Below are 243,793 nucleotides of genomic sequence, written 5' to 3'. Positions count from 1 at the left end.
TCTTTCATTCTTTCTTCCTTTCTTTCTTTTCTTTCTTTCTTTCTTTCTTTCTTTCTTTCTTTCTTTCTTTCTTTCTTTCCTTCCTTCCTTCCTTCCTTCCTTCCTTCCTTCCTTCCTTCCTTCCTTCCTTCCTTCCTTCCTTCCTTTCTTTCTTTCTTTCTTTCTTTCTTTCTTTCTTTCTTTCTGCGCTAAAACTCAAATTAGCGGCTATTTTAGTAATTAATCCGGTTCTTCCGCTCCTCAAACTCCTCTAAACTACATCTCCCGGCATGCTGTGAAGCTCGTCTGACCTCATCTCAAATGGCCCCGTAGGGCAACAAGGATGGTTAGTTTTGACCGTGCTTATTTGTGCCTTAAAACATCGATCCTAATTGACAGTTATCTGGGCTTTTATATCTGCCAACCTGCCAACCTTTTTGAACTGTGGTCACTAAATGAAGAGGTTCTTGCCTGGGAAGGCCCATGCATTCCTTCAATTGGATAGAGAGCGAAGACAGTGACTCTGGCGATCTGGAGAATAAGAGGGAATGTTGACTAGGGAGCACCGGTGCTGCGGATCAGAGGAGCAGGAACCGGAGCCGGGCTGAGTCCGAAAAAAGCCGGATCCGACGGTGGCCCCGGAACGGCTGGAAGTGGAGGATGGAGGAGCCAGAGGAGCCTGCGGACAGTGGGTATTCCCTGCCCCCGGTTTACATCTATAGTCCCGAGTATGTCAGCATGTGCGATTCCCTGGCCAAAGTCCCCAAACGGGTAAGAGAGCTTGGGATGAAAGTTCGTGGACTTTTGCGGTGGTGGTGGCGGGGGTGGTGGCGGGGGGTGGGGGGAGGTGGTTGGAGGGGTGGACGGGAGGGCATTAGGAAGCGAGGAAAATACCAGGCTGGGGGAAATCTTCAGCAATAATTTGGGCAGTTGTACGAGGCGCTGGAGGAAGTGTTCCCTTACAGTTTCCGAGGGTGCTGTGTGTATCAGTCGGGTGCCCAATGGACACAGGTGGGGGCGGAGGGCCGGAGGAGGGTCTGGCACTGATGGGTAGTGTCTCTACTGCAAGGGGTCCCTGAAGTGGAGAAGCTGCAGGAAAAATGTGGTCCATCACCTCGATAAGGCCCAGTAGCTTTCTCCTTAGCGATTTAGATACTTTGTATCTATATTGTCTGCAGTGCTTTGTAACTGTTAAGTAAAGCGAAAGGAGTGGGGCTAAAAGTTCGTTCCTTTGTTCAGGATAATGAAGTCCACGCAATTTCTCTGAATTAAACATTAAGGGGCTATTTTCTGCTTTTTTTTCTTTTTGCTGATGTTTTTAGGCCAGTATGGTACATTCTTTAATTGAAGCATATGCACTGCATAAGCAAATGAGGTAAGTTATCTTTCATGATCAAAACCCTGAACCCAGGTGGTCCTGGCCTTAAAATCCTGCTTCACAGTGGGACTAATTAGGGAGAGAGTGGTGCTTCTTTTAAATCTTTTTGTGATTCACAGGGTATGTAATTTGCCTGTAAAAGCTCTTTAAGAATTAAGAAAACTTGACAAAAAGTGCATGAAGCACTTATGATCCATTTCAAACAGGACTTGACTGCTGAGAGGGAAAGTATCCTGGTGAACACACAATATAATATACACACAATTTGTTATAGAATTTTATACCTGAAACCTATATAATTTTTAAAAGTTTGCTCTGAAAGAAGTAGAGCTTTTTTATTATTATTTTTGTTGATTTCAGAGAGGAAGGAAGATGGAGAGAGAGAGATAGAAATATCAATGATGAGAGAGAATCATTGATTGGCTGCCTCCTGCACACCCCAGACTGGGGATCAAGCCTGCAACCCAGGCACGTGCCCTGACTGGGAATCGAACTGTGACCTCCTGGTTCATAGCTCGACACTCAACCACTGAGCCACGCCAGCCGGGCAAAACCCATATAATTTTATTAACCAATGTCACCCCAGTAAATTCAATAAAAAATAAATTAAAAATAAAGTCTCATAGGGATAGGTGCTTTGTGGAGATTTTTAGGTGAATACATTTGGGTACTAAAAAATAGGTGTTCAGCTAGGAGGTGTTCTGTTTGGATTTTTGACCCCTGAGCCAGATCTGAGGGTGTGGGTTCAACTTAAGACTTTTAGGAGCACCATAACCACCACCAAACATTATGAGTGAGCCTGGAGACAAGTCAAAACCAAAGAAAACTCCTGTGACCAGGCACAGAACTAAGTGCATCTTTTTTTTTTTTAAAAGTGAATTCACTGTTTGTCATTTTAAGAGTAAATAAGAGTAAAACCCTGACACTTGTAAGATTATTTATGACATTTTCTGGCCAAATAAATGTCTGTTTACACCTGTTAGTGTGATATGCCTCATTTCTCTCCCAGACGTACTGTAACAGGCTTTCAGACTTTATCCTTGTTATTAACTAAACTAGAGGCCCGGTGCACGAAATTCGTGCGGGGGGGGGGTGTCCCTCAGCCCAGCCTGTACCCTCTCCAATCTGGGACCCCTCGAGGGATGTCTGACTGCCTGTTTAGGCCCGATCCCATCGGGCCTAAACAGGCAGTTGGACATCCCTTTCACAATCCAGGACTGCTGGCTCCCAACTGCTAGCCTGCCTGCCTTCCTGATTGCCCCTAACCGCTTCTGCCTGCCATCCTGATCACTCCCTAACCATTCCCCTACCAGCCTGATTGATGCCTAACTGCTCCCCTGCCAGCCTGTTTGCTCCTAACTGCCCTCCCCTGCAGGCCTGGTCCCCCCCAACTACCCTTCCCTGCAGGCCCGGTCGCCCCCAACTTCCCTCCTCTGCCAGCCTGGTCACCCCTAACTGCCCTCCCCTGCAGGCTTGATTGCCCCCAACTGCCCTCCCTTGCAGGCCTGGTCCCTCCCAACTGCCCTCCCCTGCTGGCCATCTTGTGGTGGCCATCTTGTGTCCACATGGGGGCAGGATCTTTGACCACATGGCGGCAGCCATCTTGTGTGTTGGAGTGATGGTCAATCTGCATATTACTCTTTTATTAGATAGGATAGAGGCCTGGTGCATGGGTGGGGGCCAGCAGGTTTGCCCTAAAGGGTGTCCCAGATCAGGGTGGGGGTTCCCTTGGGGCATGGGGCGGCCTGGGCAAGGGGCCTGTGGTGGTTTGCAGGCCGGCCACGCCCCCCGGCGACCCAAGCAGAGGCCCTGGTATCTGGGATTTATTTATCTTCTATAATTGAAACTTTGTAGCCTTGAGTGGAGGCCAAGACAGGCCAGGGCTGCAGAAGCTTGGCTTCCTCCATTGCCAGGGGCAACCCTAGCCTCCTGCTCTCTCCAGCTCCGTGGCTGCCACCATTTTTGTTGGGATTTATTTATCTTCTATAATTGAAACTTTGTAGCCTTGAGTGGAGGCCTGGGCCCGCCAGGGTGTGTGGAAAGCTTGGCTTCCTCCATCACCGGGGAAACCCAAGCCTCCCTCTTGCTCACTCCGTGGCCGCAGTCATCTTGGTTGGGGTTAATTTGCATACTTGCTCCTGATTGGCTGGTGGGCATGGCTGGTGGGTGTCGCAGATTGATGGTTAATTTGCATATTACTCTTTTATTAGATAGGATCTTTTATTGAGCACCTTCTTTGGGAATGTTTTTCAACCATTTTTTAACCCATATTTTTGATAAACATAAAAACTAATGCCTTCCATTAAAGTCATTTAACATTTCAAAAACTGTAAGACAAACAAGAAATCAAAACAAAGTAAAACTGTCACATTTCCTTGCTGGGTACATGGGGAGGCTTTCAGTAAGTATTTGTTAAGTAAGAGGAAGGTTGCTAGAAGAGGGAGCTATTAGGGCTGGGAAACATGGTCCAAGAAACTAAAAATTTTATTTTAATGGGCAGATTTGTAACCTCCAAGGATGTAGACATGTTTTCTTGAAGAAGGAGCAAGAATCAAATCCTCTAATCTTGGCTATATATATTTAATTTTTGAGGTGGAGCCTCCTTTCTTCTGGCCTGTTTGGTGCTTGTCCTTAACATGAAAAGTCATAGTAATTCAGGAGAAACTTGTGGCCCTGTTCCCAATCAACAAGCATAAAAACAAAACAAAACAGTACTGCCTCCCTGTGGCCTAGGTCAGTGGTCGGCAAACTGCGGCTCACGAGCCACATTCGGCTCTTTGGCCCCTTGAGTGTGGCTCTTCCACAAAATACCACGGCCTGGGCGAGTCTATTTTGAAGAAGTGGCGTTAGAAGAAGTTTAAGTTTAAAAAATCTGGCTCTCAAAAGAAATTTCAATCATTGTACTGTTGATATTTGGCTCTGTTGACTAATGAGTTTGCTGACCACTGGCCTAGGTTATTGCTTTTCCATTTTAAATATGCATATGAATTACCTTGTTAAAATACAAATCTGATTTAGTGGGTTGGAGGTTAGGCTAAATTCTGCCTTTCTAACAAGCCCTCAGGTGATGCTGCTGTCAGTCACAGACCACCCTTTGAATGGCCTGGGCAGTAGCAGCAGTGGTGGAATCAGGAAGAGGAAATGGGGAATAAATAGGCAGCTAGAGGTTAGAGGTGGTAAGTCCTGTCATTAGCTTAGCATCTTGTATTCTCTCAGTCACTCCTGTTTGTCACTTCTTATGAGGAGTTGGTTGGGAGCTTCTGGGTAAAGCCCAGCTCCAACTGTTTGCCCTTCCTCTCCTCCTCAGAGGCAGGTATGAGGGACCAAACACAGGAACTTTTATGTTTTGGGTTGCCTTTTTTTATCCTTTAATATTAACAATGATAGTTATCCACAAAGCATCTACATAATAAAAAGGTAATATGCAAATTGCATCACTCCGCTACGCCCACGATTGGGCCGGCTGGAGGCGCGGGGGGCGGGACTCAGGGTGGCCGATTGGCTGGTGGTAGGAGCGGGGGACGGGGACTCGCGAGTCCCCGACCCCCGCTCCTCCCACTGGCCTAAACGGCTGTGGAAGGACCCATGGGGCCGGAGGAAGACGCTGGTGGCGGAACTCGGGGTGGCCGATTGCGTGGCTGCCGGCACCAGTTTTCCGCCAGCAGCAGTTTTCCTCTGGCCACCCGCCGATCGGAGCGCCTCCCGATCAAAGTTCCTCTCGGGGTGGCCGATCATGCTGGCTGTAGGTGCTCTGATCCGCGGGTGGCTAGAGGAAAACTGCTGCTGGCGGAAAACTGGTGCCGGCAGCCAGGTGAAGGAAAAGTCTATTGCACGAAACTTCGTGCAACGGGCTTCTAGTTTTATATATGTTATCATGTAAGTTCCATAAGATCTCCCCACTTTACAGATGAGGAAACTGAACTACAGAAGAGTTTTTATCTGAGGTTATAGAGCTGGTAAATACAGTTAGTAAAGGAATATAGTTATCTGACTCCAAATTCAAAATTCTATAACTGCCTATGAAAGTAAAAATATAGCTGAAAGGATTACATGGCCCAATTAGGAGCTGATTCAGATGAAAATATCTCAGCCTGCTGGTTTGTCATGAAATTTGTAACTCTCAGAGTAATGTCCAATATCTGATTATTTAACTTAAATATACTTTCTTTTACTACCTATAAACTCAAGGGAAAAATCTATCCTCTCACCCCCATTAATGGAGCCATTACATAGTTGTGAGGAAATAAAGACTATATACTAGTAGTGCAGTGGAAGAACAGAACATGTTTATTACTTCAGGCCCTGGAACAAAAAGCTAGTTATATTTTCTCATATCACTAGTTCCTGCTTCTAGCTTTTGGTATGCTCTGGATCTGACTTACTCACCTCTCCTTGTTTTCTGTTATTATTAGAATAGTTAAACCCAAAGTGGCCTCCATGGAGGAGATGGCCACCTTCCATACTGATGCCTATCTGCAGCATCTCCAGAAGGTTAGCCAAGAAGGAGATGACGATCATCCAGACTCCATAGAATATGGTCTAGGTAATGTTATTACTAAGCAATGGTGGGAGATATACAACCTCCATTTATATATCAGTACTACTTAATCTTTTATAACTTGCATGGTGGTCTTTAATATTTTTTAATAAGGACTAATGTGTTAACCACAACTTAATCTCTCAGTTTAGCCACATACATCTCACTTAACAAGCAAATCATTTGAGTTGAGCAGAACTGAATGATGGATCAGATGGAGGAAAATCTTCCAGTTGCTTGGGTCTGGCTGTATATATGATGATTTAACTGTCCTGTTACCTTATCTTTTAACTTGAGTACAGATTTATGTTGTGGCTAAGTTTTCTACTTTATCTTTCATTAAACAGCTGCATTTAAAAAAATTGTAAGTGGCCAATAGCATAATCTAGAGAAACAACATGGTTTAGTAGAAGAACTGGACTGGGGTCAGGGCGAGAGACCTGTGTCCCAGTTCTGGCTCTTTGTGACCATAGAGAAGACATATCTCTTATTAGACCTCAGTATCTCCATCTATGGGATGTGACAAGTTAATCTTGAAGGTTTAGCTTTTCTAGCTCAATACTTTAAACAATTCTTTTCCTGATATTGGAGATGTTTCTCTCTTGTTTGGAACTGATTTTTAGCATAGTAGCTTTTTGGTAGGGTATGTTGTTGTCGTACTTCAACCTATTCCTCCTAAGAGGGTTCTGGACCCAATTCCAATGTGTAGAGGGAGGGGTTTACCTCCACACCACCAAGCAATGCTCATGACATCAGCTGGGTGTCCTGCTATTCAACTCAATTCTGACACTATCTACCTGGAGATGGTATCAAATTCCCCAGGTAAAGGGCTTAGTCCCTCAAGACTGCTGCTCATTTCAGATGCCAATCACAAGCCCAGGCTGTTACCTGTACTTCTGACCACTCCTTGGGTTTGATTAATTTGGTAGAGCAGCTCACAGAACTCAAGTAATCCATTTACTCTCTAGATTACCTGTTAATTATACAGGTGACCCTTGAACAATGCAGGTTTGAACTGTGCAGGTCCACTTATACGTGGATATTTTCAATAAATACTATAAAATGTTTTTCTCTCCCTTATGATTTTCTTAACAACCTTTTCTCTAGCTTACTTTGTTGTGAGAATACAGTATACATACATATAGCATACAAAATATGTTAATTGATTATTTATGTTATTGGTAAGTCTTTGGGTCAGCAGTAGTCTATTAATAGTTAAGTTTTTAGGGAATCAAAAGTTAATACATGAATTTCCAATTATGCAGGATGGTTGGCCCCTCAACCCCTTTGTTGTTCAAGAGTCAACTGTAAATGGCTATAACTCAGAAGCAGTCAGATGGAAGAGATGCATAAGGCAAGGGATAGGGGGAAGGATGCAGTTTACATGCCCTCTCCAAGCGTGCCACCCTATCCAAATCTCCACATGTTCACCAACACAGAAGCTTTCTGAACTCTCTCCTATTGGGTTTTTTTGGAGACTTTATTACGTAGGCATGATTGGTTAAGTCATTGACCAGTTGGTGATTGAACTAAATCTCTAGCTCCTCTTCCCTCACTGGAGGTCGAGGAGTGGGACTGAAATTTCCAACCCTCTAATCACATGGTTGGCTCCACTGGCAACCAGACCCATCCTTAGGTGTGGTATACATCCTTAGGTGTGGTTGCCTCATTAACATAACACAGACACCTTTATGGATTGCTCTCATCACTGGGGAAATTCTAAGAGTTTTAGGAGCTCTATACCAGAAATGGGGACAAAGGTCAAATACTAGTATACTAGTATTTCTTATTATAAATCACAACATCACACCTCCTCTTTCTCCAATTCATCTTTTAACAAGCTCTTTTGATGTTTCCCCAAAGGTTATGACTGTCCAGCTACAGAAGGGATATTTGACTACGCAGCATCTGTGGGAGGGGCTACAATCACAGCTGCCCAGTGCCTGATTGATGGAATGTGCAAAGTAGCAATTAACTGGTCTGGAGGGTGGCATCATGCAAAAAAGTAAGAAAATGACCTTTCTACTTTCTGCCACTTTCCTTGAGTCAGTTCCTCCATTATGTAAGCTCATATGCTTATTGTATTGGCATTTATTGAGAGACGTGTGTGTGTGTGTGTGTGTGTGTGTGTGTGTGTGTGTGTGTGTATAGCTATATATCTATAGCGTAATATACTAATTAGACCAGATGTCCTTCCGGACATCCTTCCAGATGAAGCTGGGGCTGTGAGGGAAGCCCAGGTATTGGGTGCCAGAGGGAAGCCAGTGCTGGAAGCTGGGGGAAGGAAAGCCTACTCTTGCACGAATTTCGTGCATTGGGCCTCTAGTGTGTGTATATATATATATATATATATATATATATATATATATATATACACACACACACATATATATGTATATTAACACTTTACTAGACATTCTGAAGAGATGCAAGTGATGTATATGACATAATATAGTGAAAAGCAAACTATAGAAAGTCAGGATGCTCAGCTTTTTCTGCAAACTTTGTTAACTGATTAGGACAGATTAACCTCTCTAGGCCTCAGTTTCTACATCAGGAAAATGGGCAGGGCAAAGGATATAATCTCAAAATTCCTTTTCATCTTTCTGGAAATCCCCATCTTCAAGGGATTTATACTGTAGAAACATTAACAAAACTAGAATAATAATGGAGCAACATCAGTTTTGGTACCAATTGAATGTACAAATGAGCTGAAGAAATTTAACATCAGGGAGAAATTAATCATGGAAATCTTAGAAAAGGTGCATTGTAGAACTAGGTCTTGAAAGATTTTCAAGTAGGTGGACAAATGATGAGAATAGATTTAAAACAAAAGCGTGAAGAATCAAGGAGTCTTATGCTGTCATCTCTAAGGAAAGTAACAGCTGAGATGTGTCACTCTTAGGAGAAAGGGCTTGGGAAATAGCTATTCTTAGGTGCTACTTGGAGTTAGAGGAAAAGTCCTTTTGGAGTTTCATGTTAGTCTTTCGAACAGCTACATTCTGTATCTGACAAGGATTGCTGGGCCTTAGTCAGCATTCAGCATCTTGCTTGATATGTCTGTACTACTTAATACATGTTGAAGAAGAAAGATTTCTAAAACTCTGGATTAATCAACATGCTAATGTGTCATCCACACACCGGTTATTCATACCATTGGTCATGACCTTTATACTCTCCAGTGTCCTTGAGTCTAGAGAAAACAGCACTCTGTTTTTGGTGTGTTTTTTTTTCAGAATAAAACCTTGAACACAATTTCAAGATATGCAGGTTAAGATAATAACATGGGATTCTTTTCATCAAATTGACAGATTTCATAACCATGGAAGTCCTTGAGAAAGTTTACTCCTAAAATCTACAAGGTGATGGAGGAAAGAGAACCAGTGTTTAGCAATAAGTTTTGTTTGGCCTTAAAAACAAAGAGAAACAACCTGCCTTTTGTTAGTTTTTGCACTGTTAACCTATTATACACCATAAGTGTCTGTAGACGCAAGAGGTGGACCTTCCCCACATGCCACGCATGTCTATAAAAAAAAAAATGTTGCCTGGCCGGCGTGGCTCGGTGTTTGAGCATCAGTCTATGAACCGGGAGGTCATGGTTCTATTCCGGTCAGGGCACATGCCCAGGTTGTGGGCTTAATCCCCAGTGTGGGACATGCAGGAGGCAGCAGATCAGTGATTCTCTCTCATCATTGATGTTTCTATCTCTCTCACCCTTCTCCCTTCCTCTCTGAAATCAATAAAAACATATTTAAAAAAATGTTTTCCCTAAGTGGCAGTCCTAACCAACTTTAAAATCATTTTTCATGAGAATTTTCAGCTGAAAATATTCAAGTACACCCAAATTGTGAGTAATATATTTTTATATTCATTGCAAATTGATTTTTTAAATTAAATTCAAAATATCATGGCATGAGGGGATGGTTTCCATTTTGGATGAGTGGCAGTTAACTGGTTGAAAAAAATTCAGCAATCCCAAAGAGGAAAAAAAAGGCCTTATCTCCTCGAAGCTCCAGATAAAGGGGAAAACACCAATTTCCCTGAACCAAGGACTTATATGCTTTCTTGTGCTTAGTGAATTGAGAAGAACAGTGTGGTTTCATGGAAAATGCCTGATCCTATGAGTCAAATCTAGTTTATGACACTTGGAGGAGCTATGTATTTATTTTATTTGTAAAGAATTTTAATGCTTCTAATCTATGACAATACCTTCTTAATGCTATATCAGAAGTTGATTCATCAATGGTGAATTCAGAAAACATAAGCAAGAGAGATCCAACATTTTATTGGGACTGCACTATTAAGCACAGTACTAGGCATCATGATTCAAGAAGAAAAATAAAAAAAAAAACACAAAAGTGGTATAGTGAGGAGCTTATGCATTTAATTCATTGCTTCAGGCCTGCTAGGGCCTGGGTCACTTTCCAGTGGAATATCCAGATACCTGATACTTCTTATCACTGTTTTGCTGCCAAAGGAAGAGCACTCTATCTTAAGCCAATCATGGCTGCTTCTGGGCTGTGTGTGGGCATACCCACACACCATTATTATAACTATTCCAGACAGCTTTCAGCTGATCCTACTTTGAAACAGACACACCTGTGGTAAAAATAAAAATTAGAGAGTTTCTAGGGATTGCCCTAATTCAGGGGGTTCTTGACACCTTTACAACCTATCTGCAGATGGACTACAGGCATTTAGTCTACAAATTTACATCTAGCCCAGCATTTGTCTGTTATAACCACAATGTTTCTCCATTACCAAATATATCCTATACATTCATACATGCATTTATTCATTCAACATGAGTTGATTAAGAACCTACTATATGTCAAGCATATGTTTATCATCACTAGTAAACAGAGGTATATAAATTAAAACGTGGTATATTTTTCCCCTAACAATTTTGAAAAAAGAAATCTTTACTTCAAAATATGCAGGTACTGGCAGATTATAATGAAATTGGTACATTCTTTTTGAAAACTTTGGAAATAAGCGTTAAAAGAGTGAGGAAAATGTTCATACCTCTTGACCCAGTAATATTATTCCTAGCAATCTATTCTAATGAAATAAACCAATTCTGCCCTCAAGAAATTCGTATCACTGAGGTAAGACAGCAATAATTAGATCTGAAAGCTAAAGAAGAGTGATTTTCAAAGAAAATTCTGCAAAGGAAAATTAATGAGGGACTAATGCTATTATATATTAAACATACAAAACTAGGATAATGAAAAAACTGGTACCACGTCTCTTTGGGGAGTTGACAGATGATATTCTAGTAAACTCCCCAAAGAGATGGTTATATATGGGAATTCAGTCTATTATAAAGCATGTGTTGCTAGTGAATGGGAGTAGAAAGGACTGTTCAGTAAATGAAGTTGTGACAGCTTGAAGCATTTATACTCTCATCTCCTGCAATAAACTAAAATAAGTGACAGCTGGATTGAAGAGTTAACCCTTTGCACTCGCTTGCTTTTTTCTCGATTCCTTTATTCTACTCGGGATTTAATTTTTTTAATACCCCAGATTTTACAAAGCACAGCAGTAGAATAAAAAACTGGAGTTTCTTTTCATACAAACTTATTTATTTGGATTTTTTTATATTTCAAATTATTGATACATTCAATAACCGTCACACTTGACATCTGAGTGCAAAAGGTTAAAAATAAAAAAAACAAATTTTAAAAAACTAGAGAATATTTATCAAGCCTCTGAAGGGGAATAGTTTTCTAAGCTTTAGAAATAATAGAAGAAACTCACAAAGGATAAGATCAATAAATTTGACTGTATAAAATTTTAAAACCAAAATAATTTAAAAGTTTTGTGGCCATTTTAAAAACAAAATCTAAACACATATTGAAAAGGCATAGTTGACATAAGTATGATGAAATGTGATAGGTTTGTATAAGGTACTCAGAGTATGATGTATAAGAAGAAATATGGGCAAATAATATGAATAGACAATTTACAGAAGAGTTTAAGTACTACTGGAAGACATGGGACAGTATTCATCACTACTAATCAAAGAAATGTAAATTAAAACAACTAGGTACTCTTTTAAAGCCTGTATTTCAATAGAATTGAAAAAGATGGTTCAACCCTTAAGAAAGCAGTTTGGAAGTCAGCAGGTGTTAATAATCTTTCATGGAGTAAGCCTACTCCTGAGAATGTTTCCTAAGAAAATAGTTCAAAATATAGAATAAACTATTTGTATGAAGGTGTTTATCAGTGTTGTTTATTTAAAAAAAGAAATAAGGAATGTGGGAGAAAAAATGGCGACGGAATAGAGTGGTGTTTGGAGTCTGGTCCTGGGGCGGAGAGTAGGAACAGCAGAGGTTTGCAGGGGGAGTGTATGTTGGCAAGCCAAGGGACAGCTAAACTCCAGGAGAAGGCGGGGGAGTGCTGGCCAGGGCTCCCCTGACCGTGCAGCACCCACAGGGGCTGGGTCTCCTCTCGGAGCTGCGGGCTCACCGGGCGCCTCACCATCTTGCAAGGAAAGGAGGACTTTATTGGAAACCTGACTTTCCGCGACAACTGCAAACACTGAACAGCTGCGAGCACCAGAACACCGGTCCCCTATCGGCGCAAACATTCGGATTCAAAGGAACCCTTCACTGAACCACGGAAAGGTCAGATTTCGCCTGAAATAAGGTGTGGTTTCTAATCCCCACGGTGGGAGGGATGCGCGCGAGCCACAAGACCGGCAGGAACCGGGAGGTCTGTGCCTAGAAAAATCGGCGGCAGTTGGAGCTGCCGTGATACGGGAATGTGGAGGGGGGTCCTCTGAGCTGCTAACAGAGGTGACCTCTTAAAAGCAACTCATTTTGGTCTGACGAGGAGGGTCAGACTAGGAATTTTCAAAGGAGTGCAGGCTCCTTGGTCTGGCGCACAGACCCACTGTCCGCACACTTGGGCTCTTTCCGACTCTGATTGCTGAGCCCAATGCATAGGAAAACCCAGGTGGAAAAACCCTGAAAGACTGCAGGGGGAAGTTGTTTTTTCGGAACCTGGAGAGCAGAGCTGGGTGTGACCATCGGAGAGGCATCTCGGAGGCGCACACCTCCACAAACTGGTAGTGAGTGCCATAGAGGGGGAAAAAAAAAAAAAAAAAGCTAGAGCGGCCCGGAAGTCAATTCAGAAACACTGCCACCCAGGGGCTGAAACGCTAATTGTCTCTGGTGTAATCAAAAATAAATACGAGAAATTAAGACACGGCCAGCTTAAAAAGCAGGACTGGCTTACAACACTGAGGAGCAGAGGAACGAAGCTGAACTGAAATACCGCCCAGACTGGGAAACAGGCATACCAAACAGAATAATAGAGGAAGTGAATGACAGCCGCTACTGCACATTTTAGTCTTCCTATTTTTTAATTTTTAATTCTTTTTTCAATTTTTTTATTCTAATTTTTTTATTTTCATTTTTTGCATCTTTTACTTAAGAAAGTAAATTTTTTTCTTTTTCCTCACTCGATTTTCACCTTTTTAATTATTACATTTTTATTTTCGATCAGCATTATTATTACTATTATTTTACTTTTTTTTTTTTTTAAATGTCACTTGATTTTCTCTTTCTTGTATTTTGGGATTAGTGTCCTACATTCTATTTGCATCTTTCCCTTACCCTATCTCAACGCTAACATTTTGCCACCACTCTCCTCCTAACCTTTCCCCTTTTGGTCTCCTGTTTTTCTTAACCCTTTCTGGCTTTAGATTTTCCCTACTTTTTCAGTTTACCCTCTGCTAAAATTTCACCCTACTTATATATCTAATTCCCAACCCCCTGCTCCAAATCCATACATACCTCTCTCTACGCTACCTTAAAAAAATTATTTTTCTCTCTGGCCTTTTGTTGTTGTTTGCTTGAATGTTGATTAGATTGAATTTTTATGCTTTTTTATGAGATTGTTTTGATTATTCTTTTTGTTTGTTTGGTTGGTTCTATTGTTTGCTTTGTTTTTATTTTTTTTTTACTTTTGTTTTCCCTTGCCTCACTTGATATTAGTTGGTGTTGCAGTTTGTATTAATCTCCAGGCTCGTGTTCCTGGAATTGGCTGGGATTAATGGTTGTTCTAGTGGAGTCTACTCCCCATATATATAGTTTGTTCCCCTTTTCTCTCTTAGTATTGTTCTTGTCTCTCTTACTTTTTTTTCTTTTCTTTTTTTTTCTGCTCTTCTCCCAAGTTCAGATTCACACTCTTTTTTTTGTTTGTTTGTTTGTTCTTTCTTTTTACCCTCCCTCTTCCACTCCTATTCCCTAATTTGTCTTTCTCTGGTGGTTACCTTTATTGGAGGTTATTAATATCGTGAATACAATTCTGTTCAGTGCCTTGTGTGTTGTGCCTGGTTGTGTTGTATTTTGTACCTTTAAATCAACGCCGGAGAGAGAGAACTATATAACCAGACATCCAGAGAAGAGAGACCATGGGGAGACAAAGAATTAGCCCCCATAGGAAAGAGAAGCAGGCATCACCAGAAAAGGAAGTAAACGAATTAGAGGCAAACAACCTATCAGAGAAAGAATTCAGAGAAATGGTCATAAGGTGGCTGAAAAGGATGGAAGACAAATTCGACAATATGAGTAAGAACCAAGAGGAAATGAAGAAGAACCAAGAAGAAATGAAAAATGACATCGCTGCTGTAAAGAACTCAATAGAAAGCATAAAGAGTAGACTAGAAGAAGCAGAGGACCGCATAAGTGAGCTAGAAGATAAGATGGAAAAAAATTCCCAATTACAACAGCTTCTAGAAACAAAAATTAGAAAGCATGAGGAGAGCCTAAGGGAACTTCGGGACAACACAAAACAAAACAACATCAGGATAATAGGGGTACCAGAAGGAAAGGAAACGGAGCAAGGAATAGAAAACCTGTTAGAAGAAATAATAACAGAAAACTTCCCTGATATAGGGAAGAAAAAACCCACACAAATCCAAGAAGCTCACAGAGTTCCAAGCAAAATGAACCCCAAAAGACCGACGCCAAGGCACATTATAATTAAGTTGGCAAACACCAACGACAAAGTAAGAATCTTAAAAGCAGCCAGAGAGAGACAGACAGTTACATACAAAGGAACCCCCATCAGACTAGCAACTGATTTCTCAACAGAAACTCATCAGGCCAGAAGGGAATGGAATGAAATATACAAAGTCATGCAAAGGAAGGGTCTCAATCCAAGAATACTGTACCCAGCAAGGCTATCAATCAAAATTGAAGGTGAAATCAGGAGCTTCACAGGCAAAAAAGGGCTAAGGGAGTTTATCACCACCAAACCAGCAATGAAAGAAATGCTAAAGGGTCTGCTGTAAAAAAAAAGAAAGAAAGAAATAGGAAGCAAAGAAGGAACACAGGGGTATAGAATAAAAATGGCGACAAATAAGTGCCTATCAATAATAACTTTAAATGTAAATGGATTAAATGCCCCAATCAAAAGACACAGGGTAACAGATTGGATAAGAAAACAAAACCCATATATCTGCTGTCTACAGGAAACCAACCTCAAAAAAAAGGACGCATACAGACTGAGAGTAAAGGGATGGAAAAAGGTTTTCCAGGCGAATGGAAATGAAAAAAAAGCTGGGGTAGCAATACTTATATCTGACAAATTAGATCTCAAAGTGAAGGACATAACAAGAGATAATGAAGGCCACTTCATAATACTAAAGGGAGAAATCCAACAAGAAGAAATAACTCTGGTAAACATATATGCACCCAATACAGGAGCACCAAGATACATTAAAAAACTCCTGGAAGATATCAAAGGAGAGATTGACAGCAATACAATCATAGTAGGAGACTTCAATACCCCACTATCACCATTGGACAAATCCTCTAAACAAAAAATCAGCAAAGAAACATCAATCCTAAATGACTCTCTAGACCAGATGGAATTAATCGACATTTTCAGAACATTTCACCCCAAAGCCACAGAATATACATTCTTCTCAAGTGCACATGGGTCATTTTCAAAGATAGTCCATATGTTAGGACATAGGCAAAGTCTCTCCAAATTCAAGAAGATAGAAATCATATCAAGTATCTTCTCAGATCACAGCGGCATAAAACTGGAAATCAACTACAATAAAAACAACCCAAAGAAATCAAACACATGGAGACTAAACAGCATGCTATTAAACCATGACTGGGTTACCAAAGACATCAAGGAAGAAATAAAAAACATCATGGCAACAAATGACAATGAAAACACAACAATCCCAAATATATGGGACACAGCGAAAGCAGTCCTGAGAGGGAAGTTCCTAGCTCTACAAGCCTACTGCAAAAAACAAGAAACAATGGTAAAAAATTACCTAACCCAGCAACTCAAAGAGTTAGAGACAGAGCAACAAGAAAAGCCCAGTGTAAGCAGAAGGAAAGAAATAATAAAGATCAGAGAGGAGATAAACGACATAGAGACCAAAGAAACAATACAAAAGATCAACAAAACCAAGAGCTGGTTCTTTGAAAGGATAAATAAGATTGATGAACCTCTAGCCAGGCTCACCAAGAAGCAAAGAGAGAAGACCCAAATAAACAAAATCAGAAATGAAAGAGGTGAAATAACAACAGACCCCGATGAAATACAAAGGATTGTTACAAAATACTACGAACAACTCTATTCCAACAAACTGGACAACCTGGAGGAAATGGACATATTCCTAAACAAATACAGCCTTCCAAAACTCAATCAGGAAGAAGCTAAACAGCTCAACAGGCCAGTAACTATGGAAGAAATTGAAGCAGTCATCAAAAAGCTTCCGGCAAACAAAAGCCCGGGGCCAGACGGCTTCACAGGAGAGTTTTACCAAACTTTCAAGGAAGAACTAAAACCTATCCTCCTCAGACTATTCCAAAAAATTCAAGAGGAAGGAACACTTCCAGGCTCCTTCTATGAAGCCAGCATCACCCTAATACCAAAACCAGATAAAGACAACACAATGAAAGAGAATTACAGACCAATATCCCTCATGAACATAGATGCCAAAATCCTCAACAAAATTCTAGCAAATCGGCTCCAGCAACACATCAGAAAGATCATACACCATGACCAAGTAGGATTTATCCCAGGAATGCAAGGATGGTACAATATCTGCAAATCAATAAATGTGATACATCACATAAAAAAATTGAGAGATAAAAATCACATAGTCATATCAATAGATGCAGAAAAAGCATTTGACAAAATCCAACACACTTTCTTGATAAAAACTCTCAACAAGGTGGGAATAGAAGGATCATACCTCAACATAATAAAAGCTATATATGATAAACCCACAGCAAACATCATACTCAATGGGCAAAAACTAAAACCATTTCCCCTAAGAACAGGAACAAGACAGGGATGCCCACTCTCACCACTCCTTTTTGACATAGTACTGGAAGTATTAGCTACCGCAATTAGGCAAGAAGAAGAAATAAGAGGCATCCAAATTGGAAAAGAAGAAGTGAAGCTGTCCTTATTTGCAGATGACATGATATTGTACATAAAAAACCCAAAAGATTCCATCAAAAAACTAATAGACTTAATAAAGGAATTCGGCAATGTAGCGGGATACAAAATTAACACCAAGAAATCTATGGCATTTCTATACACCAATAATGAACTTACAGAAAGAGAGACTAAAAAAGCAATCCCATTTACCATCGCATCAAAAAAATTAAGATACCTAGGAATAAACTTAACTAAGGAGGTAAAAGACCTATACGTAGAAAACTACAGGACACTGAAAAAAGAGATAGAGGAAGACGTAAACAGATGGAAGAACATACCATGTTCATGGATTGGTAGAATCAACATCATTAAAATGTCCATACTACCCAAAGCAATCTACAGATTCAATGCACTCCCCATCAAAATACCAACAGCATATTTCACAGACCTAGAAAGAACTCTCCAAAAATTCATCTGGAATAAAAAAAGACCCCGAATAGCCGCAGCAATCCTGAGAAAGAAGAATAAAGTAGGAGGGATCTCAATACCAGATTTCAAGCTGTATTACAAAGCCACTGTTCTCAAAACAGCCTGGTACTGGCACAAGAACAGACATATAGATCAATGGAACAGAATAGAGAATCCAGATATCGACCCAAACCACTATGCTCAATATTTGACAAAGGAGGCATGAACATACAATGGAGTCAAGACAGTCTCTTCAATAAATGGTGTTGGGAAAACTGGACATACACATGCAAAAAAATGAAACTAGATCACCAACTTACACCATACACAAAAATCAACTGAAAATGGATACAGGACTTAAACATAAGACGGGAAACCATAAAAATACTAGAGGAATCCACAGGCAACAAAATCTCAGACATATGCCAAAAGAACTTCTTCACTGACACTGCCCCTAGGGCAATGGAAGCTAAAGAGAAAATTAACAAATGGGACTACATCAAAATAAAAAGCTTTTTTACAGCAAAAGAAACCATCAACAAAACAACAAGAAGGCCCACTTAATGGGAGAACATATTTGCAAATCGTATCACTGATAAAGGTTTAATCTCCAACATCTACAGGCAGCTTATGCAACTTAATAAGAGGAAGATAAATGATCCAATAAAAAAATGGGCAACGGACCTAAACAGAATATTTTCAAAAGAAGACAGAAGGAAGGCCAAGAGACACATGAAAACATGCTCAAAGTCACTTATTATCCGAGAGATGCAAATCAAAACAACAATGAGGTACCATCTCACACCTGTCAGAATGGCTATCATCAACAAATCAACAAACGACAAGCGTTGGCGAGGATGCGGAGAAAAAGGAACCCTCGTGCACTGCTGGTGGGAATGCAGACTGGTGCAGCCACTGTGGAGAACAGTATAGAGTTTCCTCAAAAAACTGAAAATGGAACTCCCATTTGACCCAGTAATCCCACTCCTGGGAATATATCCGAAGAAACTAGAAACACCAATCAGAAAGGATATATGCACCCCTATGTTCATAGCAGCACAATGTACAATAGCTAAGATTTGGAAACAGCCTAGGTGCCCGTCAGCAGATGACTGGATCAGAAAACTGTGGTACATCTACACAATGGAATACTATGCTGCCATAAAAAGAAGGAATTCTCATCATTTGCAGCAACCTGGATGGAATTGGAGAATATTATACTAAGTGAAATAAGCCAGTCAATGAAAGAAAAATACCACATGATCTCACTCATTTATGGATAATCAAGAACATTATAAACTGATGAACAAAAAGATAGATACAGAGACAGTAAAGCAACAAACAGACTTTCAAATTACAGGGGGAAAGTTAGGGAGAGGGGGGGAGATAAGAAATCAAAGGAAGGACTTGTATGCATGCATATGAGCATAAACAATGGACGCAAAACTCTGGGGGGTGAGGGCATGTATGGGTGTGGGGTGGGGGGGGTAATGGTAAGATATGTACACATATAATACCTCAATAAAATTAAAAAAAATAAAAATAAAAAAAGAAATAACATGATTGTTTAGCAATAAGGAAATGGTAAATCCTCTCCATGGAATATTATGCTGTTATTTTAAATGATAATTATGAAAACTACAGGGCGTATCAGAAAAATACTTACCGTATTTTCTGGCGTATAAGACGACTTTTTAACCCAGGAAAATCTTCTCAAAAGTCAGGGGTCGTCTTATACACCGGGTGTCGTCTTATAGGGTGGGTGCTGAAACTTCTGAGCTGGACTGGAGAATCTGCGTTCACCGCATACGGTGGGGGGAGCTCAAAAAACGGCCGCACTCCATTCATTTCAATGGAGCCGGACGGAGAACGCAAGTGTCTCTGGTCGGCTCTTTTTTGTGTCGCATATGGTCTCTGTCCGGCTCCATTGAAATGAATAGAGTGTGGCCGGGTGCTAACCGCATACGGCGGGGATGCGGCCGTGGCCAATTTTGAGCTCCCTGCCACCATATGCGGCGACCGTATGAAAGCAGCAAGGGCGGTGCTGTACAAGTACGGTAGAAGAAAATCCACTCACCAGGATTCGTAGTAAGAAGTGACTTAACGCGGTCCCGATGACAAGGTGAGGGGGCGCCTCACCGGGAAGGTGTAAGTGAAGGGCAGAGCAAGCTGCAGGCATCTAGGACGCCCAGGGTATGGAAAAAAGAGATAGAGCAGTGCTGTGCCTAGAAAAACACACCTCTTTCACCCGTCTGGCCCGCCCTTGTATCCTATTACTGTACGTTTGTTTGCACTTCAGTGGGCCAAATCTAACCCAGATCACAGCAACAGATTTAAGACCACTGTATCCTGGTGTACTAGATTCATGGGAAGGCATAATATGGTACTGAGGCAAAAGACGAAAATTGCCCAAAAATTACCTGCAGACCTTGATAGCAAAGTAAATAGTTTCCATCGATACGTAATACAACAGCGCACTAAACATGGCTATGCGTTAAGTAGTATTGGAAATATGGATGAAACTCCAATGAATTTTGATATGGTTGGAAATAAAACTGTCCATCAAAAAGGCGAAAAAACAATTTAATTAAAACAACAGGACATGAGAAGTCCAGTTTTACAGTGGTACTAGGATGCACAGCTGATGGCGCCAAACTGAGACCAATGATTATTTTTAAAAGAAAACAATGCCGAACTCAAGTTCCCTGTTGGTTGTTTTGAACATGTGAATGAAAAAGGCTGGATGGATGAAGAAGGGGTAAAGCTATGGCTAGATAATGTATGGAACAGGTGACCAGGTGGACTTATTCAAAAACGTAGTCTACTGGTGTGGGATATGTTCAGGCTCATTTAACTCCCAGCACCAAGCAAAGGCTTGTAAGACCAAACACAGATGCGGCAGTTATTCCTGCAGGATTGACATCATTGGCACAGCCACTGGATGTGTGCCTAAACAAGCCATTTAAAGATTGCATTCGAGAACATTGGAATGAATGGATGGTTAGCGGTGAAAAGTCATTCACAAAAGGAGGAAACATGCGTGCTCCACAGTTAGATGTTTTGTGCAAGTTTGTCATAAAAGCCTGGAAGGATATTGATGCAGAAACAGTAATCAAGTCTTTCAAGAAGTGTGGCATATCATATTCATTAGATGGTATGGAGGACGACTACTTGTGGCAAGATGAAGAGGAAGCCGAAGCTGAGACCACACCATCTGATACGGAATTCGATCCATACAATGACTGCCTTACAAATGTATCACAAGATGTCATTGATGTAGTACTTATGATATCAGATGACGAACAGGAGGATTTTGAAAGCTTTTAAAGGGAAACTGTCACGCCAGCAAAACCTGTAAAAATACTGTAGCTTGCAGTTATGATGGGCGTTGCTAACTCACCAGGGACTTGCCCGGCACTTGCTCTCTCTCTATTGTTTGTTATCTTCCTCCTATCATCATCAGTTCCAGTTTGGTTGACAGCTTAGAAAACAAACAGCATGGCAGCTCCCATGGGTTTATTTTCTTATCCTTCCTTTCAGCTTTAGAGTGAATTAGGAAAAGTTTAATCCACTTGTACTGTTTTATGTTTACATGTTTGATGACAAACAGCCTTATATATATATAAGTGACAGTTTTCCTGCTAAGTACCTGCATGTCATAAGCATTTGAATTAAAATTACCATATTGAAATCAAATCTGATGTTTTTTTAATTTTTATTTGGTGTGCGTTGGAAGAGGGGTAGTCTTATATGGTGAGTATATCCCAAACTCTATATTTTAACTGGAAAAGTTGGGGGTCGTCTTATACGCCCAGTCATCTTATATGCCAGAAAATACGGTATGTGCTAATGAAAAAGAGTTTAAAATTCTATGCACACTGCAATGACAATTTTATAAAACACAAAACAAAATGGGGAAAAAACGAGAATGATAATGGTGGTTATGATAGGGTGGCAGAATTATTGATTTTTTAAAATGTGTTTCTCTAGTTTTCAAATTTTCTGTAATGATGTTTTATTACTTTTTGCAGTTAAAATGTTACCAAAATAAAAATAGACAAAAAATAGTAGCAGCAAATGAAACAAATGGTAAAAAACTTTAACTATTCTAATTGACTTTTTAAAACACTAATATTGAGAGACATGAACAGACAATTCACAGAAGAGGAAATAAATAGTAAAAATACTTAGTATCACTAGTAATTAGAGAAAGTGAAATTTAAACATCATATAGACATGTATATATTTTCCTCCTACAAAATTTGAGCCACAGGACAAAATATCTTTAACTTATAACATCTATTACTTTTGGTAATCTATTCTAAGGAAATAAACCAATCCAAAAATATGGAAAAGCCTATATATATTAAGATGGTAAGTTCTCTCTTACTCAAAATAGCCCCCAAAAAGAGAGGAAAGAAGGGAGATCTAAATTTTAACAACAGTGGAATGGTTAGGTAGTATACTGAAACATATCCATTTGTTGGGCTAGCCTATATAATAAAAGCCTAATATGCTAAGTGTCCAGTTGTCCTGTCATCTGTTCAAGCAATCAAAGAGTAATATGCTAATGATATGTTAAGGCCACTCAACTGCTCGCTATGACATGCACTGACCACCAGGGGGCAGACAGTCAACCAGTCGCTATGACATGCACTGACCACCAGGAGGCAGACACTCCGACTGGTAGGTTAGCTTGCTACTGGGGTCTGGCCAATCAGGACTGAATGAGATGGGCTGGACACACCCTGGAGCCCTCCCACAGTCCCTCCCCAGCTGGCCAACCTCTTGTGCCCCTCCCCGGCCCTGATAATGCATTGGTGTGGTCCCTTGGCCTGGCCTGCACCCTCTTGCAATCTGGGACCCCTTGGGGGATGACGGAGAGCCATTTGTGGCCCAATCCCGCAGGCCAGGCCGAGGGTCCCCACTGGTGCACGAATTCGTGCACTGGGCCTCTAGTCTATAATAATAAAAGCATAATATGCTAATTAGACCAGACAGCTGGACGTCCTTCCAGACAAAGCTGCCACAGGGGCGGGGGGGGGGGGTCCGAGGCAGAGGCGGTTAGGGGTGATCAGGCAGGCAGGCGAGCAGTTAGGGGTGATCAGGCAGGCAGGCAAGTGGTTAGGGGCGATCAGGCATGTAGGCAAGTGATTACGGGCAATCAGGCAGGTAGGGGAGTGGTTAGGGGCAATGAGGCAGGCAGGTGAGTTGTTAGGGGTGATGAGACAGGCAGGCAAGTGGTTAGGGGTGATTAGGCAAGCAGGCAGAGTGGTTAGGGGCAATGAAGCAGACAGGCAGGTGAGCAGTTAGGAGCCAGTGGTCCCGGGTTGTGAGAGGGATATACAACTGCCATTTTAGGCCTGTTCCCGCAGGGATCCCTATGGGATCAGGCCTAAACTGGCAGTCAGACATCCTCTGAGGGGTCCCGGATTGCAAGATGGTGCAGGCTGGGCTGAGGGATCCCCCTGTCCCATGAACAAATATCATGCACCGGGTTTCTAGTTATATATAACCATTAAAAATGGTGACTAGGGCAACTGCATAACAGGAAAAAATGCATATCGTATAATGTTGGCTTTGTTTTTAAAGGGCAGGTAGTTACAACATCATATATTCACTTTCGTTAGAGTCATGTAAAAATATGTGCATATTGAAAAAATATCTTAGAAGAAAAAATGGACCTGTGATCAATGCAGGGGTTAGGGGTATAGATCTCCGATGCAATCCCAAATTCATATATAACTCCAGTGGGCCCTCTACATCCATGGGTTCCCAGCCATAGAGTTGAACCTTGAACTACAGGAGTTTGAACTGCTCTGGTCAACTGAAAAAAATTCATTTATAAGTGGACCTGTGTAGTTCCAACCCATGTTTTTTGAGGGTCAACTGTACAACAAAATGATACCAGTGACTGTAAGGAGGAGGGGGGTGTGGTATACATATATATGTATATACTCTCAGACATACATATATATGTACCTTTTTTCTATTTCCCCTACTTTTCCTAGATTTTCTCTAATGTGATTATATTTTATCAATAAAACATTTTATAATGAAAATTGCTTGGAACAAGTTGGGAAGCAGCTACAATACAGACACAATGTGGGTGGTGTGTGCTAGTTGTGTAAAAGGTAGTGGGTTGTACAGAAGAAGGAAAAGGAGTCTGCCTTCCCATTGGTGGGGATGGATAATTCCAAACAGAGGGAATGATAAAAATCTGGCAGGAGGAAATTATGGGGCATTTGGAGAACTAGAAGTAACTAAATGAGGTCTGAGTATGAAAGCAAATAGAGTAGGACCAGATTCTAAGGGTTTTGTAAGCCATGCTGAGGAGTTGGGTTTTTTCATTGAGGCTGGTGAGGATTTACTGAAGAATTTTAGAGTGGGCGTCAATGTGCTAATTGAATCAAAAGGAACTGAGACTAGAGAGAGAGAAGGCTACTGTAATTATTAATTTAACAAACATTTTTTAAGCTCCTGCCATATGCCAGGTGATGTGAAACAAAGCGGTATGCAAGAGGTTATGATTTGAGGACAGTTGGTACCAGACCAAAGGCCACTTTGTGAATCCATTTAAAGGGGGAACTAAAGTTTTCCAGTAAGTAGTGGAGGGGGTGAGGCTTAATAGTATGCTGACTCAAATAACTAAAAGCTATTAAAATATGTTTATTTTCTCTTTTTTAATAAATTTGAATGCTAAGTACTTCTTACAACAAACAGTGTATCAAGAATTGATTGTTCTTGTTTTGGCCTCAGTTTTTCTAACAAAATTGCATGATATTTCAAGATGGTACATTTCAGTTCCTGGGAGAGGAGCATGATCATTTAGTGGGTTGATTTTGCCCAAATATTCAAGGGCTTCATCAGTTTTCCTGAGGGCTTCTTAATCATTTGGTATTCAAGTCTCTCTTTTGAATCACCTTTAAAATTATCCTTATTTATTTTTCTCCTCTTCAGTTGAAAGCTGGCTTACCAGATCATTGTTACCAGTTTTGTATGCTAATTTTATATGATATTCAGCATCTTTTTATAAGATTTGTAATTTTACTTTGTGATAGATATGCATTGAATTACTCACTGATATATTTGAAAATGCATAAGAGATAAAATGGTGGAAAAGTTGATGGGAATAGGTGCTAGAGATGAAAGGATATGTTGTTTGAATGGAGACTGATACAAGTGGCCAATTCATTAGCAAATACTTTTATGTTATGACAGCTTTGTATCCTTAGGAAACCTCAAAATCTTAGTACTGCTGGGGCTAAGATAACTAGTTCTCAGTAAGGAGAACTCCCTGTATCAGCAAAGGCCTGATGCAGTGTTTTTCAAACTAAGGGTTGTAACTCATCAGTGGAAAAATATATCCATTTAGTGGGCTGCAACCAGCATTTTTTATATCAAGGTAGATTTCATGAAATGTGTTCTAATGTGTGTGCATGTATTTGTGTGTGGGTCATGATACAAATGTCAAGCCAATGTAGAGTGGAATGACTGACTTTGAAGTAAGACTTGGGTGCAAAGCAAGGCTGCACCGCTTACTGTTTGTGTAGGTAACCCTGAGATTATTTCAGGAACAGCATGTGTAGAGGCACAGAGATGTGAAAGCTGAGGAAACTTCTAAGTCTGTAATTAAAGCTGGAACCCATGATTTCTATAGGCAAGTGGCTGGAGATAATTGAGGAGAGGTGTAACGTGTCCTTGTATGCCAACCTAAGTAGTTTGGAGTTGATCCTTCATGTCAGTGGTTCTTGACCTATTTTGATCAAGGTTGTTTCTGAAAATTTGATGAAAGCTATATTCATTGTCCTTAGAAAAGTATATATACACAAAATTTTCCTTATATTTTTAAAAAGTTTAGTACTCTCCTGAAGCCCATAAGAACCTTGGCTTTGGACAGTGAGTAATCACTGAAGGAATTTTTAGCCATGGGGAGATAACATGATCAGTTTTGCAATTAGGAATAGTTGGCAGATAAATTGTGGTGGGGGTTGGGGGTATGTTATAAAAAATCTGTTAGGTGAAAGCAGTGGTAACGAACACAAAAGAGGGAATAAATTCAAGAGTCATTAATAGCTGGATTAGATAGAAATTCTAACAAATTTAGTATAAATTATAAGGAAAGAGTGATCTAGATTTCTTGTGTACAGGACTGAGTAAATTGTGTAACTATTAACCAAGAAGAGCAGGGAATAAGAACTGATGTCCTTACAGAACATCTAATTAAAGAGATCTGTTAGAGATCTGGCAGTAGGGTTTATCCCAGGGCTTCTCTACCTTTAATGTGCATATGAAATATCTTGGATCTTGTTAGAATGCAGATTCTGGCTCAGGAGGTCTGGGGTGGAACCTAAAAGTCTGCATTTCTAACAAACTCCCAGGTGATATTAAATGCTGCCAATCTGTGGGCCATACTTGGACTAGCAAGAGACTAGAACTCAGGAAAATCGACCAATGAAAATACAGACTTGGGAGTCACCAGCATGATAGGTTGGAAGTAAAACTAAGGAAACAGCCCTGGCCGGTGTGGCTCAGTGCCTGCACAGCACCAAAGGGTCTCGGGTTTGATTCCTGGTCAAGGGCACATACATCAGTTGTAGATTCATCCCTGCTCGACAACTAATCAATCTCTCTCTCTCTCTCTCTCTCTCTCTCTCTCTCTCTCTCTCTCTCCCTCTCTCCCTCTCCCTCTCCCTCTCCCTCTCCCTCTCCCTCTCCCTCTCCCTCTCCCTCTCCCTCTCCCTCTCCCTCTCCCTCTCCCTCTCCCTCTCTCCTCCTGTCCCCTCCTCTACCCTCCCTCTCTTCTACTCTCTCTAAAAATCAGTGGGGGAAAAATATCCTTGGGTGAGGATTAATAACACCACACAAACACACACACACACACACACACAAAAAAAACCTAAGGAACAGATCAAGTCACCTGGAAAGCATGTATAGAATAACACAGAAAAATAAAAACAAGTCTTGAGGCTTGTGCAATGCCAGTATTTACAGGGCAGGTGGAAGAAGAAAGGCCTATGAACGAGTCTTGAGAAGGAATAGTCAGAGAGATAGGAAAAATCAGTATAGACATCACAGAAACCAAAGTGAACCTCAAGGCCAGTTTAGATAGCAGTGTCTGCCACTGCAGAGCATGCATTCTCAACAGAGACAATATTGTCCCCTAGGGAGCAAAAACTGATTTTTGCTAGGGATGGTGTAGATGTGTCATGGTTTATGGATCTCCAAAGGGCCACAGTATAGAAACAGATGTACAGCATATCTGTGATATTAAAATTCCATGCAGGGCTCAATTAGGAAAAGGTGCTAAAAGCTCTTTGGGTGGGGGAGCAATAATGAAAAAAAAAGTTTGAGAAACTGAGCTGTAGAGAAGTAAAGTGAGATTTATCAGTCAGGATATTATGATGAATAAGACTTCAAAGAATGAAGTGTGCCAGTGAGGAAGGTGAAAGGCATTTCAGAAGGCCACAGCCACCTTTGCAAAAGCAGAGTTTGCAAATCTTGGTGGATTTGGGGAACTACATGCAATCTTGTATTGCAGGAGGGTTAAGGTACAAAGTGGGTAATGGCAGAAGCTGAGGTGGAAAAGTAGAGAACAGGTCATGAAGGGCTCTATGTATATAGGCATCATCCAATTGAAAAGTGCAGATTTCTAGGTCTCAGAGGTCTTGATCAAGCAGGATTGGAATGGTGTGTCAGAACCCTCACTTTCAGACTTGAGCAGTGATTCTGATGCACACACTTTGAGAAACTGCAGTAGGAAATGGGGGTGTACAGAAAAATTATGTTAAGAAGTAAAATGGTTAGCCCTAGGCAGTTTGGCTCAGTGGATAGAGCATTGGCCTGCGGACTGAAGGGTCCAGGGTTAGATTCCGGTCAAGGGCATATGTCCAGGTTGCAGGCTTGGCCTCCAGTAGGGGGCGTGCAGGAGGCAGCCAATCCATGATTCTCTCTCATCATTGATGTTTTCTATCTCTCTCTCCCTCTCCCTTCCTCTCTGATATCAATAAAAATATATATTTTAAAAAAGAAGTAAAATGGTCAGATTTGTGTTTTAGGAAAATAACTCTTGACTGCAGTTATAGAGGATGGATTGAAGGAAGTGTAAACTGGAGATAGGGAGACTGAATAGGGTGTCAGCTGTTCTGACAAGTGTTGAGGACCTGAACTTAGGGAGAGCAATGAGATGGAAGGAGGAGAAGGTGCAGCTAGAAAAGGGGGTCTGGCTGGTTGGTTAACAATCCATACTGTGCACCACCTAGCATTTGTAAACAAATAGATAATTGCATGAAAAAGTAGGCCTGGATTCAATGTCAGCCACCTCACTTCCAAGGCAGACCCCTCCTTCAACCATGGATGGCATGTCCATATCACTTCCTGCTCATACCAGTTCCATGCTGACTCCTGCAGTAGGTACATCACTAGACAAAATAGACAGGCCTTTACCATTGTGGCCTAGATCATTCTGTCTGTACATGTCCAACCCATAAGGTACCAGGCCTTCCATGAGAAAACTGCCCAGCCAGCTATCAAATTAGGAACAAGCTAAGACATGCTTTGTCCCTATGGCATCCCCATCCCTGGCCTCTGGGAAAGGGGTAGGGAACCTTTTTTTTCTGCCAAGGGCCATTTGGATATTTATAACATCATATGCAGGTCATGCAAAATTATCAACTTAAAAATGAGCCTGCTATATTTGGTCAAACATTTAATTAACTCACCCCCCTAAGGCCTTGGCAGGGCCAGGCCAAGTGATTTTGCAGGTCTTATATGACCCTCAGGATGGATGTTCCCCACTCCTGCTCTAGAGGATGAGATGTGTTCCTATAGAACTGAGGAAGACAGTAAGTATATCATAATGGTTCACTGTCACACTGGGAATCTCAGCTTCATCACTTACTAGCTATAAAAACCTTTCTGTGCCTCAGTGTCCTCATTTGCAAAAATTGGAGATGATAATAGTACATACCTTATAGAGTTATAGGATTAAATCTGATAATTGCATTAAAGTGCTTAGTAAAGAGCCTAGCATACAGTGTTTGATAAAAGTCATTTATTATACCCAGACTGTGTTCAAGGGTTCTTAGTATCTCAGACAAGTCCCTGATTCAGCAGATCCCACAGCCTATCCAGCTGAAGTCAGTCCTAGTACTGTTTTTTACCCACTGCATTTACCTTACCCTTACCCTTTGCCAATAAGCTGCTCCTGGCTGGAAATAGACTAGTCACTATTGTCCTCAAGACTTATGTCCTTTGCTTTGTCTGAGTTTTACTGTCAGCATTCCCTAGACCCCTTCCCCCTTCTAAACATTACATAGAATTCCCTGTTTGACCCACCCCTCATACTGCTAGGTTCAACCCATACTTGTAAGGCAAATGAAATACTCCTTACCAAGAGACAGAAGGATCACCCCTAACACCAAGGAGTCTCACTACCAAGGGAGCAAATGCTCTCTGACTCTAAAATCCAGGCCTTCTAATAAAATAACAACTTTGGACAACAGCTTGCAGCAGGTTTTATCACATTCATCATCTCGTCCACATTGGCCTTGAGACTTTCTGAAAATAAAAAGCAGGAAGTCCTTGTCAAGATTATTCCATCCTCAATGTAAAATCCTTTCTGTTAACCTGGAACCTTCTAACTCAATTCCATAAGCCTCTGACCTTCACTGAGCTATCTATTCTATACCTTAGTGGCACCTACAACCTCATCTAGGTCAAGAAAAGTAAAGAGTGGAAAATTCCTGTGTGGTGCTCCTACCTTCCAGTAAATGGGATCATGCAGCACCTCCTACAATAGTTATTTGCCTGGGCAATATTTTTGTTGAATTCACTTAATTTTACTTCACAGAGGCTCTGAGCTGCATGGTAATGGAATAAGGACAGTAGCACTATCTCCAGGCCAAGCCCCAAAGTGTGAAAGTTCTGTTTATAAGCTATAAGCCTTTATGAAATGAAGTTCCCTGGGATGACTGAAGATGTTAACAATCCCTTGATACCATCAGCAATTTATCTACTACCTCTGCATCTTCACTACCACAATATTCTTTCTTCTTAAGAGTAAGGAATTTGCTCCTCAGACACAAAAATGACCTTTCAGTAGCTGAAGGCTGTCCACCTCAGTCTGGGCCTATACCATTGAGTAATGCCTTCAACATCCTACTAGAGAGGGATATGGAGGACCTGGATGCTTTGATCTCTGCCCCTGCACCCACATTTCCAGAAAAATCGGTCCTCACCAAGGTCAATTACCCCAAATGGACATAAAAGCTCTTAGTGATCAAGGCCACTTTCAAGATAAGGAGACACTTCCTTTAAGAGAGACAGGCAGTTTGTAATCATAAGCTCAAACCAGAGCAGCCAGCACAGACTTCTAAACTCAGGTCATACCAGGTGAAGTAGACCCTTCCCAAAGCACCTATCCTGTTGCAGAATTCAGAATATCAAGGGGCAGTATAAATGGGCTCCTGCCTGAGAATGACAGCCATTTACCCCAGTCATGGCACAGAAAGCAGGCAGATGCATTGTAGAACATAGAGATCCATGTCCATCCTGGGGTAGCCCAAAGGTTTATGATGTTCAAAGTACCCCATTATATTAGGATAAGTGGTTGCCTGTACCCATGGGCACCATTCCAATAGGCAAGCATAGCAGCACAGTTTAAGAACTCTTGGTCCTAGGGTTCTTCTAGTTGTTCTATATCTGATGTAACCTCTATGATTCCTACAATTGAGGCAAAGTCAGACCCATGATACATCGTCCCGTTGAACTTCAGTGGAGATTTTTCCTCTTCCCACATCTGTAACTCCTTAGTAGTGGTAGATTCCTATTTATCTGTTAATTCATACCAGCCATTGCTCCCATGCATCTAAAAGTCTTCCACCTTCCCAGGTTCCATGGCCATCTGCTCTCCAACTGTAGCCCCAGTTCATACACTAGTTTTGGAAAATGCCACTTAGAATCCTCCTCTTACACATTTACCTCTTTGTCATTCCACTACCAGCAAACAACCTGCCAGCCCCCATGGGTTAACCAGGTCCTGGGGGAGTAACACTGCTGCTACACTTCCAACACATAATACAATTGATCTTCTGCCCCAGCCTCCTCAGAATTCATTTCTAACTCACTATACCCTTCCATCCAGACCTCTTCCCTTCATAGCATTGTTTCCAGCCCACTATTGCCCTGGCTAGTGGCTGGAATCGTTGGCATCTTAGAGTCTGGTCAATACCTTAGCCCCACTTGTGTGGACTAACCAAGGGCACATTCAATTAGCACTCACCATACAACATGGCATGGGGGTTAAGAGCAAGGAATCTGAAGCCACACTGCCTGGATTTGAATTCCAGCACTGCCACTTTCTATGTGACTTTGAATAGCTTAAAGTGATTTCCTCACCTATAAAACAGACATAATAGTACCTACCTCACAAAGCAATTGCATTATATGAAAGTACATAGAATAATGCCTGACACGTACTAAGCACCAACAAGTGTTTGATGTATGAATGGTATTTGAACTACACTAATTGGATCATTCAGGTGTGAGACAGTGGTTAGATTTCCTTTTGGCACAGCCCCATCTGCCCATGCCAAAAATTGTACTCACATAGAAATCTTTGAAGTGAAATTTAGTCATCCACCCATAGAACTCCTACATTAACAGTTTCTCGAACTTTGTGCCCTTCCTACTCCATGATTATTCACCCCCTGGTGCACTTGTGTACCCTGCAATTAGCCCCAGTAACCTAAGGCTGAGAAACCAGTTTCATCATGAAAAAGCACGGCTTTCCAGAAACATCATGATAGACCCACTGCCTGATTCCCTAGAAGGTTTTTGATCAGGAAATAGTTTGGGGGACCACCAAAGGGGACCTTGATCTCATAATCTGCTTTCCCAGATCAACCTCAGAATTCTCTCTTAGAAGCAATTCTGGTGTTTGCTTACAGGCACGGGTACCAGGGTTGGGAGTAAATAACACTCTTATGCCCTGCCCCTTGCCTCCACTTCCACCTCTACCTCCTGAACCTAGATCAGCTGAACCACTCTACTCAATCTTATTAATAAAGGGAAAAATGAATCTGTTATGCTCAGAGATGAAGGAAGAGATTTAGAAGGTATGAATAAAGGTAGTGATAGTGGGTGTGAAAGGGGAAGAACACTTGAGAATGGTTTTAAAGCCATAATTAACAGATCGATTGGCTGTTGGAGGTAAGAAGGGAAATATCAAAAATACCCAGTTTCTTGCATAAGTATGTGGCAGCATTGTTACTAAGATTGGAAATGGCACACCAAAAAATGTAGAAATATTAAGGGATTTGTGTCATAAAGACATTGGAGTAGGTAAATAGATAGGAGAAGATGGTATAGGGAGAAGATGGTGGGTGTCTAATTGACATCCCAAATTTAATATGTCCAAAACATAACTCCTGATCCCCATGTGGCAGCCCTGTTCTCCCAGTTGTTTAAACCAAACATATTTAAATCATCCTTGACTTCTTTCTTTCACATTCCACATGCAATCCATAAAAAACCCTGTCAACTTTGTCTTCAAAATATATCTAGAATCTGATCACTTCTCACTACTTCCAGCACTATAACCTTAGTCTAAGCTGCTGTTATCTCTCTTGGATTATTACAACCACCTCCCAACTTGTGTTCCTGCTTCTGGCCTTGCCCCTCTTTGGTCTATTCTCCACACAGCAGACAGAGTGATCCTATGAAAACAGAAGTTAGCTCTCATCACTCCTCTGCTCAAAATACTGCAATGGCTCCTTTTTTCAGAGTAAAGCCAAAGTCCCTATTATGGCCTAAAAAGCCCTGCTGCTTTCTGCCCCCTCCTCCCATGCCTCCGTAGAACTATTTCTTTCCTTGCTGTTCTCTGGCCACTGGTATGTTCCTACCTCTAGGCTTTTCCCCTTGCTGTTCCAACTGCCTGAAATACTGTTCCCCCAGATAATGCCACCTTACCTCCTTCAAGTCTTTGTTCCAATATCACTTTCTTGGTAAGGCCTTCCCTGAGCAAATTTTTAAAAATTTGCTCTGCAAAAAGCCTCTCATTGCCTTTTCCCTGTTTTATTTGCCATAGCAGCAATTTTCAACCCGCATGCCACAAGAATTTTTAAAACATGTAGTACCTGACTATTTAGTCAGGGTCACTTACCTCTTTTAGATTACCTTAGATTGTCAAGTGAAAATTAACAACAGCCAACACAACAGTAGCTATCCAGTGTGAATGAATCAAAATTATACCTATTTTTTTGACAGATCAGCCAAAGATTTTTTTTGGTGAGCTACAGAATTTTAGTAATTAGTTTATATATGTCATGAGATGAAAAAGGTTGCAAGTCGCTGCTCCATAGTATTGATCATCTAAATAATTATTTAATTCAATGATTAATTATTTATTTTACATTTTGCCCCGCCCCCCCCCTGCACACACACACACACACACTAGAATATAAACTTCATAGGGGGTAGGCATTTTATCAGTTTTGTTCATTACTATACCTCTACTGCCTAGAACTCTACTTTGTATATAGTAAACCATCAATAAAATTTTGTTGAATGAATGATGCAGTGAGAGTTGGAATGGATAGGCTGGAGAGAGATGAGTGAGAAACATTGATTCCCAACACTTTGGGGTAATGCACATTATGGTACTACCAGTTGACCTATTGAATGTTGAAATGTTTGTGAAATAAAGAATAAAGTTATTAAATTGGAAAGATAAAAGATCAGTTAGTCCTTTCTCATGGTAGGCCATCAAGAAATATTTGTTGTATGAATCATGATAATATCTTAACAGATATTATGAAATTAGCACAACCAGTAGAGAAAGGAGGGAGGAAGGGAGGAGAAGGAGAGGGGGGAGGAGAGGAAGGAGAGGGAGAGGGAGAGAGAGAGGGGGGGGGAGAGAGAGAACTCCATACAGCAGTCAGAGGTGCTCACAAAGTCAAATAAGCCTTATGTCAGAGTTCCAGCATATTCAATGACCCAACTGTGGGCTGTTATATAAGCTTTGCATTTTAACCAAGGGACCACTAGAGGGCGTGCAAGATTAAATCAAGAATGTTCTCTGATGAGATTCTATTAACGTCATCCACATTTCTATTTATTGATCTGATGTTCATTTAAACTGTTTCATCAGTTCAGCATGTTCTCCTGGGCTAATTTCTTTCATCAGTTCAGTATCTAGCTCAAAATAGGTCTTCAATAAATATTTATAAATTGAATGAGAAAATGAATATTTAGTATCAAGATATTTTCACTTTGAAATATGTGCTTGATTAATTAGTGGTGGTCCATATTTCCATTAAAAATTATCCTTCAGAGTTCATAACTTGGCTGCTAAATATAGCACCCATGGTTCTTGGCACTTATAAGAATCTTTAGGCAAGAGAGGGCAAAAGTCTGACTTGGAGTTTGTGTGTTTTATTTGTGTAAGTCATTGTATTAGACAATAGTGCACATTGTAGTGCCTGAGCTGGGTATTATGAAAGGCAGGGTGGCCTCTGATACTACATCAGCTCCTCCCTCCTTCAGGAGGCACTGGTAGCTGATGGAGGATGTGAGTCACTTGAGCTGGCTTGCCTCCCCACCCGCATCCTCATCCCCACCCCTAGAATTGTTAGCTCAACTTATGCAAATAGAGTTTTCACTGGTTTTGAAACCTGCTGTCCATGATGTGTTTTAGAGCTGTAGGGTTGTTTGGGATAAAGAAAGTTAAACGGGCTTTATTTATTGTCTTAGTTATCAGTTGTTCCCATTGGAATTCTCTGAAGGATTTGGGGTGTCTGGATTTATAGCTTTCTGAGCTGGATTACCCTGGTTGTGTAGAGTCCTTGTCCTGTTGTCATTTGATGGCTGAAGTCTTTGAGTGCCTTTGGTCCCCATGATCTGGGCTCTCAGTATTAGGCATTTTTCATTAATGGAATAATTTCACATAGCCTGAGAAATATAACCCATTTTTAACAACGTATTTTTTAGAATAGTTTTAGATTTAAAGGAAAACTAAGTAGATCTTAATGAGTTCCCATGTATCCCACACCCAGTTTCCCATACTGTTAACATCTACATGAATATGATACATTTATTACAGTTAATGAGCTAATATTGATACATTATTATTAACTACGTTTCTTAGTTTGTTCTGATTTCCTTAGTTTTTTTTTTAATCCTCACTTGAGGATATTTTTCCATTGGTTTTTAGAGAGAGTGGAAAGGAGAGGGAGAGACCAAGAGAAACATCGATGTGAAAGAGACATTGATTGGTTGCCTCCTGCATGCACCCAGACCAGGGCCAGGGAACCTGCAACCAAGGTACATGCCCTTGACTGGAATCGAACCTGGCGCCCTTCAGTCCACTGAGCTAAACCGCCTGGGGCTGATTTCTTTAGTTCTTACCTAATGTCATTTTTCTCTGTCCCAGGATCCTACCTAGGACACCACATTACATTTACTCATCATGTCTCCTTAGGGTCCGCTTGACTATGACATTTTCTCAGTCTTTCCTTGTTTTGATGACCTGGATAGTTTTGAGAAGTACTGGTCATAGTACTCAGTATTATATATTTTTCACTCTATTTTCTGCATTTTAATGTGTTTTTTAGTCTACTTAACGGAGTCATTTCAAATAGCCTGAGAAATACAACCCATTTTATTGCTCTTCCCGGCACTTATTTTTATAATAAATCTGAATAGTTCTTGAAGCTGGTTCTTGCTAAAGGAGGACAGTGTCTATAGCATTGGTGAAGTTTTCTAATGCAGTATGCACTCAGAGTAAATATTTCTATTTATTACTCATAGTCACCAAACCTATACTAGTATCAGCTTAGGAAACTTAAATAGAAATTGAAGGTGCAAATTCAAAGTATGTGTCTAGTACTAATTGGTCTTACTTTGTATTTTTTCTAATGTCTGAACTTTAGTGAAAGTCTTCATTTTCAATTTTATTGTCTATCTATATATATAAAAGCCTAATATGCTAAGTGTCCAATCGAGTGGTTAACTGACTGGTCGCTATGACGTGCACTGACCACCAGGGGGCAGATGCTCCGACTGGTAGGTTAGCTTACTGCTGGGGTCTAGATGATCGGGACTGAGCAAGACAGGGCCAGACACACCCTGGAGCCCTCCTGCAGTCCTCCCACAGTCCCTCCTCAACCACCGGCCCCAACTGGGACTGGGCAAGATGGCCCTGATTGGCCCTGGTTGCCAGCCAGGCTGAGGGACCCCACCCATGTACAAATTTTGTGCTCTGGGCCTCTAGTATATATATAAAAGGCTAATATGCAAAGTGTCCCCTCAGGAGTTCGACCAGGAGACCGGGAGTTCGACCAGGAGACCGGGAGTTCAATCGCTTGCTATGATGTGCGCTGACCACCAGGGGGCAGTACAGAACAAAGGAAGGCCCAAGCCAACAGCCGGCAGCCGGGAAGGAAAGCCCTGCCTGGCAGCCAGCAGCCGGGGAAGGGAGGCTTTGGCTGGCAGCTGGCAGCCAAGGAAGGGAGGCCCCGGCCAGCAACCAGAAGGCCCCGATCGGCCCTGATTGCTGGCCAGGCCTAGGGACCCTACCTGTGCATGAATTTCATGCACCAGGCCTCTAGTTTAAATATAAAAACCAAGAGCTCTGTGAAGAAAAAGAGGAAGGAATGAGAGTTGGATAGAGCCATGTGTTGTTCTATGGCTTGACCTTAATTTAATTTTCTGCTCCAACCTATCTTTAATATAAATTAGCTAGGCTTTTTTTCCAACATATTTTAAAATATTTAATCCAACCACCTACACATATTTGTATATAAATGATACCACTAAATGCTAGTAAGCTACATTCAATGCTAGTAGCTGATTTTTGTTAGAATTTAGTGGATTTTTCTTCTGAGAATCTTCATTTTCCATGCTTTTTATGTATTATCTTTGAAATTTAATAAAAATGGCTCTTTAAACTCTTCTGGAGTCTGGGGGCAAATCAAGGAGGAATTGAAATTACTACTCTTTCCCCATGTGCTTCAATATAGCAGTAAAAATGAATTACACAAGGTGGAATGAGTCAAGTGGTGATTATGGACTGTATTCCAGACACCTAACAAAACCTTTCTCAGTGATTCTTACAGCTTTCCTTTGGAGGTATCTTGAAGGTTGTTAAGCTCTTATTAATGACTTGACCAGGAATCCCTATCTGTGAATTTCTTATAGGGGAGATATACATCCATAAAGAAGGTACCCCAAATAATTTTAGAGACTTCTGTTTGCCCTCCAAGGCTTATTTCATATAAATATTATCAATGTTTACTAAAAATTTCTCATAAATACATGCAAATTGTAGGAAATGTGGTGTAAATAGTTAGAATTCAAGCCATTCAAATGAAAGAAAATGAATTATTGGATATAATGGTACAAATTATGTACTTTTAAAACTTCATAAAAAGGTATCTTTCTCCCTTCCTTCCTTCCTTCCTTCCTTCCTTCCTTCCTTCCTGCAACTGAGGTATGTGCCCTTGACTGGGACTCAAACTTGTGACTCTTCAGTCCTTGAGCCAATGCTCTATCCACTGAGCCAAACCAGCTAGGGCAATAAGGTGTCTTTCTATGTTATTAGGTGGCAACTTTGGAAGAGGCTTAATGTTGAATGTAGTTCATAGAGACTAAATGATTCTAATGTTATTGACTGCAACATTTACCTTGGTCAGCCATCTCTTCAAAAGTATATCCTTAGTCACAAGGAATGCCAAGTTGGGGGATGTCGATTGATAAGTGTAAATCTTTCCTACTTTTGAAAAATTCAGCTCAAAGCCCCTTTCAGTGCAGGATCAAGTGCATAATTTTCACATGTTTGCCCCACTGTGTTATTATGAGTATCCTAAAATGCAAAATGATGTCCATTGCCTTCTCTGTTTTATATTCTATTAGCTCAGGAAAGATTTTCATGCCATTGAGCACCAGACTGTGGGGTATATTTTTGGAAGCAAGTGTAGGTGTACCAGAGCCAAAAAAGGTTGGGAACAACTGTAGACAAACTGATCTCACTGTTCTTAGAGCTGCCAACTCTAGGCACAGAGCCCTTAAAGTGGACTATAAATGTAGATTGGGTAGTTAAAAGCAAATCCATTATGTAGGACTAATTTATGGTTTTCCACAATCAGGTGCATATATTTTGTACATGTTTTACAGGGAGAGAGCAGGTGTGCACAAAGCTGATTTATTTAGTTACATTAAATTAGAATTGGGGCCTTAATGAGAGAAAAACTGTGAGTTGGATAATTAGGATAGGTAGTACTTTGAATTTTTAAAATGCCTTTATTTAAACTGTGATAACATTCCTGTAAAGGAGTTAGATGATGTAGGAACTTTTTTTTTTAATTTCTTTATTGATTAAGGTATCACATATTTGTCCTCATGCCTCCATTCCCATCCCACACCCCTCCCCACACATGCCCCCACCCCCCTGTTGTCCCCAACCGCTGGTTAGGCGCATGGAACTTTTTGATAAGTCAAAAAACTGAAGCAGAGACTCCTATGTCTCCTGGTTCCTACCCCAGTTTCTATCATGGGAACATGTAAATCTCTAAAAGGACTTGCTGAACATAACTATGAAATCAAATGACAGAAGGACTTCTAGTTTTTCAGTCTTCCTCTTTGATAGAGGAAATATTGTGTATATATACCATATCTTCTTTATCCAGTCCTTGGGCATTTATCACAGGGCACTTCGGCTGTTTCCAACTCTTGGCCACTAAGAATAATGCTGCAATGAACATAGGGGTGCATATAAATGATTTCAAGTTTTTTGGGTATATACCCAGGAGTGGGATTGTTGGCTCGTATGGTAGCTCTATTTTTAATTTTTTTGAGGATTCACCAGACTGCTTTCCATAGTGGTTGTACCACTCTACATTCCCACCAGCAGTGAATGAGGGCTCCCTTTTTCCCACAATCTCTCCAACACTTGTTGTTGCTTGTCTTGTTGATAATGGCCACTCTAAGTGGTGTAAGGTGGTATCTCATTGTAGTTTTAATTTGCATTTTCCTGATTGCCGGTGAGATTGAATATCTTTTCATATACCTATTGGCTGTTTGTATGTCTTCTTGGGAGAGATATATTTTCAGGTCCTCTGCCCACTTTTTCATTGGATTGTTTATTTGTTTGGTGTTGAGTTTTACAAGTTCTTTATATATTTTGGAAATTAAATCTTTGTCAGAGCTACTGTTTGCAAATATCATCTCCCATCTGGTTGGCTGCCTGTTTGTTTTGTTGTCCATTTCTTTTGCTGTGCAGAAGCTCTTCAGTTTGATATAGTCCCATTCATATTTGCCTTTACCTCCCTTGCCCTTGGGTTCAAGTCCATAAAATGTTCTCTACCACCAAGGTCCATAAGTTTGGTACCTATATTTTTTTCTATGTGACTTATAGTTTCGGGTCTTATGCTTAAGTCTTTAATCCATTTTTGAATTAATTTTTGTACATGGGGACAAACTGTAATCCAGTTTCATTCGTTTGCATGTGGCTTTCCAGTTTTCCCAGCACCATTTATTGAAGAGACTATCTTTACTCCAATGTGCATTTCTGGCTCCTTTGTTGAAAATTATCTGTCCATATACATGTGGTTTTATAGCTGGGCTCTCTATTGTGTTCCATCGATCTATGTATCTGAATCTCTGCCAATGCCATGCTGTTTTGACTATCATAGCTCTGTAGTATATTTTAAAGTCAGGTAGCGTGATACCTCCAGCATTGTTCTTTTTTTTTTTTTCTTTCCAGGATTGCTTTGGCTATTCTGGGTCTTTTGTGGTTCCATACAAATCTGATGATTTCTCATTCTATTTCTTTAAAAAAATAACATTGGGATTTTGATGGGGATTGCATTAAATCTGTATATTGCTTTGGGTAAAATGGTCATTTTAACTATGTTGATTCTTCCAATCCATGAACACAGGATATTTTTCCATTTCATTGTGTCTTTTTCAATCTCTTTTAATACTGTTTTGTAATTTTCAGTATATAGGTCTTTTACATTCTTTGTTAAAAGAATTATTCCTGGGTATTTTATTCTTTTGGTTGTGATTGCAAAAGGAATTGCTTTCTCCATTTCTTTTTCTGAAGTTTTGTTGTTGGTATACAGGAAGGCAAAGGATTTTTGCACATTGATTTTGTATCCTGCCACTTGACTGTATTTAGTTATTGTTTCCAGTAGTTTTTTGATATAGTCGTTAAGGTTTTCTATATACAGAATCATGTTGTCCACAAAAAATGTCAGTTTGACTTCTTCCTTCCCTATTTGGATGCCTTGTATTTCTTTCTCTTGCCTTATTGCTCTATCTAAGTACTTCCAGTACTGTGTTGAATAAGAGTGGTGAGAGTTGACATCTTTGTCTTGTTCCTAATCTTAGGGGGAAAGCTTTCAGTTTTTCACCATTGAGTATGATATTGGCTGAGGGTTTATCATATATGGCCTTTATTAAGTTGAGGCACTTTCCTTCTATTCTTATTTTATTGAGTGTTTTAATCATAAATGGATGTTTTATCTTTATCAAATGCTTTTTCTGTATCTATTGACAAGATCATATGATTTTTATCCTTTCTTTTGTTAATGTGGTGTATTACATTGATTGATTTGCGGATGTTGAACCATCCTTAGGTCCCTGGAATGAATCCCACTTGAGCGTGATGTATTATTTTTTGGATGTACTGTTGTATTCAATTAGCTAGTATTTTGGTTAGGATTTTTGCATCCGTAGTTTTCTTTTTTGTGTGTTATCTTTGCCAGGTTTTGGTATTAGGGTTTTATTGGCCTTATATACTGTGTTAGGAAGTATTGCCTCTTCTTCAATTTTTTTTGGAAGAGTTTGCAAAGAATAGGGTCTAATTCTTCCTTGAATGTTTGGTAGAATTCACTGATGAAGCCATCTGGTCCTGGACTTTTGTCTTTTGGGAGGGTTTTTTTTTCCCGTTTTATTCCTTTACTAGAAGCCCGGTGCACGAAATTCGTGCACGGCGGGGGGTTGTCCCTCAGCCCAGCCTGTACCCTCTCCAATATGGGACTCCTGGAGGGATGTCCGACTGCCCGTTTAGGCCCGATCCTGGTGGGATCGGGCCTAAACGGGCAGTCGGACATCCCTCTCACAATCCAGGATTGCTGGCTCCCAACTGCTTGCCTGCCTGCCTTCCTGATTGCCCCTAACCGCTTCTGCCTGCCAGCCTGATCACCCCCTAACCACTCCGCTGCCAGCCTGGTTGATGCTTAACTGCTCCCCTGCCAGCCTGTTTGCCCCCAACTTCCCTCCTCTGCCAGCCTGGTCACCCCTAACTGCGCTCTCCTGCAGGGTTGATCACCTCCAACTGCCCTCCCTTGCAGGCCTGGTCCCTCACAACTGCCCTCCCTTGCAGGCCGGGTGCCTCACAAATGCCCTCTCCTGCTGGCCATCTTGTGGTGGCCATCTTGTGTCCACATGGGGGCAGTATCTTTGACCACATGGGGGCAGCTATATTGTGTGTTTCAGTGATGATCAATCTGTATATTACTCTTTTATTAGATAGGATAGAGGCCTGGTGCACGGGTGGGGGCCAGCTGGTTTGCCCTGAAGGGTGTCACAGATAAGGGTGGGGGTTCCCTTGGGGTGTGGGGCGGCCTGAGCGAGGGGCCTGTGGTGGTTTGCAGGCCGGCCACGCCTCCTGGCAACCCAAGGGGAGGCCCTGGTATCTGGAATTTATTTTCCTTCTACAATTGAAACTTTGTAGCCTGGGGCGGCAGCCATTTCTGTGGCAGTTAATTCACCTTCTACAATTGAAACTTTGTAGCCTTAAGTGGGTGAGCCCGGCCAGGGTGTGCGGAAAGCTTTGCTTCCCCTGTTGCCGCCGGCAACCCTGGCCTGCTTTCTCAAGCTCCATTCTGCCGCCATTTGTTTGAATTTGTTTACCTTCTATAATTGAAACTTTGTAGCTTGAGTGGAGGCTTAGGCCTGCAACGGCTATGGAAAGCTTGGCTTGCTCTGTTACCTGGGAAACCTTGCTCTCTGTGGCTGTAGCCATCTTGGATTGGGGTTAATTTGCATACTCGCCCTGATTGGCTGGTGGGCGTGGCTTGGCTGGTGGGCGTGGCTTATGTAACAGAGTGATGGTTAATTTGCATATTACCATTTTATTAGAGAGGATTATATTCCACAAATGAATGAGATCATGTGGTATTTATTTCTCTCTGACTTACTTATTTCACTTAGCATAATGCTCTCCAGCTCCATCCATGCTGTTGCAAATGGTAGGAGTTCCTTCCTTTTTACAGCAGCATAATATTCCATCCTGTAGATGAACCACAGGTTTTTAATCCACTCATCTCCTTATGGGCACGTAGGCTGTTTCCAAATCTTAGCTATTGTAAATTGTGCTGATATGAACATAGGGGTGCATATGTCCTTTCTGATTGGTGTTTCTAGTTTCTTGGGATATATTCCTAGAAGTGGGATCACTGGGTCAAATCAGAGTTCCATTTTTAGTTTTTTGAGGAAACTTCATACTGTTCTCCACAGTGGCTGCACCTGTCTACATTCCCACCAGTAATGCATGAGGGTTCCTTTTTCTCGGCATCCTCGCCAGTACTTGTCATTTGTTGATGATTGCCATTCTGACAGGTGTGAGATGGTTCCTCATTGTCATTTTGATTTGTATCTCTCAGATGATTAGTGACTTTGAGCATGTTTTCATATGTCTCTTAGCCTTCCTTATGTCTTTTTTCAAAAAGTATCTATTTAGGTCCGTTGCCCATTTTTTGATTGGGTTGTTTGTCTTCCTTTTGTTAAGTTGTATGAGTTCCCTATAAATGTTGGAGATTAAACCCTTATGGGAGATATCATTGGCAAATATGTTCTCCCATGTAGTGGGCTTTCTTGTTGTTTTGTTGATGGTTTCCTTTGCTGTGCAAAAGCTTTTTATTTTGATGTATTCCCATTTGTGTATTTTCTCTTTAGTTTCCATTGCCCTAGGAGCTGTATCAGTGAAGATATTGCTTCGGCATATATCTGAGATTTTGTTGCCTGTGGATTTCTCTAATATTTTTGTGGTTTCCCATCTTACGTTTAAGTCCTTTATCCATTTTGAGTTTATTTTTGTGTATGGTGTAAGTTGGTGGTCTAGTTTCATTTTTTTGCATGTGTCTGACCAAATTTTCCAGCACCATTTATTGAAGAGACTGTCTTGACTCCATTGTATGTTCTTGCCTCCTTTGTCAAATATTAATTGAGCATAGTGGTTTGGGTTGATTTCTGGGTTCTCTATTCTATCCCATTAGTCTATATGTCTGTTTGGTTGTTTCAGTTTCCTCACTGCTGATTGGTCTATGTAGATTTTCCAGTTCTTCATGATTTAGTCTAGGAAGGTTACATATTTCTAGGAACTTATCCATTTCTTCTAGGTTATTGAATTTTGTGGCATAAAGGCTTTCATAATATTCTAGTATGATCCTTTGTATATCTGTGATGTCTGTGGTGATTTCTCCCCTCTCATTTCTGATTTTTTTATATGGGTCTTTCCCCTTTTTTCCTTAGTGAGTCTAGCCAGGGGTTTGTCAATTTTATTAATCTTTTTAAAGAACCAGTTCTTTTTTTATTGATTTTTATATAGTCTTTTTGTTCTCGATTTCTTTTTGTTATTTAATTCTGCTCTGATTTTTATTATTTCCTTTCTTCTGCTAATTTTGGGTTGCTTTTGTCCTTCTTTCTCTAGTCTTTTAAGGTGTGATGTTAGGTTGCTTATTTGGAATTTATCTTTTCTTGAGATAGGCCTGTAGTGTTATAAACTTCCCTTTCATTACAGCTTTTGCTGCATCCCAGAGGTTTTGAAATGTTGTGTTATCATTCTCGTTTGTCTCTCTATATCTTTTGATCTCACCTTTTATTTCTTCTTTGACCCAGTCATTTTTAGTAGTATGTTGTTTAATCTCCACGTATTTGTAGGGTTGTTGTTTTTTTAACCTCCTTTTTGCAGTTGATTTCTAATTTCATGGCATCGTGGCCAGAAAATATACTTGGAATAATTTCAGTCTTTTTGAATTTGTAGATGCTTATTCTGTGACCCAACATACATCCTTGAGAATGTTCCATGTGCACTGGAGAAGAATGTATAGTCTGATGTCCTGGGATGAAATGTTCTGTAAATGTCGATTACATCCATTTGGTCTAGTGTTTCATTTAAGGCTGATATTTCTTTATTGACTTTTTATTTGGTTGATCTGTCTAGAGCTGTCAATGGAGTATTAAGGTGTCCAACTATAATTGTGTTTTGATCTGTTTCTCCCTTTAGTTCTGTGAATAGCTGTTTAATATATTTTGGTGCTCTCTGGTTGGACACATATATATTAAGAAGTATTGCCCTGACCGGTTTGGCTCAGTGGATAGATGTCGGCCTATGGACTGAGGGGTCCTGGGTTCGATTCCGGTCAGGGGCATGTACCTTGGTTGCGGGCACATCCCCGGTAGGGGGTGTGCAGGAGACAGCTGATCGATGTTTCTCTCTCATCGATGTTTCCGGCTCTCTATCCCTCTCCTTTCCTCTCTAAAACCAATAAAAAAAAGAAGTGTTATGTTTTCTTGATGTAATGTTCCCTTTATCATTATAAAGTGTCCATCTTTGTCTCTTGTTCTCTTGAGATCTATTTTGTCAGATGTAAGTATGGGTACACCTGCTTTTTTGTGGATGTTATTTGCTTGGAGAGTCATTTTCCACCCTTTTACTTTGAATCTATCTTTATCTCTGTTGTTTAGTTGTGTCTCTTTTAGGCAGCATATGGCTGTGTTTTATTTTTCGATCCAGTCTGCTACTCTGTGCCTGTTTATGGTGAATTTAGACCATTTACATTTAGGGTAATTACTGATGTATGAGGATTTCCTTTAGCCATTTTATCTTTTGTTTTCTGTTAACTCTGTGCTTCCATTGGTTCTTTTCCTTTATGCTTCTATCTGTTGTTTTTGTTTGGTGGTATCCCATACATCTTTTTTTCTGTTTCCTCTTTTTTTTTTTTTTTTAAGCTATATGTCTTGTTTGGGGAATTTCTGTGTGTGATTGCCATTAGTTTTATAAAAAGTGAAGTTGCATATATACCATAGTTTTTTCCCCTTTTAAGTGTATCTGATCTTCATCTTCCTTTGCCTGTTCATACTTGTCCCTCTTCCACTTGTATGTTTTTATTGTCACAAATTATCCCTATTTATGCTGCGAGTTTTTGGCAATCCTACTGGAAGTGTTATGACCTTATGTTCTTTGTTTCAGATAAAATAACTCCCTTGAGTATTTCCTGCAATGGAGGTTTTCTAGTGATAAAATCCCTCAGCTTCTATATGTCTGAAAATGTTCATATTTCTCCTTCATATTTAAAGAATAATTTTGCTGGATATAATATGCATGGCTGGTAATTTCTCTCTTTCAGACATTTGAATATTTCGTTCCACTCTCTTTTGGCTTGTAGAGTTTCTGCTGAGAAGTTGTGTGAAAGTCTGATGGGTTTTCCTTTGTAGGTCACTTCCTTCTTTTCCCTGGATGCTTTGAGGATTTTTTCTTTGTCACTAATTTTTGACAGCTTCATTACCAAGTGCCTTGGAGAGGGCCTCTTTGGATTGAGGTAACTAGGTGTTCTGTTTGCTTCTTGGATTCGAGGATCTAGTTCTTTCCATAGATTTGGGAAGTTCTCATCCACTATTTGTTTTAATAGACTGTCCATACCATGCTCTCTCTCTTCCTTCTCTGCTTTGCCTATGATTCTGATGTTATTTTTTTTTATGGAATCAGAGATTTCTCATAGGGCTACTTCGTATTTCTTTATTCTCAGGTCTCTCTCTTCTTCCCTCTGCATCATTTATTGATTCCTATCTTACCTAATAATAGACAAACATGTAAATTGATCGTACCTCCGCTACACCCACAGCCAATCAGAGTGAGTGTGTAAATTAGAAGGCCAAAGATGGCTGCTGCCCAGCTGCTCCAAGTGCAGAGTGGCCAGGCGGGGCAGGACGCCTGCTATGAGAGGGAGGGTGGTGGGTGAAGGGATCTTCAGGAGCAGAGTGCCACAGCGAAGACAATGCTGCAGACTCCGGAGTCTGCAGCGAAGACGAAGATGGCAGACAGCAGACTCTGGCTGGAGTCTGCAGCAAAGATGAAGAAGGCAGACTCTGGCTGGAGTGAAGGCCTGGGTCCCTGGTGCTGGAGGAAAACCGGTGCTGGAAGCCAAGGGAAGGAAGGCCTATTGCACGAAACTCTTCGTGCAATGGGCCTCTAGTCTTTAATATCACTAGTTCTTTCATCTAACTGGTTGGTTTTGTTTTCTATGCTCATCAATTCACTCTTAATTTCTTTAACTGCCTGATTCATTTCTAGGATTTCTGCTTTATTCTTTTTTTTTTCAGTTATCTGTTGCCTTTAATTAACATCTAAATAGATAATATATTCTTCTATAATTATAACATGGAAATGTCTATGAACAAAATAGATAAATATTTTTGGCAAATGCCTAGGAAAGAATGGTCAAGTTCATCCAAGGTTTTAAGCAGCAGCATCTATGCAGCCGGGGCGTGGTCAGTGTTTGGGGACAGAGGTAAATATCCGCAATCCATGCATTCCTTTGATTTCTTCTTTTAGGGCCTGATTTACCATCTGGTGCTGCTGGAGAGTCCTCTTCTCCTTTTAAATTCTTCTGACTCGATTTGGATTTCATACATTGACCCACAGCCTCCTGAAATATCAGTGACTTTAGTAGTTGTAGTTCTAGGAAAGCTTTCTTTGAGGATTTGGGTTACTTTGAGCTCCTCTTCAGTTTGCGAGGCATACATCCGCGGGGTGCAGCAAAGAAGAAGCCCGCGGGTCTGGCAGAGCAGAGGTGCTGCCCTGGCCAGTCTCCATGCCGCCATGCCCGGCCAACGTGACCCACCGCCAGAGGTCGCCGCCGCTATATTCTTTTTTAAAAATCCAATTTCTTTGGAGAAATACTCATTTTGTTCATTGATTTGTTTTCTGAGTGAGCTGAATTGCCTGTCGGTATTTTCTCACATCTCAGTATTTTCAGAACCGCAATCTTGAAATCTCTGTCATTCAACTCGCATAATTCCATGTGTTCCAGCCTGTTTTCTGGGGATTTTACATTTTTATTTCTGGTCATCGTTTTTGTGGTTGTTCATGACATTCATTGTTCTCCTTTGTTTTCCCATTTATCTCTGAGGAAGTATTTCTACTCTGTTCCAGTAGATGGCGGTGAATTGCAACATTTTTATCCTCTGTGGCCTCACAGTTTTGAGCCTCTCTGTAGGGCTGTACCTCCTCTGTTGTTTGGGGGTGAGGTTTGGTTTCCCCTCACAGTAATAGTGACCCCTGACCTCCACGGGTCCAGCCCAACCACCCCTCCTGGGGTTCAGTCACAGAGGGAAACTGTGTTTCTACTGCAATAGCTCTTGGCCTCTAGATAATACACTCCTGTAGCCAACTCCAAGGGCAATGGGAAGTGAGATTTGGGAGTTTAATCAGTGGCAGGGGTCTGCAATTTATTTTCTTAGCCTGCAGCCAGGCTCAGCTGTGGGGAGCAATTCTGTAGGGAGGGTGTCTGCTGACTTGCAGATCATGCCTGCAACTCGGATCCCATTCACAGTGTGCTCCCACGGTTCAGACACTCTCTCACTGTTTGTGTGCGCGACCACACAATGCCACCACTCCAGTGGCTATTCCAACAGCCAGGCACTTGCCGGGTTAGCTCTCTGTTCATCCTGACTGGCTGAGGAAAGTGCCCTTAACTTAAGGTGACCAGACGTCCTGCTTTTGGCGGGACAGTCCCGTGTTTTTTTTTTTAATTTCTTTATTGATTAAGGTATCACATATTTGTCCTCATCCCCCCATTCCCATCCCACACCCCTCCCCTGTTGTCCTTAACCGCTGGTTAGGCTCATATGCTTGCACACAAGTCCTTTGGTTGATCTCTCCCCTTTACCCCCACCCTTCCCTACCCTCCCTCTGAGGCCCGACAGTCTGATCCATGCCTCCTTGTTTCTGGGTCTGTTCTTGTTCATCCATCTATGTTGTTCATTATTTCCCCTAGATGAGTGAGATCATGTGCTATTAGAAATACACTTATAAGAACCGAAAATGAGACAAGCAATAATGGTTATGGTGACAGGCAAATGAATTGGTCTGTAGTGAGTTTCTTTCTGGGCCAACAGTTCTTTTGAGACCCAATTGCAATGTCCAACAGTTCCTTATGTGTACATGTCAGCACTGACATTACAGTTCTGGATGGTGGACAAATGGTGGTAATGCAGGTCCGACTCTCTCTGGTTTGGTCCTGGGCAACCTGCAGTGATGCACAGCTGCTAACTGCTAGTATGGGAAGGCCACATCAGCGTCTTCCATCTCTGGACTGCTTCTCTTCTGTCTTCATGGCTGGAGTAGTCCTGTCGATTCCTCTCTGTTACTGGAATCTACATGGTCTCGGAGTTGTTTACTGAAAATATACAAACATATTCTCGACCAAAAGTTAATAAAGGAATATTTTCTATAAATTTGACTTGGGATCCTTTTTCATTTTTTGCCCAACTGATTTTCCTCTGGCTTGTTTTGACAGCTTGTGTGTTTTTCATGGGTGTCTTGCTTTTAGCCTTACAATTAATTTTCTAGAGTATTAATTTTCTAGATGTAATTTACTTACAGGATATTTTTACTTACATGATATTCCTCTACTATCCCCTCCTTTTTTGATATAAATGTTAGGAGGCTTTTGAAAATTTTATAATGTAGTCTTGATGGCTTTTAAATTTTAATTTTTTGCACTATAATATTACTGTTTTAGGTTCATTACATGGTGCACAATTTTATCATGAGATGAAGTACCAATAAAATTTTTAGTTAACACTTTAGGAACACCTTTTTGTCCAGTACAATTAATTTTTCTAGAATATTCGCTTGTTTCAACTAGCCAATTTAAATTTGCCTGAAAACTTGACTAGAGAATTTGGGGATCAACAGAGGTGGGGCACAGACCCTCACCCCCCAACATTGCAGGGCCCCTTCTGAGGGAGGTCTCCTGTCCCCATGGCTGCTTCGTGCTTCCCATGCCCAGCTCAGATCAGGACCCAGGTGACCAACAGAGACTTGGCCGACAGCAGCTGCCCTCTCACTCCAACAAGAATTGTTTGAGTTGTCTTGTACCCATGGTGTGGGGAAGTGGGTTTATGATATCTAAATCCAGCCTACCACCAGGAATGCTCAGGACCTACTCAAGAAGGCAAATAATCCCTTCCACCAATATTTACAGGGTAAAATAAGATTGTTGTTAGAGTAATAAATTTGACAGTAAAATAGACAGTCCTGATTTTTAACAATTTGTCCCGTGTCCCGCGGCGTTTTAAAAAAGTCCCGATTTTTTGAAAGAATGCACTACAAGCTAGGGAACAGCGGGAGAACAGGAAGGGAATATACGGTTTTCGGCGGCCATGTGGCTATTTAGCCAGGATATGAGTTTTATATTATTTTTGTTAATTTTATAATGTTAAACTTTAATAATAACAAATAATTGTTGAGAACTGATTATCGAGAACTGCTTATCAAAGTTCGCATTGTTGATCAGTTGTTAGAATTCGACCACCATTGTTTGGACTTAATGAACAATGGCATTTTTTGGGATTGGCAACGACGAAAACATTTTGTAACTGTCTCTCAGATGATACACATCGTACTGCGTGCTAGTAAGCTGGTTAAACAAGTGATGTCATTATAAATCAGCTATTCAGATAATTTAGGTAATTTATTTATTTATTTCATAAATACATAAATTTTCTTGAATTTAGCAAACAGTACTCATATTATTTATATTTTATAGTGGCAGCAAAAAGTCTAGCACCGGCCTTGAAAGTGACACTTACGACTTACGTTACGGCAAATTCAGAGGAAAAATAATACAAGTTAGTATTGTTATTATTTAGAAAGAAATATAGGATTAAAATAATTTTAAAAATATAGTTACATTATAACAATCAAATTAATTTAATTTATAAACTAACAATAAAATATGTTCATGTAATTATGTACCTACTTACTGTGTTTTTAAGCAATATGTATATAATAATTTATAATATAATTTTAAATTATTTTTTTTAGATTTTTAACATAATGAGTAAGAAAAGAGGATGCAAATTCAACGATGATCTAAGAAGCGAATTTCCTTTTATTAAAAAAACCAAAAGCAATTACAATATAGACCAAATTTTTCATCAAGAATTCCCCCTCCCCCCGGGGCCAAAACAGGTTTGGCTCAGTGGATAGAGCGTCGGCCTGCGGACTCAAGGGTCCCAGGTTCAATTCCGGTCAAGGGCATGTACCTTGGTTGCGGGCACATCCCCAGTAGTGGGAGTGCAAGAGGCAGCTGATCGATGTTTCTCTCTCACAGACGTTTCTAACTCTCTTCCTCTCTGTAAAAAATCAATAAAATATATTTTTTTAAAAAAGACACCCCCCCCCCCCCCCGCCCTGGTCAATGGTGTCCCGCTTTACCAATGTTAAAATCTGGTCACCTTACCTTAACTGCTGCTATCAGTTCCCTGCTGCGCTGCAGACACGCTGCTGTGCTGTAGCTGTGTTCAGCTTCCCTCACTTCTCGTCTCCCCACTTATTCCAAGGAGCCCACCTTAGTTGTTCCAGTCTGCAGGTCTCTGAAGTATGCATCCGTGTTGAGCAGGGACTTTTTTTTTTGTTGAATTATAGGTGGTTATTTTATTGAAATGTTAGGGGGAGAGGATAGATGTGCCCTTAAGCGGCCATTCCTCTGACATCACCTTTTCTTGTTTTTTGACTTAAGCCTGTAGTGCTATGAACTTTCCTCTCAGGGCTGCTTTTGCTGTGTCCCAGAGATTTGGGGTTGTTTTGTGTTCATTTACATTTGTTTCCAGGAAGTTTTTTATTTATTTCTTGATCTTGGTAATCCATTCATTATTTTATTATTATTATTATTATTTTTAAATAAATCTTTATTGTTCAGATTATTACAATTGTTTCTCCTTTTTTTCCCCCATAACTCCCCATCACCCAGTTCCCTCCCCCACATTGTCCTTGTCCATAGGTGTATGATTTTTGTCTCTTCCCATACCCCCCACACAGACACCCCTTTCCCCCTGAGAATTATGAATCCACTCCCATTCTATGCCTCTGATTCTATTATGTTCACCAGTTTATTCTGTTCCTCAGATTTTGAATTCACTGGATTTTTAGGATCACTTGTTGATAGATATGTATTTGTTGTTCATAATTTTTATCTTTACTTTTTTCTTCTTTTTCCTCTTTTTAAAGAATACCTTTCAGCATTTCATATAATACTAGTTTGGTGGTGATGAACTCCTTTAGCTTTTTCTTATCTGTGAAGCTCTTTATCTGCCCTTCATTTCTGAATGATAACTTTGCTGGGTAGAGTAGTCTTGGTTGTAGGTTCTTGCTATTCATCACTTTGAATATTTCTTGCCACTCCCGTCTGGCCTGCATAGTTTCTGTTGAGAAATCAGCTGACAGTCGTATGGGTGCTCCATTGTAGGTAACTAACTGTTTTTCTCTTGCTGCTTGTAAGATTCTCTCTTTGTCTTTTGCCCTTGGCATTTTAATTATGATGTGTCTTGGTGTGGTCCTCTTTGGATTCCTCTTGTTTGGGGTTCTGTGCGCTTCCTGAACTTGTAAGTCTATTTCTTTCACCAGGTGGGGGAAGTTTTCTGTCATTATTTGTTCAAATAGGTTTTCAGTATCTTGCTCTCTTTCTTCTGGCACCCCAAAAAACTCGGATATTGGTACGCTTAAAGCCATCCTAGAGGCTCCTTATGCTATCCTCACATGTTTGGATTCTTCTTTCTTTCTGCCTCTCTGGTTGGGTGTTTTTTTCTTCCTCATATTCTAGATCTTTGGTTTGACTCTTCGGGTGCGGTGGTCTACTCTGTATATTCTTTATTTCAGACAGTGTATGCATAATTTCTGACTGGTCCTTTTCCATTTTTATTTATTTTTTTGGTATTCTCATTTAGGTCCTTGAAAGTCTCTTCAAGTTTCTCAGCGGTTTTTAGAAGATTCTTGAGTAACCTTATAAATATGGTTCTGAACACTGTGTCATCCATTAGTTTGCTTTCATCTAGCTCTCCTACTTGTGACATACTTCGATATCTCCACATTTTGCTGCCTCCCTGTGTTGATGGAGTGGCTTTGTGTGGTCGGTGACCTATAGGGGCCGGTAGCTCAGCTTCCCCAATCACCCTAGGTGGTTGCTCTTTGTACTCCCCTTTGTGGGCTGAGTGGAAAGTCTTGGTGTAGTTAAAAGCCCTGATTGCTGTTGGTACACTGGGAGGAATTGACCTCCGGTCCAATTGGTTGTGAGGACCTGCTGTGTCTATAACAGAAGAATTGCTGTGCTGGAGACACAGTAGGGCTTTGGTGCTCACTGAGTCTGCCTCTTGAATGTGCCCCTTATGAGAGTGGTTGAAATCTGGTGTCGTCCACACCAACAGAAAAGTCACTCTCACTCTCCGACCGATGGCCGAGAGTCCCGTAGGCATCTGGGTCCCCCGCGTGTCCCCAGAAACTGGAGTTCAGAGTGGTTGGGATTGTTGGTATCACTGGTGGGAGTTGATCTCCAAGCCAGTTGGCTGTGAGGTTCAACAGTGTCTCCGCTGGGAGAGCTTCTGTGCTCAGCTTGGATGCGGTGGAGTCTCAGGGTGATGCAGACAAGCTTTGGTTTCCCGTCTGCTCCGCCCTAAGAGGGCCGGTTTCTCCGTGCCCGAATTAATGGCTGCGCGCCTCTGATAGAAGGCAGCTTTCGAGCCTCTCCCGCTGCCTAACAGACCAGTTTCTCCCCAGCTGCCGCTGGATTTCAGTGCAGACCTGAGGTTTTGTTTTTCTCCTGAACGAGAAATCCAGTCACTGGGAGGGCTGTGCTCAGCTTGGATGGGGCGGAGTCTCAGAATGGCGCAGACAAACTTGGTTTCCGTCCATGCTGCCCTAAGAGGGCCGGTTTCTCCGTGCCCTAATCAATGGCTGCGTGCCTCTGAGAGAAGGCAGCTTTCGAGCCTCGCCCGCTGCCAAACAGACCAGTTTCTCCCGACCGCAGCTGGATTTCAGTGCAGTCGGGAGGTTTTGTTTTTCTCCCAAACGAGAAAGCTAGCCACGCAGCGTCTGCTGCCCTCCCTCTCCGCGCGCTGCGAGCAAGCCTGCCGTGTATTCAGCCACCCGCCCTTTCCACGCTCATGGATCTCCGCACCTCCACAGCTCCTGAGGCTCAGCGTCCCCCTCTCTTTTTTCCTCTAGTTGTAGGTTTTCCACTCTGCCAGCTTTCCGGTGGTTCTGGACAGTGTGTGCTCTGTTTTCCAGTTGTAGTTTCAAAATTGTTGTGGTAGGCAACAATTAGGTGTTTACCTTATGCCGCCATCTTGGTTTCTCCTCCAGTCATTATTTAATAACATGCTATTTAGCCTCCATGTGTTTGAATGTTTTTAGTGTTTTTACTGTATTTTATTTCTAATTTCATTCCATTGTTATCTGAGAAGACGTTTGATAAGATTTCAGTCTTCTTGAACTTGTAGAGATTTGTTTTGTGTCCCAACATGTGGTCTATCTTTGTGAATGACCCATGTGCACTTGAGAAGAATGTATATTCTACTGCATTGGGGTGAAATGTTCTATAAATGTCAATTAAATCCACCTGATCCAGTATGTCATTTAGAGTCTCTGTTTCCTTGTTAATTTTTTTGTCCAGAATATCTATTCAATGAAGTTAGTGGGGTGTTAAAGTACCCTACTATGACTGTATTGCTGTCCATCTCTCCCTTAAAGTCCTCACAAAGTGTTTTTATATATTTAGTTGCTCCTATATTGGGTGCATATATGTTTACCAGGGTTATATCCTCTTGTTGGATTGATCCCTTTACTATTATGTAGTGACCTTTATTGTCTCTTGTGATGGCCTTCATTTTGAAGTCTATTTTCAGATATGAGTATTGCTCCCCCAGCTTTCTTTTCATTTCCATTTGCATGGAAAGTTGTGGGTTTTTTTTCCCATCCCTTCACTCTCATCCAGTGTGAGTCTTTTGTTCTGAGATGGCTGTCTTGTAGACAGCATATTATTGGGTCATGTTTTTGTATCCATTCAGCTATCCTATGCCTTTTGATTGGAACATTTTAGCCATTTACATTTAAGGTTATTATTGATAGGTACTTACTTATTGCCATTTTAATTCTTTATCCTTATGTTTATCTCTCTTTCTATTACAGCAGTCCCTTTGGCATTTCTTGCAGTGCTGGTTTTGTGGTGATAAGTGCCTTTAGCCTTTTTTAAAATCTGAGAAGCTCTTTGTTTGACCATCTATTTTGAATGATAGGCTTTTTGGATATAGTAATCTTGGTTTCAGATCCTTGCTTTTTATTATCTTGAATACTTCATGTCATTTCCTTCTGGCCTAAAGCTTTTCTGATGAAAAATCAGATGACAGCCTCATGGGAACTCCTTTGTAGGTAACAAATTGCTTTTCTCTTGCTGCCTTTAAAATTCTCTCTTTAATTTTTGGCATTTTAATTATGATGTGTCTGGGTATGGGCCTGTTTAGATTCTTCTTGATTGGGACTCTGTGCCTCCTGAATGTGTGTGACTTTTTCCTTCATCAGGTTAGGGACGTTTTCTGCCATTATTTCTTCAAACATGTTCTCTATCTCTTGCTCACATTCCTCACCTTCTGGTACTTATATGATGTGAAAATTGTTCCATTTCATGTTGTCCCTCATCTCCCTTAAGCGGTCCTTCTGTTGTTTAATTGTGTATTGTTGTTTTTTTTCTTTTTGGTTCTCTGAGTGTTTTTTTTTTACTTAGTCTTCTAATTCACTCATATGATCTTTGGCTTCTAATCTGCTGTGTATTCTTTCCAATGTGTTCTTTATTAGCGCTATGCCATTCTTAATAGTTACTACATCTTTTCTCACGCTGTTGAGCATCCTTGCCATCATTCTGAACTCTATGTCTGATAAACTTCTTATCTCCATTTCATTTAGCTCTTCTTCAGAATTCTCCTTCTTTCTATTGGGGCTTGTTTTTCTATCTCCCCATTTTGGCTGCCTATTTGGGTTTGTGTCTATGTATTAGGAAGGTCTGCTATGACTCCCAATCTGTGGTACAGGACAGTGTAAGACCCTGTTTGTGACTGCTACTGAGTACCCTGTGGAGCTACCAGCAATCCACAGCCTGTGGCTCCCTCTGTAGGGGCTGGGTGCCTTTGGAAAAGACCAAGAGGTGTACCAAGGTCTGCTTTTCCTAGCCCCTGGCCCTGTATTATATCAGACAAAGACTCAGAGTTTCCAGAAACCCACCTCTGCCTTCAGTTTGGTTGTTATTAAATCTTGATTAGCTTCAGGCTGTCAACCACAGGGTGGGGTGAGAGGGTAGGGCAATTGTTTCTGCCTTCAGGCTGATTGTTATTTTCAGTCTCCTAATGGGCCTCAGAAACTCCACAGGGTTGGACAAGGTGTTTTCCAATATGGTGGAGCAATTGCTTCCCCCACCCTCACCCCCCAGGCAAAATCTGCCTGGATGGTAAAAGTCTGCAGGAGAAAGATGCCCTATACAGTAAGAAAAAATGACTCATCATAGGAAATGGGGGTGTCTGCCTTCCGAGCTCTTAACCCCAGAGCTCCCAAACCTGGCTTCTGCTCACACAGCCCTAGTCCACTCTGCCCTCCCTCTGCTGGAGCCCAAGGTAAGTGGCTGTATATGAAATTTTGTGTGTTGGCCCTTTAAGAGGGTGCCTGCATTTCCAGCTGTCTCTCTCTGGCAGACAGCAACCCTGCTGCTTTTCACAGCTAGATGTTCTGTGAAAAGCAGCTTTCTCAGTTCTGGTGCTCTGGGCTGGGTGGCCAAGCTGGGGGTTTAGACCCAAGAGTTCTCAGTGGGAACCCCCCACAGCTAAGATATCCCTCCAGACCTTTAGCTGCTATCTGTGGAAGCCTGGCCAACCCTTTCATGCCTCCACACTTCCTATCTCTATTTTCCATCCTCGGTTACCAGAGTTTTCTCCAGCTAGTCTTCAGTGTATTATTCCAGATGATTTTTCTTTATTTTCGTTGTAATTCCAGTTTGATCCTGGGAGCATGTCAGTGTTGCTTCCACTTACTCTGCCGCCATTTTGGAAAAGCCACAGGAGGAGAATATCTTTTTTTTCCCTATTTTATTTTATTTATTTATTTTTTACATTTTTTTTATTGAGGTATTATATGTGTACATATCTTACCATTGCCCCCCTACCCCACACCCATACATGCCCTCACCCCCCAGAGTTTTGCGTCCATTGTTTATGCTTATATGCATGCATACAAGTCCTTCGTTTGATTTCTTATCTCCCCCACCTCTCCCTAACTTTCCCCCTGTAATTTGACAGTCTGTTTGATGCTTTACTGTCTCTGTATCTATCTTTTTGTTCATCAGTTTATAATGTTCTTTATTATCCATAAATGAGTGAGATCATGTGGTATTTTTCTTTCATTGACTGGCTTATTTCACTTAGCATAATGTTCTCCAATTCCATCCAGGTTGCTGCAAATGATGAGAATTCCTTCTTTTTTATGGCAGCATAGTATTCCATTGTGTAGATGTACCACAGTTTTCTGATCCAGTCACCGGCTGACGGGCACCTAGGCTGTTTCCAAATCTTAGCTATTGAAAATTGTGCTGCTATGAACATAGGGGTGCATATATCCTTTCTGATTGGTGTTTCTAGTTTCTTCGGATATATTCCCAGGAGTGGGATTACTGGGTCAAATGGGAGTTCCATTTTCAGTTTTTTGAGGAAACTCCATACTGTTCTCCACAGTGGCTGCACCAGTCTGCATTCCCACCAGCAGTGCACGAGGGTTCCTTTTTCTCCGCATCCTCGCCAACACTTGTCGTTTGTTGATTTGTTGATGATAGCCATTCTGACAGGTGTGAGATGGTACCTCATTGTTGTTTTGATTTGCATCTCTCAGATAATAAGTGACTTTAAGCATGTTTTCATGTGTCTCTTGGCCTTCCTTCTGTCTTCTTTTGAAAAGATTCTGTTTAGGTCCGCTGCCCATTTTTTTATTGGATCATTTATCTTCCTTTTATTAAGTTGCATAAGCTGCCTGTAGATGTTGGAAATTAAACCTTTATCAGTGATAGGATTTGCAAATATGTTCTCCCATGCAGTGGGCTTTCTTGTTGTTTTGTTGATGGTTTCTTTTGCTGTGAAAAAGCTTTTTATTTTGATGTAGTCCCTTTTGTTTATTTTCTCTTTAGCTTCCATTGCCCTAGGAGCAGTATCAGTGAAGAAGTTCTTTCGACATATGTCTGAGATTTTCCTGCCTGTGGATTCCTCTAGTATTTTTATGGTTTCCCATCTTATGTTTAAGTCCTATATCCATTTTGAGTTTATTTTTGTGTATGGTGCAAGTTGGTGGTCTAGTTTCATTTTTTTGCATGTATCTGTCCAATTTTCCCAACACCATTTGTTGAAGAGACTGTCTTGACTCCATTGTATGTTCATGCCTCCTTTGTCAAATATTAATTGAGCATAGTGGTTTGGGTCAATATCTGGATTCTCTATTCTATTCCATTGGTCTATATGTCTGTTCTTGTGTCAGTACCAGGCTGTTTTGAGAACAGTGGCTTTCTAATACATCTTGAAATCTGGTATTGAGATCCCTCCTACTTTATTCTTCTTTCTCAGGATTGCTGTGGCTATTTGGGGTCTTTTTTTATTCCAGATGAATTTTTGGAGAGTTCTTTCTAGGTCTGTGCAATATGCCATTGGTATTTTAATGGGGAGTGCATTGAATCTATAGATTGCTTTGGGTAGTATGGACATTTTAATGATGTTGATTCTACCAATCCATGAACATGGTATGTTCTTCCATCTGTTTACATCTTCCTCTATCTCTTTTTTCAGTGTCCTGTAGTTTTCCACGTATAGGTCTTTTACCTCCTTAGTTAAGTTTATTCCTAGGTATCTTAATTTTTTTGGTGCGATGGTAAATGGGATTGCTTTTTTAGTCTCTCTTTCTGTAAGTTCATTATTGGTGTATAGAAATGCCATAGATTTCTTGGCGTTGATTTTGTATCCTGCTACCTTGCCTATTTCATTTATTAAGACTAATAATTTTTTGATGGAGTCTTAGGGTTTTCTATGTACAGTATCATGTCATCTGCAAATAAGGACAGTTTTACTTCTTTTCCAATTTGGATGCCTTTTATTTCTTCTTCTTGTCTGATCACTATGGCTAGTACTTCCAGCACTATGTTGAACAGGAGTGGTGAGAGTGGGCATCCTTGTCTTGTTCCTGTTCTTAGAGGAAATGGTTTTAGTTTTTGCCCATTGAGTATGATGTTGGCTGTGTGTTTGTCATATATGGCTTTTATTATGTTGAGGTATGATCCTTCTATTCCCACCTTGCTGAGAGCTTTTATCAAGGACGGGTGTTGGATTTTGTCAAATGCCTTTTCTGCATCAATTGATATGACTATATGGTTTTTATTTCTCAATTTGTTTATGTGATGTATCACGTTTGATTTGTGAATATTGTACCATCCTTGCATCCCTGGGATAAATCATACTTGGTTGGAGTGTATGATCTTTCTGATACACTGCTGGATTCGATTTGATAGAATTTCTTTTGAGGATTTTGGCATCTATATTGGTCTGTAATTCTCTTTCATTGTGTTATCTTTATCTGGTTTTGGTATTAGGGTGATGCTGTCTTCATAGAAGGAGCTTGGAAGTATTCCTTCTTCTTGAATTTTCTGAAATAGTCTGAGGTGGATAGGTTTTAGTTCTTCCTTGAATAGAGGTAACACTCTCCCCTGTGAAGTCGTCTGGCCCTGGGCTTTTGTTTACTGGGAGCTTTTTGATGACTGCTTCTATTTCTTCCATAGTTATTGGCCTATTGAGATTTTTAGACTCTTTCTGAGTAAGTTTTGGAAGGTTGTGTTTTTATATAAATGTGTCCATTTCCTCGAGATTGTCTAGTTTGTTAGAATAGAGTTGTTCGTAGTCTTTTTTAACCATCCTTTGTATTTTGGTGCGGTCTGTTGTTGTTTCACCTCTTTCATTTCTGATTTTGTTTATTTGGGTCCTCTCTCTTTGATTCTTGGTGAGCCTGGCGAGAGATTCATCAATCTTGTTTATCTTTTCAAAGAAGCAGCTCTTGGTTTCATTGATGTTTTTATTTTTTATTTTTTGTCTCTATGTCATTTATTTCTGCTGTGATCTTTATTATTTCCTTCCTTCTGCTCACTATGAGCTTTTCTTCTTGCTCCCTTTCTAATTCTTTAAGTTGTTGAGTTAGATGATTTATTACCATTTTTTCTTGTTTTTTGAGGTAGGCCTGTAGAGCTATAAACTTCCCTCTCAGGACTGCTTTCATTGTGTCCCATAGGATTTGCAATGTTGTGTTTTTATTGTCATTAGTCTCCAGGATGTTTTTAGTTTCTTCTTTGATCTCATTGATAACCCAATCATTGTTTAGTAGCATGCTATTCAGCTTCCAAATGTTTGAATTTTTTGGAATGTTTTTATTGTAGTTTATTTCTAATATTATGCCATTGTGATCTGAGAAAATTCTTGATATGATTTCAATCTTTTTGATTTTGGGGAGACTTTGCTTGTGACCCAATATGTGGTCTATTTTTGAAAATGTCCCATGTGCACTTGAGAAGAATGTATATTCTGTGGCTTTGGGGTAAAATGCTCTGAAGGTGTCAATTAAGTCCATCTGATCTAGTGTGTCATTTAAAATTGCTGTTTCTTTGCTGATTTTTGTCTAGAGGATTTATTCAGTGATCTGAGTGGTGTATTAACCCTTTGCACTCGCTTGCTTTTTTCTCGATTCCTTTATTCTAATGCTAACCGTGTCGAGTCACACTCGACATCCGAGTGCAAAAGGTTAAAGTCCCCTACTATGATTGTATTGATGTCGATCTCTCCCTTGATATCTTCCAGGAGATTTTTTATGTATTTGGGTGCTCCTGCATTGAGTGCATATATGTTTACCAGAGTTATATCTTCTTGTTGAATTGCTCCCTTTAGTATTATGTAGTGGCCTTTCTTATCTCTTATTATGACCTTTACTTTGAGGTCTATTTTATCTGATATAAGTATCGCAACCCCAGCTTTTTTCTCATTTCCATTTGCCTGAAAAATGGTTTTCCATCCCTTCACTCTCAGTCTGTGTGAATCCTTTGCTCTAAGGTGGGTCTCTTGTAGTTAGCAATTATGTGGGTCATGTTTTCTGATCCATTCAGCTACCCTATGTCTTTTGATTGGTGCATTTAATCCATTTACGTTTAATGGTATTATTGATAAGTACCTGTTTGTTGTCATATTTTTCCTTAGTGTTTGTGTTTCTTCTTGCCTTTCTCTTTCTTCTTTTTACAGCAGTCTCTTTAGCATTTCTTGCATTGCTGGTTTGGTAGTGATAAACTCTCCTAGCCCTTTTTTGTCTATGAAGCTTTTGATTCCACATTCACTTTTGAATGATAGCCTTGCTGGGTATAGTATTCTTGGATTCAGTGCCTTGTTTTGCATTACTTTGTATATTTCATTCCATTCCTTCCTGGCCTGTTGTATTTCTGTTGAAAAATCAGTTCATATTCTAATAGGAGATTCCTTGTAAGTAACTTTCTGTGTCTCTCTGGCAGCCTTTAAGACTCTTACTTTGTCGTTGGTGTTTGCCAATTTAATTATCATGTGTTTTGGTGTTAGTCTTTTGGGGTTCAACTTGTTTGGGACTCTATGTACTTCTTGGAGTTGGATAGATTTTTTTTCTTGCCAATATCAGGGAAATTTTCTGTCATTATTTCGTCAAACAGGTTTTCTATTCCTTGCTTCTCTTCCTCTCCTTCTGGTATCCCTATTAAGTGAATGTTATTTCGTTTTGTGTTGTCCCAAAGCTCCCTTAGGCTCTCCTCTTGCTTTTTAAGTCTTCTTTCCAGTTGCTGCTGTGTTTGGGTGTTTTTTCCTACCTTGTCTTCTAATTCGCTGATGCGGTCCTCAGCCTCTTCTAGTCTACTGTTTAAGCCTTCCATTGTGTTCTTTATTGCAGCTATGAAGTTCTTCATCTCCTCTTGGTTTCTTTTCATGTTGGTGACATTCTCATTCAGCTCCTTATAGTTCTCATTGAGTTGTGTGCATTTGTCATTGAGTTGTGTGTATTTGTCATCCAGCCATTTAAACATCTTTATAACCATTACTCTGAATTATATCTTTGATAAGCTGCTAACCTCAAATTTATTTAATTCCCTTTCAGGTGATTCCTCTTTCTTTCCTTTGGGTATTGCTTTTTTTGTCTTCCCATGTTTTCCTGTAATGTTTTAATTGTAGATCTAATTGCTTTGCTGCCCAGGTTCTTTTGGGGATGGTGCTACTGGCGTAATCTCTCAGTTTTCCTGGGCTTGTTAATCTAGTCTAGCTCCCTACTCGAGCTATTTGGGGTCTCTTGATGTAGGCCTGAGAGCTTGAGAGGCACAACTGCGGTGTCTAGAAGTCAGCCGCTGTGGAGGGGCGTTTCCCAATTTTTGCTGTTGTGCACCCTTAATTGTAATCACGCGTGCCCAGCGGGGACTCTCAGTGACCCCCAGGAACTGTCTGTTGGGGTGTTGGGGCTTAGGGGACCTGGTATTTGGAAAGGCATGACTGTGATGCCCAGAGTTCTGCATTCGTGGGGTGGGCAGACCCAGCTTTTACTCTTGCACCTGTGGTGGATAGGCACTTACTCCTAGCAGTGGTTCACAGGAGCATCCTCAGTACATTTGCCAGTGAGGCACACTGAAGGACTCTGAAGGGCCCTGGCAGTGTAGCTGCACAATTGAGGTGCCTGTGGGCTGGTATCCAGAATAAGTGAATTCAGAGCTTCTACTGCTGGAGGGGAGTGCGCCCCCTGCTTGTTCAAGATCGCACCCAAGGAGAGCTCACAGTGGCTCCCACTAGGGCCCTGTGGTTAGTTGGGCTCAGTGTGCCCGGCTGCTGTAACTTCGCATCTGCGGAGGTGCGCTCTCTGGGCGCAGAGCTCCGATGCACTCCGAATGGTCCCAGCACTGCGCTTGAGCAGCTTGGGTGAATGTGGGCAACCTTCCAAGAAGAGGGAATTCAGAATTTCCAATGCAGGTCCGTGTGCTCCGTCTGCACAGAAGCACACCCTCGGGTGCTCTCGGAGTTTCCCAGGCGCTGCCCAAGGAGATGCACGCAGTCCCCGAGTAAAGTGTCCTGGCTTGCCTATGGGGTTGGGTTCTGCTATTGGGGAGGGGGAGTTGCACTTACAGCTGCCGAATGGTGTATCTTTGGAGGTGGAGCTCCCAGGGTCTGCGGGTCTGCAGCTGGGGTAGCAGGGTATTGGCTGGAGTGGGTGCTGGGTCGTGGGGCAGTTCCAAGGTCTGTCTTGTTGGTGGTGTTGATGAGTTTCTAAAAAAGGCCGTTCGCTTCAGGATGGCGTGCGCTCCGTGTGGGAGTCCCGCCGTCCAGGGAGTGCCCACAGCGGTGGTAGTCTCTCCTTGTCAAGGAGAGGCTGTCTGCTAGCCCCTGCTGCTCCCACGAGATTTAACTGTCCCTCACTCACTCACACACACCCCACACACATCCACACACTCTCCTTTCATACACTCACTCACTTCCTCTCTCTCAGGTCCATCCTGCCAGCCGCCATCTTTTTTCCCCCCAGCTAGGCACTTTATACATCTGCTACACTTACTGTATTCAGAGGTTTCTCACCTACTACACTGACAACTCCCTCAAGAGAGAGAGAGAGTCCATGTTGCTTTCTCTCTCACAATGCTTAGCAAGTGGCCTTGTTTATAGTAGTACTAGAAGCCTGGTACATGAAATTCGTGCACGGAGGGGGGTTGTCCCTCAGCCCAGCCTGTACCCTCTCCAATCTGGGACCCCTGGAGGGATGTCTGACTGCCCGTTTAGGCCCAATCCCAGGGCCTTAACGGGCAGTCGGACATCCCTCTCACAATCCAGGACTGCTGGCTCCCAACTGCTTGCCTGCCTGCCTTCCTTATTGCCCCTAACCACTTCTGCCTGCCAGCCTGATCACTCCCTAACCACTCCGCTGCCAGCCTGGTTGATGCTTAACTGCTCCCCTGCCAGCCTGTTTGCCCCCAATTTCCCTCCTCTGCCGGCCTGGTCACCCCTACCTGCCCTCTCCTGCAGGATTGATCACCTCCAACTGCCCTCCCTTGCAAGCCTGGTCCCTCTCAACTGACCTCCCTTGCAGGCCTGGTCCCTCCCAACTGCCCTCCCTTGCAGGCCAGGTGGCTCCCAACTGCCCTCTCCTGCTGGCCATCTTGTAGTGGCCATCTTGTGTCCACATGGGGGCAGGATCTTTGACCACATGGGGGCAGACATATTGTGTGTTGGAGTGATGGTCAATCTGCATATTACTCTTTTATTAGATAGGATAGAGGCCTGGTGCAGGAGTGGGGGCCAGCTGGTTTTCCCTGAAGGGTGTCCCAGATCAGGGTGGGGGTTCCCTTGGGGCATAGGGCAGCCTGAGCGAGGGGCCTGTGGTGGTTTGCAGGCCAGCCATGCCCCCTGGCAACCCAAGCAGAGTCCCTGGTATCTGGAATTTATTTTCCTTCTACAATTGAAACTTTCTAGCCTGGAGCGGAGCCAAGCCTGCTGCTCCCTCCGCGGCCAGCAGCCATTTCTGTGGCAGTTAATTCACCTCCTATAATTGAAACTTGGTAGCCTTAAGCGGAGGGTGGGCCCAGACAGGGTGTGTGGAAAGCTTTGCTTCCCCTGTTGCTGCCGGCAACCCTGGCTTGCTCTCTCAAGCTCCATTCTGCTGACATTTCTGTTTGAATTTGTTTACCTTCTATAATTGAAACTTTGTAGCTTGAGTGGAGGCTTAGGTCTGCAACAGCTCGCAGAAAGCTTGGCTTGTTTTGTTACCTGGGAAACCTTGCTTTCTGTGGCTGTAGCTATCCTGGTTTGGTTAATTTGCATTTTTGCTCTGATTGGCTGGTGGGCGTGGCTGGTGGGCGTGGCTTGTGGGTGTGTTGATGGTATGGTCAATTTGCATGTTACCTTTTTATTAGGTAGGATATAATAGGTATCTGGTAAATAATTAATGAATCACATGAGACACACCCTGCAACAAAGTGTAATTTAAATTAACTTCATTTTAAAAATATTGATTCAGTGAGGGAAAGGGTCTTCAATATCTGGATGTCAGATACAATCCAGCAAACAGTTGTTGAGCCCCTACTATATGTCAGATACCTTGCTAGTTCTTAAAGATAAGAACTTCCCCTGAGGAGAAATAGTGAGCAGCCACATATGCCTAGGCTGGCTAAGAAAGGTCTGGTTGGTAAAGAAACTGTGCCCCAATCCACTGTCATCTCTGAGTGGTGAAGGTTAATGGGTTCCCCATCCAAAAGGAACCCTGGGGGTCATCTAGCACCATCACCACCTTCACCCTACTTTAACCTCCCCAATTTCTGTAGAAATATCCTCTCTTATATCACTGCCTAGTATTCCCCATCTTCTGATTGTACACCTCTTAGCACAGGGACCTCACGTTCCCCAGCAGGAATCTATTGGATCCTCAAACCATTTTCAAAGTTAACAAAACTTTTAGCTCCCATTGAGCTAAAACAGTGGCACTGCTCTTCCCAGCTCTTCTGCTTCCTGCAGCTACACAGAACAGTCTATTTTCTCAGTCCAGAGCAGCCATTCAGATATTTCTAGAGACTTCACTAAGTCTTATCTTCTTGTTCATCCATTTATTCATTCAACAAATGCTTTCTGAACATCTCTTATATGCCTGACACTGTGCTAGGAACTGGAAATTCAGAGATAGTAAAACAAAATTCTGTCTTCAAGGAGATCCCAGTATAGCAGGGAAGCATGTGATTAGGATAGTGTGGCAAGTATTGTAGGAGAAGGAGATACAGTGTTCTGGGAGCTGGGGGTGGAGACCAACCATCTATACCTAGGGACGTTAGGAGGTCAGGAAGGTAGTGTTTGAGCATGGTTTCATTCATTCATTCATTCATTCATTATTGATTGATTGATTGATTGATTGAGTCCCCATTGTATCTCATGTACTCTGCTAGGTGCTAGGGATACGGTGGTGACCAAGGAATGTATCCTGCAGAATCTTCCAGGAAAAGGATCAGTATTTGCAAAGTTAAGAAGGCATTAATTTATTTAAATGATAGTTTTGGTTGTTGAGTTTTTACTCTTTCCCAGGCAAAGATGCTAGGCAATAATGATACAGAAATCAACCACACTGACAACATCCCTCACTTCTAGAACCTTATGGTAAACTGAGAGATACTGACAAGTAAACTAGATTCTGGCATAATGTGATTAATGGCTATAATAAGCACAGGGTACTAAGGAAGCACATAAATAAAGAGACTAAACTCAGCAGTGGTGTAGGGAGGTACTATGTTGAGAGCAGGATTTTTTTTTTGAATGTTGAGGCTATAGTGACATTTGAGTTCAGTCTTCAGAAACAAAAAAGTATAAGCCTGGCATATGCAGGGGAGAGAAGGATAAAGAAAAGGGACCTCAACATGCAAAGGTAGAAAGGCTTGAGAGAATAAGATTTGTGATGAGTTGTCAAGAGTGCAGTATGGCTGAGGCAGGAAATTTGTATGGGTCAGTGGCAGGAGATGGGGCTGGAAATTTTGATGAGGCAGTATTCTTAAGGACCTTGTATACTGTACTAAAGTGTTTGTGGATGTTATCCTGAAGGCAGTAAAGATCATTAAGCAGGGAAGAGACACAATCAGATTTTTCTTTGACAAAAAAATAAAAAACTCTAGCCTCAGGTTGGAGGATTAAATCCAGGAGTTGAGACTAGAGGCAGGAAGACTGGTTAGAAGGCTGGTGCAGTTAGCCAGGGGGGTGATAATGAGGACAGTGGCAGAGGAAACAGGAAGGAGAGGCCAGAGGAAAGACTGATGTAGTATAATTATTAGTAAAAGGAAGACAGAATACTTAAAACTGACACTGAGGTTTCCAGTTTTAAAAATTATGGTAGGAATACAGAAGGAAGAGTAAGTTTCAGGGGTGATGATGAGTTCACTGTTCATCATGGTGCCTTTGAGGTACCTGTGAGGCAGAAAGATGCCTGGTAAGGAGTTGGTTACAAGAGTCTGGAGTGCAGCAGAGTAGTCTGGGCATTAACAAGAATGGCATGTGGAAGTAGCAGTCCTTAAGTCAACAAATATTTATTCAGTGCCTCTGTGTGCTGTAACTGGAGGAGGTTCCTGAGGTTCCTGGGATTCCAGAGATGAATAAGATAGTCTTTGCCCTCCAAGAGCCCCATCTCATTAAGTAAACAGATGTAGAAACAAATAATGAAAAGGCAAAGTGTAAATACAATTATAGAATGTCTGCACAAGATGTTCTGATGAGAGCATTGATGAGAAGCACCTAACATGGAGGAGAAAAGGGAAGGCTTCCTAGATTAAGTGCTATCTCAGCTCAATCTTGAAGTTAATCATGTGAAAAAGAAAAGAAAGCAAAGTCAGGGAGGCAGGGGAAAAAACATGGTGTGTTCATTTCAGTATTGATAGAGTACAAAATACAAGAAATGAAACTAGACTATGTAAGGCTGGGTCATGGAGGCCCTTATGTGCTTGTGTAGGTAGTTTAGACTGTAAATAATAGGAAACCAGTGAAGATTTTAAGAATGACATGGTCAGAACTGCATACAATTGGATCACTCTGATGGTAGTGTTTCTCTCCTAGAATACAAGCTCCATGAGGACAAGGTCTTTTGTCTCAGTGCGTAGAACAGAGAGCATCTAGTAGACACTCAATAGACAGTAGTTGAATGAGGAAATTAACATAGGGGATTGATGTGAGGGGCCAAGACTAAAGGTGGGGGAAGGTTGTGACAATCATCCAGAGTGTAAGTGATGAAGGCCTGGCCTGACATTGGCAGTGGGGGGTGCAAAAAAGGTGCTGGATTCAAGAATTATGTACCAAGCTTTGGTCTAGGTAGATGGTGATACCTGTAATGATTTTATCCTTTCAATTTAACATACTGACAGTCTGCTATATCCTGGATACTGTTAAATGCCAGGAATGCAAAAATAAATAAGATGTGCCCTGCTGTTAAGAACCTCTCAGTTTAGTGGGTTGGACAAGTCAACCTATGAAAAGATACATATGGCATAATTTATATATTAGTTCTATGATAGAGTTCTGAACTGGTGGGAGCACCATATAGAAATAGCTATTCCACATGGGGAAAGACTTCATGGTAATGACATTTGAGCTGGTTTTCAGACATGGAAAAGGGGGTTGTATGGCAGAGTATGGCATTCTCCACATCCTGCTGATTCTACCTCCCAAATAGTTCTTTACTCCAACCCTTTATTTGCACTTCCTTACTGCCTATCTCAGGCCCTTCATAAAGGGCTATGTTGGGGCAATGGGCACATGGTGCAGTGTGTAGATATTTTATTGAGTTGTACACATGAAACCTGCATGGTTTTGCAAACCAGTGTCATCCCAATAAATTCAAATAATAAAGAAAGCTTCTGAAGCCCCCACCTAGGTTTAATGGGACCAAATAATATGATCAATTAACATTGTCTGCCATGGATGTAAAAGTGAGGAATGGCAGTATGCATGTCACATCCCTGGGCTCACCACAGGGTATGAGGTTGGCAATAGCAAGAACGGGTACCTTAAAACCCAGTTTTGAGAATATTAATATTGAAGTATTTATGGTCTGGAGGTGTCTAGTTGACAAGTAAATGGAGAGCTCAGAAGATAGGTCAGTGATGAGGATGTAGATTATTGGAGTTATCTGTATATAGATCAAAAGTAGGTAAACTTTTTCTATAATGGTCCAGATAATAAATATTTTAGATTTTGAAGGCCATAAGGTCTCTGTCATACTTATTCAACTTTGCTGTTATAGCTTCAGACATCCATAGACAATATTTAAATGAATGGGTATGTCTGTGTTCCAGTAAAACTTATTAACAAAAACACATCAGGCTGGTTTTGGCCTGTGGATCATAGTTTGGCAACACCTAATGTAGGTGCCATATAGTTTACAGTTATGGGATGTAATATAGTAAAATTGGCACCACAAAGGCTTAAGTTTCAGTCTCAGCTCTGTACATACTAACTTTGTGATTTTGAACAAGCATTTAAACTTTCCTGACTGATTCCTCCTCCATAAAATGGAGCTTCTAGTACCTGGTTTACATGCATCCTTTGAGGATAACTGATCTATTCCATATAAGCATTAATTATAGTACTTGCACACAGTAAATGCTCAATAAATGTTTGCAATTATTAACATCAGTATTGCTATTGGGATTATTTGTGTTATTAGAAATTTTAATTAAAATAATAAGAATGGGTGAGATTAAAGGAGCAAACAGAGGGGAAGAAACTGGCAACATTGTAGGGAGGAGACCCAGAAAGTAGTAGTATACAGGAATATAAGGAATGAGACTGTTTTAAGAAAAATGTGAGAGGCCCTGGCCGGTGTTCTCAGTGGTTAGAGCATTGCCTCATGAACTGAAGGGTCTCTGGTTCCATTCCCAGTAAAGGGCATAAAGTGCATGTACCTGGATTGCAGGTATGATCTCTGGCCCTGGTTGGGCATGTGCAGCAGGCAACCAATGGCAACCAATCAATGTGTCTCTCTCGTCTCTCTCATATTGATGTTTCTCTCTCTCTCTCTCTCTCTCTCTCTCTCTCTCTCTCTCTCTCTCTCTCCCTCCCTCCCTCCTTTCCTCTCCCACTCGCTTCTACTCTCTCTAAAAAAATCAATGGGAAAAATATCCTTAGGTGAGGATTAACGGCAACAACAACAAAAAAAGGTGAGAGGCAAAGTCTTACACATTAGAAAAATGGGCAAAGAACATGAAAAGGCATTTAGCAAAAGATATACAAATGGATAATAAACATAAAAATATGTTCATTTTCACTGATAATCAAATAAATGAAATAAATGTGTTTTTGTTTTTTATCTATGAGATTGGAAAATATTAAAAAGATTGACAGTGGGGAAACAGGAACTCTTATGTATTTCCTGGGAGGAATGTAAAGTTTTTGGACTTACCAGAGGACAGTTTAACAATATGTATCAATATGAAAAATAAGTGTAGTCTATGATACAGCCATATTACTTCTAGGAATTTATTCCAAAGGAGATGGGAAATTATACAAATACTAGGGGCCCGGTGCATGAAATTCATGCACTGTTGGGGGGGGGGTGTCCCTCAGCCCAGCCTGCCCCCCTCTCACAGACTGGGAGCCCTTAGGGGATGTCCGTGGGGAGCGGGCCTAAGCCGCAGTCTGGCCTCCCTCTGTGGGAGGCGACCAGGCTGATCACGGGAAGGCGCCAGCCCCATCACCCCACTGCTGCAGCCACTGCCAGCCACTGCAGCCACCAAGTTGTTTTCATCAACATGGACTCCAGTCCCTTCACCATGAAAAAATGACAACTTTCCTTAGGCATTTTCAAGATGTGTCTTTTATAGGATATGACATTTCTTTCTTTCTTTCTTATTTTTATCCTCACCTGAGGATATGTTTCCATTATTTTTAGAGAGTGTGGAAGAGAGAGGGAGAGACAGAGAGAAACATCAATGTGAGAGGTACACTTTGATTGGTTGCCTCCTGCATGAGCCCTGACCTGGGCCCTGGCCAGGGAGGAGCCTGTGACCTAGGTACATGCCCTTGATCAGAATTGAACCCGGACCCTGCGGTCAGCAGGCCGAGTCTCTATCCACTGAGTCAAACCGGCTAGGGCAGGATATGACATTTCTTAGCCCCTCCGGCAGCGGACCTTCGTTTTTTTCCTACAGGAGTGTGGTGGAAAAACCCTAGATCACCTTCTTGGATTCTTATTACACAAGTTACCAAGAACACTGTGAGTGGCGGCATACAGGAAGCTTAGACAATGAGTGGTCAGAAAAGGTGTTTACGCTCGAACTGGTTTGGCTCAGTGGATAGAGCTTCGGCCTGCAGACTGAAGGGTCCCAGGTTTGATAGCTGTTAAGGGCATGTACCTTGGTTTGAGGCACATCCCCAGTGGGGAGTGTGCAGGAGGCAGCTGATCGATGTTTCTCTCTCATTTCCGACTGTCTATCCCTCTCCCCCTTTCTCTGTAAAAAAATCAATAAAATATATTTTTTTAAAAAAGAAAATAAAAGGTGTTTCCTCTGCAGCCCCTGCGTTGTGTCCACTGGGCTAGGGGCCTATCCACATTGTGGGTGCCGGGCTGGGGGTGTGTGGACCCGGGCCACGCGGTGGCCGCTGCTGGGGGCACACCCCCAAGGCCGGCAGCCCTGTGTTGTGGGCGCCGGGCTGGGGGCGTGGACCCGAGCTGTCGCTTGGTGCCGGCGCATGTGCAAGTGGCCGTGCGGCGGGAACAACTGCTGCATCACCATGGTGACGCGGAGGATGTTCCTGCCCCGCCCCCAGCTGCAAGGCGCCTGCATCTGTACGCCAGGAATGGCTGGGGGCGTTCTGGGACCCCTGCCGCTCAGGGCCTATGTGCAGGCCTACAGGCTAGGAGTGGCCTGGGTCCTGAGGATGTTCCCGGGACCCAGGCTGCTCAGTGCCTGCATATGCAAATTAACCCATTTTTTGTTGAGTTGATTTGCATACTCACTCCTGATTGGCTGGTGGGCATCATGGAGGTACGGTCAATTTGCATCTTTCTCTTTTATTAGCATAGATATTCTTAAAATATTGTTCCCAGCATCATGATAGCAAAAACAACCTAAAATATTCAACAGTAGAAGAACTATTGTGTCAGATACACACAATGGAATACTATATAGTCATTAAAATTATGCCATAGCTCTATATTTACTGACCTGGAAAGATGTCCATGACATACTGTATAAGGTTATAAAATAGCAGTGTAACATTTTCTCCATTAAATACAACCTTGCTTTTTAGAAAACAATGTTTTTGTTTTTTTCTCAGTAGTGAGATTTCAGGTCATTGCACTTTTTGTTAAATTTGAATAGTTGAATATATTATACTGAGAATGTGTCATTTTTAGAAACAGTAACAGGTAGAAGGCTGGTAAAACTAGATTTCTGGAAAAAAAAATAAAGCCCTACATTTGAAGCCTTTGCTAGTTTTGATGATATAAATATTCCCAAGGAATTGCAAAATTCATGAATATTTAATAACTGGATGTCAGTAGCTGGCTTTGACATACTACTGGCAATAACTCTATTTAAAACAAAAGACATAATCAGAGTATGTTAACCAGTGTCAGGTGCTGATCAAGTGAAATGAAAATTAAAAATTACTTGTCAGTGGTGAACCTGGTAAAAGAAGTTTCAGTGGAACAGACAGTTGCAGAGTAAATGGGAAAGAAGGAAGAGAGAGCAAGCAATTTTGTAGAAAATGGAAGGAAATAAATAGTCACTGAGGGATATGTAGAGTCAAGGGAAATTTAATTTACGGGGAGTATGAAGACATACCATGATCCTGGATGTGCATTGTTTATCCCTGCTTTGTATAAGAAGGGATGAAAGCCTAGCATGGGAGGGCAAGTGGTTATTTGTGAAGTCACAGCCCGCATAGCCTTGGGTTCAAAGACTTGGAGAAAGGGCTGATGCACAAATTAATACACAAGACAAGAAATATAAATTTGGAAATTATGGGGGAAGCCAGTTGTGATCTTGGTACAAGGGACCAAGTTCCACTGAATCTCTGTTCCCATCTGCTTTTATTTACTAGAATACACAATTGCCTTTCAGGAATGCAAACAGACATATCAAAGGTGATTGTTTAGTAAACAGTAAGATTATCAGGTTGGGGGAGTTTGCTTTAGGCCAGGGGTCCTCAAACTTTTCAAACAGGGGGCCAGTTCACTGTCCCTCAGACCATTGGAGGGCCGGACTATAGTTTAAAAAAAAAACTATGAACAAATTCCTATGCACACTGCACATATCTTATTTTGAAGTAAAAATACAAAACGGCAAAAACATCCACATGTGGACCGTGGGCCGTAGTTTGAGGACGCCTGCTTTAGGCCATTGAGTCATCAACAGTAGGCAATAAAATGCAGATATTCACCCTGTGAATATCAAAGAGCCCCACTCAGCCTTCTGACCAGACTTCTCGAATTTATATTTATTACTGTTGATCTTGGTTCTCGGCAGTTATTAATGACAATGAAGTTGAGTATGTTTAGTACTAAGAAAGGTCTTTTGGATTTGGCAATCACATGATTATTGGTGTATTTTCAATGGTGTAAACAGAGCACACTGATGAGCAAATGAATGATGAGAAAATAAAGGCAGTAGAGAAAGAGACACGGTTGAGGGGGAGGGAGAGAGACAAAGGGAGTTATAGATGATGGCCTAGTAAAATATGGATAATTTTGTGCCCAGCCAGAGTGGCTCAGTGGTTGAGCATTGAACTATGAACCAGGAGGTCATGGTTCCATTCCTGATCAGGTTACTGACTTGATCACCAGTGGGGACATACAGGAGGCAGCCTATCAGTGATTCTCATCATTGATGTTTCTATCTCTCTCTCCCTTCCTCTCTGAAATCAATAAAACAATATTTTTAAAATTTTGGATAATTTTAAAAGCACTTCTTTTTAATGCCTAAAGTATGCCAAATTTAGGTAGTGAGAGCCCTTTCAAGTCATCTCCTATGTGTTTTTTGCATGACCCTGTCACTTCTTTACGGCATCTTTGCTTTCTGATGAATAAGGCTTCCTCAGTTCACATTGAACTTCCCCTGCTCCATCCCTAAAATCAGCCATTTCTCTCAGGAGCCCTGGTTCTTATTAGAAGGAAATGGTATTTCAGTATCACAATCTAGGTACTAGGTGTGCTCATTGTTACTGATATGCAGTGCTTTTAAGCCTTTTCTGTAGACAGCTAGAAAAATATATATATTTTAGACATTGTAAAAATACTAATGAAAGTGGATTATAGCAGTAAAATTAATAATCCATTAGTCCATAGTGATATTCTGAAGATAGCGGGGAAAAAGGGAGAAAGATTTTCTTTCTAGCAGAATATTACCTAATAAATGTAAAAGGAAGATAGACTTCAAAGTCACTATTTTGCAGCCCCCGGTATAATAATTGATTTTGGCAAAGATCATCAAATGTATGCTAAAACCATCAACTTAAAATTACTTGGGAAGCAGGATATTCACACAGTTTCCTATTATCACCCCATAGATTTCTTGTTAATATACATTTACAATAGGAAAATCTGGCAGTTATTAAGTTAAACAAGTGAGTAAACCCAGCATTCTCAATACCAGGTCAACTTTACATTGTGCCTCCTGATGTGATTTACTAAGAAATATTCTTGCTAAAAGAGGTTTGACCTAGCAAGCCCTGTGGAAAACAGTATGGAGTTTCCTCAAAAATTTAAAAGTAGAACTGCCTACTGACCCAGCCATTCCACTTCCGGGAATATATCTGAAGAAATCTGAAATACCATTCAGAAAGAATATATACACCCCTATGTTCATTGCAGCGTTATTTACAATAGCTAAAGTTTGGAAGCAGCCCAAGTTCACATCCTGTCTAATAAAGAGGGAATATGCAAATTGACCATCACACCATCACAAAGATGGTGGTGCCCACAACAGAGGCGGGGTTTCTGTAACACAAGATGGCTGCATCCACAGTGGAGGCCAAGTTCCCATAATGAGCCTTAAAGGAGCAATCAGCAGGGACCTGAGGCTTCCTGGCATTGGGCTGGGGCAGGGGACCTGAGCATGCACCCCCTGCCAGGTGGGGTTTGACAGGGGACCTCAGGCTGTGCCTCCTGCCCCGGAGTCAGGCCGGGGTACCTCAGGCCATGCCCCCTGCCCAGCAGGGCTTGACAGGGGACCTAAGGCCACACATCCCACCTGGCGGGGCTTGACGGGGAACCTCACGGTGTGCCCGGCGCCAGGCTGGGGGACCTGAGGCCGCACCCCCCCAGTGGAGTTTACTGGGGGAACCTCAAGGTGCACCCCCGCCTCAGTGCTGGGCCAGGGGACTTTAGGATGCTCGCCCTGCCCCAGGCGGGGGACCTCAGACCATGCCCCCTGCCCAGTGGAGTTTGATGGGGGACCTCAAGGTGCTCCCCTGCCTCAGTGCTGGGCTGGGGGACCTCAGGCCACACCCCACATCCTGGTGCCGGGGAACCTGAGGCTGTGCCCCCTGCCTGGAGCTGGGCTGGGGGCCCTGAGGCTGTGCTCCCCCCCCTGGGCCGTGGGACCTTAGGCCACACCCCCTGCCCGGCGGGGCTTGACGGGGGTGGGGATGGCTGGGTCTGGGTCTTGCGCGACTTTGAGGTGCTGCGGTTGTGCAGGGACTTGACTTTGGGTCCCGCGGTGTGCCCCAGACTCTGACAGGAAGAAGATTGTCATATACATTTTACTAATTTTCTTTCATCTCTGACACTTCTATTATAGAAAAAGGGCAAATAGCAATATTAAATTATTTCCTCTAATTAATCCCCTTTTAATGTGCAAGAATTTCATGCACCGGGCCACTAGTCAGTTGATAAGTGGATAAAAAAGCTGTGGTACATTTACACAGTGGAATGCTACTTAGCCATAAAAGAAGAGTAAATCTTACCTTTTGCATGGACATAGACAATAGTGTGGGGAAGCCCTGGTGAGGGGCTGGGTGGAGGGGTTCAAAGGGGGAAGGAAATGGAGGGGCATCTGTAATATTGTCAACAATAAAAAAGCTGTGGTACATTTACACAATGGAATACTACACAGTTGTGAAAAAGAAGGAACTTTTACTTTTTGCGACAGCATGGATGGACCTGGATATTATTATGCTAAGTGAAATAATCCAGAGAAATACAAGTACCATGTGATCTCACTAACATGTGGAATCTAATGAATAAAATAAATAAACAAACAATATTTTAAAAATGTTTAATCTGAGTCTAAATATGAAGAAACAATTAGACAAACCTAGACTGTGGAACACCCAACAAGTCAACTGGCCTGCATTATAAAAAGCCATTACCCTGCCCTGGCCAGTGTGTATCAGTGGTTAGAGCATTGGCCTGAGCACCGAAGGGTTTCAGGTTCAATTCCAGGTCAAGGGCATGTACCTCAGTTGCAGGTCCATCACCACCCCAGTCCAGTGAGTGTGGGAAGCAACCAATTGATGTGTCTCTCTCACATCAACGTCTCTCTCTCCCTCCCCCTTTTCACTGTATCTAAAAATGAATAGGAAAAATATCCTCAGGTGAGGATTAACAACAAAACAGAAAAAAGCCATTATCCTGAAAAACAGAAGAAGGTAGAGGAATTGTTCTAGATTGAAAGAAAACAAAGAACTCTAACAATCAAATGCAATGAGTCAACCATGAATGGATTCTGAATTGTGGGGTAAATCATAAACAGGTATAAAAGTTATTTTTGGAATAATTTGGTAAATTTGAATGTAGAATTATATGATACTGAATTAATTTGTAGCTTACTTTCAATTGGCTCATCAAAAAGTGAGTGTGAGAGAGAATATAAATGTGGGAAATTAGTAATAATTTATGCATCTTGGTGAAAGATATGTCAACTTTGTAGGTTTGAAAGTTTAAAAATAAAGCGTTAGGAAAACACTTCCTTTTAAAGTCTTTGAAAATGTATGGTGAGGTTCAATTAGTGGTGCTGGGACAAATGAATTTGTACATACAAAAAGATGAATATGGACCCTTATCTCTTACCATACGCAAAAATTATCTCAAAGTGGATAAGAGACCTAAATATAAGAGCTAAAACTATAAAACCTATAATAGAAAACAGAAGAAAATCTTTCTTTGAGACTTTGGTAAGGCAATAATTTCTTAGATGGAACAACAAAGCATGATTCATAAAGCAAAAAAGTCGATAAACAGGACTTCAGAATAAAAAAGTTGTACTTCAGAAGACACAATTATCAAATTAAAAGACAGTTTTTAAACTGGTAGAAAATATTTGCAAATTACATATCTGATAAAGGCCTTCTATCCAGAATATACAAAGAACTCTTAGTTTTCTTTATTTTATAGTTGGGAGTATTACAGATGTCCCCTTTTCCCCTCCTTTATCCCTTTCAACATGGCTCCCACCCCACCCAGGCCTTCACTGCACTATTCTCTATGTCCATGGGCTATGCATATTCTATATAATCTATATAATAAAGAGGTAATATGCAAATTGACCCTTGCCCTCACATCACAAGATGGCCACCCCCACATCATCACAAGATGGCTGCGCCTTGTCCTCACAAGATGGCTGCTCCCATGTCATCAAAAGATGGCTGCCCCCATGTTGTCACAAGATGGCCAGTACAAGATGGCTGCCCCACCTCATCACAAGATGGCCGCCCCCATGTCATAAAGTGGCCCCCCGATGTCATCACAAGATGGCCGCCGCAAGTTGGACACCCCCACATCATCACAAGATGGCCGCTCCACATTGTCACAAGATGGCTGGCAGGGGAGGGCAGTTGGTGACGACCAGGCCTGCAGGGGAGGGCAGATGGGGGCAATTGAGCTGGCAGGGGAAGGCAGGTGGGGGCAATCGGGCTGGCAGGGGAGTAGTTAGGTGTCAATCAGGCCAGCAGGGGAGTGGTTAGGGGGTGATCAGGCTGGCAAGCAGAAGCAGTTAGGGGCAATCAGGCAGACAGGCAGGTGAGCAGTTAGAAGCCAGCAGTCCCGGATTGTGAGAGAGATGTCCAACTGCCAGTTTAGGCCTAAACTGGCAGTCCGACATTCCCCAAGGGGTCTCAGATTGGAGAGGGTGCAGGCCAGGCTGAGGGACTCACTCCCCATGCACAAATTTCATGCAGTGGACCTCTAGTATTCATATAAGTTCTTTGGTTAATCTCTTCCCGCCCCCATTCCCTACTTCCCTCTGAGATCTGTCAGTCTGTTCCATGCTTCCATGTCTCTGGACCGATTTTGTTTATCAGTTTATTTTGTTCATTAGATTCCACATATAAGTGAGATCATGTGATATTTGTCTTTCTCTGACTGGCTCATTTCACTTAGCATAATACTCTCCAGGTCCATCCATGCCATCTCAAAGGGTAAGAGATCCTTCTTTTTTACAGCTGAATAGTATTCCATTGTGTAAATGTACCACAGCTTTTTTATCTACTCCAGTGGTCGGCAAACTCATTAGTCAACAGAGCCAAATATGAACAGTACAACGATTGAAATTTCTTTTGAGAGCCAAATTTTTTAAACTTAAACTTCTTCTAACACCACTTCTTCAAAATAGACTCACCCAGGCCATGGTATTTTGTGGAAGAGCCACATTCAAGGGGCCAAAGAGCCGCATGTGGCTTGCAAGCCACGGTTTGCCGACCACGGATCTACTCATCTACTGATGAGCACTTGGGCTGTTTCCATATCTTAGCTATTGTAGATTACATTGCTATGAACATAGGGGTGCATGTATTCTTTCTTATTGATGTTTTGGGATTCTTAAGAACTCTTACAATTCAATAAGACAGCCCAATTACAAAACATACAAGATATTTGAATACACATTTCATCAAAGAAAATATATGAATAATTAATAAACTCATGAGAGGATGCTCAATATCATTAATCATTAGGGAATTTCAAGTTAGAAGCACAAGATACCACTACTCACCCACGAGAATGACTGTAATAAAAAAGACAGACAATAAATGTTAGCAAGAGTGTTGAGAAACAGGAACCCTCATATATTGTTAGTAGGAATGCAGAGTGGTACAGACACTTCAGAGAACAGTTTAATAATTTCTTAAGAAGTTAAACATAAATTTATCATAGTAATTCCAGCAATTCCACTCCCAAAAGAAATAAAAACATATGTCTGCACAAATACTTGCATGTGAATGTGCATAGCAACTCTATTCTGTTCTATTCTATTTGGTTATTCATAATAACCTAAAAGTGAGAACAATCCAAATGTCCATCAGCTAGTGCATGGATAAACAAAATGTGGTATAGCCATGTAATGTGAAATTATTCAGGGATTTAAAAAGGGATGAAATATTGATACCTGCTGCAACATGGGTTAACTTCAAAAACAGTATGCTGAGCAATCATGCTCATAAGTATTGACCCATTGAGTTGAAAACTTATCATAATAAGAAAAGGCTAATATGCAAATGGTCATCACACTGTGATGCTGTAATGACCGATCAGCAGGGACCTGAGGCTGTGTGGTGCCAGGCCGGGCCGGGGTACCTCAGGATGCACCCCCTGCCCTGTGGGGCTTGATAGGGGACCTCATACTGCGTCCCCCGCCCCAGTGCTGGGCTGGGGGGACCTCGGGCCATGCCCCCCTGCCCCGGTGCAGGCCAGGGGACCTCAGGCCATGCCCCCTGCCCAGCAGGGCTTGACTGGAGACCTAAGGCTGTGCCCCCCACGCAGTGGGGGGTCTGGGTCTTGCCCAGTGGGAGTGGGGTCGGCTGGGTCTGAGTTCAGTCTTGTGCGATTTTTAGGTGCATGCAGGTGGGCGGGGACTTGACTCTGGGTCCCACAGAGTGCCCCATACTCTGACAAGAGGGAGATTTTCATATACATTTTACTAATTTTCTTTTATCACTTGACACTTCTATTATAGAGAAAGGGCAAATAGCAATCTTAAAATATTTCCTCTAATTAATTCCCTATTGTGCACAAATTTTGTGCACCAGGCCACTAGTATCCATATAAAACCTGTACATAAGTGTTTTCAGCAGCTTTATTTATAATTGCCCAAATCTAAAAGCAACCAAGATGTTCATCAATAGGTTAATGGATAAAGCAAACTGTTACATCTATAACATAGAATATTTTCAGCAAAAAAGAGCTATCAAGTATCATATAATTGAAATTAGCTAAGAGAGTAGAACTTAAATGTTCTGACCAAAAAAAACAAAGAAGAAAAATAAATCCATTAGGTGATAGATATGTTAATTAATTAGATGGGAGCACACCTTTCACAACATATATCAAATTACCATGATGTACACTTAACCTTTAGCACTCGGATGTCGAGTGTGACTCGACACGGTTAGCATCGGTAGCAGCTCTTTTTATACTCTTTGAATGTATCAATAATTTGAAATATAAAAAAATCCAAATAAATAAGTTTGTATGAAAAGAAACTCCAGTTTTTTATTCTACTGCCGCACTGGGGTATTTAAAAAATTAAATCCCAAGTAGAATAAAGGAATCGAGAAAAAAGCAAGTGAGTGCAAAGGGTTAAAGTACCTTACAATATTTTATGTGAATTATACCTCAGTGAAGGTGAAAGTTTTAAAAAATATATTTTTACTGATTTAAGAAAGGAACGGAGAGGGGGAGAGAGAGAGAAACATCAATGATGAGATGGAATCATTGATCGGCTGCCTCCTGCATGCCCCCCACTGGGAACCAAGCCTACAACTCAGACATGTGCCCTTGACCGGAATAGAATCTGGGACTCCTCAGGCTACAGGCTGACACTCTATCCACTGAGACAAACCATCTAGGGCGAAAAGCTGAAATTTTTAAAATATATTTTTATTTATTTCAGAGAGGGAGGGAGAGAGAGATAGAAACATCAATGATGATAAAGAATCATCAATCGGTTGACTCCCGCATGCCTGAAATTTTTTAAAAGTGCTTTCAGGCCTCAAAAGGACATGAAGAAAATGTAAATGCAAACTGCTAAGTGAAAGAAGTCAATCTGAAAGGACTATATACTGTTTGATTCCAACTATATGTCATTCTAGAAAATGCAAAACTATACAGGCAATAAAAACAGGGTTGGAGGGGAAAGAAGGAATAATTAGGTGGAGCATGGGATTTTTATGGCAATGAAACAATTCTGTTTGATTCTATAATCATGAATACGTGATATCATACATTTGTCAAAAGTCACATAACTATACAATACGTAGTGAACCGTAATGTAAGCTATAGACTTTAGTTAATGATAATCTATTCTAATAAAAGCCTAGGTGGTCCTCGCACCCTCACGCGATGCCCTCACGTCATCATAAGATGGCCGCCACAAGATGGCCATCAGGGGAGAGCAGTTGGTGGCGATCAGGCCTGCAGGGGAGGGCAGTTGGGGTCAACCAGGCCGGCAGGGGAGGGCAGTTGGGGGTGAGATCAGGCCAGCAGGGGAGGGCAGTTGAGGGACCGAGAGGTCAGCCGTTCCCACCTCCCCTGCCATGGGTCACCCTCTGTGTGTGGGGCAACCAATGGGGCAGGGGCCATGGCCTAGCGCTGCCTGTATCCCCCACTGCCCACCCCCAGTTCCCCATTTGCCATCAGGTGATGGGAGCCTGCCGGCCAGGGAAAGGGACCAAGAGGTGGTCAGTGTGCATCATAGTGACTGGTCAGGAGGTCGTTCTGGTCCTTCCACAGGTAGGGTCAATTTGCATATTACCCTTTTATTATATAGGACTAAAGGACTGGTGCACAAAATTCGTTCATGGGGGAGTTCCTCAGCCTGGCCTGCACCCTCTCCAATCTGGGACCCCTTGGGGGATGTCCGACTGCTGGTTTAGGCCTGATCCCTCTCACAATCTGGGACTGCTGGCTCCTAACCGCTTGCCTGCCTGACTGCCTGATTGCCCCTAACCACTTCTGCCTGCCAGCCTGATCACCCCCTAACTGCTCCCCTGCCAGCCTGTTTGACACCTAACTGCTCCCCTGCCAGCCCAATCGCCCCCACTGCCCTCCCCTGCTGGCCCGATCACCCCCAACTGCGCTCCCCTGCAGGCCCGATCACCCCCAACTGCGCTCCCCTGCAGGCCCGATCGCCCCCATGGCGTACCAGTTTCCATTAGTGAGAAGAAGATACAATAGAACAGCCTGGAAATGGCAAATCTTTTTCCTTATTGATTCTTTATCGCTGGGCTCTAGAGAAATAATGGCCAGGTTGCCTGCTGGGTCTCTTCTCTTCTGCTCAGTCTTGCTAATCATCAGGTGTCCCAGAGCAGGAGTGATTGAAAAGCTGGACTTAGTAATGCCACCCACCCGAGAGTCGGGGGTAGCAGAGGGACATGGTGATGATATACAGACTTTTGAGTTACACAGACTCTGCTTGTTAGAGCTGTGTAACCTCTCTGAGCCTCAGTTTCTTCATCTATAAAATGGGTATGATAATAGTACCAGCCTCATTGGAATGTTACTGGGTGTGCATAAGATTATGCATGTAAGTCTCTCAGCCCAGTGCTTGACAGGTACTAAGCACTCACTGTTGCCACTGTGATTATCTGCCCCCTGCCCTCACTGGGCTTATGAACCCCAGTACTTAACTGGCAATGTAGGCAGGTGTGGAAATTGTCTGCTCTGTGTCCTGGGGCCCCTGAGAGAACTTGGATTCTGGATTCCGGATTCCCGGGCAAGACGGCTCTGCAATATGAAATCCCTGAGGGTCACGAGCCCAGCCGGGTCCTAGCATGTGCTCCCTGGGTCTCCACGGCAATACCCGCTGCCTTCCCTCTCTTCCTGGCACTGTCTTGTCCTGTCCCAGTTGTCACTCATGCCGGGAATCCCTACATCATCTGTGTGCACATCTGTTCCCCAGCTGCTCCCACTCAGTGTGCCTCCCAGCTCTGCCCTTCACTTGGGCAAATCACTTAACTACTCCCTGCCTTTGTTTTCTCATCTGAAAGCTGGGAATAATAGTGCCAGCCTCCTGGGGTTGTTGGTCAAACTAGGTCATCAGGTGAAGCACTTAGAAGAGTGCTGGGGCCTGTTTTAAGTGGCCATTTAGTGTCAGCTTTTCTGTTATTACTGTTGAAAGGAGAGTCTCTTAGGACTGTGGTTGGCAAACTGTGGCTCGTGAGCCACATGCAGCTCTTTGGCCCCTTGAGTGTGGCTCTTCCACAAAATACCATGGCCTGGGTGAGTCTATTTTGAAGAAAAGGCATTAGAAGAAGTTTAAGTTTAAAAAATTTGGCTCTCAAAAGAAATTTCAATTGTTGTACTGTTGATATTTGGCTCTGTTGACTAATGAGTTTGCCGACCACTGTCCTAGGAGTAGGGATTCTTCGAGGTGCCACTGTCCTGTGAAAACCCTGAATGAGAATCTTCAGCCTCTTTCAGAAACTATGAGCTCATTAGCATAATAAACCACCTGTGAAGGACCTTTTGACTCCTATAAGCATTAACAATGAAGAGTAAAAAGCCTGAGGCCTGGGCCTGGATGTTTGTCCTGTATACCAATAGGTTGCTGGTTAGGTTCTCTGTCCAGGCACATGCCCCGATTGTGGGCTCAATGTTTCTCTCTTTCTCTCTTTCTTTCTCTCTCTCTATCAAATAAATGAAAACATATTTTAAAAAATAAAGTTAGAAGTGAAGTCATTATGGGCCCATGGCTACAAACTCTAGAAAACATAACAAGAATAAGAAACTCTTCAAAAAAGAAATTATAGCAATAATAATAACATAGAATTCCAACAAGGAAGAAAACGGGCATCTAAAGGAATCCATGTGGCTACAGGGGAAATTGGTGATGAGCCTAGATTTTAAAAGTCAAACTGGGTAAAATGTATTTGCAGCAAATCCTACATAATAAAAAGGTAATATGTAAATTACCATCACTCCGCTACGCCCATGATTGGGCCAGTGGGAGGTGCAGGGGGCGGGACTCGGGGTGGCTGGGGTGGTGATTGGGCCGGCAGGACGCTGAGCTCGCATCGCCAGCGGCGGCGCGAGTTCAGTGTCTGCGCCATGGCTGTGCTGTGGCACAGAAGGGGCCTCTGGGGCAGTGAGCCGGGCGTTTGGAGGCCCCGGCTGACGAGGAGGCGCGGGTGAGCGGGCGGGTGGGTGGCGCGGCTCCCGGGGGAGGAGTCTGGCGGCAGTTGGGCCGCAGGAGCACGTGGCGGTGTCCGCAGAGGACGCGGGTTTCTGCGCAGCCCGGGCCAGCCGAGGGAGGGCTCATGAGGGAGCCAGAAGGAAGAGGAGGCGGCGGCGGCCCCAGCCTTCCTGGGCAGGAGGCGAAGGCAAGACCCCGGCCTGGGCTCCAGCCACCGGAGGACCACGCCCCCGCCCCGCCTCGCCCTAGGGGCACAGGGACTTCGGAGCTGCCGGCCACACCGGGTCCCGACCAGCGGACAGACAGCCTACACGTGTATGATTTAATCATGCACTGGGCCTCTAGTATTCAATAAATTGTTAGTATCTTTAACGTATAAAGAGTTCACAAAAATCCTATTAATAAAAGCCTAATATGCAAATTGACCAAACTGCAGAATGACCGGTGGAATGACTGGTCACTATGACATGCACTGACCACCAGGGGGCAGACGCTCAATGCAGGAGCTGTCCCCGGGTGGTCAGTGCACTCCCACAGGGGGAGCGCCACTCAGCCAGAAGCTGGGCTCATGGCTGGTGAGTACAGAGGTGGTGGTGGGAGCCTCTCCCACCTCTGTGGCAGTGCTAAGGAGCAGTGAGCTGAGAGGTAAGGAGCAGCAAGCAGGTAGGGGGTAACGAGCGAGGGGTCCCAGACTGCGAGAGGATGCAGGCTGGGCTGAGGGACCCTCCCCCTCAGTGCACAAATTTCATGCACTGGGCCTCTAGTATATCAATATTGTAACAAATGGACCATGCTATCGCAAGATGTTAATAGGGGAAACTATATGCAGGGGATAGGGTATATGGGAACTCTCTGTTCCATACCCTCAATTTTTCTGTAAATATAAAACTGTTCAAAAAAAGGAACTTTATTTATAAAAAAAAAGAACACTCTCCTAAGTAAAAGAAGCCAGATTAAAAATGCCACATATTGTATAACTTCATTTATATGAAATATCCAGAAAGACAAATCTCTAGAGACACAAAATAGAATAGTGATTGTCTGAGTCTGTGGTTATTGACTATAAAAGGAATGAGTAATCTTATTGGAGGTATAAAAATAGTCTAAAACTGGATTATGGTGATGGTTGCGCAGTTCAGTAAATTTTTAAAAAACATTGAATTGTATACTTAATATGGGTAAATTTATTGTTTCTAAATTATACCTCAATAAAGTAGTAAAATAATTTCATTTGATCTCATATTTTAAAATAGTATGTTATATATTAGTTCCTTATGACTGTGGATCATATAAATAATGTATGGTGATGATGTCAGAAGAATGGTGGCATGAGAGATCCCCTTGGCCTCTCCCCATGAAACTTCAACAAGGTAATATATAGCCCAACAAAGGATTGCCTACTCAATATACAATCACGTCACATTGAACTTGGAATAAATGAGGAGGTGAGAAAGGAGGAAAGTTCAGATGGCTATGGAAGCAGCCCTGCAACCAGGAGCTGGTGGACAGCTCTGCCCAGAGAGGGGAGGAAACCAGTGTTATCAGGTGCTTCCATGGGTTGGGAGGAACAGAGTCTCAGTGGGCTCTCCAGCAGGGCAAGAGGTTTGAACGATGTCTGAGCTAGCAGATACACCTGGACAAGGGCATAGAATAGAGGTTCAGTTGTGGCTGTCTGTTGTCAGGTGGTGGTGTTTCAGACAAGAAATGTAGCCACAGACCCCTGCCACCCCTTGGACTCCCTTGGTATTGGGTTGAGAAGCACAATATCTGAAAACTGAGAGCTATTGCAGTAGAATCACTGTTTACCTCTGTGATTGACCCCATGGTGAGGCATGTGTGGAGTGCAGACTGTGGGGTTCCAGGGTCGCCATTATGGTTAGGGCAAAACAAAGCTCACACCCAAACAGTGTGGCTGTACTGTCTGATGGAAGCCATGGAGGTCAGCTCTGGGAGGTCACAGAGGTAAAAGTCTTGTGATTAAGTGCCATCTACTGGAAAATAGTAGAAAGATCTCTTCAAAGAAAGATGCTACAGAAAGATCAGCAATACAATAGATGTCTAGAGAGAGGAGACCAGCAAATACCATGAATAACCATGGTAATGAGGAAGTTCAGAAAGAAAGAAAAAAATCTCCAGAAAGCAAGCTGCAACATATGGAAATATGTGATATAAATGACAGAATTCAAGATTGCAGTTTTGCAAATACTAAATGAGATGCAAGAAAATGTAGACAGGCAATTCAGTGGACTCAGATAACAAATTAATGAACAAAACGAGTACTTTACCAAAGAGATTGAAACTTTGAAAAAGAACCATTTGGAATTCCTGGAAATGAAGTATGCAGTTAAGGAGATTAGGAGTGAACAGAGCCAATGATATGGAGGAAAATATTAGTGACACATAAGATAGGAATCTAGAAATGATGCAGAGGGAAAAAGATAAGAGACCTGAGCATAAAAAGAAATGAAAGTGTTCTATGAGAACTATCCGACTCTATTAGTAAAATCAATATAAGAATAATAGGCATTCTAGAAGAAGAAGAAGAGGAGGAGGAGGAGGAGGAGGAGGAGGAGGAGGAGGAGGAGGAGGAGGAGGAGGAGGAGAATGAGAAAGGAATGGAGGGCCTATTCAAACAAATAGTGCATGAGAACTTCCAAAATCTATGGAAAGAACTAGATCCTAGAATCCAAGAAGCAAACAGAACACCTAATTGCCTCAATCCAAAGAGGTTCTCTCCAAGGCACTTTGTATTAAAACTGTCTAAAATTAAAGATAAAGAAAACATTCTCAAAGCAGCCAGGTCAGGGCACATGCCCAGATTGCAGGCTCAATCCCCAGTAGGTGGTATGCAGGAAACAGCCGATTAATGATTCTCTCTCACCATTGATGTTTCTCTCTCTCTTCTTCTCTGAAATCAATAAAAATAAAATTTTTTATAAAGAGGAAACAAAGGAAAAAGTATGGAATACCACCAAACAAAAATGACAGAAACACAAAGAAGAACCCATAGAGGCACAGAGCTACCAGAAAACACAAGACAAAATGGCTATTGGAAATCCTCATCTAATCTAATAAAGAGGGAATATGCAAATTGACCATCACGTGGCAACAAAGACGGTGGTGCCCATAGTGGAGGTGGGGTTAACATAACACAAGATGGCTGCACCCACAGTAGAGGCCGAGTTCCTGTAATAAGCCTTAACGAGCAATCAGCAGGGACCTGAGGCTGCATGGCACTGGGCTGGGGCAAGGGACCTGAGATTGTGCCCCCCGCCTGGTGGGGCTTGACAGGGGACCACAGGCCATGCCCCCCACTCAGGGAGCTTGATGGGGGAACTCAGGCCGTACTCCCCTCCCCAGCGCCGGGCTGGGGGACCTGAGGCCATGTCCCCCACCCCAGCACTGGGCCTGGGGACCAGATGCTGTACCCCCCGCCCCGGCACCAGGTCGGGGGACCTGAGGCCGTGCCCCCAGCCCAGTAGGGCTTGACATGGGACCTCAGGCCCCACCTCCTGCCCAGTGGGACTTGAGACGGGGGACCTCAAGGTGCGCCACCTGCCCCAGTGCTGATCCAGGGGACCTCTGGCCGCACCCCACACCCCGGCCTGGGCTGGGGGACCTCAGGCCGCACCTCCCGCCCAGCAGGGCTTGACAGGGGATCTCAGGCCACACCACCCACCCTGGTGCCAGGTTGGGAGACCTGAGGCCCCACCCCCTGCCCACCGGAGCTTGACAGGGGACCTCAGGCTGCACCCCCTCCCGGCAGGGCTTGATGGGGGACCTCAGGCCATGCTCCCTGCATGGCGGGGCTTGACAGGGGACCTCAAAGCGTGCTCCCCAACCCAGCCCAGGCTGCGGGACCTCAGGCCGTGCTCTCCGCCCAGGTGCCAGGCTGGGGGACCTGAGGCCATGCTCCCTGCCACAGCATCAGTATGGGGGACCTGAGGCTGTGCCCCCCACCTGGTGGGGGTTGACAGGGGCCTGAGGCTGTGCCCCCCAACCAGTGCCGAGCCAGGGGACCTGAGGCTGCGCTCCCCCGCCCAGCAGGACTTGACTGGGGTGGGGCCAGCCAGGTCTGGATCGCGCCCAATGGGGGTGGGGCTGGCCGGGTCTGGGTCTCACGCGATTTTGAGGCACACACGGGTGGGTGGGGACTTGACTCTGGGTCCTGCAGCATGCCCCAGACTCTGACAGGAGGAAGATTTTCATATACATTTTAGTAATTTTCTCTCATCTCTAAAATTTCCATTATAGAGAAAGGGCAAATAGCAATATTAAAATATTTCCTCTAATTAATTCCCTTTTAATGTGCACAAAATCCGTGCACCAAGCCTCTAGTACATTGATAATTACCCTAAATGTAAATAGACTGAATTTACCATTAAAGAAGCACAGAGTAGCAAATTGCATCAAAAAGCAATATCCAACCATATGCTGCCTTCAAGAGACACATCTAAGCTGCAAAGATAAAGGTATATTCAAGGTGAAAGGGTGCAAAATGATTATTTAGGGCAATAACATCCAGGGAAAAGCAGGTATAGCCATACTTATATCTGACAAAGTAGATTTCAAGATAACAAAGGTAATAATAGAAAAAGGTGAACATTTTATAAAGATAAATGGGACACTACTTCAAGAAGGCATAACACTTCTTCATTTATATGCACCCAATCAGGGAGCACCAAAATATGTAAAGCAATTACTCACAGAACTGAAGGTAGAAACAGAGCAAAACACATAGTTGTGAACTTAATACTCTATTGACAGCTCTAGGTAGATCACCCAAACAAAAAAATCAATAAAGAAAAATCGACCTTAAATGACACAGTAGAACAAATTGACGTAATTGGCATTTACACAACCTTTCATCCCTGAACATCCAATTGTACATTCTTCTCCAGTGCATACAGAGTGTAGACCATATGTTAGGTCACAAAACTAGCCTCAAAAAATTCAAGAAGATTAAAATTATAGCAAGTATATTCTCTGACCAGGATGCATTGAAATAAAAAATCAACTATAAAAAGGAAATAAAGAAGCCCACAAATACGTAGAGATTAAACAATATACTACTAAAAAATGACTGAGTCAGCAAGGAACCAAGATGGCAGCATAGGTAAACACCTGAACTTGCTGCCTCACACAACCACTTCAAAACTACAACTAAAAGACAAAACGGATATCATCCAGAACCACAGAAAGGCAGGCAGAGTTGAATTTATACAACTAGAAGAAAAGAGAAAAGCACACTGAGACTGGGAGGAGGTGCGGAGGTGCAGAATTGAATTGCAGAGGTACGGAGGCGCACGGAAAGGGCTGGCAACTGAGTACGCTGCTGTCTTTTTCAATCGGTAGGGAGATACAAGCTCCTGACTGCTCTGAACTCCAGTTCCAGGCAAGACTCTGGGGACCCAGATTCATACAGGGAGAAACTGGACTGTCTGGCATCGGGCTGGAACACAAGGGCAGCTTTCTCTCAGAGGTGCTTGCAGCGATCATTGTTCCTGAACAGCCGCGGGACACAGAGTCCCAGGGACCGCTTCGGGGCAGGGCTGACAGTCAGCCATTACTGTTTGCTCCACCCTGGTGATTCCCTGAGACCCTGCTCCCTCCAATTTATAACCCCACCCAAGCTGTGCACAGAGGCTTTTGCATATGAATGACCTGGCCTTTTGCAATCTAAAACCTAACAAACTGCAGCTGGGTCAGAGGGCCTCAGAACCTCCAAAAGGAGGCCCAAAGCTGGACAGCAGCTTGCATTGCTTCACAGCTGGGCCTCAACTGAGCACCTCCAAACCCCAAACAAAGAGGAGGAATCTGCAGATCTCTCTTTAGCTCCTGCTGGGTGGCCTCAGTCAGAGGCTAAATTAGCACCTCCTTGGAGATCCAAGAGCCCTGTACCCAGTGGCCACAGTGAGACAATCCAGATTACAACTCTTCACATCCATAAGAGACAAATTCCGAGGGCAGACTCAGTGAGCGCCAAAGTCCCACTGAATCAAGTCTTGCCCCATAAAGGTGTCTCCAGCACAGAAGTTCTCCCATCATAGACACAACTGATCCTCACAGCCAATTGGCCTGGAGGTCAATTCCTCCCAGTGATACCAACAGCAATCAAGGCTTAACTACAACAAGACTGTGCACACAGCCCACAAAGGGGTGCACCAAGAGTGTCCACCTCAGGTAACTGGGGAGGCTGAGCCACTGGGCCCTATAGGACACCTAGCACACAAAGCCACTCTATCAACTCAGGGAAAATGTGGAGACAAATAAACAGGTCACAAATGAAAGAAATGGAGGAAAGCAAATGACTGGATATAAAGTTCAAAACCACCATTATAAGGTTACTCAAGAATTTTCTAGAAAAGGCCGATAAATTTAGTGCAACACTCAAGGATATGAAAAAGGACCAACTAGAAATTAGGCATACACTGACTGAAATAAAGAATAACATACAGAGATCCAACAGCAGACTAGAGGATCCCAAGAATCAAGTCAATGATTTGAAATACGAGGAAGCAAAAAAACACCCAACCGGAAAAGCAAAAAGAACAAAGAATCCAAAAATATGAAGATAGTCTAAGGAGCCTCTGGGACAACTTCAAGCGTACCAACATCCGAATTATGGGGGTGCCAGAAGAAGAGAGAGAGCAAGATATTGAAAACCTATTTGAAGAAATAATGACAGAAAACTTCCCCTACCTGGTGAAAGAAATAGATTTACAAGTCCAGGAAGCACAGAGAACCCCAAACAAGAGTAATCCAAAGAGGACCACACCAAGACACATCATAATTAAAATGCCAAGGGCAAAGGACAAAGAGAGAATATTAAAAGCAGCAAGAGAAAAACAGTTACCTACAAGGGAGTACCCATACGACTGTCAGCTGATTTCTCAACAGATACTATGCAGGCCAGAAGGGAGTGGCAAGAAATATTCAAAGTGATGAATAGCAAGAACCTACAACCAAGATTACTCTACTCAGCAAAGCAATCATTTAGAATTGAAGGTCAGATAAAGAGCTTCACAGATAAGATAAACCTAAAGGAGTTCATCACCATCAAACCAGTATTATATGAAATGCTGAAGGGTATTTTTTAAGAAGAGGAAGAAGAAGATAAAGGTAAAGTTAAAAATTATGAACAACAAAGTGACAACAAATACCTATTTATCAACAAGTGAATCTAAAAATCAAATGAATAAAAAATCTGATGAACAGAATAAACTAGTGAATATAATAGAATCAGGGCCATAGAAGGGAGTGGACTGACAATTCTCAGGGGGAAGGGGATGTGGGGGTGCGGGAAGAGACTGGACAAAAATTGTACACCTATGGATGAGGACAGTGAGGGGTGGGTAAGGGCAGAGAGTGAGGTGGGAACCAGGTGGAAGGGGGCTATGGGGGAGAAAAAGAGGAACATCGGTAGTAATCTGAACAATAAAGATTTATTTTAAAAATGAGTCAAAGAAAAAATAAAACGTGACATCAAAAGTTATATAGAAAAAAAGAGAAAGACAATATGACATATTAGAATTTCTGCGGTGCAGCAAAAGCAGTAATAAGAGGGAAGTTTGTATCATTACAGGCCTATCTGAAGAAATACAAGTAAATAACATTACATCTTAAAAGTACTAGAAAAAAAAAAAAATAAAAGCCACCCAAAGCCAGCAGAAGAAAGAAAATAGTAAAAATTAGAGCAGAATTTAATGAAAGAGAGAACATAAAGACTATACAAAAATTAATAAAACAAAGAGCTGGTTCTTTGAAAACATTAGTCACATTGAAAAACCACTGGCTAAACTCTCTAAGGAAAAAAGGGAAAAGAGCCATATAAACAAAATCAGAAATGAAAGAAAAGAAGTCACCACAGACATCACAGATATACAAAGGATTATATTAGAATATTATGAAGAACTATATGCCACCAAATAGAATAACCTAGAAGAAATAGATAAGTTCCTAGAAATATATAACCTTCCTAGACTAAATCATGAAGAATTGGAAAGTCTAAATAGACTGATCAGCAGTGAGGAAATTAAAACAACTATCAGAAACCTCCCAAAAAATAAAAGTCCGGGACCATGTGGCTTCAACAGTGAATTCTATCAAATCTTCAAAGAAGATTTAAAATCTATTCTTCTCAAAATCTTCCAAAATAGTGAAGAAGAGGTTATACTTCCTAACACATTTTATGAGGTCAACATAACCCTAATATCATAACGTGGCAAGAATAATAACAACAAAAAATACACTACAGACCAATATCTCTGATGAATGCAGATATAAAAATCCAAAACAAAATACTAGCGAGTTGAATATAACAGTACATTAAAAAATAATACATTATGATCAATGAGGTTCATTCCAGGGTCACAAGGATGTTTCAAAATACACAAATCAATAAATGTAATACAGCACATCAACAAAAGAAAACATAAAAATCATTATTTTATCAGAAAATGCAGAATAAGCATTTGATAAGATACAACATTGATTTATAATTGAAACAGTTAATAAAATAGGAAAAAGAAGGAATATACCTCAAATTAAGTAAGGCCATATATGATAAACCCTCAGCCAATGTTATACTCAATTGTGAAAACCTGAATATTTTCCTCCATAATCAGCAACAAGACACAGATGCCCACTCTCATGACTCTTATTCAACATAGTTCTGGAAGTCCTAGTCAGAGCAAAACGCAAGAGAAAGCAATAAAAGGCATCTAAATTGGGAAGGAAGAAGTAAAAGTGTCGCTTTTTTTTTTTTTATTGTCTGAAGTTGTCCCTCAGCCCAGCCTGTACCCTCTCCAATCTGGGACTCCTGGAGGGATGTCCGACTGCCCGTTTAGGCCCGATCCCACCAGGGACATCCCTCTCACAATCCAGGACTGCTGGCTCCCATCTGCTTCTGCCTGCCAGCCTGATCACCCCCTAACCACTCTGCTGCCAGCCTGGTTGATGCTTAACTGCTCCCCTGCCAGCCTGTTTGCCCCCAACTTCCCTCCTCTGCCAGCCTGGTCACCCCTAACTGCTCTCTCCTGCAGTGTTGATCACATCCAACTGCCCTCCCTTGCAAGCCTGGTCCCTCTCAACTGCCCTCTCCTGCTGGCCATCTTGTAGTGGCCATCTTGTGTCCACATGGGGGCAGGATCTTTGACCACATGGGGGCAGCTATATTGTGTGTTGCAGTGATGATCAATCTGTATATTACTCTTTTATTAGATAGGATAGAGGCCTGGTGCACGGGTAGGGGCCAGCTGGTTTGCCCTGAAGGGTGTCACAGATAAGGGTGGGGGTTCCCTTGGGGTGTGGGGTGGCCTGAGCGAGGGGCCTGTGGTGGTTTGCAGGCCGGCCACGCCCCCTGGCAACCCAAGGGGAAGCCCTGGTATCTGGAATTTATTTTCCTTCTACAATTGAAACTTTGTAGCCTGGGGCGGAGCCAAGCCTGCTGCTCCCTCCGGGGGTGGCAGCCATTTCTGTGGCAGTTAATTCACCTTCTACAATTGAAACTTTGTTGCCTTAAGCGGGTGAGCCTGGCCAGGGTGTGCGGAAAGCTTTGCTTCCCCTGTTGCCGGCGGCAACCCTGGCCTGCTCTCTCAAGCTCCATTCTCCCGCCATTTGTTTGAATTTGTTTACCTTCTATAATTGAAACTTTGTAGCTTGAGTGGAGGCTTAGGCCTGCAACGGCTATGGAAAGCTTGGCTTGCTCTGTTACCTGGGAAACCTTGCTCTCTGTGGCTGTAGCCATCTTGGATCGGGGTTAATTTGCATACTCGCCCTGATTGGCTGGTGGGCGTGGCTTGGCTGGTGGGTGTGGCTTATGTAGCGGAGTGATGGTTAATTTGCATATTACCATTTTATTAGAGAGGATGCATGCATACAAGTCCCTTGGTTGCTCTCTAACCCCCCACCTCCCCTGTCATTTGTCTCTGGATCTATTTTTGTTCATCAAATTAGGTTGATCATTATATCCCACATATGAGTGATATCATGTGATAGTTATCTTTTTCCGACTGGCTTATTTCGCTTAGCATAATGCTCTCCAGTTCTATCCATGTGATTGCAAATGGTAAAAGTTCCTTATTTTATAGTGGCATAGTATTCCATTGTGAATATGTACCACAGTTTTTCAATCGACTCATCTGCTGATGAGTACTTAGGTTGTTTCCAAATCTTAGTTATTGTAAATTGTGCTGCTATGAACATAGGGGTGCATATATCCTTTCTGATTGGTGTTTCTAGTTTCCTGGCATATATTTCTACAAGTGGGATCACTGGGTCAAATGGGAGTTCCATTTTCAGTTTTTTGAGGAAATTCCATACTGTTCTCCACAGTGGCTGCACTAGTCTGCATTCCCACCAGCAGTGCATGAGGGTTCCTTTTTCTTCGTATCCTCTCCAGCACTTGTCATTTGTTGATTTGTTGATGATAGCCATCTGACAGGTGTGAGATAGTGTCACATTGTCGTTTTGATTGGCATCTTTTAGATGATTAGTGACTTTGAGCATGTCTTCATATGTCTCTTGGTCTTCCTTATGTCCTCTTTCAAAAAGTATCTATTTAGGTCCATTGCCCATTTTTTGATTGGGTTGTTTATCTTCCTTTTGTTAAGTTGTATGAATTCCCTGTAAAGGTTGGAAATTGAACCCTTACTGGAGATAACATTGGCAAATATGTTCTCCCAAGCAGTGGGCTTTCTTGTTGTTTTGTTGATGGTTTCTTTTGCTGTACAGAAAATTTTATTTTGATGCAGTCCCATGTGTTTATTTTCTCTTTGGTTTCCATTGCCCTAGGAACTCTATCAGTGAAGATATTGCTTCAGCATGTCTGAGATTTTACTGCCTGTGGATTCCTCTATTTTTTTATGGTTTCCCGTCTTACGTTTAAGTTCTTTATCCATTTTGAGTTTATTTTTGTGTATGGTGTAAGTTGGTGGTCTAGTTTATGTTTTACGCATGTATCTGTCCAATTTTCCCAACACCATTTATTGAAGAGACTGTATTGATTCCATTGTATGTTCTTGCCTCCTTTGTCAAACCACTTTGAGCATAGTGGTTTGGGTCAATTTCTGCTTTCTCTATTCTATTCCATTGGTCTATATGTCTGTTCTTGTGCCAGTACCAGGCAGTTTTGAGAACCGTGGCTTTGTAATACAGCTTGATATCTGGTATTGAGATCCCTCCTACTTTGTTCTTCTTTCTCAGGATTGCTCTAGCTATTCGGGGTCTTTTTTTATTCCAGATGAATTTTTGGAGAGTTCGTTCTAGGTCTGTGAAATATGCAGTTGGTATTTTAATGGGGATTTCATTGAATCTATAGATTGCTTTGGGCAGTATGGACATTTTAATGATGTTGACTCTACCAATCAATGAACAGGGTATGTTCTTTCATCTGTTTATATCTTCATCTATCTCCTTTTTCAGTGTTCTGTATTTTTCCGAGTACAGGTCTTTTACCTCCTTAGTTAAGTTTATCCCTAGGTATCTTGTTTTGGTGCGATGATAAATGGGATTTTTTTTCTCATTAAACTTTGTTATTTTAATGGGTCTCAAAATTCTGTGACAGATTTTTGGTCATGTTGTTTTCATTAAAAAGTACTGATTTTTAAAACTATTAACTTAAAAACTGCCACACACAAAAAAGAACCGAATTGTCCACAAAACATTCTCCTTTCCTTCTGAAGAGTTTATGATGCATTGTAATCATTAACCAGTCTTTTACTATTAAACTTAAATGGCCAATTGAGACAAACAGTTCTGAGACTGTTCTTCCACTAAGACTGGGTTGGCAGGTGTTGGGAATAATATTCGTTTAGCTTTCTGAGCTTTCTGGGCAGACTTGGTGACTTTGCCAGCTCCAGCTGCCTTCTTGTCCACTGCTTTGATGACACCCACAGCAACTGTCTGTCTCATGTCCCAAACAGCAAAACGGCCCAGAGGAGGATATTCAGAGAAGCTCAACACACATGGGCTTGCCAGGAATCATATCAACGATGGCAGCATCACCAGATTTCAAAAACTTGGGGCCATCTTCCAGATTTTTCCCAGAACAACGATCAATCTTCTCCTTCTGCTCAGCAAATTTGCAAGCAATGTCTGGCCTGAGTGGTTCAGTATAATCACCTGATCTGTGAAGCCAGCTTCTTCTATTGGTGGATCATTTTTGCTGTCACCAGCCACATTGCCACGGCAAACATCTTTGACAAACCCGTTCTTGAAGTTGAAGCCCACATTGTCCCCAGGAAGAGCTTCACTCAAAGCTTCATGGTGCAACAGACTTTACTTCAGTTGTAACATTGACTGGAGCAAAGGTGACCACCATGCTGGCATTCAGAACACCAGTCTCCACTCAGGCCACAGGGAGAATACCAATACCACCAATTTTGTAGACACCCTGGAGGGGCAGACGCAGGTGCTTGTCAGTTGGACGAGTTGGTGGCAGGATGCAATCCAGAGCTTCAAGCAGTTGGTTCCACTGGCATTGCCATCTTTACAGGTGACCTTCCATCCCTTGAACCAAGGCATAGTAACACTTGGCTCCAGCATGTTGTCACCATTCCAACCAGAACTTGGCACAAATGCTATTATGTCAGGGTTTTAGCCAATTTTCTTAATGTAGGTGCTAACTTCTTTAACTATTTCTTGTATCTTTTCTGGCTATAGGGTGGCTCAGTGGAATCCATTTTGTTAACAACAACTATCAGCTGCTTCACATCCAGTGTGTAGGCCAGAAGGGTATGCTCATGGTCTGTCCATTCTTAGAGATATCTGCTTCAAATTCACCAATACCAGAAGCAACAATCAGGACAGCACAGTTAGCCTGAGATGTGCCAATAATCATGTTTTTGAAGTCTCTGTGCCCTGGGGCATCAATGATGGTCACATAATACTTGCTGGTCTCGAATTTCCACAGGGAGATATCAATGGTGATACCTCGCTCCCATTCAGCTTTCAGTTTATCCAAGATCCAGGCATACTTGAAGGAGCCCTTCCCCATCTCACGAGCCTCCTCAAATTTCTCGATGGTTCTTTTGTCGATCCCACCACATTTGTAGATCAGATGGCCAGTAGTGGTAGACTTGCCGGAATCTACGTGTCCAATGACAACGATGTTGATGTGAGTCATTTCCTTTCCCATCTTCGGTTTAAGTTAATGGTGGTTTTCACACCTGTGTTCTGGTGGCAAATCTGTTGGGAAAAAGTGGGGTTATTTTTTAATCTCTCTTTCTGTAAATTCACTATTGTTGTATAGAAATGCCATAGATTTCTGGGCATTAATTTTGTATCCTGCTAAATTGCCAAATTCATTTATTAAGTCTAATAATTTTTTGATGGAGTCTTTAGGGTTTTCTATGTACACTATCATGTCATCTGTGAATAATGACAGTTTTAAATCTTCTTGTCCAATTTGGATACTTTTTATTTCTTCTTCTTGTCTAATTGCTATGGCTAGCACTTCCAGTACTATGTCAAACAGGAGTAGTGAAAGTAAGCATCCCTGTCTCATTCCTGTTTTTATGTGAAATGATTTTAGTTTTTGCCCATTGAGTCTGATGTTGGCTGTAGGTTTGTCTTATAAGGCTTTTATTATGTTGAGGTATTATCCCTCTATTCCTACTTTGATGAGGGTTTTTATCAAGAGTGTTGGATTTTGTCAAATGCTTTTTCTGCATCAATTGATATGACTATGTGATTTTTACCTCTCAATTTGTTTATGTGATGTATCACATTTATTGATTTGCAGATATTGTACCATCCTTGCATCCCTGGGATAAATCCTACTTGGTCATGGTTTATGATCTTCCTGATGTAATGCTGGATACGATTTGCTAGAATTTTGTTGAGGATTTTTGCATCTATGTTCATGATGGTTATTTTCCTGTAATTCTCTTTCTTTGTGTTGTCTTTTTCTGGTTTTGGTATTAGGATAATGCTGGCTTCATAGAATGAGCTTGGAAGTGTCCCTTCCTCTTGAATATTTTGGAATAGTCCAAGAAGGATAGGTTTTAATTCTTCTTTGAATGTCTCGTAAAACTCCCCTGTGAAGCCGTCTGGCATTGGGCTTTTGTTTGCTGGAAGCTTTTTGATAACTGCTTCAATTTCCTCCATTGTTATAGGCCTATTGAGATTTTTAGATTCTTCCTGATTGAGTTTTGGGAGGTTGTATTTTTCAAGGAATATGTCCATTTCCTCTAGGTTGTCTAGTTTGTTGGAATAGAGTAGTTTATAGTATTTTTTAATAATCCTTTGTATTTCTGTGGGGTCTGTTATTATTTTGCCTCTTTTATTTCTGATTTTGTTTATTTGGATCCTGTCTCTTTGCTTCTTGGTTAGCCTGGCTAGAGGTTCATCAATCTTGTTTACCCTTTCAAAAAACCAACTCTCAGTTTTATTGATCTTGTGTATTTTTTTTTTGTATCTATGTCATTTATTTCTGCTCTGATCTTTATTATCTCCTTTCTTCTGTTCACTTTGGGCTTTTCTTGTTGCTCTCTTTCTAATTCTTCATGTTGTAGAGTTAGATGATTTATTTCTAATAGTATGCCATTGTGGTCGAGAATATGCTTGATATGATTTAAATCTTGTTGAATTTGGAGAGTTTGCCTGTGACCTAATATTTGGTCTATCTTTGAAAATGTCCCATGTACACTTGAGAAGAATGTATATTCTGTGGCTTTGGGGTGAAACGTTCTGAAGATGTCAATTAAGTCAATCTGATCTAGTGAATTGTTTAGGATTGCTGTTAATTTGCTAATTTTTGTCTAGAGGATTTTTCCAGTGATGTCAGTGGGGTATTAAAGTCCCCTACTATGATTGTATTGTTGTCGATCTCTCCCTTGATATCTTCCAGGAGTTTTTTTTTGTTGTTGTTGTTGTTTTATGTATTGGGTGCTCCTGCATTGGGTGCATATATGTTTACCAGGGTTATATCCTCTTGTTGTATCGATCCCTTTATTATTATGAAATGGCCTTCCTTATCTCTTCTTATGGCCTTCACTTTGAGGTCTATTTTGTCAGATATAAGTATTGCTTTCCCAGCCTTTTTTTTTTTTTTTTCATTTCCATTTGTCTGGAAGATATTTTTCCATCCCTTCACTTTCAGTATATGTGAGTCCCTTGTTCTAAGGTGGGTCTCTTGTAGACATCATATATATGGGTCATGTTTTTTTTTTTGTTTGTTTGTTTGTTTTTTATCCATTCAGTGACTCGATGTCTTTTGATTGGAGTATTTAGTCCATTTACGTTTAAATTTATTATTGATAGGTACCTGTTTGTAGCCATTTTTCTTTTTTGTGCCTGTGTTCCTTCTTCCCTTTTTATTTCATCTTTTTACACCCATCCCTTTAGCATTTCTGCATTGCTGGCTTGGTGGTGATAAACTCCCTTAGGTTTTCGTTTTTGTTTTTGTTTATGTTTCTTTTTGTCTGTGAAGCTCCTTATTTCCCCTTTAAGTTTGAATGATAGCCTTGCTGGATAGAGTATTCTTGGATTCAGTCCCTTTCTTTGCATCACTTTGTAAACTTCATTCCATTCTTTTCTGGCCTTATGTGTTTCTGTTGAGAAATCATTTGATAATCTAATGGGAGATCCCTTGTACATAACTTTCTGTCTCTCGCTTGCAGTCTTTCGGATTCTCTCTTTGTCCTGAACATTTGCCATCGTAATTATGATGTGTCTTAGTGTTGGTCTTTTAGGGTTCATCTTGTTTGGGAGTCTCTGTGGGTGTGTGACTTTTTTCTTCCCCACATCAGGGAAGTTTTCTGATATTATTTCTTCAAATAGATTTTCTAACCCTTGTTCCTCTTCCTGTCGTTCTAGCACCCCTATTATGTGTATGTTCCTTCGTTTAATGTTGTCCCAAACCTTCCTTAGGCTCTCCTCCTGTCTATTAATGTTTTTCTCCAATTGCAGTTCAACTTGGGTGTGTTTTGCTTCCCTGTCTTCTAATTCGCTAATTCTGTTCTCCCCTTCTCTTAGTCTACTGTTGAAACTTTACATAGTGTTTTGTATTGCAACTATATCACTTTTTATTTCTTCTTGATTCTTACATAAGTTGTTGATTTTTTTCATCCATCCAATTTATGAACTGTATGACCCTTATTCTGAATTCTTTTTCTGACATATTGCATGCCTCCATTTCACTTAGCTCCTTTTCTGGCAATTCCTCCTTTTCTTTCTTTTGGGGGTTTCCTTTTCTCCCCATTTTCCTCTCACTGAAGGATATAGTTGTTGAGTCATGTTGGGGCTGCTCCTTGGGTTACAGCGGCTCCTCAGATGGTGGTTGCTCCTCGGGTACTTGCAGCAGTGGTTGCTCCTCAGTTGGCTGTGGCTCCTCTGGTGGACACTGCTCGCGTGGCTATTTGTAGCAGTTGTGGCTCCTCTGGATTGTGGGGGTGGGTTGCTTGCCTGGCTGCTGTTCCTCGGATGGGTGCAGGCTGCTCATGAGGCTCCTGCTCCTCACACAGGGGCGGAGTGCTTGCGTGGCTGCTGCTTCTTTGATGGGGATGGGCTGCTCGTGAGGCTGCTACTCCTTGTACAGGGATGGGCTATGTGTGGCTGCTGCTCCTTGGGTGCGTGGGGTGGGCTGCTTGCATGGCTGCTGCTCCTTGGAAGGGGGTGGGCTGCTTGTGTGACTGCTGCTCCTTGGATGGGGGTAGGCTGTGCTTGGCTGCTACTCCCCAGATGGGGCATGCTGAGCATAGCTGCTGCTCCTCGGATCGGGGCAAGCTGTTCATGGGGCTTCTGCACCTCAGATGGGGGCGGGCTGCATGGGGCTGCTGCTCCTTGTACTGGGGCAGGTTGCTTGAGGCTTCTGCTCCTAAGAAGGTGGTGGGCTGCTCACAGGGCTGCTGCTCCTTGGACAAGGGTGACCTGCTTATGCAGCTGCTGCTCCTCAGACTGTAGCGTGCTACTCATGGGGCTGCTGCTCCTCAGCCAGGGGCAGGCTGCACAGGCTGCTGTTCATTGTACAGGGGCAGGCTGCGTGAGGGTTCTGCTCCTCAGAAGGGGGCGGGCTGCTTGCAGAGCTGCTGCTACTCAGATAACGTCAGGCTGTTCGTGTGGTCACTGCATTCTGGGCTAAAGCCTCGGGCCAGCCAGAGGGAAGTGCGCTTTGGAACTCACAGGAGCCCATGCATGAGGTGGATGGGGTCTTGGTAACCATGAGACTGCAGCTGAGGCAGCTGGTCTCTGGCAGGGGTGGCTGTAGAGTCCCAGGAGGTGTCTGAAGGCATCCTGGGTGGAGGTGAGGCTGGGCTCCCATTCACAGCGGCTCTCCCCTTTAAGAAGGCACAGCCTCTGTGGTAGAGCCAGATGCCCTGGGACTGTTTGCAATGGTAGCAGAGGCTGCCTGGTTAGATGAGCCCCATCAGCCTGTCCCCGAAGGTCCTGCGGGGTCTAACTGTCCCTCACTCTCACACACACACACCCCACACGTCCACACACTCCCCTTTAACTTCTTCATGCACTTACACTCTCTCCCTCACTGCCGCCATCTTCCTGCCTCTGAAGTTGGGTCTGAAGTGTTATTGACCTGTTCCTGGATGATGTCTCCTCTCCGGGTGTCTGGTCATGTGGCTCACTCTCTACCACATTGAGCAAACAGGACAAAATGTAACTCGACAACACACATCACAAAAGGGAACAAAACACGAATGTACTCATGACACCGATAACCCCAATATAAGTGATCACCAGAAAAAAGAGAATTAGGGGAGATAAAAGAGAGCACAAATTATATTGAAGAGAGAAAAAATGGTGAAAGAGAAAAGAAAAAGAAGAAAAAGGAAAAATATATATATATGGGGAGAAAACACCACAGAACAAACAGATAAATAAAAAATGCAAACACCAAACACCCAGCAAAGAGGGTGTGTGCAGAATCTGTAGAGGCTAAGCTTATGTACAGAAAGTAAAGTTAAGAAATTGTTCAGTATAGAGGAAGTAGAAAGAGGATGAATGGATAAGAAGGAAGAGAAAGAGAAAGAAGAAAAAATTAAAACTTAAAAAATTAATTTAAAAAGGATAAAATAAAAAAATTAAAAATAAAAATAGAATGATGAAAAATAATGCAAAAAAGAAATAAAAAATAAAGAAACAAATGAATAAAGGAAAATAAAAAAAGATATAACAAAATAATAAAATAAAAAAAATAAAAATGAAAAAGTAAAGTGTCATTCATTTCCACTGAATTTTAATGCTCCATGGGGGCTGGTTTAAGATCCCACTCTTCTTTACTGTCTGCCACTTCTCAGTTTCCTGTTAGATTCTTTTTTTTTCCCAATTTTTTTATTAAGGTATTATATGTGTACATATCTTACCATTGCCCCCCCAACCCCATTCCCATATATGCCCTCTCCCCCCCCAGAGTTTTGCATCTATTGGTTATGCTTATATGCATGCATACAAGTCCTTTGATTAATATCTTATCTTCCCCACCTCTCCCTAACCTTCCTGCTGTAATTTGCCAGACAGTTTGATGCTTTACTGCCTCTGTATCTATCTTTTTGTTCAAGTTTATAATGTTCTTTATTATCCATAAATGAGTGAGATCATGTGGTATTTTTCTTTCATTGACTGACTTATTTCACTTACCATAATGTTCTCCAATTCCATCCAGGTTGCTGCAAATGATGAGAATTCCTTCTTTTTTATGGCAGCATAATATTCCATTGTGTAGATATACCATAGTTTTCTGATCCAGTCATCTCCTGATGGGCACCTAGGCTGTTTCCAAATCTTAGCTATTGTAAATTGTGCTGCTATGAACATAGGGGTGCATATATCCTTTCTGATTGGAGATCCCAGTTTCTTCGGATATATTCCCAGGAGTGGGATTACTGGGTCAAATGAGAGTTCCATTTTCAGTTTTTTGAGGAAACTCCATACTGTTCTCCATAGTGGCTGCACCAGTCTGCATTCCCACCAGCAGTGCACCAGGGTTCCTTTTTCTCCGCATCCTCGCTAACACTTGTCGTTTGTTGATTTGTTGATGATAGCCATTCTGACAGGTGTGAGATGGTACCTCATTGTTGTTTTGATTTTCATCTCTCGGATAATAAGTGACTTTGAGCATGTTTTCATGTGTCTCTTGGCCTTCCTTCTGTCTTCTTTTGAAAAGATTCTATTTAGGTCCGTTGCCCATTTTTTTATTGGATCATTTATCTTCCTTTTATTAAGTTGTATAAGCTGCCTGTAGATGTTGGAGATTAAACCTTTATCAGTGATAGCATTTGCAAATATGTTCTCCCATGCAGTGGGCTTTCTTGCTGTTTTGTTGATGGTTTCTTTTGCTGTGCAAAAGCTTTTTATTTTGATGTAGTCCCATTTGTTTATTTTCTCTTTAGCTTCCATTGCCCTAGGGACAGTGTCAGTGAAGAAGTTCTTTTGGCATATGTCTGAGATTTTGCTGCCTGTGGATTCCTCTAGTATTTTTATGGTTTCCTGTCTTATGTTTAAGTCCTGTATCCATTTTGAGTTTATTTTTGTGTATGGCGTAAGTTGGTGATTTAGCTTCATTTTTTTGCATGTATCTGTCCAATTTTCCCAACACCATTTATTGAAGAGACTGTCTTTATTCCATTGTATGTTCATGCCTCCTTTGTCAAATATTAATTGAGCATAGTGGTTTGGGTCAATATCTGGATTCTCTATTCTGTTCCATTGATCTATATGTCTGTTCTTGTGCCAGTACCAGGCTGTTTTGAGAACAGTGGCTTTGTAATACAGCTTGAAATCTGGTATTGAGATCCCTCCTACTTTATTCTTCTTTCTCAGGATTGCTGTGGCTATTTGGGGTCTTTTTTTATTCCAGATGAATTTTTGGAGAGTTCTTTCAAGGTCTGTGAAATATGCCGTTGGTATTTTGATGGGGAGTGCATTGAATCTATAGATTGCTTTGGGTAGTATGGACATTTTAATGATGTTGATTCTACCAATCCATGAACATGGTATGTTCGTCCATCTGTTTACATCTTCTTCTATCTCTTTTTTCAGTGTCCTGTAGTTTTCCGTGTATAGGTCTTTTACCTCCTTAGTTAAGTTTATTCCTAGGTATCTTAATTTTTTTGGTGCGATGGTAAATGGGATTGCTTTTTTAGTCTCTCTTTCTGTAAGTTCACTATTGGTGTACAGAAAGGCCATAGATTTCTTGGCGTTAATTTTGTATCCTGCTACATTGCCGAATTCATTTATTAAGTCTATTAGTTTTTTGACGAAGTCTTTTTTTATGTACAATATCATGTCGTCTGCAAATAAAGACAGCTTTACTTTTTCTTTTCCAATTTGGATGCCTTTTATTTCTTCTTCTTGTCTAATTGCAATGGCTAATACTTCCAGTACTATGTCAAACAGGAGTGGTGAGACTGGGCATCCCTGTCTTGTTCCTGTTCTTAGGGGAAATGGTTTTAGTTTTTGCCCATTGAGTATGATGTTTGCTGTGGGTTTATCATATATAGCTTTTATTATGTTGAGGTATGAGCCTTCTATTCCCACCTTGTTGAGAGTTTTTATCAAGAAAGGGTGTTGGATTTTGTCAAATGCTTTTTCTGCATCAATTGATATGACTATGTGATTTTTATCTCTTAATTTGTTTATGTGATGTATCACGTTTATTGATTTGCGGATATTGTACCATCCTTGCATTCCTGGGATAAATCCTACTTGGTCATGGTGTATGATCTTTCTGATGTACTGCTGGAGCCGATTTGCTAGAATTTTGTTGAGGATTTTGACATCTATGTTCATGAGGGATATTGGTCTGTAAATCTCTTTCATAGTGTTGTCTTTATCTGGTTTTGGTATTAGGGTGATGCTGGCTTCATAGAAGGAGCTTGGAAGTGTTCCTTCCTCTTGAATTTTTGGAATAGTCTGAGGAGGATGGTTTTAGTTCTTCCTTGAATGTTTGGTAAAACTCTCCTGTGAAGCTGTCTGGCCCCGGGCTTTTGTTTGCCGGAAGCTTTTTGATGACTGCTTCAATTTCTTCCATAGTTATTGGCCTATTCAGCTGTTTAGATTCTTCTTGATTGATTTTTGGAAGGTTATATTTTTCTAGGAATATGTCCATTTCCTCCAGGTTGTCCAGTTTGTTGGAATAGAGTTGTTCGTAGTATTTTGTAACAATCCTTTGTATCTCAGCGGGGTCTGTTGTTATTTCACCTCTTTCATTTCTGATTTTGTTTATTTGGGTCCTCTCTCTTTGCTTCTTGGTGAGCCTGGCTAGAGGTCAATCAATCTTGTTTATCCTTTCAAAGAACCAGCTCTTGGTTTTGTTGATCTTTTGTATTGTTTCTTTGATCTCTATGTCATTTATCTCCTCTCTGATCTTTGTTATTTCCTTCCTTCTGGTTACACTGGGCTTTTCTTGCTGCTCTTTTTCTAGCTATTTGAGTTGTAGGGTTAGGTAATTTATTACCATTGTTTCTTGTTTTTTGCAATAGGCTTGTAGAGCTATGAACTTCCCTCTCAAGATTGTTTTTGCTGTGTCCCATATATTTTGGATTGTTGTGTTTTCATTGTCATTTGTTTCCATGATGTTTTTTATTTCTTCCTTGATCTCTCTGGTGACCCAGTCCTTGCTTAATAGCATGCTGTTTAGTCTCCATGTGTTTGATTTCTTTGGATTATATTTATTGTAGTTGATTTCCCGTTTTATGCCACTGTGATCTGAGAAGATGCTTGATATAATTTCTATCTTCTTGAATTTGAAGAGACTTTGCCTGTGACCCAGCATATGGTCTATCTTTGAAAATGACCCATGTGCACTTGAGAAGAATGTATATTCTGTGTTTTTGGGATGAAATGTTCTGAAAATGTCAATTAATTCCATCTGGTCTAGTGAGTCATTTAGGATTGCTGTTTCTTTGCTGATTTTTTGTTTAGAGGATTTGTCCAATGGTGATAGTGGGGTATTAAAGTCTTCTACTATGATTGTATTGCCATGAATCTCTCCCTTGATATCCTCCAGGAGTTTTTTATGTATTTGGGTGCTCCTATATTGGGTGCGTATATGTTTACCAGAATTATTTCTTCTTGTTGGATTTCTCCCTTTAGTATTATGAAGTGGCCTTCCTTATCTCTTGTTATGGCATTTACTTTGAGGTCTATTTTGTCAGATATAAGTATTGCTACCCCAGCTTTTTTTTCATTTCCATTTGCCTGAAAGATATTTTTCCATCCCTTCACTTTCAATCTGTGTGAGTCTCTTGTTCTGAGGTGGGTCTCTTGTAGACAGCATATATATGGGTCATGTTTTTTTACCCATTCAGCCATTCGATGTCTTTTGATTGGAGCATTTAGTCCGATTACATTTAATGTTATTACTGAAAGGTATTTGTTTGTAGTCATATCTAGTTTTTGTGTCTGTATTCCTTCTTACCTGTTTATTTCTTCTTTTTACAGTATTCCCTTTAGCAATTCTTGCATTGCTGGTTTGGTGGTGATAAACTCCCTGAGGCTTTTTTTGTCTGCGAAGCTCCTGATTTCCCCTTCAATTTTGATTGATAGTCTTGCTGGATATAGTTCTTGGATTCAGTCCTTTGCTTTGCAACACTTTGTATACCTCCTTCCATTCACTTCTAGCTTGTTGTGTTTCTGTTGAGTAATCATTTGACAATCTGATGGGTGTTCCTTTGTAGGTAACTCTCTGTCTCTCTCTTGCCGCCTGTAAGATTCTCTCTTTATCATTTATATTTGCCATTGAAATTATGACATGTCTTGGTGTGGGTCTTTTGGGGTTGATCCTGCTTGGGACACTCTGTACTTGCGTAACTTTTATCTTTCCCATATCCGGGAAGTTTTCTGTCATTATTTCTTCAAATAGATTTTCTAATCCCTGCTGCTCTTGTCCTTCTGGCAGCCCTATTATGCGCATGTTACTTTGTTTCATGTTTTCCCGAAGCTCCCTTAGGCTTTCCTCCTGCTTTTTAATTTTTTTCTCCAATTGCTGTTCAGATTGAGCTTGTTTCTGTACCTGATCTTCTAACTCACTAATTTGGTCCTCTGCTTCTTGTAGTCTACTGTTGAAATTTTCCATGGTGTTTTTGATTGTAGCTATATCACTTTTCATTTCTTCCTGATTCTTGCATAAGTTGTTGATTTTCTCATCCATCCGATGTATAAATTCCACGACCATTACTCTGAACTCCTTTTCGGTCATGTTGCAAGCTTCAGTTTCACTAATTTCCTTTCTTGGTGACTCCACATTTTCTTTCCTCTGTGAGTTATTTCATTTCCCCATTCTGGCTATCACCAGAAAGCTCAAGCTTCCGTTTGCGTGGACCTGGGCCGTGTGCTCTGGGAACTTCGCTTCACCCGAGTTTCACTGAAGTGCTCTGACACTAGGACGTGTGGCTGCCTTTGGTTGGTGGGAACCAGACTTGCCCAGGGTTAGTGTCCCCAGTGTTCCGTGTGGTCTCGTGTGCACACTTAGAATCAGGGGTCCTGTCTGCACCACACTGTTGGTATGTGCCGAAAATGAGATCCTTAGCATGTGCCAGGAGTCAGTTTCCCTGTGTCTGCACCAAGAATCAAGTGTCAGAGTCTCTGTTGCCTTGTGCAATTTCTCGTTGAGAATCAGGGTCCCTGTATGTGCATGCACCAACAATTGGGGTCGCTGGCTCTTAGTGTGAATGCACTGTGAGTCAGGGATCCCAGGCAGCTGTGTCCTGTGTGCCAAATTCCCTGAAGTGGAGCTGCGTCCTGTGTGTGCTCTCTCTACTGAGCCAAACCGACTAGGGCGCACACTTTCAAAATCCGGAAGGTGAACTGCCTCCGTGCACTCTCCCAGATTCCCCAAAGGGGGGCGGAGTCCGTCCTGCACGCCAAATTCCCCAAAGGGAAGCCCCTCTGTGCACGCTCTAAGATTCCCCCAAGGGGATCTGTGAGCCGCAAGCCAAATTCCCCCAAATTCCCCGAAGGGGAGCCATCTGTGCGCACTGACAGATTTCCCCGAAGGGGAGCTGCTTCTGTCCCGCGCGCCAAACTCTCTAAGGGGGAGCGCGTCCCTGCGCAATGCTCTGCAGCTTGGGCGAGGGGCGGGTCTATCAGTTACTATGGCGCTATCAGCGCGACTGTGGGGAGTGGGATAGGCTCTTTGACTCACGGAAATCTGCCGGGAAGTCTGGATTCTTGTTGTTTGTTGGTCTGAAGCTGTGATAGCATTTCTCTGTCCCCAGTGGCTGCAGGGTCCTGGTTTGTGTCAGACGCCAGGATCCAAGTCTCAGGCAGCTCTGTTTCTCAAGATGTCGTGGTCTCCGCGTCCTCACCAGCCGCCGAGAAGTGTCTGCTTTGTGCTCCAGGCTCCGCCGTCTAGGACTGCCTGGTTTGGCAGCCCCTTGGAAGACCTGCAGAATCTAACTGACCCTAGCTCGTACACAGACACACACCACACACGTCTACACTCTTCTCTATGGGTTTCTCACTCACACTCTCTCTCTCCCTACCTTCCTGCCAGTCGCCATCTTTTCGATCTGTCTCCTGTTAGATTCTTGAAGGTCCAAGCGGTCCACCGCTCCTCTGTTTGTGTCTATCTTCACAGCTTTGACTGCCAGCTGGTAGAACCAATCTTCCCACTTAACCTGTCTGCCTGCTGTCAATCTTAATCTCTCAAGCAGCTGTTTCTGGCAGGGCTATAGTTGGGGATGCTGTTGTATGGCTTTCCGGGACTGAACGGTCTCTCTTTAGCCCAGTCCTCCTTTGTGACACTCAGGGTGTAGTCTGGGTGTTGCTTTATTGGTTGCCTGGAGACTGCCGGGAGGGGCTATCTCTTCAGGAGAAAATGGCTGCTTAGGTCCAGAGTGTCAGGTATTTCTCAGTGCCAGACCCCTGCCACCTCTCCCTGACCACCTCTCCTCTTCCCAGCCTCTCCACAGACTCCACAAGTCTGCACCTCTACCTGCACCTCAGGCACGGGTAAGTGCTTGTATTTGAAAGGTCCTATGAACTGGGTTTAGCAAACAAAAGCAAAGACTAAAAAAAGGGGAAAGAGCTGTGCCACTGCAAACCCCTCCCCCCAGCATGGTGTGGCTTGGGCAGTTGTTCAGGCTGTTCCCTCTGGGCTCAGCCTCTCATGGCTGTGGGCTTAGATCTAGAAGCCCATTTTGCCAGCAGCCCTGTGGACTTCCTTTCCACAGTCAGATGTTACACCTGTCCCAAGGGACACGGCCTTGGTGCTGTGCTGCTTCTTCCTGACCCTCTGGGCTTGAGGTCTCGCAATTCTCTTCAGCCTATATCCCTGATTATACCATTCTCCAGGCATCCTCTGCCCTTCCCAGTTGCAAATTGTCTCACCAGCTTCGCCAATTCAGGGTGGATGTTATTTGATTTAGTTGCTCCTTCTGTCTGCTCTGGAACAAGGCTCAGGACACGTCTGCTTATTCCGCTGCCATTTTGTCTCTCCTCAATTAATATTTGACAAAGGAGGCAATAGCATACAATGGAGACAAGACAGTCTCTTCAATAAATTGTTTTGGGAAAATTGGACAGATACATGCAAAAAAAAAAATGAATCTAATCCACCAACTCACACCATACACAAAAATAAACTCAAAATGGATACAAGACTTAAATGGAAGACAGGAAAGTATAAAAATGTTAGAAGAATCCATAGGCAGCAAAATATCAGCTATATCTCGTGTCCATATATTTACCGATACATCTCCTAGGACAATGAAATCTAAGAGGAAAATAAATAAATGAGATTACATCAAAATAAAAAGCTTCTGCACAGCAAAGGAAATAATCAACAAAATAACAGGAGAGCCCACTGCATGGAAGAACATATTTGCCAATGTTACATCAGATCAGGGTTTAATCTCAAAACTTTACAGCGAACTCATACAACTTAATAAAAGGAAGACAAACAATCCAATCAAAAAGTGGTCAAAAAATAGACACTTCTCCTCCTCGAAAGTACACGTACAGAAGGCCAATAGGCATATGAAAAAATGCTCAAAGTCACTAATTATCTGAGAGGTGCAAATCAAAACGACAATGAGGTACCACCCCACACCTGTCAGAATGGCTATTATCAAGAAATCAACAAATGATAAGTGCTGGCAAGAATGCAGAGTAAAAGGGACCCTCATACACTTCTGGTGGGAATGAAGACTTGAGTAGCCATTGTAGAAAACAGTTTGGCATTTCCTCAACTAATTATAAATGGAACTCCCATCTGATCCAGTGATCCCACTTCTAGGAATATAAGCCAAGAATTCAGAAACACCAATCTGAAAAGATATATGCACTCCTATGTGCATAGCACCACAATTTAAAATAGCTGTGATTTGGAAACAGCCTAAGTGCCTATCAGTAGATGAGTGGATTAAAAAATTGTGGTACATCTACACAATGGAATACTGCAAGCTATAAAAAAGAAAATCTTAGCATTTGCAACAGCATGTTTGGACCTGGAGAGCATTATGCTAAGTGAAATAAGCCAGTCTGAGAAAGATAAGTATCACATAATCTCACTCATTTTTGTAATCTAATGAACAACATAAACTGATGAACAAAAATAGACTCAGAGACATACAAGCATTGAACAGACCTTCAAACCTCAGAGGGAAGGCCGGAGAGGGTGGGTGGGTGAGAGGTGATCAACCAAAGAACTTGTATGCATATAAGTATAACCAATGGACACAGACGATAAGAGATGAAAGCCTGGGTTGGGGGGAGGCAGGGAAGACTGGGAGAGGGTAATAGGGGAGGGTCATATGTAATACTTTCAACAATAAATAATTAAAAAATAAAATAATTTTTTTCAGAGCTGATCAGTTCCAAGTACTTTGCTAGGTATTGAAGGTATAAAGGTGATTAAGATAAAGTCCTTGCTCTCAAAGAATTTATAGTCTATTGAAAGTGTCAGGTACATGAAGTAATCATTGCAAGCCAGTTTGATTAAGTGCCATGGTAGAGATTTGTATAAACTGCTGAAGCTCCAAAAAGAAATCAACTTTTTCTGCCTGAGAAAGGAAAGTAGAAATTAAGGGATGTCTTCACAGCTAGATCCTAAACAAAAATAATGTATTTCCTAAAGAATGGCTAAGAAGTCATCAGACAGAGGAAATATAAATTACTTTATAGCCAAGACTACATAGGTGCAAAGCCCAGGGACTTGAAGAATATGTTGTTTGGGATTGGGATAAAAGTTTTATGAGGTGGTCACAGTATCAGAATGCCTGGCCTGGTGGCAAGTCCCACATCTGTGGGAGGTGGGGAAAGCGGGATGGCCATGCTAGACCTCGGGAAGTCCAGCTTTTGGGGAGGGAAAGGGGATGAGGTTGGGCTTGGGAGCAGGGATATGGAGAAGCCGAGGTTGTGCTTAGTAGAGCGTTCCTGGAGCCATCTGTTGCTGTGTGCACAGCAACAGATGCCTAGCTCCAGAGGCCTGACATTGAAAAATGTGTGTTCCCACACCATGCGCACACTCGGATAGCAACCCTGTAGGTATGCATGTGTGTGCATGCTTTTCTATAGATTCCTAAAAGAATGTTTACTACTAGACAATGGAATGAAAGGTGTTTTTTCTTAAAACGTCTTGGCTCTTAGTATTGAACCCTAAATGAAGTTGCTGGAAGAAAAAAAACGTTTGATGAGGTTAAGTTGTGGGTACTTGAGGGGAATCCTATATAATAAAGAGATAATATGCAAATTAACCCTCATGCCCTCATAAGATGGCTGCTTATGACCAGGCCCTCAGGGGGGTTAGTGAGGGACGACCAAATGACTGAACAAGCAGGCTGTGTGGGGCAACCAGGCCGGCAGGGGGTTAGTGAGGGATGACCAAATGACTGAACAAGCAGGCTGCATGGGGTGACCAGGCCGGCAGGGGGGTTAGCGAGGGATGACCAAATGACTGAACAGCAGGCTGTGTGGGGCGGCCAGGCTGGCAAGGGGGTCATGAGGGGCAACCAGGCTGGCAGGCGGGGCAGTTGGGGGTGACCAGGCCAGCAAGGGGGCAGTTGGGGGTGACTAGGCCAGCAGGGGGGCAGTTAGGGGCAACCAGGCCAGCAGATAGGGGCAGTTGGGGGCTACCAGGCCAGAAGGGAGGGGCAGCTAGGGGCAATCAGGCCAGCAGGAGGGGCAGTTAGGGGTGACCAGGCAGGCAGGTGAACGGTTAGGAGCCAGCGGTCCAGGATTGTGAGAGGGATGTCCAACTTCTGGTTTAGGCCCGATTGATCCCCGGGATTGGGCCTAAACTGGTAGTTGGACATCCCCCAAGGGATCCCAGATTGGAGAGGGTGCAGGCTGGGCTGAGCGAACCCTCCCCATATGCACAAATTTCATGTACTGGGCCTCTAGTGGTAAGATAAGAGGCCTGAGCAAATAGGGAGGGACAAAATTATGAAGGACCTTGCAAACTATATGTTAAAGAAAGGATCTCTTTTCCTGTGGGCATGAGGCGTTTTTAAGCAGGGTAGTGATATTGTCAGAATCATGCTTAAAAAGTTAGTGTAAAATGTGCTATATAGGAGGGAACATTGGGAGAAGCACAGGGCTACTAGAGGCTGTGCAGTATGTAGACAATTCCTTAAGTACCCTGGACATACATCATTTTTGTTTCTCAACTGTAAAAAGGGAACAGCTATTCTTTCCCCTATTTCTCATGGGTCTAATGAGAGTTAATGAGATTATACATTCTCTGAGCCTTTGAAAAAAGCTTTCAGGTTAGGGCTAGGTGGTTGAAAGTTGAAGCAGGCATCATATACACCATATAATTTCATACTTACTCATGCACATCTTATGTATTTTTTTAAATTGTGTATTATTCTTTTCTTATAGCTCAATCCAACTCAACTGTAAGCTCCTTAAGGGGAGAATCCAGGACATCTTGTGTTGTCCACAACCCCTAGGATAGAGAAAGAGCACAGAATGAGTCCTCAGCACCTATCTATAAGTCGATTGCATACCAAGTCCTCTTTTAGGCATACTTCCTGAGACTGAGGCATCAGAGAAGGGCCACAGTACTACTGGGGACTAGTAGTATTATTTTATTTCAGGGCTCATTCTCTAGTGGTGACCAGAAATATTCCAAGCTTTGTTCAAGCACACATATGTGTGCCAGTAAAGCCCCTTTACTTTCTGCCTTAAGCATGACACCTTCTTATACAGAGAACTTTAGTGATTATATTTATAAGTAGTAAATCACTAAAGCTCTCTGTATAAAATAGAAATAATTACCATCACAATCCACAGGTGAAAGATATTGAGTAGAATATATGCATATTGTAATTGTTAATATTTCAGGACTCAGTCATTTGTTTGCAAATAAGGTATAAAAAGAATGTTCAAAATCTTATATTCTTTCTGGTATTATAATTAACGTAGATAAAACATAACAACATCCCAGGTGTTTTTAATGCAAGTATTGGAAAACTTCAGTAATATGTGATCAGATTTTGTAGAGGGGCTTAATCCTATGGCAAAAAAAGGATGTCTGAGGAGCATCCATATATTTTCGTGTGTGTGTCCAAAATTACCCTAGATTTGCATCAACAGAGGCCAGAAAGTCTGAAAGCATTTCCTGCACTTTAAAAGCAAGTTCTCTCTCTCTCTCTCTCTCTCTCTCTCTCTCTCTCTCTCTCTCTCTTCTGATTTGGTAGAAGTTGTGATCAGTTCACTGAACACAATGGCCTTTCCTCCTATCCACACCTAATATTACCAGTAAACAGCCATTTTACTCAGGTCAATTATGTAAGTTGGGGATGTAAACACATAAAGTTTTTGTCTATTGAGACACCCATCTTATGTGCCAGGACCAGGTGCAGAAATACAAATATATATATATAGTCCAGGACAGCCTGCTTTGCCAGTGCTTGTGTGTGTGTGTGTGTGTGTGTGTGTGTGTGTGTGTGTGTGTGTGTGTGTTTTCTATTTAACTAGAAAACACAGGTACGATTTTCATCAATTAAATCTAAAATGTTATTTTCTTTGTAGGGTAAGAGAGTACATATAATTCCTCAATCCAGTGTTGCTGTTTAAACCATTAAGGATTTTTAAAGCTCATTAAATGAGAGTTTAAAGTAAAAAGTGGTATTTTTTTATTTACCAGAATGCTCAGGGATGGAATAGCCTGGTTAATTGACTTTTCTGCTTTAGGGGACAGTTATACAAGACAGACTTTGTTGTTGTTTTATATTTACTAATATTGCCTAAACCAGTGATGGCGAACCTATGACTCGCATGTCAGCACTGACACATGTAGCCATTTCTGATGACACGCGGCCACTGAGACGGCCGCATGCCGAGGATGAAACATTTGCTAAATAATGTTTTTTCCTCAAAGTGACACACTACCCGAGTTATGCTCAGTTTTTTGGTGAAGTTTGACACACCAAGCTCAAAAGGTTGCCCATCACTGGCCTAAACTCTTTAAAAATGTATCTATACATTTCTGTCTTAGTAAGCACAGCAGCCTGGGATGATGAATGTGCTGCTATCATTTAGAATTACACAGTGTTTTTGCACATTACATTCTAATCGGATCAGATCATTGGAGGTAGTAGACATTGCCTAAACCTGGGGTACATGCTGGAATTGGTTTTTGGATATTTGTTTGGTTTCTTCACATTTACCTCTTTCCCTAAAAACAGAATATATAAAAGAAAAATTCACTAGCCAAGTAAAGATTTTTATTTGCTAATCTATACTTTATTGAATAAAACCATATTTTAGAGCAGGAAAATTCTACCTCTGTTAACTGAGAAAAAAAATGTGCTATAAAGCTTAGTTCCAGAAAAATGAGGCCTTATATGTCCAACAGAAACAAGTGAATTTAGCTCACCATTCAGTTTATTCCCTGGCTAAATTAAACTTACAGCAATCGTCAGGGGCCCACTCACCACTAGACTCTTCTGTAGTGCAAATGTTAGGTTCTGTTTACAAACTATCTAAGATTCTTGGTGGTAAATAGAACTGCTTTACACTTTTTTTCCATTACTTTACCTTGTATGACTTAATTATCCAATGGGAAATATGGTTCATAGATTCTAAAAGTTGCTTTCTGGCACTTTTCACTATAATCAATTCATAGTCAGTTTTCTTGATTCATTTTCAGGCAAATATTATCTTATTTTTACTCTCCCAAGTCTTCATTTGTCTTAATTTGTGACTGCTTATCATGCCAAATGGTGTGGAGAGAGTGAGAAATATATAGAGTTATGGTGCTGTCACATTTATTTTATATCCTAGATAACATTTTTTGTTTTGTCACACAGTTAATGAATTTGCTTCTATTAACAAGTAGGGTCTTTTGACCTAATATTTTTTCACACTTAATCCTGTATAAATTCTACATCCAAAAGTGCTAGGACAGTAGCTAAATTGGTTTATGGAGGAGAAAGGACCACCACAAAGTCCATTTGTGCAAATTTATCCCTTGGTCATTTACTTGCTTTGTGTGTGTCGGCGGGCAGGGCAGGGGGAGTAGGAGGTATGGATTTTACAAACCCACATATCCCAAATCCAAATAACTGAAAGTTGAAATGGTTAAAGTTTGGTGGGTTATTATAGAAGAACTAGAGGCCCAGTGCATGAAATTCATGCACAGGTAGGGTCCTTAGGCCTGGCTGGCAATCAGGGACGATTGGGGCCTTCCGGCTGCCAGCCAGGGCCTCCCTTCCCCAACTGTTAGCTGCCGGCTGGGGCCTTCCTTAGTTCCGCACCATCCCCTGGTGGTCAGTGCATGTCAAAGCAAACGATCGGTCTCCCGGTCAAACTCCCATAGGGACAATTTATATATTAGGCTTTTATATAGAGAGATTCTAAAGAGAAAAGTTGCTGCTAGAAGGATCTGTGGTGGCTTCTTTTCTAACCAAAAAGTTATTCAATCCAAATCAGAAAACGGCAAAGGGGATAGATATGGCAAAGAGAAAAAATGGTGAAGTGGTAAATGGGGAAAGACAAGAGAAGAGATGAGAGAAAACTGACAAAATAGATGAATTTCACTGACGTTACACAATTAAAATGGTGAAAGAATAATAGGCATGAAGAAGTGGAGGAAATTACGAGAAGTAGAAAAAGTAATAGATGTTGATAGAATTATATCAAAACTAGAAGCCTGGTGCATGAAATTTGTGCATGGGAGTGTGTGTCCCTCAGTCCAGCCTGCACCCACTCCAGTCTGGGACCCTTAGAGGGATGTCCGACTGCCCATTTAGTCCCGATCCCACATCTCTCTCACAATCCAGGACTGCTGGCTCTGAACCACTCGCCTGCCTGCTTGCCTGATTGCCCCTAACCGCTTCTGCCTGCCAGCCTGATCAACCCCTAACCACTCCCCTGCCGGCCTGATTGATGCCTAACTGCTCCCCTGCCAGCCCGATTGCCCCTAACTGACCTCCCCTACTGACCTAGTCACCCCTAACTTCCCTCCCCTACTGGCCAAATCACCCCTAACTGCCCTCCCTTGCCAGCCTGGTTGCCCCTAACTGTTCTCCCTTGCCGGCCTGGTCACCCCCAACTGCTCTCCCCAGCTGGCCTGGTCACCCCTAACTGTCCTCCCCTGCAGGCCTGGTTGCCCCCAACTGCCCTCTCCTGCTGGCCCAGTCACCCCTAACTGCCCTCCTTGCCGGCCTGGTTGCCCCTAACTACCCTCCCCTGCATGCATGGTTCCCCCCAACTACCCTCCCCTGCAGGCCTGGTCACTCCCAACTGCCCTCCCCTGCAGGCCTGGTCATCCCTAACTGTGTCCCCTGCCAGCCTGGTCACCCCCAACTGCCCTCCCCTGCTGGTCTGGTTGTCCCCAGCTGCCCTCCCCTGCTGGTCTGGTTGTCCCCAGCTGCCCTCCCCTGCAGTCCTGGTTGCTCCCAACTGCCCTCCTCTGCCGGCCTGATCGCCCCCAACTGCCCTCCCCTGCAGGCCTGGTCCCTCCCAACTGCCCTCCCCTGCCGGCTATCTTGCGGCGGCCATCTTGTGTCCACATGGGGGCAGCCATTTTGTGTCTTGGAGTGTCAGTCAATTTGCATATTACGTCTTTATTATATAGGACTAGAAGCCCGTTGCATGAAGATTCTTCCAATAGACCTTCATTCACCTGGCTGCCTGCACCAGTTTTCCGCCAGCACCGGGAACCCAGGCCTTGGCTCTGGCCACCGCCTTCCACCTTCTTTCAGGGTTGGGGGTTGGCACCAGGCGGCAGCGGCGCGGGCGCTGCCCGCCCCAAGCCGCCAGCAGCGATGGGAGCGGCAGGAGGCCCCGGCGCCTCCCGCCGGCCCCAGTTCCCTCAGCCGCTCAGCGATGGGAGCGGCGGGAGGCCCCGGCGCCTCCCACTGGCCCCGGTTCCCGCGGCAATGGAGGGCGGGGCAGCACATGGGGGCCGCCATCTTTACTGGGTTAATTTGCATAGTGTACTGATTGGCTGTGGGCATAGCGAAGGTATGGTTAATTAGCATATTACTGTTTTATTAGGTAGGATTATATAGGATTATTTAACAAGGTGATTAACTTGTGAGCTACTTAGCCAGACTGCCTAAATTCAAACTCAGGATCAGCTACTTTCTGTGTGACCTTGGACAAGTTACTTAATTTCCCTATGTTTTCATTTCCTCATTTGTGAAATGGAAATAACAATAGTACCTAGCTCACAGAGTTGTTGTGAACATTGAGTTAACATACTGAAATTGAGTTAACATAATTGTAAATAACTCCTAGTACAGTTTCTGGCACAGAGTAATCAATAAATGTTGGCTATTATTTTTATAATATGCCAACCAACAGAGAAAAGCCAAGCCATACTATAGCTTGTTACAAAATAGTTATAATTAGAGTAAAGAATTATAAGAGTTATGCTAACATTAAAAGAGAAAATAGATATCTGAGCAAGTCTTAAGAATCCTATCTATAAAAGAGTAACATGCAAATTAACCATCACCCTGCTACACCCACAAGCCAATCAGGAGCGAATATCCAAATAAACCCAACCAAGATGACTGCACCACAGAGAGCAGGAGGGAGGCTTGGGTTTCCCCGGCAATGGAGGAAGCCAAGCTTTCCGCCTGCCCTCGCTGGCCTAGGCCTCCACTCAAGGCTACAAAGTTTCAATGATAGAAGATACATAAAACCAAACAGAAATGGCGGCAGCCACGGAGCTGGAAAGAGCAGGAGGCTAGGGTTGCCCCCAGCAATGCAGGAAGCCAAGCTTTCTGCACACCCTGGCTGGCCCAGGCCTCTGCTTAAGGCTACAAAGTTTCAATTATAGAAGATACATAAATCCCAACAGAAATGCCTGCTGCCACAAAGCAAGCAGAAGGCTTGGCTCTGCTCCAGGCTACAAAGTTTCAATTGTAGAAGATAAATAAAACCCAGATACTAGGGCCTCCACTTGGGTCGCCAGGGGGTGTGGCCAGCCTGCAAACCACCACAGGCCCCTCACCCAGGCCGCCCCATGCCCCAAGGGAATCCCCACCCTGATCTGGGACACCCTTCAAGGCAAACAAGCTGGCCCCCACCCGTGCACAGGCCTCTATCCTATCTAATAAAAGTAATATGCAGATTGACCATCACTCCAACACAAGATGGCTGCCCCCATGTGGTCAAAGATCCTTCCCCCATGTGGACACGAGATGGCCACCACAAGATGGCCAGCAGGGGAGGGCAGTTGGGAGGAACCAGGCCTGCAAGGGAGGGCAGGTGTGGGTGATCAGGCCAGCAGGGGAGGGCAGTTGGGAGGGACCAGGCCTGCAAGGGAGGGCAGTTGTGGGCGATCAGGCCAGCAGGGGAGGGCAGTTGGGAGGGACCAGGCTTGCAAGGGAGGGCAGTTGGGGGCAATCAAGCCTGCAGGGGAGGGCAGTTAGGGGTGACCAAGCCAGAAGAGGAGGGAAGTTGGGGGCGACCAGGCCTGCAGCGAAAGACAGTTGGGAGGGACCCAGGCCTGCAGGGGAGAGCAGTTGGAGGGGTACCAGGCCTGCAGGGGAGGGCAGTTAGGGGTGACCAGGCCTGCAGGGAAGGGCAGTTGGGGAGGACCCAGGCCTGCAGGGGAGGGCAGTTGGGAGGACCAGGCCTGCAGGGGAGGGCAGGTAGGGGTGACCAGGCCTGCAGAGGAGGGCAGTTAGGGGATAACAGGCTGGCAGGGGAGCAGTTAGGCATCAATCAGGCTGGCAGGGGAGTGGTTAGGGGGTGATCAGGCTGGCAGGCAGAAACAGTTAGGAGCAATCAGGAAGGCAGGCCAGCGAGCAGTTGGGAGCCAGCAGTCCTGGATTGTGAGAGGGGTGTCTGCCTGCCTGGTGGGATCAGGACTAAACGGGCAGTCGGACATCCCTCAAGGGGTCTCAGATTGGAGAGGGTGCAGGCTGGGCTGAGGGACATCCCCCCCCCATGCACGAATTTTGTGCACTGGGCCTCTAGTGTCTAAATAAGAAAACACTGGAAATCTATAATGCTGACTCTGGATACCAGGACTGAAAAAAAAAAAGATGATTGTTGCAAAATCTTTGCCAATAACAATGAAGCTATTGAACAGTGCTGGTATCGGGCTCTGCCTGGGTGAGGTAGCCATATGATATTTTATACAAATGCCTTGATGTTGTAATCTAAGAATCTCTGATCTCTGGCCTAATGGACATAAAAACAACAAATGCAAATGTGCAAATGCAGTTGACTGAGCCTTGTACTTTTTCTTAAACATTGAATTTGTATTTTACATTTAACCAAGACATTTAAGAAGCTAGATGTTTCTGGTAAAGAAAAATATTGCCTAAACCACAAAGTTCCAGATACCTTTCTCAGTTTTCAGAAATATGTTCGCTAAACCTGGTTAATCCTCTGAATATATTTGTGATGAAAGACAAAATGCACTGGACAATTGAGGAAATTGAAATTATTTTATTCAGCTATTATAGTGAGGAGGGACAACATTTATTAATGAGGAGTATCTCAAAGAAAAGGAATGGGGTCTGGGGTTTTATAGAGGTTGGCAGGTAAGCAAGGGAGTCATCAATGAGTGTTAGGGAATCATTTGGAATGATGGAGATGGATAATATACCAGGGTAGGATGGTCCCTGGGAAACAAAGAGGAGGGGTTCTTTTCTTTTATTGTGATGAAAAACATATAACATACAATTTTTCATCTTTTTTTCCATTATAGTTCACATTCAACATTATTCTGTATTAGTTTTAGGTGTGCTAATTCTGTATTAGTGTTATGAGGGGTAACCTAGGTAACACATTATTCTATATTAGTGTTAGACAAGCATATAATTTACAGAGTGGTCCCCCTGATATTTCAAGTACCCCTCCCCCCGTCCCGTACATATCTATTACAATATTATTTTCCCCCATTGACCTCTCCCTAACCCCCCCACCCCCAGCACATGCCCTTACCGCCCTAGTGTCTGTGTGCATTGGTAATGCTTATATGCATGCATACAAGTCCTTTGGTTGATGTCTTACCCGCTCCCTCCCCTGCCTTCCCTCTGATGTTTGACAGTCAGTTTGATGTTTCTCTGTCTCTGTATCTAAAAGGGGGGAGGGAGGGGCGATTCTTAAACCATTACTGATTTCTGGGGAACTCAGGGTTCAAATAAACTTCAACATTGCCATTTCCACTTTTTGTTCCAGACAAATGCCATTCATTGCTAAGTAACTCAGAGGCGATTATAAACTCCTCAGTAGGGTAAAGCAGGGTCTAAAATAGTCTCTTGAGGATTGTCTTAAGGTGTTGTTTCTGTAAAACCAGGTGAACCATCTGTTGAGAGGTGGTGGCAAAAATCACTTGTTTTAGAGTCTTGGAGATCAGACATCTTAAAAGAGGGAAGACTAAAATGAAAAAGAAAGTTATAATATAAAAGGTTAGATTACAGTAAAGAGCTAAGAATTGAACCCTGAAGATAACCAGTCAAGTGGATTCTAAAACATCAGTGGAGGAAAATCTTTCCATTTTTCAGTACCACTCATGGACCTAGGTTGTCAGTGCTCTTGGTGATATTGAACATAGTCTAGGTTACCCCTCATGACCAAGCATTTCTCTAGACTTTCATAGTGGTCTAAGCAACAGCTTGTTCAAGGGGAATTCCAGTCATGCACAGTCTGCTGTGTGATGAGTTCTTCCAGGTTTATTTCAAGTAATTGGGCTTGAATTTGTAGGGCTGCAAATCCAGAGAAGAAGAGAGCAAGCTGTAAGGTAACATAGGGTCCTGATAGGGGTTTGGGCAGTTGGGATGAATTATTTCTCAATGACTCCAATTCAGGCAGACAAAGAAAAATTGGAAAAGTTAGTTTGGAGGATATTAGCAAGATATTGAAGAAAACTGGGAGAACTGAAAATTGGTTAAGCATTAATAATTTGGGCAAGGTGAAATGATCCAGTCCAGTTTCTAAATATGTACCAAAACTGGTTTTTCATGTAGGAATATTCTGTTTTCTGGATGTATACAGAACTTCTTTCTCTTTTCTCCTATGCTATCTATAACTCACAATAATTTAGTAAACCATGGTTTTCTAAAAAGAAATTAAGCATTCATAAATGATATCTCATTCCCCTGTCTGAGTCCCCCAGGATTTAGAATCTCCTGTAGAGAATTCGTATTTTTATAGTAATATAATTATCTGTATATGCTAAGTGAAATAAGCTACTCAGAAAAAGACAAGTACCATATGATTTCACTCATGTGAAATCTAATGAACAAAATAAACTAACAAGCAAAGTATAGACAGACTCATAGATAGAGAGCTGGTTGACAGCTGGGGAGGACTGGGGGTGGAGGGATTGAGCAAAAAGAAAAAAAAATAGAAACATCATGGAAATGGAAAATAGTGTGATGACTGCTGGGGAAAGGGGAGGTGGAGCAGTAGAGGAGGGTATGGGGGGATAATTGATGATGGACAGAGACTTGATTTGGGATGGTGATGATGTGTTGTAGAATTGTGCACCTTAAACCTGTATAATTTTATTATCCAGTGTCACCCCAAGAAATTCAATAAAGAGAAAAAAAACACACTCATCCCTCATCAGTTCATGCAGGTCTATGTAATTATTTCTTGTTCCACTCACCCTTGTGTTAGCAGTCTCATTAACTCATCTACTTCTCTACTAGAATTCTTGAAATCCTGACTCAGTTCACTGGTGTCATCTCAAACTTGTTTAAACCATATCATCAGAAGCCTATAACCAACAGTACTTGGCATAATTCTTTTCCATGGGGCTCTATGACAGTCTTTCTTTATTGGAGATGAAACACTCTCACTCCTATTTTATTACAAGTCCTTTCAGGGGCATATTGGATGAAAACATAAAAAAACAACAACTATACTTTGATGCTGATTTCTTTTCCTATGCAGAAGCTTTTTATTCTGATGTAGTCCCATTTGTTTATTTTTTTCCCTTTGTTTCTCTTGCTCTAGGGGAAATATCAATAAAAATTCTGCTATGTGAGATGTCTTAATATTTTGCTGCCTACATTTTCTTCTAGGATTTTTATGGTTTCATGACTTACATTTCAGGGTGTTTTTTTAAAATCCATTTTGAGTTTATTCTTGTGTATGGTGTAAGTTGGTGGTCTGGTTTCATTTTTTTTTTTTGCATGTATCTGTCCAATTGTCCCAAAATCATTTATTAAAGACACTCTCTTGACTCCATTGTATGCTCTTGCCTCTTTTGTCAAATATTAATTGAGCATAATGGCTTGGGTCAATCTTTGGGTTCTCTGCTATGTTCCATTTTCTATATGCCTGTTCTTGTGCTAGTACCAGGCTGTTTTGATTACAGTAGCTTTGTAGCATAACTTGATATCTGGTATTATGATCCCTCCAACTTTGTTCTTCTTTCTGCAGCTATTCGAGGTCTTTTTTGGTTCCATATAAATTTTTGGGATATTTGTACTAGACCTGAGAAATATACTGTAGGTGTTTTAATAGGGATTGCATTGAATCTATAGATTGCTTTGGGTAGTGTGGACATTTTAATGGTGTTAATTCTACCAATCCATGAACACGGTATATTCTTCCACTTGTTTATATCTTCTTCTATCTCTTTTTTCAATATTCTGTAGTTTTCCAAGTATAGTTCTTTTACCTCCGTCATTAAGTTTACTTCTAAGTATCTTAATATTTTTGTTGCAATGGTAAATTGGGATTGCTTTTTTTCCTCTTAGAGTTAATTATTGGTATATAAAAATTTCATCGATTTTTAGGTATTAATTTTGCATCCTGCTACATTGCTAAAATCATTTATTAATTCTAGTAGTTTTGATGAGTCTTTAGGGTTTTCTATGTACAATATCATGTCATCCACAAAAAATGACAGTTTTACATCCTCCTTTCCAATTTGGATACCTTTAAAGTTTTCTTCTTATCTAATTGCTGTGGCTAGGATTTCTAGTACTATGTTGAATAAGAGTGGTGAAAGTGAACAACCCTGTATTATTCCTGTTCTTAGGGGAAATGGTTTTAATTTTTGCTCATTAGGTATGAAATTGGCCATAGGGTTTTCATATATGGTCTTTATTATGATGAATTATGATCCCTCTATTCCCACTTTGCTGTGAGTATTTATCAGAAAATGGGTGTTGGATTTTGTCGAATGCTTTTGGAGAACATATTGGCTAATGATACATCTGATAAGGAGTTAATTTCCAAAATATTTAAAGAACTCATACAACTCAACAAAAGGAAGAGAAACAACCCAATTAAAAAATGGGCAAAAGACATAAATCGACACTTCTCTAAAGAGGACATACAGATGGCCAAGAGACATGTGAAAAAATGTTCAACATCATTAATCATCAAAGAGATCAAATTAAAACGACAATGAGGGAAATAGAAAAATGGCAGTGGAATAGACAGACGGGTCCCTAGCCTTGTCCCGGAGCAGAAAGAAAGAACAGCTGAGGGTCACACGGGGAGTATTTGTTGGCGAGTTAAGGGACAGCTAAACTCCAGGAGAAGGTGGGGGACTGCTGGACGGAGTTCTCCTGACCGGGCAGCCCCCACTTCTGCTGGGTTCCCTCTTAGAGCGATGGCTCGGACGCGGAGACCGTGCCATCTTGAAGGGGAAAGTGGATCTTATGGGAAGCTTGAAAATCTACAACTGAGGCAACCACTGAACAGCTGTGAGCCCCAGAACACCGGTCCCCACTTGGCACAAACACGCGGATTCAGAGGAGCTCTACACTCCACCACAGAAAGGTCAGATTTCGCCTGGGATAAGGTGAAGTCTCTGGTCCTGGCGGGAGAGAGAAACACACGCACTGTGGGAGCTGGAGGACCAGGGAAAGTCTGTGCCTAGAAAACTCTGTGGCTGTTGGGGCTGGCGTGATCCGTGAATGTGAAAGGGGGTCCTCAGAGCTGCTAACAAAAGGGATCTTTAAAAAGCAACCCATTTTGTTCTGACGCAAAAGTACAGCCTAAAAATCTTATAAGTGTGCCGGCTGCTTAGACCCAAGGGGGAAAGGAGAACTGCACAGACTTGCCTGCAGCCCTGTTGTTCGAACACTTGGGCTTTTTCCTCTTCAAATCCTTGCTTCTGATTACTAAGCCCAATACATAGAATCACCCACTTGGGGACACCCTGGGAGACTGCAGGGGAAAATTGTTTTTCTGGAACCTGGGGATCGGAGTGGGGAGTGACCGTTGGAGAGCCAGCTCTGAGGCAGCCCACTCCCACAAACCGGTATTGAGTGCCACAGGGAAAGAAGGCTCTAAACACAGACTAGAGAGGCCATATATAGACCTGGAAGTCAATCCAGAAACACTGCCACCCAGGGGCTGAATCACAAATTGACTCTTGTGTAATCAAACATAAAGGAATATGAGAAATTAAGACACCGCATGCTTAAAAATCAGGACTGGCTTACAATACTGAGGAGCCGTGGAACGCAGGGATCTGCAACACTGTCCTGACTGGGAAACAGGTGTGCCCAACAGAACAATAGAGGAAGTGAATGACCTTCACTACTGCACATTTTATTTTTTTACTTTATTTTATTTTTTTTATTGTTTTTTATTTGTATTTTCTTCATCTTTTACTTAAGAAACTAATTTTTTTCTTTTTTTCTCACTTGATTTTACATTTTTAATTATTATTATTTTCAATCAGTATTATTATTACTACTATTTTACGTTGTTTTTTTTTTTTAAGTGTCATTTTATTTTCTCTTTATTTTACTTTGGGATTAGTGTTCTACATTCTATTTTCATCTTTTCTTTTGCATCCTTTTACTCTATCTCAACTCTACCTTTATGCCATCACTCTCTTCCTAACTTTTCCCCTTTTGGTGTCCTGTTTCTCTTACCCTTTTCCTTCTTTAGATTTTCCCTATTCTTTCTGTTTACCCCTGTTAAAATTTCACCCTATTTATATATCTAATTTCCATTTGTTTATATTTTCCTCTATCACTTTTTCAATGTCCTGTAATTTTCTCAGTACAAGTCTTTTACGTCTTTCATTAAGTTTATTCCTAGGTCTCTTAATTTTGTTGTTGTTGTTGTTGCAATGGTAAATGGGATTGTTTTGTTGTTGTTGTTTGTTTGTTTCTCTTTCTATGCGTTCATTATTGGTGTATAAAAAAGCCATAGAATTCTGGGTGTTAATTTTGTATCCTGCTACCTTGCCACATTTATTTATTAATTCTATTAATTTTTTTGGAGCCTTTATGTTTTTCTGTACAATATCCTGTCATCTGCAAATAATGACAGTTTTACTTCATCTTTTCAAATTTGGATGCCTTTTATTTCTTCTTGTCTGATCGCTATGGCTAGCACTTCTAGTACCGTGCTGAACAGGATTGGTGAAAATGGGTATCCCTGTTTTGTTCCTGTTCTTAGGAGAAATTGTTTTAGTTTTTGCCTATTAATTATGTTGGCTGACCGTTTGTCATATAGGGCTTTGATTATGTTGAGGTATGACCCCTCTAATCCCAAGTTCCTGAAAGTTTTTATGAGGAATGTGTGTTAGGTTTATCAAATGCTTTTTATGCATCAATTGATATAATTATGTGATTTTTGTCTCTCAGATGGTTTATGTGATTTATCGCATTTATTGATTTGTGGATATTGTAGCAGCCTGGCATCCCAGGAATAAATCCCACTTGGTCATGTTGTATGATCTTTCTAATGTAATGCTGGATCAAATTTGCTAGAATATTATTGAGGATTTTAGCATCTATGTTCATCAGGTATATTGGCCTATAATTCTCTTTTATATTAATGTCTTTATCTGGTTTTGGGTTTAGGGTAATGTTGGCTTCATAGAAAGAGCTTGGAAGTGTGCCTTTCTCTTGAATTTTTTGGAATAGTCTGAGAAGTATAGGTTTTAGTTCTTCTTTGAATGTTTGATAAAGCTCCCCTGTGAAGCTGTCTGTACCAGGTCTTTTGTTGCTGGAAGTTTTATGATTACTGCTTCAATTTCATCAGTAGTTATTGGCCTATTCAGGTTTTTTTATTCTTCCTGATTGAGTTTTGGAAGCTTGTATTTTTCTAAAAATACGTCCTTTTGTCTAGGTTGTCCAGTTCATTGGAGTAAAGTTGTTCACAGTACTTTTTTACAATCCTTTGTATGTTTGTGGAGTTGGTTGATACTTCACCTCTTTCATTTCTGATTTTGTTTATTTGGGTCCTCTCTCTTTGTTTCTTGGTGAGGCTGGCTAGAGGTTCATCAATATTATTTATCCTTTCCACAAACCAGCTCTTGGTTTTATTGATATTTTGTATTCTCTTTTTGGTGTCAATGTCATTTACTTCCAGTCTGCTCTTTATTATTTCCTTCCTTCTGCTTACTTTGGGCTTTTCCTGTTGCTCTCTTTATAATTCTTTAAGTTGTAGGATTAGATAATTTATTACCATTATTTCTTGTTTTATTAGGTAAGCCTGTAATGCTATGAACTTCCCCCTCAGGACTGCTTTCACTGTTTCACATAGATTTTGAATTTTTGTGTTTCATTGTTATTTGTCTCCAGGATGCTTTTTATTTCTTCTTTGATCTCTTTGGTAACCCAATCACTGTTTAATAGCAGGCTATTTAGCCTCTAAGTGTTTGGTGTTTTTTTTCATTGTTTTTATTGTAGTTGATTTCTAATATTCTGCCATTGTGAACTGAGAAGATTCTTGATATGATTTCAATCTACTTGAATTTGAAGAGATTTTGCCTGTGTCCCAATATATGGTCTATCTTTGAAACTATCCCATATGCACTTGAGAAGAATGTATATTCTGTAGCTTTGAGGTGAAATGTTCTGAAGATGTCAATTAATACCATCTAATCTAGTGAGTCATTTAGGATTGCTGTTTCTTTGCTGATTTTTTGTTTAGAGGATTTATCCAGTGGTGTCAATGGTGTATTAAAGTCCCCTACTATGATTGTTTTGCTGTCAATCTCTCCTTTGATATCTTGCAGAAGTTTTTTCATGTATTTTGTGCTCCTGTATTTGGTGCATAAATGTTTACCAGAGTTATATTGTCTTGTTGAATTGCTCCCTTTAATGTTAGGAAGTGGCCCTCTTTATCTCTTGTTATGATCTTCACTTTGAGGTCTATTTTTTCAGAGATAAGTATTGCTACCCCAGATTTTCTTTTTTTCATTTCGATTTGCCTGAAAAATTATTTACCATCCCTTCACTATCAGTCTATGTGAGTCCTTTGTTATGAGGTGGGTCTCTTGTAGAGCACATATATATGGGTCATGTTTTCTTATCCATTCAGCTACCCTATGTGTTTTGATTGGAGCATTTAATCCATTTACTTTTAAGGTTATTATTGACTAGAGGCCCGGTGCATGGATTCATGCACCAGTGGGGTCCCTCGGCCTGGCTTGTGGGGTTTGGGCCAAAACTGGCTCTCCAATATCCCATGAGCAGTCCTGGATTTCAAGAGGGCACAGGCCTGTCCAAGGGACCCCACCAGTGCATGATCAGGGCTGGGGAGGGACCACCAGAGGGCTCCAGGACGTGTCTGACCCATCTTACCCAGTCTCGATTGGGGCCGTCTGGCCCAGTCCCGATCAGGGCTGATCAGGCCCGGCCGGTCGTGGAGGAACCATGGGGGGATGGCCAGTTGGGGAAGGATGGCGAGAGGGCGAGAGGGCATGTCCAGCCCATCTCACCCAGTCCCGATCATGGCTGAGTGGGGCCGGGCAGGGGGTGAACTGCGAGAGGGTTCCAGGGTGTGTCCAGCCCATCTCACCCATTTCCAATCGGGGCTAATTGGGACTGGCTGGCCAGGGAGGGACTATGGGAGGTTGGCTGGCTGGGGAAGGACCATGGAAGGGCTCCAGGGTGTGTGGCCCATTTCACCCAGTCCTGCTGGGGGCCAATCGAAGCCATGGAGGGTTTGTGGGAGGGCTCCAGAGTGTGTCCGGCGCATCTCGCCCATTCCTGATTGGCCAGACTCCAGCAGCAAGCTAACCTACTGGTTGGAGCATAGGCCCCCTGGTGGTCAGTGCACATCATAATGACTGGTCCAACTGTCCAATGGTCAGAGGGACAATTAGCATATTAGGCTTGTATATATATAGATAGGTACTAGTTTGTTGCCATTTTTATTCTTTATGCCTGTGTTGCTCCTTCCCTTTCTATTTCTTCTTACAACAGTACCTTAGCATTTTTTGCATTGGTGCCTTGGTGTAATAAACTCCCTTAGCCTTTTTTTTTTTTTTTTTTTGTCTGTGAAGCTTCTGATTTCACCTTCAATTTTAAATGATAGCCTTGCTTGGTATAGTACTATTGGATTCAGTCCCTTGCTTTGCATCACTCTATATATGCCATTTCATTCCCTTCTGGCCTGATGTGTTCCTGTTGAGAAATCAGTTGATAGTCTAATGGGAGATCCCTTGTTAGTAATTTTCTGTCTCTCTCTGACAGCCTTTCAGATTCTTATGTTGTCATTGATGTTTGCCAATTTAATTATGATGTGTCTTGGTGTCATCTTTTGGGATTCCTCTTGTTTGGGACTCTGTGTGCTTCTTGGACTTGTGTGAATTTTTTCTTCCCAGAATCATGGAAGTTTTCTGTCATTATTTCTTCACACAGGTTTTCTATTCCTTGCTTAGCTTCCTCTTCTTCTATCACCCTGATTATGTGGATGTTGCTTAATTTTGTGTTTTTCCAAAGCTCCCTTAGGCTCTCCTCCTGTTTTTTAAGTCTTTTTGTTTGTGTTTTTTGTTTTTTTACAATTGCTGCTCTGCTTGGGTGTTTCCTACCTTGTCTTCTAACTCACTGATGTGGTCCTCAGCTTCTTCTAGTCTACTGTTGATACTTTCCATCATGTTTGTTATTGCAGCCATGCCATTCTTCATTTCCTCTTGATTCTTCTTCATTTCCCCTTGATTATTACACATATTGAATTTTTTTTTGATTTTTTATTGAGGTATTATATGTGTACATATCTTACCATTGCACCCCTCCACCACAAACCCATACATACCCTCACCCCCCAGAGTTTTGTGTCCATTGTTTATGCTTATATGCATGCATACAAGTCCTTCATTTGATTTCTTGTCTCCCCCACCTCTCCCTAACTTTCCCCCTGTAATTTGACAGTCTGTTTGATGCTTTACTGTCTCTGTATCTATCTTTTTGTTCATCAGTTTATAATGTTCTTTATTATCCATAAATGAGTGAGATCATGTGGTATTTTTCTTTCAGTGACTGGCTTATTTCACTAAGCATAATGTTCTCCAATTCCATCCAGGTTGCTGCAAATGATGAGAATTCCTTCTTTTTTATGGCAGCATAGTATTCCATTGTGTAGATGTACCACAGTTTTCTGATCCAGTCATCTGCTGATGGGAACCTAGGCTGTTTCCAAATCTTAGCTATTGTAAATTGTGCTGCTATGAACATAGGGGTGCATATATCCTTTCTGATTGTTGTTTCTAGTTTCTTCGGATATATTCCCAGGAGTGGGATTACTGGGTCAAATGGGAGTTCCATTTTCAGTTTTTTGAGGAAATTCCATACTGTTCTCCACAGTGGCTGCACCAGTCTGCATTCCCACCAGCAGTGCACGAGGGTTCCTTTTTCTCCGCATCCTTGCCAACACTTGTCGTTTGTTGATTTGTTGATGATAGCCATTCTGACAGGTGTGAGATGGTACCTCATTGTTGTTTTGATTTGCATCTCTCGGATAATAAGTGACTTTGAGCATGTTTTCATGTGTCTCTTGGCCTTCCTTCTGTCTTCTTTTGAAAAGATTCTGTTTAGGTCCGTTGCCCATTTTTTTATTGGATCATTTATCTTCCTTTTAATAAGTTGCATAAGCTGCCTGTAGATGTTGGAGATTAAACCTTTATCAGTGATAGCATTTGAAAATATGTTCTCCCATGCAGTGGGCTTTCTTGTTGTTTTGTTGATGGTTTCTTTTGCTGTAAAAAAGCTTTTTATTTTGATGTAGTCCCATTTGTTAATTTTCTCTTTAGCTTCCATTGCCCTAGGGCCAGTGTCAGTGAAGAAGTTCTTTTGGCATATGTCTGAGATCTTGTTGCCTGTGGATTCCTCTAGTATTTTTATGGTTTCCCGTCTTATGTTTAAGTCCTGTATCCATTTTGACTTTATTTTTGGGTATGGTGTAAGTTGGTGAACTAGTTTCATTTTTTTGCATGTATCTGTCCAATTTTCCCAACACCATTTATTGAAGAGACTGTCTTGACTCCATTGTATGTTCATGCCTCCTTTGTCAAATATTAAATGAGCATAGTGGTTTGGATCGATATCTGGATTCTCTATTCTGTTCCATTGATCTATATGTCTGTTCTTGTACCAGTACCAGGCTGTTTTGAGAACAGTGGCTTTGTAATACAGCTTGAGGTCTGGTATTGAGATCCCTCCTACTTAATTCTTCTTTCTCAGGATTGCTGTGGCTATTAGGGGTCTTTTTTTATTCCAGATGAATTTTTGGAGAGTTCTTGCTAGGTCTGTGAAATATGCTGTTGGTATTTTGATGGGGAGTGCATTGAATCTGTAGATTGCTTTGGGTAGTATGGACATTTTAATGATGTTGATTCTACCAATCCATGAACATGGTATGTTCTTCCATCTGTTTACGTCTTCCTCTATCTCTTTTTTCAGTGTCCTGTAGTTTTCCGTGTATAGGTCTTTTACTTCCTTAGTTAAGTTTATTCCTAGGTATCTTAATATTTTTGGTGCGATGGTAAATGGGATTGCTTTTTTAGTCTCTCTTTCTGTAAGTTCACTATTGGTGTATAGAAATGCCATAGATTTCTTGGCATTAATTTTGTATCCCGCTACATTGCCGAATTCATTTATTAAGTCTATTAGTTTTTTTGATGGAATCTTTAGGGTTTTTGATGTACAATATCATGTCATCTGCAAATAAGGACAGCTTCACTTCTTTTCCAATTTGGATGCCTCTTATTTCTTCTTCTTGCCTAATTGCGATAGCTAATGCTTCCAGTACTATGTCAAACAGGAGTGGTGAGACTGGGCATTCCTGTCTTGTTCCTGTTCTTAGGGGAAATGGTTTTAGTTTTTTCCCATTGAGTATGATGTTTCCTGTGGGTTTATCATATATAGCTTTTATTATGTTGAGGTATGATCCTTCTATTCCCACCTTGTTGAGAGTTTTTATCAAAAAATGGTGTTGGATTTTGTGAAATGCTTTTTCTGCATCTATTGATATGACTATGTGATTTTTATCTCTCAATTTGTTTATGTGATGTATCACGTTTATTGATTTGAGGATATTGTACCATCCTTGCATTCCTGGGATAAATCCTACGTGGTCATGGTGTATGATCTTTCTGATGTATTGCTGGAGCCAATTTGCTAGAATTTTGTTGAGGATTTTGACATCTATGTTCATGATGGATATTGGTCTGTAATTCTCTTTCATTGTGTTGTCTTTATCTGGTTTTGGTATTAGGGTGATGCTGGCTTCATAGAAGGAGCCTGGAAGTGTTCCTTCCTCTTGAATTTTTTGGAATAGTCTGAGGAGGATAGGTTTTAGTTCTTCCTTGAAAGTTTGGTAAAACTCTCCTGTGAAGCCGTCTGGCCCCGGGCTTTTGTTTACTGGGAGCTTTTTGTTGACTGCTTCAATTTCTTCCATAGTTATTGGCCTGTTGAGCTGTTCAGATTCTTCCTGATTGAGTTTTGGAAGGTTGTATTTTTCTAGGAATATGTCCATTTCCTCCAGGTTGTCCAGTTTGTTGGAATAGAGTTGTTCGTAGTATTTTGTAACAATCCTTTGTATTTCGTCGGGGTCTGTTGTTATTTCACCTCTTTCATTTCTGATTTTGTTTATTTGGGTCCTCTCTCTTTGCTTCTTGGTGAGCCTGGCTAGAGGTTCATCAATCTTGTTTATCCTTTCAAAGAACCAGCTCTTGGTTTTGTTGATCTTTTGTATTGTTTCTTTGATCTCTATGTCGTTTATCTCCGCTCTGATCTTTATTTTTTCCTTCCTTCTGCTTACACTGGGCTTTTCTTGTTGCTCTCTCTCTAACTCTTTGAGTTGTTGGGTTAGGTGATTTATTACCATTGTTTTTTGTTTTTTGCAGTAGGCTTGTAGAGCTATGAACTTCCCTCTCAGGACTGCTTTCGCTGTGTCCCATATATTTTGGATTGTTGTGTTTTCATTGTCATTTGTTGCCATGATGTTTTTTATTTCTTCCTTGATGTCTTTGGTAACCCAGTCATTGTTTAATAGCATGCTGTTTAGTCTCCATGTGTTTGATTTCTTTGGGTTGTTTTTATTGTAGTTGATTTTCAGTTTTATGCCACTGTGATCTGAGAAGATACTTGATATGATTTCTATCTTCTTGAATTTGGAGAGACTTTGCCTATGTCCTAACATATGGTCTATCTTTGAAAATGACCCATGTACACTTGAGAAGAATGTATATTCTGTGACTTTGGGGTGAAATGTTCTGAAGATGTCGATTAATTCCATCTGGTCTAGTGAGTCATTTAGGATTGATGTTTCTTTGCTGATTTTTTTCTTTAGAGGATTTGTCCAATGGTGATAGTGGGGTATTGAAGTCTCCTACTATGATTGTATTGCTGTCAATCTCTCCTTTGATATCTTCCAGGAGTTTTTTAATGTATCTTGGTGCTCCTGCATTGGATGCATATATGTTTACCAGAGTTATTTCTTCTTGTTCGATTGCTCCCTTTAGTATTATGAAGTGGCCTTCATTATCTCTTGTTATGTCCTTCACTTTGAGATCTAATTTGTCAGATATAAGTATTTCTACCCCAGCTTTTTTTTCATTTCCATTCGCCTGGAAAACCTTTTTCCATCCCTTTACTCTCAGTCTGTATGCGTCCATTTTTTTTGAGGTGGGTTTCCTGTAGAAAGCAGATATATGGGTTTTGTTTTTTTATCCAATCTGTTACCCTGTGTCTTTTGATTGGGGCATTCAATCCATTTACATTTAAAGTTATTATTGATAGGTACTTATTTGTCGCCATTTTTATTCTATACTCATGTGTTCCTTCTTTGCTTCCTATTTCTTTCTTTTCTTCTCTTTTTCTTTCTTTTTTTTTTTTTTTACAGCTGACCCTTTAGCATTTCTTGCATTGCTGGTTTGGTGGTGATAAACTCCCTTAGTCCTTTTTTGTCTGTGAAGCTCCTGATTTCACCTTCAATTTTGATTGATAGCCTTGCTGGGTACAGTATTCTTGGATTGAGACCCTTCCTTTGCATGACTTTGTATATTTCATTCCATTCCCTTCTGGCCTGATGAGTTTCTGTTGAGAAATCAGTTGCTAGTCTGATGGGGGTTCCTTTGTATGTAACTGTCTGTCACTCTCTGGCCGCTTTTAAGATTCTTACTTTGTCGTTGGTGTTTGCCAACTTAATTATAATGTGCCTTGGTGTCAGTCTTTTGGGGTTCATTTTGCTTGGACCTCTGTGAGCTTCTTGGATTTGTGTGGGTTTTTTCTTCCCTATATCAGGGAAGTTTTCTGTTATTATTTCTTCAAACAGGTTTTCTATTCCTTGCTCAGTTTCCTTTCCTTCTGGTACCCCTATTATCCTGATGTTGTTTTGTTTTGTGTTGTCCCGAAGTTCCCTTAGGCTCTCCTCATGCTTTCTAATTTTTGTTTCTAGAAGCTGTTGTACTTGGGTATTTTTTCCCATCTTGTCTTCTAGCTCACTTATGCGGTCCTCTGCTTCTTCTAGTCTACTCTTGATGCTTTCTATTGAGTTCTTTACAGCAGTGATGTCATTTTTCATTTCTTCTTGGTTCTTCTTCATTTCCTCTTGGTTTTTACTCATATTGTCAAATTTGTTTTCCATCCTTTTCAGCCACCTTATGACCATTTCTCTGAATTCTTTCTCTGATAGGTTGTTTGCCTCTAATTCGTTTACTTCCTTTTCTGGTGATGCCTGCTTTTCTTTTCTATGGGGGCTATTTATTTGTCTCCCCATGGTCTTTCTTCTCAGGATGTCTGGTTATGTAGTTCTCTCTCTCCAGCGTTGATTTAAAGGTACAAAATACAACACAACCAGGCACAACACACAAGGCACTGAACAGAATTGTATTCACAATATTAATAACCTCCAATAAAGGTAACCACCAGAGAAAGACAAATTAGGGAATAGGAGAGGAAGAGGAAGAGTAAAAAGAAAAAAAAAAGAGTGTGAATCTGAACTTGGGAAAAGAGGAGAAATAAAAGAAAAGAAAAAAAGTAAGAGAGACAAGAATGATACTAAGAGAGAAAAGGGGAACAAACTATATATATGGGGAGTAAACTCCAATAGAACAACCACTAATCCCAGCAAATTACAGCAACACGAGCCTGGAGATTAATACAAACTGCAACACCAACTAATATCAAGTGAGGCAAGGGAAAACAAAAGTAAAAAACAAACAAAAACAAAGCAAACAAAAGAACCAAACAAACAAACAAAAGGAATAATCAAAACAATCTCATAAAAAAGCATAAAAATTCAATCTAATCAACATTCAAGCAAACAGCAACAAAATTCCAGAGAGAAAAACAATTTTTTTTTAAGGTAGCGTAGAGAGAGGCATGTATGGACTTGGAGCAGGGGGTTGGGAATTAGATATATGAGTAGGGTGAAATTTTAGCAGAGAATAACCTGAAAAAGTAGGGAAAATCTAAAGCCAGAAAGGGTTAAGATAAACAGGAGACCAAAAGGGGAAAGGTTAGGAGGAGAGTGATGGCATAATGTTAGCGTTGAGATAGGGTAAAACGATTGTAAGGGAAAGATGCAAATAGAATATAGGACACTAATCCCAAAATAAAAGAAAGAGAAAATCAAATGACATTTAAAAATAAAAGTAAGATAATAGTAATAATAATAATGCTGATTGAAAATAAAAATGTAATAATTAAAAAGGTGAAAATCCATATATATATATGGAGAAAACAACACAAAACAAACAAATAAACCAAAAATACAAACAACAAACACCCTGAAAAAGAGGACAAAATCTATATAAATAAATCTTACATACAGAATGTAAGGTTGAGGAATTGAATGAATAGGTGAAGGACCATGGTTCAATATAGAGGAGGTTGAAAGCTAATGAGTGGATAAGAGGAAAAGAAAATACACAAAATAATCAATAAATAAAAAGATTAAAAATGTTTTTGAATTTATCTATTTATTCATCTATTTTTGGAAAAGGAGAATAGAGGAGAGAGTAGATAGGCTTGAGTTTAGTCAATGAAACTAAACGATTAGGAGAAGAGAGCAAGAGTGGAGAGGGAAAACAAAAGCACAAAAAAATGGCTAGTGAAGAAAAAGAGAAGGGTGCATGGACTTGAAGCAGAGGAGACAAAATTAGATATATGAGTAAGTCAACAGACTACAGTAATAATAACACATCAATAAAGTAGATAAAGAATATCAATTTTTAACAAGGGGTAAAAAGAGAAAAAAAACTAAAGTGGGACAGGAGAAGAGAAACAGATGAAAAAGGGAGAATTGAGGATGTAAAGGGTGGAAAGAAAGATAAAATAAGATAAAATAAAATAATGATAATATAAAATAGAATGAAGAAAAATAATATAAAATATAAAATATAAAAAACAAAAACAAATAAAAAATAAATAGAAGATAAAAAATAAAAAGTGAAGTGTTGTTCTCTTCAGCTGAGTTTTAATGCCCCATGGGGGCTAGTTTAAGATCCCACTCTATTGTTCTGTCTGCCACTTCTCAGTTTCCTGTTAGGTAGTTAGGACCCTGTTGAAGTGCCAAGTGATCCACAGCTCCTCTGTGTTTGTCTCCACAGCATTGGTTGCAAGTAGGCGGGACCAATCTGCCCGCTTTTCTTGTCTGCCTGTTGTCAGTCTTAATCACTCAAGCATCTGTGTCTGACAAGGGCTTAGGTGGGTATGTTGCTGTATTGGTTTCCTGGACTGAAAGGCCCCCAACCCAGTCCCCAAGGGCTCCCTGGAGCTATTCAGAGTCTTTATTTCTTCTGCAAAGCTCAAGGCTGGGTATGGCTACACTAGCTGCACTGACACGGCTGGGAGGGGCTAGCTCTTCAGGAGAAAAATGGCTGCTTAGTTTTTGGAGGGTCCAGAATGTCTCAGTGCTGTATTCCAGTTCACCTCTCCCTGTCCTGCTCTCCTCCACAGCCTCTCCCCAGCCTTGACAAAACTGCACCTCCACCTCCACTGCAGCCTCGGTGAGTATTTGTAATTGAAAGAAAGGTCCTAAGAATTGAGTTTAGTGAATAAAAGCAAAGACAAAACAGAAGCAAAACAGCTGTACCACTGCGAGTTTCTCTCCCCCCACTCCCCACCCGCTGGCACCACACAGCTCAGGCAGCTCTTCAGGCTGCCTTTCTGGGTACAGCTGCTCATGGTTGTGAACTTAGATCTAGATTCCCTGGCTATCAAAAGCCCTGTGGACCTCCCTTCCACAGTCGGGTGTTGGGCATGTCCCCAAGGGATATGTACTTGGTGCAGCACAGCTTCCTTCTGACCCTGTCATCTGGCGGTCGCGCGTCTGTCTCTCTCTCTCTCTCTCTCTCTCTCTCTCTCTCTCTCTCTCCAGCTCAGATCCCCGATCCTACTGTTCTCCAGGCATCTTCATCCCTTTCACACTGCGGATTGTCTCACCAGCTGAGTCTAATTTGCCAATTCCAGGTAGATGTTATCGATTTAGTTGTTCCTTCTATCTGCTCCATGAGAAAGTGCAGAACATGTCTGCCTATTCGGCCACCATTTTTCACCTGCCTCATCTTTTTTATGGTTTATATGTCTTTTTCATGCTATTGAGCATCATTATAACAATTACTTTGAACTCTATATCTGATAAATTGCTTGCCTTCATTTCATTTAGCTCTTTTTCTAGAAATTTCTTTTGTTCTTTCATGTGGGGCCTGTTTCTTTGTCTCCCCATTTTGGGTAACTCTTTGTGATTGTTTCTATTAATTAGATAGATCTGCTATGACTCCTAGTCTTTGTGGGATGGCCTTATGTAGTAGGTGTCTTGTGGGTTTTAGGGGTGCACTCTTGTTGATCACTTGAGCTGGGTGCTCCAGGAATGTCCCTTTTGTGGGCTATGTAGGCCCCCCTGTTGTAATTGATTCTTGATTCCTATTGGCCCATGCATTTGTGAGATTGACCCTCAGCCTGGCTTAGTATGAGGCTCAACCCAGACCATGGCTTGGAAGCTGCTGTACAGGTGCTAACCACACAAAACAGAATTTGCCTCAGCAGTATTTGGTTCCTGTCAAGATCTCCCTTTGTATATGCCGCTTGTGAAGTTTATTGGATCCTGCTCTGATGTTGTCTGAACCTGGCCACTGGATGTTTTGGTTCTGGGCCTCTTGGGAGGGACTCTGGTGCAGGCCAATATAAGACACTGGCTATGTCTAGCCCTCGGCAACCAGTCTTGATGTGGCTTCTGTAAATCCTTGATTATTATACCTCTCCAGCTAGTGTTCAGTTGGTTATTCAGGATGATTATTCTATAATTTAGTTCATTTTTTGTTTTGTGTTGTGTTTTTTTTTTTGTGTGTGTGTGTGGTTACCATTAGGTTTATACAAAATAAATTTTATATATACAGTAGTATATTTTCTTGTGCATGCATCTTATCTCCATTCCCCTTTGGAAATTCAGACATCCCCCTCCTTTTATATTTTTGTTGTCACAAATTATTCCTATTGATGCTGTGAGTTCATTTTCAAATTGTAGTAGATATTGTCTTCTCGTTTTAATATTTTTTTCACCTCTTTGCACCTTTATGTTATATTTAAGTGTATAATACCCTGTTCTGAAAGAAGGTTACAATAGTCTTCTGTCTGTTAGTCGTCTTATTCATAGTTTTGTATCCTTTTGTCTTTTTGTTTAAGGCATAAGTATTTATGAGTATTTTCTATAAAGGAGGTCTTGTGGTGGTAAATTCCCTCAGCTTCTATATATCTGAAAAACTCTTTATTTATCCTTCATATATAAATGATATATTATTTTTTTAATTTCTTTATTGATTAAGGTATCACATATTTGTCCTCATGCCCCCATTCCCATACCACACCCCTCCCCACACATGCCCCCACCCCCTGTTGTCCCCAACCGCTGGTTAGGCGCATATGCTTGCACACAAGTCCTTTGGTTGATCTCTCCCCTTTACCCCCCCCCCTCCCCTCCCTCTGAGGCCCAACAGTCTGATCCGTGCCTCCTTGTTTCTGGGTCTGTTCTTGTTCATCAGTCTATGTTGTTCATTATTTCCACTAGATGAGTGAGATCATGTGCTATTAGAAATACACTTATAAGAACCGAAAATGAGACAAGCAATAATGGTTATGGTTATGGTGACAGGAAATGAATCAGTCTGTAGTGAGTTTCTTTCTGGGCCAACAGTTCTTTTGAGACCCAATTACAATGTCCAACAGTTCCTTATGTGTATATGTCAGCAGTGACATTTCAGTTCTGGATGGTGGAGAAATGGTGGTAATGCAGGTCCGACTCTCTCTGGTTTGGTCCTGGGCAACCTGCAGTGATGCACAGCTGCTAACTGCTAGTATGGGAAGACCAAGTCAGCGTCTTCCATCTCTGGACTGCTTCTTTTCTGTCTTCATGGCTGGAGTAGTCCTGTCGATTCCTCTCTGTTGCTGGAATCCACATGGTCTCGGAGTTGTTTTCTGAAAATATACAAACATATTCTCGACCAAAAGTTAATAAAGGAATATTTTCTATAAATTTGACTTGGGATCATATTTCATTTTTGCCCAAATGATTTTCCTCTGGCTTGTTTTGACAGCTTGTGTGTTTTTCATGGGTATCTTGCTTTTAGCATTACCATTAATTTTCTAAAGTATTAATTTTCCAGATGTAATTTACTTACAGGTTATTTTTCCTTACATGATATTCTTCTACTATACCCTCCTTTTTTGATATAAATGTTAGGAGGCTTTTGAAAATTTTATAATGTAGTCTTGATGGCTTTTACATTTTAATTTTTTGCTCTATAATATTACTGTTTTAGGTTCATTACATGGTGCACAATTTTATCATGAGATGAAGTACCAATAAAAATTTTAGTTAACACTTTAGGAACACCTTTTTGTCCAGTACAATTAATTTTTCTAGAATATTTGCTTGTTTCAACTAGCCAATTTAAATTTGCCTGAAAACTTGACTACTATTTTACTGTCAAATTTGTTACTCTAACAACAATCTTATTTTACCCTGTAAATATTAGTTGAAGGGATTATTTGCCTTCTTGAGTAGGTCCTGAGCATTCCTAGTGGTAGGCTGGATTTAGATATTGTAAACCCACTTCCCCACACCATGGGTATAAGATAACTCAAACAATTCTTTTTGGAGTAAGAGGGCAGCTGTTGTCGGCCAAGTCTCACCTGGGTCCTGATCTGAGCTGGGCATGGGAAGCACGAAGCAGCCATGGGGGCAGGAGACCTCCCTCAGAAGGAGATAGGGTTCAGGCCCCTGCAATGTTGGGGGGGTGAGGGTCTGTGCCCCACCTCTGTTGATCCCCAAATTCTCTCCTGATGGCCCCTCTGCGACTGTGCCTGTCTTAGGTTGTTCCTTCCTTGAGGAATCTTACCCATCTCTGGCGAACCAGCCATCCTCCGGGGCCAAGCAGGGTGACGTGAGGTTGTTTTGTCTCCTTGGTGGCCTATGCCCCCGTGGCCTCCATGCCCAGCACTTGCCTTGGGATCCCCTCGCGGGGCCCCAGCACTGATCACATGTCTTGTGGAACCCGGGTTTCTTCTCCAGGGAGGGCTCAGTTCGCCCCACTGGGTGAGAGACAGGTCCATGGTACCAGCCATCACGAGACTTCAACCTCGACATGAACAGAGAGCTCATGCAACAGCTGTGAGCAATTGAATTGTGAGAAGAGGGTCTCTCTTGGCCTAAACGGTAATAGGGACCAATATAGAATGCTCAGGTGCCTTCCCAGGAGGCCCTCTACACAATGAAAAAGATTAAAACCTTACATGTCCTTTTTAACTTGCTACCAGACATTCAAAGAATTAGTAATTTTGCTTGGGATAATTGTATATTATGCTGTTGTAATTCTAAAGTATCAAGAGATGTGTTAAGTTTGTCTCCAAGCACCAAGCAGATGGTTTTTGTTTTGTTTTTTATCCTCAAGGGTGCGAGGCACTATTATAAGTACTGAGGGTGATCCAAATCTGGGAAAAATTTTAATGACAGTGTAGAATAATATCATGTAAGGATATTCTTTGTTCTAGTCCATGGCAATTCCCTTTCAAACTGGCTGTTCATTTCTTTTTATATAGACAAGGTCTTAGTTACATTTTCTGCACCTCTACTGGGGGCAAGTAGTGATAGTAGTGACACCCTTTGTTTGGTGTCCACACAAGCCAGAAACCTCTCTTTAATTGTACACATAAAGGGGCATTATTTTGATTTTGTGTCATACAAAAGGGAAGCTGGGTGGATACCCCTGTGTATTTATACTTTCTTGCCCCACCCATGGGCCTCCTGGATGACCAAGGTGTTTGGTATTATTGGTAACTACATTAGTCAGGGGATCAGCCCCCGTAAGGGGTCTTACCCATGAAGGGTCAGTAGCATAAGACCAAAATACTTACCCTCTTGTCCCAGGTAAAATTACCGTACATCTGATGATTGCTAGCATGGCTAGAAAGGCGTTCTCAGGCGTTCTTGGGTTTCTAGTTACCTCACAATTTCTTCCCTGAGGTTTGACGTTCTGATTGATGTTTCTCTGTTTCTGGATCTATTTTTTCCCCATCAGATTATGTTGTTCATTATATTTCACAAATGAGTGAGATCATGTGATATTTATCTTTCTCTGCCTGGCTTATTTCACTAAGCATAATGTTCTCCATCTCCATCCATATTGTTGCAAATGGTAAGAGCTCCTTCTTTTTTACCACAGCGTAGTATTCCATTGTGTAGATGTACCACAGTTTTTTAATCCACTCATCTGCTTATGGGCACTTAGGCTGTTTCCAAATCTTAGGTATGGTAAATTGTGCTGCTATGAACATACGGGTGCATATATCCTTTCTGATTGATGTTTCCAGTTTCTTGGGATATATTCCTAGAAGTGGGATCACTGGGTCAAATGGGAGTTCTATTTTTAGTTTTTTAAGGAAACTCCATACTGTTCTCCACAGTGGCTGCACCAATCTGCATTCCCACCAGCAGTGCACGAGGGTTCCTTTTCCTCCACATCCTTGCCAGCACTTGACATTTTTTGACTTGTTGATAATGGCCATTCTGACAGGTGTGAGATGGAACCGCATTGTTGTTTTGATTTGCATTACTCTAATGATTAGTGATTTAGAGCAGGTTTTCATATGTCTCTTGAACTTCCTTCTGTCTTCTTTTGAAAAGTGTCTATTTAAATCAGTTGCCCATTTTTTGATTGGGTTGTTTATCTTCTTTTTGTTAAGCTGCATGAGTTCCCTGTAAATGTTGGAGATTAAAGCCTTATCGTTGACATCATTGGCAAATATGTTCTCCCATGCAGTGGGCTTTCTTGTTGTTTTATTGATGGTTTCCATTGCTGTGCAAAAGCTTTTTATTTTGATGTAGTCCCACTTGTTTATTTTCTTTTTAGCTTCCATTGCCCTAGGAGCAGTATCAGAGAAGAAGTTCTTTTGGCATATGTCAGAGATTTTTCTGCCTGTAGATTCCTCTAGTATTTTTATGGTTTCCCGTCTTATGTTTAAGTTCTTGATCCATTTTGAGTTTATTTTTGTGTATGGTGTAAGTTGGTGGTCTAGTTTCATTTTTTTGCATGTATCTATCTAATTTTCCCAACACCATTTATTGAAGAGACTGTCTTGACTCCATTGTATGTTCATGCCTCCTTTGTCAAATATTAATTGAGCATAGTGATTTGGATCAATTTCTGGGTTCTCTATTCTATGCCTTTGATCTATATGTCTGTTCTTGTGCCAATACCAGGCAGTTTTGAGAACAGTGGCTTTGTAATATAGCTTGAAATCTGGTATTTGAGATCCCTCCTACTTTGTTCTTCTTTCTCTGGATTGCTGTAGTTATTCGGTGTCTTTTTTCATTCCAGATGAATTTTTGGAAAGTTCGTTCTAGGTCTATGAAGTATGCCATTGGTATTTTAATGGGAAGTGCATTGAAATTATAGATTGCTTTGGGTAGTATGGACATTTTGATGATGTTGATTCTACCAATCCATGAACATGGTATGTTCTTCCATCTGTTTATGTCTTCCTCTATCTCTTTTTTCAGTGCTGTATAGTTTTCCGCGTATAGGTCTTTTACCTCCTTAGTTAAGTTTATTCCTAGGTATCTTAATTTTTTGGCGTGATGGTAAATGGGATTGCTTTTTTAGTCTCTCTTTCTGTAAGTTTATTATTGGTGTATAGAAATGCCATAGATTTCTTAGCATTTATTTTGTATCCTGCTACTCTGCCGAATTCATTTATTAAGTCTAATAATTTTTTGATGGAGTCTTTAGGGTTTTCTATGTACAGTATCATGTCATCTGCAAATAAGGACAGTTTTACTTCTTCTTTTCCAATTTGGATGCCTTTTATTTCTTCTTCTTGTCTGATTGAAATGGTTAGTATTTCCAACACTATGTTGAACAGGAGTGGTGAGAGTTGGCATTCCTGTCTTGTTTCTGTTCTTAGGGGAAATGGTTTTAGTTTTGCCCATTGAGTATGATGTTGGCTGTGGGTTTGTCATATATGGCTTTTATTATGTTGAGGTATGATCCTTCTATTCCCAGCTTGCTGAGAGTTTTTATCAAGAAAGGGTGTTGGATTTTGTCAAATGCTTTTTCTGCATCAATTGATATGACTATATGGTTTTTATCTCTCAATTTGTTTATGTGATGTATCACGTTTATTGATTTGCGAATATTGTACCATCCTTGCATCCCAGGGATAAATCCTACTTGCTCGTGGTGTATGATCTTTCTGATGTACTGCTGGATTCGATTTGCTAGAATTTTGTTGAGGATTTTGGCATCTATGTTCATGAGGGATATTGGCCTGTAATTCTCTTCATTGTGTTATCTTTATCTGGTTTTGGTATTAGGGTGATGCTGGCTTCATAGAAGGAGCTTGGAAGTGTTCCTTCTTCTTGCATTTGCTGGAATAGTCTGAGGAGGATAGGTTTTAGCTCTTCCTTGAATGTTTTGTAAAACTCCCCTGTGAAGCCATCTGGCCCCGGCTTTTGTTTGCTGGAAGCTTTTTGATGACTGCTTCAATTTCTTCCATAGTTATCAGCCGATTGAAATTTTTAGTCTCTTCCTGAGTAAGTTTTGAAAGATTGTGTTTTTCTAGGAATGTGTCCATTTCCTCCAGGTTGTCTAGTTTGTTGGAATAGAGTTGTTCATAGTATTATTTGACAATCTTTTGTATTTCTGTGGGGTCTGTTGTTATTTCACCTTTTTCATTTCTGATTTTGTTTATTTGGGTCCTCTCTCTTTGCTTCTTGGTGAGCCTGGCTAGAGGTTCATCAATCTTGTTTATCCTTTCAAAGAACCAGCTCTTGGTTTTGTTGATCTTGTGTATTGTTTTTTTTTTTTTTGTCTCTATGTCATTCATTTCTGCTCTGATCTTTATTATTTCCTTTCTTCTGCTCACTGTGGGCTTTTCTTGTTGCTCCCTTTCTAATTCTTTGAGTTGTTGAGTTAGATCATCTATTACCATTTTTTCTTATTTTTTGAGGTAGGCCTGTAGAGCTATACACTTCCCTCTCAGGACTGCTTTCATTGTGTCCCATAGGATTTGCAATGTTGTGTTTTTATTGTCATTAGTCTCCAGGATGTTTTTAATTTCTTCTTTGATCTCATTGATAACCCAATCATTGTTTAGTAGCATGCTATTCAGTTTCCAAGTGTTTGAATTTTTTGGAGTGTTTTTATTGTAGTTTATTTCTAATATTATGCCATTGTGATCTGAGAAAATTCTTGATATGATTTCAATCTTTTTGAATTTAGGGAGACTTTGCTTGTTACCCAAAATGTGGTCTATTTTTGAGAATGTTCCATGTGCACTTGAGAAGAATGTATATTTCCTGGCTTTGGTGTGAAATACTCTGAAGATGTCAATTAGGTCCATCTGATCTAGTGTGTCATTTAGAATTGCTGTTTCTTTGCTGATTTTTTGTCCAGAGGATTTATCCATTGATGTCAGTGGTGTATTAAAGTCCCCTACTATGATTGTATTGATGTGGATCTCTCCCTTGATATCTTCCAGGAGATTTTTTTTATGTATTTGGACGCTCCTGCATTGGGTGCATAAACGTTTACCAGAGTTATATCTTCTTGTTGAATTGCTCCCTTTATTATTATGTAGTGGCCTTCCTTATCTCTTATTATGGCCTTTACTTTGAGGTCTATTTTATCTGATATAAGTATCGCAACCCCAGCTTTTTTCTCATTTCCATTTGCCTGAAAAATGTTTTTCCATCCCTTCACTCTCAGTCTGTGTGAATCCTTTGCTCTAAGGTGGGTCTCTTGTAGACAGCAAATATATGGGTCATGATTTCTTATCCATTCAGCTACCCTATGTCTTTTGATTGGCTCATTTAATCCATTTACGTTTAATGTTATTATTGATAGGTACCTGTTTTTTGTCATATTTTTTCTTAGTGTTTGTTTTTCTTCTTGCCTTTCTCTTTCTTCTTTTTATAGCAGTCCCTTTAGCATTTCTTGCATTGCTGGCTTGGTAGTGATGAACTCTCTTAGTCCTTTTTTATCTGTGAAGCTTCTGATTCCACCTTCAATTTTGAATGATAGCCTTGCTGGGTATAGTATTCTTGGATTCAGTCCCTTTTTTTGCATCACTTTGTATATTTCATTCCATTCCCTTCTGGCCTGGTGTGTTTCTGTTGAGAAATCAGTTGATATTCTAATAGGAGATCCCTTATATGTTACTTTCTGTCTCTCTCTTGCAGCCTTTAAGATTCTTACTTTGTCGTTGGTGTTCGTCAATTTAATTATAATGTGCCTTGGCGTCGGTCTTTTGGGGTTCATTTTGCTTGGGACTCTGTGAGTTTCTTGGATTTGTGTGGGTTTTTTCTTCCCTATATTAGGGAAGTTTTCTGTCATTATTTCTTCAAACAGGTTTTCTATTCCTTGCTCCGTTTTCTCTCCTTCAGGAAGCCCTATTATGCTGATGTTGTTTTGTTCTGTGTTGTTCCAAAGTTCCCTTAGGCTCTCCTCCTGCTTTTTAATTTTTTTTTTCTAAAGCTGCTCTAATTGGTTATTTTTTCCCACCTTGTCTTCTAGTTCACTGATGCTGTTCTCTACTTCTTCTAGTCTACTCTTGATGCTTTCTATTTAGTTCTTTACGGCATCGATGTCATTTTTCATTTCTTCTTGGTTCTTCTTCATTTCCTCTTGGTTCTTACTCATATTGCCGAATTTGTCTTCCATTCTTTTCAGCCACCTTATGACCATTTCTCTGAATTCTTTCTCTAACAGGTTGCTTGCCTGTATTTCTTTTACTTCCTTTCCTGGTGATGCCTGCTTTCTTTCATATGCGGGCTGTTTCTTTGTCTCCCCATGGTCTCTCTTCTCTGGATGTCTGGTTATGTAGTTCTCTCTCTCCTTGTCCCAGGCAAAATGTGACCTTTCCATGGTGGAGTGTAGAGCTCCTATGAATCTGCTTGTTTGTGCCAATTGGGGACCAGTGTTCTGGGGCTTGCAGCTGTTTGGTGGTTGCTGCAGTTTTCCATTCTTCATATCTTTTATTTAGTTCTTCTTCTCCAGAATTTTTATTTGGTTCATTGTTAAGGTTTCAGTCTTTTTCGTAAAGTAGTCCTTTTGTTCATTGCATTTTATTTCTGAATTCATTAAACTATTTGTGTTTTCTTGTACGTCATTGAGTTTTTTTCAGAACTGCACTCTTGAATTCTCTATCATGTTAATAACATATTTCCATGTCTTTAAGTGTATTTTCTGGAGGTTTTTAATTTTTTTTCTTTCTAAGCTGCCTCATTACCTTGCTTATTCATGGAATTTGATGGATTATTTCTCTGCTAGGCATATATGAAAATTAAATCTCTCTTTTTTAATTTAAAGAGTGGCATCTCTGTATTTAGTAGGTTGATAGGAAGTCTTTCTTTTGTTTTCCTGTAGGTGGCTCTGAAGTGCAAGTTTCTTAGTTTCTCTTGCACTGCTCTAGCTCTTGGATCTTTGTAGAGTGTGGAAAATACCTTGTATTCCCTGGGCAGGTGGGTGTCTCCTCTGTGATCAGGTCACTGTAGTCTCAGGGAACCACTCCTGTGAGGGAATGTTGTTGGCAGTGGGTTTCTGAGCCTGTGAAATCCCAGCACTGTCCCCTGCAACCACTCTTCCAGCAGTGCAGCCACAATAGGTAAGACTGGGATGAGCTGGGAGAGGCCATTTGGTTTATTTGTGGCTTTGTCCTCCTCCTAGTAGTGGCAACTGCCAGAACTCAGCTTCTTCACCCCTGTCACTCAGATTTACAGTGTTCCCCCCCCCCCCCCCGCCAACCCAAAACACACACACCACACTCAGGGAAAAATATTTCTGCCTCCCCAGTTCTCAGGGCTGCAGATAATGTGCTCTGTAGCCCAACACTGACTGTTACCACTTCTTCTGGGGCCTGCTGCTTGCTCTGGGAGGGTTAAAGTAGGGGAGTTGTGGTAAGGTGAGGGGAGGGAGCCAGGCTCTATAGCTTTGTTTTTGTTCTTGGAAATGGCAGCCGCCAGACAACTGTTGCCTTACCTCTGTGCTCTGTCTCTGCCCAGGTCACTGGGTTTATCCACAGTGCCTACTGCCCAGCCCTGTAGGAATGCTCACAGTATTTCTCTGCTCATCTGGGCTGAAGAGAGTGCCAGTGGCCACCTGACTCCTCCCTTCTTCCAAGACCTACAGCAAGCTTCCAGCTATATCTGTTGCACCTATCTCTGCTCTTCTCCCTCCCCTCCTCCCATGCTCACTCAGACTTGCCCATCCTCAAATGTTTTAATGCACAGATCTCTCAGATGTGTTTATGTCTAGAATATGGAATCCTTTGTTCAATTATAGCTGATCAAATTGTAAGTATAAGGGGAACCTTTCACACTACCATTTCTCTGACGTCACTCTCTGAGTTTGCTGTTATAGAAATACTTTTTTTAAACACATTAAAAGTCTTGAAAATTCAGTTTCCTTATTTTCTGGGAATTTTAGGAATATCCTGTTTATTCAAACACTTATTTCTATAAGTCAATAAGAATTGAGCTCCATTAATTTAAGAAAATATTAGGAAATTATTACACCCAATAGCCTCTTTGAATCCCAGACCTCATCATCATCATCATCATTATTCAGGCTATTGCCATAAGAAGAATGTTCATTAATGAGGAATATCTCAAAGAAAAGGAAAGGACCCAGGAGTTTTATAGAGGAAGGTAAACTAGGAAGTCATCCATGAGTCTTATAGAAGTCATGAGGAAGCATAAAGATGGTTCTTCCTATGGAATATGCGAGGGCAACATGGTCCTTTGCAGTTAACTATCTCTCAGAACATTAAAGCGGGGTTGGAGGGTAGGGATCTTAACCACTTCTTATATCTAGTTGTATGATTTTTAGATTTCTAGAAGGCTCATAAAAGTTTAATACTGTAATGAGATTACTCTGCTTTGTCAATTTTTTTCTATAGAATTTCTCTGTATTCTTCTTTATATGCCATATTACTTCTGCTTGCATTTTTTTTAATTTTGTTTTTCTGTGCTTATGACTTATCTCCATAATTTAATTGTAGGTTCTCTGAGGGAAAGAAGTATGTCTTCTATTGTTTTCTATTTCTCCTCCTCTTCATCTCCCTCCTCTTTTTGCCTAACACTTAATATTCCATTGCACCTACCCAAAAGTTATTCATGTTCAGCAGGAAGACAAGTTATTTCTTTTTTGATGTGCTAAGACAGTAAACTTATAAGATATAAGCTTTTCAGAATTGGAAAATAGCATCCAAGAACTTTCAAAATTACATGGTTAACCCTTATTTACCAAAATTCACAGATGAACAAATATTTTTCTCTAATTGGTTTCTTCCTGGTTTCACACGTTATGGCCAAGCTATTATTTTGATATACTTGAGTTCATCTTTATGTGCAAAATCAATATCTAGTGATATTTTTAACAACCTCCTGCTCACCAATATACCTGTCTCATTGATTCAGCCTGTGAACGACGGCATTGTTCACAATATGAAACATTTTACTAGAAGAGATTTCATGAAGTTTATCCATTGTGTAGGCATTGGAAATATCTTGTAATCTCATAATAATAAAGATGGCATTTTTAATGATGCTCATGCCTAGACTTTCGTTTCAAGTAAAATATAAGAGAAAACTAGGGGGGGAAAGGGGCTGGATATTTGAAGCCAGTGGAAGCAAAATAAACTGAAGCATTTAGTAAAAGGCCATTAAAATAAATTATAATAAATTTTTTTCTTTTTTTCTTTTTTTTAATTTAATAAATCTTTATTGTTCAGATTATTAAAATTGTTCCTCTTTTTTCCTCCCATAGCTCCCCTCCACCCGGTTCCCACCCCACCCTCTGCCCTTACCGCCCCCCCCCCCCCCCGCACTGTCCTCATCCATAGGTGTACGATTTTTGTCCAGTCTCTTCCCGCACCCCTCACACCTCTTTCCCCCCAAGAATTGTCAGTCCACTCCCTTTCTATGCCCCTGATTGTTTTATATTCACCAGTTTATCTGTTCATCAGATTTTTTATTCACTTGATTTTCAGATTCACTTGTTGATAGGCATGTATTTGTTGTTCATAATTTTTATCTTTACCTTTTTCTTCTTCTTCCTCTTCTTAAAGAATACTTTTCAGCATTTTGTATAATACTGGTTTGGTGGTGATGAACTCCTTTAGCTTTTTCTTATCTGTGAAGCTCTTTATCTGACCTTTCTGAATGATAGCTTTGCTGGGTAGAGTAATCTTGGTTGTAGGTTCTTGCTATTCATCACTTTGAATATTTCTTGCCACTCCCGTCTGGCTTGCATAGTTTCTGTTGAGAAATCAGCTGACAATCATATGGGTGCTCCCTCATAGGTAATTAACTGTTTTTCCCTTGCTACTTTTAATATTCTCTCTGTCTTTTGCTCTTGGCATTTTAATTATGATGTGTCTTGGTGTGGTCCTCTTTGGATTTCTCTTGTTTGGGGTTCTGTGAGCTTCCTGGACTTGTAAGTCTATTTCTTTTACTAGGTGGGGGAAGTTTTCTGTCATTATTTCTTCAAAAAGGTTTTCAGTATCTTGCTCTCTCTCTTCTTCTGGCACCCCCATAATTCGGATGTTGGTACGCTTGAGGTTGTCCCAGAGGCTCCTTACACTATCTTCAAATTTTTGGATTCTTTTTTCTTTTTGCTTTTCCGGTTGGGTATTTTTTGCTTCTTTGTATTTCAAATCTTTGACTCTATTCTTGCAGTCCTCTAGTCTGCTGTTAGGTCTCTGTGTAATATTTTTCATTTCAGTCAGTGTATGTTTAATTTCTAGTTGGTCCTTTTTCATATCCTCGAGGGTCTCGCTAAATTTATTGGCCTTTTCTAGGAAATTCTTGAAAAACCTTATAATGGTGGTTTTGAACTCTATATCCAGTCATTTGCTTTCCTCCATTTCTTTCATTTGTGATCTGTTTCTTTGTCTCTGCATTTTTGCTGCTTCCCTGAGTTGGTAGAGTAGCTTTGTGTGGTAGGTGTCCTATATGGCCCAGTGGCTCAGCCTCCCCCAATTACCTGAGGTGGACACTTTTGGTGCACCCCTTTGTAGACTGTGTGCACAGCCTTGTTATAGTTAAGTCTTGATGGTTGTTGGTATCACTGGGAGGAATTGACCTCCAGGCCAATTGGCTGTGAGGATCCGCTGTGTCTACGCTGGGAGAACTTCTGTGCTAGAGACACCCTTATGGGAGAAGACTTGCAAAAGCCTCTGTGCTCAGCTCGGATGGGGCAGAGTCTCAGGGCAGAGCAGATAGCCTTGGCTTCCCTTCAGCCCTGCCCTATGAGGCCCCTGGGTCTCAGTGTTCCTCAGTAATCGCTGCAAGCACCTCTGAGAGAAAGCCGCCCTCAAGTTTTGCCCGCTGCCAGACAGTCCAGTTTCTCCCTGAATGAGTCTGGTTTCCCAGAAACTCGCCTGGAACTGGAGTTCAGCGCAGTCGGGAGCTTCCACCTCCCTCCCACTTTAGGAAGCCAGCCGCGCACTCAGCCGCCTGTGCACTCAGCAGTCAATCCTCTCTGCGTGTGCGCACCTTCGGACCTCTGCCTTCCCAGCTCCCCTGAGTCTCCGTTTGCTTTCTCTTTTCCTGACAGTCCAGATTCCCCCCAATGAGTTTGGGTTCCCAGAGTCTCGCCCGGGACTGGAGTTCAGTGCAGTCGGGAGCTTCTGTCTCCCTCCTGCTTTACAAAGCCAGCCGCGCACTCAGCCGCCTGTGCAGTCAGCGCACTTCCTCACCACATGCATGCGTCTCTGTACCTCAGCCTTTTGCAGCTCCTCTGAGTCTCAATGTGGTTTCCTCTTTCCTTCTCGTTGTAGAATTTCCACTCAGCCAGCTTTCCTGTATTTCTGGATGGTGTCTGTTTTGTCTTTTAGTTGTAGTTTTGATATTTTTGCGCAAGGCAGCAGTTTAGGTGTTTACCTGTGCCACCATCTTGGTTTCTCCCCTCTATAATAAACTTTTGATAATAAAAAATGTTCTTTTCTATCTACTCAAAAAGGCTTAATGGAAGCATAATAAAAGAGTAGATTAATGTTTACAAGAGAGTAAAGTAACACAGTATCACAAATAGCAAAAATATTAAAAGACACCAGTATTGTAAATGAAGACAATTTTAGTGAAGGAAACAAAATAACTTTAGAAGAGGCCGCTTCAGTCTGCATTGTAATAATTCCATTTACAGAAAGGTAACCACATTATGCTGCCGAGGAGATTATACATTTATACATTCTACACTTCGCTTTTATGATCAACAAGTGCCAAGCCTTACTTAAAAAAAACAACAACTTTAGGTTATGCCATAGGTTCAGTACAGAGAATCCAATCTCCAACATCTTCTACATCTGGCTGAGAAAGATTGTCTTTAAGGCCTCCTCTAGATTCTAGCTTTCTTAAAGTCCTCTAAGTGATAATCAGTGTTCATTTTGATGACTCCATGGTACTACAATTTTTTAATGATCACTGAATAATTGGAGTAGGGTTCTGTTTTGTTGAATATAGTTATAACATTCTAATTCTTTGACAATCTGGGATTCTGAATGTAAAATGTTACCAATCAACCTGAATATTTAGTTTACTAAGACACTTCATTCCTTGATCATTCTGAGGTATTTACTATACAATCTTTGTAGGTAGATTTTTGTTTTTCTAAAAAGAAAGGGGAATTGAAAGGGAATAGATCTCTGGGATTAGATCCTTGGCATTAAAGACTCCCTTGGATTGCTTTTGGCTCTTGGCTATAGCACCTTATTTTCTTGCAGAGATGAAGCATCTGGTTTTTGTTATCTTAATGATGTTGTCCTGGGAATATTACGATTGAGACGGAAATTTGACCATATTCTCTATGTGGATTTGGATCTACACCATGGAGATGGTAAGCCCTTCACTTTCAAGGGTGCTTTGCTGCTAGGACAACAGGTTTTTATCAGTAATGTTGCTTCTAGGTGGCTGATAAAAGGAGAAATGCCTGTTGCAATTGAAAGTTTTCTAATTGAGAATCTTAAAATAGGTAGAGATTCTTCTAACTGATGCAATTCCTCCTTTGCTGATGAAGCTGCTGCTTTAAAATACCAGTTTCCTGTAATTTCTCCTCTCATCTCATCTCTTCCAATAGCAAGTGGGAATCTTACCAAGTGTTTACTCCAGTGCTCAGTAACCTCCCTTAGGTCACTTTCATATGTTCTTAGTGAAATCTGCAGTTAGAGCTGACAATCTTGATACTTCTCTCAAGATCAGAATGGGTACATGATGAAATATCATTGTGAATTTTTCAATAGGGATACTAACTTACATAGCAGTCAAAATCTGTCCCACTGTTTTTGTATTGCTAAAATATTTAGTCCTGTGCAAACAAATATAGGGCATCTTCTCTAATTTTTAATAGCAGCAGAATCATTAACAATTTGCCTTAACTTCATTAATTTCTTCTTAGAAGACTTCACTGAAAGGATGCAGCCAGCCCTCCTCTGAACTTTCTATCTACAATGTGGAGCTTCAGTGACAGTTACCTACATTCTGTTTCTTTAACAAATCCTGTGGGTGGCACATATTTCCATTGATCTAGGAACACTTACCTAGTAAAATTAGTTAAAGGTATTCCCTCCCCTCTCCCACATCAAGAATTGCGACTTTCCTGTTTCTAGGGATTTTATGAGACAAACTAACAAAATCAAGACAAGAGAGGGAAAAATAATATATGATAGATACTAGGGTCAGCTTTGCTGCCAAAATAGATAAAGAAGGAAGAAATTGTCAGGGGAAACCTCCCCAGGGAATTCACCTAGATGGATACTACCATGAGATGATGACAGAAAATTAAAGGTAACCGAGAGAAGAGAGAAGGGTTAAAACAACCAGGGTACTACTTTGAGAGCATTGTCTACTGAATATCTGAACGCTCTGCCAGTGCAAAACACAACCTTGCTAAAAAATCTTCAGAGGCTCCTTATCACCTATAAAAAGGGTAACATTTGGCCCATGGATTGTTTTTGTATGAGCAGCTAGCTAAGAATGATTGTTTTATATTTTTACAAGGTTGTTAAGTGGGGGTGGGGGGATGCAATAGAGACCATGTAGTTTGGAAAGCCTAAAATATTTACCATGTAGCCACTTGGTTTACTAAACCTTGGCCCATAGCAATGGTTCTCAAACTCAAATGTATATCAAGATGGCCTGGGGGAAGCTTGTGTTAAAATGCAGACTTCTGGGCCATATCCACCAAATATTTAGATTTAATAGGCCTGGTATGGAATCTGGGAATCCACTTTTTAACAACACCCAAGTTGTTCCACAGGCCACACTTTGAAAAACAGTGGTCTTCGTGGTAAAGTCCACAATCTTTACCCTGTCTTTTGAGGCCTGCCTCAAAGAGGCCTCACCTCTTCTGTCCAACCTTCTCTCTCACAAGTTGCTGTGCAGGCTTCACTACTGAATAATCACCAAACATATCTCACTGTGCCCACTACCCTGATTTGGCATCACTTTTTCTAACTTAGTTTTGTTTTATCCTCCCCTTTTGCATCTACAAGTTCTACCTAGAAGTTCAAGTTTCAAGAGTATCCAATTTGCCCTGAACACTCCAGCTCAAGTGTTCTCTCCCCTACTCAACTGTATTGTTTATATTACTGATTTGATATTTAATTATATATTGTCTTATACTGTTAATTCTTTAAGCTGTCTATGTCTTCTCATGTAGAAACTTTCAGCTTATCCAAAACAGAGATCAAGTTGTTTACTTCTTTCTGTCCTAAACAATGGCTTGAACAAACAGAATTATGCATATGTTATAGTAGAGGTTCAGTAAAATATTTGTTGAATGAATGAATGATTATGAAATTCAAACTATTAGTATCAGAGTTTAAGAATAGCATCAACTCTGTTGAACCATGTAAGAATGACTGTCACCTGAAACCATTTTTTCCATTTGAGTGTTATTTCTACACCATTTAGAGTTTCCTGTTTTAGCCAACTTTTATGGTGTGTTTCATTTCAGTTTATTTCCCCTCTTCAGCACCTCCTTTCCAGTGACCCTTGCCCCACCTCCAAATTCTTACACATTCAGTTTATTTTAAATCTCCCATGATTTCATAACTAGCATTTTGTGGTGGCTTCACTGTACTCGCACCTGTCCTCACCTTCTTTCTTCAACTACCTACCATTCTTCTTATTCACACCAAGCCCCATACCCTCCACCTATCAGCCTGTGCAAAGTAGAATTTTCTAACAATTCCTATTGGCATTTTCTGTGAGAAGAGATACAAATAGGTACTAAGTATAAGAAAAGGTGGAGAGAACCAAAATGGCAGCATAGGTATACATGTGAACTTGCTGCCATGCACAACCATATCAAAACTACAACTAAAAGACAAAACGAATATCATCCAGAACCACAGGAAGACTGGCTGAATGGAAATTCTACAACTAGAAAGAAAGAGAAAAGCGCATTGAGTCTGATAGGAGGTACAGAGGTACGGAAGTGAAGTGCAGAGATACGGAGCCGCGCGCAGAAAAGGGCTGGCAACTGGGTACACTGTTGTCTTTTTCAATCAGGCGGGAGATACAAGCTCCTGACTGCTCTGAACTCCAGTTCTGGGCAAGACTCTGGGAACCCAGACTCATACGGGGAGAAACTGGACTGTCTGGCATCGGGCCGGAATGCAAGGGTGGCTTTCGCTCAGAGGTACTCACAGCGATCATTGTTCCTGCACAGGGCCATGAGACACAGAGACCCGGGGACCTCTTCGGGGCAGGGCTGATGGTCAGCCATTGCTTTTTGCTCTGCCCTGGTGATTCCCTGAGACCCCGCCCCATCCAATTTACAACCACACCCAAGCTGTGCACAGAGGATTTACATATGAATGGCCTGGCCTTTTGCAATCTAAAATTACATATCAAGAGCCAAATAAGGCTGTCTCCCGGCATAGACACAGCTGATCCTCACAGCCAATTGGCCTGGAGGTCAACTCGTCCCACTGATACCAACAACAATCCAGACTTAACTACAACAAAGCTGTACACACAGTCCATAAAGGGGTGCACCAAGAGTGTCCACCTCAGGTAACTGGGGAGGCCGAGCCACTGGCCCATATAGAACAACTAGCACACAAAGCTACCCTACCAACTCAGGGAAGCAGTGAAAATGGGGAGACAAAGAAACAGATCAAAAACCAAAGAAATGGAGGAAAACAAACAACTGGAAATAGAGTTCAAAACCACAGTTATAAGATTTTTCAAGAATTTCCTAGAAAAGGCCGATAAATTTAGTGAGACCCTTGAGGATACGAGAGAGACCCTCAAGGATATGGAAAAGGACCAACTAGAAATTAAGCATACACTGACTGAAATAAAAATTATTATACAGAAACCCTACAGCAAATTAGAGGAATGCAAGAATCAAGTCAAAGATTTGAAATACAAAGAAGCAAAAATCACTCAACTGGAAAAGCTAAAAGAAAAAAGAATCCAAAAATTTGAAGATAGTGTAAGAAGCCTCTGGGACAACTTCAAGCGTACCAACATCAGAATTATGGGGGTGCCAGAAGAAGAGAGTGAGCAAGATACTGAAAACCTATTTGAAGAAATAATGACTGAAAACTTCCCCCACCTGGTGAAAGAAATACACTTACAAGTCCAGGAAGCGCACAGAACCCCAAACAAGGGAAATCCAAAGAGGACCACAAAAAGACACATCATAATTAAAATGCCAAGGGCAAAAGACAAAGAAAGAATATTAAAAGCAGCAAGAGAAAAACATTTAATTACCTACAAGGGAACACCCATACGATTGTCAGCTGATTTCTCAACAGAAACTATGCAGGCCAGACGGGAGTGGCAAGAAATGGTCAAAGTGATAAATAGCAAGAACCTACGACCAAGGGTACTCTACCCAGCCAAGCTCACATTCAGAATTGAAGGTCAGCTAAAGAGATTCACAGATAAGAAAAAGCTAAAGGAGTTCATCAACAACAAACAAGTATTATATGAAATGCTGAAAGGTATTCTCTAAGAAGAGGAAGAAGAAGAAAAAGGTAAAGATAAAAATTATAAACAACAAATACATATCTATCAACAAGTGATACTGAAAATCAAGTGAATTAAAAATTTGATGTACAGAATAAACTGGTGAATATAATAGAATCAGGGGCATAGAAAGGGAGTGGACTGACAACTCTCAGGGGTAAAGGGGTGTGGGGGTGTGGGAAGAGACTGGACAAAAAATCATTCACCTATGGATGAGGACAGTGAGTGGGAGGTAAGGGAAGAGGGTGGGATGGGAACAAGGTGGAGGGGAGCTATGGGGGGAAAAAAGAGGAACAACTGTAATAATCTGAACAATAAAGATTTACTAAATTTAAAAAAATAAAAATAAAATTACATATCAAACTGCAGCTGAGTCAGAGAGACCCAGAACATCCAAAATTAGGCCCAAGGCCCCACAGTAGCTAGCATTGCTTCACAGCTGGGCCTCATCTGGGCACCTCCAAAACCCAAACAAAGAGAAGGAATCTGAAGATCTCTCTGTAGCTCCTGCTGGGGGGCCTCAGGCAGTGGCTGACTTTGCACCTCCTTGGAGATCCAAGAGCCAGTGTACCCAGTGGTCAGAGTGAGACCATCCAGATTACAACTCTTCACACCCATAAGAGACACAATCAGGAGGCAGAGTCAGTGAATGCCAAAGCCCCATTGAAGCAAGTCCTGCCCCATAAGAGTGTCTCTAGCACAGAAGTTCTCCCATTGTACACACAACTGGTCCTCACAGCCAATTGGCCTGGAGGTCAATTCCTCCCAGTGATACCAACAGCAATAAAGGCTTAACTACAACAAGACTGTGCACACAGCCCACAAAGGGGTGCACCAAGACTGTCCACCTCAGGCAATTAGGGAGGCTGAGCCACTTGGCCCTATAGGACACCTAGCACACAAAGCCACTCTATCAACACAGGGAAGCAGCCAAAATGCGGAGACAAAGAAACAGGTCACAAATGAAAGAAATGGAGGAAAGCTAACTACTGGATATAGAGTTCAAAACCACGGTTATAAGGTTACTCAAGAATCTTCTAGAAACCTCCGAGAAATATAGTGAGACCCTCAAGGATATGAAAATGGACCAATTAGAAATTAACCATACACTGACTGAAATAAAGAAATATACAGAGATCCAACAGAAGACTAGAGGATCCCAAGAATCAAGTCAATGATTTGAAATATGAGGAAGCAAAAAACACCGAACCAGAAAAGAAAAAGAAAAAAGAATCCAAAAATATGAAGATAGTGCAAGGAGCCTCTGGGACAACTTCAAGCGTACCAACATCCGAATTATGGGGGTGCCAGAAGAGGAGAGAGAGCAAGATATTGAAAACCTATTTGAAGAAATAATGACCGAAAACTTCCCCTACCTGGTGAAGGAAATAGACCTACAAGTGCAGGAAGCACAGAGGACCCCAAACAAAAGGAATCCAAAGAGGACCACACCAAGACACATCATAATTAAAATGCCAAGGGCAAAGGACAAAGAGAGAATATTAAAAGCAGCAAGAGAAAAAGTTAGTTACTTACAAGGGAGTACCCATACAACTGTCAGCTGATTTCTCAACAGAAACTATGCAGGCCAGAAGGGAGTGGCAAGAAATATTCAAAGTGATGAATAGCAAGAACCTACAACCAAGATTACTCTACCCAGCAAAGCTATCATTTAGAATTGAAGGTCAGATAAAGAGCTTCACAGATAAGATAAAGCTAAAGGAGTTCATCACTGCCAAACCAGTATTATATGAAATGTGGAAGGGTATTCTTTAAGAAGAGGAAGAAGAAAAAAAAGGTAAAGATAAAAATTATGAACAACAAAGTGACAACAAATACATATCTATCAATAAGTAAATCTAAAAATCAAGTGAATAAAAAATCTGATGAACAGAATAAACTGGTGAATATAAGAGAATCAGGGGCATAGAAAGAAGTGGACTGACAATTCTCGGGGGGAAAGGGGTGTGGGGTGCGGGAAGAGACTGGACATAATCGTACACCTATGGATGAGGACAGTGTGGGATGTAAGTGTAGGGGGTAGAGTGGGAACTGGGTGGAGGGGAGCTATGGGGGGAGAAAAAGAGGAACAACTGTAATAATCTGAACAATAAAGATTTATTTAAAAGAATGAGGAAAATAAAAAAAAGAAAGAAAAGGTGCTCCAAACCCTAATACTCAGAGAAATGCAAATTAGGACAGACCATTTTTTCTGCCTAACATCAAAAAGAATAATAACATCCAGTGCTAGTCAGAGTATGAAAAATAGGAACTCTCTGAACCCATTGACAGAAATCTAAATTGGTATCACCTTTCTGTATGGATAAATAATCAGAATTTTCTGAAAGTATAAATAATTATACTTCAATTTATAAGTTAAAATACTAATTTATTTTGTTTTGTTTACTTAATGCTTTTTGCCTGGAGCCTTTAACTGGTTTTATCTGCTTCCCTAGGGCAAAACATAAGGCTTGGGAAATTCAAACATATTTGTGACATACAAATAGAGTTCCTTTTTTTTTTAAGGTCACTGTCAACCTCTAATGAAGACTGAATGCATTAAGTAAATACAGGGACAATTTCTTTATTTGAAGTATAAATGAGTATACGGCCAAAATTTGCCAATAGTAGTCCTTCCATTTTACAGACGGATTATCTGACAATATGAGATTCAGGGAGGAAAGGTGTAGAGGTGGGCAGTGTGTTTATCTGAATAAGTAGTGGCTTTTAAGATTACATCTACTATCTCCCAGGCCTCTATTCATTTTCTTATTCGGTTTAAATGGAAAGGGGAGTCCTTTCTAGAAAAATTTCCCCCATCTATTTCCAAGCTACTATTAAGGTTCATGGCTATTTTTAGTCTTCTATGTTTTAGCTACAAATACTGTATGTACTGTAAGTTACCTAGTACACACTTTGGGAGAACTGCATTTATTTATTTATTTTTTCCAATGGACAGAGAATAAATTTTTTTTTGAGATTTTTATATATTTTTTAAATAAATCTTTATTGTTTTTTACCCTTGGCATTTTAATTATGATGTGTCTTGGTGTGGTCCTCTTTGGATTCCTCTTGTTTGGGGTTCTGTGCGCTTCTTGAACTTGTAAGTGTATTTCTTTCACCAGGTGGGGGAAGTTTTCTGTCATTATTTCTTCAAATAGGTTTTCAGTATCTTTCTCTCTCTCTTGTTCTGGCACCCCAAAAATTCGGATATTGGTACGCTTAAAGCCATCCCAGAGGCTCCTTACACTATCCTCACACTTTTGGATTCTTCTTTCTTTCCCCCTCTCTGGTTGGGTGTTTTTTTCTTCCTCATATTCCAGATCTTTGGTTTGACTCTTCGGGTACAGTGGTCTACAGTTGAGTGTCTGTATGTTCTTTATTTCAGACAGTGTATGCATAATTTCTTACTGGACCTTTTCCATTTTTTTGGTATTCTCATTAAGGTCCTTGAAGGTCTCTTCAAGTTTCTCAGCAGTTTTTAGAAGATTCTTGAGTAACCTTATAAATGTGGTTCTGAACACTGTATCGTCCATTAGTTTGCTTTCCTCCATCTCTCCTACTCATGACATACTTCGGTGTCTCCGCATTTTGGCTGCCTCCCTGTGTTGATGGAGTGGTTTTGTGTGGTCAGTGACCTATAGGGGCCGGTAGCTCAGCTTCCCCAATCACTCTAGGTGGTCGCTCTTGGTACACCCCTTTGTGGGCTGAGTGGAAAGTCTTGGTGTAGTTAAAAGCCTTGATTCCTGTTGGTACACTGGGAGGAATTGACCTCCAGGCCAATTGGCTGTGAGGACCTGCTGTGTCTATAATGGAAGAATTGCTGTGCTGGAGACACAGTAGGGCTTTGGTGCTTACTGAGTCTGCCTCTTGAATGTGTCCCTTATGAGAGGGGTTGAAATCTGGTGTCATCCACACCAACCACTAGATACCCTAGTGTCTGGATCTCCAATGGGGTGCAGGTCTGAGGCCTCCCAGCAGGAGCTACAGCAAGAGCTACAGTTTTCTCCTCTTTGCTTGGGTGGTTTTGGAGCAGTCTGACTGGAGCTTCAGTTAATTTGATTGAGCTGCCACAGAACAGGCCATTTATATGTAAAAGCCGCTGTGTGGAGCCTGGGCAGGTTTGTAGAATGTGCAGGGCGGGGTCTCAGGGCGGGGCGGGGTCTCAGGGAGTCACTAGGCTGGGGCGTGGCCAACGGCCATGGCTGCCTTCAGCCGTCTCTGCCTTTCCGCGTTTCCAAGTTCCCGTGTCCCGTGCTCCAGCGCAGCAAACCCTGATTGCTGGGCGCACCTCTGCAGAAAAGTCACTCTCACTCTCCCACCGATGGCCGAGAGTCCAGCTTCTCCCTGTAGGCATCTGGGTCCCCCGCGTGTCCCCAGAAACTGGAGTTCAGAGTGATAGGGAGTTTGTCTCCCTTTGGTTTGAAGAAAAGCCGCATGCCCCGTCGCCCGCCACCAGCCTGCTTCGCGCGCTCCTCTGTACCTCAGCTCTCCAGTGTTTGCGCTCCCTTCTCTTCTTAGTTGTAAATCTACCACTCAGCCAGCTTTCCCGTGGTTCTGGGTGGTAGATGTTTTGTTTTTTAGTTGTATTTTTGTAATTGTTGTGCGAGGCGGCAGTTTAGTTGTTTAACTTTGCCGCCATCTTGGTTCCTCCAATAACTGCATTTATAACCAAATCTGTATCATAGAGAGGCAGTTTACAATTGGGTTTTCACTATATAATGCCTAATGTTTGTACTGGTCACATTTTTTAAAAGGGTTGCTGCATTGTGCTTATTTTGTACTAAATCCTTAATAATTTAACAAGAAGCACTGAAAGATAAAACTTCCATGATGGTGCCAGTGTCCTCTATTCAGCTCATTTGATAATGCCTCAAGTCTGAGCTCAAGCCCTTACCCACTTAAAAAAGGTAGATAGATAGATGATAGATAGATAGATAGATAGATAGATTTCAGAGAGGAAGAGAGAAGGAGAGAGATAGAAACATCAATGATGAGAGGGACTCATTGATTGGCTGCCTCTTCCATCGCTCCCCTCCCCACTGGGGATCAAGCCCACAACCTGGGCATGTTTGCTTGACTGGAATCAAAACCTGGGACCTTTTCAGTCTGCTGGCTGATGCTCTATCCACTGAGCCAAACCAGCTAGGGCCCTCCCACTTTTTGAACAGGTTATCAAAAAGAGTCTGGACATCCCGTTGCTTGGAAAAGGGAAGTCCAGTTATAATTTGCCATGAATTTGGAAATGAACCTCATCCAGTAATGGCAGAGATCAAAGACCATAGGGTTTTGTTATGTTATTCCTCAGCTTGTTAGCTTTATTATTGTTACCCTCTCATTTCTCTTCCTTCCCACAGCTGCTTTCTAGAGTTTCAGTCGTTGAAAACAGGAGTTGCATATATGAAGTGATTCTTCTTTTTCTCTGGTAGGTGTTGAAGATGCATTCAGTTTCACCTCCAAAGTCATGACGGTGTCCCTGCACAAATTTTCCCCAGGCAAGTGATCTGTATGCTCAGTATTACATTTGAGGAATAATATACTACAGTTCTTTTATACATTTCTTATATCTTATATTTGGATAGTTCAAAGCTATTAATACCTTATTGATGCAACTTTATGCAAAAATTTAAGACAAGTCATTTCAGGTGATAGTGATAATAGGAATGTGATGCCATTTCTTATTCCAGCTGACTTTTATGGACAGACAATAGATAGCTCACTTATACTTAATGTACTATCAGATATCCTGTGTAACTCCCAACACCCTGATAATTACGTGATATATTAATATTATGTTACTCTTAGACATATGGAAAGTGAATTACAGGAGTTAATCTTTTTTTCCCCACCCAGAATGAATCTAAGGTTTTCCCATTTTCTTATAATTTTTCTGCTTCCCCAACATTATTTTCAACAGTCACTTCTCCATATTATTTTAATTCATTCCCTTAGAAAAACTATCACAGGATAGTGCTCTATTTCAGCTTCTGGTCTTCTGAATTCCAATCAGAGAATCCTTCAACTTTTCTAATTCTTGTGTTCTTAAAACTATTCATGGTACCCCTTTCTTTTACAGGAACAGGTGATGTGACTGATGTTGGCCTAGGGAAGGAACGGTACTACAGTGTGAATGTGCCCATTCAAGATGGCATACAGAATGAGAAGTATTACCACATCTATGAAAGGTATGGCAGTAATGCTGAGCCAGTAACAACTATATTACATTTCTGTAAGATGAAATGGCCCCAATCTTACAGAATTCATGTTTTCAAAAAACAATTTGTGGGGGGAAAGGTACTGTATACTTACGTAGCTTTTGTACACTGTTCATTATCCTTAATGGATCAGGTAACCATCTCCTGTTTGGGAGAGCCGAGTGTTTAAGCCAGAGTCACATTCTTGGTTTGATCTTACTAGCTACCCCATATGACTAAGACCATCCCCAAACCAGAGCTTCTAGGCTGCCTTCGAAATCTCTTGTCTCTTACTTTCTAAGCTAAAACCTGCATGTGTGTAATCTCATTAGCCTGGGAAGGTCCTTTTGGGTTCCCTGTTATGTACATCTGCTTCCATCCACTAGTGTGAATATTAGAGAGTTTTTTATTATGAGTTCTTGAGTTCTATTTGCTGTGTTAAAATTGGGGTCATAAATCTGTTATTTTTACATTATGGTTATTATATTAAACTAGAGGCCCGTTGCACAATATTTGTGCAAGAATAGGCCCCTGGCTTCACTCCCAGCCACCCGGGAGCCAGCAAGTCACCGCTCCCCACCCCAGCTGCCCAGGAGCCGGCAAGTCCCCGCTCCCTGGCTGCCTGGGAGCCCAGAGCTGGCAAGTCCTCACTCCTGGGCCACCCAGAACCAGCAAGTCCTCGTTTCTGTCTGGAGCACCACTCCAGTAGCTCCCTCCCTGCCCCCCTTCCCCTGATAGCAGGCTTCACACCGCTCTGTGCCTGCATATGCAAATTAACCTCCATCTTTGTTGGGTTAATTTGCATACTCACTCTGATTGGCTGTGGGCATAGTGGAGTGATGGTTAATTTGCATGTTTCTCTTTTATTAGGTAAGATTATAGCCACTTGTAGGCAGTTTGTTGCCAATGTGTAGACCATTGGGGATGAAAAGACTTGCAGAATGTGAGAAGGGTGGCAGGCACTCTACTCATATTCATAAAAATTGAGGTTGGCCCTGGCCGGTGGGGCTCAATTGGTTAGAGCATTGTCTCATGCACCAGAAAGTCACAGGTCTGATTCCTGGTCAGGGCACATACCTATGTTGGGGCATGATGGGAGACAACCGGTCTCTCTCTCTCTCTCTCTCTCTCTCTCTCTCTCCCTCTCTCTCTCTCTCTCTCTCTTTCTCTCTCCCTCCTATCCTCCCTCCCTCCCTCTTTAAAATCATATTTTAAAATTTGAGATTGGTCAGGTATAAATTCATTGCTGACATTGGCAGTAGAGAAAGTGAGTCTGACTAGAAGTCAGCAAGTCAACATTACTCAAGGTAAGTAATGGGGATTGGGTCTTTTGATCCTTCCCCCACTGGGCTTAGATTTCTCCCAACCTCTACTAGAAACAGGGACTTCCCAAAGGACCCTGCACTGGTCATCATCACTCACTGGCAGTTGTATAAATAAAGTAGAAGTATCCTCTCTAATATAAAATGGTAATATGCAAATTAACCATCACTCCGCTACATAAGCCACGCCCACCAGCCAAGCCACGCCCATCAGCCAATCAGGGCGAGTATGCAAATTAATCCCAATCCAAGATGGCTACAGCCACAGAGAGCAAGGTTTCCCAGGTAACAGAGTAAGCCAAGCTTTCCATAGCCGTTGCAGGCCTAAGCCTCCACTCAAGCTACAAAGTTTCAATTATAGAAGGTAAACAAATTCAAAGAAATGGCGGCAGAATGGAGCTTGAGAGAGCAGGCCAGGGTTGCCGGCGGCAACAGGGGAAGCAAAGCTTTCCGCACACCCTGGCCGGGCTCACCCGCTTAAGGCAACAAAGTTTCAATTGTAGAAGGTAAATTAACTGCCACAGAAATGGCTACCGGAGCCCCAGGCTTGGCTCCGCTCCAGGCTACAAAGTTTCCAATTGTAGAAGGAAAATAAATTCCAGATACCAGGGCCTCCCCTTGGGTTGCCAGGGGGCGTGGCCGGCCTGCAAACCACCACAGGCCCCTCGCTCAGGCCGCCCCACACCCCAAGGGAACCCCCATCCTTATCTGTGACACCCTTCAGGGCAAACCAGCTGGCCCCCACCCGTGCACCAGGCCTCTATCCTATCTAATAAAAGATTAATATACTGATTGATCATCACTGCAACACACAATATAGCTGCCCCCATGTGGTCAAAGATCCTGCCCCCATGTGGACACAAGATGGCCACCACAAGATGGCCAGCAGGAGAGGGCAGTTGGGAGGCACCCAGCCTGCAAGGGAGGGCAGTTGTGAGGGACCAGGCCTGCAAGGGAGGGCAGTTGAAAGGGACCAGGCTTGCAAGGGAGGGCAGTTGGAGGTGATCAACCCTGCAGGAGAGCGCAGTTAGGGGTGACCAGGCTGGCAGAGGAGGGAAGTTGGGGGCAAACAGGCTGGCAGGGGAGCAGTTAAGCATCAACCAGGCTGGCAGCGGAGTGGTTAGGGGGTGATCAGGCTGGCAGGCAGAAGTGGCTAGGGGCAATCAGGAAGGCAGGCAGGCAAGCAGTTGGGAGCCAGCAGTCCCGGATTGTGAGAGGGTACAGGCTGGGCTGAGGGACAATCCCCCGCCGTGCATGAATTTCGTGCACCGGGCTTCTAGTTAAAAAATAAAAAACATCTCTCGGATGATTAGTGACTTTGAGCATGTTTTCATATGTCTCTTGGCCTTCCTTATGTCCTCTTTCAAAATGTATCTATTTAGGTCAGTTGCCCATTTTTTGATTGGGTTGTTTATCTTCCTTTTGTTAAGTTGTATGAGTTCCCTGTAAATGTTGGAGATTAAACCCTTATCGATGATAACATTGGCAAATATGTTCTCCCATGCAGTGGGCTTTCTTGTTGTTTTGTTCATGGTTTCTTTGAAAATCAAAACAACAATGCGGTACCATCTCACACCTGTCAGAATGGCTATCATCAACAAATCAACAAACGACAAGTGCTGGTGAGAATACAGAAAACCCTTGTGCACTGCTGGTGGGAATGCAGACTGGTGCAGCCACTGTGGAGAACAGTATGGAGTTTCCTTAAAAAACTAAAAATGGAACTCCTATTTGACCCAGCGATCCCACTTCTAGGAATATATCTCAAGAAACTAGAAACACCAATCAGAAAGTATATATGCACCCCTATGTCCATAGTAGCACAATTTATCATAGCTAAGATTTGGAAACAGCCTAAGTGCCCATCAGCAGATGAATGGATTAAAAAACTGTGGTACATCTACACAATGGAATACTATCCTGTGGTAAAAAAGAAAGACTTCTTACCATTTGCAACTGTATGGATAGAACTGGATATCATTATGCTAAGTAAAATAAGCCAGGCAGAGAAAGATAAATATCACATGATCTTACTCATTTATGGAATATAATGAACAACATAAACTGATGAACAGGGACAGATCCAGAGACAAAGAAGCATCGATCAGACCATTAAACCTCAGAGGGAAGGTAGGGGAGGGTGGGGGTAAAGGGGAGAGATCAACCATAGGACTTGTATGCATGCATATAAGCCTAACCAATGGACAGAGACATCAAGGGAGTGAGGGCATGAGTGGGGGGTGGCGGGGTAATGGGGGGATAAGGATACATATGTAATACCTTAATCAATAAAGACAAAAAAAATTAAGTAAAAATAAATAAATAAATAACATCTGTAATGCTTTCAACAATAAAGATAAATTAAATAAGAAATAAAAAAAAACTTTATGTCCAAAGGTGTTTCTTAGCTGAAGACACTTGTTAGGCCAAGTCATCATGCAGCAGCTCTAGCCTCTTTAGGATTTTGATCATGTCCCCCGGCTACCTCTATATTGTTGGACTGAAAAGGTCTTTTTTTTTTTTTTTGAGCCGGATATTGATGGTTTTAATTGTCCTTTTTTGTTCACCTTAGGCTCTGTTCTGTCATTGACATGTGCAGATCAGAGCTGCTTGTGTAACTTCACCAATGAAGATGTCCCTGTGGTTCTGTGTAAAAGGAGAATTAGTTTTTCTCTTAATCCCCTTCTTGACAGTGCCCAACATTTTGTTACCGTTTTTTTTATGCCATAACAGGAAACTAGGTTGTTCTCCTCAGTGCTCTGTACACAGAGTTTTCTAGAGTTCTTTCCTGGATCTTCATTGAAAGGTCAGCACTCATCATCCCACAAGAGTAGTTTATAATATTGGCCCTTCCTAAATGAACTACCTTATGTATGCCCCTATGGAAGCCCGGGTGCCGATCATAAAACCTCCTGAGACCTTCCTTAAGCACCCATCTGCTTGGTACTTCACTTCCTGGAAATGCTGTGTGTTATCTACAGACTTGAGGATTTCCCAGTGGCCACCCCCAAGAAAGTCTACTACTTACCCTTCTTCAGTCACAAAAATATCTGTTTCTCCCCTATATTTTCTTTTTCTCTTTGTCTCTTAACTAGTTCCTACTATATGATAAGGAAAAATATTTTAAGTTCTATGATATTCATATTTAAAATTAGCCTTGGTACCAAAATTAATCAGAAGCATTTTAAAAGTGAGTTTAGCCCCAAGGAAAAGATGCATGGAAGATCATACATGATTTCTCTTTACAGAAACCCTGTTACCACTCTGGCCCCAATGTACAGGAGGCCAGCATTTATTAAAGATTCTTTCAGCTTGCCTACTAAAGTACTAGACACTCATCAGTGTGTAGTTCCCAGGCCCCTTTTGCACAATGATCATCCAGGATAACAGGTTCCAGGTTTTCATTAGATGTACAATAATTTTTCCCTTTGATTTCTTTCAGAAGTCAAGTCTGGTAAGGGTGTTATATGAAAGCACCTCTGATTTCAAGGGTGGCAGGGAGCCTTTCTGACCCAACATCTCTCCCATCTGTTAGACTAATAATCTGAAGTTTCTTTAACAGAAACATATTTTTATTCTACAATTAGAAATGGTCCTTAAAATGGAATTTTGGTACAATCTATCCTCCTTACCCACACTCTGCCATTAGGTGTATGGTTTTCACAGCACTTCTTTTTCACAGCAGATTTTGAGAGTTAGAGCATGAGCACCCTGAGCATTCAGAGGAGTAGGAATGGGTAACAGAACAGTAGAGGGAAAGGGAAACAAAAAGAAAACAATCTTTACAAACTAAATAGTTTTGCAGAGGATGAATCCTGGTAACTGTATCACTTAGTTCCACTCATTATGCTTGTGACTTCTAGTTTGTTGCTTGGAACCAGTGTCTCTTGCACATTTGCCATTATGACTTCTGACCCATTGCCTACCTCAAAAGATATAGTAGACATAGGAGTGACTTAAGTAAGAAAAGTTATTTGGTATATCTGCTATCTCCTTTTCATCTTTTTTGTTTCATGAGCCCACTGGTTTTCTGGATCACTCCTTACCTGAGATAAATAAAGCACCCCTTTATTGCTGATTCACTTACAAGATGCTGTAATTTTTGTTTGCCACTGATTTGTAGTAGTTTGTTTCGGGTAACTGCTTCTCCCTGTGGGATTCATGAGCCCTTTTTCTCTCACTTCCTACTGCCTATTTTCCCTCTTTCCTCCCTTCCCTCCCTCCTTCCCTCCCTCCCTTCCTTATTCCCTCCCTCCCTCCCTTCCTTCCTTCCTTCCTTCCTTCCTTCCTTCCTTCCTTCCTTCCTTCCTTCCTTCCTTCCTTCCCTCTTTCCTTTCTTTCTTTAACATTTTTTTCCTCTTCTATATCTTTTATGACTTTGCTAGCTAGTTGGCAGGATTTAGTGGTTTCATCTTAAAGTTGAAAATACCCCCTTCATTTAAAAAATGGCTTAAGGTTTCCTTTTTAATAGGCCAGATATGGAATCTTTACATGAATGTTTTCAACACCAAAAGACCTTGGTTTCCATTTTATGTAAAAGGGAATTTCACAGTCATAGCTTCCTGTGTCATTCAATACTAATTTAGAAGGGTAAGAGTCACTGATTGCCAAAAGCTTCCCATAATTTCCATGTGAGCTACTAGAGTTGGGATTACAATTAGAACCCTGTTTTAACTAGCATAGAAGAACATCAGCATTGTCCTTGAAAGTAAAATTCCTTCAGATAGAAGCTATGGCCCCAATATAGAGAAGATAGAGATATATTATATTCTAGAGGTATATTTAGTTTGGAAGTTCACACCACTCCTCAGCCACATCCTATCTAATAATAAACAAATATGCAAATTGACCATACCTCCGACACACCCACAAGCCACGTCCACCATCCAATCAGAGCGAGTATGCAAATTAACCCAAACCAAGATGGCTACAGCCACAGAGAGCAAGGTTTCCTAGGTAACAGAGGAAGCCAAGCTTTCTGCCTGCCCTTGCCAGGCCTAAGCCTCCACTCAAGCTACAAAGTTTCAATTATAGAAGGTAAACAAATTCAAACAAATGGCGGCAGAATGGAGCTTGAGAGAGCAGGCCAGGGTTGCCACCAGCCACAGGGGAAGCAAAGCTTTCCACACACCCTGGCCGGGCCCACCCGCTTAAGGCTACAAAGTTTCAATTATAACCCCAACACAAATGGCTGCGGGCCTCGGAGGGAGCCCCAGGCTTGGCTCTGCTCCAGGCTACAAAGTTTCAGTTGTAGAAGGAAAATAAATTCCAGATACCAGGGTCTCCACTTGCGTTGCCAGGGGGCGTGGCCCACCTGCAAACCACCACAGGCCCCTCACTCAGGCTGCCCCACGCCCCAAGGGTACCCCACCCTGATCAGGGACACCCTTCAGGGCAAACCAGCTGGCCCCCACCCCTGTACCAGGCCTCTATCCTATCTAATAAAAGAGTACTATGCAGCCGGAACCGGTTTGGCTCAGTGGATAGAGCATCGGCCTGCGGACTCAAGGGTCCCAGGTTCGATTCCGGTCAAGGGCATGTACCTTGGTTGCGGGCACATCCCCGGTGGGGAGTGTGCAGGAGGCAGCTGATCGATGTTTCTCTCTCATCGATGTTTCTAACTCTCTATCCCTCTCTCTTCCACTCTGTAAAAAATCAATAAAATATATTTAAAAAAAAAGAGTACTATGCAGATTGATCATCACTGCAACACACAATATAGCTGCCCCCATGTGGTCAAAGATCCTGCCCCCTTGTGGACAGAGGATGGCCACCACAAGATGGCCAGCAAGAGAGGGCAGTTGGGAGGCACCTGACCTGCAAGGGAGGGCAGTTGAGAGGGACCAAGCCTGCAAGGGAGGGCAGTTGGAGGTGATCAACCCTGCAGGACAGGGCAGTTACGGGTGACCAGGCCGGCAGAGGAGGGAAGTTGGGGGCAAACAGGCTGGCAGCAGAGTGGTTAGGGGGTGATCAGGCTGGCAGGCAGAAGCGGTTAGGGGCAATCAGGAAGGCAGGCAGGCAAGCAGTTGGGAGCCAGCAGTCCTGGATTGTGAGAGGGATGTCCGACTGCCTGTTTAGGGAGGGATCGGGCCTAAACAGGCAGTCGGACATCCCTTGAGGGGTCCCAGATTGGAGAGGGTACAGGCTGGGCTGAGGGACAACCCCCCTCCATGCACGAATTTCGTGCACCGGGCCTCTAGTGCACATATAACACACAATGGAAGATAGTCTTAATAGTGTTTAAGCTATTACCCAAAATGCTTTGTTGATGACTTTGTGAGTGTTTATAATTAAGTACTGTGGAAGAGGACAATGACAAGTACTTCCTTGCTGTTGGTTCAAGAGAGGTTTCGATGAATAGTGGGATACCACTCTGAACTTCAAATCTTGCAGGATGACCAAACTACTCACCCACTGTGAACTGTCGTGGTATATGCATAATTTGAAGAAGAAAATCAGAGTTGTGCTTAAACTTCTTCATTTGTATCCTACCTATAATTTTACAGCCCTAACAACCAGAGAACAATTTTTGTTCAATATCCAATTATTAGTATACTAGCAGCCCTGTGCATGAATCCATGCACCAGTAGCTCTCCAGCAGCTCGCTGCTGCCCTCCAGTAGCTCTCTGCCTGCTGCCCCACCCTCCTGTAGCTCCCCCCAACCCCCCTCGCCCCCCTCATAGCTTGCTGCCTTGCCCCGCCCCCTCCTATAGCTCTCTGCCACGTGCTGGTAGCCAGTAGCTTGCTGTCACCCTCCTGTAATCTCCACCCACTGCCCTGCCCTACTGTAGCTCCCTCCATGCCCCCTCCCTCCGCTCATAGCTTGCTCCCTGCTCCCTCCTGTAGCTCTTCACGGCCCACTTGTAGCTCACTGCCCGACTTTCCTGCTGATTTGTGATTATGTGGTCAAGTCATTACACTTCACAGCATAATGACCATTTGCATATTACATCTTTATTATAAAGGATATCTCATAGGAAAGCTCTCTCTCTCCATATATATATATATTAGAGGCCCGGTGCATGAAATTCGTGCACGGGGGGGGGGTGTCCCTCAACCCAGCCTGCATCCTCTCCAATCTGGGACTCCTCGAGGGATGTCCGACATCGCTTTCACAATCTAGGACTGCTGGCTCCCAACTGCTCGCCTGCCTGCCTTCCTGATTGCCCCTAACCGCTTCCACCTGCCAGCCTGATCACCCCCCTAACCACTCCCCTACCAGCCTGATTGATGCCAAACTGCTCCACTGCCAGCCTGTTTGCCCCTAATTGCCCTCCCCTTCAGGCCTGGTCACCCCTAACTGCCCATCCCTGCAGGCCTGGTCACCCATAACTGCCATCCCCTGAAGGCTTGGTCCCCGCCAACTGCCCTCCCCTACAGGCCCGGTCCCCCCTGCAACTGCTCTCCCCTGCAGGCCTGGGTCGCCCCCTACTTCCCTCCCCTGCTGGCCATCTTGTGTCCACATGGGGGCAGGATCTTTGACCACATGGGGGCGGCCATCTTGTGTGTTGGAGTGATGGTCAATCTGCATATTACTCTTTTATTAGACATGATAAAGGCCTGGTGCATGGGTGGGGGCCAGCTGGTTTGCCTTGAAGGGTGTCCCTGATCAGGGTGGGGGTTCCCTTGGGGTGTGGGGCGGCCTGGACGAGGGGCCTGTGCTGGTTTGCAGGCCATCCATGCCCCCTGGGGACCCAAGCGGAGGCCCTGGTATCTGGGGTTTATTTATCTTCTACAATTGAAACTTTGTAGCCTGGAGCGGAACCAAGCCTTCTGCTTGCTCCGTGGCGGCAGCCATTTCTGTTGCGACTTATGTATCTTCTATAATTGAAACTTTGTAGCCTTGAGTGGAGTCCTAGGCCAGCAAGGGCAGGCAGAAAGCTTGTCTTTCTCCATTGCCGGGGAAACCCAAACCTCCCTCCCGCTCTCTGTGGCTGCAGCCATCTTGTTTGGCTTTATTTGCATATTTGCTCCTGATTGGCTTGTGGGCATGGATTGTGGGCGTAGTGAAGGTATGGTCAATTTACATATTACTCTTTTATTAGATAAGATATATATCCTATATAATAAAAGCCTAATATACAAATTGACCATCACTCCAACACACAAGATGGCTGCCCCCATGTGGTCAAAGATGGCCGCCCCCATGTGTACACAAGATGGCCACCACAAGATGGCCAGCAGGGGAGGGGAGTTGTGGGTGACCAGGCCAGCAGGGCATGGCAGTTGGGAGGGACCAGGCCTGCAAGTGAGGACAGTTGGGGGCAACCAGGCTAGCAGGGGAGGATAGTTAGGGGTAACCAGGCTGACAAGGGAGGGCAGTTAGGGGTGACTGGGCCAGCAGGAAGGGAAGTTTGGGTGACCAGGCCTGCAAGGGAGGACAGGTAGGGACGACCTGGCTGGCAGGGAAGGGCAGTTAGGGGTGACCAGGTTGGCAGGCAAGGGTAGTTAGGGGTGACCAGGACTGCAGGGGAGGACAGTTAGGGATGACCAGGACAGCAGGGGAGGACAGTTAGGGGCAATTGGGCCTGCAGGGGAGCAGTTAGGCGTCAATCTGGCTGGCAAAGGAGTGGTTAGGGGGTGATCGGGCTGGCAGGTAGAAGCGGTTAGGGGCAATCAAGCAGGCGAGCATTTGGGAGCCAGCAGTCCGGCATTGTGAGAGAGATGTCAACTGCCCCTAAATGGGCAGTTGGTCATTCCTTGAGGGGTCCCAGATTGGAGAGGGTGCAGGCTGGGCTGAGAGACACACATCCCTGTGCACGAATTTCATGCACCAGGCCTGTAGTATATATATATATATATATATATATATATATATATATATATATATGCGCAACGGTTGTGATGGAACAATTGGAACTGGTTGCTAGGTTGCTATGATGTTGATGTGCACTGACCACCAGGGGGCAGATACTCAACTCAGGAGCTACCCCCAGCCCGCAGACCCTGATCACCATTGGGGCCTGCTGGCCAACCTCCTGATCCCTCCCCCTGGCTGGCAGGCCCCGATCACCCAATCGGGGCCAGGCCCCCGGGCTGGGACCAGGAACCAGGGGAGGTGGGGAGGTGGGGAGGTGGGGATATATATATATATATATATATATATATATATATATATATATATGGCTTATAATGTGTATGGATTCAAAATACACTGAAGTGGACAGTTCAATATTTTGGAAAATAAACACCTCATATTTTATTAAGAATATTCAACTATTCAACTTTGTGAGGTAATTAAGTACAGACACTGTATAAGTATTTCACCAAAATGAAAACACATTGTTAAACAGACTTCTCAATGAATAGACTTATGAAAGACTATTAAACAGGACTTCTGCCCTAGCCAGTTTGGCTCAGTGGATAGAGTGTTGGCCTGCAGACTGAATGGTCATGGGTTCAATTCCGGTCAAGAGCACTTACCTTGGTTGCAGGCTTAATCCCTAGTCAGGGTGCATACTGGAGGTTACCAATTGATGTGTCTCTCTCACATCAATGTTTCTTTATCTCTGTCTTTCCTCCTCCATTGCACTCGCTCTAAAAATCAATGGAAAAAATATCCTCAGATGAGAATTAACAAAAAATAGAAAGAAAGAAAGGAAGGAAGGAAGGAAGGAAGGAAGGAAGGAAGGAAAGAAGGAAGGAAGGAAGGAAGGAAGGAAGGAAGGAAGGAAGGAAGGAAGGAAGGAAGGAAGGAAGAAAGAAAGAAAGAAAGAAAGAAAGAAAGAAAGAAAGAAAGAAAGAAAGAAAGAAAGAAAGAGAGAGAGAAACAGGGACTTCTCATTCAATAGCAGTCTTTATATCTACATATACAAAACTTTGCTGCTAAGAGCTATCAACCCAACCAAAGGAATAATCTTATTCTAGAGAACTAAGGTTCATAATGGTAGTTAATAAAGTAAGAATCTACCTATATTTGGTCGTTGGTCCTTTACCTTGTGTCCTATAGCTTATATTCTATAATTAAAATTGAAAGAAACCCTTTTTTCCCCCATCAAAGACCAATGACCTAAAGGAAAATTCAGAGATTCTAGAAGTACAAAACAAAAAGACAAAACAACAATCTAGTATTTTTGCCTCCTTTTATTAGAAAATTATTATACTTTTCTATTTTAAACTAGAGGCCTGATGCACGAAATTCATGCAAGAGCAGGCATTCCTTCCCCTGGCTGCTGGCAGTGGCTTCCCTCCGGCTTCGTTCGGAAGGTCATCCGGAAGGATGTCTGGTATAATTAGCATATTATGCTTTTATTATTATAGATTATTTTTATAGCTCTTCAACCGCTTTTTTCAAACATTAATTCTGTGCATGGGCTAACCAGACTAGCCTATCCAGAAAGAACTTATTCTCAAGGACAACAGCAAGCTCATTAAAGGAATAGCTCATTTAAGCCTAATTTTTTATTCCTATTGGAATTCTTTTGTCCATCTATACTGAGCTCCACTGATATCCAACAAGGAAGAGGGGGAAAAAACATATTGCTAATACTTAATACACATATACTTCTGTAGTATATATTTATTGTGTGAGAATTTTCCTTAGACTCTGACATGGCCTCTGAAATACAAGCCAGTGGTGTTTTAAGCACAGGATCCATTCCTGTGGGTCTGGGGCCAAGATTCACCTCTCTGAACCCACTCTGACTTTCCTATAAAACACAGAGCACCTTAAGTCACCTTATAGGATTTTAAAAACATTAATTAATAAAAATAAAAGGGTATGGAACTACCATGCAACAACATAGGGGGTTTGTATATCATTAAGTATAATGACATTGTTTTATTCATTCACTTGGCAAATATTAATTGAGTGTCTGCTTTATGCCAGTACTGTACCTAGGTACTTGTGGTGGTAAACAAGACAGATGAGGCTCCCACACCCTGTAGTTTAGCTCTTAGGGAGCACTTGCCTGTGCCAAGCATAGCACTAAACATTTATTTGATCCTTATAGTAGCACACAGTCTACAATACCTACAATAGGTATTCTCACTTCCATCTTACAAGTGAGAAAACTGGAGCTTAGAAAGATTGATTTACATAAGGTTGCATGGCTAGTAACTGATAAAACCAGAGTTAGAATCCATGTTTCTCTGCCTACTAATGATCAGCTACATTGTCCCCAAAGTGTCATATGGAATATGAAATTTCTTCACAAAGAAAAAATATCATCCCAAGACTTGTTGGAAAATTTTATCTCAGAGGATTGCAGAGAACCTCTAAAAAATAAACTATTGAAGTTTATGCAAATGAACCACATGATCTGTAGTATGCACAATCCATTGTGTTTATGATTGTGGAAGTGCAATTAAGATTTTTACTCCCCACCAAATATATATATATATATATATATATATATTAACCCTGAGGATTTAATTAGTAATTTTATGGAGAGAAACCAAGAATAAATATTTCCAGATTTTAAGACTTGAGTTTTAAAGTTTGGAAACATGGAGATTCTGTAAATCTGCTTTTTCTTTTCTTTTCAATGGAGAAAATCCCAACTTCCTGCTTTAGAAAGTGAATAGTGTCACATGTAATTTTATAGAGGTCATCTCATGGAATTAGCACACTTTTCATGTGTGTTTTTTTTTAGACTAGTATCAATAAAGATTTTGACGTTATGCATTTTTGCAACTGTAGACATAATTTATATCATCTCTTGGTTCTGGCAGAAGGCCATATCTACATAGAGGATTGAGATTTTTCCATCCATGCTATAAGTTATTCACCTAATACCCTATGGAATAAAATGAGAAGCAAGGGACATCTCTAAAGGACATTTAAGTGAAATGTTTCTTTACACTATTGACTTTTAATGTTAATATTTAAAGAAGGGATGTTTTAATGATAATAGGGTTTTATTTCATTACAATAATGAAAGAATTTATCTGCCATTTGGGACTCCATACTTCTTATCATTCAATTTTAGAAGTAGGTAAATAGATCCTTGGTGAAAGAGAATCCAACAATTATAACCTACTCCTGGGAGGTTGGTTATGTGGCAAAAGCAACACAAACACATATCTGTACATTAATATTTTAAGCAATACAATTTTTTAAAATTCACCTTTATTTGATGAAAAGGGAAAAACTCTCTAGAAATTTACATTTGAGAACAAATAATTATATAGCCTTACCTCCATCTTCATCCCCATTTTCATCACAACCTAAAAGCTGGTGAAAGTTCTTTACAAAATTCTTCTAGATGGCTTTAGTTAGGTCACAGCTGCACCACCTTGATCATCACTAGCTTACTTTGGCCCAGCGATAAAGGTAACAGAAGCTGATAATTCATTTTATAAACCTTGCACTTTGTAAGTATTTGCATCAAATGCTTTTGTTCTATTTGATAAACTTTTATCCTGCTTCTACATGGTATGGCAAATATGAAATTGCCTATTTTTCTGGAAAAATGGATGACTCAGACACCAATTAAATTCACAGGTAGAAATGAGGCCAAAGTGGGCTATTCGTTTATTGTTCCTAATTTGATTTCCCTTTAAAAATATTAAATTCAGAAAACACTAAGTGGCCAAGAATATAGGATAATCTGGAGAGGAAATACTGTGCTTAATTATCTGAGTTGTCCTGAACCCTCTGTCAGTGAGCTTACCCTGCCTGTTTCCAGTACTTGGTTAAGGTTGCAGTAGAGAACTGTTTCGTTTTTTTTGTTGTTGTTGTTTTGGTTTGGTTTTTGTAAAATACATTTTTATTGATTTCAAAGAGGAAGGAAGAGGGAGAGAGAGATAGAACCATCAATAATGAGAGAGAATCATTAATCGGATGCCTCCTGCTGGGGTTTGAGCCCGCAACCCAAGCATGTGCCCTGACCAGGAATGGAACTCTGACATCCTGGTTCATAGATCGATAATTAACTTCTGAGCCATGCTAGCGAAACAGTAGACAAATGTTTTTGTGTTTTTGTTTTTTTACCTGATCCTTTTAGTTTTAAATACATGTGGTTAAAGAGACAGTTCTTATGTATTTTTCTCCCCCTCTTGGCCATTGTCTTTCATGACAAGTTCCTAAACTCCTGCACCAAGTAGCCCTGACACCACAACAATCCCCTACCCCCAGCAAAGAGTCTTCATAAGTGATTTTTTCCATTTGAAGTCAAGGAGACAATTTCCTGAAATTCTGTGGGTTTGTTCTGTCACTCTGATGTGTACCTTCCCTGCTCTCTTCTTAGTGCTGAATGATCCCTGACCCCTAGAGAAAGTGACCTGATTCTTCCACAGCAGTTTAATAGTTTCTGATGCTAGAACATGCTCTGAAACTATCCAGAAACATGAAGAACTTGCTCATAAATGGAAATTTTGAGAATTGCACCCTTTATTGTAGGACTGCTCTGTCCCTTCAGTTTAGCTTAGAGCAGTGGACGGCAAACTCATTAGTCAGCAGAGCCAAATATCAACAGTACAATGATTGAAATTTCTGTTGAGAGCCAAATTTTTTAAACTTAAACTTCTTCTAACGCCACTTCTTCAAAATAGACTCGTCCAGGCCGTGGTATTTTGTGGAAGAGCCACACTCAAGGGGCCAAAGAGCTGCATGTGGCTCATGAGCCACAGTTTGCCGACCACGGGCCTAGAGAAAACTACCCTATGGGCTGTACTTTTTCACATGCTCCAGCTTTGAATAAACTGCTCCTGACGCTGCCGTTCCCACAGCTGCTCACACTGATGAGCTGCCTCGTTATGTCCTGTTGACATGGATCATACAAAGATTAAGTTAAATCTGGTGTCCCTCATCTGACAAAAAGGCCCAAAGTTAAGTTTTGCTGGAGCCATACTCATTGGTCCTTAAGGAAAAGACTCTTCCAAAAAAAAAATCAAATAACCAGCTAACAAGTTAACAAGTGAAAGGATGTCTGTGTGCCAGGCACTAAAGGCAGCACATTTGCCTAGAGACCGTAAAAGTGCAGCTGAGGAGTGAGCTGGAGGTGAAGGGGTGTGTGCATGCCCACTCCAGGTGTTAAAAATCCTGAAAAGGAAGGTAAAATATGGGGGAGGTGTTAAATATATTGATGATAAAAGTAGAAAAATATCTATCCTATTTAAATATAGCAAAGCCTCACTAACTCAGCCTAATTAGAGGTAAGCAAGTCTGAATAATGGAATATTTTAAAATGCATTTGTATTACTTTCAAGCACTGGACACACTAGTAATTCAAACTACAATAACAGCACCTCAAGGAAGGGGTTTATGAATCATTTGTAATTAGCACATCCATTATTTGTATATAAGTGAATGTGTACAAAGTACATAAAGAGTTTATTCTCTTAAGACAGACATTCCCCAGTGCAATCCTGTTTACAGTATTAATTTGCTTAGCCAGCCCTTTTTGTGCCAAGATAGATGTATGTAAGAAATGCTTATTTCCTCAGGGAAGAATGAATCGCTTCCCTGTGTTTAGTCCAGTAACTAAAAAGTAGAGCGCCACTTGATTGGTTTGGGATTTCCAGGATATGGGGTTTTGAATTTGCATACAGACCAGAGAGATTTCATATGGAGAAGATCTGGCAACCATTGCCAGAGACCCAGTTTCCCCATCTGGATTTAATTGAAGTGATCTGGACTTCATCAAGCAACAGGACACTGATCCTAAATGATCCACCAGACACTTTAACGTAGGCATGTTTAAAATACATCCTGCCCCAGAAAAATAACTGTTAAAATATGATGAGTTGGAGTTACTCTATGTGCAGTACTTAAAAGTAATAAAAATGCATTTATTTTTAAGTCCCACAAAAACCATGCAATATCAAGTTAATGATGAAAATCAATCCCCAAACTGTTTCTTGCACACATCGTGTGACGGCATTGCAGAGATTTCCAATCATCTGAGAAAGGATATTATATTTTGATGAGTTGCACCAGGTGCTAACTATATGGCAGGATCTCAGCTTTGAATCTTAGGGAGGCCCTCCTGGGTAAGGGTGAGGGAAGGGTTAGGGGCATGTTTATTGTTAACAAATCATTATTGTCTTCCTAACTTTGAACATCAGAGTAATTGAATTGAAAAAGAGGACATATCAGGTATATAGGGAGTGCAGAAAATATGATTAAGGAATGAAAAATAGAGATAGAGGCCTGTATCTCTACCTGTATGTATTAAATTATGCTCTGGGTAAATTGTAACTTCTTCAAAGTTTAGAGAGTAAAAACTAAGTGCAGAGAGCACTCAAACGTTGTAACTGCAGCTTGGAATCACTCCAGCTCTCCCTCCTCCCCTCCCCCCCCCCCCCCAAGGGCATCACTATCCATGGTCTGCAAAAGCCAAATAGTTGTTTGGCTTCCAATCTGATTTTTTTCCTAAGAAATCATAGAAGTAGGTTTCAGTTTTAATAATATATTCTCCTTACCTCTATCTAACAGAAAGGCACTTGTGTTTCTGCCCCTTCTTAAAGTGAAATTTGTGTTTGGTAAAAGGTAATAGATTGGCAAGCACTGGAAAAGGAATTACTGTGTTCCCAGAACAGGTATAACCGTGCAGTGACACTATGAAATTTCTCTCTGCCTTTGGGGAACATTAGAGTACTATTCAGGAAGTCACAGCTATGGTGTGCTATGCTGAACTCAACAGTATCCTAGTGGGCTGAAAGAATTAACATAGCATTCCAAGGATCTGACTTAAGGCCATTCATTTATTCATTCAACATTAGGGACTCTTTGTTATGTGCCTGGTGCTGGAAGAAGACTTTTGCAAATGTTATATCAGTTAATCCTCACAATAACCCTGTGAGGGAGAGAATATTCTTGTTTTACAGAGAAGAAAACCAGGGTTCAGAGAAGTGAAGTGATTTGTCCAAGTTGCTATGCAAGCACTGGATCTAACTTTATCTGACCCCAAGTGCAGTGTTTTCCCTGAACTCCATGTTGTGAAAGCTACAAAGGGGATGAGTGAGACACATGCCCAAATAATGTGACACAGAGCAGAATGCAATCTGTGCTATGGGGAGTGGTCTTAGTGGTTTCAGAACAATGAAATGACCTGCCCCCAATCAAATAAAGAGTTATTAGTAAAGCTGGCCTTTATTCTTTAAGTCTTCTTTCATTTTGGTGTATGTGTGTGTGTTTTTAAACTTATTTCTCCAAATCAGGCTGCCTCTCAGCCTGCCCTAAGTCCTGTCCAAATAATATATACTCTGCTTGCTAGGGCCTCTGGCCTTCCAGAATGATAAGAGCCAAAAACCAGTAAGCTTTAGTGAAAAGAGCACTGGATTGGAATTAGAATTAGTGTTCTAATTCCAGTTCTGATGATTCAGTCTAGGCCACTGGCAAGGTCCTTTAATTCTGGATGACTCACTTTCCCCTGTGTAAATGAGAATGGTTTACTTCAAAGAGGTAAAGAGATAAGCAATAACAAACTAAAAATAGTACACAGCCCTTTTGTTGTCAAGGTGACATATAATTGATGAGTAGAATTACTTACTACAAGGCATGTTAGAAAGAGATGCCAATTAGAATATATATTTTCATATAATGGACTCAGCAATGAGAGAAAATATGCCCCTGTAAAATGTTAAGAAACTACCTCTCAAAAAATTAAAACAGCAAAAGAAATGTGATGATTGTTTCTTTTGGAGGGTCTGGGGGTTTAGAAGTTTGAGGGGATTTTTGTGTGTCTTTGGGGTTTTTGTTTTTGTTTTTTTATACTAAAGATCTTAATGGGACCAGTACAGCTTGTTTATGCTAAAAGTAGAAACAGAAACTTATAGGAAATAAGATGTCTTCTGGATATGTCTAAGAGGCAGCCCTGGCCCCAAAGAAAATGACACAGCGACCGCCCCTGAATTTCCTGCATCCCTGAACCATTTATAATAGACACTCAGGAATCACTGAGCATTTACCATACGTTGCATCCCCTGTCAGGTTGAGTTTTTGCAGATTCAGTTAGCAGTGCTAAGTTAAGATATGATTGAGAGAATTTAGAGAAAACATACCTGTGAAAAGTTGAAGAGCTCCCATTTGAGACTGATTAGTGATACTTTGGGTCCTTAACAGAATCTTCCTCTGAGTCCGGTCCAATATAATAGGTTTAAAATTTATATTATAGTAAAGGCTTTGCTGCTGGCAATAACTTTTATCGGCATGACCTTGGGAGGTCACAGCATTAGTAACAAATATTTCTCTTCTACATCCTATCCTTCTTGGTTTTTCGACTTTGAATTCCTCATTTCTTTCATCTCTGTTGATGAAGTCTCTAAAGGATTCTGAGAGTGCTTGTTGGAAAACAAAGATTATAAGGCTACTCTAAGCTGGTTTACAAGCTAGAAGTCAAGAGACCAAACATGCTTGGAGCTTACACAGATCAAGGGTCTAGCTAGAGCAGTGGTTCTCAACCTTTCTAATGCCACAACCCTTTAATACAGTTCCTCATGTTGTGGTGACCCCCAACCATAAAATTATTTTCGTTGCTACTTCATAACTGTAATTTTGCTACTGTTATGAATCGTAATGTAAATATCTGTGTTTCCCAATGGTCTTAGGCGACCCTGCTAGTGGTTCTCAACCTGTGGGTCGACCCACAGGTTGAGAACCGCTGCTGTAGAGCCTAAGACCATTGGGAAACACAGATATTTACATTACGATTCATAACAGTAGCAAAATTACAATTATGAAGTAGCAACGAAAATAATTTTATGGTTGGGGGTCACCACAACATGAGGAACTGTATTAAAGGGTCGTGGCATTAGAAAGGTTGAGAACCACTGAGCTAGAGGGACAAGTTTGGGTAACCACCTCCTACCACCATCATTGATTAAGGATAACTATAACACCATCTCTGGCATCCCATTGCCCTGGTATTATAGGTAAAGTGGCACCAGTGAATCATCTCAAGACACACAGTATAAGCTGTGGTCTACCCTGATGAAATAAAAGAAAAGGGGTTAACTCTATAATTTGGTTCTTGGGCTTTTCCTTTTATCTAGAAGCATCATTAATGTCATCACCCCAGGCTTTTATCCTCCTCAGGCACTAACCGCCTCCCCCAAAGCAATGCCTATAGAAACAGCTGCCACAGCCTCTCTTCCTCATTTGCATAGCCTTGTCTGAAAACCAGACAGCTAAATACTGAGAGATCAGCTTTCTCATCCAGAAAACTGCATTTCAAATGAGTATCTTGTGTGTTTATAGGGAAGTTACTAATCTAGTGTAATGAGATACTTGTCCTCCCCCTCCTTTCTGGGTAAGAGATTTTATACTTTGCCAAAACCTAAAATTAATGATTTGCAGTGTAGAAAACTGTTAAAATGGTAGGGAAACTTTCCCAAAAGCAATCTGGAGTGATATTTTATTCATTTCTTTATTTAATGATTATTTAGTGAATGCCTACTATGTATAAAGTTTTGATTCTACCCTCAAGGAAGTTAGTGGAAATATTAAAATTATAGATACATAGAGAGATATACATTTATATTCATAGTTACATGCATTTGAATAAAATAAAATATGGAAACTTATAAGAACCATAAAAGGTAAAATACTGTGGGCACTCAAAGGGGAAAAATACTTTTTTAAAAAGCTTAATTGAGGATATAACATTTGATCTAGGTTCTAAAGGGTAGCTAATTACTCTATCTTTACAAAGTGTGTGAATGTATATGTGTTTATAAAACCTGGGTCACGTTTAAATATACAAAGAGTGTAGGGAAGGAAGTATAGCAAGATCAAAGCCAGGAGGGAATGAGCTATGTACAAAGAAGAGCAGTGGTTTAGTTTGACTGGACTGTAAAGTGCATGAGAGGGATAAGTTGCAAAAAATATTGAGAAAGTATGTGGGAATCACATCATGCAGGAGCTAGAATGCTTAGCTATGAAAATTTATACTGTATTCTATAAGCATTTGGGGAGCACTAAAGGTTTTAGAATGAGGAAATAATATGATCAATTTGCTCAGAAAGATAAACACTCAAAAAATAATAACACTGTTGCTGCTACTGCTGTTATAAAAAATAATGTGTGTAAATTGGCTGACATAAGCACCTCATGTATAGCAGCTCAGTAAGTCATACAAGCAGGTATATTATAGTGGTTCAGAACATGATTCTGGTGCCAGGCTGCCTGAGTTCAAACACTAGCTCTGCCACTCATATTTCTTAAGCTCCCTGTGCTGCTATTTCTCCTATAAAATAGAATTAATAATACCTATTTACAAATTGTTATGAGAGTCAGGTGAGCTAATACATATAAAGTGCATAAAACAGTGCTGGTTTTTTTTCCCCTGTCCCTAACACTCTAACCCTAACCCTAAACCTAGCCCTAACCTCAACAGTGCTGTTTTGAATACAGTGCTCAATAAATGTTAGCTGTTATCATTATTACCATTTTTATTCATGAAAGCGATGGAACATAAGCTAGCCTTTAAAGAATAGACATGATGTAGACATGTAGAAAGGAGACTTTCAGACACAAAGAAGTACATGACAAAAGAAAAACATAAGAAAGTGCACCCTGTTTGGGTGGCTCAGTTGGTTGGAGCATTGTCCCATACAACAAAAGGTTGTGGTTTGTTACTTGTCAGGGTACATACCTAGGTTTCGGGTTTGATCCCCAGTCAGGGCGCTGTACAGGAGAAAGTTGATCAATGTTTATCTCTTCTCTCTCTCTCTCTCTCTCTCTCTCTCTCTCTCTCTCTCTCTCCCCGCCCCCCAATAAAAAGATATCCTTGGGTGAGGATTTTTTTTTTTGAAAATGTGCAAGGTGAGTGAGGTAAACCATTGATAGTTCAGTTTGCTTACAGAATAATATGGGTTAAGCAGTTATTGGATAATAAGATAAAAAGGTAAGCTAGAGTCAGATCATGAAAGACTTTAAATCATAAGCTAAGAATTTTAAGCATTATCGAAAGAAAATGGAGTGACATTGAAGGCTTTTGAGTAAAGAAATGATTTGATCATAACCATCCCTAAGGAAAATTAATATAATGGTAGTATGTATGTGATGCATTGAAGAGGTAAGAGACTTGAAGCAGTGGAATTAATTAGGAAGTTATTGGAATCCACAAATGAGGTCATAAGAGCTAGGTTAGAGTACTGAAATAGGAGTGAAGAAGAGAGAATGGGGGAGACATTGATGCAAGACTTATAACTGAAGAGGAACAGGGAAAAGGGAGGAATCAGAAAGAGCCTCAGAGTATTGAATGTGGATGACTGAAAGGATGGGGTATCATTAGCAGAGATGGGGAATAGAGGAGAAGGTAAGGTGACAGGTTCAGTATGGTCAAAAGGGAGCAGTAAATTACAGGTGACTTTGAAGAAATCAACAAGCTGATCCTAAAATTTATATGGAACTTCAATCCAAAATAGCCCAAGAAAACTTGAAAAGAAAGAAGAAGGTTGTAAGACTTACTTCCCACCTTCAAAACTTACAACCAAGCTACTGTAATAAAGATAATGTGTTGCTGGCATGAGGGTAGATATATAGAACAATGGAATAGAGTTCATGATCCAGAAATATGTACAATCAATTTATTTTATACAAAGGGCACTAATACAATTAAATGGGGGAAAGAAAGGTCTTTTCAACAAATGGTGCTAGGACAACTGGATATCATTATGCAAAATAATGAATTTGGACTCTTACCTCACACCATATACAAAAATTAAGTCTATATAGTATAAATATAAGATCTAAAATTATAAAACTCTTAGAAGAAAACATAGATGTAAATGTTCATTATCTTAAATATGGCGCCAAAAGCACAAGCAACAATATAAAAAAACAGATAAAAACTGGATTTCAGGGGGATCCAAGATGGCTGCTGATGAGACAGCAGGCTACAAGATAGTGTGGGAGTGAAAGGACGAAAGGAGAGTGTGTGGATGCACGGGGGAGTGTCTATATTTGTGAGTGAGGGACAGCTATATTCCAAGGAATTATTGGGGACTACTGCTGCTGAAATCTCTCCCAGAGCGGAGGCTCTGCACAGAGACTGCGCCATCTTGAAGGGGAGAGTGGCGGTGATCTGAAGCCCAGCCTTACTTTCAACCTGGGAGACCTCGGATACCTCCTGGGACCCTACAACCACAACCCCCAGGGACAAGCTGCCTCAGCTGCGAACCCAGGAACACCAAAACTCCAGCCTCTATGACCATGGGCACCTAGAAAGTATGTGCAGGAGGAGACAAAGCGGAGCGAATACACGGACGAGCCCTGCGCCTTTTCACAGAGCAGATAGAAGGAACAGCTGAATCGATTACATCAATTACATCCACCCAGAATTGGCAAATTAAATACAGCTGTTGAGGCAATCTGTGGCCGGAAAGGGCAGATAGCGCCTAGGGCAGTGGTTGGCAAAATGCAGCTCGCGAGCCTCATGTGGCTCTCGAGCCACAGTTTGCCGCTCTGTTGACTAATGAGTTTGCCTACCACTGCTAGACTAAATGTTACCATGTAGTTGGAAGCTGTGAAGATTAGGCAATTGTGGCATATTGTGTGCAAAGAGGTAAAGGGGTCGGCAAACTCATTAGTCAACAGAGCAGCAAACCGCGGCTCACGAGCTGCATGTGTCTCCAGAGCTGCAGTTTGCCGACCACTGGCCTAGGGAAAGGTGAGATCTGGGATCCAGGCTGGAAAGAGAAATGCATAGCGGGAAATAGAGTTTCAGAGGAAGACTGTGCCCCATGAAATCCGCGGCTGTTGGGGTCATTGTAGCCCTCCAATGTGGAAGGGGGTCCACAGGGCTGCTGGCAGAAGGGGATGATAGAAATTAACCCACAGCAGGGCTGGGCCCAGAAAGGCAGCCTGAAGTTCTACCAGTATACTGGATGCATATCTGCGTGCATCCTGTGGCTTTTTTTCCCTCTTCTTTATCTTCTTAAATCCTTGCTTTTGATTGCTAAGTCCAGTACATAGGCTCTTCCAATTAAAAAAAAAAAACACTCACTCACTGAGACTGCAGGGGAAAGCTGTTTTTGTGGAACCTGGGGTTCAGAGTGGGGAAAGATGAGCAGAAAACCAGCTCAAGGGCAGTCTATACCCCCAAACCAGTATTGAGTGCTGCAGGGAAAGCAATCTAACCACTGGGTAGGGGAGGGGCCTTTTTTTAAAAATATATATTTTATTGATTTTTTACAGAGAGGTAGGGAGAGGGATAGAAAGCCAGAAACATCGATGAGAGGGAAACATCGACCAGCTGCCTCCTGCACACCCCTCACCGGGGATGTGCCCGCAACCAACGTACATGCCCTTGACCGGAATCGAACCTGGGACCTTTCAGTCTGCAGACCAACGCTCTATCCACTGAGCCAAACCTGTTTTGGCAGGGGGGGGGGGGACCTTTTAGCACCAGATATCAATACAGAAACACTGCCAACCAGGGGTTCTGATACATCATATAAACAAACTGAGAGACAAAAATCACATAATCATATCAATCAATGCAGAAAAAGCATTTGACAAAATCCAACACCCTTTCTTGATAAAAACCATTAGCAAAGTGGGAATAGAGGGATCATACTGCAACATAATAAAAGCCTTATATGACAAACCTACAGCTAACATCATACTCAATGGGCAAAAACTAAATTCATTTCCCCTAAGAACAGGAACAAGACAGGAATGCCCACTTTCTCCATTCCTGCTTGACATAGTACTGGAAGTGCTAGCCACAGTGATCAGACAAGAAGAAAAAATAAAAGGCATCCAACTGGAAAAGAAGTAAAACTGTCCTTATTCACATATGACATGATACTATACATAGAAAATCCCAAAGACTCCATAAAAAAACTACTAGATCTAATAAATGAATTTGGCAATATAACAGGATACAAAATTAACACCCAGAAATCTATGGCCTTTTTATACACCTGTAAAGAACTAACAGAAAGAGAAACGGAAAAAAAAAATCCTATTTACCATTGCACCAAAAAAATTAAGATACCTAGGAATAAACTTCATTAAGGAGGTAAAAGACCTATACTCTGAAAATTTCAGGACATTGAAAAAAGAGATACAGGAAGACATAAACAAATGGAAGAACATACCATGTTCATGGATTGGTAGAATCAACATCATTAAAATATCCATACTACCCAAAGCCATCTACAGATTCAATACACTCCTTATTAAAATACCAATGGCATATTTCAAAGATCTAGAACAAACTCTCCAAAAATTCATCTGGGATAAAAATAGACCCTGAATAGCCACAGCAATCACCAGAAAGAAGAACAAAATTGGAGGGATCACATTACCCGATATCAAGCTATATTACCAAGCCACGGTTCTCAAAACTGCCTGGTACTGGCACAAGAACAGACCTATAGACCAATGGCACAGAACAGAGAACCCATAAATCGACCCAAGCCATTATGCTCAATTAATATTTGACAAAGGAGGCAGAGCATACAATGGAGTTAAAACAGTCTCTTTAATAAATGGTGCTGGGAAATTTGGACAGATACATGCAAAATAAATGAAACTAGATCACCAACTTACACCATACACAAAAACAAACTCAAAATGGCTAAAGGACTTGAATGTAAGACGGGAAACCATAAAAATCCTACAAGACTCCATAGGCACCAAAATAGCAGTCATATATCGTAGCTATATCTTTCTTTACAGGCACAGCTCCTAGGGCAATGGAGACTAAGGAGAAAATAAACAAATGGTACTACATCAAAATAAAAAGCTTCTGCACAGTAAAAGAAACCATCAATAGAACAACAAGAAAACCCACTGCATGGAGAACATATTTGCCAATGATATCTCCGATATGGGTTTAATCTCCAAAATTTACAGAGAACTCATACAACTTAACAAAAGGAAGATAAACAATCCAATCAAAAAATGGTCAAATTATCTAAATAGACACTTTTCGAAAGAGGACATACAGAAGGCCCAGAGACAAATGAAAACATGCTCGAAGTCACTAATCATCCGAGAGATGCAAATCAAAACAACAATGAGATACCATCTCACACCTGTCAGAATGGCTACCATCAACAAATCAACAAGCGACAAGTGCTGGAGAGGATGTGGAGAAAAAGGAACCCTCTTGCACTGCTGGTGGGAATGCAGACTGGTGCAGCCACTGTGGAAGACAGTATGAAGTTTCCTTAAAAAGTTAAAAATGGAACTCCCATTTGACCCAGTAATCTCACTTCTAGGACTATATCCCAAGAAAAAAAAACACCAATCAGAAAGGATATATGCACTCCTATGTTCATAGCAGCACAATTTACAATAGCTAAGATTCGGAAACAGCCTAAGTGCCCATCAACAGATTAGTGGATTAAAAAACAGTGGTACATCTACACAATGGAATACTATGCCGCTATAAAAAAGAAGGAACTTTCACCATTTGCAACAGCATGGATGGAACTGAATAGCATTATGCTAAGCGAAATAAGCCAGTCAGAGAAAGATAAATATCACATGATCTCACTCATATGTGGGATATAATGATCAACATAATTTGATGAACAAGAATAGGTCGATCTAGAGATGAATGGTTGGAGAGGGGGGTTAGAGAGCAACTAAAGGACTTGTATGCATGCATATTAGCATAACCAATGGACACAGACACTGGGGTGGTGGGGGCTTGCCCAGGGTGGGAATGGCTGGGGGTGGTTAATTGGGGAAAAAGGAGACATATGTAAAACTTTAGACAATAAAAAATTGGATTTCATAAAAATTAAAAATGTTTATGCTTCAAAGGACACTATCAACGAAGTGAAAGACAACCCATAGAATAGGAGAAATTTTTTGCAAATCATGTATCTGATAAGGGATTTATATTTAGAATATATAGACACAACTTAATATTAAAAAGACAGATGACCTAATTTAAAAATGGGCAAAGGACTTGCATAGACATTGCTATAAAAAAGATATACAAAGGACAAAATAACAAAACCATATGAAATGATAATCAACATCATTAGTCACCAGTTAAATGAAAATCAAAACTACAGTAAGATACCATTTTACATCCCCTTGGATAGCTGTAATGATAATTTTTAAAAACCAGAAAATAAAGATGTGGAAGTATTGGAACCCTCATACATTGCCAGTGAGAATGTAGCATGGTACAACTGCTGTGGAAAACAGTCTGGTAATTCTTCAAAAGACTAACCATAGAGTTACCATATGGCCCAGGAATTCTACTCATAGGTATCTATCCAGACAAAAACTTGTACACAAATGTCCATAGCAGCATTTTGCATATGAGTCCCAAAGTAGAAATAACCCAAATGTCCATCAACTGATCAAGAAAATGTGGTATGTACAAATAATGGAATAATAGCCCATCTAATAAAGAGGGAATATGCTCATTGACCCTCACACAGTCGCAAAGATGGCAGTGCCCACAGCCAATAAGGAGTGAATATGCAAATTGACTTCCCCACCCTCAAAGATGGCAGCACCCACAACCAATAAGGAAGGGATATGCTAATTGACTGCCCTCAAAGATGGCGGCGCCCACAGCCACAAGATGGCAGTGCCCAGTCCCCTCAGCCCTGCCGGGGCGGCAGGCCTCTGGAGTCCCCCAGTTCCCTCAGCCACCCAGGGCCAACCTGAGGCACAGGCAAGCCTCGGATGGTGGCTGCCCAGCAGCCCAGGGCCACCCGAGGCTCAGGTAACCAGGGCCGACCAAGCCTTGCGCTGCCGTCAGTGGCAGCAGCAGAAGTGTGATGGGGCGTCACCTTTCCCTGATCGCTGGATCGCTTTCCATCCCTGAGGGCTCCTGGACTGTGAGAGGGGATGAGGGACCCCCTCCAGTGCATGAATTTTCATGCACCGAGCCTCTAGTTTAGACATAAAAAGTAATGAAGTAGTGATACATGCTACAACATGGATGAACCTTGAAAATATTATTATAATTGGAAGAAGTATGTCAGAAAAGGCCACATTTATATAAATGTTAGATTATACAAATCCATAAAAAATAGATTAGTGGTTCCCAGGGGCTGACGAATAAAAGAATGGTGGCAATGGTTAGTTGCTTCTAATGAGTATAAGGTTTCTTTTGGGTATGATGAAAATGTTCTAAAATTTATTGTGATGATTGGTTGCACAACTCTATATACTAAAAGCTGTTGAATTGTACACTTTAAAAGGGGGAATTGTTTGGTATATGAACATCAATAAAGTTTTTTTTAAATGTATTTCTTAATTGAGCTGTACCCATTGATGGCCAACTGCAGATTTTTAAGTAGTATCAAGTAGCAGTTCCTTCTGAAAAGTTGAAAAGGTAGCATAGAAAAGGCATTTGGATATCTCTTTCCCTTCAAGAGTGCAGTTTTGGGAGAACAGTAAAATCAGAAACTGGTTTGCAGAAAGTACGTATAGTTGGCCAATAAGTGGATAAATTTGGCACAGCTGAAAGGGGGAGGAGGAAATGGGTAACTTTTGACCTAAAGCAGTGGTTGGCAAACTCATTAGTCAATAGAGCCAAATATCAACAGTACAACGATTGAAATTTCTTTTGAGAGTCAAATTTTTTAAACTGAAACTTCTTCTAACGCCACTTCTTCAAAATAGACTCGCCCAGGCTGTGGTATTTTGTGGAAGAGCCACACTCAAGGGGCCAAAGAGCCGCATGTGGCTCGCGAGCCGCAGTTTGCCAACCACTGACCTAAAGGAACAGAATCAATAGGAAGACAGCGACTAAAGATGTAAGAAAGAGCTTAATAGTGATAGATGGCCCTTAGAGTGACAGGAAAGAGAATCTAGTGCTCAGGTGGCGAAGTTAGCCTCAAGGAAGAGGGGGACTATGAGAGAAGACATTTTCAGGTAAAGAAAAGTGGTAGAGGAAGGCATTTATTGCACATTCTTTCAACCAACTCGAGGCAGAAAATGTTTGATCTAGAAAATTAAACATCAAACTTTCTGCCTCTTACCTGACTGAGCTGGTCGCTGCTACATGTAATGAATCTGCAGTTACCTTTGGAGAGGGAGTGGAAATGAAGAGATGGCAATTTTTCACTTTTCTTTGATAGACCTTTATATTTGATTTTTTTTAGCCTGAAGAATATACTCATATATTTGTATTTTTTAAAAATTAGACTAGCCCTAACTGGTTTGGCTCAGTGGATAGAGCATCGGCCTGTGGACTGAAGGGTTCCAGGTTCGATTCCAGTCAAGGGCATGTACCTTGGTTGTGGGCACATCCCCAGTAGGGGGTGTGCAGAAGGCAGCTGATTGATGTTTCTCTCTCATCAATGTTTCTAACTCTCTATCCCTCTCCCTTCCTCTCTGTAAAAAAAAAAAAAATCAATAAGATATGTTTAAAAATTAGACTAGATATTACAAGAAATTGTTTACTAATTGGAGGTGAAGATAAGGATTGCCCAGCCACACAAGAGTGAGTGGCACATATCAGTCACTCAATAAATGTTTATGGCCATTTGTTGAATTGAAATTATAAATATAACCTGTAGAGGAAACAATTGATTTGGTTTCTCAGCTTTCTCCAGCAAAAGAGCAGAAAATTTTGACAGTGTGTTTTATCCAAGGGCTTAAGGATTGACAAGGCAAGAATGACAAAAGTGTGAGGGAATTAAGTATGTTAGTAGAAGTTTTTGAAATGACTAACCATTTTCTCCAAAATGAGTAGTGAAGTAAGTGAGGTAAAAAAAAAAAAATAGGCCTGTAGACTTTAAAAATAGCAGAAAGACTAGGAAAAAAGATTTATAATGAGACTAAAGAGACAAATCAATGGAGAAACATGGAAGTATAGAACATTGTATACAGAAAATATAGTTCAGAGTTCAGAGTCCTAGAAGTGGAGCAATTCCAAGTACTTCCTTACCAGGCCCCAAAGTGTGGCTATGCCTAGGCATAACCAAAGTGGAGTTCATGTGGACATCACTGTTCAAAAGGTGAAGAAACTGTGATGTCAGAGAATTAGAAGAGTTGGGTCTCACTAGTAAACCCATTGTTCAAACTAGTGTCTGATATTTAGTAGGCATTCAGTCAATGTTTGTTGAAGGAAGGAAGGAAGGAAGGAAGGAAGGAAGGAAGGAAGGAAGGAAGGAAGGAAGGAAGGAAGGAAGGAAGGAAGGAAGAAAAGGAGGGCAAGAGTCTTCTTCTCCTACTGGATCATAAGCTCCTTGGGTCTTACTTATTCCTATATTTCTAGTGCCTAGCATAGGGAAGAATAGGTGCTTGAATCAAGATTTTACTGAATGATGGCCATAAAAAAGGAAGGAAATCTTACCTTTTGTGACAGCATAGATAGACCTGGAGAGCATTATGCTAAGTGAAATAAGCCAGTCAGAGAAAGACAAATACCATATGATTTCACTTATATGTGGAACAAAATAAACTAACAAACAAAATAGAAATGGACTCACAGATACAGAGGACAGAATGACATCTGTCAGAGGGGAGGGGGGTTTGGGTGACAAAGGTGAAGGGATTAAGGAAAAAAAACCTTATTGACACAGACAGTAGTATGGTGATTACCAGAGGGAAAGAGAGAGTGGGGGAGGTAGAAAAGGGTAAAGGGAGGACTTGGCTTGGGATGGTGAACACATAATACAGTATATAGATGATGTATTATAGAATTGTACACATGAAACCTATTTAATTTTATTAACCAATGTCACCCCAATAAATTTAATAAAAAATAAAAAATGCAGGGGCAGGGAGGTTTTAGTGAGTGGATGGATATTGAATTGCAGGGAATGATGAGAAGAAAAGGGAGAGAGAAAAATTGTGAACCAGGTGCTAAAATCCTCAAGGGAGGTGAAAGAATACATTATAGATAGATAGATGATAGATAGATAGATAGATAGATAGATAGATAGATAGATAGATAAGTTTCATAATATTTGGGTAATGTAAGAAAGTGACATTGACCTCAAAAACAGAGATTGATGACAGGTAAGAATATTAGATTTGGAACTAGCAATAGAAAAAGGAATATTTCAATTTCTCTTTTCTCTTCCTGTGAATTCAGAAGGAATGCACATAGTGTGTTTTCTCCTTAGACACTCTCCCCTGACCCAATCTGTCACCAATCCCTCTCAGTTTTTTCCAAATTTTTCTTACCTTGCTTCCTGTTGCTCCTGTGCCTAGAATACTTCAATACCCTTTTTGCTAATCCCTCTGTCTCCAGATTTTCTCTCTCTTTGGACTTACATACAATAGCAAAAATCAAATTTTCTAATCATTCTTTTTCAGCAACATCAGTGCTTATCTCATACTTTTCCAGTGGCTCCCATTTGACTGTCAAACCAAATGAAAATTTCCAGTCTTGAATTTCTGTCCACCATATAGCTCTCTATAGTTGTCCTCATTTTCAGTTGCTTTAACATTTATACTGTATACAAAATATGCTACTTTTTTCAAATCTTCTAATTATCTTTTCTCTACCCATCTTAATCTTTTTTTCTTTATTGATTAAGGTATTACATATGTGTCCTTACCCCCCCCCCATTGCTCTCCAACCCCCCCACTGCACTCCCGTTCATGCCCTCAACCCCCTGGTGTCTATGTCCATTGGTTAGGCATATATGCATGCATACAAATCCTTTGGTTGATCTCTCCCCCTTACCCCCACCCTCCCCTGCCTTCCCTCTGAAGTTTGAGCATCTGATCGATGCTTCTCTGCCTCTGGATCTGTTTTTGTTCATCAGTTTATGTTGTTCATTATATTCCACAAATGAGTGAGATCATGTGATATTTATTGTTATCTGACTGACTTATTTCGCTTAGCATAATGCTCTCCAGTTCCATCCATGCTGTTGCAAATGGTAGGAGTTCCTTCCTTTTTATAGCAGCATAGTATTCCATTGTGTAGATGTACCACAGTTTTTTAATTCACTCCATACTGTCTCCCACCATCAGTGCACAAGGGTTCCTTTTTCTCCACATCCTCACCAGCACTTGTCATTTGTTGATTTGTTGATAATAGCCATTCTGACAGGTGTGAAATGGTACCACATTGTCATTTTGATTTGCATCATTCCGATGATTAGTGACTTTGAGCATATTTTCATATGCCTCTCGGCCTTCTTTATGTCCTCTTTCGAAAAGTAACTATTTAGGTCTGTTGCCCATTTTCTGATTGGGTTGTTTATCTTCTTTTTGTTAAGTTGTGTGAGTTCCCTGTAAATGTTGGAAATTAAACCCTTATCGGAGATAACATTGGCAAATATGTTCTCTCATGCAGTGGCTTTCTTATTGTTTCGTTGATGGTTTCTTTTTCTTTTTATTGTTAGTTTAATTTATTTGCAGCATGTATCCTTTGTTGGCCAGGATATGTTAATCTGGCATTATAATTCTCTCCCTATACATATTAAGCTGTTGTCATTTTTGCATTAGCATTTCTTTTTTTTGGGGGGGTGAGGGCATGAGTTGGTGGGGGGTAATGGGGGAATAAGGACATATGTAATACCTTAATCAATAAAGAAAAAATTATAAATAGAAAAATGATGGTTTCTATTTCTGTGCAGAAGCTTTTTATTTTGATGTAGTCCCATTTGTTTATTTTCTCTTTAGTTTCCATTGCCATTGGAGCTGTATCGGTGAAGCTATTACTTCAGCATATGTCTGAGATTTTGCTGCCTGTGGATTCCTCTAATATTTTTATGGTTTCCCATCTTACGTTTAAGTCCTTTATCCATTTTGAGTTTATTTTTGTGTATGGTGTAAGTTGGTGGTCTAGTTTCATATTTTTGCATGTATCTGTCCAAGAAAATTCTAGCAAATCAAATCCAGCATTACATCAGAAAGATAATACACAATGACCAAGTACGATTTATCCTCAGGGATACAAGGCTGGCACAATATCCACAAATCAATAAACGTGATGCATCACATAAACAAATTGAGAGATAAAAAATCACATAATCATATCAATTGATGCAGAAAAAGCATTTGACAAAGTCCAACACCCTTTCTTGATAAAAACCATCAGCAAAGTGGGAATAGAGGGATCATACTGCAACATAATAAAAGCTTTATATGACAAACCTGCAGCCAACATCATACTCAATGGGCAAAAACTAAAACCATTTCTCCTAAGAATAGGATGAGACAGGGATGCTCACTTTCACCACTCCTGTTCGTCATAGTACTGGAAGTGCTAGCCATAGCAATTAGACAAGAAGAAGAAATAAAAGGTAGCCAAATTGGGAAAGAAGACGTAAAACTGTCATTATTCGCAGATGACATGATATTGTACATAGAAAACCCTAAAGACTCCATCAAAAAATTATTAGACTTAATAAATGAATTCGGCAATGTAGAAGGATATAAAATTAATGCCCAGAAATCTATGGCTTTTTATACACCAATAGTGAACTTACAGAAAGAGAGATTTAAAAAACAATCCCATTTACCATTGCACCAAAAAAATTAACATACCTAGGAATAAACTGAACTAAGAAGGTAAAAGACCTGTGCTCAAAAAACTACAGGACACCGAAAAAAGAGATAGAGGAAGACATAAACAGATGGAAGAACATACCATGTTCATGGATTGGTAGAATTAACATCATTAAAATGTCCATACTGCCCAAAGCAATCTATAGATTCAATGTAATCCCCATTAAAATACCAACGGCATATTTCACAGACCTAGAACAAACTCTCCAAAAATTCATTTGGAAAAAAAAAAAAGACCCCGAATAGCTGCAGCAATCCTAAGAAGAACAAAGTAAGAGGGATCTCAATACCAGATATCAAGGTGTATTACAAAGTCACTGTTCTCAAAACTGCCTGGTAGTGGCACAAGAACAGACATATACACCAATGGAATAGAATAGAGAACCCAGAAATCGACCCAAACCACTATGCTCAATTGATATTTGACACAGGAGGCAAGTGCATACAATGGAGTCAAGACAGTCTAATCTTTTATTTACTTTCATTTCTAAATAATCATAGATTCACAGGAGGTTGCAAAGAAATGTACAAGGAAGTCTTGTGCACCTTTCCTCCATCCTCCTTCAATGTTGACATCTTGTACAATAATAGTACAATCAAGAAGTTGACATTGGTACAATCCATAGAGCTTATTCACTTTTCACCAGTTATATATGTTGTGTGTGTGTGTGTGTGTGTGTGTGTGTGTGTGTGTGTGTGTAGCTCTATGTGGCTTTGCATAGCCACAACTACTTCCACAATCAAAATACCGAACTCTACCATCACCACAAGACTCTGTCCTGCAACCACACCTATCCTTAACCTCTGGCAGCCACTAATGGTATACAAGTGGAATCATGCAATGTATATTTGGGGATTGACCTTTTTCACCCAGCATAATTCCCTTGAGACCCATCCAAGTTCTTTTACATGTGTCAGTAGTTTCTTTTTATTGAGCAATATTCCAATGATATGGATGTACCACAGTCTAACTATTCACTTGTTGAATTATATCTGAGTTGTTTCAAGTTTGGATTGTTATAAATAAAGCTTTTATGTACATTTATGTGCAAGTTCCTATATGAAAAAAAGTTTTCTCTTTAATAAATGTCCAAGAATCAATCGCTAAATCATATGGTAAGTCTACTTTTAGTTTTGATGGGAATAGCCAAAATATTTTCCAGAGTGGCTATATCATTTTACTTTATCATCCACAAGGTATGTGTGATATTGTTTTTCCCACATCCTAACAAGCAGTTGATGCTATTAGTATTTTTCATTTTAGCCATTTTGATATGTGGCTCATCATAGTTTTTCTGATCTTTTGAGACCTAAGTCAAGAGGTACCCCTGTAGAGGCTTTTCTAACATCATCTGTAAAAGTTGATTACTCTCTCCTCTATGCCATTTCTGCTATTTCATTCATCATTGTATTTTAAATATTTATTGACATAGTCTGACTCTTCCCTCTGTTCTGAGCCACATGAAGATAAGAACTGTGCCACATTCGTCTTTGTTCCTGCAACGTCTGGTACAGATTTATACTGGACACACAGAGGGTGCTCAGTTAATGTGTGCAAACTGAGGGAAAGAATGAATGAGAAAACCTTAGTCTTTCTTGCCTCCCATTCCTCTATATTACCTGTAAACCTTTTTTAGAAAAGAAATCATTCCTTCCACTTTGTCTCACAGCAGCAACTAATAAGGTGCTCTGTACTTGTAGATGCTCAATAAATGTTGACTCACTATTTAGATGCTTATCATTCCTCTGCACTCAAAAGAGATAAGCACATGAAAGAGAGTATAGGCCTGAGTATTCCTATATTGAGTAGCATAGGTCATAAGTTTTATAATATTCTTATAATCTCCACAATCACTCAATATTTGTCTGCATAGATGAAAAATCAAAACAAAACAGTCCTTTGAGTCAAAGAATGACTACAGCTGAGCACTTTTCAGTAGTTTCAATGCCTTTGTTACATATAAATTTAAGAGATCAGCATTTTATATCCCTGAATTCTTTGCAGTTTCAGAAGGATCTGGGATTTTTCTGTTTTTGCTGCACTGGTATAATTTGACATGTTGACTATGAAGGGGTATTAACCCCAGCATTTTTAATTACTTTTTTACTATGCTTTTTCTCAACTATGAAGTATGTTAATTTGCACATGTTTATATGTCTCTGTGAGTTACTCAGGCCCTTGAGTACTGGTATATGTTTTGTCTGGGAACTATATTATAAGCCCCTTGAGAGCAGGGATCTTATAACTCCTAGGAATGTATTCTGGACATTGTCAGTGTTCAATTAATGAGAATACTGGAAACCTGACTAAGATCATCTGTAACATTGACAACTTCCTTTTCTAATTTGAAAAAAAGTTGTTAGGTTGATTTGATAACATTGAATGATTCTACCCAAAATTATGCTAATTTCTACCCACTACAATTTCTTCTTTAGGCTGCTTTCAGATTTATAATTTTGCATCAGTTGTTGCAGTTTCCTTCCCTGTAATACTCCGGTTATGAATGAATTGGGGAGGGCTGCATTTCATAACCCAGAAGTTCTTTAGCATAATAAAAAGTAAGCTGATAATGTTTATACTTTCAAAGCATGTAATTCTTTTCACCAGCCCCCAGTGATAACTAGGTGATAAACTCAAAGTATGTTGACAATTATGAGAAATAATCCTTAATAATCAACTATATATGTCTTATTTTCCCAGATTGTAAAATGAAGTAATTGTGTACACTATGTACTATGACTGTTGAAGTTAAATTAATATGAAAGTTTCAAGGAAGTATGAGTTCTAAAACTCAGGACAAATTCAGTCCTTAGTGAGGGTGGAGTTAGATAGAATTTTTTGTATAAGTTGTTTTACAGAGGTATAATTTATATACAATCTGATTCACTCTTTTTAGATGGAAAGTGTGATGAGTTTGACAAGTTGGATTTTTTTCCTTCAGTATTTCCTGATTCACCTATATCTCCTACTGGCTCCACCATCATCACCACCTGTAGAGCAAAATAACCTATAATTTTCTGACATTTTATATTATATCTCTTTTCTACAGTGTACTAAAGGAGGTATATATGGCCTTTAATCCCAAAGCAGTGGTCTTACAGCTGGGAGCTGATACAATAGCTGGGGATCCCATGTGCTCCTTTAACATGACTCCAGTGGGAATTGGCAGGTGTCTTAAGTACATCCTTCAGTGGCAATTGGCAACACTCATTTTGGGAGGAGGTGAGTACAAAGGAAGGTCACCAGGAGAATTTGTTGACCTTCCTCCATATTTTATTTATTGACACTGAGGAAAACTTGACTTTCTTAGATTAGAGAATATCAACCTGCCGGTGGTCCAGAAGCCTGATTCAGTGAATTCTGCCACCTTTATAGTTTAGCATAAGGAAGTATTGATACACTTCTACTCAATTTGGTGTATGCATTGACTCCTTGGCACTCCGATAGAAAATGTTCAAAATGTTTAGGTTAAAGGTGACACCAGATCTTATTAAGAACTAGAGGCCTGGTGCATGAAAATCGTGCACTCAGGGGGGGTCCCCTCAGCCCGGATTGTGAGAGGGCACAGGCCAGGCCGAGGGACCCTCATCGGTGCAGGATTGGGGCTGGGGAGTGATGCAGGAAGTTGGCCAGCTGGGGAGGGACCACGGGAGGGCCTCAGGGCAGTCTGGCCCATCTTGCTCAGTCCTGATTGGCTGACCCCAGCAGCAAGCTAACCTACAGACCAGAGTGTCTTCCCCCTGGTGTCAGTGCACATCATAGCAAGCAGTTGAGCAGCCTTAACATATCATTAGCATATTATGCTTTGATTGGTTGAATGGCTGACCAGACGACTGGACAATTAGCATATTAGACTTTTATTAATAGGATAGAGAATGCTGACAGTGGATTTTGATCCATCTTCTCTCAGTGTAATCTTGACTCCCAATTCTAATAATAATGTTATAGAAACATACCACTAAAATTCTAATCCTACTCAAATATATGTAGTAAACACATGAATTCATTAAACCTAAGCTGAAATCAGGAATGACTTCTGCCCCCGCAACATACTAAAAATGCATGGATTTGTTACAATAAAGTAAAATTGAGAGATCTAAAGAGTCTATTGGACATTCTTGCCCTCAGTGTATACTGATGTTTTGTATTACTTAACCAACAGAAGCTGAGTTTGTTCAATAGAAACATTTACACGTCTGTGAACTACCTTTGAAGATGCCTTGCTTAGAATCTTCTATCTGTCTGGCAGAGTCTTTATTTTATTGGGTGAATGCATCAGTGTGTTAAAATAACATGGTCAAGTTAGGTTGAGCTTAAAATGTATGTATTATGGAACAGCTTATAGTTTGTGTTTCTGTCAGGCTGTTGTAAAAAACAAAATTAGAGGAACCATGTGAAGGCCTTATGAATGAGCATTCAATACAAATACACAAGCCTGGTCCTTTGGCAGCCTCAAACTCTAGAGGGATCAAAATTAAAGGTGCTTACAAGAGACAACCTCTTATAAAAAGCCAGAAAGAAATGTATTAACTTCAACTCAGAGAAAAGATAACATTGATAAGTGCTGTGTGGCATATAACTTTCCTTACAAGCATGAAGAATGTTTATTATGATAGAAGTATAGTTACAGGAAAAGAAAACAAAAGACCTTTCCACAACACATAACTGTGTAAATTCAACTTTTGTTTGAGGCTTCAACCTATACTTAGCATTTTTAAAGCCTCTTAGCTTCCTTAGTCCAAAGTTTTGGCTTTTGAAAAATGTGTATTCCTGAAAATGCCTGTGCATAAATGGAATTTTTAGAAATCATATTGTATGTACACTAGAGAGAACTATTACTTAAAAGCTATAGTGATTCTTTTTTGAAATAAAATAATCACTCCCAGTAAGTCAATCTTAGAAGTTTAGATTTTTCACATCAGGAGTATTTAAAGTAATACCTATACTATTTCACTTAAATGTTCAACCACCAATAATGCATAAACAATTAGGGGGGATGGCCAAAGCCTCAAGCTTCAGTGGACCTTATTGAGGCCAAAAGACATATTCCAAAAGCCCCCGCAACCCTGACCTTTCAAGGAGTAAAAAGGCTTAAGAAATGAGTGACCATATGTCTCTATTTATATATGTTATCCCAGTATAATTATTTTTTAATATATTTTTATTGATTTCAGAGAGGAAGAGAGAGATAGAGACATCAATGATGAGAGATAAACATTGATCAGCTGCCTCCTCTAAGTTCCACACTAGGGACTGAGCCCGCAACTTGGGCATGTGCCCTGACCAGGAATCGAACCGTGACCTTCTGGTTTATAGATCGACACTCAACCACTGAACCACGCCAGCTGGGCTGCAGTGTAATTGTTAATAGTATCCCCTTTTACCTTTAAAATTATACCATTTTGGATGATAACATTTATGATTACCTAACCTAAAATATACTAAATTCAATTTCCCTCAGGCTGCATTGAGGTTGGGAAATTATTCTATTTTATCCTTACACTTTTGGAATTTAGCTAAAGGCCAGTATTCTAATGCTCGCATGGTAGAACACATCTATTCAGAACAAAAATATTCTGATTGGTAGCCAGTAGATATGGCTTCTGGGTGACTGACAGGACCTGACAAGATGGGTCAGTGTCAATCAACAGTCCCTTTCTCAGCTCTTCTCTTTGATCTCTGCTACTAGGCCTGCATTTTGTGGAGAAAAGGAATGCTGATAATAAAATAAAGAAGTTTGTTTCTGTTAGCATTTTCCTTTTCTCTTCCCAGTATGTACCTAGAGCTACATCTGCCAATAGATTTAACATGCAAACCACATCCAGCAGTCATTTTATAGAATTGTTGCAAAATTCATCACAGTAACCTTCATGTTGGGTAGGTCATCTCAAGAGATTTAGGTTCCAGGGATTTCATTCTTGCAGATTACTCTTGATGGAATTGAGGAGCTTAGAGTCCTCAGGTGCATATTTGTTCTGAAACTAGAACGTTTTTAATCTCCATAGGCCTTGAACTTCCCAGTTCCACACTGTGCATGGTCTGACTTGGTTTACTGAAATCTGACTACCGGGTGGTTTAAAAATATAAGGGTATGTTTTGGTGAAATTCTGCAAGTTGAAATTGTCTTTTTAGCCCTTTTATTAAAACATTTTTCTCTCCTTCCTTACCCTTCTTCCCTCTCCTGCTGTTTTGTGACTATTCTTTCCTAACTTCACAATTCTTGGTGGAGACAGGAGGCTATAACCTTGTCAACATGGCTCGATGCTGGACATACTTGACCGGGGTCATCCTAGGGAAAACACTATCCTCTGAGATCCCAGATCATGAGGTAAGTAAGGCTCTGACAAGTCCTCTCTTCTTTAAGGGGAAGAGCTGAGTCATTCCACCTAATCAAAATCACATCCTCACTACTCAATACTGTTTTGTTGAGAGACACTCTAATAACAATAACATACTGTCTTGGCAGAATAGTGGACTCTTGTTCCAAAATATCTAAGACCTTCTTCCTTTTTTACAAGAGATCTCAAAGGCCAACCAACTTTAATTTCTCAATTAATTACAGAGACTGTGGGACAGGGTCACCTGTTCACACAAAGAACTCTTTGGAATATGTGTATATTTTCATCCCTAACCTCAAAAAAGAAGTGGCAGTTTTCTAAATGTATAAGCTTGGATCTCATCTATCTTTAAAAAGTCCCATAGGCAGTATGTCCCACCTATGTTCTTTGGTGGTAGTCCTAATGTGTCAATTTTCTTTGGCTAATACAAAATTTAAGAAATACAGATCACCACAAAGACAGGTTTTGGTGCTTTTCCAGTGATTAGTGGCACACAGAGTTTGGGGTAGGACCATTCAAAATGTGAACTATGTCATTTGAACCCTCACCATTTTCTTTAATCATGAGTTGAGCTTTACATTTTCCATAGCAAAATGCCTGCTCTAGTTTTTGCAAAACAGGTTGATAGAAAGCTATCTGGAACCTGTGAGTGTGCTGACAATCCTTTACCCAAAGGTGTATCCCTTCTTTTCCCACCTACATCCATACCTGGCAGGAAGCATGTTATCACAGATCAGGATGTGTAGCTGCAGGCCTTAGACTGTGTGACTTTATAATAATGAATCCACTTTCTCAAGCCAATTCCCAAGGTGTAGAGACAGTACTTTGGTTATAACATTTTGATTCCTCCCAAATACAGAAGCTGTGCACTTGGGAGCATTATGTTTTTGAAAGTTAGTATTATTGTTTTAAAAAATTAGAAATAAACTAATTTTCTTCTAACAAGAGATGAGGTATAAAATGTATCTCAAGGAAAAAAACAAACCTCAGTATGTCTAGAATACAAATAGAAGGCAAGCTATAATTTGAGACAATTTGCTGGTGTCAGGGTTAATAGAAGTTTCTTTCCTTAACTTACCTTTATTCCATACTTGGAAGCTTTATGAAATATCAAGGTAAGCAAACAAATGTAATCATTGTTATTGCTGTGGGGATATCTCATATTGCATTATAATTTAAAGCACTGAGACTTTAAGAACTGATCAGGTTTTGTCAAAAAATAATTTTAAGCATATAGAAGCCTGAATTGAGAATGTGTTCTGTTCCTAGGAAACAATATAAATCCACAGAGTCATCTGTCTTAAAAGGTTTATGACATTTTAATAAAGATGAATACTGCCTCTGGTATATGGAAAAGCAATGTGCCTCAATAGGTGTAGGTTTGGCATTATAGATAGACATTCCCTGTCTTTATACTGACATATTCTGCCAGATTAAATGAGATCTAATGTATGCCAAGTGCCTAGCACAGTTCTTGGAACATAATAGGCACCTTTGACATCTAAATTTTCTCCTTCCCCTTTGTATGCTCCTAACAACTTCTTATAATCAGACATTTATGACTTTGTGATTCATAAATTAACCCAAACTTTTTTTTGAATCCCTTCTATAATATCCTTCTGGTATTAGAGATGTGAGTCATCCAAGAAGGAAGAAAGAAAAAAATTGAAATGACAGCCTTCCAAGTTTAATAAGATAATATTTTCATGAAAATTGCCAAACATAGACTCTACAGCATGAAGGCATAAATAAGTTTTGTGCCACAATACACAGTTGCACACAAATATGCTTGTGGTCCTCTGTAATCAGATAAACAAATGGTAGATAAAAAAAATTTATTGAGAGAGAAAGAGAGAGGAGCCAAGTTGGCAGCGGAGTTGAACGGCTGATCTGTTGCCTCGCATGGCAGTTTCGGAAATACAACTAAAAGATGGACTGGTGAGCGCGGCGACTCCTGCTCGCGTCTCCCCAGGCCGGGCGGCTGCTCCTCTCAGTCAGCACCTCAGCTGGGGCCATGGGCTCGTGGGCGGCCGCGGCAGCTACTGTGGTGGCGGCCGCGGAATGGGCGCAGTGGCTCTCGGTGAAGGAAGAGACCATCTTTCTGCAGGACGGGCCCATCCACGTCACCGACCTGGCTGAGCTTCCCAGTGAGATCCTCGGGGCCCCGGTGGCCGCCGACACCGACTTAGAGGATTTTTAGGACTTCCCATCTTACATTCAAGTCCTTTAGCCATTTTGAGAGAGGAGAACCAAGAAGGCAGCAAAGTTAAACAAAGGAACTTCGCCGCGCACAGCAATTTCAAGGATACAACTGGAGAACAGAGCATCTGCCACCCAGAACCACAGGAGAGCTGGCTGAATGGTGGATTTACAGCTAAGAGGGAAGAGGAAAGAGCGAACTCGGAGGGGATAAGGTGCGGAGGCGCGTGGGTCGGGCTGGTGGCAGGGGAAGGGTCTTGCGGCTTTTTTTTCCAACCCTAGGGGAGATTAGCTCCCCATCACCCTGAAATCCAGCTTCTGGGGACTCGCGGGAGACCCAGATGCCTGCGGGGAGAGGCTGGACTCTCGGCCTTCGTGTCGGAGAGTGGGAGTAATTTCCTTGCGGAGGTGCGCCCAGCAATCAGTGTTTGCTGCGCTGGAGTGCGGAACGAGGGGGCTTAGAAACGTGGAAAGCAGAAAAAGAAGACTTGCAGCCATTGCGGTTCGCCACGCCATGGCCTGGTGGCGCCCTGAGACCCCGCCCCGCCCTGAGACCCACCCCGCCCTGGGACCCTCCCCGCACGTTTTGCAGGCCCACCTGGGCTGCTCCAAGCAGTGGCTTTTGCATGTGGGTGGCCTGCCCTGTGGCAGCTTGACCAGATGAACTGCGGTTCTAGTTGGACTGCTCCAGGGCCGCTCAGACAGGAGGAGGAAACTGCAGTTTTTGCTGTAATTCCTGCTGAGTGGCCTCAGGCAGTAGCTGACCTACACTCCATTGGAGACCCAGAAACGAGGGCATCTAGTGGTCGGTGTGAGATGACACCAGATTTCAACCACTCACATAAGGGACTCATTCAAGAGGCAGACTCAGTGAGCGCCAAAGCCTTGCTGCAACAAGACCCGGCCCATAAATGTGTCTCCTGCACAGCAACTCCTCCTTTATAGACACAGAGGGTCCTCACAGCCAATTGGCCTGGAGGACAATTCCTCCCAGTGACACCAACAACAATCAAGACTTAACTACGCAAAGGAGGACCAAGATGGAGGCATAGGGCGGAAGCCTGATTGTTGCCTACCACAACAATTTTGAGACTACGACGGGAGAGCAGAGCAGACACCATTCAGAATCACTGGAGGGCTGGCTGAGCAGATGCTCTACAACTAGAATAAAAGAGAGGGGTACTCGGGATGATGCTGATGCCGGTGAGCCAAAGATCACACTTTAAGAACTACGGCTCAGGCGACACAATGGCGGCCTGGAACGTGCTCGGCGCAGTTCCCCCGGCGGTCTCCGGCTGAGGGGACGGCTCCACTCACTGCCGAGCACGGACAGACGAGCCCCTGGGAGACATGGGGCGGGAGACTCCGCACTTGCTGACCTCTGAGTCCTTCAAGAATCTCAACGCCCCGGAAGCGGCCAGGTGCGCACGCTCGGCGACCGGCCATCGCTGCAGACCCAAGGGCCGACACAGCGACCCCGGACCAGCCCGCCACCGTGCAACGGGCACACCGGAGCTTCACCAAGCCCGCCGCCCAACGAGTTCTGCGGCAGCCGCCCTGGAGCTCTGAGAAAATGGCTGAAGGAATTGCTGAGAGTGAATTGACCAACAGGAATTGGGATCAAGAAAACGAAACCCCGCTGGGTCCCGGGTCCGGGTGAGGCCGCGCGCCCCTGGGTCCGGGTGAGGCTGCATCCCGGGTCCGGGCGAGGCCACATGCCCCTGGATCCGGGTAAGGCCGCACGCCCCTGGGTCCCGGTGAGGCTGGGTCCCGGGTCTGGGTGGGGCCGCCACCCTGGGTCCGGGTGAGGCTATGCGCCCCTAGGTCCGGGTGAGGCTGGATCCTGGGTCCAGGTGGGGCCATGTGCCCCTGGACCCGGGTGAGGCCATGGGACCCTGGGTCCGGGTGAGGCCACGCGCCTCTGGGTCCGGGTGAAGCTGTATCCCGGGTCCAGGTGAGGCCGTGTGCCCCTGGATCCAGGAGAGGCTGGGTCCCGGGTCCGGGTGAGGCCTCTTGCACCTGGGTCCGGGTGAGGCCACGCGCCCCTGGGTCTGGGAGAGGCCACGCGCCCCTGGGTCCGGGTGAGGCCACACGCCCCTGGGTCCGGGTAAGGCCACGCGCCCCTGGGTCTGGGTGAAGCTGGATCCTGGGTCCAGGTGGGGCCGTGCGCCCCTGGACCCGGGTGAGGCCATGGGACCCTGGGTCTGGGAGAGGCCACGTGCCCCTGGGTCCGGGTGAGGCCACGCGCCCCTGGGTCTGGGAGAGGCCATGAGCCCCTGGGACTGGGTGAGGCCACACGACCCTGGGTCCGGGTGAGGCCACGTGCCCCTGGGTCCAGGTGAAGCTGGATCCCGAGTCCGGGTGAGGCCATACGCCCCTGGGTCCAGGAGAGGCTGGGTCCCGGGTCCGGGCGAGGCTGCGTGCCCCTGGGCTCGGGTGTGGTCACACGCCCCTGGGTCTAGGTGAGGCCTCATGCCCCTGGGTCTGGGTAAGGCTGGGTCCCAGGTCCGGGTGAGACCGCGCCCCTGGGTCCGGGTGAGGCCATGTGCCCCTGGATCCGGGTGAGGCCACACGCCCCTGGGTCCGGGTGAGGCCACGCGCCCCTGGGTCGGGGTGAAGCCGGATCCCGGGTCCGGGTGAGGCCGTGTGCCCCTGGATCCAGGTGAGGCTGGGTCCCAGGCCCGGGTGAGGCCGCGCGCCCCTGGGTCTGGGAGAGGCCACGCGCCCCTGGGTCCGGGTGAGGCCATGCGCCCCTGGGTCCGGGTGAGGCCGTGTGCCCCTGGATCCGGGTGAGGCTGGGTCCCGGGCCCGGGTGAGGCCATGCACCCCTGGGTCCGGGTGAGGCCACGCGCCCCTGGGTCCGGGTGAAGCTGGATCCTGGGTCCGGGTGAGGCCGTGTGCCCCTGCATCCGGGTGAGGCTGGGTCCTGGGTCCGGGTGAGGCCTCGCGCACCTGGGTCCGGGTGAGGCCACGCACCCCTGGGTCCAGGTGAGACCACGTGCTCCTGGATCCGGGTGAAGCTGCATCCCGGGTCCGAGTGAGGCCATGTGCCACTGGATCCGGGTGAGGCCATGCGCCCCTGGGTCCGGGTGAAGCGGGATCCTGGGTCCGCGTGAGGCCGTGTGCCCCTGGATCCGGGTGAGGCCGCGCGCACCTGGGTCTGGGAGAGGCCACGCGCCCCTGGGTCCGGGTGAGGCCATGCACCCCTTGGTCCGGGTGAGGCCATGCGCCCCTGGGTCCGGGTGAAGCTGGATCCTGGGTCCAGGTGAGGCCATGTGCCCCTGGATCTGGGTGAGGCTGGGTCCCGGGCCTGGGTGAGGCCACGCACCCCTGGGTCCGGGTGAGGCTGGATCCCGGGTCCGGGTGAGGCCATGTGCCCCTGGATCCGGGTGAGGCTGGGTCCCAGGTCCGGGTGAGGCCGCGCGCACCTGGGTCCCGGTGAGGCCATGCACCCCTGGGTCCGAGTGAAGCTGGATCCTGGGTTCGGGTGAGGTCGTGTGCCCCTGGATCCGGGTGAGGCTGCGTCCCGGGTCCAGGTGAGGCCGCGCGCACTTGGGTCGGGGTGAGGCCACACGCCCCTGGGTCCGCGTTAAACTGGATCCCGGGTCTGGGTGAGGCCGTGTGCCCCTGGATCTGGGTGAGGCTGGGTCCCGGGTCCGGGTGAGGCCGCACTCACCTGGGTCCAGGTGAGGCCACGTGCCCCCTGGGTCCGGGTGAGGCCACGTGCCCCTGAGTCCGGGTGAAGCCGTGCCCCTGGGTCCGGCCGAGACCAAACCAGAGGGAGTCGGACCTGCATTACCACCATTTGTCCACCATCCAGAGCTGAGGGGTCAGGCCGACATGTACACATAAGGAACTGGTGGACATTGATATTGGGTCTCAAAAGAACTGTTGGTCCAGAAAGAAACTCACTACAGACTGATTCATTTGCCTGTCAGCATAGCTATTATTGCTCGTCTCACATTCGGTTCTTATAAGTATATCTCTAGTGACACATGATCTCGCTCATCTAGGGGAAATGATGAACAACATAGACTGATGAACAAGAACAGAACCAGAAACAAGGAGGCATCGATCAGACTATCGGGCCTCAGTGGGAGGATAGGGGAGGGCCGGGGGAGGGGGGAGAGATCAACCAAAGTACTTGTGTGCATGCATATGAATGTTTAAGTTCAACACGGGGTTGGGGCATCCTTGGGGAGGGTTGTGGGATGGGAATGGGGGGATGAGGACAAATATGTGACACCTTAATCAATAAAGAAATTAAAAATATATATATTGATAAGGAAAAGGTTAAATCTTGGGCATCAGCAAAAATCACAATAGAGAACAAATGGTTAGAAATATTTCATCATTTTGAAACAAACCATGTTCCATACAATAATGCACTAAAAATTGTGGAATACACGCTGTCCTTACCAGGGACTAATGCTGCGACTGAACGCGTTTTTTCTACGGTAAATAAAGTGTGGACATCAGAAAAAAAAAATTATTGAGCACCCATTGTTGAAAGATGCAGACTCAAAGACCGTGTCCCCTACCTCAAGCATCAGGGAAGGTGGGCAGTATAAGTGCTGGGGTAATATATAGATAACACAAATAATTATATTGCAGAGCAGAATAAGAACCACAAGGCAGTAGGAACAATGGCTATGGAGATGTGCTTCAAATATAAACAGGATACAGAGGAGTGTACAAAATACCCTGCCCTCCAGGGGCTGAAAATATAATTGACAAATATAGTCACTGACAAGGTCAAGACAGTGTAGCAGTCAACCACAGTCGAGCTGACTCCCTCACTGTCTTCACTCTCATTCTTGGGCTTGTGTTCTGTATCCTTGGATAATAATCTTCCTCCTCTTCCAAATGCTTTACCCCCACCTCTCTACTATCTTCCTAGGTCCAGCTTCAAGTCCTATGCCTTTAATAATCCCTTACCTAAATATACCAAAACCCTTTCAGCTCTTTCTTCACATTTGTTTGTTAAATGTTTCATCATTCATTTAACAAATATTCCTTGGGCCCCTACTACTTGCCAGGCCCTATTCAGACCTAGATTCAGAGATACAAAGACTGACAAGATAGCCAGGCCAGTGTAGGTCAGTGGTTGAGTATCAACCCATGAACCAAGAGGTCTCTGATTTTGTTGGGGTGCATGCCCGAGTTGCAGGCTCGATCCCTGGTGTGGGGTGTGCAAGAGGTAGCCAATTGATGTTGATGTTTCTCTCTCATTGATATTTCTATCTCTCTTTCCCTTCCTCTCTCTATCTCTCAATATCAGTAAAAACATATTTTTAAAGACTAACAAACCCAGTACCCTCAAATATTTCATCATCTAATATAGGCAACCGAATAATATGCTCAAATCCAGGTCAGATGAGGAGCATAGGGGAAATGTTTCATCAAAACTTTGAAACAAAAAACTTTGAACTGAATCTTGGACGTTGACTGGGAGTTTGCCAGGTGAAGAAGTGGAAAAGGCATTCTAGGCAAGGGGAACAGAGATTGGAAAGAACCTGGTGCTTCATGGTTCTGGCCCAGGTGTCTTTACCATAGAAAAAAATCCCAAAGGTGACATGGGTTCCTATATAAAATCGCCAGTGCATGGCTAATTTAGCAAATCATCTCTTCCGTGTAAAGAGGCTTAAGGCCTATTATATATCAGAATCTTCTGTAATCCAGTAATACTATTTGGATCCTATGTTCTAAAAAAGAGTACAGCAGTTATATCATGTACATATCAGCTATATGTATATGCCTGAATCATGTAGGTTTATAAACAAAATTTAGTGAAAAATACTTAGCCAGCCACTTTTGATAGACTGTTAGATAAACTATACCTCATTCATACCAGGGAATATATGTAGCCATTGAAAAAAATTTATTTATATCCTATATAATAAAAGGCTAATATGCAAATAGACTGAATAGTGGAACAACCGAACAACTGGTCACTATGACATGTGCTGACCACCAGGGGTACACGCGGAACATGGCGGGTGTCCGCCGCAGCAGGATGGTGGAGCAGGTGAGTGGGGGTGCCAGACCAAGGTGGTGTGCCAGTTGTTGTCATTGGGACAAGCCTCTGGTGGTTACTGAAAATTCTTTGCTCCTGCACACCGCGTTCCCACTGGCACTCACACCTGCTGCCAGTGCTGGCCCCACTCGCACCACCCGCTGCTGGCACCTGGAGCCAGCCCTGATCACTCAGCACCACCAGCGGGTGTGAGCAGCGGCTGCCAACCCCAATCACCCCTCAGGGCTTCTCCACCTCCCCCTGCTTTTGAGGGACAATCAAGCAGCCACCACTCGCACCTGCTGCCAGCACTGGCCCCGCTCGTACCTGCTGCTGGCACCGGAGACCACACTCGCACTAATTGCTGGTGCCAGTCATGCTCACACTGCAGCTGGTGCTGGAGCCTCTGCTTGCACCCTCGCCCTGCGCTGGTCCCAATCGCTCGGTGCCGTCAGCGGGTGTGAGCAAGTGGCTGGCACTGTCAGCGTGTGGGAGCGCCGGAGTGGGGCTGCAGGCAGACAGGGAACTGGGAGCTGTGGTGGGAGGGGCCAGGAGGGGATGGAGGATGGGCTGAGACCCACACCTGTGCCCATTGTAGCCTCGTGGCCCACAGTTCCTTTCAAGGCGCACAAATTTGTGCACTGGGCCCCTAGTACAAATATATGCTTACAGGGCAATCTATAGATTACTCTGAATCTATAGCTTGATTTGTGAAAAAATAACATTTTAACAATATTTAATCTTTCAATCCATGAATTTGCTATGCCTTTTCATTTACTTAAGAGTTTAATTTCAATTTTTAATTTATACTTTTCAGCAAACAGGTCATATACAAATTTTATTAAGTGTATTTCTAAGTATTTTATGTTTTGATGTTATTATAATTGGTATTCTAAATTTCAATTTCCAGTTGTTTGTTGCTAGAATATAGAAGTTCAATTGGTTTTTTTATATTCATCTTGAATAATGTAACATTGCTAAACTCATTAGCACTAGCAGCTTTTTCGTAGATTCCTTAGCATGTTCGATGTATACAAACATGTTATCAGTGAATAAAGAGAGTTTTACTTATTCTTTTACAATCTTCATGCCTTTTATTTATTTATATTTCTTGCCTTATTATACTGGTTGGGACCTCCAAAGTAATGTTGAGTAAAAGTGATGAGAGTGAGAATCCTTGTCTTTTTCCCATTCAAAGGGAAAGCACTTAATTTTTCACTATGAAGTGTGATGTTAGCTGTAGGGTTTTTAAAAATAAATGTCCTTTATTAGATTGAGAAAGTTCCTTTCTATTCCTAATTTACTGAGAATTATTCTCACAAATGAGTGTTGGATTTTGTCAAATGCTTTTTCTTTCTTTTTTTAAAAATAACTCTTTATTGTTCAGATTATTACAGATGTTCCTCCTTTTTCCCCCCATAGCTCCCCTCCACCCGATCCCCCCCGACCCCATACCCTTAACCCCCACCACTGTCCTCATCCATAGGTGTAAGATTTTTGTCCATTCTCTTCCCAAACCCCTCACACCCTTTTCCCCCCGAGAATTGTCAGTCCACTCCCTTTCTATGCCTCTGATTCTATTATATTCACCAGTTTATTCTGTTCATCAGATTTTTTATTGACTTGATTTTTAGATTCACTTGTTGATAGATATGTATTTGTTGTCACTTTGTTGTTCATAATTTTTACCTTTACCTTTTTATTCTTCTTCTTCTACTTAAAGAATACGCTCAGCATTTCATATAATACTGGTTTGGTGGTGATGAACTCCTTTAGCTTTTTCTTGTCTGTGAAGCTCTTTATCTGACCTTCAATTCAGAATGATAGCTTTGCTGGGCAGAGTAATCTTGGTTGTAGGTTCTTGCTATTCATCACTTGGAATATTTCTTGCGACTCCCGTCTGGCCTGCATAGTTTCTGTTGATAAATCAGCTGACAATCATATGGGTACTCCCTTCTAGCTAACTAACTTTTTCTCTTGCTGCTTTTCATATTCTCTCTTTGTCTTTTGCCCTTGGCATTTTAATTATGATGTGTCTTGATGTGGTCCTCTTTGGATTCCTCTTGTTTGGGGTTTTCTGCACTTCCTGGACTTGTAAGTCTATTTCTTTCACCAGGTAGGGAAAGTTTTCTGTCATTATTTCTTCAAATAGGTTTTCAATATCTTGCTCTCTCTCTTCTTCTGACACCCCCATAATTCGGATGTTAGTACACTTGAAGTTGTCCCAGAGGCTCCTTACACTATCTTCATATTTTTGGATTCTTTTTTCTTTTTGTTTTTCTGGTTGGGTGTTTTTTGCTTCCTCATATTTCAAATCTTTGGTTTGCTTCTTGGGGTCCTTTGGTCTACTGTTGAATTTCTGTATATTATTCTTTATTTCAGACAGTGTATGCTTAATTTCAGACTGGTCCTTTTCCATTTTTTTGGCATTCTCATTAAGATCATTAAAGGTCTCACTAAGTTCTTCGGAGGTTTCTAGAAGATTCTTGAGTAACCTTGTAACTGTGGTTTTGAACTCTATATCCAGTAGTTTGCTTTCCTCCTTTTCTTTCATTCATGGCATGTTTCTTTTTCTCCACATTTTGTCTGCTTCCCTGTGCTGATAGAGTGGCTTTGTGTGGTAGGTGACCTATTGGGCCCAGTGGCTCAGCCTCCCCAATAACCTGAGGTGGACACTCTTGGTGCACCCCTTTGTAGGCTGGGTGCACAGTGTTGTTGTAGTTAAGCCTTGATTGCTGTTGGTATACTGGGAGGAATTGACCTCCAGGCCAATTGGCTGTGAGGGCCTGCTGTGTCTATAATGGAAGAACTGCTGTGCTGGAGACACCTTTATGGGGCAGGACTTGCTTCAGTGGGGCTTTGGTGCTCACTGAGTCTGCCTCTTGAGTGTGTCACTTATGGATGTGAGGAGCTAAAATCTGGTATCATCTCACACTGACCACTAGGTATACTGGCTCCTGGATCTCCAAGGAGGTGCAAGTCAGCTACTGCCTGAGGCCACCCAGCAGGAGCTACAGCGAGATCTGCAGATTTCTCCTCTTTGTTTGGGGTTTGGAAGTTTTGGAGCTGTCTGACCCAGCTGCAGTTTGTTAGGTTAAGCTGTGAAAGGGCAGGCCATTCATATGCAAAAGCCCCTGCCCACAGTTTGGGTGGGTTTTTAAATTGGGTGGGGTGGGGTCTCAAGGAATCACCAGGGTGTAGCAAACAGCAATGGCTGCCAGTCAGCTTTCTCTGTGTCTCCGTGTCTCTGCATCCCGCACCCCAGTGCAATAAACAATGATTCCTACAAGCGCCTCTACAAGAAAGCCACCCTCACTTTCTGACTCGATGGCAGACAGTCCAGCTTCTCCCCATAGGAGTCTGGTTCCCCAGAGTCTCACCAGAAACTGGAGTTCAGAGCAGTCATGAGCTTGTATCTCCTTTCCGATTGAAAAAAACAGCGCACCCAGTTACCAGCCCAATTCGCACGCCTCCGTACCTCTGCTTTTCCATGCCTCTGCATGTCCTGCCCAGTCTCAATGTGTTTTTTTCTTTCCTTCTAGTTGTAGAATTTCTACCCAGCCAGCTTTTCTGTGATTCTGGGTGATAGTCGTTTTGTCTTTTAGTTGTAGTTTTGGTGTGGTTGTGAGAGGCAGCACATACAGGTGTATACCTTATGCCACCATCTTGGTTTCTCAAATGCTTTTTCTTCATCTATTGAAATGATCTTATGGTGTCCTCTTATTCTGTTAATATAATAAATTGCATTAATTTTTTGCTTTATTTTAATGTTAAATTAACCTTGCATTTCTAGGATAAACTCTACTTGGCCATGGTATATTTTCCTTTTTATATATTGCTGGATTTAGTTTGTTGAAATTTTGTTAAGGAATTCTGTGTTGGTGAGGGATGTTGACCTGTTGTTTTCTTTTCTTGTAATGTCTTTGGTTTTAATCAGGGCAATGCTGATCTTATAAAATGACTTGGGAATTATCCCTGCCTCCTCTATTTTCTGAAAGAGTTTATGTCAAATTTATACTATGTTTACTTAAATGAAATAATTCACCAGTGAAAACATTTGAGCCTAGAATTTTCTTCATGGGAAGGTTTTTAATTATGAATAGCATTCCTTTAATAGTTATATGGCTATTCCGAGTTTCTATTTCTTCTTGCTTCCATGTTGATAATTTGTCTTCAAGGAATTTGCCAATTCACTCATAATATGTCCTTATTATTCTTGCATGTCAGTAGGAGCTATAGTGATATCCATTCTTTCATTCCTGGTATTGCTAATTTCTGTCCTTTTTCCTTGTTTATTTTAGCTTGTAGTTTATCAATTTATTGAACTGTAGTTTTTTTTTTTCTCAAAGAACCAGCTTTTAATTTATTGACTTTATTTTTCTCTTTTCTACTCCATTATATCTGCTCATATCTTTGTTCTTTCCTTCTTCTTTGTATTGATTTTAGTTTTTCCTAGTTTATGATATAAATTAAGTACATTGATTTTAAACATTTCCTCTTTTCTAATATAAACATTTTATGATGTAAATTTTCATCTAAGCACAGCTTTTGCTGCTGTTATCATTTTTATTTTGTTCAAAATATTTTCTACTTTTCTTCATTGACTGATGGGTTATTTAGAAGCATGGGTTTTAAAAAAAATAAGTTTCAAATATTTGAGGATTTTCCAGATATTTTTTCTGTTTTTAATTCAATTTTGTTGTGCTCAGGTAACATACTTTGAATGATTTCAGTACTTTTATATTTACTGAAATTTGTTTTATGACCCAATGTATGATTTGTCTTAGTGAATGTTTCATGTGCAATTTGCAAGGAATGTATATTTTGCTGTTATTAGATAGCATTTTCTATCATCAGTTAGGTCAGGATGGTTAAGAATGTTATTTATGTCTTCTATATCCTTGAGTTTCTATGTGCTTGTTCTATCAATTACTGAGAGAATTTAAATCTCCAATCATGATTTTGGATTTGGCTATTTTTCTTTTTAAGTTGTGCTGGTTTGGACTTCATGTAGTTTTGAAGCTTTTTTTTTAGATGTACATATTTAGGGTTGTCAGATTTTCTCGATAAATTTACCCTTTATTAATATGAAATATACCTCTTTATCTCTGGTAATATTCCTTGTAATGAAGTCTACTTTGTTTGATTTTAATATTTTCACACCTGTTTTCTTATGATTATTATTTGTGGAGTATATATTTTTCTGTCCTTTTACTTTTAACCTATTTGTAGCTTCATATTTAAATTGTTTTTTTATAGACAGCATATGGTTGGTTCCTGATTTTTATCTATTTTGAAATCTTTGCCTTTTTGTTGGAGTACCTAGAAAATTCAACTTTAAGTAAATTATTTATATGTTTAGGTTTAAATCCATTTCCTATTTGTTTTCTATTTGTACCATTTGATCTGTGTTCCTTTATATTTTCCTGCCCTCTTTTGAATTAAGTAAATATTTTCAGGGTTTCATTTATCTTATTTATTTGCTTATTAGCTACTAGTGGCCCAGTGCACAAAATTCGTGCACATTAAAAGGGAATTAATTAGAGGAAATATTTTAATATTGCTATTTGCCCTTTCTCTATAATATAAGTGTCAGAGATGAAAAAAAATAGTAAAATGTATATGAAAATATCCCTCCTGTCAGAGTCTGGGGCACGCTGTGGGACCTAGAGTCAAGTCCCCGCCCACCACATGCACCCACTTCGAAAACACAGGAGATGCAGACCTGGCCGGCCCCACCCCCATTGAGTGAGACCCAGACCCAGCCGACCCCACCCCCATCAAGCCCCTCTGGGCGGGGGGTGCAGCCTCAGGTCCCACAGCCTGGTGCCAGGTGGGGGGTGCAGTCTCAGGTCCCACTTCAAGCCCTGCTGGGTAGGGGCCATGGCCTGAGGACCTCCGTCAAGCCCCACCAGGCGAGGGGCACGGCCTTAGGTCCCCTGTCAAGCCCCACCAGGCAAGGGGCGCTGTCTGTGGTCCCTCGCCCTGGCCAGGCACCATGCAGCCTCAGGTCCCTGCTGTTCAGTCGTGATGTTACGGTGTCCTGGCTAATTTGCATATTCCTCTATTATTTAGATAGACTAGAGGCCCGGTGCATGAAAATCGTGCACTGGGGGGGGGCTCAGCCCGAACTGCACCCTCTCGCAGTCCGGGAGCCCTCAGGGGATGTCTGACTGATGGCTTAGGCCCACTCCCCATTGAGATTGGGCCAAAGCCATCAGTCGGACATCCTTAGCGTTGCTGCAGAGGCAGGAGAGGCTCCCACTACTGCTGCTGCATTCGCCAGCCGTGAGCCCAGCTTCTGGCTGAACAGTGCTCCCCCTGTGGAAGTGCACTGATCACCAGAGGGCAGCTCCTGCGTTGAGCCTCTGCCCCCTGGTGGTCAGTAAGTGTCATAGTGACCGGTCGTTCCACTGTTGTGCGAAACCAGCTCTCCAACATCCCCCAAGGAGTTCCGGATTGCGAGAGGGCACAGGCCAGACCCAGACCGAGAGGCCCCACCAGTGCACGATCAGGGATGGGGAGGAATGAGGGAGATTGGCCAGCTGGGGAGGGACTGTGGGGGGGGCTACAGGGTGTGTCCGGCCCATCTCACTCAGTCCCGATCGACCAGATCCCAGCAACAAGCTAACCTACTGGTTGGAGCGTCTGCCCCTGGTGGTCAGTGCATGTCATAGTAAGCAGTTGAGCGGCCTTAGCATATCATTAGCATATTACGTTTTGATTGGTTGAATGGCTGACCAGATGACCGGACACTTAGCATATTAAGCTTTTATTATATAGGATGATGTAAATATATCATAACAGAGGCTGCATGGTAAGGCCTAAGCTGTCCTCTCTATTAAAGAAATTAATATGGTCCCATCTCCAGCACTTTCTCTAGCCCTGAGCAGTCTTTCTGTGAGTTTCCAGGTGATGGAATTTCTACCAGTGACCCCCCCGATGTCCCCTCCGAGGAGTCACTGCCGACAGACACCGCACTGGCTTATCTGACTCTCAGATTTGTTTTGTTTTGTTCATTTGTACATTTCTTACAGTGGAATCTGTGTCTGACATGCTAGACTTGAACCGTTTCACATTGACAAAAAGATCTGAGTCTTTAGGCCCCCAAGCAAGATGGCCTCTGCAAGGCCTCCTGGGAGATCCAACAGCTGCCTGTGGGGACCATGGAGAATGGAGCCGTCATCTCCTTGGACAAACAGTTGGCAGGAGTCACATGTTTCCCAACATTAAGATCCAGGCAACACTGTGACAGGGTCCAGGGTGACTGGTGTCCGTGGTGGGCAGACCCCAGTGGCCCCAGTGTCTTGCCTCGTGTGAACATTTCTTCTTGAGTGTGGGAGAGGCTGTGGCTGTTCCTAACATCCCAGTCAGGGAGCCTGGATGTGGCTCTTGTGGCTCCTTGGGGCCTGTCCTGTTTGGTAGTGGCGTGGGGGAAGGACCCCCTGGGAACTGGAGAGGCAGTGGCAAGGAGCCAGGATGGCCTCTAGGACCTCAGGGGGTCTTTGTCCACAGCCAAAACGCAGCTGGGCCTCTAGTCAGACAGTCCCCAGGACTGGTTCTGCCAACATCCCCATCAGCATGGGCCAGAAGGCTTCCCGCTCTCTGCAGCCTTGCATAGCATGTGAGAGCTAGAGCAGAGGGCCGGCTAAGCTGCCCCACTCTGACCACAGGACCTGTGAGATCCAGGCCTGCTGTTGGCTGAGTCCACGGGGGTTTTACTGTCCCCGCTGTCCTCTGCCACCACCTCCCCTCTCGTGCAGCACCACTGTCTATCTGCCCAGCTCCCGTGTTCCTGCACCACTCAGTGTCCCCCTGTGTATTCCTGAGTGCACCTTGATTTCTGAAGTGCTGGCCTCACCCTCCCTGTCACTTACTCTCCACTTGCTCGCTCATTGGCCACAGAACCTCTGACCCTATCCCCCTGGGGGCTAGTTTCCATCCTCCTATAATGAAGGATCACACACATGGGCTGACAGCAGCACACGCTGATGGACTTGCAGTTCTGCCAGTGGGGACACAGCAGCAGCACTGGGTGTGGCAGGCGTGTCTCTGCCCAGGGGCTCAGGAGAACCACTGGCTCCATGTCCAGCCTCTTCCTTCAGCAATAACAGCTGAGCCCTTCACACTTCCTCAGGTCCTCCTTCTGCCTCCCTCGACCCTGTGCGTGGACTCCCATGATCACAGAGGCCCAGGGATTCAGGGCACCCTCCTGACTCAGTCAGCTGAGGTGCCATCGCAATTCCACCCTTTTAGCTTTGCGTGTCACCCTGTAACACCTGGGGATGGGATGCAAAATTCATTACTGGTTTTCCTGCCTTCACACATTGTGAGAGCTGTAAGTCTGAGACCTCCCTGAAGCCTGGGGTTCACCCTCCAGGGGATGTACACCCTCAGGAGACCCCGAAACGCACAGAATGCTTACATCTAAGGGCTCTGCTCCCCGTGGGCTCCCTGGAACTGGGCACTCCCTGAAGATATATTTTAAGGGGGGACATTTAATGGTTCACAAACCACATCATAAAAATGACAGCTGGGTCCACCTTCTTGTGAAAACGTCTCCCAGTTTGGCCTTCGTGGTTCATACCCTCTTATTCTCCTCTCACAACCTGAAGGGGTTGGAGGTGCAGCTGTGATGATGAGATGAGCAGTGAGAGTGCTAGAGCCCCTCAGAGCCAGTGCCAGGCCAGCAGGGTGGGGGACAGGGGGGCAGCCACTGCGTCACAGCCCCCAGCAGCAGTCGTTTCAGGGGCTTTGCTGGGTGACACCCCAGCGTGCATCAATGGTCTCAATGGGAGTCCCAAATTTCCCAATAAATCTCCAAACAAAATTAATTTTAATGGCTTTAATTAGCCTTAATGGACTATTTCTATTAGTATCTGCTCCTTTTGTGAGGTTGTTGAGGAAATACTTAGAGAGGAACAAACCAACAGGCCAATGAGGGAAAATATTGGTCCAAAATCTTCTGAAATTAATTGCCTGTGTGCTATCTACTTACATCTCCTTCCGTGTGCAGTGCACACACTTCATCTGGAGCGGGGCGGGTGACCTGGAGGAAGCACAGGCAGAGCAGTAACCTCTGGCGCTGTAGAGCAGTAACAGCACTAGATGGCGCTGCTGGCGATATCCTTTCTTCCTTGTGGAGTGTCTAGGGAGGGGAAGCGGTGCAGTGCCCAAGGCCAAGTTCCAGGAGGCCAGCAGCGTTGTCAGGATCATGCTAGCAGCGCTGCTCCATTGGTGCCTGTCCTGTCCTCTTCAGATTGAACCTGCAGGACTACTAAGGAAGCCAGTCCCCACTTCTGCCCCACCTCCACCACCGATTGATTGGAGTCTGAGGGCTGGGAGGAGGGACCAAGAGGCCTGCCTTTTAGCTGCTCGCTAGTCTCCATGCCACTCATTCTGGTTCCCTGTTAGCCATCCCCTGATCAATGGGAGCCTGTGGGCCGGGGGAGGGATCAAGTGGTCTGCCTTATGCCTGCTCACCAGTGGCTGCTGCCATGGATTCATTGGAGCCTGAGGGACCCAGTTCCCCCATTACCCATCGCCTGATCAATGGAGCCTGAGGGCCGGGGGATGGACTGGTCATCTGTTCAGTTGTGACAGACCCAAGGATTTTATATATTAGGATAACTTTTCTCTTTTTTTGTGGTTGCTCTGGGGCAGTGGTCGGCAAACTCATTAGTCAACAGAGCCAAATATCAACAGTACAACGACTGAAATTTCTTTTGAGAGCCAAATTTTTTAAACTTAAACTTCTTCTAATGCCACTTCTTCAAAATAGACTCGCCCAGGTCATGGTATTTTGTGGAAGAGCCACACTCAAGGGGCCAAAGAGCCGTATGTGGCTCGCGAGCCACAGTTTGCCGACCACAGCTCTGGGGCTTACAGTATGCATTTTTAACTTATCATAGTCTACCTTAAAATATTATTACACTACTTTATGTATAATACAGCACCCTTAATGATAATGTTCTTCCATTTTCCCACTTTTCTTCCTTTGTGCTATTGTAGTCAGATATTTGAATTTTGCATATGTTATAAATTCCATGATATATTGTTACTGTCTTGCATTTTTAATTTTTAAATGTTTATTAACTTTTTAAAAATAAGAATAATAGACCATAACCAAAAGATGGCGGCTGGCAGGATGGAGCTGAGAGAGAGGAAGTGGGTGAGTGAATGATAGGAGTGTGTGTGGATGTGTGTGGGGTGTGTGTGAGTGAGTGAGGGTAAGTTAAATCTCGCAGGAGCAGCAGGGGCTGGACTACAGCCTCTCCTTTACAAGGAGAGACTACCACCACTGTGGGCACTCCCCGGATGGTGGGACTCCAGCACAGAGCCCACGCCATCCTGAAGCGGAGAATGGCCTTTTTTAGAAACTCATCAACACCACCAAGACAGGCCTTGGAACTGCCCCTCGACCCAGCACACACTCCAGCCAATACCCTGCTACCCTAGCTGCAGACCCGTGGACCCTGGGAACTCTACCTCCAAAGGTACACCTTTCCGCAGCTGTAAGTGCAACTCCCCCTCCCCAACAACAGAACCCCGGAATCACGAGCAAGTGCACGCATTTCTGCGCAAGTTCCCCATCCCATAGGCAAGCCTGAACACTTTACTCCAACTTGGGTGCTTCTCCTTGGGCTGCGTGAGGGAGACTCTGAAAGCACCCGAGGGTGTGTTTCTGTGCAGACAGGGGTGCGCGCATTGCCTGTCCCATAGGCAAGCCTGAACACTTTACTCCGGCTGGTGGGCGTCTCCTTGGGCTGCCGAAAGCACCTGAGGGTGTGTTTCTGTGCAGACGGGGCGCACAGCCATGCAGTGGAAATTCTGAATTCCCTCTTCCTAGAGGGTTGCCACATTCACCCTAGCTGCTAAACCATGGTGCCAGGAGCCCTCGGAGTGTATCAGAGCTCTGCGCCCGGAGAACTCGCCATCCCGGCAGCCTGCCACACCGAGCACAACTAACCACAGGGCACTAGTGGGAGCCACTGTGAGCTGCCCTTGGGTGCGATCTTGAAGCAGGGGGTGCACCCCCCTCCAGCAGTAGAGGCTTTGAATTCACTTAGCCTGGATACCGACCCACAGGCACCACAATTGCGTGGCTACACTGCCAGGACCCTACAGGGTCCTTCAGTGTGCCTCACTGGCAAACTTACTGAGGGTGCTCCTGTGAACCGCCGCTGGGAGTAAGCACCTATCCACCACAGGTGCAACAGCAAAAGCTGGGTCTGCCCAACCCACGACTGCAGAACTCTGGGCAACTCAGTCATGCCTTTCCAAAAAGCAGGCCCCCTGAGCCCCAACACCCCAACTGATGGTTCCTGGGGGCCACTGTGAGTCCCCACTGGGCACGCGTGATTACAATTAAGGGTGCAAGGAAGCAAAAATTGGGACACTCCCCTCCACAGCGGCTGACTTCTAGACACCACAGTTGTGCCTCTCAAGCTTGCAGGCCTACATCAAGAGAACCCAAATAGCTCAAATAGCGAGCTATACTAGATTAACAAGCCGAGGAGAACTGAGAGATTACGACAGTAGCACCATCCCCAAAAGAACTTGGGCAGCAAAGCAATTGGATCTACAATTAAAACATTACAGGAAAACATGGGAAGACAAAAAAGCAATACCCAAAGAAAAGAAAAAGAGGAATCACCAGATAGGGAGTTAAATGAATTCGAGGCTAGCAGTTTATCAGAGATAGAATTCAGAGTAATGGTTATAAGGATGTTTAAATGGCTAGATGGGGAGGAACCAAGATGGCGGCAAAGTTAAACAACTAAACTGCCGCCTTGCACAACAATTTCAAAAATACAACTAAAAAACAAAATGTCTACCACCCAGAACCACGGGAAAGCTGGCTGAGTGGTAGATTTACAACTAAGAAGAGAAGGGAGCGCAAACGCTGGAGAGCTGAGGTACGGAGGCACACGCGAAGCGGGCTGGCAGCGGGCAACTGGGTGTGCAGCTTTTCTTCAAACTGAAGGGAGACAAACTCCCGATCACTCTGAACTCCAGTTTCTGGAGACACGCGGGAGACTCAGACGCCTACGGGGAGAAGCTGGACTCTCGGCCATCGGTCGGAGAGTGAGGGTGACTTTTCTGCAGAGGTGCGCCCAGCAATCAGGGTTTGCTGCGCTGGAGCGCGGGACACGGGGACTTGGAAACACGGAAAGGCAGAGACGGCTGAAGGCAGCCATGGCCGTTGGCCACGCCCCAGCCTAGTGACTCCCTGAGACCCCGCCCTGCACATTCTACAAACCCGCCCAGGCTCCACACAGCGGCTTTTACATATAAATGGCCTGTTCTGTGGCAGCTCAACCAAATTAACTGCAGCTCCAGTCAGACTGCTCCAAAACCACCCAAGCAAAGAGGAGAAAACTGTAACTCTTGCTGTAGCTCCTGCTGGGAGGCCTCAGACCTGCTCCCCATTGGAGATCCAGACACTAGGGTATCTAGTGGTCGGTGTGGACGACACCAGATTTCAACCACTCTCATAAGGGACACATTCAAGAGGCAGACTCAGTAAGCACCAAAGCCCTACTGTGTCTCCAGCACAGCAATTCTTCCATTATAGACACAGCAGGTCCTCACAGCCAATTGGCCTGGAGGTCAATTCCTCCCAGTGTACCAACAGGAATCAAGGCTTTTAACTACACCAAGACTTTCCACTCAGCCCACAAAGGGGTGTACCAAGAGCGACCACCTAGAGTGATTGGGGAAGCTGAGCTACCGGCCCCTATAGGTCACTGACCACACAAAACCACTCCATCAACACAGGGAGGCAGCCAAAATGCGGAGACACCGAAGTATGTCACGAGTAGGAGAGATGGAGGAAAGCAAACTAATGGACAACACAGTGTTCAGAACCACATTTATAAGGTTACTCAAGAATCTTCTAAAAACCGCTGAGAAACTTGAAGAGACCTTCAAGGACCTTAATGAGAATACAAAAAAAAAATGGAAAAGGACCAGTCAGAAATTATGCATACACTGTCTGAAATAAAGAATATACAGACACTCAACTGTAGACCACTGTACCCTAAGAGTCAAACCAAAGATCTGGAATATGAGGAAGAAAAAAAACACCCAACCAGAGAGGGGGAAAGAAAGAAGAATCCAAAAGTGTGAGGATAGTGTAAGGAGCCTCTGGGATGGCTTTAAGCTTACCAATATCTGAATTTTTGGGGTGCCAGAACAAGAGAGAGAGCAAGATACTGAAAACCTATTTGAAGAAATAATGACAGAAAACTTCCCCCACCTGGTGAAAGAAATAGACTTACAAGACCAGGAAGCGCACAGAACCCCAAACAAGAGGAATCCAAAGAGGACGACAACAAGACACATCATAATTAAAATGCCCAGGGCAAAAGACAAAGAGAGAATCTTACAAGCAGCAAGAGAAAAACAGTTAGTTACCTACAAGGGAGCACCCATACGACTGTCAGCTGATTTCTCAACAGAAACTATGCAAGCCAAACGGGAATGGCAAGAAATATTCAAAGTGATGAATAGCAAGAACCTACAACCAAGACTACTCTACCCAGCAAACTTATCATTCAGAATTGAAGGGCAGATAAAGAGCTTCACAGATAAGAAAAAGCTAAAGGAGTTCATCACCACCAAACCAGTATTATATGAAATGCTGAAGGGTATTCTTTAAAAAGAGGAAAAAGAAGATAAAAGTAAAGATAAAAATTATGAACAACAAATACATATCTATCAACAAGTGATCCTAAAAATCAAGTGAATTAAAAATATGATGAACAGAATAAACTGGTGAACATAATAGAATCAGAGGCATAGAATGGGAGTGGATTGATAATTCTCAGGGGGAAAGGGGTGTCTGTGGGGGGGGTACGGAAGAAACTGGACAAAAATCATACACCTATGGATAAGGACAACGGGGGCGGGGAGGTAAGGGCAGAGGGGGATAGGAACCGGGTGGTGGGGAGATATGGGGGGGGGGGGAAGGAGAAACAATTGTAATAATCTGAACAATAAAGATTTATTTAAAAATATAATTTAAAAAAACGGCTAGATGACAAATAGACACAACTCAATGACAAATGCACACAACTCAATGAGAACTATAAGGAGCTGAATGAGAATGTCACCAACATGAAAAGAAACCAAGAGGAGATGAAGAACTTCATAGCTGCAATAAAGAACACAATAGAAGGCTTAAACAGTAGACTAGAAGAGGCTGAGGACTGCATCAGCGAATTAGAAGACAAGGTAGAAAAATACACACAAACACAGCAGCAACTGGAAAGAAAACTTAAAAAGCAAGAGGAGAGCCTAAGGGAACTCTGGGACAACACAAAACGAAATAACATTTGCTTAATTGGGAAACCAGAAGGAGAGGAAGAGAAGCAAGGAATAGAAAACCTGTTATAAGAAATAATGACAGAAAACTTCCCTGATATTGGCAAGAAAAAAACTATCCAACTCCAAGAAGTACATAGAGTCCCAAACAAGTTAAACCCCAAAACACCGACACCAAGACACATCATAATTAAAATGGCGAACACCAACGAAAAAGTAAGAATCTTAAAGGCTGCAAGAGAGAGACAGAAAGTTACTTACAAGGGATCTCCTATTAGAATATCAACTGATTTCTCAACAGAAACACACCAGGCCAGAAGGGAATGGAATGAAATATACAAAGTGATGCAAAAAAAGGGACTGAATCCAAGAATACTATATCCAGCAAGGCTATCATTCAAAAGTGAATGTGGAATCAAAAGCTTCACAGACAAAAAAGGGCTAATAGAGTTTATCACTACAAAGCCAGCAATGCAAGAAATGCTAAAGGGACTGCTGTAAAAAGAAGAAAGAGAAAGGCAAGAAGAAACACAAACACTAAGGAAAAATACGACAACAAGCAGGTACTTATCAATAATAACATTAAATGTAAATGGATTAAATGCAAAATCAAAAGACATAGGATAACTGAATGGATAAGAAAACATGACCCATATATTTGCTGTCTACAAGAGACCCACCTTAGAGCAAAGGATTCACACAGACTGAGAGTGAAGGGATGGAAAACCATTTTTCAGGCAAATGGAAATGAGAAAAAAGCTGGGTTTGCGATACTTATATCAGATAAAATAGACCTCAAAGTAAAGGCCAAAATAAGAGATAAGGAAGGCCAGCACATAATACTAAAGGAAACAATTCAAAAAGAAGATATAACTCTGGAAACATATATGCACCCAATGCAGGAGCACCCAAATACATAAAAAATCTCCTGGAAGATATCAAGGGAGAGATCACCATCAATAAAGTCATAGTTGGAGACTTCAATACACCACTGACATCACTGGATAAATCCTCTAGACAAAAAATCAGCAAAGAAACAGCAATTCTAAACAACACACTAGATCAGATGGACCTAATTGACATCTTCAGAGCATTTCACCCCAAAGCCACGGAATATACATTCTTCTCAAGTGCACATGGGACATTTTCAAAAATAGACCACATATTGGGTCACAAGCAAAGTCTCACCAAATTCAAAAAGATTGAAATCATATCAAGCATTTTCTCAGATCACAATAGCATAATATTAGAAATAAACTACAATAAAAACATACCAAAAAAATGCAAACACTTGGAAGCTAAATAGCATGCTACTAAACAATGATTGGGTTATCAATGAGATCAAAGAAGAAATTAAAAACATCCTGGAGACTAATGACAATAAAAACACAACATTGCAAATCCAATGGGACACAATGAAAGCAGTCCTGAGAGGGAAGTTTATAGCTCTACAGGCCTACCTCAAAAAAACAAGAAAAAATGGTAATAAATCATCTAACTCAACAACTCAAATAACTAGAAAGGGAGCAACAAGAAAAGCCCACAGTGAGCAGAATGAAGGACATAATAAAGATCAGAGCAGAAATGAATGCCATAGAGACCAAAAAAACAATACAAAAGATCAACAAAACGAAGAGCTGGTTTTTTGAAAGGATAAACAACATTGATGAACCTCTCACCAGGCTCACCAAAAAGCCAAGAGAGAGGACCCAAATAAACAAAATCAGAAATGAAAGAGGTGAAATAACAACTGACCCCACCAAAATACAACTGATTGTTTAAAAATACTATGAAGAACTCTATTCTAACAAACTAGAAAACCTGGAGGAAATGGACACATTCCTAGAAAAACACAACCTTCCAAAACTTACACAGGAAGAGACTAAAAATGTCAATAGGCTGATAACTATGGAGGAAATTGAAGCAGTCATCAAAAAGCTCCCAAGAAACAAAAGCCCGGGTCAGATGGCTTCACAGGGGAGTTTTACCAAACATTCAAGGAAGAATTAAAACCTATCCTCCTCAGACTATTCCAGAACATTCAAGGAGAAGGAACACTTCCAAGCTTCTTCTTTGAAGCCAGCATCACCCTAATACCAAAACCAGATAAAGATAACACAATGAAAGAGAATTACAGGCCAATATCCCTCATGAACATAGATGCCAAAATCCTCAACAAAATTCTAGCAAATCGGATACAGCAGTACATCAGAAAGATCATACACCACGACCAAGTATGATTTATCCCGGGGATGCAAGGATGGTACAGTATTCACAAATCAATAAACATGATACATCACATAAACAAATAGAGAGATAAAAACCCGATAGTCATATCAATTGATGCAGAAAAATCATTTGACAAAATCCAACACTGTTTCTTGATAAAAACTCTCAGCAAGGTGGAAATAGAAGATGGAAATACCTCAACATAATAAAAAACTCTCGGCAAGGTGGAAATAGAAGGTGGAAATAACTCAACATAATAAAAGCCATATATAACAAACCCACAGCCAACATCATACTCAATGGGCAAAAACTAAAACCATTTCCTCTAAGAACAGGAACAAGACAGGGATCCCCACTCTCACCACTCCTGTTCAACATAGTGCTGGAAGTACTAGCCATAGCAATCAGACAAGAAGAAGGAATAAAAGGCATCCAAATTTGAAAAGAAGAAGTAAAGCTGTCCTTATTTGCAGATGACATGATACTGTACAAAAAAAACCCGAAAGACTTCATCAAAAAACTATTAGACTTAATAAATGAATTCGGCAATGTAGCAGGATAAAAAATTAATGCCAAGAAATCTATGGCCTTTCTATACACCAATAGTTAACTTATAGAGAGACTAAAAAAGCAATCCCATTTACCATAGCACCAAAAAAATTAAGATACTTAGGAATAAACTTACCTAAGGAGGTAAAAGACCTATACCTGGAAAACTATATGACACTGAAAAAAGAGATAGAGGAAGACGTAAACAGATGGAAGAACATACCATGTTCATGGATTGGTAGAATCAACATCATTAATATGTCCATACTACCCAAAGTAATCTATAGATTCAATTCACTTCCCATTTAAATACTAATGGAATATTTCCCAGACCTAGTAAGAACTCTCCAAAAATTCATCTGGAACAAAAAAAGACCCCGAATAGCCACAGTAATCCTGAGAAAGAAGAGTAAAGTAGGAGGTATCTCAATACCAGATTTCAAGATGTATTGCAAAGCCACTGTTCTCAAAAAAGCCTGGTACTGGCATAAGAACAGACATATAGACCAATGGAATAGAATAGAGAATCCAGATATCGACCCAAACCACTATGCTCAATTAATATTTGACAAGGGAGGCATGAACATTAAATGGAGTCAAGAGAGTCTATTCTACAAATGGTGTTGGGAAAATTGGACAGATACATGCAAAAAAATGGTAAACCACCAACTTACACCATACAAAAAAAGAAACTCAAAATGGATTCAGGACTTATACATAAGACAGGAAACCATAAAAAATACTAGAGGAATCCGCAGGCAGGAAAATCTCAGACATATGCCGAAAGAACTTCTTCACTGATACTGCTCCTAGGGCAATGGAAGCTAAAGAGAAAACAAACAAATGGGACTACATAAAAATAAAAAGCTGCTTCACAGCAAAAGAAACCATCAACAAAACAACAAGAAAGCCCACTGCATGGGAGAACATATTTGCCAACGATATCAACGATAAGGGTTTAATCTCCAACAATTACAGAGAACTCATACAACTTAACAAAAAGAAGATAAACAACCCAATCAAAAAATGGGCAACTGATCTAAATAGACACTTTTTGAAAGAAGACAGAAGGAAGGCCAAGAGACATATGAAAACCTGCTCAAAGTCACTAATCATCAGAGAGATGCAAATCAAAACAACAATGCGGTACCATCTTACACCTGTCAGAATGGCTATCATCAACAAATCAGCAAACGACAAGTGTTGGCAAGGATTCAGAGAAAAAGGAACTCTTTTACACTGCTGGTGGGAATGCAGACTGGTGCAGCCACTGTGGAGAACAGTATGGAGTTTCCTTAAAAAAACTAAAAATGGAACTCCCATTTGACCCAGTGATCCCACTTCTGGAATATATCCCATGAAACTAGAGACACGAATCAGAAAGGATATATGCACCCCTATGTTCATAGCAGCACAATTCAACATAGCTAAGATTTGGAAACAGCCTAAATGCCCATCAGCAGATGAATGGATTAAAAAACTGTGGTACATCTACACCAGTGATGGCGAACCTATGACATGCGTGTCACCAGTGACACGCGTAGCCATTTCTGATGACACACGTCCACTGAGGCGGCTGCATGCCGAGGATGAAACATTTGCGAAATAATGTTTTTTCCTCAAGTGACACACTACCCGAGTTATGCTCAGTTTTTTGGCTAAGTTTGACACACCAAGCTCAAAAGGTTGCCCATCACTGATCTACACAATGGAATACTATGCTGCGGTAAAAAAGAAGGAGTTCCTACCATTTGCAACAACATGGATGGAGATTGAGAGCATTATGCTAAGTGAAATAAGCCAGGCAGAGAAAGATAAACATCACATGATCTCACTCATTTGTGGAATATAATGAATGGCATAGACTGATGAACAAGAACAGAACCAGAAACTGAGTAATGTCAATCAGAACCTCAAACCTCAGGGAAGGAGAGGGTCGGTTTTAGTAAGGGGGAGAGATCAACCAAGGGACTTGTGTGCATACATATGAGCCTAATCAATGGACACAGATAACAGGGGGTGGGGCATGAGTGGGGGGTAGGGAGTAATGGGGGGATAAGAACACATATGTAAAAAAACAATAATAACAATAACATTAATAATAATAATAAAATTTAAAAAAAAGGAAGTATGAGGTAACCGGAACCCCAAGGACACCTGAGAACGTCTTTCCTGCCATGCTAGCAGTCATCAGTTGTAGGGTAATATTACCTGGGGCTAATGGGGAAATATTTTGGACTTATGTTACTGACCCTTCATGGCTGGGAGCCCTTACATGGGCTGATCCCCCTGACTAATGTAGTCACTGATGATACCAAACACCTTGGTCATCCAGGAGGACCATGGGTGGGGCAAGGAAGTATAATCACGCAGGTGTTGACACCCAGCTTCCCTTCTGTATGACACAAAATCAAACCACTGCTCCTTTGTGTGTAAAATTCAAGAGAGGTTTCTGGCTTGCGTGGACACCAAAGGAAGGGACTATCACAACTTCCTCCTAGGAGAGGTGCAGAAAATATAACTAAGACCTTGTCTATACAAAAAGAAATTGACAGCCAGTTTGAAATGGAATTGCCATGGCCTAGAGCAAAGAATATTCTTACATGATATTATTCTACAAAGTCATTATAATTTTCCCCAGATTTGTGTTACCCCCATTACTTATAATAGTACCTCAGACCCTTGGGAATCAATAAAAAATCATCTTTTTGGTGCTTGGAGAAAAAGGTAACACATCTCTTGATATTTTAGAATTACAACAGCATAATGTACAATTATCCAAAACAAACTTACAAACCAATTATTTGAATGTCTGGCAGCAATTTAAAAAGTACATGAAAGGATTTAATACCTTCCACTGTGTAGAGGGCCCCCTGGGAAGGCACCTGATCATTCTATATTGGCCCCTCTTGCCCTTTTGGCCATGAGTGACCCTCTTCTCATGGTCCAGTTGCCCACAGCGGTTGCCTGAGCTTTCAGTTCATGCCGAGGTTGAAGCATCATGGTGGCTGGTACCATGGATCTGTCTCTCGCCCAGTGGGGTGAGCTTGGCCCTCTCTGGAGAAGAAACCTGGGTTCCCCCAAATATGAGATCAGTGCCCGGGCCTTGTCAGCAGGCAAGGGGATCCCAAGGCAGGTGCTGGGAGTGAAGGCCATGGGGGCATAGGCTACCAAGGAGACAGAACTGAACCTCACATCACCCTGCTTGGCCCTGGAGGATGGCTGGCTAGCCAGAAAAGGGTAATATTCCTCAGGGAAGGAACAACCTAAGACAGGCACAGTCGCAGAGGGGCCATCAGGAGAGAACTTGGGGGTCAACAGAGGTGGGACACAGACCCTTACCCCCCCATCTTTGCAGGGGCCTGAACCTTCACCCCTTCTGAGGGATGTCTCCTGCCCCCATGGCTGCTTCGCTTCCCATGCACAGCTCAAATCGGGACCCAGGTAACAGACAGAGACTTCGCCGACAGCAGTTGCCCTCTCACTGCAACAAGTCTTTTTTTTTAAATTTCTTTATTGATTAAGGTGTCACATATTTGTCCTCATCCCCCCATTCCCATCCCACACCCCTCCCCACGGATGCCCCAACCCCCCGTTGAACTTAACCATTGGTTAGGCTCATATGCATGCACACAAGTCCTTTGGTTGATCTCTCCCCCCTCCCCCCACCCTCCCCTATCCTCCCTCTGAGGCCCGATAGTCCGATCGATGCCTCCTTGTTTCTGGTTCTGTTCTTGTTCATCAGTCTATGTTGTTCATCATTTCCCCTAGATGAGCGAGATCATGTGTCACTAGAGATATACTTATAAGAACTGCATGTGAGACGAGCAATAATAGTTATGCTGACAGGCAAATGAATCAGTCTGTAGTGAGTTTCTTTCTGGACCAACAGATCTTTTGAGACCCAATATCAATGTCCACCAGTTCCTTATGAGTACATGTCGGCACTGACCCCACAGCTCTGGATGGTGGACAAATGGTGGTAATGCAGGTTCGATTCCCTCTGGTTGGGTCTTGGCCGGACCCAGGGGCACGGCTTCATCCGGACCCAGGGGCACGTGGCCTCACCCGGACCCAGGGGTTGCGTGGCCTCACCTGGACCCAGGTGCGCGCGGCTTCCCCCGGACCCGGGATCCAGCCTCACCCAGATCTAGGGGCACATGGCCTCACCTGGACCCGGGATCCAGCTTCACACGGACCCAGGGGGCATGGCCTCACCCGGACCCAGGGGCGCGTGGCCTCTCCCAGACACAGGGGCGCGTGGCCTCACCCGGATCTAGGTGTGTGCGGCCTCACACGGACATGGGACACAGCCTCACCCGGATCCAGGGGCATATGGCCTCACCCGGACCCGGGATCTAGCTTCACCCGGACCCAGGGGCGCGTGGCCTCACCCGGATCCAGGGGCCCATGGCCTCAACTGGACCCGGGACCCGGCCTCACCTTATCTAGGGGCACACGGCTTCTCCCAGACCCAGGATTCAGCTTCACCCGCACCCAGGGGCGCATGGCCTCACCCGGACCCAGGGGCGCATGGCCTCTCCCAGGCCCGGGACCCAGCCTCACCCGGATCCAGGGGCACACGGCCTCGCCCGGACCCTGGATCTACCTTCCCCCGGACGCAGGGGCGCGTGGCCTCACCCAGACCCAGGGGCGCGTGGCCTCACCCGGACCTGGGACACAGCCTCACCCGGATCCAGGGGCATACGGCCTAACCCGGACCCGGGATCTAGCTTCACCCGGACCCAGGGGCGCGTGGCCTCACCCGGACCCAGGGGGGCGTGGCCTCTCCCAGACCCAGGGGCGCGTGGCCTTACCCGGACCCAGGGGCGCGTGGCCTCTCCTGGGCCCAGGACCCAGCCTCACCCGGATCCAGGGGCACATGGCCTCACCCGGACCCAGGATCCAGCTTCTCCCGGACCCAGGGGCGCGTGGACACACCCGGACCCAGGGGCGCGTGGCCTCTCCCAGACCCAGGGTCGCGTGGCCTCACCCGGATCCAGGGGCACACGGCTTCTCCCAGAACCAGGATTCAGCTTCACCCGGACCCAGGGGCGCATGGCCTCACCCAGACCCAGGGGCGCATGGCCTCTCCCAGGCCCGGGACCCAGCCTCACCCGGATCCAGGGGCCCACGGCCTCACCCGGACCCGGGATCCAGCTTCACCCGGACCCAGGGGCACGTGGCCTCACCCGGACCCGGGATCCAGCTTCACCCGGACCCAGGGGCACGTGGCCTCACCCGGACCCAGGGGCGCTTGGCCTCTCCCAGACCCAGGGTCGCGTGGCCTCACCCGGATCCAGGGGCGCACGGCCTCACCCGGACCCGGGACCCAGCCTCACCCGGATCTAGCGTCCCACGGCCTCACCCGGACCCGGGATCCAGCTTCACCCGGACCCAGGGGCACGTGGCCTTACCCGGACCCAGGGGTACGTGGCCTCACCCGGACCTGGGACCCAGCCTCACCCGGATCCACGGGCACACGGCCTCACCTGGACCCGGGATCTAGCTTCCCCTGGACCCAGTGGCGCGTGGCCTCACCCGGACCCAGGGGCTTGTGGCCTCTCCCAGACCTAGGGTCGCATGGCCTCACCCGGATCCAGGGGCCCAAGGCCTCACCCGGACCCGGGACCCAGCCTCACCCGGATCCAGGGGCACACGGCCTCGCCCAGACCCAGGATTCAGCTTCACCCGGACCCAGGGGTGCATGGCCTCTTCCGGGCCCGGGACCCAGCCTCACCCGGATCCAGGGGCACACGGCCTCGCCCGGACCAGGGATCCAGCTTCACCCGGACCCAGGGGCGCGTGGCCTTACCGGGATCCAGGGGCCCATGGCCTCACCCGGGCTCGGGTCCCAGCCTCACCCTGACCCAGTTCCCAGCCTCACCCGGACCCAGGGGCGCGCGGCTTCACCCGGATCTGGGACCCAGCGGGGTTTCGTCTTCTTGATCCCATTTCCTGTTGGTCAATTCCATCTCAGCAATTCCTTCGGCCATTTTCTCAGATCCAGGGCAGCCACCGCAGAACTCGTTGGGCGGCGGGCTCGGCGAAGCTCCGGTGTGCCCGGTGCGCGGCGGCGGGCTGGTCCGGGGTGGCTGCGTCGGCCCTTGGGTCTGCAGCGGTGGCCGGTCGCCGAGCGTGCGCACCTGGCCCCTTCCGGAGCATTGAGATTCTTGAAGGACTCGGAGGTCAGCAAGTGCGGAGTCTCCCACCCCATGTCTCCCAGTGGCTCGTCTGTTCGTGCTCGGCTGCGAGTGGGGCCTTCCCCTCAGCCGGAGACCGCCGGGGGAACTGCGCCGAGCACGTTCCAGGCCGCCATTGTGTCGCCTGAGCCGTAGTTCTTAAAGTGTGATCTTTGGCTCACCGGCATCAGCATCATCCCGAGTACCCCTCTCTTTTATTCTAGTTGTAGAGCATCTGCTCAGCCAGCCCTCCAGTGGTTCTGGATGGTGTCTGCTCTGCTCTCCCGTCGTAGACTCAAAATTGTTGTGGTAGGCAGCAATCAGGCTTCCGCCCTATGCCTCCATCTTGGTCCTCCTTTGTATAGTTAAGTCTTGATTGTTGTTGGTGTCGCTGGGAGGAATTGTCCTCCAGGCCAATTGGCCGTGCGGATCCTCTGTGTCTATAAAGGAAGAGTTGCTGTGAAGGAGACACATTTATGGGCCGGGTCTTGGTGCAGCAAGGCTTTGGCGCTCACTGAGTCTGCCTCTTGAATGTGTCCATTATGCGAGTGGTTGAAATCTGGTGTCATCTCACACCGACCACTAGATGCCCTCGTTTCTGGGTCTCCAATGGTGTGTAGGTCAGCTACTGCCTGAGGCCACTCAGCAGGAATTACAGCAAAAACTTCAGTTTCCTCCTCCTGTATGAGCGTCCCTGGAGCAGTCCGACTAGAACCGCAGTTTATCTGGTCAAGCTGCCATAGGGCAGGCCACCCACATGCAAAAGCCGTTGCTTGGAGCCCAGGTGGGCCTGCAAAACGTGCGGGGCGGGCCTGCAAAACAAACGGGGCGGGTCCCAGGGCGGGGCGAGTCTCAGGGCTGGGCGGGGCCTCAGGGCGCCACCAGGCCATGGCATGGCGAACAGCACTGGCTGCAAGTCTGCTTTTTCTGCTTTCCACGTTTCTAAGCCCCCTCGTTCCGTACTCCAGCGCAGCAAACACTGATTGCTGGGCGCACCTCCGCAAGGAAGTCACTCCCACTCTCCGACACGAAGGCCAAGAGTCCAGCCTCTCCCCGCAGGCATCTGGGGAGCTAATCTCCCCTAGGGTTGGAACAAAAGCCGCACGTCCCTTCCCCCGCCCCCAGCCCGACCCACGCGCCTCCGCACCTCAGCCCCTCCAGAGTTCACTCTTTCCTCTTCTCTCTTAGCTGTAAATCCACCATTCAGCCAGCTCTCCTGTGGTTCTGGGTGGCAGACGCTCTGTGCATGGCGAAGTTCCTTTGTTTAACTTTGAAATTGCTGTGCGCGGCGAAGTTCCTTTGTTAAACTTTGCTGCCTTCTTGGTTCTCCTCTCTCAAAATGGCTAGAGGACTTGAGTGTAAGACAGGAAGTCCTAAGAATCCTCTAAGTCGGTGTTGGCGGTCTCCGGCCCCCCCACCCCGAGGATCTCAGTGGGGAGCTGGGCCAGGTCGGTGATGCGGATGGGGCCGTCCTGCAGAAAGATGGTCTCTTCCTTCACCGAGAGCCGCTACGCTGAGTCCGTGGCCGCCGCCACAGCAGCTGCCGCGGCGCCCATGAGCTCATGGCCCCGGCTTCGGTGCTGACTGAGAGGAGCAGCCGCCCGGCCTGGGGAGACGCGAGCAGGAGTCACCGCACTCACCAGTCCATCTTTTAGTTGTATTTCCGAAAATGCCATGCGAGGCAACAGATCAGCCGTTCATCTCCACCGCCATCTTGGCTCCCCATAGTCTCACTGCAACAAGTCTTGTTTGAGATGTCTTATACCCATGGTGTGGGGAAGTGGGTTTTTGATATCCAAATCCAGCCTAGTACCAGGAATGCTCAGGGCCTTCTCTATCATTCAGAATTGACGGCCAAGTAAAGAGCTTCACAAATAGGAAAAAGCTAAAGGAGTTCATCACCGCCAAACCAGTATTATATGAAATGCTGAAAGGTATTCTTTGAGAAGAGGAAGAAGATAAAGATAAAAATTATGAACAACAAATAGGTAACTATCAACAAGTGAATCTAAAAACCAAGGGAATAAAAAATCTGATGAACAGTACTAACTGGTGAATATAATAGAATCAGGGGCATAGAAAGGGTGTGGACTGACAATTCTCGGGGGAAAAGGGGAGTGGGGGTGCGGGAAGAGACTGAACAAAAAGCGTACACCTATGGAGGAGGATACTGAGGGGGGGTAAGGGCAGAGGGTGGGTTAGGAACCTGGTGGAGGGGAGCTATGGGGGGAAAAAAGAGGAACAATTGTAATAATCTGAACAATAAAGATTTATTTTTTTTAAAAAAAGAAGGCAAATAATCCTTTCCACTAACATACACAGGGTAAAATAAGATTGTTGTTAGAGTGTTGAGTTTGACAGTAGAATAGTAGTCAAGTTTTCAGAGCAATTTAAATTGGCTAATTGAAATAAGCAAATATTCTAGAAAAATTGATTGTACTGTACAAAAGCTGTTCCTAAATTGTTAACAAAAATTTTTATTGGCAGTTCATCTCATGGTAAAATAGTGCAACATATAATGAACATAAAGCAGTCATATTTACCGCAAAAAATTAAAATGTATAAGCTATCAAGACTACATTATAAAATTTCCAAAAGCCTCCTAATATTTAAATAAAGAAGGGGTTGATAGTAGAAGAATATCATGTAAGGAAAAATATCCTGTGAGTAAATTACATCTAGAAAATTTGTACTTTAGAAAATTAACTTTCATTTGAAATGCTAACAGCAAGACACCAATGAAAAACACACATGGTGTCAAAACAAGCCAGAGGAAAATCACTTGGGCAAAAAAAATGAAAAAGGATCCCAAGTCAAATTTATAGAAAATATCCATTTATTAACTCTTGGTTGAGAATATGTTTGTATATTTTCAGAAAACAACTCCGAGACCATGTGGATTCCTGCAACAGAGAGGAATTGACAGGACTGCTCCAACCATGAAGACAGAAGAGAAACAATTCAGAGATGGAAGACGCTGACAAGGCCTTGCCATACTAGCAGATAGCAGCTGTGTGTCGCTGAAGGATGCCGAGGCCCAAACCAGAGAAGGTTGGACCGGCATCACCACCATTTGTCCAACAACCAGATCTGAAATATCATTGCCGACATGTACACATAAGGAACTGTTTGACATAAGATGCTTCAGTGACTTTTCATTTCTAATTTGAAAAGCTCTAACAATTTTGGGGTTTTGATAAGCTCGCCATGTCCACATTTAAAATATTCTGCTTTCCTTGAACTATTAATGAATGGTCTGAAAATGATGCCACCACTAAATAGCAAACTATTTTGGAACTATGAAAATGTCTTGTTCATATGATACTAGAAGGTAAATTAATGACATACCTATATATATAAAAAGCCAGTGACCAGAACGCTGTAAAGACCAGAATGACCGGTCACTATGACGCCCACTGCAGCCAACTAACCTGCCTCATTATGGGGTGAGGCCGGCCAGCCAACCTCCGGTGGCCCCTCCCCAGAGCCAGCCCTACCCCAAATGGACCCCCACTACCCTGATCAGGGGCAGGGCTGGCCAGCCAACCACAACCACCCATGGCCCCTCCCCCAGGCCACTGGCCCCTAATTGGCCCCCCACTCCATTTGGGAGCGGGGCCTGCCGGCCCACCACCCACAGCCCCTCCCCAAGTCCCTGAGGCCCCTCCCCCCAGCCAATTGCCTGCAAATCCTCCCCCAGCCAATGGCCTCCAAAACCTCCTGCCATCTCCTCCTCCTGACAGACCCAGCCCCAATCTACCTGTTGGGGCCGGGCCAGCCAGACCCCGCCCATGCAAGAATTCGTGCACTGGGCCTCTAGTCTATATATATAAAAGCCTAATATGCAAAGTGTCCCCTTGGGAGTTCAACTGAATGGGAGTTCTATTGCTCTCTATGATGTGCGCTGACCACCAGGGGTTGGCAAGGAACTAAGGAAGGCCCTGACCGGCAGTCAGCAGCCGCTAGGGACTCTATCCGTGTACGAATTTCATGTACTGGGTCTCTAGTATAAAGATAATTTTAATTATATTTTTGTGTCTTACTTATAATTTCGCCCTATGTCTTTGAAATAAATGTCTTCCTTCCATTAGTCAGAGCCCTCACTAATATTTCAGTTTCATCTGTTTCAGCTGCTTTCAACATAGATATTGCAACTCTGTTTTGAGAAAGCAAGTCTTCTAATCTCCCTTTATTAAGTCAACAATCCATTTTTGTTCCAGAGATTAAATCAGATATTACTAAGGATACCTTTTCCATGTCCCTATTGTGGCTAGGGTATCCAGGTACAAGTCATGGTGCCAGTACTTCAAAGGAGAGAGCTAAAAAGCTTAAAGGAAGGGGCAAAAGAGAATCTTTAGAACCCAACCAGGTCTCTACATAGGGGCATCTGCTATATGGGCCCCAGCAGGGGGTACAGGTAGGCTAGACAGCTACTCATAGCAGTCAAGGGATGCACTGCTCAGGCTAGAATGCACCAGTTATGACGAGTCCTGGACCACACCCTCTATGTCCCCAGCTGGATTGTGCCACATTTTGGCTTGAATGCATTACTCCACTTACTCTTCCACAAGCCTGATAGCCTGCCTCACTCCTCCATGGACTTCCATAGCATTTATTTGCAGTTAGCCACCAAGGGACCTGCTGCTCTCAACATGGCCATAAATGATCATTGAAAAAAAATTAAAAAGGAGTAAGAAAATGTATTTTAAATGCCCATATATTTACCTTTTCCAGCATTTTTCAGTCCTTTGTGCAGATACATGTTTCCAACTGGTAAAAGTTACATTCTGCCTAAAGAACTTGAGTTAATATTCTTATAATGTAGGTCTGCAAGCAACAAATTAAGCTTTGTTTGAAAAGTATTTTGTCTTAATGTATGAAGGATATTTTCACTGTTTATTTTTTAACTTATTTTTATTATTGAAAGTACTATAAATGTACCCTTTGTTTGTTTTCCCCATTGACCCCCTCCACTCTGCAGGTCTATCCATGCTGTTGCACATGGGAAGAGTTCTTACTTTTTTATCACCATGTAGTATTCCATCGTGTAAATATACCACAGCTTTTTTATACACTTATCTGCTGATGGGCACTTGGGCTGTTTACAAATCCTAGCTATTGTAAATTGTGCTTCTTTGAACATTGGGGTTCATATATTCTTTCTGGTTGGTGTTTCTGGTTTCGTAGGATATATTCCTAGAAGTGGGATCACTAGGTCAAATGGCAGTTCCACATTTAATTTTTTGAGGAAACTCCATACTGTTTTCCACAGTAGCTGCACCAGTCTACATTCCCACCAACAGTGTCCTAGGGTTCCCTTTCCAGCATTTGTCATTTGTTGATATGTTGATGATAGCCATTCTGGCAGGTGTGAGGTGATACCTCATTGTCATTTTAATTTGCATCTCTCTGATGATCAGTGACTTTGAGCATGTTTTCATATGTTTCTTGGCCATCGATGTATCCGCTTTAGAGAAGTGTCTATTTAGGTCCTTTCTCTCCCCTCCCCCGACCCCCAACACCATTTATTGAAGAGACTGTCTTGACTCTGTTGTATGCTCTTGCCTCCTTTGTCAAATATTAATTGAGTGTAATGGCTTGGGTCAATTTCTGGGTTCTCTGTTCTGTTCTATTGATCTGTATGCCTGTTCTTGTGCCAGTACCAGGATGTTTTGATTACAGTAGCTTTGTAATATAACTTGATATTTGGCATTGTGATTCTTCCAATTTTGTTCTTTTTTCTCAAGATTGCTGCAGCTATTTGGTTTTTTTTTTGGTTCTATATGGATGTTTCTACTATTTGTTCTAGATCTGTGAAATATGCCATTGGTATTTTAATAGGGATTGAATTGAATCTATAGATTGCTTGGGATAGTATGAACATTTTAATGATGTTGATCCTACCAATCCATGAACACAGTATATTCTTTCACTTGTTTATATCTTTCTCTATCTATTTTTTCAATGTCCTGTAGTTTTCTGAGTACAGGACTTTTACCTCTTTGGTTAAGTTTATCCCTAAGTATCTTAATTTTTATTGTTGCAATGGTAAATAGAATTGTTTTTTTTTAGTTTCTATTTCTGTGAGTTCTTATTCTATATAATAAAAGGGCAATATGCAAATTGACCCTAATGGTGGAACGACAGTTTGCTATGATGCGCACTGACCACCAGGGGGCAGATGCTCAATGCAGGAGCTGCCCCCTAGTGGTCAGTGAGCTTCCACAGGGGCAGTGCCGCTCAGCCAGAAGCTGGCTCATGGCTGGCCAGTGCAGCTAAGGAGGGCTCCCAGGCTGCCAGAGGGATGTCTGACTGCCAGCTTAGGCCCCATCCCCTAGAGAGCGGGCTTAAGCCATCAGACATCCCCCAAGGGTCTTGGACTGCGAAAGGGCCTCTAGTTGGTGTATAAAAATGCCATCGATTTCTGGGTATAAATTTTTGTGTTCTGCTACATTGCTGATTTCATATATATATATATATATATATATATATATATATATATATACATACATACACACTAGAGGCCCGGTGCATGAAATTCATGCATGAGTAGGGTCCCTAGGCCTGGATAGCAATCAGGGCTGATCAGATTTTCTGCATCCCCACCTCCTCCTTCCCTCGCTTCCTTAGCTCCCAGCCACCACCGCTGGTCACCTGCCATGTTCCATGCCACCCCCTGGTGATCAGCACATGTCAAAGCAAGGGATTGAACTCCTGTTCTCCTGGTTGAAATCCCAAGGGGACACTTTGCATATTAGCCTTTTATATATATAGATAGATAATATACACTATATATATATATTAAATCTTGTATTATCTATGTCCCCTTTTTTTCTCCCATTAACCCCTTTTAGCCTGACCCTGGCCCCCACCCTTGTAATTTTATTTATTAAATCTATTAGTTTTTAATGGGTTTTTAGGGTTTTCTATGTACAATATCATGTCATCTACGAATAATGAGTTCTATTCTCTTCTTTCCAATGTGGATGCCTTTTATTTCTTCTTCTTATCTGATTGCTGTGGCTAGGACTTCCAGTACTATCTATGATAATAAAAGCATAATATGCTAATTAGACTAGACGTCCTTCCAAACATCTTTCCAGATGACCTTCCAGATAAAGCCAGGTCTGAGAGGGAAGCCGGGGTCCCAGGTGCCTGCTGGCGGCCGGAGGGAAGCCCAGGTACCAGGTGCCAGAGGGAAACCAGTGCCATCAGCCAGGGGAAGGAAGGCCTACTCTTGCACAAATTTCATGCATCAAGCCTCTAGTCTATAATAATAAAAGTGTAATATGCTAATTAGACCAGATGGCTGAACGATCTTCTAGATGACATTCCAGATGACCTTCCAGATGAATCCAGGGCTGTGAGGGCCGAGGCAAGCTGGGCCTGCGAGGGCCAAGCCCCTTGCATGAATTTTGTGCATCAGGCCTCTAGTGTTGAATAAGAGTGATGAAAGTGGGCATCCCTGTCTTGTTCCTGTTCTTAGGGGAAATGGTTTTAGTTTTTGCCCATTGAGTATGATGTTGGCTGTAGGTTTGTCATATATGTCCTTCGTTATGTTGAGGTATGATCCTTCTATTCACACTTTGCTGAGAGTTTTTATTAAAAAGGGTGTTGGATTTTGCAGAATGCTTTTTCTGCATCTGTTGTATGTTCATGTGATTTTTGTCTTCCAATCTGTTTATGTGATTTGCCTTCCTGTGGATTTCTTGGACTTTTTAAATGAATTCCACTTTTATTTATCTGTAGTGTTTTTGAGTGTATCACTTTGTATAGATTTTTAGTGATTGCTTTATGTATTTGATTATATATATACTAGTGGCCCAGTGCACAGATTCATGCACATTGAAAGGAAATTAATTAGAAGAAATATTTTAATATCGCTATTTGTCCTTTCTCTATAGTAGAAGTGTCAGAGATGAAAGAAAATTAGTAAAATGTATATGAAAATAATATATAAATGGATTAATAAATAAACAATAACAACATGACATAACAACAACAAAGACATATGAAAACAACAAAAAACATGATATAAAAACAACATTAATAAAAACAATGACTGATAAATTGATTAAACTTATTCTAATATCTCCCTGCATACCACATTAAGAGTAAAAACACTTTAAGTCATCACAAATGCTGGCATCACGGGAAACTGTCTTTGGATTAATTTAAATGGGAGGCCAGTGTCAGATGGAGACACTGGCTTCTTTTGGGTTCAGAGGTACATTGTGCCAATAGTTGGTCTTCAGACATATTGTGTCGATGATGCAGCTTTCTTTCAGATTCAGAATGTTAACAAAAACAACCAAATTCATGATCAACAATGACAGATAGAAACACACACGTACAATTGGTGCCAGTGAGAGCTATATATGTATCAGGCATGCATGAGTCAATGTTTATTTTATTTTATTTATTTTTTTCCAATTTTTTTATTAAGGTATTATATGTGTACATATCTTACCATTGCCCCCCCCCACACCCCCCAGAGTTTTGCATCCATTGGTTATGCTTATATGCATGCATACAAGTCCTTTGATTGATCTACAATCAATGTTTATTTTAAATTGCCAGTGTGTGTCATATGTATCAGCTAGTTGGTTGGTTGGATGGACAGATGGATGGTCAGTCACTTAGCCTTATCTATATATATAGAAGCCAAGCAACCAGAATGCTGGAACTACCCATCACTATGATGCGCACTGCAGCCAGCCAACAGCCCAATCGGGGGTGGCCTCTCCCTCACGCCTGCCCTGCCCCCAATCGGCCCCACCCACACCCTGATCGGGGGCAGGGCCAGTGCCCAACATCCAGCAGCCCCTCCCCATGGCTGGCTCAGCCCCAATCGGCACCCCTCATCCCAATCAGGGGCAGGGCCAGCCGGCCAACATCCCATGTCCCCTCCCCCCCCACCAGCCCTGCCTGATCGTCCCCCATTGGGGTGGGATGGCTGGATCCCACCCATGCACAAATTCATGCACTGGTCCTCTAATATATATATATATATTCCAAGAGCTTTATATGTATTGTGCATGCATGAGCCAACATTTATTTTTAAATTGCCAGTACACATCATATGTACTGGCCGATTGATCGGTCAGCTGGTTGGATGGATGGATAGATGGATGGATGGTCACTTAGCCTTTTATATATATAGATTATGTTATCATAGTCTGTTCCTATCAACATTTTGCCACTTTGGATGAACTATAGAAACCTTTCCTGCCTTTATGTCTTTTTTCCTTTCTCTCTAATATAATATCTTAAAATTTCCTCTGCTTATAGTATGAATCATATCAGACAGTGTTGAGTTTTTCCTTCAACCATCAAACATAATTTTTAAAACGCAAAAGGAGTAGGAGAGTCTTCTATATTTACCCAAGTTTTTACTATTTCTGTTATCCCATTTCCCTTTTTGGTGCTTTAAGATATCTTCTTTTAACATTTTCTTTCTATTTGGAGAATTTTCTTTGATCATTCTTTCAGGGGAGTTCTTAAGAAGATAAATTCTCTTTCTTGATTTTTCTTTTACCTTCTGGCCTCCATGGTTTCTGATAAGAAATCTACTGTTATTCGAATCATTGTCCCCATATAGATAAGAACATAAAATGATGCACCATTTTTCTCTACCTGCAGGGGCCTGATGCGGCGGGGATCTCCCTTTTCCGTGGCCAGCACGGAGAGAGATGAAACTGGTTCTTGATAGAGGCATCCAGGGATTGAGAAATAAAGAAATAAAAGAGACACAGAAGTAGATGCAAGCTGGGTCCCGGGTGGGTCGCTGACCTCCTCTGCTGGAGAGACAGACGACTCCCTGAGCCACACAGCACATTTATTTATACTCCCATATACAAGGGGGGTTCACTGGAAAACTTAAGATTAAAGGAGCTTGGGAGGGCCCAGGTCTATTTCATTTCCTCTTTTCTGGTGCTAGACTGGTTCCACATCTCAAAGCCCTCTTCCGGAACCTAGACAAAGGTAAGCCAGGAAATGACAACACCTCCGCACTCCTGGAGCGGGGTGCAACTGACATGACTCTGTCAAATATCTTGGGCTCAGCAATCTAAAGAATGTCCATGTGTCTTCCCAGGGGGCCCTCTACATCTACCTGCTTTTTAAAATTGATTTTAGAGAGAGGAAGGAGACAGAGACAGAGAGCGACGTCAGTTAGTTGCCTGCTACATGTTCCCCACCAGGGCATCTAACCCACAAACTGGGCATGTGTCCTGATCAGGAATCGAACCTGCCACCTTTTGGTGTATGGGATGTTGCTCCAACCAACTGAGCAACACCAACCAGGTTTCTTTCTACATGCTTTCAAGGTTTTTATTATTTGTCTTTATTTTTCAGATATTTGATTATGATGTGACTTGGAGTGGATATCTTTGGCTTTATCCTGTTTGAATTCATTCAGGTTCTTGAATCTGTAGTATTATGTCTTTCACCAAATTAGGGGAAGTTTCAGCCATTATTTTTAAAAATATTTTTTAAATGCCATCTTCTTTATCTTCACTTTTTGGAACTCCAATGACATAAATGTTTGATCTTTTGTTCTTGCCCCCACAGGACCCTAAGTCTCTGTTCATTATTTTTCAGTCATTTTTTTTGTTCAGATTGGGTAAATTTTATTGTTCTATCTTTCAAATTCACTGGTGCTTTTAAAAATTATTTATTAGTTGTTTTTTTTCACTGATCTTTTCTCTGTCACCTCCATTCTTGTATTAAGCCCATTTAGTATTTTTTTTTAGTTATTATACTTTTCAGTTCTAAAATTTCCATTCTTTACATTTTCTATTTCTTTATTGATAGTTTCTAATTTTCATTTTGTTTATAGCATGCTTGTAATTGCTTCTTAAAATATTTTTATGATGGCTGCCTTAAAATCCTTGTCGGATAATTGTAACATATGTGTCATCTTGGCATTAACATCTGTTTGCTGTCTTTTCTCATTAAAGTTGAGATGCTCCTGATTCTTGGTATGATGAGTGAATTTGTATTTGAACCTGGAGATTTTGGATCTTATAATTTGAGACTCTGGCAACTCCGTACTCTGAATCCTTAGGCTCATGAGCCTGCACATTTCTTCTTGAGCTTGACCACACACCACCCAAGATATACACTGAGTGGCCAGATTATTATGATCTCTGAACGCATAATAATCTGGTCACTCAGTGGATATCCTATATAATAAAAGGCTAATATGCAAATTGTCCCCTTGACCAGGTGTTCGACCAGCAGGCAGGCTGGCCAACCGCCCATGTTCCTTCCCCCTGGCCAGGCTGGCCGGACCCCACTCATCCCACTCATGCACAAATTCATGCACTGGGATGTATATATATATATATTGAGTGGCCAGATTATTATGCATTCAGAGATCATAATAATCTGGCCACTCAGTCTATATAACTCTGGCACCCAGTGTAGTTCTCGTCTTTCAAAGGTTGAATTCCCTCTAGTTTCTGCCTTTTTTTTTTTGATGCTCTCTAATACCTTCAAGTTATCGTGGTGGTCTGATAGAAGTTTTTCTGTCATTACCAAATTCCAAAAGTCAGGATTTACTTTTCATTTTATACTTTTTGATATATACATGTATGTGTGACTTCTTTTAAAATGTAAATAAATTTTTGAAATTAAAATAAAAAATTAGTAAATGTATTTATCAGACAGACCTACTTTCATTGACCAGCTCCATGAAGTGATGATAATAATAATATATACTAGACAAGTTGACCAAATTATTTAACCAGTCTGTGCCTAAGTTTCCTCACTATAAAATGGGTAATATTGTAAGGATTAAATGTATTGGTCTAGGTAACATGCTTAGAACAGTAGCTGGAATATATAAATTATATATATATATATATATATATATATATATATATATATATATATATAACTAATATGCATTATAAAAGTAATATAAATTAAATTTTAGAGATTATTATTATTAATATCAGAAATATTGGTAAAATTCCTCATGGTCAGGGACCTATTTCTTCTTAATCCCTAAATGTTGAGAATTTTGTGCCCAGCAAGAACCTAATAAAAAAAACACGTAGTGCTGCTATAATGGATGATATATGGATTTAGCCTAACAGCCCTTGCTGACACTGAGAGCGCATAGGACAAAATATTGAAAACATATCTCAATGAAGTATTATCATTTTATATGAACAAATATAAATATGAGTGAAGACAAATACTAGAAATTTTATACTTCGATTTTATGTTTACAGGCATTCCACAAACTATCCTTCTATTATAGAAAGGCTTCATTTAGGTAGGATTTAGGAACTGTTTGAATGAGAAAGGAATGTAACACTCATTAAGTATTATTTATACCGCAACCAAGTATCTACATATGCTAAGTCCTTTATATGTATTACCTCATTTATGTTTCTTAGCAACCCGGGGAGGTAGGCATTACCCCCATTTACCTGTAAGAAAAGCAAGACTCAGAAAGTAACTTGGCCAG

General features: G+C 42.3%; 1 protein-coding gene and 2 pseudogenes across 5 annotated transcripts; 1 reads left to right on the top strand and 2 right to left on the bottom strand.

The window, feature by feature from the left end:
* The first annotated feature begins 493 nt into the window (after positions 1-493).
* On the top strand, positions 494-235,381 carry HDAC8 (histone deacetylase 8). Of its 3 annotated transcripts, none has more exons than XM_079765340.1 (10): positions 494-750; positions 1,302-1,354; positions 5,770-5,900; positions 7,758-7,899; positions 150,346-150,458; positions 160,033-160,098; positions 160,680-160,788; positions 196,521-196,693; positions 199,705-199,799; positions 234,189-235,381. In XM_079765340.1, the coding sequence occupies exons 1-10, from the start codon at positions 640-642 to the stop codon at positions 234,291-234,293; spliced, it is 1,098 nt and encodes a 365-aa protein (XP_079621466.1). In that variant the 5' UTR covers positions 494-639; the 3' UTR covers positions 234,294-235,381. The 3 variants fall into 3 exon arrangements, with proteins under 3 accessions (XP_079621466.1, XP_079621467.1, XP_079621465.1); XM_079765341.1 differs by lacking the exon at positions 150,346-150,458 and adding an exon at positions 135,028-135,077; XM_079765339.1 differs by lacking the exon at positions 234,189-235,381 and adding an exon at positions 201,439-202,199 and having other exon boundaries at positions 599-750.
* On the bottom strand, positions 45,217-47,974 carry LOC307095520 (bolA-like protein 3; annotated as a pseudogene). Its single transcript has one exon. The product of its transcript is annotated as a bolA-like protein 3 (transcript).
* Positions 94,204-96,300, bottom strand: LOC307095802 (elongation factor 1-alpha 1-like; annotated as a pseudogene). Its single transcript has one exon. The product of its transcript is annotated as an elongation factor 1-alpha 1-like (transcript).
* Positions 235,382-243,793: the final 8,412 nt, after the last annotated feature.

The sequence above is a fragment of the Cnephaeus nilssonii genome (assembly GCF_951640355.1).
Source record: "Cnephaeus nilssonii genome assembly, chromosome: X".
Lineage (NCBI taxonomy): Eukaryota > Metazoa > Chordata > Mammalia > Chiroptera > Vespertilionidae > Cnephaeus > Cnephaeus nilssonii.
This window is presented reverse-complemented; position numbering and strand designations above follow the sequence as displayed.

Coding starts and splice junctions, on each gene's coding strand:
- HDAC8 (XM_079765340.1), top strand. CDS start 640: ATGGAGGAGCCAGAGGAGCCTGCGGACAGTGGGTATTCCCTGCCCCCG. Junction 751..1,301: donor TGGCCAAAGTCCCCAAACGG/GTAAGAGAGCTT, acceptor TGATGTTTTTAG/GCCAGTATGGTACATTCTTT. Junction 160,789..196,520: donor TATTACCACATCTATGAAAG/GTATGGCAGTAA, acceptor TCTTTTCTACAG/TGTACTAAAGGAGGTATATA.